This window comes from Orbicella faveolata, unplaced genomic scaffold (genome assembly GCF_042242905.1).
Source record: "Orbicella faveolata isolate gen_17 unplaced genomic scaffold, um_ofav_v1 contig_36, whole genome shotgun sequence".
NCBI lineage: Eukaryota > Metazoa > Cnidaria > Anthozoa > Scleractinia > Merulinidae > Orbicella > Orbicella faveolata.
The window spans coordinates 5,567,387-5,852,503 of NW_028301565.1; the positions used below are offsets into that span (position 1 = coordinate 5,567,387).

The 285,117-nt window shown below is 39.2% G+C and overlaps 15 protein-coding genes and 3 long non-coding RNA genes across 37 annotated transcripts in view; 9 read left to right on the forward strand and 9 right to left on the reverse strand.

The window, feature by feature from the left end:
- Positions 1-1,020: 1,020 nt before the first annotated feature.
- On the forward strand, positions 1,021-16,177 carry LOC110050765 (polycystin-1-like protein 2). The gene is made up of 14 exons (XM_020756726.2): positions 1,021-1,320; positions 1,435-1,575; positions 3,756-4,196; positions 4,786-5,014; positions 6,402-7,002; positions 7,749-7,955; positions 8,563-8,688; positions 8,892-9,233; positions 9,432-9,671; positions 10,128-10,820; positions 11,099-11,335; positions 11,908-13,251; positions 13,578-13,743; positions 14,193-16,177. The coding sequence occupies exons 1-14, from the start codon at positions 1,194-1,196 to the stop codon at positions 15,653-15,655; spliced, it is 6,357 nt and encodes a 2,118-aa protein (XP_020612385.2). The 5' UTR covers positions 1,021-1,193; the 3' UTR covers positions 15,656-16,177.
- A 358-nt stretch (positions 16,178-16,535) lies between these two features.
- Positions 16,536-40,307, reverse strand: LOC110050763 (uncharacterized). Of its 5 annotated transcripts, none has more exons than XM_089274892.1 (12): positions 40,013-40,307; positions 39,090-39,581; positions 34,310-34,608; positions 33,839-34,028; positions 33,212-33,426; positions 32,493-32,817; positions 31,951-31,996; positions 31,329-31,463; positions 28,185-28,402; positions 19,816-27,918; positions 19,217-19,738; positions 16,536-18,312 (listed from the first exon to the last, which is right to left on the reverse strand). In XM_089274892.1, exons 1-12 carry the CDS (start codon positions 40,023-40,025, stop codon positions 17,867-17,869), a joined length of 11,004 nt encoding a protein of 3,667 aa, XP_089131018.1. In that variant the 5' UTR covers positions 40,026-40,307; the 3' UTR covers positions 16,536-17,866. The 5 variants fall into 5 exon arrangements, with proteins under 5 accessions (XP_089131018.1, XP_020612381.2, XP_089131020.1 ...); XM_020756722.2 differs by having other exon boundaries at positions 28,185-28,444; XM_089274894.1 differs by lacking the exon at positions 31,329-31,463 and having other exon boundaries at positions 40,013-40,306.
- A 1,469-nt stretch (positions 40,308-41,776) lies between these two features.
- LOC110050693 (FIGNL1-interacting regulator of recombination and mitosis-like) lies at positions 41,777-62,340 on the reverse strand. Of its 2 annotated transcripts, XM_089274898.1 has the most exons (33): positions 62,159-62,340; positions 61,620-61,659; positions 60,465-60,553; positions 60,180-60,296; positions 59,566-59,712; positions 59,168-59,254; positions 58,646-58,721; positions 58,151-58,235; positions 57,462-57,504; positions 56,927-57,031; positions 55,932-56,021; positions 55,260-55,324; positions 54,927-55,005; positions 53,800-53,869; positions 53,345-53,419; positions 53,169-53,212; positions 52,769-52,820; positions 52,263-52,326; positions 51,815-51,896; positions 51,333-51,415; positions 51,046-51,097; positions 50,501-50,590; positions 50,079-50,177; positions 49,501-49,590; positions 48,768-48,908; positions 48,289-48,372; positions 47,579-47,692; positions 47,047-47,151; positions 46,540-46,617; positions 45,835-45,873; positions 45,425-45,577; positions 44,497-44,547; positions 41,777-43,951 (listed from the first exon to the last, which is right to left on the reverse strand). In XM_089274898.1, exons 1-33 carry the CDS (start codon positions 62,204-62,206, stop codon positions 43,793-43,795), a joined length of 2,796 nt encoding a protein of 931 aa, XP_089131024.1. In that variant the 5' UTR covers positions 62,207-62,340; the 3' UTR covers positions 41,777-43,792. The 2 variants fall into 2 exon arrangements, with proteins under 2 accessions (XP_089131024.1, XP_089131025.1); XM_089274899.1 differs by lacking the exons at positions 41,777-43,951; positions 44,497-44,547; positions 45,425-45,577; positions 45,835-45,873 and adding an exon at positions 45,883-46,174.
- On the forward strand, positions 62,320-87,864 carry LOC110050726 (DNA (cytosine-5)-methyltransferase 1.S-like). The gene is made up of 46 exons (XM_089274895.1): positions 62,320-62,512; positions 62,664-62,712; positions 63,791-63,852; positions 64,193-64,238; positions 64,339-64,696; positions 65,307-65,353; positions 65,517-65,581; positions 66,393-66,495; positions 66,934-67,013; positions 67,464-67,518; positions 67,847-67,927; positions 68,181-68,290; positions 68,626-68,744; positions 69,182-69,274; positions 72,217-72,302; positions 72,398-72,463; positions 72,817-72,894; positions 73,294-73,397; positions 74,123-74,186; positions 74,315-74,520; positions 75,023-75,098; positions 75,524-75,595; positions 76,006-76,092; positions 76,200-76,324; positions 76,562-76,667; positions 77,073-77,185; positions 77,927-78,044; positions 78,261-78,325; positions 78,544-78,618; positions 79,411-79,456; positions 79,988-80,078; positions 80,635-80,722; positions 81,058-81,131; positions 81,397-81,515; positions 81,597-81,668; positions 82,063-82,204; positions 82,345-82,496; positions 82,966-83,097; positions 83,179-83,325; positions 83,888-83,943; positions 84,384-84,495; positions 84,617-84,766; positions 84,958-85,124; positions 85,771-86,011; positions 86,550-86,666; positions 87,418-87,864. Exons 1-46 carry the CDS (start codon positions 62,466-62,468, stop codon positions 87,514-87,516), a joined length of 4,761 nt encoding a protein of 1,586 aa, XP_089131021.1. The 5' UTR covers positions 62,320-62,465; the 3' UTR covers positions 87,517-87,864.
- LOC149102089 (uncharacterized) lies at positions 69,739-70,324 on the forward strand. Its single transcript, XR_016202413.1, has 2 exons — positions 69,739-70,154; positions 70,228-70,324. It is a non-coding gene; the product is annotated as an uncharacterized LOC149102089 (long non-coding RNA).
- Positions 87,865-88,417: 553 nt separating the features above from the next.
- Positions 88,418-109,620, reverse strand: LOC110050727 (discoidin domain-containing receptor 2-like). Of its 4 annotated transcripts, XM_020756647.2 has the most exons (11): positions 109,407-109,620; positions 100,666-100,774; positions 98,438-98,504; positions 98,149-98,261; positions 96,643-96,989; positions 96,067-96,214; positions 93,884-94,384; positions 93,256-93,393; positions 92,138-92,566; positions 90,018-91,067; positions 88,418-89,604 (listed from the first exon to the last, which is right to left on the reverse strand). In XM_020756647.2, exons 4-11 carry the CDS (start codon positions 98,243-98,245, stop codon positions 89,303-89,305), a joined length of 3,012 nt encoding a protein of 1,003 aa, XP_020612306.1. In that variant the 5' UTR covers positions 98,246-98,261; positions 98,438-98,504; positions 100,666-100,774; positions 109,407-109,620; the 3' UTR covers positions 88,418-89,302. The 4 variants fall into 4 exon arrangements, with proteins under 4 accessions (XP_020612306.1, XP_020612305.1, XP_020612303.1 ...); XM_020756646.2 differs by lacking the exon at positions 100,666-100,774; XM_020756644.2 differs by lacking the exons at positions 98,438-98,504; positions 100,666-100,774.
- LOC110049892 (uncharacterized) lies at positions 102,061-107,370 on the forward strand. Its single transcript, XM_020755737.2, has one exon. It carries the CDS (start codon positions 102,061-102,063, stop codon positions 107,368-107,370), a length of 5,310 nt encoding a protein of 1,769 aa, XP_020611396.2.
- A 505-nt stretch (positions 109,621-110,125) lies between the features above and the next one.
- Positions 110,126-119,644, reverse strand: LOC110050731 (uncharacterized). Its single transcript, XM_020756652.2, has 5 exons — positions 119,442-119,644; positions 117,132-117,198; positions 114,730-114,804; positions 113,368-113,469; positions 110,126-110,989 (listed from the first exon to the last, which is right to left on the reverse strand). The coding sequence occupies exons 1-5, from the start codon at positions 119,478-119,480 to the stop codon at positions 110,916-110,918; spliced, it is 357 nt and encodes a 118-aa protein (XP_020612311.1). The 5' UTR covers positions 119,481-119,644; the 3' UTR covers positions 110,126-110,915.
- A 3,518-nt stretch (positions 119,645-123,162) lies between these two features.
- Positions 123,163-131,169, reverse strand: LOC149102090 (uncharacterized). 2 transcript variants are annotated; one of them, XR_016202386.1, is made up of 3 exons: positions 130,915-131,169; positions 128,307-128,387; positions 123,163-123,452 (listed from the first exon to the last, which is right to left on the reverse strand). It is a non-coding gene; the product is annotated as an uncharacterized LOC149102090 (long non-coding RNA). The 2 variants fall into 2 exon arrangements; XR_016202385.1 differs by having other exon boundaries at positions 123,163-128,387.
- Positions 131,170-138,621: 7,452 nt separating this feature from the next.
- On the forward strand, positions 138,622-153,170 carry LOC110050734 (cdc42-interacting protein 4 homolog). Its single transcript, XM_020756659.2, has 13 exons — positions 138,622-138,795; positions 138,941-139,056; positions 141,689-141,736; positions 142,958-143,105; positions 144,307-144,369; positions 144,935-145,039; positions 145,812-145,940; positions 146,498-146,644; positions 147,502-147,672; positions 148,711-148,829; positions 149,702-149,834; positions 150,179-150,452; positions 151,061-153,170. Exons 1-13 carry the CDS (start codon positions 138,772-138,774, stop codon positions 151,204-151,206), a joined length of 1,623 nt encoding a protein of 540 aa, XP_020612318.1. The 5' UTR covers positions 138,622-138,771; the 3' UTR covers positions 151,207-153,170.
- Positions 153,171-157,010: 3,840 nt separating this feature from the next.
- LOC110050748 (uncharacterized) lies at positions 157,011-165,913 on the forward strand. Of its 4 annotated transcripts, none has more exons than XM_020756691.2 (5): positions 157,011-157,138; positions 160,017-160,193; positions 160,907-162,805; positions 163,418-163,586; positions 163,969-165,913. In XM_020756691.2, exons 2-5 carry the CDS (start codon positions 160,069-160,071, stop codon positions 164,464-164,466), a joined length of 2,691 nt encoding a protein of 896 aa, XP_020612350.1. In that variant the 5' UTR covers positions 157,011-157,138; positions 160,017-160,068; the 3' UTR covers positions 164,467-165,913. The 4 variants fall into 4 exon arrangements, with proteins under 4 accessions (XP_020612350.1, XP_020612352.1, XP_089131125.1 ...); XM_020756693.2 differs by having other exon boundaries at positions 157,126-157,201; XM_089274999.1 differs by lacking the exon at positions 157,011-157,138 and adding an exon at positions 157,689-157,816.
- An 8,624-nt stretch (positions 165,914-174,537) lies between these two features.
- On the forward strand, positions 174,538-177,582 carry LOC110050677 (retinal homeobox protein Rx2-like). Its single transcript, XM_020756595.2, has 3 exons — positions 174,538-174,742; positions 174,868-175,115; positions 176,375-177,582. The coding sequence occupies exons 1-3, from the start codon at positions 174,649-174,651 to the stop codon at positions 176,786-176,788; spliced, it is 756 nt and encodes a 251-aa protein (XP_020612254.1). The 5' UTR covers positions 174,538-174,648; the 3' UTR covers positions 176,789-177,582.
- An 8,769-nt stretch (positions 177,583-186,351) lies between these two features.
- LOC110050766 (serine/threonine-protein kinase Pink1, mitochondrial-like) lies at positions 186,352-196,127 on the reverse strand. Its single transcript, XM_089274975.1, has 14 exons — positions 195,933-196,127; positions 195,647-195,832; positions 195,385-195,462; positions 193,910-194,013; positions 193,639-193,764; positions 192,479-192,538; positions 192,074-192,134; positions 191,650-191,818; positions 190,542-190,839; positions 189,688-189,742; positions 189,054-189,165; positions 187,731-187,889; positions 187,336-187,399; positions 186,352-187,178 (listed from the first exon to the last, which is right to left on the reverse strand). Exons 1-14 carry the CDS (start codon positions 195,994-195,996, stop codon positions 187,098-187,100), a joined length of 1,617 nt encoding a protein of 538 aa, XP_089131101.1. The 5' UTR covers positions 195,997-196,127; the 3' UTR covers positions 186,352-187,097.
- A 7-nt stretch (positions 196,128-196,134) lies between these two features.
- Positions 196,135-206,916, forward strand: LOC110050770 (U4/U6 small nuclear ribonucleoprotein Prp4-like). Its single transcript, XM_020756732.2, has 18 exons — positions 196,135-196,437; positions 198,274-198,353; positions 199,051-199,123; positions 199,293-199,355; positions 199,532-199,587; positions 200,008-200,093; positions 200,383-200,476; positions 200,729-200,823; positions 201,156-201,214; positions 201,485-201,608; positions 202,461-202,550; positions 203,300-203,357; positions 203,508-203,572; positions 204,026-204,133; positions 204,524-204,642; positions 205,329-205,369; positions 205,863-205,944; positions 206,662-206,916. Exons 1-18 carry the CDS (start codon positions 196,224-196,226, stop codon positions 206,721-206,723), a joined length of 1,569 nt encoding a protein of 522 aa, XP_020612391.1. The 5' UTR covers positions 196,135-196,223; the 3' UTR covers positions 206,724-206,916.
- A 2,420-nt stretch (positions 206,917-209,336) lies between these two features.
- Positions 209,337-269,987, forward strand: LOC110050756 (voltage-dependent L-type calcium channel subunit alpha-1D-like). Of its 5 annotated transcripts, XM_020756707.2 has the most exons (47): positions 209,337-209,500; positions 209,646-209,782; positions 217,199-217,237; positions 219,337-219,571; positions 219,798-219,903; positions 220,024-220,163; positions 232,573-232,682; positions 233,347-233,499; positions 235,347-235,561; positions 236,699-236,808; positions 237,337-237,452; positions 238,569-238,722; positions 239,184-239,356; positions 239,623-239,735; positions 239,830-239,939; positions 240,114-240,245; positions 241,014-241,077; positions 241,289-241,412; positions 243,116-243,371; positions 243,944-243,961; positions 244,067-244,109; positions 244,303-244,507; positions 245,044-245,188; positions 246,324-246,453; positions 246,709-246,768; positions 247,177-247,283; positions 247,772-247,874; positions 248,580-248,740; positions 249,672-249,729; positions 250,217-250,317; positions 250,690-250,891; positions 251,108-251,272; positions 251,501-251,608; positions 252,398-252,496; positions 254,139-254,273; positions 255,004-255,069; positions 255,879-255,970; positions 256,198-256,357; positions 256,950-257,077; positions 257,203-257,299; positions 257,745-257,949; positions 258,253-258,353; positions 258,526-258,564; positions 258,799-258,938; positions 265,567-265,663; positions 267,026-267,167; positions 267,499-269,987. In XM_020756707.2, exons 4-47 carry the CDS (start codon positions 219,339-219,341, stop codon positions 267,711-267,713), a joined length of 5,631 nt encoding a protein of 1,876 aa, XP_020612366.2. In that variant the 5' UTR covers positions 209,337-209,500; positions 209,646-209,782; positions 217,199-217,237; positions 219,337-219,338; the 3' UTR covers positions 267,714-269,987. The 5 variants fall into 5 exon arrangements, with proteins under 5 accessions (XP_020612366.2, XP_089131096.1, XP_089131097.1 ...); XM_089274970.1 differs by lacking the exons at positions 209,337-209,500; positions 209,646-209,782 and adding an exon at positions 216,814-216,828; XM_020756706.2 differs by lacking the exons at positions 209,337-209,500; positions 209,646-209,782; positions 217,199-217,237 and having other exon boundaries at positions 218,694-219,571.
- LOC149102091 (uncharacterized) lies at positions 224,016-232,148 on the reverse strand. The gene has a single exon (XM_089274976.1). The coding sequence runs from the start codon at positions 232,033-232,035 to the stop codon at positions 231,238-231,240; it is 798 nt and encodes a 265-aa protein (XP_089131102.1). The 5' UTR covers positions 232,036-232,148; the 3' UTR covers positions 224,016-231,237.
- Positions 259,549-264,825, reverse strand: LOC149102092 (uncharacterized). Its single transcript, XR_016202459.1, has 2 exons — positions 264,251-264,825; positions 259,549-259,801 (listed from the first exon to the last, which is right to left on the reverse strand). It is a non-coding gene; the product is annotated as an uncharacterized LOC149102092 (long non-coding RNA).
- Positions 269,988-270,370: 383 nt separating the features above from the next.
- The window catches only part of LOC110050757 (uncharacterized), a 40,644-nt gene continuing 25,897 nt past the window's right edge, over positions 270,371-285,117 (reverse strand). For 3 of the 4 annotated variants that reach the window (XM_089274973.1, XM_089274972.1, XM_089274974.1), the window contains exons 33-69: positions 284,714-284,758; positions 284,460-284,513; positions 284,178-284,231; positions 284,003-284,056; positions 283,862-283,915; positions 283,356-283,409; positions 283,094-283,147; positions 282,947-283,000; positions 282,784-282,837; positions 282,619-282,672; positions 282,358-282,411; positions 282,048-282,104; positions 281,874-281,927; positions 281,632-281,685; positions 280,995-281,048; positions 280,616-280,669; positions 280,460-280,513; positions 280,305-280,358; positions 280,162-280,215; positions 279,963-280,016; positions 279,353-279,406; positions 278,813-278,866; positions 277,841-277,894; positions 277,674-277,727; positions 277,502-277,555; positions 276,878-276,931; positions 276,725-276,778; positions 276,436-276,453; positions 275,771-275,788; positions 275,582-275,599; positions 275,464-275,481; positions 275,229-275,246; positions 274,800-274,859; positions 274,264-274,608; positions 273,968-274,042; positions 273,615-273,830; positions 270,371-271,239 (exon numbers count right to left, since the gene is read on the reverse strand). In XM_089274973.1, coding sequence (XP_089131099.1) covers positions 271,093-271,239; positions 273,615-273,830; positions 273,968-274,042; positions 274,264-274,608; positions 274,800-274,859; positions 275,229-275,246; positions 275,464-275,481; positions 275,582-275,599; positions 275,771-275,788; positions 276,436-276,453; positions 276,725-276,778; positions 276,878-276,931; positions 277,502-277,555; positions 277,674-277,727; positions 277,841-277,894; positions 278,813-278,866; positions 279,353-279,406; positions 279,963-280,016; positions 280,162-280,215; positions 280,305-280,358; positions 280,460-280,513; positions 280,616-280,669; positions 280,995-281,048; positions 281,632-281,685; positions 281,874-281,927; positions 282,048-282,104; positions 282,358-282,411; positions 282,619-282,672; positions 282,784-282,837; positions 282,947-283,000; positions 283,094-283,147; positions 283,356-283,409; positions 283,862-283,915; positions 284,003-284,056; positions 284,178-284,231; positions 284,460-284,513; positions 284,714-284,758 — 2,385 coding nt within the window. In that variant the 3' untranslated portion in view covers positions 270,371-271,092. The remainder of the gene's footprint in view (positions 271,240-273,614; positions 273,831-273,967; positions 274,043-274,263; positions 274,609-274,799; positions 274,860-275,228; positions 275,247-275,463; positions 275,482-275,581; positions 275,600-275,770; positions 275,789-276,435; positions 276,454-276,724; positions 276,779-276,877; positions 276,932-277,501; positions 277,556-277,673; positions 277,728-277,840; positions 277,895-278,812; positions 278,867-279,352; positions 279,407-279,962; positions 280,017-280,161; positions 280,216-280,304; positions 280,359-280,459; positions 280,514-280,615; positions 280,670-280,994; positions 281,049-281,631; positions 281,686-281,873; positions 281,928-282,047; positions 282,105-282,357; positions 282,412-282,618; positions 282,673-282,783; positions 282,838-282,946; positions 283,001-283,093; positions 283,148-283,355; positions 283,410-283,861; positions 283,916-284,002; positions 284,057-284,177; positions 284,232-284,459; positions 284,514-284,713; positions 284,759-285,117) is intronic. The other variant, XM_020756711.2, reaches the window with a different exon arrangement.

Sequence of the window (285,117 nt, forward strand, 5' to 3'; positions counted from 1 at the left end):
ACATTGTAGATTACACTACCACACACTACTACTTACTACCTAGTAAGTTACTTAATTACTTTACATACTACTTGACACTACTTTACATCCACATTGCATACTACACCACTACACACTAATACACTACTTATACTTAACACCCAAAAAGGAAATAAATAAATAAATGAATGAATAAACAAATAAGGTTTACAAGGCTTACAATACTACATAAGCTTTCTAACAATACAGAAAAAAGTGTCTATACAATAAATATACAATAAAAAATATACAAATAAGTGTCTCTAATAAATGAGAGGCTTTCACTTTCCTTCCTGGATTTTAAGTCAGTTGTTCTTTATGGCCATAGATCATTCAATGGATTCTATGTGATCTAATTTTATCATGAGATAACGCAATGATGGTAAATTATTGTTCAGACAACTGTTGTAGATAACTAGTTTTCCAGCGATGATATGATTTAAAAGCAACCAATGAGACCTTTTTTGCGTCAATCCAAAAATTATGTCACAGTTGTTTAGAGAATCAATAGTAATGTGCGAGGATTTAAGCCAAAGAACAACAGACATCCAAAATGCTACAATGAAATCACACCTGCAAAAAAGGTGCTCAAGAGATTCATCTGGAATTTTGCAAAAAGTGCAGAGGGGTGAATTCATTTTCATTTTGTATAAGGATTTGTTAGTATAAATTATTTGATTTATTTACTCATTATTTTATGAACCTCTTAGTTATAGTTTTTAATACTTTTAAAATAATTTAGAGTAGAGTTACTTGAGAAAACTTTTTACTCGAGTGGCTGAATGTAACTGTATTTAATATATACACAAAGCTGTGGTCTAAGGAAAGTTACAAGGAACCCAAAAGATTCCTAACTATGAAATCCTGGGCGCTCAGCACTTACATTTGTATGAAAAAGGTAAGTTTTTTCAGTCACTCAAAGACACTTCTAGGCACTTCTAGGGCACAGCCCTGATACAAGTAACAGATTTGACATTGATATTTAACTTGTTTTATACCCAGTACCCAGTGCTCCTCCAGCTAATGTCCATCTGCAGTTAGTGGGTTTGTCAACAATCACTGTGAAGTGGGAACCTGTTCCTAAAGGTTCAAGAAATGGTTTCTTGAGAGGATACCGAGTGAGATATCGACAGACTTTCAGCAATGGAACTGACGGTGAAATCAAAACTCTATTCATGATGTGGCCTGTCACTAAAGCCACTTTAACTGAACTCGAGAAGGCTTCTGTATACAAAATTGAAGTAGCTGGGGTTACGTTAGCAGGCACTGGGGTTTATTCAGAGCCAGTCACAGCTCGGACACGTAAGCTCAAAACTGTTTAATTTTAAAATTGAATGGAAGTACTTGAAATCGTAAAGACATTCATGCCAACGTTTCCTTCCTGTTTCAAATCAATGTGCTTGTTTTATTTTGCAGATGATGATCCTTGTACCTCTGGTCTGTGTCTTAATGGAGGCACATGCATAATTGACCAATTAAGTGACTCCTCCAGTAATTTGTTCCACTGTGCATGTGCTGTGAATTTCACTGGTGAACTTTGCTCAGACTTCAAGAGTGGTAAGTGAAATTTATTACTTATGGCAAGATATGGTTGGAATAACCATTGCTGATGGAAACACACCTCAATCCAAATGGTAAAGTTTATTACTTTTCAGTCTAGTCAGGGTCAGTTTCTTAGGTCCATACCAGTTCAATATTTCTGTACTCCTTCCTTTGTTCCTTAATTCTGTTTCTTCGTTCTTCAATCCCCAGAGTCCGTCACTCCTTCCTTCCTTCCTTCCTTCCATCATTCCATTCTTCCATTTATCTATCTATCCATCTATCCATCCTTAAATGTTTAGACGACACAAACTTAACATTCTCAAGTTTCAGTCTGCCAGTTTTGCAAGATAAAATGAGTAAGGATCTTAAAGAAATTGCCATCTGGCCTAATGTGAACAATCTTACCCTTACTCTGCTGAAGACAGATTTCATTTTAAGAGATCGGGTCTAGACAGAGAATTGCTGCTCTTGATGGTAATATAGAACTTTCCTTGTCCAGTAAGGATATAGGGCAAGTGGAATCCACTAAATGCTTAGGTGTTAGTATTGATAAGAACCTGATGAAGTATGTCCACTTGCAAAGCATAAAGTGACCTCTAATTTAAGAATTCTGAAAAAGGTTAAGCCATTTCTAAAAAGTGAGAACCTTGTTTTATAAAGGTCAATTATTGAACCTTATTTCAGTTACTGTTGTATAGTGTGGGATTCAGTAGGTGACACTTAAAGCAACAGTCTCTAAAGGCTTCAAAACAGAGCAGCTCATATTATCACTGGTGCTTCATGTTCTAAACCCTCTAGGGAAATTTTTAATGAATTGGGCTGGACCCAATTAAATTCCATGAGGCGATTTCACAAGGCTATTATGATGTTTAAAATTGTTAAAGGCTTGGCACCTCCATACCTTACCCAAATGTTTACTTTTAATTACACATACCCTAAATAATTAAGGTCTGAGATCTTCCAATTTCGACCTTGAACTGCCTAAATGTAGAACCAATTGTTACAAGAATAGCTTTGCATTTAGTGGCACTAAGGGTCTGGAATGCTCTCCCTCACCATCTCAAAGAGGAAACATCTTTGAATAAGTTTAAAAGTGAGTTAAAAAAAGGTTTACTACTGGCATCAGTTTAGACAACTAAATAGTTAGCTTCACCTCGTTGTAATATTTGCTTCCATAAGTTGCTTATATTTCAAGCTACTTGCTGTAATAAACTAGTGATGCATGTAATTGGGAATTGTACAGATTTTATGGAAACCAAATAAAAGATTCCATCCATCCATCCCTTTTTATTTATTTATTTATTAATTTGTAGAACTTATTAATATATATTTAATTAATTAATCATTCATGTGTGCATTAATTCATAATTCATATTTTATAATTTTTGAAACTTCACTTTTTTATTTATTACTATTTATGGCATTTCAAAGTCATCTTGACTTAATTATCACGTGGAGAAAATAATGGGGTTAAGATGACTTCTAGTCTCCTTTCATTTACTTTTGTAAGTAATTGTGGTGAAGCTCCTGTGCGCCAAAGGGACGTGAGCAGAGCCCCATGCCTTACAAAATTTGTCACGTGACTGTCTGTATGTGCGTACATACATCCATCCGTATGCCAATAGCTTGAAGAAATAAGAGAGTAGCACCATAATATACCATAGCTACATCTTTGATTTTGGGCATCCATGTTATGGTTAACTGACAGCTGTCAAAATAAGCTATCTGTTGACCAGTATCACGTGACCATATCATAGGCTCAGGTTTAGAGCTCATCAAGGTCACATGTTTTTTTGAAGTTGACCGCTGACCAGAGACTGGTTTTTTGATTGGATCGCGGGTTCAAGTTAGGTTATTACCCTGGGGGAGAAGGAGGGAATATGTGCAAGGCAAAATTTTGATGCAAATTAACCCCTGGCACATTGTTGACTTTTCTCCCAACATGTTCCTTGCACAATTGTCTTCTCGGTTTTTAAAATTTAACTGGAAAAAATGGCAAAACCCCTAGCTGACCAATTAAATGCTCACAATTGATCATTTTTTGAGTTTCTGATCCAAGAAAAACAAATACTCTTGTTTCTTTATGGTTAATTACTTATTGCAGTCAGGAGCTCCGCTTTAGGCTTGGCTAAATCTATGTATAATTTATTCATTATATATTTACTGATTTATTTATATATATTTACTTCAATTAGACCTTCCATGCAACAGCCCAAATGTGAGTCTCCCTAGTTTATCTCCAGATGTTTCTTCAGCCTCAGACATTTACCGTTCAAGCCAGTTTATAATCCAGTCTGTTGTAGGTCTCGATTGTGAGTTGTCTCCTAGAACCACATTCATATGGAATGTTTACCAACTTAACGCAGAAGAGATACCAGTACTTTCAAGAAACAGCTCCCCTGAGCTGCGAGTCACCCCACGTTTATTACCAATAGGTGTTTATTTGGTACGACTCACTGTTAACATGCTGGAAACACCGGTGTTTGGGGTCGGTCAAGGTTATTTCAAGGTAATCAGTAGTCCTCTGGTTGCAATCATTGCTGGGGGAAGCAAGGTGGCAAGAGGATTCAATAGGACTCTTGTTTTTAATGCTTCCATGTCATATGATCCTGATGAGGGGAATCAGCATTTATTAAGTAAGTAATTTAATTTATTAAATGGTTGCCATTTTATAATACTGATGTTATTAATTCTGTAAATAACATGCAAAAAAAAGTTGTCTGATTGATTGATTGATCAGACAATCTCTGTAGTTTTGGTGAATTCACAATATTAATGCTTGACTTTCACGATTTAGCATATTTGGACTTGTACGTAGAATTAATGATAACTTACGGAATTAGCACTTTGGACTACTTGCACTTATAAATGAAAGAATGCACTATCAATGACAGACTGACAGGATGATCAAGACAGACTACTGGAATAAACTGACTGACTGACTGACTGACTGACTAACTGATGAGACCTGGACTAAATGAATGAATGACTGAATGAATGAATATATGACTGAATGAATGAATGAATGAATGAATGAATGAATGAATGAATGAATGAATGAATGAATGAATGAATGAATGAATGAATGAATGAATGAATGAATGAAAGGGAAAAGGAGTGACACATTATATTAATTAATTATTGATGAATTCATCAATAATTAAAAGATTATGATCATCGTCATCATCACCACCACCACTAATTTTACTTGTGAATCTTTCACAGCTCTCAATTTTACATGGTTGTGCAGACAAGAGTCAGGTCAAGGAGACTGTTACAAGACTGGTGACATTAAGGTAGAATCCAATGAACCTTTACTGAAATTAAACAGCAGTCTGATGATGGAGAACAGTTCATACTTTTTGACAGTTTTTGTTAAGAAGGATGTGAGGCAAGCTGAATACACTCAGGAAGTGTTTATTGTTCCAGGTGATCCACCAGAAGTACAGATAAGGTTTGTTACATGTATGTAATAGTTAATTACATTGCATTAAATTAAATTGTAATAAGGCTAACTCATTATTCTTTTTTTGATCTAAATTACCTAAAGAAGACATCACATAAAATTATAAAATTAAAAAATTGAAATTTAGAAATAAAAGTATAAAATTTTGCTAAATTATATTTTCTGGGGAATCATCTGCACAGCATTGTCAAGGTAACTGGGTTACTTGCAATACCATTTAGGAGATAAAAAATTATCGCATACTGCAATATTGCACTTCAAAATGTCCTTGTGGTGATGCAGGCATATGCAGAGTATGTTTTCAAAGTAAGCCACTATAAACAGGAACGTGCCATCAGGGAAAGGAAACTGAAGTTTTAATAATTCCTTTGTCTTGGGTGTGGCTCTTAACTGGGTAACATTACTTGTAAGAGTGATCGTTAACAGAGTTAACTGTATTGACTGCTGTGCAGTGTTACCTTTGTTAGGAGTGAAACTGAACAGCATCCATGCCCCTCAAAAAATGTATTCTGGTACTTTGTAGGAATTTAAGTCTTTTAATATTGAAGCCCCCTCTGGCATGGGGTGGGAAAAGGGATTGATACTGATAGGCCTGAGGCCAGACAATTGTGGAAGTAAAACTATAGAAAAAATTACCTGGTTCTAAGTTCCTCATAAAAAAACCCAGTAATTTTAAAAGACCAGGGATGCCTTAAGCTGCCTGTACCATTGTTTACTGACAGAAAAAAAAATTCTTTACTGACAGTTTGAAGGCGGTTATGAATTACTGCAACAGTGGTTTAATCATGGAGAGCTTAAGGTCAAATAATACCTTTTTGAAACATCTTATTAGCCCATTGAATGTTATCTTTATTGTTTCCTTCTTTGAGTGGTTATCACTTGGAAAAATGGGTCAACCTTGGAAAAAAAAACACTTAGAAACATCAGCTAAAAAGACTTAATATCTCCCCTGAGGGACTCCCCCATGAAAAGGTTGGGTATCTCAAAGTCTCGCTTAGAGTGTAAATCAAGGATTTTGGTCTCAATTTAAGGGTGTTCAGGATGAAACGCCACTATTGTAAACTGTCAAAGCATCTTTTTAGGGTGCACTCGAAGTGATGACAATTAAAAAACATTTTTTCCGTTTTTAGGCAAGATTTTCACCACTCTCTGTAGTCCGGTCTACTAGCTCGGGCTACCTTCCCGAATAGCGGCTGGAAATCAATCCTATCTTTTAGGTGTCAAATAAAGCTCAAGCCACGCCCAGAATTGTTCTCCTTTAGGGGTTTAATTCAAATTTTCTGACAAGCATCCTCGACTTTTAATATGGGAGTTCCACCGGGCTAAAAATTCAGCCAATCAGAGTCTCATTCTGTATTACCTTGTAATTTAACAGCTGCGTGGATAACTGTGATGTTAAAATGAACCCATCCGGTAGAATTGCTCTACAAGGAATCTGTGCGGGCGCTTCATGTGGAGGCACTCTTACTTACAAATGGTCCCTTTTCCAAGACACAAGCAACACCTCCAACAAGACCCACTGGGCTGAGGTCTCGGAAATACAGCAATTGTTAAGTACCAGATTGTCATCAACAACCCTGGTCACTTACCCTCGAATATTGGCGCCAGATGTCCGGTACAAGTTTGTGTTGACTGCCCAACGGCATGGTGGATATCCGGGATATTCCGAGTACAAGGTGACTGTCAACAGTCCCCCTGTCGGGGGAACGTGTGAAGTCAGTCCAGCATCCGGGGTCACTCTTACAACAAAGTTTACTTTTACGTGTACTGACTGGCAGGACCCTGATCTTCCGTTGCAATACGAATTTGTTTACTTCACAAATAACGACCTTCTGAATGTGGTCTACCAAGGGGTGCAAACAAGTAAACAGACGAACCTTCCTCTTGGGGAAAAGGCAAATAACTTTACTATTGACTTTCGAGTGCGAGTGGTTGACATGTTTGGAGCCTTTACTGAAGTGACGATTCCTGTTCAGGTAGGAAAGACTTACCACTGAATAAGAAACTTTACAACACAATTTGAAACTCTTCAAAGGCCCTGTGCACACTAACGTTGCCACAACCTCGTCTCCAGATCACTACCGTATTCGCAGCGTTTTTCCTTCTGATACGCTGTGAGAAAACAATTCAACCGTCATTGACGCATGTTACAGATAGACGCGAGAGCGAAGTTTGCCGCATTTCTGATTTCAGAATGTCTCCTTTCTGTACAGCGTTTTCAAAATTATGCTTTATATGCGATAGGCGTCAACCAGTTTTTTTGTGTGAACGGCAGAACTTTAAGAAGTTGGCTTTTTCAAACGATCGAAAACGAATTAATCTGGTTGGGGCCAACGTTTACAGAAAAGTGCATACCTATAAGGAGGTTTGACAATTTTTGACAATGCTCAATGCTACGTTTTGAGTGTTTCGTTTCAACGGTTTTGGTTTGGCTGTCTCATAATAAGTGTTTAAGCTATTTTTTTCGAATGAAATTCATTATGATTCCCTTCCAAGGATGGGATCTGTAGAGTGTATACAGGAAAGAGAAGTTGACAGGATACAATTTCAAGCGAAAAACACTTTTGTTCAAGACTCTGTTATAAAAGTGTTGTCTGGATGATTCAACATCATTGTTCTCAAAATACGTTTTGATTAGTCATGATCAGTTTTCTTCCGAATGGCTTGGTTCAAGTAGCCGCACTGTAATACTGACCTGGCGTTGTTTTCGGTTGAATAACAGGTGACGGAACCCAGGCTCGAGGCGGCAAATCTGATGGACGTTGTCTCGAACCTGACAACTGGAGACGGAAGTGAACTGACTTCTTTAATCCAGTCAGGTGACCTGTCAAGTGCTGTTCAATTGGCTACAGCAGCCATTGCGGCCGTTGATGTTGCTGCACAAACTCAGAGAGAGAATCAGGATGATCAGACTGAGAAAAGGATTGCGGTAATTCTCGTTGAGGAAACTCGACCTTTTTATAAACTGCAGGGAACGATGACTGTGGTGTTGTAACTGCTTCTGACCAGTATTACAATGGCACTTGATTGTTGTCTAGCAGTTACTCAGGCAGTGACAGACCATGACGAATGAATCGTTTTAGAAACTAACACGAAAGGTTTTTGAACGAGGTATAGGTCAAGAGTCAAGTACAAATTTGCCCCGTGAAAACGAACATTCAAACAACTAGAGGCACGTTTTCAATACGCCAGGCATCTGTTCCTGCTTTGGGATTTTGGGATAATGTTATGTTAATACTATCTCAAACTTGGTGACAAAATTGCTATATGTGCGGCCAGCAACCCGTACATATAAAGAGCTTTATTAGGATATAATAATACAGGTTAAGAGTGCATCACACATCGGAAATAACGACAAGCCCAACTTGCTCATTCTGTCTATTCTAAAATAAAACCTGGTGTACTATCAACCCTATTTTTTTGCACCAGGTCTCTCATCTCGAAACAACGGTATTAAAATATCTTATACCCAGCACTAAATGATATCCGGTGCAATAGCGTAGCGCATCTTTTCTCGTATATTTTTTTCTTGGCAGATGAAATCCAACATCGTGCAGCAGTTATCAGCTGTTCAAGTAGAGACTGTGGCTAGAGTCCAGCAGGTGTCAAATGTGATTGCTCAGGCAACTTCGGTCATCAGTGAGGTTACGGTCGAAGCTCAGGTAATTAAAAGACACTGGAACGGTATCATAATCACATTGCATCGGTTTATTGATGATAACGAGACAACACATCTCGGAGGTAGTCTTCTTTGCAACTAACAGCTGTGTTTCGTCCACCTCTTGACATTTCTACTGCTGCTGATCACTTCAAAAGCAATGATTTAATAGCCTATCGTTTTTCCTTTTTCTTGTCTACTTTTCAGAAGCTTGCAACAGACGCTCTTCAAAAGATGACTGTAGTGTTTAAAAAGGAATCTACTGCCGGGGAAAGTTACGAGACGCTATTTGATGGTGCCAAGAGTCTAGTGACTGGTCTCGCAAGCATTCTACGAGTGTCATCACATGAGGCAAGAATATACGATTCTGAGTCGCTCCATGAGTCTCCCACCAGCGACAGCTTCATAGCCGCGCCAGATGCGCAAAACTTACGCAAATACCAGACTGAACGAAATTATGGAAAAATTAAGACTTCATTGTTATCATATCTCTTATTAAAAAGGATGAAAAGAAATGCAGATTATGGAGAGTCTGAAGCACAGCCGCAGGTATGGTTTTTTTATTGAATAGGACAGCGATATGATAGTAATCATGGGAATAATGAAATAAAAGAAACGAAACGACGAAAAAGCAAGGTGGATAGGACAATTCCAAGCACTCCCATATCCAAACCCTATTTATGACAATGTTGTGTGACTAAGTCGTTTAGTCGAATAAGGTTTTCTTATATTACATGCATTTTCTAGGCTAAAAACCAAGTAGGGAGTATCTTCTACTCTCTGGAGGAAGTCGGAGGCACGATCTTGTCCCGAACTCTCGTCGGAGAATCGCCGAGTGAATTTTCAACGCAGTCGATGTCTCTGCTTGTTTCCCGAGAGGATCCTGGCTTGCTAGCTGGTTCTGTTTTGTCCAGCAAAGGAAGTAGTTTCACTTTACCTTCAATTCCAAACTTGTTTGGTAGTGACACGCAGTTTGTCGATAGCCAGGTAGGCACGAACTAGTACTGGTAATATATACAAATGATGTCATGGTACCCTCGAGCACTATTTATTATTGTTAGCTCTTTGTATATTTGATATCTTGCTTTTGAAATTGTGATCAGTTACCCCAAATCAGTGTTTTACCGTGATGTTAAATGTAACGCGCAACATCTATTTGATTATTTTCGGTTTTCTCAGTTGCTCTAAAGGTAAAGGGCAGTTAAGATTAACTGTGTATCTATGTAAAAATGATATGCCTTAGTGAATAGTTATCTGTTGCATACTGAGATACTGAGAGTAAGAGTGATTTTGGGAAATGTTTTTGGAAAAAAAAAATGCCTTGCTTGTTTTGCACCAGTGGTGATTGTTTTCCCATATCTATGTTATATCACGCAAAATCGATGAAACCGGTTAGATTACGTTCAACGAATTAAAGATATGTTTTCTCTCGGCACCTGACAGATGACTACAACGAACTTCATGCCTTTCTCCTGGGACTCCTCTGGTGCACGAGTGACTACAGGAGTGTCAAGCCTTGTACTAAAGAACAGCACTGGACATGTTTTAAATATGACAGAACTGGAATCTCCGATATCTATCAAGCTTCCTAACACTCATGATTTGACAAACAGTTCCCGATCCCATTACGTTAAAACAAACAGAACTGTTTTCCACAAGATCAATGTAACGCAGTCAGGCATGACTCTGGTGCTAAAGGTGCGTCCAGAAAACAACGCAGCAGAGTTCTCGATGTCGGTTAAATACGGGGAACGGCCGTCTCCTAGCGACAGTGACCTCAATAAGACAATACCTGATTTTTCATCGTGCGTGTCTATTTCATCTGGGTACGTGAACTGCTCACGCGATCCGTATACAGTGTTGGTAAATAATGTTATCGCTGGGAAAATAGGATACTATTTCATTGGGATAACAGCTAAGGCAAAGATTTCTGGAACATCTCGAGTCAAGCGCTGGCCAGGCCCGGGACGGTCAAAGAAGTCTTGTGTGCAGTACAAGGAGCCGCCCACTGCAGGTGCCACCTATCACGAACCTCAGTACCTCACTGGAGATGAAAACTACACCATACAAGTGATACCAGCTGCTTGTCTGTACTGGAACAACGAAGCGTCTGAGTGGACAACAGAAGGATGTGAAGTGAGAAAGGGACATTATTATAACTGTGTAGAAGTAGAAATTGGTCATCACCCCAAGTCGGTCGAGTAGGTCCTGTCGTGCCCTTAACTATAGTAAATATACTATAGAATGTCGCGATTTTTTCTGTTTAAACAGTGATGCATAGTTTAAGACCTTTTTGCGCTGATTTGCTTGAATTAAGCAACTTTTAGCATTGCAAGCCTTCTCCTCTCACCCTCCTTTCCCTTCACACACGCATCTACGTCTGCACTTACCTTCAGTGGATTGTGTACTTTCAGGCAGCTGAGACAACAACCCAAGACTCCATTCACTGCTATTGTAATCACCTGAGTTCTTTTGGAGGTCAGTTGCTTGTGGCGCCGAATCCCATAGATTTTGATCAAGTATTTTCTGAGCTGACTCGCCTTTCAGAGACTGGAAACGTAGCTGTTATAATAGCGGTAAGCTGTGTATTTGGACTCTATCTGCTGCTCCTGCTCTGGGCTCGGAAGGTTGATAAGCGCGATCTTCTTAAGGTAAGCGGATTTTTTTTTTTTTTTTACTTTTTTACAACACTATTCGAAGTCATAATGCAATATTTAGAAGGTATGTAATAGTCAATAGATAGCAATTAACTGCGAACAGTTAGGGGAAACAAAATCGTAGATATCTTAACTACAAATATCATAACGTAGGCATGTCTCCATTCAGACTATTCTAGTATCCATTTTGAGGGGCTATTTATTTTTATCATAGTTGTTGCATTCTCAAACTCATTAATAATTCATCAAGTTTAAACAAAGGAAATCCTGACGGAGACGGTGTTTGGATATCTGATCTTAATTAGAGTTTTTTCACTTTTTTACTATTATGATTCTCTGTGTTTGAACACATTTCCGAACACCTCGAAGGTGGTGAAAAATATTCGTATTTTCAACTCTTCTTGGTGTTTGGAAATGTGGTCAAACACAGTCTTTCGTGTTTGATATATTGCGTGAGATCACTGTTACGCCTCTTGGAGTATTGACCGAAATTTTATTTCAGGGCAGGAATGTATAGAATAATTACACTTGGTCTTGCTTCATTTTCTTTCTGTTTCCTACCGCAGGTGGGTGGGAGAACATTCTTAGGTGTTCGTTCAGCTTCGTCCAACGTCTACGAGATACAGATATCTACTGGCATTTGGCGTAACTCCGGTACTACTGCAAAAGTATTTATTATGTTGGAGGGCGAGCTGGGTTCTAGTCGACCTTGCCATATGAAAGATGACTCGTGCATTGTGTTCGCAAGAGGGAGCATAATCTCGTTTGTCCTTTCCACCCAAATCAACATTGGCCCTGTTCGGAGTGTACGCGTGTGGCACGATAACTCAGGCACCAGTCCCTCGTGGTTTTTGAACCACATCAAGGTCTGTAACGTAACCACTCAGGAGCACTGGAACTTTCCGTGCTTCATGTGGCTGGCTGTGGACAAAGGTGACGGTTTAGTCGATCGATCCCTTAGTTACTCTTCAACAGCCGATAAAGGAAGGGATTTTACACTTTTTGTGCAGAATAGGATAGCTGAAGAATTCAGCGACGAGCATCTGTGGTTTTCTGTCGCAACAAGACCTCCGAGATACCGGTTTACTCGAGTACAGCGGTTGTCATGCTGCCTGTCGCTAATGCTGAGCACCATGCTGGCTAGTGCCATGTTTTACGAATTTGACAGCGGGGCGGACAGTACCCAGGGCTTTCTTAAGTTGGGCCGTTTTGTCATAAACCTGCAAGAGTTTATCATTGGGTTGGAGAGCCATCTTATTATTATACCAGTTAATTTGCTGATCGTGGGAATCTTTACCTACACAAGGTCACCCATTGAGAAGAAACGGTTGCAAAAGAGAACTGATAACTCATGGATACCCGTGAGGAAGAGATGTCAATTTTCTCTTCCACACTGGTTTATTTTTGTTCCCTGGCTACTTTGTATTTTGTTATCGGTTTGCTCGGCTGCTTTTGTTGTCATGTATAGTTTACAATGGGGTGCAGACACTAGCGAGAGTTGGCTGATTTCAGTGGGGATGTCACTTTTTATGGACATATTTGTATCAGAGCCTCTAAAGATCATTTTCGTTGCCTTCATGCTGTCGCATATTTGCGCGGCAGGGCGGGTTGATCAGTCCTCTCAGACGAAGTACCTAGTCGATACGGTTACTGATTTCGACGATATCAAACTAAGTGGGATAGACAATGAAGAGGAAGATGTTGGCATACCGAAGCCGCCGAGCAAGAGACGACTACGTCATGCGAGGGCCACTCGAATGAGAGAGCGTTATATGTATACAGCTCTAAGGAATATGGTGTCTTACATTGTGTATTTTTGGATTCTGATGGTTGTCTGTTACAGGGGACGTAATGAACACGGGTACCTGATGACCTCGTCCATGAAGAAGACGTTTGGAGAGCTTAGCAATGTACGTGTACGCTACAGATAAACGTCTTTGTAATTACGGTCTCTTAATTTTATGGGAAAACATGGCAGCTCAAAAGAGTACGTCATCCCTTTTCCTGTGACCGTATATCGCGCAACACCTTATGTCATTGTTCATGTGAAACGAAAACTCTTATCATTTAGACTGACATTCTTGTAACCAGCATCTACACCTGCATTATTTTTTAAAGTAAATGAAACCTATCTTTTGCAAGTTTAGGTAGATAATTTTCTAGTCATTGTTTTATATCAGCATTTTATAAAGCTAGCATTATTTCTTTTCTGTTTTCATGTTTAACCGTTTTCTAGATTTCCAGTCACATGAACACGTGGGACTGGGTACGAAACGTTCTAGTACCGGGGCTCTATGATGATGGAAAAGACCTTTCATCAGTTAGTTCCGGTCCATACGTCGGCGATGGTGACGCGGTTCTCGTTGGTATGCCACGCCTCCGACAGCTAAGGGTCAAAAAAGGTATGTAATAGTTGTTTTTGCTCACAAATTCGAGGAGATCTAGATATTTTCTCCATAGATATTTGCTAGACAACGCGGATGTATGAGTTGGTTTACTCGGTTTGGAATATTTACCTTTTTCCGAAAAAGGAGCAGTACCTTTTATAAATATTTGGAATACGTAAAGAAAAGGTAGTCTCTCGGTCGAGTTTTTGGCTCCGTAAACCAGTCAGGTATAAAACTATACCACCATGCCTATTTGTACAAATAACTCGAAGTTATATACCCTTGCTTTGTATGAGAGGCGGATGTAACCAATACGAGCAGTCGAGTTGAGGATAAAACAGCTACTGACTTATTTTTAAGTCTTCAGTCTGTCCTCGTGCGAGTTCAGTGTAGAAATTCAGTGAATAAATTCCACCTGTTAGACGCATACTTTTTATTATTAATGATGCTTCTTTTCATTGAAGATTGCTGCTACGTTGTAGATGAAGTACGAGGCCTGTTCAACTCGTGCGTTGCTTCGTATACATACAGTAATGAAGACAAGACCGCCTTCTATCAACCAAAATGGCGCCCATTCTCTTCGTCGGAAAACATGTCAGTTGCCCTGCTTGACCAGATCTGTCCCAGCGCGTGGCGTTATTCATCCCCCACGGAAACACAGATTCTTCCTTTTCGTAGTTATGGTCCAGGAGGTTACATGGCAGAGCTGGGCTACGACAAAAACACTGCGCTGAAAGTGATATCCGAACTAAGCATGTTTAACTGGATTGACAAGTTTACTAGTGCTGTAATAGTTGAATTTACAGTTTTCAACCCTCATGTGGGTCTGTTCAGCACTACATGGATACCTATCGAGTTCTCACCAAGTGGTTATGTGGCTTCTAATCACATGATTCGTACCATGCACGTGTACGACCTTGGTGGTGGCTACAGCGCTGTTACTATACTCTGTCAATTATTACTGGTGATTTTTATTATGTACTTTATCGTCGTGCAAACGAAGCAGATGATTCAAAACATTCGGCTTCACTTCTCTCAGTTAATCAACTGGCTGGAACTTGCGCAGACTGTAACAGTCATTGTTTTTGTTGTTACTCACATTTTGAAAGAAACGGAGCTCTTTGCAAACACGGCGAAACTCAGTAAGAACATTTTCCAGTTCCTCAGCTTCGATAGAAGCGTTTTTCTTTATAACATGGAATCAGTGTTCCTGGCCTTACTGATGTTCTTCAACACTTTTAAGTTACTGTATTTACTCAAGTTTAATCGCCATGTGCAACATTTGTTCCATGTAATGAAGAGGTCTGTTCTGGAACTCATTCACTGCTCGCTTGGATTCGCAGTGTTTATGTTTACATGTATTCATGTAGGATACCTTGTGTTCGGGACGCACCTTTACGGATATTCTTCTCCCTTCAACGCGTTACAGTCTTTCCTCGTCCAGGGAGTCATCAATGGCGAGGTTGACCATTTCCACGACTGCTGTGCAATTATTGGTCCTGTATACATTTTAGTTCTAAATCTGGGTGTTAATGTTGTCTGCATTAATCTCTTCATTGCTGTTCTTATACAGAATTATGGAATTGTTAAACGACTTTCCAAAGGTAAATTTAGTCTTGGAAATTTCATGATTATAAAGATGAAAGAGATACTTGGTTGTATTGGAGATCAACCAAAACCACGCAAGAAGAAGAAACGCACAAAAAGGCGAATCCCTAAAATCGAGGTTCCTGACATTAAGATCACGGACGATGCATCTGAGCTGGTGGATGATTTAGCGAGACAGACGAGACGGATCAGACAAAGCCTCAATGAACTGTATGCCGACGACTTTGGCGAGGACTCCGACTTGTTTTCTTTGTGGCTTGAAATTCACACGAATGTCAAGGAATCATCTGAGGATGCAGGATACTGCGCGCTTGCGTAACTAACACAGTTAAATGATGGCCTGTGAGTTAGATTTTAGGCATCACTTCTGTAAAGAAAGCAAGTTAGTGGAACACGAATATTTTTCTCAAGTGGACATAATTATGGAGTTTTTTAGTCTTCAAATCTCCTCCAGGAAAACGAGCTTTGGTCAGCTACTTACTTACCAATTGGTGATATGAATGAAGTACGGTATTGAGATCTTTTTCAAATGACGGGATGAAATCGTTTCTGTTTTATGATTTGTGAGGACGTTTTCTTCGTCATGCAAAACATTCGACCGTTTCTTGTTTAATTAATTCTTTTAGATTCATTTAGTGTTTTCATTCAGTTCTAACGGTTTTTACAGTTGGTGTGTTGTCTTGAGATTTTACGGACTCAACCTATGTAGATGTAGAATTTAGCCCAGATCATTCCAAGCAACTTATCTAGACAGTTGTGAAAACTGATCTCCGGAAGACTGGTTAAAGTTGGAAGCGGTTTTATCAGTAAATGTCTGTGTTAGCTTGTGGCTGCAGATAAACTTGTGTGTTGTCCATCTCTGGCTTTGGGAGATCACACACCGCTGGAAAGGTTTGCTTTCCTAAACCAATAGTATATTGGTAACACAAAAGTCCAAAAAATGACTAACATAATCAGATATTGTAAGTCGTGAGTGTTATTATAACACTCCCATAAAAATATAAAAATATCGCAAAATGGCGCTATTACGTTGGCAAAATAGTGCTACTGTACTATACGAAGATTATGCTCGATAATCTCCCCCTCCCCCTGTAGTGTTATACTTGACAACCCCTACTGCACGTGAGAAAGAGCGGCAGAACTAGAGCCTGATTAGTTTCTAGCTTTGTAGTTATCCACACATAAGAACAGGTAACCTCTTCCTGCAGCTTTGTAATTTATTTACTTTCATAAATTCTTTCTTAACACTCAATTTAAATAACCTATCTAACAATAAATATATAATTTCTCTTTAACAAAGAAATGTTTTCGAAAGGATTTAACTTAAAATAAATATGGAATCAGATATGCATCCTTCAAGAATTAAGACCTCGAGAGGTCGAATAAAATTAAGAATATTGCAATTTACATTTTTCCCCAAACGGCGAGCGTCAGCTGTTTAATACTTGGTAACAGATACGATAACCTATAAGTAAGATTTATTTTTGGTTTGGTTTGTGATCAAGATTTCCCAATTTAAATGCGCATTGTACAATTCAATTTGTTAGCTGAACTTATATCTAAATTGTGATGACAGTGCTTTAGTATCGGGCCAAATTTGAAAATGTCAGATTTCTTCCATCCTTTCGCCGCTTTCCATCAATTTCGTGGTAAACAGATACCACACAAAAAAAGTCGTACAAAAAGCATTAAAAAGAATTACCAGCAACAAAGGCCATGAAAAATAACATATAAAAATAATTAAAACATAAAAACTGGTTAATCTCCATTGAGACGCGCAAAGAAACGCTAATGCAACTGTCTTCTTGTTTTTAATATTTGGAAAAGTTTTGGATCTTTCATGAGGATTTGCCCTAAAACAGCAACTTCTCCCTCGAATAAAATTAATTTGGGATACCTACCACTGTACCATAATGCCTTTTATTTTCGCGAATATAGCAGTTCTAAGTCACCTCATGAAAAATATTTTATTGCGTTTTATGTCAAGTAAGAAAACAGACTGCGTTTCGCTAGCTTCGCTCGCAAAAATGAAAGGCATTAATAATATACTTCACCCTTACATTACTTTCTATCATCTCGTCACTTAGACAATTTTGTTTGCTCTCTGAGATTGCTCTACAATTTTCAGTTTTTTTTTCTTCTATGGGCTGAAGAGTTAGCTCTCTTGTGCTCAACACAAGTTTAAAATATCTCTAAGTAATTAGCTGCAAAATGTAAGAGCTGGCTTAGAAACTGCTTATCGAATTAATTTCAAATACAATGAATCTTAAAGTGGTCAAAATATCATTGTTTCCGACCCGTCATTCAGTATTTTGTAAATGACAACACAACATTTAAACTTGCTACAATGGGCTTAATCCTCTGCAATAGCCTATTAGTGTAAAACGACATGTTAAATGGACATTGTGAATGTTACGTTTTGTGATTAATCCATAACCTTCGTTCATTTTCATATATTTCTGTTTTTTATTTTCACTCACTCAGGATTGGTGGCCGTGTTTTCTTAGTTCGTCTACCTGCGTCAAGCTTATTATGGAATCCCCGCAATTTCCCGCGGTCTCACATTTTCTTTAAACTGCCCTACGATGTTTCCCGGAGGAAAGTACCGCCCGACGACAACATTTCTCCCATCGGGGGCAACAGCCATTCCCATGCCAAACTCCTCTGTCCCTACCCAAACTAACTGGGTGAAATGGCTCGTATCAGAAGTGTAGCCATGGCAGTCGAAGTCGTAATCTTGCACCTCATCGTACCACATGTCAACCGCCCCACGGGCGGAGAGCGAGCTATCCCATGTGTATGCCAAGTTCTCCCCGCGGTCTTTTTGTCCGCTGTGCGTCAGCGAATTGGTCTTAACCAGGCGCTCTGCGTAATTCTGCGCTTCTGCAGCCAGCAGTGGAGACCAGCGCAACGGTGGGGCGTTGTGAAATGTACGGTAGTAATTATGTGAGATGACGCACTCAGTTTTAAATTTTTCTGATGATGTAAGAAGATTATGAGATGAGTTTACACAAATGAGAATGTGAGTGATAAAATAAAATAATAAAAAAGATAACCTGTTTACCCTCGGCAGTGTTTAAAGCATAAAAGCTAGTAGGGCCGAGGAAACAACAGACACAAATAATTCAAATTGAACATAAAATCGTTAAGCATCCCAACTGGCCGGATGTAAACCATTTGGCTATTTGCAAGCGTGGCCGAGGATTTGAACTTGGGGCTACTCTGAAACAAATCCAGGTAGTGTCGAGAGAAGAACTCGAACCCGAGACCGCTTGATTGCGAGTCCGACGTGCTGACCACTCGGCCACACTGCCTCCACAGTGATGAAATATGAAGCGCAAGTGTGCGAAAGTAGAAGAGACCCATTTAGGTAGTAGGGGTTTTTTCGGAGACTTCAGAAAGCAACTAGTGTTTTTACTTTGGTTTATATAGAGGTTGTCTTGCTCTGCTGTTATTTGTTAGACGTGGACATCACAGCAAATTGCCTCCAAAACCTGAGCGTAACTGTTTTGCTCCGTCATTGGCCAGTCCCGGTGGATTTAGCTGTAGTATTGTAGCTGTGCCCAAATATCGAATTAGCATTTAAAACGCTTATTCTACTTGATTTAGATTTTAATAAAAATTACTCATTGCATATCGCTCTTGATCTTTAACCAGTGGTCTGAAATTAACACGGCTTTCACCAACAAAGTCAGATTACACTGTTACTTTACGCACAGTGTACAGCACAAATGTAACAAATTGTATTGAATGGCGGACATTCAATGCCTTCAAGCTTGAAGTTTTGCAAATCATCAAGTCTATTTGCTACCGGCAGCCAGCAAATCAAAGACCGAAATGCGCATTAGTGTGCAGACCCTAAGTTATTCATTGTCACTACCTCTTTCCGCTGGTGTTACTGGCGGAAGACCCGATCTTGAACGTCTCCTTGCACTTGATCTTCGTCTTTTCAGTCGACCTGACGAATCTCTGGGGGCTTTAACATTGTCTTTAAACTCTCCAACAATGTTTCCCGCCGGTTTATACAGTGCTGCAACATATTGCGTTCCATCGTCAGCGACACACTTCGCTACACCCAACTCGCGCGAGGAGGCCCAAACGACTTGCGTAAAATTACCGCACTTGGCATTGTAAGCTGGGACTTCAAAATTGTAATCCGTGGCTTCTTTATACCACATTTCGACGACTTCAGAGCCATTTAAATCTTTCCCGTGTACGCTCAAAAGGTTTTGGCCTACTGCTTTTCCGTCGCAACGTTCGAGGCAATTCACCGATGCCATACGTTCCGCCCACTCTTTTGCGTCAGCGGCCAGCTCGTCAGACCATTTCAGCGGTTTAACTCTGTGTTGTCGGCGGTACAAGTTGTGTTCTAGGAGACAGTTTTGCTCAAAGTCGTCTAATTCTGTAAAAAAAACAAACTGTGTTACATATCAAGTGCTTAACATTTAAAACTTCAGTTGAAAAGAAAAGAAATCTAACCTTCCAAATCAACAGATGGGGTCGAGGACAGCGATCCTTCACTTGATATATTTTGTTCACCGGAAGAGTCACTACTTAAGTTCTGCTCCGTTTTTTCGTCTTTCGTTTTACTAGACTCAGAGACGTCTTTCTCTTTAGCAGGTTCTTTAGATAAACTCACGTCCTCTTTGTCTCCTCTTTCGCCAGAAGTGTCTTCCACCGTACTCTCTGCAAAACTTTCCTGAGTTGTTATTTCTTCTTGTTCTCTTGAAAGGCTTCCAGAGTGTTCTTGGCATTCGCTGCTAATTTGGTAATCCGCCTTTTCTTCCTCCTTAGCTTGAACTTCAATAGACTCGGCTGCTTGTCGAATCGAAGATGACGTCATGGTCTCGCCTAATTCATCTTCGTGTAAAGTTTCTTCACTACTAGAATGCACATCAGAATGGAATACATCCTCATCTCCTTCTTCTCCTTGGAAACCAGCATTTTCGTCATCACAGTCTTCATCAGACTCGACTTGGCTCAACTTCTCCTCTAAGATAACAAATGACTCCAGCCGCTCGTATTCTTCCAATTGACGCTGTTCCTCTTCATCCAGCTCGTCTTCCGGGGAATCATCGATTTCAAATTCTGGAGATTCCCGGATTTCCTCCAAGGCCATGTTTTCAAATCCTTCTTCGAAGAAACCTTCTGGAACGGGCTCCTTTTCGGCTTTAAGGTCATCCTTGGCGGATTCTACAACGTTGTTCTCAACATCATTTTCCTCTTCAGGAATGACATAGATCTCTCGGTGGTCCGATATATCTTCTTCACCAGAAGATTCAAACTCATCACTATATCGCACCAGTATGAATTCTTCAAGGTTTTCTTCTAAGGGATCTCCCTGTCGCACGTAAGTTTCAGTGTACGAGGCTTCGCTTTCGACTTCCTCATAAGCTGGTTCTAAGCTCTCTGTCGATGACAGCTCTACATAATAGCGTGTGGTAGCACTCTCATCATCCTCGTACAGATCAACTTGGCTCAAGTCGAGCGGTTGCCTCCGCGGTTTTGTTTGCGCTAGTTCGGGGTTTTCTTCATCGACCCATCTTTCGGAAATTCCTGTGTCGTCCGTTGTTTCATGCTCTTCGTCTTTACTCGACACGCCTTGTCCGTCTGTTTCTCTAGAAGCTGAGATATCTACTTCTTCAAACACTGCATAAACCGCGCTTGGTTCAACTTTCTCGGCAGGCTCCCGAACTTCTTGAAACGCTGATACTTCCAATTCCTCTTCCAACTCGGGGGAATGTGTTCTAAGTTCAGTAGTTTCAACTGGCTCACGTTCAAGGTTTTCCTTGACCGGCTCATCACTACGTTCATAAGCTGAAACTTCAACTTCCTCTTCAAACGTAGACGCTTGCATTGTGCTGTCGTTGGTTTTAGGAGACGTCTGTACTTGTTCCTGTACTTTTTGCATTTCCAGTTCTTCCTCATAAATAGGTTGTACTTCGCTGATCTCCACTTCTTCCTCAAAGAGTGGTTCCTGTTGATAACCTTCAGGGACATCGCTCTCCTCCTCTCGGTCAGGTTGGTTTACTTCTTCTAATGAGCCTTCCTTCTGTGCTTGCTCGTGAATTGGTCGTCCTTCACTGATCTCTACCTCTTCCTCGTAGATAGGTTCCTGTTGATCGCCTTCATAGATATCGCTCTTCTCCTCACGGTCACTTTTGTCCATTCCGTCCGCTGATTCTGCCTTGGAAGATCTCGACTCGCTACGATCTATACTTTCCACACCCTCCCCACGGAATTCTTCCTCTGACAACGCTTCATCCATACGCATGATGTCAATTTCCTCTTCAAACTGTTCCCCCGCCGACTCTTCCTCAAGAGAGGCCTCGTCATCTTTCAAAATAACCAACACGTCATCCTGTGTTACAACCTGTTGAATTTCCTGAGCGTCCTTAACTTCAGAGTGGACAATGAAACTCTTCACAAATGTGGTCTCTCTTTCCACGGTTACACGTGGGTTCATCAAGGGAGTCTTCTGCTCTACTGCCTTGTATTCCATCACTTCGGTTTTAAGAAGGCGAACTTCCGTTTCGTCCTCCGAGAGTTGTTTTTCGAACTTCGCAGATTCTTGATCTTTAGCTTCTTTTTCCAAAATACCCTCACTCAGTTCATCAGTTGTTTTAAATTGACGTACGTTGTCGCTCTTTTCCCAAGAAGTTTGGTTACTTGTTTGATGAATTGGAGTAAAAGATACTTCCTGAAATTTCTTGACTTCCTCGTGAAGTATACCTTCGCCTCCATTTTTCTCTGCTTTGTAGCAGATTTCCTCGCTTGCAAATCCAGTCGCAACGTAGGAGTTGGTAGAGGATACCTGACGCGTTGTTTTCGTTGCAAGAACCTCGACTTCGTAAGATGTTTCCATTTTCCTTGCTTTTTCTCCCATAAAGATTTGTTCCCCGTGTTTTGTCTCTTTGCTTTCTACAACCTGGTAGCCTGTAGACTTGATTTCATCTGATCTTTTTTCTGTCTCGCTTACAACCGTGAACGTCTGGATCTCACTTGCGAATCCTTTTTCTTCATTAGGCTCAGAAACTCGGCTTTCGTCCTTAACTTCAATTTCCCAAACCTTTTCTTGGATTTTTTCTTCTCCACGCACACTACGTTCTTGTTCAACGGTTCTTGTGTAATGTTCAATGCCAACGAGAGGCTCTTGTGCGGCGACTAATTGTGCGTTGTCAGTCTCGTCCCAAAGTTTGTCTTGTTGTTCTGCAATCTGCGGACCACACCTGTTTTTTTCCGAAACAACGGGTGCAGGCTCCTTTGAACTGGCCAAAGAAGTTTCACGTCCAAAGACCCCCTCCATTTCTTCATATTCTTCCAAAAAGTCTCTTTCACTTAAGTCGTCATCCTCTTCTGCACCAGCATGGTAGTCAGAGTCGGAGAACTCCGCAGCCGTCTGTAGTGGGGGCTCAGAAATGACGAAACTGGTCTCTGTTTCTAAAGGTTCCTCGACTTCGTGGTACGCCTGAGCTGTTTCAATCACAACTGATTTCTCGTTCAAGACATTTTCTTCGTAGATTCCCTGTGGTGACAGTTCTTCTGTTATGTACAGGGATCGTAACCCTTTGGATACTGACTTCTCCGAGATGTAGTCACTTTCCTCGTATGGTATAGCATGGTAAGTTTCGGTACCGTATTCTTCGTTGATTGTTTCATAATCTTGGAAATCTCTGAGTTCACTGGAGACGTGCAAAGGTGACGACGAACACTCAGATATCAATTCTGACGCGGAACCCTCTTCGTTTTCTTCAAAAGGCTCAGCAAATTCCCTTCGTTCTTCTACATCTTCTATCTCTAGTGTAAACTCCGATTCGCAGGAGTCTGCTGTCACATGGGAGTGAGAAACTTCTTGGTCTTCCGTCGGATATGAGACGACTGTTTCTCCGTTGTCTTCGTAACTTTCCTTCTCTATGTCATAGTCGTCTTCTGGCTCTTCTTCTACATAATAGGCATCATCTTCTTCATTTTCTGATAATTCACCAGAAAGGTTTACAAAAATAACGGGCACCTCTGTTTTTTCCCGTTCGTCGTACTGTTGCGCTATCTCGGTTCTTGTTTCGACCACTTCTGTGGATTCCTGCTGTGCGGCATCGATTTTAAGTTCCAATGCAGCGGCAGCAATGCTCAATAAAGATTGTGGAGACTTCAGAACTACAGTGATAGCTTGCACCTCCGTTTCCTCAATCTCTTCAGCGCACGCTCCTTCGTCTGGTTTCTCCTCCTCAGACGATTCCTCTGGTGGTTCAATATTTGACAATTCTCCAGCTACATGAAATGAAGGCTGGGTTGTTTTGAGAATTTGGGTTGTGGTTATCAATTCGTGGCTCTCCTCATACGCCAAACTTTCTTCCACTTGCAAAACCTGTTCCAAAACCTCATCGTGGGTGTCAATGTTTTTTATTTCTCCGGCAATGTGTGCGCTTTGTGATGGATCAATCAATATTTGAGTACCGCAGATGCTCTCAAATTCTTCAAACTGTTCGCCAAAATCTGACTTGGGGGATTCATCGTCAGCTGTTACTTCTAAGAGCTCTGAGCTGGTAAACTCGCCAGCGACATAATCGTTTTGATCTACAATCTCCAGGGAAACATAATCGTAACTGGCCTCATCATAAGTTTCTTCCAACTCTCGAGCGTGCTCTGCATCTGGTGTTGCCTCTTCATGTACTTCTTCAACTGTTAAAATGTCGAATGCTTCACCAGCAATGTGCATGGGAACGGAAGGTGTGGTGATCGTCACTTCATCCACAGACGAGTCTTCCTCCACAAAAAGAGACGCCCGTTTGTTTTCATCACTTGTCACCTCTGCAATCTCTTCAAAACTTTCCATGCTTACACTCTCGCCAGCAAGGTGCGTTGGAGATGACGGTATATCACTTATCAATTCGTCTACTAGTGTTTCCTCTTCTGCAAACATTGATGCTCGTTTACTTTCTTCAAAGAGTGCTTCCTCGACTTCTTCAAAGCACTCAATATTTTGGCTTTCTCCGTCAATTTGTTTTGGTGAGGAAGGAGTGTCAGTTTCAACTTCAACAACATCTGTACCTCCTTCTACATACAGTGATGCTCGCATGCTTTCTTCAGAAGGTTCTTCATCGACGTCTTCAAATGATTCAACATTACTTTCTCCTGCAATGTGCTTTGGCGAAGAGGGAGCACCAGTTTCAACTTCAACAACATCTGTATCCTCTTGTAAAAATATCAATCCTCGTCCACTTTCTTCAACGGGTTCTTCGCAAATTTCTTCAAAGGACTCGGCATGATTACAAGTTTCGCCTGCCACGTGTTTCAGCGAAGAGGGTGTATCAGTTGTCACTTCATCAACAAGTGGTTCTACTTCAAAAAAAACCGATGCTCTTTTGCTTTCTTCGATGTGTTCTTCCTTAATTTCGTCGAAGGGCTCAGCTTGTCGACTTTCGCCTGCAATGTGTTTGGGCGAGGAATGAGTGTCAGTTGTGACCTCATCTACAATTGATTCTACTTCTCCTCTTTTGCTTTCATCGATGGGCTCTTCATTAACTTCGTCAAAGGATTCCGCTTGTCGACTTTCGTCCACAATATGTTTGGGTGAGGAGGGTGTACCAGTTGCCACCTCATCTACAAATGGTTTTACTTCAAAAATCACTGATGCTCTTTTGCTTTCTTCGATGGTTTCTTCATTAACTTCGTCAAAGGATTCAGCTTGTCGACTTTCGCCCGCAATATGTTTAGGTGAGGAGGGCGTATCAGTTACCACTTCATCCACAAGTGGTTCTACTTCAAAAAACACTGATGCTCTTTTGCTTTCTTCGATGGGTTCTTCAATAATTTCTTTAAAGGATTCAGCTTGACGACTTACGCCTGCAATATGTTTGGGCGAGGAAGGAGTGTCAGTTGTGACTTCATCTACAAGTGGTTGTACTTCAAAAAACAGCGATGCTCTTTTGCTTTCTTCGATGGGTTCTTCATTAATTTCGTCAAAGGATTCAGCTTGACGACTTACGCCTGCAATGTGTTTTGGCGAAGAAGGAGTGTAAGTTGTCACTTCATCTACAAGAGGTTCTACTTCAAAAAACAGCGATGCCTTTTTGCTTTCTTCGATAGGTTCTTCGTCAATTTCGTCAAAGAATTCAGTTTGTAGACTTTCGCCCGCGATGTGTTTGGGCGAGGAGGGAGTATCAGTTCCAACTTCATCTACTAGTGTGTCTACTTCTAAAAACACCGATGCGCGATGGCTTTCTTCCGTCGCTTCCTCATGAATATCCTCAAAGGTTTCAACGTTTCGGCTTTCTCCTGCAATGTGTTTTTGCGACGGAGTGTCTCGCACTACCTCATTTACAATGGATTCCTCTTCCTCAAATAAGGAAGCACACTGTTCTTCTAGGGTTTCGTTTTCTTCTGAAGCAACCTCTGTTTGTTCGAGGGTTGCACCTTGTACAGCAGTACATCTTGGAGAAGAGGGAGTTTCAGTCGCTATGTCTTCTGCTACTGCGTTCTCGTCCATATATAATGATGCTGGCCTGCGTTGTTCAGCTTGTTTCACCTCAATGATTTCCTCTGTGCGTTCACTTTGTCTACTTTCATGAGAAATATATTCAGAGGAAGAAGGAATAAAATACACTGCTTCATCAACTGTTCCATTTTCCTCAACGTAAAATGAAGCTTGCGGAGTTTCTTCGTTTGGACTTGTTTCTGTCACAGCCTCCTCGAGGCGTCGAGTTTCAGCAGCTTCATCTGCAAATGTTGTATCGTCTTCTTCCAGGCGACGAAACATCTCTTCAAAGTTAATCTCAGATTGAACATCTCGACGGACGTCGGCCTCGATATGCTCTGCAATCTCTGGTAACTCAATCACTCTTGATGATTTAGGTGTATGATTATAATGTAACGGCTCCAATGACTCGTCAAAAGAGTGCGTTATGTCGGATGAGACGGTAACTAAATCGAATTCTAAACCAGTTTCCTCAAGAACCTTCGCGCGCTCTTGATCGTAATCATGAAGAGCGGCTTCACAAGACTGTTCTTCCATGGAAGTATCAGTCCTGTCCTGAGTGATTTCGTCCTGTGACTCTTCTTTTTCAATTGAACTCTCCAACCGGACCTCTAGCTCTTTCAGGTCCATTGCGTTTTCAGGCGGACGATCTCGTCTACCTGATTCAATAATGGTCTCGCGAACAAGTTCAACTAAATCTACAGGTTTCGAGGTTTTGCACTCGTAGTGTAGAGATATGTCTGGCTCAGACTCCTGTTCTTCTTCCAACGCGCTCGTTAATACAAGTCCAATGTCAACACCTACTTTTTCTATATCCGCTGTACGTTCGCTTTCATGATCTCTCAATACAACCTGAACGGTGTCCAGAGACTCGGTTGTCTCAAGACGTTCCATACTAGTTTCGTGTATTTTTTTCGCTTTTTCATTTTCTGTCTCGCCATTTTCGAGTTTTTTAAACAAGGCTTCAAAATCTATTTCCGATTCTACGCTGTCTTTAAGAAAGGCCTCGCAGATCTCTTCAACTGGTGTTCTTTCCTGTTGTTGCTCACGATCATTTCTGTTGTTCATAAGATTTTCCACAAACTTTCCTTCCGTTGTTTCGTGAAAATCGGAAATTTCGTCACTGGCCCCTTCACTTTCGAAAGTCGACGAAATTCCCATTCTAGAAATAAGGTCTTCCATTCGAATATTTACGTGATCTTGTTTTACCGCCAAGTAACAAAACTCAGGATCTGACGTTCTTTGAAAAGATGCTTGTGGCACCTCAATTAGCGCCTCGCTAGTTTCAAAACGTTCTTCACTGTACTCATCTGGCACATCTTCCATGAAATTCGGTGGTTCATCTTCGCACAATTTGAAAGTTTCAGTTTTTTGACATTTCGTAGCGGTGCTCAATTTCGTTGACGCGTAAACAGTTTTTGTTGAAGATCGTGGTTGCTCTTCCTCCTCCGTAATATCAGCATACTGGTGTGACGCATCCTCGTCAGAAAAATCAAAGATCTCCATAGCAGATGGCTCTTCTTCCATAAATTCGTGAGTTACGCAGACGCTGTCTTCGAACTCATAATCTTGAAGGCCTTCATGCCTCGTTTCACAATTTGTGTAATCCAGCACGTCCTCTGCGTCCGATACACTTACCAGACTTTCATTTTCGTCTTCGCCCTCGTCGTCGAATATTTCTACGTGTGACTCTGCTTCGTCTCCTTCTCTGTGAGCAGGAAATACGTCATCAAATTCCAACTGGCATTCGTGCTCTTCTTCCATTATTTCTTCTTCTTCCTTCCTTTCTTCTTCTTTGTGAAGCGATTGCCTTTTCTTTAGAGAAGCCAGTTCTTCCAGTTCTTCTTGAATGAGACTTCGCCTAAGTGACGATTCTGAATTGGAGGGCGATTGCCTTCCATGTTGATACGTTTCAAAGAAAGCTATTTTGGAGAGGACGTTTCCTTTATGCATTTCTGGTTCGGTACCATCCGAGTCTAATGAGAGAGAACGTCGAATTTCACAGAAATGTTGGTAAAGATCGTCCTCGGGATCAGAAAACAAATCAGCCTCTTCCAATTCGGCCTTCTCAGTATGTACCAATGGTTCCTCAGTCACACAAGTAAGATCTGAAGAGAAAAGGCACGATGTTACAAGCTAACAGGTAAAGATTGTCACATTCAAGAGAAAAAAGTATGCTTGCGGTAAGTTGCGTTTTGAAGAGGTCAGAAGCCATTACAGAATAAGAAAGGCAATGAGATCTCTAATGATGTACATAAGCTGCAAAACTGGAATTTACTTTTCATGCAATACAGAATGGCCTCTCCTTTAATTTAGATTTGGAAGCTATTATAATGCCTCTCGGAATCCGCTTCAGGAATGCTTGTTTTCTTACCGTCTTCTTCTGTCGCGTTATCCATTTCATACGCTGTCCTAGCATCTTCTTCTTCTTCCTGCTCTCTTTCATCTTCTGGTTCGTCATCATTCTCTTCCTGGGCGGTCTCCTCTGCAACTCCTTTCCTCTGAAGAGTGGGACTGTTAGGATCTATCCACACCAGGCGGGTGAAGTGATCGCTTACAGACAGTGTGTTTGCAGAATCTTGCTCGTCGGCCCTGTGGAGGATATTCTCGTTCTCATCAAACTGGTCCAAGTCACTGAGGGGGGAAAGTGTCAATGACACTAAATCAGCATATCGGCAAACTAAGGGATGAAATCTGATATCATCCATCAAGCGCATGGAAATATAGGCTCCTAAATTCTTAAACCTTCTTCTCCTCTTCCTGTTTTAAAGACCATTGTTCCCTTCAAACAGATATAGGAACTGGTATATTCGTGTTAGATCAAGGCTCCGTTAGAGAACAGTCATTAGTATAAAAACAACGTAAACAGATATAACAACACAGCTGTTCTCCTTTTCATGTATCTGTATTTCTCATCTTGGGAAAATGTCAATATTTTTTTCTGGGGGAGGTCATGGGTTATGAATAGGCAAGATGAGGAGAATTTAAGATTAATCACTACTGGGAATTAAACTAAATGTAAATACTTCTGCTACAAGATTGAAACCAATCATTTCTGAATTTTTTTTTTTTTTAATAACCGCGCTAAGTTAGTGATTAGCTTGTTAGAGAATTAAAGAAATTTGAAAGTTGTTTTACTTCGTGTAGTTATATTCGTCACATCTTAAATATTATGTTAAGAGTATTATAGGGAAACAAACGACTTCATTAATTTGATTCACTTGTCGTTTGTATAAATAATATTATTGGATTATTGTATTAAGTTATTTTCTATATTTTTGTAAGAAAAAGACGTTAAGTAAATGTTAGGAAGAATTATGCTTTTTTAAAACTTATTGGTTATAACGTTTTTGAAGACTATTATATAAGTTTCAGCTAGCTGTTCAAGTTAGATACTTATTTGTTATGTATTTAGTTTCCCAAGCGTTACTTCGCGTTAATATTTTTTAACGTTCATTTTGTTTTAACAGGGAAAACAAATTTAATTCAGTTTGAATTTGTTTAGATAAAATCGCCACCTACCACAAGTAGTAAGATATTACTTAGCAAAGAATGATGAAACAGCGAACGAAAGAAAAAGAACAAAATAAGTATGAAAATATGAGTCCAGTCAGTGGAGGCAAATGAGTCGTCAGTGACTAAAACGTAGTTGAGAATGTCAACGGAGGGGGTTAGTGAATGTTCAAAAGGCAAAAGAAACGTTAATCGGTCATCAGTGAAACTGTCCGAAGTCAAGGGACCTCGAAATTGTTTTCAGAGTCAGAAAGTAACGAGAGTATAAACGAGCAAAAAGGACGAATGGAATATTAGACAAGATCATTCACCCAAAGCTTAAATCAAAATTACAAAGAAGAGTTTAAAGGTTAGGTTAGGTAGCCTTTCCCATCACCTCGAACGCCGCCAAATCTTTTGGTCGTGTGCAGCGAAAGGCGTTATCAGATTGAAGATGTCAGAGTGATTTAATAATGTCACTGTTTTAAAGGGTTTAGTCAAGTTCGATGATTAGAATTTCCGAGTAAAAGAGTTAAGGAGTGTTTACTTTTGGCTTATAACGCGAGTGTTTAAAACATCTTATCATGATTGGCGTGAGCAACTTCAGACTACGTTTACAAGAGAGCAAAAGTTAGCGAATTCTTCAGGTATCTGGAAAATCCTGGCCTCGGATTCGCCGGGTTTTTCTTTATTTTCTTGGTTTTGTTTCAGTGATTGTTTGTTTTTTCAGATGGGTGCTTTTATTTGTCATATTGAAATTCGGGAATCAAACGAAAATTTTACGCTGAAATGTTTGTGGTAACCAGCTTTGTAATAAATGCGGTCGCGTATCAAATATAGTTAACAATAACAGCACGTGATTACCCTTCAATCGCTAACTTTATGAAATTCACCAAACTTGTCTCCCGAAACCTTTATGGCATTGTAAAAAAAAAAAAAAATAGGACAATGGTGATCATAACATAAGACGAAATAAGGGACTACTCAAATCCAGGAATTACTGGTCTCAGATCTATCAATTACTTTATCAGTCCGCTCCAATGTAGTAGGTTCCGTGTTAAACGGTATACGTGCAACTACAAAAAGAATAATAAAGAGTTATCTTAATTCGTCGGCATCGTACTGTGTCTTGTAGTATAACCGCATAAAGGTGGGGCAACAAAAAGGCTGGTTTTTTTTTTTTCTCAATTCTGATTTCATCTTCTGACAGGGAACTTTTCTCGCGAATATGAAACTATTATAAAATCAAATTTTCATTTCATCGGCCTATTCAGACTGGCCTTTCTTGAGCAGCATAAAACAGTGATGACAAGTTCCACTACCATTTGCTGTCATTCTGGTATGTTTGGTCTTATAACTTGGAAGCTGATCGGTACAGACTCTTTTAACCATGTATGCATGAATTGGGGGGACCTTACCATGGCAATGGCGAAGAAAAGAAATTGTGCCAACAATAATTTTAATGCTTACCGCGAAGTACACAAACTGGGCTATAAGAGATAACAGGAAGGAGACGGGAATATTACAGTCCCAAGAAACGCATGTTACCCACCCTCACCACATTCGTTTTGTCTGCCGAGGCATGAGCCAGTGCTCATTCAAATTCATTTATATCATATTCCTGAGAGGACAGGCAATCACACGTGGAAGCTAGTTTGCGCAAGCTAAAATAATGACCATGGTTCAACTCTCTACCTCTGGGGATCGAGCCCTATACATTAGAGAACTTGAATTTTCATTCTTTTTCAAGGGAAGTTCTTCCCTGCACGCAACCAAACGAATTCTCTTGGCTATACCTACGCGTTATGTAACTACCGCACAAAAAGAGAAAGGTTAGCAGCAAAATTTCACAAACGGATCCGTACGGTTGACGCCTTGGCGCGCGTTAACTTGCGAGACGGAACGGACAAGAGAAGGAACAATTTAATGATTTTACTAAGGGCACCCGAATACCGCGCGACTTTTGCTCTCGTGTCAACGTACTCCGTGAGGGATCTGAGCAAGGCGGACAAACGAGAGTTCATACCTCCAACTTAAACTGGCGGCCATACTGAGGGGAGGGGAAAGGTGACAGCTGTTTCGACACTGGTCCAAGTCCTCTAATAAACGGTTTAACAGAAACTTTGCGCGGGTAAGTCCACTCCCCTGAGGTGCTTGACAACTAAAGTGGCGACACAAATCAACATGTTAACCAGCTGTTTGATCAACGGCCAATATTCGTCTCTGCTAAAAGAAACCTTCGTCATTGTTATTCCGCGTTCACGTGATGATAAAATACTGTTTCCGAGGTTAAAGCCTGTTAAACGGTTTTGGGGAAGCAAAGATTGTCTACGTCCCATGCAAAGCGATAAGTTTGCAAAGAAACTACTCTGTCGCATCCGCAGGAAAGTGAAATACTTATCCATCGGCCTTCAACCCTACTTAAAAGTTGTGGTGGAAATATTGTCGTTTTGTCCTCCATTTATACGCAGTAAGCAACGAATGTTCAGTGTTAAACAAAATAAAACACTGTGACTTCAAACTCAAAAGCGTGTGTGAAATCAAACCACTGGCATGTTGTACGCGGCTGCATGAGTGTTATGATTGGGTGGTTTAAAGGCACATGCATACTAGCCTAGACGCTATGTATGTGCATTAATATTTCTTACCTCCTCTTTGTAGTGTCGCCCGCTAACTCACCAAACGTCTGCGTATCTGGAGAAACAAGAGAAGTGATAATTCATATTTCGTGCACGAATAACGTACTGGAAAATGTAGTCGATTTTGGTTGGAGAAAAATTGGTGGAAAGTCGTACAAAGGATGCAGGATCATTTCCAAAGTCGGCCTAAATAATAAACCTAGAGGTAATTCAAGATTGCCGAAATACAAGATCCTTCGAAAAGTTTGGAAGTTTGCCGAAGGCTGCCGAACAAGTCGATCGATGACGCTTGATGAATCCAAGCCCTTAAGTAATTACTCTATGCGTATAAATACCTACACGAATAGAAAAATCCCCTCCCCTAAAGAGACTTTCGTGTATTTTGCGGGACCATTAGTACCTTTCGCATTACCAAATCAAGAGCCAATAAGGCCAAAGGTAGCAAAGCAAACGCATCTTGAAGCTAACAATTGATGGCGTCTTGCGTCGTGGCCGAACCATGAGAGATCGCGAAAAACATGTCATTTCTAAATCAAAAATATAATCCACACCTTCGTTTTCCCAGCTCAGAAAGCTGTTGGTGGACTTGCTATCGGTTCGCACTCGGTATCTGTATTCAACATGGAATATCATTGGTTCACAGCTGCCTCTCTCGTGTCCTCTTCGCTTGACATTCTGTACAAACAGCCCGTCTATGTTACCTACAGGCTCGTACCGTGCCACCACTACAGTCACGCCTTCCGCCCCGGTCGCTTTACCCACGCCAAACTTACGACTGCTCAGCCACACCAGCTGGCTAAAGTCAAGTGTCTCGTTACTGAATCCGGGACTGTCGAAATCGTAGTTCAAGATTTCTTTGTACCAGAGCTCAGAGACCTGGGAAGAGTAAGGGAAAAAAATGGTTTTCGTTATCTTAATATATACGCACGACCTGATCACGGGATCAGGTTTAACAAGTGGTCAGATCGTGCATCTCCAAACCGAGGCAACGGTGTCGCTTAGATCAGAATGATGTTCAAGCTGTTATTTTCTAATGCAGTTTAATAGTTTTTCCTCCATAAGGAGCTACAATGTTTTGAGGCGTGTCTAATGATAAGCACTCAATTACAAGCCGTTAAACACATTTCATTTATGCTGTTTTGTTTTTGCGCTGAATTTCCATCGACAGCAAGTGCTGCGCAGCTAATACGATTGCACGTCCGCCAATAGTCAGCCAGTGCAACAGTGACGAACAATTCCCTAAGACCCGTGTTCTACAGTATTCTATTACTTTAATCCCACTGATGTGCGCCTTGTCTAGCACCGCCACACTGATCCCTATCCGCGAGTTATCCAGTCCCTCCATGGCGCCCGTCACAAGCAGCCGCTCGGCCCAGTACTGCGCCTCATCTGTTAGGGCACTGCTGAGAACTAGCGGTGGAGAGCCATGGCGGGCTCTGAAGTAGTTGTGTGTCACAAGGCATTCCAGGCGAAAACTTTCTAAATCTAATGGAAAATACAGAATCAGATCCTAGACCCACACAGGCCGTCGAAATTTAACGTTTCATTGAGATTTGGATCGACATAATTGTAAATTTTCGGATTCGTATTGATTTTATCAGTACGAATGCCACGTTCCACGCCATCTTCTAGTCCTTTGGAAAGATCATGCTGCTTAGCAACCTCTCTGGTAAAAGAGAAAAGGGTTCTCGTCAGAGAAGGGACTCTCGTCCAAAATGAGACCAGTTTTTCTTTTACTGTATACCACTGTATTCAGTGAGACTTATTCTATTGTTGTACCGACAAATTCTCAGAAGTAACCTCAAACGAAATGTATGGTCGTCAGAAATGAGAATTTGTATTTTGAGCTTATGATTGAAGGGGTTGAAACTGAAAGGGACTGGAAGTTACCACTCACCAGGAGCGGGCGGTACAAAGCCCTTTAGTTCTTTACTCTTTCTCTCTCTAACAGCCGACCCCATACGAAGAACGTTATCAGCAAATGACCCCTCCATGTTCCCAGGAGGCTCATAAAATGCTACCACCACGCAGAGATCTCCATCAATGGCCCTACCGACTCCGAGGGACTCTGAAGCGACCCAAACGACCTGCCAAAAAAAAACCAAAATTTGTTAGAATTCAATGCGGCAAATATACGTGCTGTAAGAAGGTATCTTTACTCAAATGTAGGAGTGGTGATCTTACTTTATTTTATGACAAAAAGAAGGGTAGAATAAAAAATAAATAAATAAATAAAAAGTTGCGGAAACACTCCAGAAACGCTTTCAGATCACTGCTGAAGAACAGTGAGCCTTCATGCCAATTTACGGAAGTTCCACTTGGAGCACATTATATTCCCTAAGGAAAGATTTAGAGAATGTGACATTACCTGCGTGAAATTTGACGTATCTTCGCTATACCCTGCGCTGTCAAAGTCATAATCTTCTATTTCATCATACCACATGTCCGTCGTCTCCCGGCCAGAAAGCTCGCCGCCCATCATTCCCGCCAAATTCTCACCCACTGTGTCGTCATCGTTGTGCCGGAGCTCGCCACTTCGCGCCAAGTTCTCGGCCCACTGCTGTGCTTCCCATGCGAGCTCCGCTGACCAGTGCAAGGGAGCCGCTCCATGTCTGAGCCTGTACTCGTTGTGCACCGAGAGACATTCCTCATGAAACTCTTTAAGTCCTGGGTCAACGAGTGAAATTAATTGGTTGCGAAAGCTGGTTAGAAAATAGTTTGGTAAGATGTTTATTTACAAGATGTCACCCGATAAACATTGAACTAAATACATGTTTTCTCTCGGTAAACCTTGAAACAAAGTGTACTAGTCAGTACCGATTAAGGTGGCTCCCTATAGTTTTACGATCGCACGAGCGCTGAGGAAGTAATCTGCGCGCGCTCAAAGGAAACGTCAGTGTTTTTCGATATTTTATTACGTCAACATGAGCACAAAAAAGCAAAACTGACAGTGAGTTTTCTCGCGTTTCCTTCGGTGAAATTCCGTTAAATTTGGCAGATTGGTAGTAAATATTTTATTTTAGTCGGAGCTCGTTTTTCAGGGAAATCTATAAGACCAGATTTTTTGCAGCGGTAAAAGACATAAATTTGAAAATATCGAAAAAACTGCCTCTACAAAACCTTACTTTTTTCGTGTTTAAAATTCGTATCCCGCTGGAAGCGATGTGATGTAAACATTTTGGAAGATTTCACCGTAGGAAATTCATGAAAATCACAAATAAAGCCATAAAAACAGTAAAAAATACATTTGTTTGAGCATTTAAAATTCAAGACTAAATCCCAAAATTTTAACAGAGATGATAGCAAAATACTATTTAATCATTGTTTATTATATGTATTAAGTTTGAGAGGACTAGGTGTGAAAAGCGAATGCGAAACAGCATTCAAAACATAACACTTGCGCGCGCAACGCCATAAATGATTATCCTATGGAGACACCTTAAACTCAATAAGAAAAATAATGAGATGTACATATACTATCATTTGAGAATCTATTTCGTAGTTCAAGTAAAGTCATTATCACAAGCAACTCGAACTACCACAAACATTTCTTATCGAGCGGTTGAAAATTGAGCACACGAAGAGAGACGTCTGTTGTCATTAAAAATTAGTTGCCATGTCATTTTTTAACGGCAAAAAATAGAAACCTGCTTTCGCGTACGTGCTATAAGCAATGTGTCAGCGGATCTTTGTTTATTTCCTCGTTAGGGTAAGTTATATTTAACTTGACTGACATAAACAGTTGATGAATTGATCAACACTGTAGTATTTAATGGATGGGTAATGCTTAAAAAGAATTCAGTATAGTCATTTTTTTTATACCCGTTTTCTCTTATAACTTAACTGTGAAGCCGCAAATTCATTCTCTTCCCTATATCCCCGCATACACAGTATCAAAAATAATCAACATTTCCCAAAACTTGCTAATGTAATTTTATTCGCGCAAATACCACACAAAAATTTATAATAATGAATGGTTTTAACAGAAACAATGACGCCAGTGTAGTGGCTCGTTTCCAAATCAATTGTGTGCGTGGGGTTTTTATTTTTAATTTTTTAGACTCAAAGTGGGAGAATTTCACAGTGTTTACGTTCGGGATAAGCTGCGGCAGTTAAACTTCAAAACGACTGCACCGATTGAATAGAAGTTTCGATAAAAATTAAGCTCAAGATGTAACAGCACTAAGCTGCTTTGTCGTATAATTGCATATTCAGTTCCACTTACAGCAGGTACAGGTGGTATAAAGAATTGAGCCCGAATCCAACCTTTGTTTTTAACCGCTGTAGAGATGAAATATCTATGGCGCCATGTTTCTGATTAGGAATAATTTTTCGCGAAAATAAGGGAAAAGACTACAGAAACGTGTCGTTAGTTTTGCAACATGTTCCTTTCCTCAAAAAAAAAAAACATAGGCACGCAAGGCGTGCAAGAGTTATATTTTTGTGAACTATAAGTCTCGGAGATAGGAGCATTCATGGAACTGTTTACAGTACTGATTTGGTTGATTTGACAAGTTTTTTTGGTTGCGATGTACAGCAAGAAAGAAACTGGGAGTTTATGATGTACATACGATGTTACATCGGTAATGGTAAGATAACTAAATAGTAAGCCATAAAATGTTTGACTGAACAAACTACAGTAATCTGACACGTCTCCAGATTAATGTAGATACCATCTTATTTTCTAACAGTCAATTTGATTCGTTCTTTGATACAACCCACACTGTGATTGGTCTGACACGCGCACATGCATAACTCCCTCACTCACCAATCACGTAGCCCTTCCCCCGGGGGAGGGGGGGACTGCCGAACAATAGCCGATAACTTGTAAGTTCTAATTGAATTTACTCCCATACATATGAAAAACAAAAGTGTCGAGTTACCATTTGTAACTAAAAATAGCAAACATCTCGTGGGAACAAGTTGCGACGATTCGTCAGCTCTAATTGAATTCACTACTGCCAAATTACCCATTGTAACTAAAAAATAAAAATATCTCGTTATATTTGCATGCAATAAGAACAAAACAATCGTTACGTGCACTTACTATTGTAAACGTTAGAACTGCTTCAAATCTAGTCTCGTCTCCTCTAAAACATGTCCTAAGAACTACAACCGACGCTTCGTGAAAACAAAAGTATCAAGTTACCCTTTGTAATTAAAAATAAAAATAACTCGTGCCATTTGCCTACTACTCATGAACTGCTTCAAAAGTCAAGACTCATCTCGTTCATAACTAGCCACCATTACACTGAAAATTATGCACTCTAAAACAACCCAATGTACGTATGTAACTGTCACACTCCCCTCCAAACCGGACTAAAAATCACAAACCGGCAACATACACGTCACTCTTTATTTTTCAATTACCAAAGTCCTTGTGTTTATACATACCTTGTGTTTCTCACGAACCATTTACCTTTACAACAAGAAATTTGATTGGCTGTTCATAGTAGATCCAATCTGATTGGTGTGACATACATACATCTCTCACTCACTCACTCACTCACTCACTCACTCATCCATTGACCCGTCCATAACATACCCGACGCGCCGACTAAGAGGTATTTTTTTTTACAAAAAAATAACTCAAAAATGGACCCTCAAACACTTAAAATCTGTATTATAAAACGAACATTTTTAAAATTCACAGACAATTTTCAGTGAGATGAAAGCGTCACTGCCACTCTGTGGAAATTAACCAGAGTTCTAATCGTTGCGAAACCAACCAAATTTCCACAAAACTCAAATAAATTAGCTTGAGTTGTTTTGACGGTCAACAATCGTTCAACTGGTGGATGGAAAATAATTCGTTCATAACATATGCAAAACAAATAAATTTCAATTCGAGGAAGTTCGAAAAATTGTCTGAAGCATTCGCAAAGGCTCACAAGGAATCTCTTAGTTGGTTTCTTATTATTTGATCCATCGACTCATTCCGAAGAAGACGAAAACCAGCTTTTTCTTTTCTAGATGCAACAGGTGATCAATAACGACAATAGGTTTACCTCAGTTCCCTTAATCAACCTCCCGTACAACAAAAACGAAAACAAAGAACAGAAAAGAAAAAGCTAAAGAGGAGATTCAAAATGACAAAAAAAACAACAACAACAACGAAGATATAATCGGAAAGTCCTAAAGTTTCCTCGATATAGTTGAAGAATTACAAGTTACTGACCTAAAGAGGAATTCTGGAATTAAATGCAAATTTCACCACTTTAGAACCTATTAAGAAATTGGTCAAAACAACTCGATGGATAATAAAGATTCGTTTTTCCCTCATTCATTGTTAACTAAACCGGTGCAAATCTTTATCCAATAAAAGGAGAATCCATCGAAAAAAGTTTTTCGCTAAACCGCTTTGAATAAAACATCAGTACTTTAAAGATCATGAAAGTGACATATTTTTGTTTTAATGCAAATCGATTCAAAATCTTAGTGGACAAACCTAGTAAACCAAAACAAAGCGAGACAACTTCCGCTGAATCCGGCGCAATGCCCAAGCAAAGTCAAATATTTGCAACACTCTACAAACTGACTGAAGAGTTATTACATCGGCGGAGTCGCGTGCTCAATCGTTGCTTTAGAATGTTCGTCGATTGCCTATTTCTCGAGAACGTCGACCGACCACGTTGTTGTTGTTAAAATTAACGAATTGATCAACGGTGTGTGCAGTTTTCATTCATTTTCATAACATAAAGATCCTCCCCGAGGCTGAGTTTTGATTGAATATACGTAGAAATAGTTTGTTGCGACAATCTGTATCCGAGACGCGCTTTTAAATTGACGTGTGAGTACCCGAGCAAACAACGAAAATCGCATGATTTTTTTTCCCTTCTTGTCGACAATGAATTTCAGTGTCGTACATGTTAATAGCATGCGAACGTCGATAGAAAATATATTCCCTAAATATTGCGCTCATGTCTAATGGCTTGGAGACCGTAATGACAAGGAAAATCGAGAAAATTCAATATTATTAAGATATTAAACGTGTTTCAATTTTTCACTTCTACATCAATCGAATGAATTAACGTTCTCGAATTGTTTTATTTATTTCAGGCAGGCTAACTTGTGAACAAAATGCAAATGAAAAATCTAAAGCACAGCGGTCGCCATACGAGAGCGAAAAAATAATGCCATTTTCTTACCAAGATAGAGTCTGCTCCAGCGTGTATCATACGCCAGTGGCTGTTCGTTATCTTGCGTGCTTCTTGCTTTCTTCACGTTTCTCGCCACATCTTTTTTGTTCATTGGGGGAAAATACCGTGCCACCACGATCTGTTTTCCGTATTTGGTGACAGCCGCTCCCGCGCCAACCTCGCGCGTACCCTCCCATACCACCTGACAGAAAGAGCGCGTTCGCGAGCTAACACGCGGCTTGTTATGATCAAAATACTTTCCCTCTTCGTACCATATTCGAGTCACCTTCTGTCCGTTTAGTTCTGAGCCCCACAAGCAGACGAAGTTCTCGCCGATGTCCTTCTCGGAGCTGTATCTGGGTGAGCCGGTACTTGCGAGATGCTGTGCCCAACTCTGCGCGCTCTCCGCGAGTCTAGATGACCAGCACAGAGGCGGTGTTCCATGGGCTGCGCGATAGAAGTTGTGGGCAGCTACGCATTCATTGCGAAAGCGCTGCAAGTCTGAGAATAAAACGAACATGGGGCGTTAGCTCATGCGAGGTTATTGACCAGCGCTCTACGGAACGCCTGAAAACTGACAGAATGACAAACTACAGAAAAATCGTGAACTCCCATGGCGGTTACTTTCCTCATTCACCGCTCAGTCAAATTTGCTCGACTAAAGCTGACCCTGACTAAAAATTGAAAGCCTCCTCGACGATCCTTCGAACAGAGCTTTCAAACGACAAAAATCTCACTCGTAAACTGAGTGTTTGACTCCGAATCGGTATCAAATGCCAACATAGTTCCCTATGAAGTGTTGTTAAGCTTCTGTAGTCTTCAATTCGATTTTCCAGACTCGCGCGTGAGCCAGCCAAGCCAGAACTGACACCGATCACAGAGCGAAGGGAGAACAATTACAATAAGAATACTTCCATCATAGCCCAACTCACCGCTTTTTTCCATTTCGGACCGGCATATGGACGGCGAAAATTACTCGATCCGAATTCAGAAATTTCAGACTGTCTCACTCGAAATTCAACATATTCAATTCATGAAATTCTGCCGCGGTCGATAAGCAGGTGGTGTGGAGTCACGTGACAACAAAGCGGTCATTACGCCGCGTCCTATCTGCTTCTTCAGCTCCCAAAACAAAAACCTAAAGATATAATTTATGGAGTCGGGAAATGTCTCTTAGCGCGGAAGACGTACCGATGAAAATCCTTTCTAACGCCCTCACTGTGTACAAAAGGAAACCCGCGCCATTTTTCTTCGTGAAACTTCAACGTAAAAATCCGCTTTTAAAAACATCACGGATTTATTTGTGTACGATTTCGTCTGAAGAAATTTAAAAGCGAAATGAGTGAAATGCGTTGAAAGGAAGCGTGCACTCGAGTACTGTGTTCATTAGGGAAGTTCCTGAAACTTAACTCCAACAATGTCATTTGACTGAAAGTACATGTAAATAGGAGTTGTTGATGCTAATATCGAAAAACGCATGCTCGATTTAGCATTGTACACGGCCACTTTTCACATTTTTACATAACGAGGCGCAGTTACGACAGTTTTGTGAAAACAGCAAATTACGACGGCGACAACAAACGCTTTATTTTGATAAAACATGGCCTTCCAACCAGTAGGGGTAAAGAAGTTTTTCGATTAAAATCCTTTATTAAAATATTTTCGTGTGGCGATGCCGATCGACAACCGCAACAGAGTCACACCCGAGTTACTGAAAAATTAATATTTGGCAATCAGTTGGCAGCGATAAATGCCGTAGCGGTTTTAGCCAGACGTATCATAAACGAAACGTCGAGATGATGACACAACATTAGTTCAAGAGGAAAAGCATTTTGGCGAGAATGGTAAGACTGTTTTGTATGCAAAACAGGTCGAGTTTTTAAAGTTTTTGTTGGAAAGGCTATTGTGTATAACTTATCTGATTTATGCGAAAGTGAGCGGATAATTTCTAATCCTTTGTCAGCATCCACCCAATTGTAATCATTAAGAGTTGGACTTGAAAATATTAAAACGAGGAATTGCGAGGTGACAAACTCGCGATCAGCTAAGCACGAAACTGAGAAAGCACTTATACGGTCCGCGCCGAGTGTTTTTAACTCAGGAATCGTGTTTTTGTAAGTGGCAAACAATGCTTTCAGCACTAAACTGAAAAACAAAATGACAAACAATCCGTGGGGCGTACCATCAATTATTCAAAACCTGAAATGACTTTCAGTTCGCAAAAAACTTTCACAACCATCAAACCTGCCACTTGGCATTCTTATTTTGAAAGTCATATTAGCAGTTGTCAAGGTTTCAGTGGATGTCCTTGACAACTGCACCTTAACACCGCAAAGACGACGCTTTGAAAAGACCTCAAGATAAAACGAATGACGAATCTTACGTCCCATAGGAATTTTACGCTGAAGTGACTCCAGGAATAATTACTAAAAATCTTCAAAGCGAGAGTAATTTTGTAATCAGTAGAAGCTGGCAAGAAAAAATACAAGGTATGAATGATAAGAAGATAACTTGAAATAAATATATGAAATTCCCAGCTGTTAAGGGCTTGTTTATCCGAGCAAAGTGTCAAAATGTTTTTATTTCCTTTCCGTACAAACATTTTATTTGAAGAATGTAGTATTGGAAAGCAAGGCTCTCGTGGTGTTAATAACAGCTAAGGGTAGTTTCATTTATACACATCCACACCATAAATACAAGCAATAATAAAGGATTTATTGAGCAGTAGATGTCCAGATTAAAGTGCTAAAATACGCCATGCAAGCGAGATACGGTATACAGATATATGAACAAGAATCTATTAAATATTTTTAGACACTGTTTACATATCATAGTCAGATTTCAAAAAGTGCCGTTCATTATGCACTCTTAAAAAGAGAAATTAATAAGCTGACATCGATTACAAAGCTTTTACAGGTTTTGCATTTTTCTATGAATTCACATTTGGAAACATTTGTTCTATTGGGAAGATGTACAAAGTAAGGAGAGTAACTAACTGGATGGTTTGAATGATTTCTTAAGCGGTGAAAACCGTAACGCTGGCGGATTTTTTTAAGCTAGAGGGTGTCTCGCCCAGGGGTACAAACAGACATTTTTTTTTTTATAATATCCACGATAAAATATTTTGTCTGTTATTAACGTCGAGGAACAGTTATTTAAATTCAAAACAGGCCCTATCTTGTGCAGACTAGTAATAAAAGTATCATCATCATTGCAGGAGTCTCTAATGGAGGTAAATTTCGAGAAAGAGTTAAACTTAAAACAAGCCGACAAACCAGGAATGTACGTGCAGGAGTTCAGTTCATCACGTAATTCATGATAGCAGACTGACGTCACAGCAGGACCATGGGAACGAGATTCCAAGTTGTTTAGAAGAGGGGAGAAGGGAGGGGGCTGTTCAAGACTCTGCTGCGAGTGCCTTCCGGGTGCTTCATTGCATTGCGTCGGCAAAGAGCCAGAAAACAGCCAGCATAGAACACCGCTAGGGTTTTACACATTATGCTGACATTTTTCACTATTATGCTAATGCTCGATGCTCAAAGAGTATCACTATTATGCTCAAAAAGCGTCACTATTATCATGCACCATTGTGCTCACATAAAATATAAACGTGAGCGACTCAATGTAATTTTCCATTGCTCTACCTTGCTCTACTGTAGACTTACGTAAATAATTTTCTAGTGATGAAAAAACTCTTTCAGGTGCGGCAGAAGGGAATTGCATTAGCAAAACCTTCTTGCATGGTGAAGCACAAAGCTACAAGATCGTGACAGATTGCTGTTGGCCTACCCAAGGCTTAGAATCGACCAGTTTCTCTAATTGTTAATCCGGCATAGTTCTCGCTTCTTTTGCCTCACTACTGGGCTCAAAATAATGCCGGCATAATGTGTAAAACCCTTAACAGCGCACACGACCAAAACGCAACCGATCAGAGGAACCCCTAGCATGCACGAGGCAAAACAGAGAGGGCTAACGCTGAACAGTACGAAATACGTCCTGATTCAAAGGCCCTTAACAACGTAGAAGTAACATGTTCAGAAGATAAATTCTCTTAACTTGTTTCCACACATTTTACTTGGCAAGACCAAATTTTAAATCGACTTTTCCCCAGATGATCAGGACATAAATTCCCAAGACCTACCTACCTAATTTGCTTATAAAAGGTAGGGAGAAGTTAGATATTTACCACTTCTGGGGCTCCTATTATTACCTGTTTTCCAATGTGAAAGCAAAGAAGCCCTTTGGGTTGTGTAGGAAATCTTAAAGTCCACTCAGTTTCAAGAAGAGTAATATAACTCGCATTACTTTAATTTTCAATTTTCAATTTCAAATTTATGCTTGTACGGCGTTTCTGGATGTGCTGATGACTACAATGATTATACAAAAGAAAGCACCTCAACTGCGACCTTTGAGACCTTGAGGAGAAACAATTTTTGTTGACAATTTGTCGTCTAAAATAAAAGCAAAACACAACTGGGTTTTCTACACTATACACGTTAAAAATTCAAGACAGTATTTCAGCAAGTTACAAATACACCATACACTATTGCAAATGGACAACAAAAGTTCATACCAAAGCAGAGAGTGCAAGTGGGTCAACACTTATGTACAAGTATAATGAAAATACGCAGTAACGCCTTATTAAAGTGAAACATAATATACATTTGATTCCTGGTGTACAAATATACAGGGCCATTTTGTGCGCAGTTGTATCACCCAGTGCTTTTAGAGAGGAAATCTTGTAGTAATGTTTGTATTTCTTCCACTTGTTTCACGATCTTTGTCGAAGGTACGAACTGCTTTCTGAGATCAAGGATTGTTGTAAGAGGAATCCTCATATTTGTTATGGCTTCCGTGTAAAGTTCGTCTCCCTGAGAGAAAAATAAGTAACAAGACAAGTTAGTCACGTCAATCCCCTCCATCATAGGGAATTAAGCCTTTTGAGGCTGCCGAAGAAATTCCTAAGTGTGGAATCCCAGCAAAAGCTATCTGGATGTAATTTTCAGGGGGTGTTCGACTTTCGATTTTTCCCACCGGAAAATTCTATGTATTTGTCTCACTGGAATTTTGCAATCTTTCGATATAGAGTAGGATAGAGGGTTAGTGCAGTAAAAAAAAATCATGCTACAACTGCGACTCACACAGCTCTTGAAACAAATTGAACTGTATATCCTAAAAATTACGGCTTGTTTCCCTGGAAAACCTGACCAACCAAGCAAGGTTGTTGAAGAGACTTGATTTAACGGTATTAAGATTTGTAAACGTGGTTTGGAGGTAATTATAGAGCTAGTGAAACCAGATAATCTCTTCCAAATATCAGTTATCTGAGCCCAAAAAGATACTTGTAACGCAAATGTGAACCCGAAGGGACACTGAAATAGTTCGAAGTATCCCGGGGGAATATCTCAGCTCTTACCTGGTCTTCACATGACAAATCCCGATGTCGTTTTAAGCGCTTTGGTTCAGGCTGCAATAGAGAAAGTTCCATCAGTCGCCACATCAGGGAAACGACCAATCACAAGTTCAGGATCCGTTGACGCAAGTGCCTCGTCTTTTGAAAGTGTTTCTTGATCGTGAATTACTAAACAACGCAACACGATCTCATAGCCAAGCTCCTTTCTAGTTCACGCACACAACGCAAAACATGGCGCGCAATCGTAGTTCGTAAGGTGACGCGAGGTAGAAAGCAAACTTGCGGGGGAAACGAACAGAATACAATACAATACTGATTTAATGTGAATATACGCTTAAGTATGGTGGTGCACTACAATAGTTCACCAGCTAGTTTACAGGTATATCACAAGAAAAGAAATATTTAAATAAAATGAATATGGAGTGACAAAATTTGGCTAAAATAAGCTAAAATATTGATAATACGTACGAACTAATACGATTACATGGCTCGTACTCTTTTGAGCTATTAAAATTCCATGACTTTCCGCGACCTTTTCCACGACGTTTCTGAGTTGTTATGTAATTTTCCAAGACCTATGTTTAGCAGTTGTTTTCAAAGTATTGTCAAAACAATCTATTATTTAAGGTATTTTCTCACATTATGACGCATAGAATGCATGCTAGTAATTATTTTTTACTGGAATTAAAACCGGGTTTCTGACTCCTCTGTTATTATTTCAACTTTTGATCTTTTTACCTTTTTTCTCGGAAAGTATATTGCTTTTCGATGACTTTCCATGACCCACACTTCAATTTCATGACTTTCCAGGCCTGGAAAATCAGCGGAATTATAAAATCCCATGACTTTCCAGGTTTTCCAAGACCCGTACGAGCCCTGGATTACAAATTAAATAAATTAAATATCTTCATTTTTGGCCCAATTTCCTCACCTCTACGCTTTGGCCTGCACTTGCATCACCTGGCCGACCACTTGTGTCCATACGTGGAATCTCTTTCTTTTCTAAGTCGCTGGGATCTAAGCGCTTGCTTTTCCTTTCTACCTCTGCCTCCAACTGGTGTTTAAGGAACTCTTTATCCTGTTCCTAATTACCTTTGTTAAAGAAAATCACCAAAGGAAAGACATTTTTGATCGGAGTGGTTGTTTGAGAAATCCACCTCTGACTATATCAACCTCTCAACCTGTCACGTTGGGATGTTTCCCTCACTACCGTTGTTTGGGTTAAGTTGTCACGCAACGCTACATTCTGCGTGACGACTCCAATAACGACTGGGAGAGAGAGCACCTTCATGCCCATCTACAACATTTGCTTACTGCATTTATTCATTGGATTAAGGATACAGTCATATTTCCAGTGAACTCCGTGTGCTTAAAGGGAAGCTGAAAAATAACAAAGGCCAACTCCATGAGATCTCCTAGAGTCTATTCGTTGCCATCTGCTAGGTTTCACGTCAACACGCCACTGAGACTTTTTAAATAACATCTTTCTTCCTTAACCAGTGAAAGGACACCGCATTAATTGGTGAGAAAAAGACTCAAATCAACTTGCGCTAGCTAGATCACAGATGAATTAACCGCTGTTTTAGATCATCAGCTGAAGACGTTTCGAGCTTTATATTTCCCTAAGGATTTTCCCTATCAACTTGAGGAGTGTAGCAATGTACAGTGAATTTTGTCTTCCCTGAAAAGGAGAGAAGAACAATTGTTTTCAGGCCCTTTGACGTTAAATTATTTCAGCAAAAGAGGAAAGTTCTCTTCGCCCCATCCCTTACATTCGTCTGCGTACAACTATCTGTAAAGAGAAGAGGGTTGGCGAGGCAGGGGAAAGGCTTATCGCTGGGATGGAAGCAAACAAGGGTACTAGGGTACAACTAGGATATTTCTGTTACAAGATTATATTGGACTTTTGTCAGCACCATCCACACGGTAATAGATACGACATTTGAAAATGATTGAGATTGATGCTTTGGTTGTAAATACAACGAAACTACATTAGATTTTGGTGATCTTAACTTAGCCGGCAAAAAACGAAACAAGAAAACCAACCTGATTTAAAAAGTCCGATAGACTCGGAAGCAAGCTCTCAGGAACACAGTCCCCCATCACGTGAGTATACCGAGTGACCTAGTGACAAACACATGCCCATCAAATGAAGATCGTCACACAAAATTCACCAAACCCAAATTTCACCGAGTCTACAGCTATCATCAGAAAAGGTAGGTTAACCTCAAGGGTTTTACAAGCTGATATTTCTCTTTTTCTAAGTTGCTCAAAAGCAAACAGCAGCTCATTCAGTACTTAAACAAGGATTGCAGTTCCTCTGAAAATGCAGTCGTAAAGAGAAAGCGGTCAAAAAGTGACTTTTTAATAGGTCACAAACGAGAGCGCTGGGAAGAAAGGAGAGTTAGAAGTCGAGCCCCCTCCCCTTCCCCAAGCCCGCTAGCTCGTTCCTCTCGTTCGCAGGTGAATCTGCTCGCAGCTTGTGGATGCGAAATGGGACACTTTATAAGGGAAAGAGAAGTTTCATCCATAACAGTTCTTCCTTCAGCATACCTCCGCGAAAGCCTTGACGCTTTGAAATGCTCGCTGATGAACTAACCAGTGTCTGTCGCTGACCAGCGAGGAAAACATGGCCGAAATGTCACCAAGCACTGCAGGCTAAATATGGAAAAACATGATAATCAGACAAAAAATAAATTAGATATATTTAGAGTGGAAGCCGTATCAGCCCTAGCTGGTTTTCACGGGGATCCTCTATCCAGGACGAGTTGGAATTTGAAAATGCCTCGACTAACAGTAACAAATCACAATATGACACCAGCTTCTACCAACAGTAGATCGCAACAAACACAGTAATTATACTTTGATTTTGTGCAACTGTAAATTCTCTGGAAATTTTACCGAAAAATAATGTAAGTCAAAAATAATGTATGTTAAAACATGGAATTTCTGAAAGAGATTGCAGTCTTTCTTCAGTAAGAGTCTGTACAGTTTTAGAAACATTTTTAGCCTTTTATTATATATTTTAGGTCAGCGATATGATATTAACTCACTCGTTGACAGACATTTTGGGTCAACCTCTTACCTGAAGGTGTTCTGGGATATCCTTATTGCCGCATTTCCCAAGAAACTGTGCGGCCGCTTCGCGAAGTTCCAGACTGGGCCAGTTGTCAAGAAGACTTCTTACACCACTTATTATCTGAGTTCAAATCAGAAAGCTACAAATGTAAAAATACATTTTCACTTTCTTCTCTCTGCAGAGGCTGTTCGTATACGAGTGCATAATTATAGCAAGACTGGGCTGAGGGAAATCCCCATACGAACCTGAATTCTTTTCTCCATGTGCCTAGTTTGCCAGCTGATTAGCAAACAATGAAAAACATTATGCACCCGAAATACAATACTCCTTTTTACGGTAAAAGTGGCTATGTACAAAGTTACCTGGAAACTCGAAGAAACCCGCCTTAGAATATACGTTTTTTAAAAAGCAAAAACCACTAAAGGAGTGATAGTAAAAAAATGATTTTTTTTTTTTTTTCAAGATGAGTCATCTTTGATATAGCTCCTATAATATTTCTATTTTCCATTACAATATGATCGAACGTATGTAGGGAAATTTCCAGCAACGTTGTAGTTTCTGAAAGAATTTGCATCGCATCCACGTTGAATTTTACTGTAAAAAAATAAACCGTGAAAAGGGCTGTTGTTATCTTTTATCACAAATTAAATGGACTAGAGAGCTCTGCAAACACAATTATTGTCGACAACGGCGTACTTTATAAAAGTATGTTGTACCTTTGCGTAGTCTTCGGGTTGGATCTGAGGAAGCAGAGCAGACGATAAGTCCATTAACTCACACCAGGTCTTGATACCAAGTCGCTGAAAAAGAAAAAACAAGTCGCACCTCTAAATTCAAATATCGGCAACTTTTAATCAGGTACTCTCCACTCTTGTACCTTTACGGGCATTAAGTTTCAAGACATTTATATGTAGTCAGCAAACTAAAAAACTTGGTATACGAGTGCACTTTGCAACGAAAGAAGAAGCAGCTGACACATCTTGATCGTAAGTTGAAATTTCTGCAAACGTTCCAACAAACTTCTTCGAGGCTTGCTGCTACTTTGGAGACAAAGTTGTTTTTAGTCAATTAGGCTGACTGAGTAGACAAGCAGTGACGTATCAACGGTCACCGGTGAAAACATGTACCGAAAACTCAAAAGAGCTAACGCTATCTGTGATTTGGGTCCAACGCTGTTTTGTAAGAGTAAACTTACTTTTACATGCTCTTTCCCTTGGCTGCAGCGAGACCACAAGTTGTTGATGAGCCCCATCACGGCCGAGTGGTGAACAGGAGGGACATAACTTACTGCCTGAGGAAGGCTGTACACACGGCGGAGGCAACACAAGCAGCGGGACTTAGGAAGCAATCAAATACAATAGACACGATCAGTAGAGAAGACTACACAGTAACGACTTGATTTAAACTACAACGACGACCAAAATAAGGTAACGAGATGAGATCAGAAGATATGCGGAGCAAACTTGGATGGGAATAAGAATGAATAAGGCGAGGTTAGGTAGATTGCATGAATAAAGCAAACATTCTGTACTGAAAAATTCTGGAAAAAAAAATGACTTACTATTATTGATACTCACTCAGCGCTTTGTGTCGAATAAAACACTCCTCTAATGACCGGCCTGACCAGCATCATTTCTTATAACAGGAACCCCTACATGTATTCTAACCTCATCACAAATTCTAAGATCGAAGAAGCTGCTACAGGTAGATCGACTGATTGATGAAAGTTCTGAGAAACGTCAAGACAAACCGAAAAAATATGAAAGGTTTTTTTTTACTGATCTAAATGCTGCAGACTGAAATCGTGTGTGTTCTAGGGGATAGGCGGCAGACTGAGAGAAAGAGACGCCTCTCCCCCCCAGTCCTCATCTCAACTCACTCAATACACAAATCATTCACACTTGTGTTAAAACTACAGTGTTTCATACCTGGACGTCGTCGTCTTTAGGTGGTTTACTCGTCGTAGTCCCTGCCGAGTGACAAGCTTTAACGCACAGAGGAACAAGAGCACGGCTAGCCTAAAAGTCAAGGAAATGTCGTGAACAATTTTTCACAGTTATAACCTTCCAGTGGAATGTAACTTAATCTGCTAAAGCTAACTCCACTTCAGCTAGCCTTTGCTATGTCAATCTGTGGATAGACGAGGCTCTTGACATCAATTAGAATACTTTTGCTTTACTATTCCGATGTTTTGATTTCTCACCCAACCCCACTCGTATTCTGTCTTTGCTGTGCTCTCTCTCTCGCTCAATTTCTGTCCGGGGGAAATCCCACATGAAAAGGTCTGCGCTGTTCGTCGGAAAATTGGAATAAAACCCCTAAAAGACACAAATCTGACCGTGGCTTTATTTGACTCTTAATAAAAGATACCACTTTCAAAACGGCCAGGCAGCGTCTTTTAACATTATTTCTTCCAGTGCATAAGACCAAAATCTGCGATGCAGGAGCTCTCCAAATGGGAGTCTCCCCTGGGCATTTCTGTTGTTGTTGTTGTTTTTTTTTTTACCTTTTTCTTGACGCTCTCAGGCATGTCTTGTAAAGGAAAAACGCACCATGCGGAGACGTTTTCTTCCTTTGATGGTGGAAAAGAGGTAACAAGAGTTTCCTAGAAAATTGAAATGTTTTTTAAGCATAACGGAAATGCGACGAATACAAAACTTAAATATCCTGCTCATGACAGAAAGGAAAGTGAGAAACTGTTTAAGAACTAACCATCAACCAACCGCGAAAATTAAATGTAATTTGTATCACATCCACGTCTAGTCTACAAATGTATATCTAATGTGAATTCAGAGAAACAGTTGAGCAAACTGCAGTTCACTAAAATTACCAAATTACGTTTATTTATAGCACTATAGCTAGGCATAAGTACGTATTCAGCATCATGTGGTGCGATTTACGAACGCTTTATTATTACACTGTACATACTTGATGTTCAACAGCCATAAGACGAGCCAGACGCTGAATGAGCATTGACAAGTGGAGATAAGCAGCTTCCGCTGTAGGTAACTTTAACAGCTGTAAAATAAACCTGGCGTTAATGTTGAAAGACGTTTGTCCGATGAAGTGTTCATGGTGAGGTTTAAAAGAGTGAGGTATAAAAGGCAAGAGTGTCTCACTGCTTTCCCTGTTGACAATCATCTTCCCTATTGAGCTGAACTACTGGAGGTCTGAGGTTTTAGCATGACGACACGTTAACGTTGCTTCATGAAGGGAATGATTTCACACAATTCAAGGCACAGACTTACTTTGCAAATTTCAGCTGAGCTAAAATCAGGTGATGGGTGTGTCAAATTAAAACAGATGCACGTGAAACAATACTCTTAGATTGGACAAGTAATGTGAATTTGACTAAGACTAGGAATTGGGTGAGCCTTTTACCCTTGACCACATGCAACAGGGAACTCCTCGTGCTTGTTTTCCTTTCAATTTTTTTAATGGCATGATGTTAATCCAGACATTTTAAGCCTTACCAGTTGAGTAAGAACTGACACGTGTCCAGCACACAGTTCAGCAGAGCCCCACCTGGTGATCGAGACAGCAGAGTTCTAATTATGTTAAATGCGCCTCCTGAGATCACATATATGACTATAATTGTGACTACAGTGACTTACGTCTTCAAATAGTCAAATGATCAGTGACTGAATGCCTGAGCGTTACCCTTGCGCAGAGTAAGACAAGAAGCAATATTCACGCAGTGTGTTATAGAAAGTAGCCCCAGCAGGATTGATATAACACACTAAACACATCCACTTATTACCTGGCCATGAAGCACCAAACATCACTAGCAAGCAATGCACACAGTAGATCATCTTGAAGGACATGCTCCAGTAGACACCTTTCCTGAAAGAAGAGCAAATTTACAGACGATATCCACACAACAGCAGCTACATGTAGTAGGCTCATTCAACCAGCAGGAGGGCAGCTGGTTTTCACAAGCGGGCAAAACTTTTTCCAACTGAACATCTTTTCAAGAAAAACAAAAACTTTCCTATAGACAGTCAAACCAGGTGGGCAAAATCATCCTCACAGCCAGTCAATTTGCCAGGGGTCTGGCCCTTAATGAAACCCATCAAACCTGGGTGTAACATCAGTGAAAGTCTTATTACCTCCAACTGAGACAAAAACTACATGTCTTACCCCTTGACACACACACAAATTCCCAACCTCACCGCCCACCACCCCCCCTGCCCCTCCAACTTCTTCCTTCATCTAATCACAGTCCTAATCAATGGTACTCACCACAACAGGGAAACATGTTGCTGGTGTAGAGGCTACAAGTGAACACATTCTGGTACAGACATGCTCATAGAAAGTTACTTCCCTGTCAGCAAAGAAAACGTAAAGGATGTTGCTTTATCCTATTCAAATTTACTCATGTGCAGGTTACTATTCGTAAACACAGGTTTCTCCAATTCATTAATAATTCGTCAAGTTTAAGCAAAGGAAACCTTAATCATGGCAGAGTTTGCATATTTGATCTTAGTACAGACTTTTATACTTATTTTTCTTTGTTTTCTCCATAGTTTTAGTTTCCATTGAGCAGACATATCAAACACTCAAGACAGTGTTTCACCACATTTCCAACACTTTCTTCTTGTGCAGTGTTTGGATTCTCTTGTTTGGAAAACAGCCACAAGGGTATCATTAAACCAACATTTGACTTTTGATAAGGAAAACATTACCACACCTCAGAGGTTTTCCTTTGCTCATGACTCCATCAACAAATACAGGCAGACAAATTTCTAGAACACCTACAAGCAAAAAACATCAACAGTGTAAGTTTCAATCAGTAATTTGTTCTTATATATGTACTTGGAAGTTACATGACTGTCCTACGCAAACTGGTCCTGAAATGCTGGAATACAGAACAAGCAAGAATGCCCTAATCAGAGGTTAGTTTAGGGTTAGGAGTACTTAGTGGGTAGCTCTTTCTGAGGTGTTCTAGACAGCTGTATGGTGTTCTGCCATTCTAGGTTTCAGCATAATATAGCTAACAATAAATTGACCATAAAAGGCTACTGTGTGAATGATGGCACAACACCTTAATAACACAGCTGTGCCATGATACTGAGTGATAGGTAAATGCTTTCTTACACATGTACTTCAGATTGCATTAAGTGCCCTGCTGTACTTGGGTGGATGATGTCAACTTCCTCATGTAGAAACATAACTGTAATAAATACTGAAACTTACAAAGTTTAAAGGACTGAAATACAGCTTCCATGACAGAATGACGACATTCCTCCTAAAAGCAAAAAGCCAAGATCATTCTTTAATATTACCATGAATACGGTAACAACTTGCACAACAAATTTCCTAGCTCTTGTATGGCTATGATGTAGACAAAAATATATTTTAGGTCAAAATTAACAAATTCAAACTAGACTGATTTGTATTTTGAAATGTTCCCAATTTATTACCAAATCCTAAACTATAGTTTGAAATCATTTAAATCTAAGAGTAATTTCTGCTATGTACAACAGCTGATGCTATGCAATTGATGTTTATGACTCCTGCATTATTGCATCATATAAAAAGTTCTTTTTGTTTGTGGTAAATCTTTCAAACATATATGAATGTAAGCATACTTTACCTCAAGATAATTAGTAGGCATCACCCAATATGTAAACACATCATCTATGAGAAAAAATAGAGGGAGGCTCATTAGAGAGTGTGGAACCAAGCAAAGAAACTATATGCAAATCACAGCAAAAACATTCAAAAGGCTTTATAACATCACAGTCACTATTAGTTACATGTATACCATACCTGGTGCCTCTGGTAAAATACCAAGAATTGAAACTAACAAACAGCATTGTGCAAAATGATGCTTCTTATCCACTTCTAAAATAAAAACCAGGAATAAACTTAATCTACAATGTAACTTATCAAATATGTTGTCACAGAATGAGAGTTAAGAACAAATCTCCAGTGAGAACCTAGGGTTTATGTTGAATGCTTATGCTGAGGTATAAATTTGGCTTTAGTTTGAAGTTCTTCAAGCTAGAGTAATTTCCATTCTCCTTTGTCAAATGGTAAATTTTGTTGGCAAAGCTACATGTATTGTGCTGCATATAGGAGTTCCCCTGCATTTGGAAATAAGCTTAAAAGCTGCTTTTTTTCCTTGCTGATTGCCTGTGTCTATTCTTATTATTTTAATAAGGGATCAATTTGAATTAAATGTGCACAGTATATATGAGTATATTAATTTAAGTCAAATTTACCCAATGCTTTTCTAGATATTAAATTGGCAAAATTCTTGTTCTTCACAAGCACAGACAGCAGTGGATCCACCTAATGAGAAGAGACAAAGCAAGAGAAGAAAAGAGAAGAAACAAAGCAAAGAATCATAGGGAAGTTAATTACATTGGACTTCGAACATTTAGGGAATCCTGACAGTTCCTAGTGATGTCACATAAAACAGCTGCAAGGTAGTTAACAATGTAACTGTAGCCTGTTGAGAAATATAGAGGGGCCTGGGAATTACCTAAACTATTATCTGTACAAAAAATGTCCTCACTCTTTCTTAGAACTAAAAATATCAAACTAAGATGAAAAAGCCTTCTTTCTTTCTCAAAGGTGAATAACTTTAAATTCTAAGGTCTCACTATTGCGAAGAACAAACAAGAACCATTTGGCATAGTAGCTATGCAATGCATGTAAAGAATATAACTGTACCCATTAAATAATACCTTCTGTATGATGCTATTCAGTAATGCTCTAGAAAACATTGTGACTGGTTGATATACATCCAACCAACCACGTTAAAATATTTCTTCCCTTACAGCACTTTGATTATCTTATCTTTACCAGGGCTGTCAATAAGGGCTCTAACCTGTAACACCTGTTACGCTGGGTACGTTTGATGGGCCCTTGATATTGCAGTTGAACTTACCTTTAAATGAATGATTCACCCATAAGGTATGTAAATGCTACTGCATTGAGTTGAACAGCGGTATTGCGCACCAGGCGCCAGTTTTCCCTCAATGTAGAGTCACGTGACAAAAAAGCACATGAGTTTTGCTGTTCCGAAAAAGGTCGAACCTCGGCAGTTTGTAAATGTACTATTTTTGCCTCGGTTCTTTTGTCAAAGATTGTGATAATTCTGAACTACACACCGGAAGTCTTAAGGCAAAGAAGGTATGGAAGACTTGTGTATCAGATGTAGCGAAATTAAAGATATGGCAGTTCGTTTACAAGCCGTGAGTATGATCTCTTGGAACTTACCGACAGTCACAAGGTAACAATTAAGTTTGTTAAGGAATCAAAACTTAATGGCAGCCCTGCTTACCTTATCACAATACCTATCAGTAAGATACATGTATATAGAAAATCATGTTAATTCACTTACCACAACTAGCAATGCAGACTTAACACCTTGAACAGCAGAAGAGGCAATCTTAGGTGCACTCAAGCTTGGGGGCAATTGGCTTAAAGACAAATAAAGGTGTAAAATATTTATTGGTACATGTCCTGTAGCCAGTGAAAATACATGTAGTAACAAAAACAAATATGAAAATAAAGAGCACACTTCATCAAGCATGAAAACTACTCAGCAGATACACATTGAGGGCAAGAGAGAGTGATCTAATTTTGTAAAATAGTAATTTGTGTATAGTCGATTATGCATGAGGATATTGTAAAGAAAACGTAGGTGAACTAACAACAAAAGACAATCATTTACCTTTGTATTGTGAGTAAAAAGTGAAACACAGTTTCTAAGCACTTGTCATAATAACCATCATATTCCTGTAAAAATAATAGAAGATACAGAGTAAATGGGAAGAGGTTCAAGTAGTATAAAACTAATCTGCTCTGTACTGTGCTTTTCAACCCCAACACATGTGAATTGAACCAAAAGGAGGCAGGATAAGTGGAGAAATTTTAGTGGGAGTAAAATATCATCCAAACAGCAAACAGAGGTATCACTTGGGTTTACAGGAAATAGTGAGAATAATTTGAGGGTTGCTGCAAAGGTCTGAAGTAGGCAGCTTTATTGATGAGCTAAGCAGAATACTACATGTACCCCAGCAGAGTAGCTGACCAAAGATCATCAAGTAGATGGTTATTTCCCGCTGTAGCTAATATTATTAGTAATACTCTTGACAACCCTGTTAATTACCAGCTGAATGGAAGCAAGATCAACTTCTAACATATATATATAATCAGTGCACCAAGCTTAAAGCAAAATAATAACTAAATGGGGGTCCCAACCAGAAAACAAATTAAAAGAAACAAAAAACCAAAAAAGGATGTTTACAAAGTGTTGGGGGTGGGGGATGCAATTGCTACAGTAAACATGTACACTGTAAGGGAGATTTTAAACTTATGTATTTGAAGCACGTAAACTTCATACCTTAACAAGATGAGCAAGGTGACCAACCAGAAAGCGTATAACTTTGAGAATCTTCCCAAGAGCTACTTCATCACCAGTGGAACCAGAAACCTGACAACGATTACATCAATCACAGGTTAATGCCCAAGTCACTAGTAGAGGGAAGGTGCCTACAAAGCCTGGGGGCTGCAACCACAGTCACATCCCCAATGCACTAGAACACCCGACTGGCCTGCCCAACCCGCAACCAAGCCACGAGCCCCCCCCCCCCCCCCCCCCCCGCACACCAGGCCCCCTACAGGCACCCATCACACTCAAGCCAGATGGCTTAGTGGGAAAAAAAAATGCTGCAAAGAGAGGGGGGGATGGGGAGAAAACACCGAGAACTGCTAAACTATAATTCAATCCACAATGCCACACTAACAGAGCAACGAACACACTGCAAGCACATGGGATGACAACACACGTACTAACCAAGAATACCGTTGGACAATGTCAGCCCCAGGGCTCTCACGACCATATGACTGCTGCAAACGCTACAGAATGCACCAAATGCTTAACAAACGCTAACAGATGGCCAAGACACTATCAAACGCCTACAAAAAACGCTACTGACCAGACTAGCTCCTAGTCGTTAACTATGTTAAATTTCATTTAACTATATTTAATTCGCTTGCACTTCATTACTATAGAGTCATTAGGAATGAAATGTCCAACTGCAGTAGCACTGTAAAAATAAACTTCTTTTTGCACGCATTACATGCCTATGGGTGCCAGGTAATAATGTGTGGTTCAAAAAGAAACAAACCCCAAAGAGGTAGGTTATGAAAACTTCAAGGGAGAGGGTGTCTCAAAGGCCAAAACTTTTAAAGGAAAGCCTGAACCAAAACTAGAATTTCCAGCAAGATTGGGTTGTTGGGTTTGAAACCAAAGAGCCATCCTTAGGAGGGATATTGATGTTTTCTGGAACAACACCATTATGGTGGTCATTTTTTCTGCACTGCTGTCTCACCAACCTTCTGAGCATCAGAGCTTTCCTCCCCTTTGTATGGGGCAAGTTGGATACATTGCATTAGCTTGGACTCAATTGAAGCACACAGATGGCAAATCAACCTCTCCACCTGTAAAATGATTGCAAAATTTGATGCTGCAAGTGCAAACATGTAACTTTCAGAGGAGGAATGACTTCAAGAACTCAGAACTATATCAAGTCAGGCCAGCATCATAAGACATGGATTTTCACTTTGTTTCACTTGCCTGACATGTTATCTCAGAATATATGAGCATGTACTTTTTGCACTTCTTGTAATAATCATTACTGATTGAGTGATCTCAAAGACATATTTTAATTGTGCTTGAGACAAGTGATAAGAGGGATAAAAGAGAACCCAATAACTGACTATTTGAACTGTGTAAATTGTTATTTCAAGTCAGTGATACCACCAGAAGGAGGTTTTTCACTGAAATACACTGTATCACATGGTGCCTGGTTTAATCCAAAGTAAAGAAGTAACTTCTAAATTTAATACAATAAAAACACCACAGGCCTACCTCCAAATAATTCTTGATGTAATCTTTGTGCTTGGTCACTAGTCTATTAAACAAAAAATTAAAGTATACATAATTGTATGAATACGAGTGCAATATTATTAAGGATCTACACTACGAGTGATGTTTGAAAACTCTCTTAAAAAATACATGAGCCTTTAATAATATTGTTCAAGCTTTCATACAACTATTCATTTACAGTTATGACTGCGAAAATTGCGAACCTGGCGCCTTAATTTCCACTGCAGTGCAAATTAAGAATTAATGATAAATTGGCCTGCTGTCAGCCAATCACAATGAAGTAATTTTCTCAGTCATATGATAAATGTAATAACACTATGACTTGGTGTTTCACAAACTGTGGTGTATTATGTTAAGTAAGGTGGAAAGGATTGACTCAGTTATATAAATTCTAAATTAAATATTGTTCACTAAAGGGTTTCAAATGAAAACACTAATGGCAGTTTGTCTTAAACAAACAGACTATTTTTTATAAAAAGTACTGTTGTAGTATTGATACCGGTAATAATGAACTGCAACCATTATTAAGAATAAATTTATTACTGAAACAAATGAAATCACAATTCCTGTTAATACAAACAAACACTAAACAAGAAGCCACCAAGTCTCAGATTTCCAGCATCCTAGTTTAACAGTTAAACAGTCTAAGAAACATTCATCTGATCACTTACCTCTTTAGCACCTTCCATGTGTTTACCAGTATACTTGTGTCTAAATCACCAATGAGAATACACACTTCCAGGAACTGGTGACAAACTTTAAAATGAAAAGAGAGGCACCATATGCTTAAATTAACACTTGTAATAATGAAGGCATTAGATGCTAAAAGGGTATATGGTACAAAATTAGAACCTTTATGATCATTAACAGAGTTAATGTCAATTGCTGAAACTCTGCAGCTTCTCTTCGGACAATGTTAACAATTTAAACAACGTGGACAAGCATGAAATTAAAATTGTTTTAAAAATATTATAATATTATTATGGAATGGCGATGTTCATATACTGGCACATTTGTAACTTTCTACAAACATCAAATTGAGCTAAATTTCAGTTTGGTTCTGGGAATGCTAAATGTCTAATACTTTTATTTAATATCATTCTTAAAAAATCACAGCTCATTTTACCTCAAGAATATTAAATCTCAAGTTTTATGCTGCCACTCACCATCTGTGATGTCGTTGACATCCTGATCAGATGTATCATAACTGAATTGGACCTTGTCAAGCAATTCCATCAGTGCCTCATAAAAATACAACAAGTTGACATCAGATTTAATTATGTTACAGCAGAAGTACATTGTACATGTAATGAGATATTTAGGTTGTGTATGTAAGGTCAATCAGTGTCCATATGTTGCGATGATCACTGAGTGCTTCTCTCCACCCAGGTGATTACACTGTCAGCAAACTGTTAGAGCAACTTCAAATCATGGATTAACCTGATGGAGTTGCAATACACCTTGAAATTTCACGATGTGGAACATTCAGTTAAGAACAAGGGATAATGAACTTTCAATTGCAAGTATACATTGAGTGAGTTGACTTTGATCTCCTGAGAAACCTCAAATAAAAGTTTCTTGTGTAAAAGTCTTGCCTTGCATAATAATATTATTCTAGATAAGAATCTTGGCAGTTCAGTTGGTTCAGATGTCTGTGCCAACTTACTGTCAATACAAACTCTGCTTACCTTTTGTAACTGGTATGTCCTCTTGAACAACATGGCCAGGTCCTGAGACACAAGATGGAAGAAGTCACCATACACCTGCTCGCTGTCCTGCAAAGATAAAAAATACCACAATTTAAAATGGCGTAAAACTGTAGAAGAACCGAAAAGAAACACAGAAAAGCCAAAAAGAGGCATGGGTGGACAAAACTGGATAAGATTAAAATGGATTGCATTCTGGTAAACTTGAAAAACATTGGCCTGACCTACAGAATTATCTCAAATACCATGACCTAGCTCCTTTGGGTACCTGCCTGATAAACGATTAAGAATTGCACAATATAGACACACTCTACTCTTAATTACTGAACACCATAATATTATTTTGTAACTCTAGCATTTCAATGCCAATTTAGATGTACCTTGCAGTGTTTGAAGGCTTCCTTGACAGTCTGAATAACGGCAGATGGCAAAGAGTGCATATGACTAATAGAAAGTTCATCTGTGAGCGACAGTTGAGTCATGTGCCCCACACACCTCTCTAGACACTCCATAAACGACATGACTCCCTGTAGCATGCAAAATCAAATCATATCATTGAAATCAAATAAAATTAATACAAATGCATTAATAATATTATATAATGCATACATACATGTATATGAAAACAATTTAAGCACATTTTTCCCGCCCAGAAAAAAGGCAAGACTACAACAGGATATACATCATGTGAAACCATGACCTTGCAAATGACCAGTGTGTTATTCTACCAGCTAAATCAGCTAGGAAGCTTTATGTATGAAGCCTTGATATACCAGAAGCAGTTCAGTTGTGGATAACGATGTCATACATGTATATGGAGTATGATGTGTTTAATATGCCGGTAATTAATACGTCCAATACTGCTGCTGTTATAAATGAGTAAACAGGGGAAATAATCTTGAACAAGTGAACATCAGCATATGTATTGTATACTTACAGTTCCTTTTTTAAGTAAACTTTTATTTTTACCATTGCATACAATGTATGTACAAACCTGCAGAAGTGACTGGATGGTTGACAAACTATCATGGTGTCTCTCTTTGTTACTAGTACACAGTGACTTTATAATCTCTCCGATACTGGAAGTGGCTTCTGATACAGCATCATATACCTGAAGAGTGATGTAACAGTTATGTAATCAAGGTACATGTACTTGCATTTAGATCATGTCCAGTTAAATCACTGGAATGGCCAGCGAATGACATTTATTTACTGATAGCACTTGGAAATAAATAACAGCGCAGCAAAATTTTATATACAGTTTCTATAGACATAGCACCTTTGGTAGTATTCTTGAGAAAAGTTTTGCTTCCACTTCAACTAGGGACAAACTTGGAAGAACTTGAGTTGTTAGGCTTGTTAAATACCCTAAAGATACAAAAAGCATTTTCAGTTTCTAGGTCTGTCTTGTTAACCACGATGAAAAATCAAGAAATCTTTAACTAGTTGACAATAGTTAATTAACCAGTGGGAGATTTATGTATTAAATTAGTTGACGCTATTACTTCAGTTATTGTTTTAGTGATTGAAAAAGGAGACATACATGTAATCGCTACCCACCCTCCACTCTCCATTCTGGTTTATTGTAAAGTATGATCCTCTGTCATTCAGACTGTTCAATAAACTCTTGAGTCCAAACTTTTTTAGCCCCTTTTATTACATATACATGGGTTGATTTATACAAGACAGATTAACCAAGCTTATTTACAAATACAGTAGTAGCCACAATGAAATCATTTTTGAAGCTTATATAAAAGACTGAAATATCAAATTTTGGATGATGGATGTTTTGATGGAGATAGTTTTACTATTTTTTGTTTTCTTCACTTATGTGACAAGAGCAGAATGAGTCGGTTGCTTTACTGATAAGTTAACTTCCCCACAGTGAAGTCAACTTGCCACCACAAAAATTGTTTTTACAACAAGGAGCACTCATGTTTCCCGTTACCTTTGATACAACAGAGTTTTACAAGAGTGTTCCAACTTATTTATCGCCATCCCTTATAAAATTTAGTATAGGTTTATGTTGTATTCCACTGTGGACAGGCTAAACTGTGAGAGTTAACTTGTAAGCAAAGGGACCTGTCAATACAAGAAACAGTGCTACAACAACTTGGCATTAAATTCAGAGTATGCATCACAGGTGTATGAAGCATGCACACAAACAAGTGAGCTCTCTGTATGCATTGCAGGCCTATGATCAGGGCTGGAAATGATGGCCAGTCATTGCACAGTGTTTGGCCTGATTGAGGATTAGACCAGTCAAACTTTTGTCACGCCAGTCATGTCAACTGGTAATATTTGGCAACCGGCAACCATGTGGTTGTTATTTCCAACCCTGGCAACACAGTGACAACGCATGTGCAACAGAATCAGAAACATGTCTAGCTGGTATTAGAGCCTTCCCATTGACACTGACTTCATAAAACAGTACCTAGCTTTTCATTTCTATCCGTGGTCTCACTAAATGATTTCTGAGCAAATGACCTGTTAAGGAAAAGTTTATTCAAAACTAGTCGTGAGAATTCACTGTTGTATCAAAAGTCTTGACTCTACAAAAGTAGCATTAGTCCGCTAGTCCACTGCCTGCCTGAGTGTTTTGATATAGAAAGAAAAATACATGTTGGGCATAACATAAGCTTATGTACCACAAGCTCCAAGTTATCATCTTGCAGTAAGTTTAAACTTACAAGTATGAGCTTAATTTAGGGAGCAACAATGGTAACCTTAGAGCGCTGCTGATGGCAAAGAGCTCAGAAGGCAGAAGCAAAGTCTAACCTTACATCCGAACATCCGAAACAGTAAATAATAAACGATTTTACTTTTCAACTGCAGCAAACTAGAAAATGCATATCAGGGAACCGATCGGTCGATGCGTGAACGCTGGTGAACGGTTCTCCTCCGATCATGTAAGCTTGCTTCAGGCGCCTTACAATGACTCCATTATACTACTCATCATCAAACAAAGGATACAATAAGAGATGCTAGTAGACTGGAATCTGACTGGCTCTGTGAACCCATTCCAGAAAGATCTCAGTTTATGTGAATCCGTGAATTTTTGGATTCATTTTGACTTCATAAACCATACCTCATAACACACCGCGTTTGTTTAGCAGACTGGTACCGAGTTAGCGCGAAACGCCTGCGCAAGTGATTTTTGGCGGGAAATCAACATCAGTGCCGAAGACAACATTCCACGAGATCGTGTCGAGTAGATCGTTTTCAGTTCAAGGGAGAAAATTGTCGCTGTTTTCTCCGATTTCGTCCATCTACAAAGAAAATGGTGCATTTGACTGACGTTGAATTTCCACCGGATATCTCTGAGAGGTGAGATTTGGTCATCTAAGTGAGATCGGCAGAATATTTCCTAAATCTGAGCGGATATGCTTTGCTTCAGATTATGCACAGGTATCATGCTTGTGATAAGTAACCCGTGCATGGATCGATTTTAACCAAACCTACTCCTTTATGTGTGCAGATTGTTAGAGCTTGAAGAGGAATACAAGGACGGCGATATCACCGAGAAGGTAAGTCATGCGCTAGGTTTTATCTTGCAACTGCGCCAACTACGATGAACTGAGCTGAATAAATTATAATAAGATCTAATAAGCCTTGAGGTCGAAGATATCGAAGTCCCGATATGAAATTGTTTCATCGAAGCAACTTGTGACTGGGAATGTGTCAACACTTTGCGGATCATTGTGTGGACTGAATTTATGGTTGTACATGTAGTTTATTGATGTACATATCAAAGGAGACAATTATTAATATTTGTACTTATTATATAAAGTCTATTAGGTTCCATTAAGGAGGGCCTCCGAGTGATTTTGGACAAAGGACCATTATCGTTTATTTCAAAAGAACAAGGGATATTTTTGGGATTAATTCGAGGGAACAAGGGATATTTCTACCATTAAAGGGAACCCTGACAAAACACTTTAGGAAACAATGGAATTTATTAATAGGGAACAAGGCATTCTCATCCCCAGAGGCCATGCTCCTTTTGGTCAGCACCAAGAATCGCAACCTCCGAGAAGGTCCAATTTTCTGAGCATGTGCAGAGAATTCATTTTGTATTCTCAGCCAGTTAGATTTGTCAGACTTGACTCTGAGCATGCGCAGAATGACAAAAAGTCAGTGAATCGCAGACTTCCACATTCTCGTCCCCAGAGGCTGCACTCCTTTTGGTCAGCACCAAGAATTGCGACCTCTGGCAGGGTCCAATTTTCTGAGCATGTGCAAAGAATTTGTTTCGTACTCTCAGCCAATCAGATTTGTCAGACTTGACTCTGAGCATGCGCGGAGTGACAGGAAGTCCGTGAATCACAGACTTCCGGTGTCGGACCTTCGCGATTCTTGGTGCTGACCAAAAGGAGGACAGCCTCTGGGGACAAGAATAGACTTCCGGTGTTGGGAAGAGAATGGGAACAAGGGAGAAAATGGGAAATTTTGAAGGAATCAAGGGAACATGCTACCCGCCCCTTCTGGGAGGCCATCACTGAGATCAATACTACTCCATTTCCATGGTTTTATGCGACACAGTTGCACTGGCTGAATATTGTAAAATTCAATAACAGTTAAATGGTGTTGATTCTTTTTTGGCAGGGCTATGTAAGGAAAAAATGCAAGCTTGTAAAATCACTGTTGGTGAAGACAGTACAAGACAAGTGAGTTGTACTAACAACAAAACGTAAACTTACATGGACTTCTTGATCAGAGAGGACTTGAGTTAATTATTATGCGTTGTAATTTTTGTAAAAAAGTTTGTTGATTTTGTTGTGAAAGACAGTTCATGGAATAAGTACAGCCATTTATTTTTGTCTCCCCTTTTTATTGAATCAGGGAGGGGGCCACTAGAAATGATTGCCTGTGTATAACCAGTTGAATACTCAAAAGTATATTCAGACATTTTTGTGTTTCCTGAAAACCATGGTTAAGTGTTTAAATGCCAAGTTCTCTTAGAAAATGGGCCTAAAACTTTATGTTGCATTGTTTCCTTTATAACAGAATTCAAAAGGTGGAAGATGATTTCAAAGATGGCAAATCAACTGAAGTAAGTTTTTATGTAATGGCTGATTTTTGATCATAAATTATATAAGCTTAAATATGTGTCATCCAAGTAGTTCAGTAGCGAAAATACTTTTTTGTCACAGGAACAGTTAATTAGCCAGCTGAAAGAACTTCTCTCTGAAGTTGGTCACAAAGTAAGCAATGGTTGCGGCACAACTCCCTTATCTCCGTCTTCTGCTCAAGAAAATCAGGATGGCTTAATATCTGTCGTGAATGAAGAGCCTATGGAATTACAAGGGGATGTTAAAATGGAACCTAGCAGCAGTACAAGTGACGAGCAGGATTATGATGTTGGTCCCTCAGGATCAAGAAGTAGCATGGAGACTGACAGTCCAGATGATAAGCCAAGTATTGACTCTACTGCTGGGCCATCATGCAGTAATTCACCTGCTGCCCATGACAAAGGAGATACCCCAGCATCTTCTTCAACCAGTGAAGGAGGTGATTATTTTTCAAAAAACAACTAAGAGTACTCTAAGATCCAAGGAAAACAAAATCTATATAATATTAATACATGTACAGTGTGTATATTATGTTTCATGGGAGAGGACAAAATATTTATTTGCCCATTTGGCAATGGGTGGAGTTCATCCACTATTAAATGATAGCATTAAATATTCCGTAACACTCCTGAAGTACTTCAACTTTGTCAATCCAGTATCCCCCCTTCAAATTCCATCCTACTAAAAGAAGAAAAAATGTCTCCTCATTGCAAAAATAGAGATGTTCATCTTAAACTCAAAATGTATTTGCTACAGAAAATATCTTTAAGAACACAACTCACCAAAAAGAACTCCAGAAAGTGTCAGGAAAAACAATGACTATTAATCTACCTGAACAATATCAAGTATAATAATTATTCCACTGCATGTTGCAGTTTGAAATAAAGCTTGACCAATGGAATAAAATCAATGCCAATAATTAATGATTATTACTGTTCCTTTCTTCAGTTAAGTACATGCAAACATGTATCTTTCAATTCTCTTGTTTAGCTTTATGTGCAGTTAGTTTAAAAACAGCATTGGCAACTTGATTTTGTTTTACCTTTCAGAATCTCCCTTGCAAATAAAGAAAGAATCTCCTGCCACTAAAGATCAGGTATTTGGAGATGTCTAGCTTGTGTAGTGAAAATGCTATAAACAGAGCACCATTGTTCCTGACTATTATTTATATTTTGTTGTTACTGCCATAGCTTTTACATTCATTAATAATCTTGTCTCAGCCACTGTGGTTTGACTAAGAATGGCTGTTGTCTTTGCAGAATAAATCTAAATTAGGAAAAGATGGTAAAAGACAACCTGGAATTAAGGAGATGTTTTCCAAAGGGTAAGTAATGGTTGAGACTCAAGCAATAGGTCAAACAGCAGGAATAGCTATTAATAATGATCCTCAACAGTTCACTCTCTGGAAACTGGATTTGCAGCTCTCTGGGGGGGGACTCCCATGTAAAAATGATGGGGTAACTTGTCGAAAATTTTGAAAAGAACCCCTAAGAGGTACTAAGATCCTGTTTTGTGGGTGTGGGTTGAAATTTTTTTCACCCCTAAGAGGTATCAATTCTGCGCCAAAATTAAAAGTCAGTTGATTTTCAAATATCTCTTGTCATATAGTTTTGGCTCAATACCCTAAAAGGTACTGCAAAAGCTCCCACTGTGGACCTTTTGAGACTGAACACCCTGAGAGGTACCGAAACCACTTTTTCAACTCCTAAAAGGTACGACTAGTATCCCCATACTATTTTTATGGGAATAGCCCCTCCCCCCTTCCTCCTCTTCATGCAGGTTTTCTTGCTTGTGCACACTGTCCTAGATCATACCCTGTTAGCTTGAGCATCATCTACGCAGGCTAAAGGAGGAGTTGTTTTGAAGCATGTGGGCTACTTGCCTCAATACCTTTCATATTCTATTTTTGCCTGATCATTTCAATAATGACAGCTAGCAACTTTCATGACATCAGAACATGTTCAAGTTGACTCAAAAGTTTGTATACATGTAGTTGTTGGAGACTCTTATTGCAGCAATTTGAGTTAAGCTATCTTTAGGGGTTTCTGGAAAATCTGAGTAGCAAATTATAAACACTAATAGCGAATAGTGAATTTATGCACCAAAGTGGTATTTTGAAAAATTTTTCTTTACAGCTCTGTGAAAAGAAAGAACCCAGAAGATGGGAAAGAAGAGTCCAGTAAGGGTGGTGGAGAGTCCTCATTGCATAGTGGTGAAAAAGACTTGGGCACCAGTAAAGTATGTGACCCTAGATTTGTGTCTAGGCATCTTTTGGTGGCTGAATTTCCCTAATTTTGAAAATCCCACCAATAATTTGTGGGTCAAAATTGAGTTGAACTATAGAGAAATTGGAAAAAAGTGAGAAGGAAGTCAAAATTCTACATTTTGGAAAAAAAATCATTTCCAAATTGTCGACTTGTGTTGACCCTTTCTTTCTGCTGTACTTGAATCTGAGCTCAGAGGGCGAGCTACCAGGGGTTCAAATGACAGTATTCTCTAGAAATCAACATGAATCAGAATCAAGAAAGGCCAGAGACAAATAGGTGAACCTGATATTTTGACTGAAGCTTGACTTTAAACTTTAAAAAGAATTAAACCTAAAAAAATGAAGAATAGTTCTTCCAAGTGAAGGTATGAAGCACTTTTAATATTGAGATTTGTAAAATTTTGTTTCAGGATAGCAAACGTCAGAAGGTTTCAGATGATGATGATACTGATGACAGAGAAAAGGAATCAGTGGATACAGAAACCACACGGTAAGATACAGCTGCCTTTAGTGCATAAGTTTAATAGATCAATGATCAATGTTACTTTAAAATGTATTTATAGAGATTGTGTAAGAAGAGTATAATGGAATCTGATATAAATATGAAACATGCAATTCTGGATGTAGTTTAAAAGTCTCTATGGATGTCTCATTTGAAAATCAGTGTTAGAATCCAAAATTCCAAGATCCATTAACTCTCAACCCCAAACACAATGTTTCTTTCAGTGAGTCAGACAAGCCCATAAATCGCACTATTATACACACTGCATGTAGGAAAAAATGTAGGCACCTGTACATGTATTCATTGCAAACCTATCTTGATTCACGAGCTGCATTATAGTTATTGATAGTTATTGCATTAAAGTTAATGATATTTATTTACCAAAACCCAGGATCCATATGGAAGCTATTTAATAATATTATATATTTCTCTTACCAGGTATGATCTCAGAGAATCCTCTGAGGGAACAAAATCTCCAATGAAAAAAACACAGGTACTGTGATCATCTATGAATAATATGATGTTGAGGATTTACTGTCCCTTTCATGAAAAATGTTTCCTCCATATTGAAATGTGTTCTGCCGTAACGTCACCATACTGGCACAAATTTAACCTCATCCTAAACAAATGTGACAAAACACAAAACATTTTCCATCTAATCTACTGACTGTCAAATTTGTCTCCAAGGAGTTACCAGTATTAACATCTCCTTATATGTTTCAACACAATTTCCAGCAGTCAGGTGGCACAAAGACAGAATTCATAAATTATAGTTTATCATCTTGTATCAATGCTTCTTATATTTGATGTTATCTTGCAAGCCACCTGCCAAATGTAAAGAGTGTAAACAACTGCTGGACAGTCCTGACTTGAGACTCTTCCTTGGTGACAGTGATGATGCAGTAAGTTCAGCACTACTGAAATGTTCTTGATAAGATTTTGTGAAAGTATCTTGTAGCCACTGCCCTCCATGGTTTGGTTGCAAACCGCAGAAGAAATTCTGTCAGCTGCCTGTTTGATACATACTTACAGTCATCTTATAGTTGTTCTTGAACTGCTTTGAGACAAGTAAATCTGAAATGTTATCTGGAGCTTTTCTTTTACAAGTTACTATTTAATTTATAACATATGCATTGTTTATGTTTTGTTTGCCAGGTGGAAGAATTTGTTGCTCTGACTGATCCACGGTTATCACTTTTCTCTGGGGAGGAGGAACAGTTTGATAGTTATAATGACAGGCCACAACACAAAATCACAAATTTCAGGTATTTTGCTTGTTATAATATACATAGTATGTACTGGACACAGCACCATCCTGTTAGCCACTAAGCTAGTGTACCTTTACTGTGACACTGGAGGTGGAAATCAAATTGGACTGATAAGAGCAAAAGTTAGGGAGCAGTTATGGGGCTGAACAAAATGTGATGGTAGTTTAATGTATTAAGTGATCAGCTGTAATTCTCATTTACTTCCTATTCAATTCATTTCTCTGAATCCTGGTTTTCATTTCATTTTGTTTGATTTGGACAAAGATGGTTATCTCTCTTGGTACTGGTGTAGTTTATCTAACTGTCTTTATTGTACTTTCATTTATTTATAGCATCTACGACAAGAACACTCACCTCTGTCCATTCGACACAGGCTTGATAGAGAAAAATATTGAACTGTTCTTCAGTGGATACCTCAAACCAATTTATGATGAAAATCCAAGTCCTGAAGGTATCTCAAATGGTGATAAATAGATAGTGTGTTTGGCTCCAGATTGAAAAGTCTAGACTCAAGCTAGACCAGGGTCTTTGTGCTCTGTTCACAGCTTAGAAATTATACTGTTATGCAACTTTTCAGAATCTAGAGGTACTAGGAAATTTGCAGGGAAAACTGACTACAGTTCTGGGTGAGGGATTAGAGACTACCTGTGATGGGCTTCCATGCCACCTGAGGGGGTTGTGAATAAGAAGCAGTACTCCCAGTAACATTGTTTAAGAAACTGGAGTTGCAATGTAAATACGAAGCACCAATGGGTCTTCTGGCTCCTCCAATACCTAGAACTGAACCATTTTCACTAACCTTGAGTCACCTGTTGTAAAATAAAATTATATTTAAGGCCCTTTTACCCCAAGTAGACCCATATCTGACACACCTTCATTTATTTCCAGGTGGTGTTCCAACAAAGTCCATAGGACCAATCAATGAATGGTGGATTGCAGGATTTGATGGAGGAGAGAATGCTCTCATTGGTTTCACGACAGGTTTGCAGCTACTATAGTCTGTGATATTTTTCTTTAAATTCTGATTAACAATTGCTTCGCAAAGGGGAGGTTGGGTAGCTGGAACATCCAGGAGCTTCCACTATTGGCAGCCAGCTCCTAGAAGGTGACTGCTTCCAATGGCTGCCAAATCCTGGCAACCCAGCCATGAGCCCCCCAAGTAGAAGGGAGAAAAACAGGTACCTGTCACACTGATAAAAACAGTGGAAAGAGAGTCTCTGAGAAGAGTCCCTACACTTAAATCTCTAACACTCATGGAAAATGCTGACTCAATGCAAAAACTGCGACAATGCCTTGTGGTCCAAAAACACGTGGAATCCAGGTGTATATGCAGATCTAAATGCCGCTGACCATGACTAGCCAAGACTTGGGCTACTTGTTGTTAACTTCGTTAAATTGCATTTAAATGCAGGCATATATATAATTATATATATTATGATTATATGAATGGCTTGGTGCAAGACTGACGTAAGTGACTTTTTCGGGTGAAAAATGATTTTTTTGTTCAAAAGCGCCCGAATTTTTGCGTGTCGTCTTCAATTGAGTAGAAGAGCATAGCCCCGTATATTTTTTTAGCTGGTTTGCGCTTTGTCTTCGGAAAAAAAGAAAGAAACATTAGGACAACGGTGACTTCAAAACAATAATACAGGGCCACAAAACGAAATGGATGAACATGGGCCTTAGAGAAAGATGAGCCTATAGCTTGACAGTTACAGTAAAGGTAACATAACCCCACGGCTAGCGTTAGACCTAAAAGCAAACCCTAACCCTTGGCCTAGGTTTAGCATTTAGTGTTAGGGTTACCGTTTTAGTGCTAGGGTTTAGGGTTAAGGCTAGGGCTAGGGCTAAGGCTAGGGCTAGGGTTAGGGCTAGGGCTAGGGCTAGGGCTAGGGCTAGAGCTAGAGCTAGGGCTAGGGCTAGGGTTTAGGGTTAAGGCTAGGGCTAGGGCTTAGGGTTAGAGTCTCTAAACACTTTGTGGTAGGGTTAGTTCTATTTTGGTGCTAGCCTAGGGAAAATAATAAAACAAGAAAACGCTTCATTTCATAAACACAGCATGCATGATCGGGAATCTAAATAAAGTCAACGACTACTGTCTATTAGCGGTGGTTACCTATCTTCTGAGAGTGAAACGTTTTGCCATCAGTGAAAACATGAAACTCGTTTAGAACAAAAAAGAGTTCGGTTTGCATTCTTTCGAAAAAAAGTGAAAATCACTAGCGAAATGCGACATTTCATAGGTGCTACTGCGATGATGTAAAACGTTTTGAAATGCAATGTGCTATAACAGCGATGCTTGCCATTACTTTGACTGCGTGACGAACAACAAATACCTTATAAAACATATTTCGTGAAACGTTTTGCAATCAGTGAAAACATGAAACTCCTTAAGAACTAAAAAGAGTTTGCTTTGCATTCTTTCAAAAAAAAAAAAAGTGAAAATCACTGGCGAAATGCGGCATTTCATAGGTGCTACTGCGATGTAAAACGTTTTGAAATTCAATGAGCTATAACAGCGCAGCTTGCCATTACTTTGACTGCGTGACGAACAACAAATACCTTATAAAACATATTTCGTGAAATGTTGCCACAAGGAATTAACGCTTGACATTCGAAGAGAGACGATTTTTCCGAATTACAGTACTTGAACGGCTGAGTCAATCTGAAATTGCTCCGTCTCTGCGATAATTAAATACCCTGTATATTTGTGAAAACACTGAACTGAATCTAAGCGGGAAAACCGAAAACAAACGGAAAATATATAGCAAAAGGAATGGCATATTTAAAGACAAAAGACTTACACTGTTGTCTCTTTCTCTCGCCATCTTCTAACCTCACAAACGAATCATTCCATTGGGATTCCATGATAATAAAGGCAAGCGATCGAAAGCCGCTAGTCCATAATATGATTGGCGTTTGTTTGCCCCAGTTCCCAAAAGGTCAACTGTCACACTGTAACACAACAATGGTCAACAATCGCGACTTTGGATCAATCATTTCTCTTACATGAAAACATTGGCCATTTATTCCTGGAAAGAATCGGGGCTTAGGGCTATTTTTGTCTAAATGAAGTAATACATTACTTTTCTCAGTGAAAAAAATCTTTTCCGTCGATTCTGTTTCAATTAATATTCCGTTGGCTGAGCGAAATGTAAGTTTGTCACGTTTTCCATTGCCGACTGAGATCGACTGACAAGACCTATCGAGATGCATTAAAGATTATTATGGGATATGCCTGAGCAACTTCAACACGGCAAGGCCTACGGGCCGACTAAACAGATTTTTTTAGAGTCTAAAAGCACTTCTTTATTTCCAAACGTTCTGCACAGCAACATTTGGCAAATGGGCCACTTCTCGCCATCGACTCATTTTTTGGCATGAGAAGTGCTTTCAAACTCCTCGCCTGGCTTCAGTGTGCCTTCGACCGCTTAGCGATCTTGGAACAGCAACACATCTCGCTTCTTTGAGATATGCTAGTGACTTACGGGTTTCCGGACTTAATGAAGTCCTTTCACCGCCAGGCGGGCGCAAATATGAGTCAAATAAGCGGACTTCATGCAACAGGTGAGGTTTCAACTTGTCTGATCGAAAGCTTGACGTTGTCTTGCGCGCCAAAATAATGCAAACGCAAGCTTACGTCACAACGTAGTTGAAGAAATTCATTTCCAGATCCCGTCTTTGAGCGAGTAAACTTTCCACTTTGTTTTGTACACCAGGCGAAAAAAACAAGGAATACAAACACAGGGCAATGTTTTCCTATTACGTTGGAGACCACATGCAAAAAATTTGGGCGCTTTTGAACGAAAAAATCATTTTTCACCCGAAAAAGTCACTTACGTCAGTCTTGCACCAAGCCATTCATATGTTGAGTAGAGATAATTTGTGAAAAGGATCAACATTTCCTTATGGTTTGTTATTACTGGCAGCTTTTGCGGAGTACATATTGATGCAGGCATCGGAAGAGTATATGCCATTTATGAACCTTATGAAAGAGAAGACAGCAATGAGCAAGGTACTGTTTATTTGCCATTTACTCAAAATAAATCTTGGTCTCAGAAAAATCTTGTTAAAATTTAAAATAATTGCAGCACTGTTCCTGTCCTTCAGATTGTCATTGAGTTCATGCAGGGTAACCCGGAGGCAAAATATGAGGATTTGTTAAATAAAGTCCAGGTAATTATTTCCAATAATGTTAAAAATTAAATGAGCAATTAAATGTTAGACTAATAAATTGTTGTGACATTTTGGTATTGAATGTCAATTTGGATCCTTTAATTTTGGGTCTGCTATTTCTCTAACGTTCTTGGACAATGTGGTAAGTATGCATGTATGCATTGCAGACCTATTTAGGTCTGTATTGTATATAAGTGACTACTGATTCCACGGAACCATAGATCTACATGTTTGTTATTTTTGTGTGAAAATGTCATGTAAAAGACAGCAAACAGCTGTGCAATGCACTTCTTACTTCTATGAATCTGAAAATATAACATAAGTTCTTATTTTGTGATATTCTTTATTGTCAGACTTCTGTACCCCCTGAAAACTGTTCCACTTTTACTGAAGATACACTGCTACGACATGCACAGTTTCTTGTTGAACAGGTAAAAGTTCTCATGTAACTGCGTTAAAAATATTTTTTGCCTTGTGTTAAACACACTTTATGCTGCCAACTCTGTTTAATACCCCATCCATCAAGTGACAATTATTTTTCTCTGGAACCATTTCCAAAAATGGGCTCATAAAATAAACTGTCAGTAATGCTTTAGCTCTTGTGGCAGCCTTTGTCCTTGGTAGAGAGGGGAAGAGGGAGGAGCAGGCAGCCGCGGTGGTGAGCTCATACAGGCATTGATTGATCCCAAATTTATGCATAAGAAACAAGGATAAGCTCTGGCCTGATGGGCCACTTGGCTCATATGCAGACTTTACATTTACCTTTACAATATGGATCAACGGATGTTTCAACAGGGCAGTCACATATTGTTTTATTTACTTGTCTACAGGTGGAAAGCTATGACCTAGCAGCTGATGATGATGAGCTTCCTCTGCTAGTGTCGCCATGTATGAGAGATCTCATCAAACTTGCTGGAGTAACGCTTGGCAAAAGGTTTGCTTGTAATTTTCTTGTGTACTAAACTGAGTGGACAGCACCATCAGTTGATTGCATTGGTCTTGACATGTTCCATGCTTTGTATGGTAACATGCAAAGCAAGCCTCAGTTGAGTCATGTTGAGCGTTAGCTGAAATGACCACCAATCCCTGGTCTACATGCTGGCCAGTATCATTAAGCCCCAGGGGGACTCCCATGTAAAAAGGATGGGGGTGCTCATTGTACCTGCTAGGGGCTAAAAATATAGTTTTGGTACCTCTTGGGGTGTTCAGCCTCAAAGGGTCAAACAGCGGAAGCTTTTTGCAGTACCTTTTAAGGTATAGAGCTGAATACCATATGACAGGAAATATTTGACAATCAACTTTATGAGTAGAAGGTATTCAAAAAAATTATCTCTATCGCTATAATTACAATAACAAAAGTGTCAGTTAATGCGTTGGTTTAGAATTGGTACCTCATAGTGGTGAAAAAATTTTAAGCCACGCCCACAAAACAGGCATGAACATATTGCAGCCAGCAATTTGGATATTAATGTATCCAGAACCAGGAAAAAATAGGTTGTTAATTAAAAGCAACCTCTTAAACTGGATTACACGTACTGCAGTACTGGCAAATGTGCTTTCTACAGGCTCAACAAGCTCCCAGCTATGAGCACTCCTCACAGATATCAAGTCCTTTCAACAAAGTTTTTATAAGTTGTTTAATTTTTCATTTTCATGAAGGCGTGCTGCAAGGGGAGTCAAAGTCAGACTGGACAAGAAAAAGAAGGTTGCTTCTCCATCAAAGGTAATTGGAACACTTGAAATTATGACCCAGTGACTCTGTTAAAGAGTTTCATCATCCATGCATTTGTGATAGCATGTATTAGCTTTGCGTGCTGTCCAGATGTAAATTTAGAATCTGATTTATTTCAGGCCACCACCACCCCTCTTGTTCGGCACATATTTGACATTTTCTTCGAGAATCAAATTGATGGAAAAGAAACAAGTGCCCCTCGCAGAAAGCGATGTGGTGTGTGTGAGGTGTGCCAGCAGCCAGACTGTGGAAAGTGTAAATCCTGCAGAGATATGGTCAAGTTTGGTGGACCAGGGAGAAAGAAGCAGTGCTGTGTAGAAAGAAGGTTTGTGTCAAATACAATTAAGCCAGTCCAGGAATAGATCCACTGAATCATGTGTACTAAAGGAATCCATGGTCGAGTGTCGATCGATACCCTCGATCGACAGGTGATCAACGTTTTGATCGATACTCCATTGACGCTCAATCAATGCTTGATCAACACCTTGATTGACACTTGATTGACATGCGATCAACAGTCAGTTGATAATCGGCTGAGTGTCAACCAACTCATATGCACCAATTGAAAATTAGTCAACTCTCAACCAGCTGATGAGTGAGATGCCCATGGAGTGTTGATCAAGTGTCAACTGAGGTGTCAATGCAGTGTCAATCGAGGGTATTGATCGAGGGTATTGATTGACACTCAACCGCGGATACCTTTAGTACACATGATCCGTGTCTAGTACAATTGTCCCAGTCCAGGAATAGATCTACTAAGTAGGCGACCTCCCATAAGTGGACACACATAATAGGAAGGTGATTTTTGTTGTTTTGTTTTAATGAAGGTGTCCTTACATGGCTGTAAAAGAAGCAGAAGAGGATGAAGATGTTACTGAGGAAAATGCAGAAATCGAAAATTTGGTATGAAATATTATAAGCAAAGAGTGATACAGCATAGAAGATTTTGATCCTGTGTTTTAAAGGCATCCGTGGTTGAGTGTCGATTGATGCCCTTGATTGACACTTGATTGATACTCAATCGTCACTTGATCAACACCTCAGTTGACACTTGATCAACGCTCCACCAACATCTTGGTCGACACTCGGTCGACAGTCAACAATTTTCTGATCAAGTATCAATCGAGTGTCAACCAAGTATCAATCGGGATGTTGATGAAGTAGAGATTGAGATGTCAATTGAGGGTATCAATTGCGATTGAGGGTATCAATTGAGAGTATTGATTGACAGTCAACTGCAGATGCCTTTAGTATACATGATCCAAAGATTCTTTGCACTCTCAGTTCAGAGGTTTTACAAGTAATTCTTTGTTTCTTTATTTTGGCAGAGTCCTAACAAAGAGAAAGAAAAGAAAAACATGGCAACACACATAACAGCAAAGTCACAGAAAGTGATTAAGGTGAGGAGACGAGTAGTGCTAATCACACAGTGAATGGTTTGTGTTTAGAATATATATAAACAATAGTCTCCATTTGGCATGAAAATAGCCTTGGATGTTTGTCCACGGACATTATCTGTTCCGAGAAGCAAACAGTTTTCCAAGAGTGTAGCTCAAGGAAAACTCTGACCTTTGAGGAACAGATAATGTCCAAGAGATCGGTCATGTAAAACCAGCAATAAACAGTTTTTACATGTATAGTGACAGAGGAAGTGAGTTGTTGGCCATTGAGGGCCATTGAGATCCTTTCCTACTCTCCCTTAGATCCTTCACAGTGTTAGTGTTGTAAGAAGTTGTTTTCTGTGTCACATCAGAAACCTCCAGTTAGGGGTTTCTAAAGACAAGAAAGTTAATTGTGTGTTCCTTTTTAGACAAAGGTTAAATGGTTGGGAGATCCTGTTAAAGTCAGTGGAAAGAAGAAGTATTACTCATCAGTTCTTCTCAATAACAAAGACGAGGTACTGCATTTAATACTTTAATTAGCAATCAGCTGGTCTCTCTTCTGCTTTGTTCATTACAATGATTGTCAGTGTTGACCAAATTATGCAAATTTGGTGGTTTTCAGATACATGTTGGAGATTTTGTGAAGGTGTGTCCTGACAACCCTGACGTGCCTCTATTTATTTCCCGTGTTTGTTACATGTGGGAAGGGCCAAGTGGCGACAAGATGTTTCACTGCAGATGGTTGAGGTACAAACCTGCATCATAACTGTTAACAATAAGCTATCAGTGACTGACTGATGGACTCACTGATAGATGGATAGACGAACAGTCTGATGGACAGACTGGCTGGCTGGTTGGTTGGTTGGTTGGTGGACTGACTGTCTCACTGATGGATTGATTGATTAATATTGACTGAGTGATTGATTGATTGATTGATTGATTGATTAAATTGTTTCTCTTCCAACTCTCCTGTTTGCTTTATAGTCGAGGCTCAGACACTATTTTGGGTGAAACAAGCGACCCAACCGAGTTGTTCCTGGTTGATGAATGTGGTGACAATCCTCTTGGCTCCATTTTACAGAAATGCACGGTAAGTACCTACAGCATGTGTGCAGTCCTCTTGAGCCAATTCCAAATTAGATTGAAAAAGAAGAGACACATACATGTAAAAAGTGGGGTAATGGCTAAGGCACTGTATCAGAGATCTTATTTGAGTTCTTAGGGTTGTGATGTTATGTTCTTGGGCCTTAACTCTCATAGGGCCTATCTTCACCCTGCAGTGTAACTTGACCCTGCAAACTGTTAGAGCAACCTGATAGAATGTTGTAAAGCAATTGGATATGGAAATAAAAGTTAATGATGACTTTGTTGTCACATAAGCCATATACATCATCCAGTAACTTGTAAGACTTAAAAGTTCTTTAAACTGTTGGTGATAGGAGAGAGGGGACAACATTATATTTTTTCTGAATTTGTATCTTGTTGGATTGAACAGGTCACACCTAAGTTGCCTGATTCTGATTGGTTCATGAAGGGAGGACTGGATGATCAAGAGACTGACAGTATGATGGAGGAAGATGATGGAAACACGTTTTTTTACCAAAAGTGGTGAGGAAGAAATATTTATGTAGAAATTGGTTTTTGATTTCCCAGCAGTCATGTTTCAACTCTTTCAAAGGATTTAATGTTGGAGAAAGGACATGCAGTTCCCACCCAGCAACTTGATCCCTCAGTCACAGACACATGCATATTTCTGTGTTTCCTGTGGCATCAACTTAATAACAACTGAGTGGACAGAGTTGAACCTGTATTAAGCGGCCACCTCTTAAGCAGCCAGTTATCAAAGTCTCGAACTTGTTGGCAGTAAAATACTGTAAATAAAACCCTTACTAACCGGTCACCCCTAACTAGCCACCTCTGTTAAGCAGCCACGGCCACCCTTTGGTCGTTCTTATGAGGGTTTTGTATTGTCCTGACCATTATCAAGCTGCTACCTAAAATTTAATACACTTAGATCTGCTTTGTGAAAAGGCGATGATAGATAAGAGTCTGAAATAGCAATTGACTACTGATAAAACATTTTAACACACGTTTAGAGTTGTATTAACATGATTCCCTGTTGCCTTAAAGCATGTTTATATTTGAATAAATTGATTTTTCTACTAAGCCTAATGCTAATTCCTGACTGACACCAATTAAGTGGCCACCTCCCATTTCCCCGAGGATGGCCGCTTGCTAGAGGTTTGACTGTACGCATTTGTAGTAACTTCAGTGTGTTTTATATCTAACAATGCAAGTTCAAACAACTATGCACTCCAAGAGTTACACGATGAGCCTTTTTGTTTTTAGGTATGATCATAAGCGTGGTAGATTTACAGATCCTCCTTCAGAGTACACAGCTACTGTGGTCAAGACAGAAAATTTTAAATACTGTGAGAGCTGTGTACGCAAAACAACACAGGGACAGGTAACAACTAACAACTTTAAATACTGATACATTAACCACTATTTCTATGATTTAAGCTGTTGATTTCCCCATGTAGTAATTTGGTTTTAGTTCAAACTGCCATTAAAAGTGCTTGTGAAATGTAACTGTATTTAGAGCAGAGTTTTTTTTGGCTGCAGGAAAGGTTAAACAAAAGCAAAAGTTTGACAAAAAACAATTGTTGCATTCACTTTGCAGATGGAGACAACATCTGTGGGAGAACCATTGGAAACAGATACAAAATCCTCCAAGACATATTACAAGTAGGCATATTTTCCTATTTCTCTTCTTACTCTTTGTGGTTTGTGCATGTGAATGAAATCTCATTTTCATATGAAAGGATGGGCACCAAGACTCGCTTTGAGAAAGAGGTTAGATGTAATTTGGAAATGGCCTATTGTATTGTTCTTATTACGTCAGTTAATCAAAGTTCACATTCGTGTTAATCTGTTCGGTAATCAAAGTTCACATTATTCCTCAGATCCTGCACGAAAAGTGGCATACAGTACAAAGTGGGAAATTGTGTTTTCCTGGGGCCAGAAGCATTTTCATTCAAGTAAGACAAGAAAGCTGCGTAGTAATTCTTATGACAGACACCTTTGAAACTGGTGTCTTAAAACTAAAACCACAAAGCCTACCACACTAAGGTTTCAATAACTGTCATACACCAATCAAAGATTCAAGTGAAACCAGACGCTAAACTAAGCGCGCGCATAAGTCACGGGGACCAAGCTACCTGTTTGTCTAAGAGGACAATCTCTCCTATCGACTGAAAAATTGTTAGCGGTTTTCTGACAACTGTCACAAAGCCAAAACTATAGCTTAAGTCTATGTCCAATTACAACAAACAGGAATGTAGCAATTAGCCAATCAGAACTCGAAGCGAAAATGTGCAACCAGTGCAGAGCGCGGGAAAACATTGGTATAGATTTCAATAGGTTGAAAACCGGTATATAACAAACAAGAATGTCTCAATTATCCAATCAGAAACGTGCAACCAGTGCAGAGCGCGGGAAAACATTGGTATAGATTTCAATAGGTTGAAAACCGGTATATAACAAACAAGAATGTCTCAATTATCCAATCAGAAACGTGCAACCAGTGCTGAGCGCGGGAAAACATTAGGATAGATTTAAACAGGTTGAAGAACCGATATGTTTACTGTTCTTGGTTAGAGAACATACTATGCCTTTATTTGAGCAATCTTAGAGCTCGGCAGACACATAACTGCTGATGAAAAAGTAAACTAAATATACAGCTTTGATAATTTTGAAAGGTCACTGAAGACCTCCCAATGTATTTGTACATGGTTGTTGTCTGTAATACTATTTTGAATCCTGTTTTTCAGTGTTAAACCAAAAGAGACAAAGAAAGGTTTCAAGAAAAGTGATAAGGTAAAGACCATCGATCCCCGGGAGGATGACTCCCATGTAAAAAGGACGGGGGGTGCTCGTCTTACTTTTTAGGAGTTAAAAAGCGGTTGGTAGCTCTTAGGGTGTTCAGCCTCAAAAGGTTCACAAAGGGAGCTTTCACGGTACCTTTTAGGGTACTGAGCTGAAAAAATATTACAGGAGATAATGTGTTGTTTAAGAATTGGTACCTCTTAGGGGTGAAAAAAACTTCAAGCCACACTCACAAAACAGGATCCTGGTACCTCTTACTGAGAGGGTTTTTTTAACATTTCCAATAAGCATCCCTGTCCTTTTTATATGGGTGTCCCCCCCCCCCCCCCCCCCCCACGACCTTCGAGTCTGTCTCTTTCTTTTGTCCATTGTTTGGATAATTCACATGCATTAGTTTCCAAATCATTCGCTTGAGATTTGAACAAAAGAGACTAGTAGACCAGTGACTGGAATCACCAACAAGCAGCCTAGACGTCGTTCCAGTAGAATTTTAAAACCTCTCGTATTGTTTTACCTTGGCAGGTGGATGAAGAAGTGTATCCAGAATATTACAGAAAGCCGGCAGAGTATGTGAAGGGAAGCAACTATGACGTGCCTGAACCATTCAAAATAGGTAAACATCACCAAGCGCTCTTTATTTCAGCAAAACGTTATGTAAAAGAAATCGTGTAAATGCGAGTGCAATTTAGGATTCACACGAGGGGTGATTTTTGAAAACTCTCTCAAAATTGCTCGAGCCTTAAGGTGAGTGCAGTTTGGAAGAATTTTCAAATTTTATGTTTAGTGTAAATCCTTGATTGCTCGAGCTTTCATCGGATTTCTCATTTATTATATGACTGAGAAAATTGCGAACGCGCGCGCGTTAATTTGCACTGCAGTGCAATTTGAAAGTTAGCGATAAATTGGCCTGCTTTCAGCCGACCACAATGAACTAATCTTCTCAGTCATATATGAACAAGATAATAGATGATTTATCGCAGCAAAAATGCATGGGGGGATGACTTATGGCTATGGAATCGGAAATGAACAGGCAAAAGGGATTCTTTTGTGAGCTGATAAATGAAAAACTTCAATATGGGCCTTCACGAGCAGTTAATTGTTTTGTTGTTGTTGTTGTTGTTGTTGTTGTTTTACAATCTACCCACTGTTTTCTTTTATTTTCTGTTCAGGTCGCATTGTTAGCATCTTCACAAAGTCAAGTTCAGGGAAACTGACGGAAGAACTGGAAGTTATGCTGACTGTCAGCAAATTTTATAGGTATTAATATTACAGTTTTTGTTGTGTCAGCATTAAATGTGATTGGTTACGAGTTTCTCCTTAGTGCTTCTTAGCACATTAAAGGAGATAGGTGGTGAGAATTTAGGTTCTAAATCGTCTCAAAAAATTATCTTTCAAGATTGAAAACCAAAGTTGGCTAAGAAGGTTACGTACTACACAATGACAATAGTAGTCATTCTTCATACTTAAGGATCAAATTTTGTGGGTTTTTTTTCCAATGTGGAGCAGATTGATTAAAGTCGAAAGTTATACTTCCCATTCCGAGAAATTTTATTTTTGCAATTTTCTGAACGAAGTTGCACTTTTCTTTCCAGGCCAGAGAATACGCACAAAGGCTCTAGTTTTGGCCATCAAGCCAATTTGAATTTGCTATACTGGAGTAAAGAAGGTAAAGGAGTCAAGCTTCCCTAAAACTTTCTTTTAAAACAGTGTTCACATTTACTTCTCTATCGCAATGCAACTTCCTTCTCAGGGTTGTACCTGTCTTCAAAAGGACTTTACATCAGTGATTTCTGCTTTATATGCATTGCACTTACAAATGAGGGAGCTTTTAACCGATCACAAGAATGGAAAATCTCAGACGAAACAAATCATACTTTGACTTAGACATGCCGTCTTCGTAACCATACTTTCGTTATCATGTTTTTCTTCAGAGGCAACCGTCGCCGTTGACGATGTGGTAGGTGGGTGTGTTGTGACCTGTGGAGAAGATCTTAACTGCTCGGTTGAAGAATACACAGCTAGAGGAATCAACTACTTTTACTTCTTGGAGGTGAGAATTTTCTCCAGTTAGCTGTTTAGCCGACGGCTACTGCTTTTACTAACACCGATTTTTTTTTTTTCTTTCCTTTAGGCGTACAACAGTGAAACAAAAGAGTTCGAAGAACCTCCGATGGAGGCGCGGAACGCTGCAATGAAAGGAAAGGTCAGTACCTGTCGGTGAACAAGTCCAAATGCACGTGACCTTGTGGACTCAGTTTAAATTTTGATTGGCTAAAAGGCTTAGGAAGCCAACAGAAAGAAATTAAACTTTGACGAAAGCCTTTATCATGCAGCCAATGCAACGGCGTCTGGGTGACAGCTCGTTTCCAGGGTATTCTCTAGAGTGCAAGTCCAAAATGGCAGCTAATCCGATTCTGTAGTAGCCACAATTTGCAGCTGTTAACTTAGATTTCAATAAAACATTGTTAGATTTCAATGGCAAAGAAGACCTTCATGCAGGAACGAGGTTTGCCAACAAGCTGGTGTGCGAAAGTCTTCCGTTAAGAAGCACTCGATTATACTCCCTTCTTCCTGTTTTCTTGTGATTTCTCATTCAGGGCAAAGGAAAGGGGAAAGGCAAGGGCAAGGGGAAGGCATCTCCTGAAACAGAGGGCCAGTGCTTAAAGGAAGATGGCAGTGATAAAGCCAGTCAAACACTCACCAAACTGCGATGTCTGGATGTTTTTGCAGGATGTGGTGGTAAGTCATTTTATGTAAAAGTTTTTTTCGATCTGCCCTGTCAAGGCTTCTTTTCACTCTAAGACATGGAGTAATTTGTTAGGCCCAAATAGGTCTTGGTATTGTATTGTAGCACCTCTAACCTGTGATTTCTGGCGCAGGTCTCTCGGAGGGTCTTCATCAGGCTGGCGTGGCTGAGTCCCGGTGGGCCGTTGAGAAAGAGGAGCCCGCAGCAAGTGCGTTCAGTCTTAACAATCCCGGATGTACTGTGTTCACTGACGACTGTAACTTGCTGCTAAAACTCGTCATGGATGTAAGCTATGTCATGTGATAATCACGTGAAGTGATGATGATCATGTGTAGTGTAATATTTCTTGCGGTTTCGAGTTCAGTCAAACCATATATGAGGTTTAAAATTTGTCTTCAAACAAAAAAGAACGTTTAGTTTTTTTCATTATGGTTGTTATTATTATTCTAAAAGACAACGAACGAAGGAGGCTGCTGTTTCAGATTAAAATAGTCGGAGAAACAAAGTCAAAACGTTGCTTCCTTTTGTGAGTGATAGTGTGGGGCAATAAACACAGCTACTTATGAGATATTCACTGGTTATTTAATACCGCGTGAAAACATTCCAAGATACACACATGCAACGTAAGGAAATAACCTCTGAATACATCGTTACAGCCATGTATGTGATTGGCTGAATCTTTATGAGTATGGTATGGGACTAAATGAGAAGTAAACCAATTCTAACAGACGGCCCTTTTGCTTCATAACCTCAGGGAGAAAAGAAGAACACTAAAGGACAAACACTGCCCCAGAAGGGAGAGGTGGAGCTGTTGTGTGGTGGCCCCCCTTGTCAAGGATTCAGTGGAATGAACAGGTTCAGTTCAAGGGACTACTCACAGTTCAAGGTAAACATTAAATATTATATCAGTTTATTTTCCTTTAGAACTTGGCTAATCTTTGCAATTTTTTTATGATATTCTTTGCAGAATTCTCTGGTTGTATCGTACCTCAGCTACTGTGATTACTATCGGCCGAAATTTTTCATTCTCGAGAATGTTCGTAACTTCGTGTCCTTCAAACGAAGCATGGTACTGAAGTTAACTCTGCGCTGTCTGCTGAAGATGGGATATCAGGTAGATTCACTGTTTTGTTTTGTATATGAACGTCGAATACCGAGGTTAATTTTAAAAGTTCAAAGTACAAGTGACTTCATTTCAATTTTTGTCACTGGTAGTTTGTTTATTAGGCCCCGTCCACACTACGCCAGAGGAATTTGATAACGGACGTTTTGCTATGAAAACGCATCAGATGTTTTCCATCCACACTTCGCCGGAAGAATTTAAAAACGCAACAATCACCAATCATTTTGAATTTGTGTTTGAGGAAAACTCGGTCAGGGAAATCATATGATTATCCTTAAGCCATCGTTTTCGAAAAGCTCCGTTTTGAAAACGTTTTCCGCCCACATGAAAACGCAAAGCCGGCGTTTTCAAATTCCTCCAGTTTCAGGAGAGTTTTGGAAAAGCTCCGTTTTCGTGCCGGATTAGTGTGGACGGTAGGCCTAACCGCAGAAGTAATTTTGCGTTTTCGAATTCCTCCGGCGTGGTTTGGACGGAGCCTTAGACTTTGAGAATGGAGGATGCTGACAGGTTCAATTTCTGTTTTCTAACGATTCCTCTTTAACTATCTCTGCAGTGTACGTTTGGTGTACTTCAGGCTGGCTGTTATGGCGTTCCACAGACCAGGCGAAGGTAGACATATCAATTGCTTCCATCTGATTCTTTTTTGCAATGTTTCATTTTCTTTATAGTCAAACAGAATTGGATAAGGAAGCGGCCGTGACGTATTGTGATCGCGACTATGTAAGCTGACTTGGCATTGCTCGGAATGCTCACGATTGCCTGTGTTGTTGTCTCTATCGTCATCGTTATCGTTATCGTTATCGTTTCGTTTGTTATTGTTCTTGTTATTTACTGTTTTGTTGTTGTTGCCGTTGTTGTTGGTCTTCTTCTTCTTCTCCTTCGGTTTGGAGGATGATATTTTAAGAATCGAAGACTTCCTATAACGTCCTAAAAAAATCTTTGAAACACCACTAGTGGGCTGCAATAGAGGAGTTTTTGATTTTTACAATCCAATCCCCCAAAGATTTTTCAGCACGTTACTTAGTTAACTTGCCTCGATTTCGTTTCAGGGCCATTATAATGGCGGCTGCTCCTGGTGAGGTGTTACCGCTGTACCCGGAGCCTACGCACTGTTTCTCTCCCCGGGCCATTCAACTTACAGTCATGGTGGACGATACTAAGGTAGACACGTAAAGGATTGCTTGATTCTGAAGAATAAAACTGGTCAAATGCCAGGGACCAATTAAGGAATAAAGTCAAAATCGGTATCGGTGGCTTATACTTCTGACTGTTGTTTCCGCAGTTCCAATCGAATATCACTCGGCTGTCGTCGGCTCCATACCGAACGATCACCGTACGTGACGCCATGTCCGATCTCCCAGAGATCAGGAACGGCGCATCAAATGACGAGATCTCCTACAATGGGGATGCCATCTCACACTTCCAGCGACAAGTAAGAGATCTTAGCAATTCTGTGTTCTTTCTGTTTTGTGTGTTCTCTATAGTTGTAGCACCTTCTAGTGGAACGAAACGAATGGTTGTTTTATTCAGGTTGGGAATAACTTTGTCCTTCACATGACTTTGTCGGGTATTTTCAAGTCGTGTAAACTGCAATGTCCGATCTTACTATGTTTGAATCCACAGATGCGTGGCAGTCAATACCAACCAGTTCTTCGAGACCACATTTGCAAAGAGATGAATCCTCTTGTTGCAGTACGCATGCGTTACATTCCGACTGCTCCCGGCTCTGACTGGAGAGACTTGCCAAATAGCATTGTACGTCTATCAGACGGTACCTATACCAAGAAACTGTAAGTTCCAAGTCTTTTTTAAGTCTATTTATCTGCTTGTTTGTTTGTTTGTTATTTTCGTTGTCTTTTTGTTTATTTATTTTTTGTTTGTTTGTTTGTTTGTTTGTTAGTATAAGCTATCCTGGCTTTTAAAAAGTGATCAATGTGATTTTCCTCAAACGTGTTCGAAGAACTTTTCGCACGACAAATCAACAAGTAACCCTTTGCAACTTGTGACCGTTGAGCGTTAGTCACAAGTGCAAACTAACAAATTCCCCTTGCGCAGAAATGTTCAATTACGTCATATAAACGCGAACTTTTGCCAGCTTCAGTAGCTACATATGCTCGAAGACTCTCAAGTTCCATTAGTCCTTGAAATAATCGCAAAATTATCCCTTTCCTCCGCGGAAGGCACTTTAAAGCGCGCGCGAAGATACAAGATTAGGGAAACGGAAAAAATGAATTGCATAGTACATGGAGGCCACATGGAGGGCGTTCCCTGCGAGCCCTCTTTCTCTTATTTTGATTTCTCCGTTTATATGACTTTCCCTCATGAGCTGCTGTGAGGTGAAAGGGTTCCTTGTCTTAAAGCGTGTTCTGTCGTACTGAATACTTGTCTATCAAGGACCAAACTCGACTTATGAGTTCTATTCTGGTATCATTTCAGGACCTACACGCACAATGACCCGAAAAACGGTCACTCATCTAACGGTGTCTTACGTGGAGTGTGCTCATGCGCAGAAGGCAAGCCATGTGATCCCGCTGACCGCCAGTTTAACACCCTTGTACCGTGGTGCCTTCCTCATACGGGAAACAGACACAATCATTGGGCGGGGCTGTACGGCCGACTGGAGTGGGACGGGTACTTTAGTACCACCATAACAAATCCTGAGCCCATGGGAAAGCAGGTCAGCAGGCTCTTTTACGGCATTTGCCTTGTAGGCATGAAACGACATGATGGAATGTGTTTCGTACTTTAGTGAAAGCGCTTGACACTTCGTATTTGCTTGGATTTTAAAACAACCCAGTACCAGCGTGTTAAAACTTAACAGCTCTGAAAAAAATTATCTTAACCCACGGGGAAGAGGGGGGGGGGAGGACTCCGTTTTAAAAAGGACGGGGTTGCTTGTCGTACCTTTTAGGGGTTAAAAGAACAGTTGATACCTCTTAGGGTGTTCAGCCTCAAAAGATTCACAGGGGTGAAGTAAATTTCAAGCCACGCCCTCAAAGCAGGCTCTTGGTACCTCTTGGAGGTTCTTTTCAAAATTTCCGACGAGCAGCCACGCCCTTTTTATTTGGGAGTGTTCCCCCGGGCCTTTACGCTCCCGCGTTTAACTGTGCGTTTGCTTCCCATCGTTGACAGCAAAGGTTTCCTAAAGGCAGTTTCACTATTATCGATTGAGGTTGGCAATTACTGCCGTTGACTTTATACGTGCCTTTTCGTAGGGACGGGTTCTCCATCCAGAGCAGCATAGAGTTGTCAGCGTTAGAGAATGCGCCAGGTCCCAGGGCTTCCCCGACACGTACCGGTTCTACGGAAATATTCTCGATAAACATCGGCAGGTAAGCGTACAATGTTTGTCAAATCTTAGGTGTAGCGTTGAAAGACCTCGTAGTAGTCAGGTGTGCGTGGCAGCTTATCAGACTTATCATGACGGCACTAAAACTAGGTGGGGTCTTAAGATTGGTCCTTGCACATCGGTAAATGAAAGGCTACTTTGAAGTAGGTCCAAGAAGTGTCACTCAATATTTCCCCGACAAATCCGTTGCTGTCCAATGCTTAACTACGGTCATTTTAACCGGCGGCCTGTGGTGCTTTTAAACACAAGAATGGGCCCAATTCAAAAAATCTCTGGATTAGCTTAATTAGAGTCCATTTTGCCTGTAATTTTGCAAAAGTGAAAATTCAGCGTTTGCGTGGCAGCTTTTAGTGAGTTATCAGTTAACTGGCTGACCCAACTAATGAGCTTTCTCCCGTTAATTTCCTGTCATTCGGAGAATGCTGAAACATAGCCAAATGGCTTGGTTAAAATTTTAAAATACTGAAAGGCTCAAAGCTTGAATACACCAAATGTCTTCAGCTAGTAAACCAATAGAAAAGAAACCTGCAAACGAAGGTCGTTTCTAGTTAAGAGGATTCCTAACCAGTAGCAACATGTTTGGAGTTTTCATTGCACAAATTTCAAGGTTTTGCCTTTTAGAATTGCACAATCTGGTAGTAAATTTACGGTAGACTATAAAGGGTCCTTGTCAATTTTTGACAAACACGTTTTTTCAGACACTCAACGTTGTGTTGTTGTCCTTCATCTCTTAGGTCGGAAATGCAGTACCGCCTCCTTTGGCAGCGGCCATTGGCCGTGAGATCAGGAAATCTCTACTGGCTGGAGCCAAATCTAACCCTAACCCGGAATAAAACACGCAACACACGCTGGACGTGCTTGTAACTGTCCTAATCTTTCAAGAATCACTTTTCTTTGAAGACAACAACCAAATGCTTACACTTCAACTGAATTTTTTTTCGCAAGTTTCTGAACTTTGTTAACCCGAATACAGGCCAACATCGTGTTTTCGATGGCAGATGCTGTTTATAGTGACGTTATAAAAGGACCGAAAGGAAACATCCAAGATGAATTAATTTATGCTCACTTCCTGAAAGCTTATATTTATATCCGCTTTTGTATGTTAGGCTGGTTACATAAGGTTAAACTTTATTGACATTGCTGCGTACACAATTTTTCAATAAAAGTCAATTGTCATGCAATCGCCTTATTACTTTTTTGCCTCCATCGCAACACGAGAGGATGATCTAGATAATTCTCTCTTGATCACAATGTTACAGTGGACACCAGCAAAGACCACCCTCGTATTGTTGAAGCCCTCGCTGGAAGATTGCGCCTCGTAATGAAAAAAAAAACACGTCGGAACGTCCATCTTAAAAAAAAAATGGCCTCTTCAGTTTGTTTTTTTTGGAAGACATTTGTAATTCGTCTTATTCTTCCCCAGTCGCACAGTGAAAACAATCCGTGTTTTCAGCTTTTATTACTTATTTGGTGTTATTTTACCTAAGCAATCTATTAGTTTAAGGTTCACTTCAGTACCTTTGAAAATCAGAAACTGGCGTAAAATATTGGAACTCAGGGGTCATTTCCAACCAGCCGCCCCCGACAACAAAATAGATCCTAAAATAATACCAAACGTTTACTTATGACGGAAAAACACCTCTGGCGTGTCGACGGACACAGTAAATTCAATAAATAAGTCCAGAAAGAACACGTTCCCTCAAATCGCCAGTCGCGACACCTCGCAAAAAAATATCCTATAAAATAGCAATTACTTTAATTTCAATTCAAATTACAGGTAACTGCTTTACAAAACAATATATTACAAAACTGATGCAAATTACTAATATACCACCCTGTACAGAAAGTATGCTCTGTTCCAGCTAATTTTAGCAGATAAATAATCAACTTCCTATTATAAAAACAGCTGCAGTTCACCATTTACACTTCACAGACAGTTCCCCGGTCCTCGAAGAAGGGTGACATTACCGCAATCATAACAACAAATTTTCAACTTCTACAAATTTACACTTTCTCAGGAAATTGGGAGTTAAATACTCATCTCTGAATAGTACACTACAAAAACGTTAAAATATCTAAGACTAATGAATCACCAACGTGACTCAGGATTGAAAGGTTTTCCAGGTAATGATGCGACTCCGAGTGTAACTGGGTCCTCTAAGGCACCCCTGCCCCAAGAAATTGATTCGATTAAAATGTCTATTGTGGTAGTACCAGCTCTTCGTAGCATTCTAAAAACCGAGCCAAACAACTAAGGGATTTGGATGCGAGAGAGCGTTGTTTGATTGACTTACAAAAGTACTAGTCTTGCGCTTGGCAAGGTCTCTGTTTGGTTAATGAAACACCTGTATTCTGCAAACAAACTGCAGTCGATGGACCGGTTATATTTAAACAATAACGAGCAAAGCCAACGCCAATCAAAACTTTGCTTTTGTTTGCATATCTTGGTCTAAATACTCTGCGTCAGGTTTCACGACTGCATTAAAACAATGTAGCATAGAAGCAATCAGCCATTCTAGAAATGGAAAAATACCCGCCCACATCATCATTATTGAACACACGACTATCGAGTCCTGTCATGGCAACTCTTTTGATGGCCACCAACTACTTCGAGCAAAACTAAATGGTGACTTCGCTGAGTCGTACACGCTCTGCTATATTGCTGTGCAGTTCCATGAACGAGGGTCTTCGCTCCAGCTCCTTGGTCCAGCATTGTTTCATGAGCCGATACAAGTCATCTGGACACGTCTCTGGCTGAGGTAGGATAGTGAAGGGTTTATCCTGCCCGTGGAACATCTTCTGCACGTTTTGTATTACCTCTTCATCAGTGAGCTCTGAATAAGGGTACTCTTTCGCCAGGGTGAGGATCTCCCACAGGGTCACACCATACGCCCACACGTCACTAGCGGTGGTAAAGCGGCCTGCAAATATCAAACGAGACGTTTTCAATCTTCTTTTCAATTAGTGTCGTACCTTCCCCAAACAACCACGCCACTTCGGTAATTTTCTTAATAGTAACTGATCCTAGTTCTTTGTTGGGCTGTGTCACCAAGCATACGAAACTAAAAATGATGCTTTCACGAAGTTAACTACAAAACAACCTCCCATTTCCTTAAGTTCGGACGTAAAGAACGGGGTTCAGACACAACCTAACGAAACGAGGCGCTCGATTTGGCCCGTAAAAGAATTACTAAGCTCAGAAAAGCTAAGAAAGTGTTCGGAGGAACTTCCCCCAAAAAGACAGGTTTGTGGTCGACAAAAGTAGCTGCCTGGATGAAGGGCAACCATCCCTAGAATAAACCCTTAATTTAAATTTTGCTACCAGCTATCTTACCTTGAAGAATACACTCAGGCGCCATCCATCGTATTGGTAAAATCACGCGTCCCTCTATGCGGTAGTAATGTTTACAGTACAAGTTTCTTGACATGCCAAAGTCAGCGATCTTCACTGTGTAGGCGTGTCCAACAAGACAGTTCCGCGTGGCAAGATCACGATGGACATAGTTCAACGAAGAGATGTACTTCATCCCAGCTGCCACTTGTTTTGCCATGTAAAAAAGCGCCTGCGGAGAGACATACTGTCCTGTATCCTCCCATCCGTCGCTCTCATTCAGAGACAAGCTAGGCGTTAGTTCCTTTTCTTTAAGGAACTGATTAAGATCACCGTTAGCCATGTACTCGACGATCATGTACATGGGATCATCACGGCAAACGCCTAACAGACGAACGACATTGGAGTGCCTTAGTCCTGCCATGACTTTCACCTCCTTGAAGAAATCATCCTTGATGTTCTTGTCCACGTCTAGTTTGAGCGTTTTGATAGCAACAGTCACACGTGGACTGTGTTTGAACTCCTCGCCTAAAATGTCTCCTAAGCCTTCCGCCTCTCCGATGTGCACCTCGCCAAACTGTCCATCGCCGATCTTCTCTCTGAAGTGAAGCTTATGACGAGGGAAGTCCTTAAACGTGTCCAGTCTCGGTCTAAAGTTCAGGTCCTCATCGGGGTTGCAATACAAACTGGTGCCAGACACGCCCTGATAAGGCTCTGAGTACACCTCCTCGTAAATAGGATTAGGAAAAGTAGTAATTGTTGTAGGAGAAATAGCATCGATAGGTTCGGCATAGCCGCTAACAATTTTAGGCTTGGCTGGTTCCTCGATCATGGGGCTTTTCTCCGAGGGAGAGTCTGGCTCCGCATAATGATTATCGGGAAAGCTTGATGCATTCGTAAAGTTTATCTGTGAAGCTCGTGGCGGTATTGGAGGTTTAGGAGATCCACCCGTGCCTGGTGACGCCGGAGGTAGCAAAGGGACGTTAGGCTCGGCATAAACATTGTCTGGCGTTTGCTGAAATGGCTTGAGGGGTGGCGGTATAGAAGGCTTAACTGAGAAATGAAAACGTAACAAATAACAAGAGAATCAAAAACAGGCCACGGTATTACACACAAGACATGCAACTCTTTATAAGGACCAACAATCTCTACACAGTGGAACCTGTAATAAGCGGACACCCTTGGGACCCTCACTAGTGTCCGCTTAATACAGGGTGTCCGTTCAAAACAGGTTATAACATATCGTGCAATAATAGTTCATTAACCCTTTTGTAACTCAGTGCAACACAGTGTACGATCAAAGACTGCTCACAGCACAATATTCAGTCAGTCAATACATCAATCTGGAATAACCTACTTAGCTTTGAAACGATATCACTGAACAATGTTAAAGGAGTCTGAGCTGAGCTTTTAGAAGTAGCAAGCCCTTGAAGTGTCCGCTTATTGCAGGTTTTGTGCCACAAAATGGCTTAATATTGGTATCCGTGTCCGCTTAACAGAGGTGTCCGCTGAATGCAAGTTTATTTTATAGTAAATGTAGGAGGAAGATTTTGGGACTCAAGCTGGTGTCAACTAAATACAGGGTGTCCGCTTAACATGGGGTTCGCTTAATACAGGTTTCATTTTAAGATACTTGAACAGTGGAACCCCGCCTGACGACCACCTCTTATTACGGCCACTTTATTCTGGCCCCCCAAAACAGCTCAGTCAGTCATTTCCTTATTTAAAGAACCCCGTTAATGCGACCAATTTTTCATGGCCCGAAGGTGGTCGCATTAACGGGGTTCCACTGTATCTTTAGATGTAGCTGAAGCATCTAAAATTTAATGGGGAAATCCGACTTGATACCAGCTGACTACTGATTAAGATCACCTTGTTTGATTTCTCTTTTTTAGCCCCAAACATAAGTTCAATCTGTCATTGTCTCATTTATTAATTGACGTTGGGGGACAAATTAATGGCATTCCACTGGAAACCACCTCTACCACAGCTGACCACTTACAGAAAGCTGATTGCATCACAAGTTAAATCTGGAAGTGTACTACATGTAACTAAGGATACACATTTCTTGCTCTGCAATGTACAGCTGACTTAAAAGGTCAGATATAGCTTCTGAAACATACCTTTCTTTGGGGGCTTTTGCTCAGAATTATGCCTCTGGCACTTTGAGAGATTGTTAAGATTGCCATCTGCAGGAACACTCTTGTTCAAGTTTTCTTGTACACTAGCATATATGGGGCAGACAGTCACATCTGCTCCACCAACCCCTCCCTCGCTACACACATTGTTCTTGAAGCTGTATCTCTTCTCTTCATTTTCACTCACTGTACTGTCCAGGCGAGACACACGCTGTGGAGCATGGTAATGAGCATAAGGCTTCACTTCAACTTTGATGAAAGAGTTGAATGGTTTTTCACGATGAAACAACAAGTGAGGGTAGCGCTTCCAGCAGATAAACAAGGCAATCACCAACAGGACAGCTATCACAGCACAGATGATACCAGCTATGACACCACCATCCATGGACCCGCTACTGGAACTAGCTCCAGGATCTGATGTGAAGGTAAATCATGATCAACAAACAGCATGCTAATTATTATTTCAGTTTGCAAAATAGCCCCCGAAAAATACATGCACTGCTTGGTTTAAAATCTGGTTTCTCTAACTCAATAGAAACACAGAACTAGCACAGGCTGTTGATGTACTGACGGCGAGAATTTTCATTTTGATGATCAAAGCACACGCACTGTTTTCTTTGTTTCACCGCGGAATTTTCTAAAAGAAATAGAACACATGTTCTCTGTGTTTCTATTTAGTTATAAAAACACTCAAGGAAAATTGGGAATTTTCCCAAAAAAGTCTGGCCACAAAGGATTTCATAACCAGCACAGCTACCAGTATTTTGTGTATGGCTGGTTTGTTTCAGCAACACATGAGAATATCTAATGAGAGCGGTAAGGCTGTGAGGAAGATGGGGAATAGCATAGTTTAAACTTCCTTCGTAAAAATTTCCTTGCTTCTTCATTCCTCATGATCACAGCTCCATCACCAAAACAAAGCATTTGTGCATGAAATATCACAAGCTAATATACTGTATGTACAAAGATATCACAATGTTCCTCAATGATAAGTAACAGAAACCATATTTCTTGTCTAAAATGCTTCAATCAAACAGAAATTTCTTTTCTAACTATGTTAGGCGTATAGCCAGTGAAAAATGATTGGATGTGAGTTAAATTACCTTTTTCACCTAAGACCCCCTCAGATGGGCTGCTGCTGGTAAGTAAACTTCTTGTGTCAGTTGGTGGCATTGTGGAAAGAGGAGGGGTCAGGGTAGGAGCACAGACAGGTTCAGGAGGTGACTTGGTACCAAGTGGCTCTGAAACCAAATCAACACATTGCCTTAACAACACATAAAGAATTGAAAGGCCTGTTAAGGGTTGTCAATAAGGGCCGCAACCTGATAATAACAGCTGATGAAAGTAAAGTGCTGCATGATTTATTTTAAAAAAATTTCTTTTAAAAACTATAGCCCATTCACCACGATGCCCTGAGGTACATTATTCCAACTTGGACCTTCTTTCATCCACTATTACATGTAAAACAAACAAGTGCAATGTAAATGTAGCGCTACAGAAAGTACACAAAAACTAGTTACCCCTTTTAGCACTTGTACAATCTGCCCCTATCTGACCTGTATTTGTATACAGAAGACATTGAGCATACAATACAGATTTAGGAGTTATACTTATCTTTTTCCTAGAAATTCAAAGAATGCAAGAATTGCATTAATTTGCCCACCTTCTATTTAAGCCAAAAGCAAAGTCAAAGTTTTTCAAGCCTCTTTAAAACAAACACTGTGAACTTACCTGAGTCAAAAGTGACTTCACTGATTAATATCCAGCCCTCTGCATACATATAGGTAAAATTCAACTTCATTAACTTTGCTATGTGTTGGCACAAGTCAATCGTAACATTGTAGTTCATCCAACCTAATCCACTGGAAACATTCTCTGGTTCATATGTCCGTGACGCATTAAATGAAACACCATCCACATTGAAACTTACTACAACTTTGGAGAACAACTTGATCTTTGTTCTGTCTCTTACATTACAATGGAGAGTCATAGAATGAAAGATTCTTATGTTCAAAAACTCAAATATGATGTAAGGTGTAGGTGTGAATTTTTCATTCCACCCAATCCAACCATTAGTGGCAGCAAAATCTTCAGGGGCCAATTTTCCATCAGTGAGCATTCCAAGGCCAGCAGATAGAAAGTTGTTTTTGGTAAAACCATCGTAACTTGAATCTGTGAAGTTGTACCTTCCTCCTCTTGTATTACCTTGAGGCATTTGGTATTTGACAAGACCTGAGTGGTGAGTCAAAAATACCATGTCAACTCTTTGTTTACCAACAGTGGCCTTATGGTTGGCAAACTGCTGGCACCCCAGCTGGCTTCACTGCACTATGACCCTAGCAAAGACACTTGTAAATACCCTCAGGCTCTCACTCATCTTGGAGGTGTATGAAAGGGAAATGCTTACAGTACAGTACCTTTTCTTTCATAAAGTCACGAAAATGAAAGTCAAAAAAATCAGCATATTTACACGTGTAAGTGGTGCAACCAAATCAATTGATGTATCTCACAAAACTTCCAAAGCAAATTTACACTGTACACAGTAAGGAGAGTGATTTTCAAGTTAATAACAGGGAGATTTTAAGTATCTTTTGGTATATCAACACAGCTGCAGTACTTTCCATTGTTCAGTAGTATTTTTGTTTCACTCAAGTTCACTTCTCACATATATAAGAAAACACAAAGAGAAAAAACAAAAGGGTCTCTTCTCACATGTTATATTATTTACATGTAACAAATAAAGAAGCCTAAGCCGTGTATTACTTAAGAAATAGAAAAACTGTACCGTGTTTCTACCAAGTTATAGAAACACAAGTGGAAGTTTAGGAGAACAAGAAATGCTGTGGGAGCATAAGCCACAGGTGAGTGTTTCCACAGTTTTTTTCAAGTTCTCCCACAAGTGTTTCCATAACTTGATAGAAACACGGAGAACAACTTTTCCATTTCTTTTAGAAAACACCGCGACAAAAAAGGAAAACAACTTGTTAACTTTGATTATCAAAATGTAAATTCTCTTTGCTCATGCCATCATTACGTCAACAGCTTATGCTAGTTCTGTGTTTCTATCACGTTATAGAAGCACAATTTGTCACTAAACAGCGCGCATATTTTTCTTGGGACTGTTTTCTAAACTGTGATAAAACACGATGGGCATTTGAGAACACAAGGAAAATGTAGAAAACACAAGCAGCAGTTGAGTGTTTCTCCATTTCGCGAATGTTCTCAAATGTCTGGAGTGTTTTATCATCGTGTAATACATGGCTTAGGCTTCTTCATTTGCTTTATTATATAGATTTTACATGCCGCAAGTAGAAAAAATAAAGCGCACAGATTGACAAACTGACACAATTTAATACCACTAAAGTGCTACATGCCTCGTCTTCAAAACTTTCTGCTGCTTTGCAGAGAATTCCATCACAAATTTCTTCAAAGAAAATGTTTTTTGCCGTCTCTAACAAAATGTTGACTGGAGGTAATGTGGCAAAAACAGAAAAACACACTTTTTCTATGTTTTATACTCTGATAAGACAAGGGTTTTTGACCGATCAGAGCGTGTGCAGGGTCCTATCTATAATTATTATAATTTATGATAAACAATAAAAAAAAAATGTGCAGTCCACAGTTGCCAAAAAGTTTTTAAATGAGTAACTCTACTGTTAGAGGAATCAGATGAGTAACCCAGCAGACTAGTCAGCTGAAGTCACATGCAGATGGTGGCTTTTGCTAGCAGCTATCCACTTTTGACAACCCTGGTGCACATGGACTGGGCAAAAGAGGCTGAAATGTTTTCTACTTGTTATGCAACCAAAGTATTGACCACTGTCACTGACAAAATTTCATCACACCTGAGGCACAAAGGACCTGTCTGTGTGACAGAATGTGGGTCGAAAGTAATAATTTTAAGAAATACTCACCATATTTCAATGGACATCCAAGAAGCTCAAACCTGAGACACACCTGTTTACCTTTGTACAATTCTGGAACAATTCTAATTAGCTCCACAACAATGGGTGGTTTTAGTTTATTTATGTGCGGTTTACTGTTGATGTTACCTTCAAAGAACTGAACAAAACAATTTGCAACAGTTAACAGGTGTTCAAAAAAGTTTCCCAAGGCTAATTAAACTTGAATAACAACATTTTCTTTGCATTTAACTTTGTTTGAATTTTTTACCAATCCCAGCAGTCCCTTTAGAAACAAGGTTCATTTATAGAAGCCCAGAGCCCAAGTCTCAAGTAGTCAACAGTGGACAAAAGATTTGAGAATTTTCTTAATAAAAACAAAATGAACATTAAATTAGAGGGGGAAAACTTAGTTTAGAGAGAGCTTGTTACTCACTGAAATTTTACTACAAAACAAAGACTTACAAGGTAAGCTCTCTTCTTTGCTATATACTTACGGGGTAAGGGGTAATAGATCAATTATATGTATTTATAAGGGGCCTTCTCTTTCTTGCTTACTGGCAATCACAACTTCCTGAAATTTCATACCTTCACATTTTTGGTTTTTTTGTCGAAAATCCACTTTGAACGCTCATTCTTTTTGTCTGGTGTATAAGTAACCCAGTAACGCTTCACTTTTTCCACACCGTTATAACGGCCTTGTGTAGCAATACCTTTGAGTCTTACGGGCATATCTAACTTGACCTGAATAAACTGGTCATAAAATGGTCCTGTTTCATTTCCACTGCGTGTCTGATTAGGGCACCATCCACCGTAGCCATCCTTGTGATTCAATCTACCATTAGCAGCCTGGCTTAGACCATTTAAAATAGTCGTAGCACGAAGCTGATCATCCTTGATACGTCCATCCTCCATTCCCAGAGGAGACAGACAATCTACAGATGTAGACAAGATGGAGATGGATTTAGTACATTTTATGCACATTCAAAAAGTGGTTGGAAGACAGTCTTTTACAAGAGGCAGGAAGGCTTGCTCTCTACTGCTGGTAGAAAGCTAGATCATAAAATTATAGGAAATCTGCAACATGAATATGGGTTTAGATGACTCCTGGAGATGATTATAGTCAGACTCCTACAAGAGGTTTAAAATGTTTTAGAAAACAGTCCTAAGAAAATACGGGCGCTGATTGGTTAAAAATTGCGTTTCTATAACTCGATGGAAACACAGAACTAGCACAAGCTGTTGACGTAATGATGAAACGAGCAAAGAGAATTTACACTTTGATAATCAAAGTTAACAAGCTGTTTTCATTTTTTTCATTCTTTCTCGTGTTTCTATAACTCAATAGAAACACGGTACATGTTTTCTATTTCTTAAGTAAATGACTGAAAGGAATTTGCTACCTTACACATACATGTGCATCTATAGTAGTTGGTTACAAGGGAAATGCTTACAAGAATTAGAAGGGAGGTTAAAACAACTTTAAATTTATGTTGCAAGTCCTAGTGTGTATTTCCTTGCTGTACATGCAACTGTTGATTGAATCTCAGTGATGATGTAAACACACTTAAAAACCTGATGTTGTGGGTAAATAAGAGGGAAACGATACCAAAAAATAGTATCTACAGCTTCAATTCTACAAGCTGTCACTAGACAGTTAGATATACTATACACATAAAGTTATACTCAATGTGTTAATTAAACATATCTGCTTGTCAAGCAGATTTGAGTACACTTGGCATAAAATTAATCTTAAATCTTTAAGTCTGTTCTGAATTAAGCCTCACCAATACAGTAAAATACTTGCAGATGAGAGCTATCAGCTACCTTTAATTTAAGTTCATAATATTATGAACAAAATTTGTTTTATTACAAGATTTTTTAGCAGACAGCTACAAAACTCAATCTTGTCATTATAGCAACGTCTAGATTGCCATGTACAAAGTAAATACCTAGAGAAAAAATTCAATACCACGTCAAAACATAAATCAGGAGATTAATCCATGAATCAGTAATATAAGTAATAAAGCAGGTGTTATTGCTGTTGCTGTTCACAAATTCTTACAGGATTAAAAGTCACAGAGCTAAGCTTACCTTCATCAGAATCTCCAGGCTGAATCAAAGTGCTCACCAAAAGAAATGACATCCACACAAGATGGAGGAATGTGCCTTCCACATTAATCTTGGCCATGATAACTCAAAACATCCTGCATAATTCAACACAAGAGATTCAAAATACTACTGTCATCTTTGGCCACTATGAAGTAATCCATCCTTATGATGTTATAGTCAAATTACTTAAATTGCATGGAAATGTTTTGGATAACATCTACTGTATTCAGAATGAAATGCTCAGTGAATGACAGTAACAAATCTGTCTTACGTGACTCTTAAGTAAGAAAGCTTCATTTTAGTCCACTGTACTCCAGACAAGGTTAGGGTATAAAGTTCTGTTGACAAAACAAAAGTTTGAATGGCAGCCAAAATAATTAACATTCCATGACTAAATAAAACCGCACACATTATTTCTTAGACAACAGTCCTCTATTGTCTAAAAATGTTACAGACACCAATTTCCATTTAATGGAATCAAACTGCTCAAGTCATGGAAGAAATTTGTTTTAAGTTGACAGTTCTGTTTCAAAGATTTCCTGTTAAAACCACCTTTATGCATGTTGATAATGCCAATCAATTAATTAGTGTCTTGCTAATTGAATTAAAACAACTCATTTTTTCGCACGAGTATCAACACCTTTGTCACTTACAACTTGTATAATCCACTAGTTAATCAAAAGCTACTTTAGACCCTCTAGGTAACACTCCAAAGGATGGTATACAATGTTATCCACATACATGTACAAGTTAATAATGTATCAATTTACTTAACTGGTAACACAAAAACTAAGAAGCTGTGACGTGTATACTCAGAATATGGAAATTAGATTGTACACCTCTAAGATTGTTATCGGACTGAAGGGAATGTTTTGAATGGACATTTGAAGAGCCAGAATAAATTCAAAACAGCCTTGCCTGCCTGAGCAAGTGTATTACTGGTCAGAGCCATGATTACTTCCATGTTTGCAAATAATACAAATTAAGTCATAGACTTATTTATGCTATATATACAGTAATTTATACATATTTAAACTAGAAAGTCATGATCAAGCACAGCATTTGAAGAGTAATCTTTGTAGAATTTGGCAGCCAATAAAACTACAGTACCGATAACTGGTAAATTTTTGTGTCAAGAAAAATTAAAAGAAATAAGTGTTTACCGGCTTGTTAAAAAAGGTACATGTATGAACATGTTCAAATTTTTTTCTTTTACACTTGCTTGTCATAACCCAAGACTATGAGCAAATTAATGTTCTTGGTAGTGAATAAAGTTTTAAAAAGCAATCATAAAAATAAACAGCAGATGTCTACTTTTTCTGGCTGAAACTTTTCAGCTACAACAATACAAAAAATAGACAAATTATAAATTATACATTATTCAAACAGGAAGGGAAGCCACTATTTTAAATTGTGAACTAAGACACCATGCCTAACTTGGCAGAGTTGCCACTTGTGAAAAGTCAAAAGTGACAGAGCCAATCAGCTTGGTGAATTTCCTACATAACCTGTCTAATTGCTACTAAATATTGATATTGTATGGGGCATTAATCATTAGGTAGAAATTATGAGACCTCTGACAAACCTTTCGCCACGCATACAGTAGGGAACTTTCAGGACAGCTAGCCTGAATTGTTTTAGTGACCCCAATTCCCAAGGGATGTCCTTAATTAACGGACAAATAATTTTTAAATCCAAAAAAAACAGCTAAACATATGTAAATTCTCTACATTAAACTGGCAGTAGGACGTGTGGTTCCGGAAAATACCCATACCTCCCCCATGGAAGGGATTTTTTCTAAGACCACCCCCCCCCCCAGCCCCTCTGGAAATTCGAATTATAGCTCTTATGCATAGTTATTATATGAAGAAGAGTGTTTTACTGGGAACTAAACCACTCATAGATTCCATACGCCACTTCATCCGGGACCCGAGTGGCGTATTTTCCGTATGTCACCTTTGCGAGTGTCGTATCGTTCAATGACGGCACGATTCCTGCCTTTTGCTTTTGTTGAATTGGTTTCTCCATATAATAAAAAGAACATTACACGTTGGCTCGAAGATATGAATTTTATGTTCTTGCCACTCAAACATAAAATTCATATCTTCTCGCCACCGTGTAATATCCTCTATCTATGTCACATGCTCAAAATTCACTACCAAGCCCTGCTTGGGCAAAATGTTCTCAAACCTCTGGAACCGTTGTGCTTGCTTTGGGAATTTGTACACAATAAAATTTACAATTTGCATTTTCAAAGCAAGGCTTAGTGTCCAAATTTGCTTATCTCACGTCATCACACATAACGGTTATTAATGTAAACTTCATACATTTCTTTAAATTTTTAGGTCTTACAGAATCCCCCTCCCACTCCCAGGAAATTCCAATCCCTTCGGTAAGGGGAGTACGTTTTTTTTTCTTGGAACCGCACACTGATTGTACATTAGGGATGAAACTAGATGCCAGCTAACCACTTAATTCACCAGTTAAAAAAGAGCTTACCACAAGAAACAGCAAAATCCAATATGTATTTGGAGTAATTTTGATGGTATATAGGCCCTGATAAGATGGCTGGGCTTGTGCTTGGTTTTTTCTTAGCTACAGCAAATCCCTGAGTGGAGCCAAATGAACATTCCTTCAATTTAGCATATTTTTTTTTCTGTCCATCACTTAAATTTCATTTTTGCAACCAAGACAAACCATAAACTATGTTTATAGCAAGATGCTTGAAGTAATCGAGGGACAAAAATTTCACCCTCAGTCATGTTTCAAATAGCCTTATTAGGTCAGTACATGTCACTTTATAGAGTTATTACCGCCACTGATATAAGTCAAGGTGTAACAGAAAAAGTCTGCAAAACAACATTGATCATCAATTTTTCACTTTCTAAAAAGAGGAACTTCAAAATTCTACATATATATCATCCCTATCGGGCATGTTGCACAATGACATTAAGATTCAATACATGTAACTCAATAAAATATAGTACTTTTGTTGTAATAGAAGAAAAGGGACTCAAAACTCACCTTTCATCAAAATTCACCATTTGATCTCATTGAGAGTACACTCGTTCACTCATAACTAACTTTTCCTAAATTATTGCAATTTTATAGATCTATTACCGCTTTTCAGGTGACATCATCATTTTCCAAAATAAGAAATTACCAATCCTTCTGAAGTTTTAGTTTCATCAGATGTAAGACCCTCTAATAACTTGATGTTTTGCAGCGTTAAGCTCGACAGGGTTCCTCATTTTGAAATAGAGCACGTCTGAATTTCCAAGTTTATGCGTTGTGTGACATTAAAATGGTGGCCCGATAAAGCTCTCGAGTAGTCAAAAAGATGAGTTACTGCTCAAGTTTTTGCTAACTAAACAGTTGTTGCTCTATAAAAAGTGTTAATTTCAATGTTTTGAAGCTCTAGAGTAATAACTTTTCGTTTCAATGGCAAAACTCGATGACAGATGTTTCTGTTACTGTTCTGAACTGAAATTTTGTGTTCATTTTGTGTAAGGCGCATTGCCTATTTACCGAGTGGAGACTAGGTCTGAGTGATGACATGTTGTAAACGAAAAAACGTGAGCTGGATGTTCGGGTCAAAGAGCAGATGAATATTGTTATAAATTTTGTTGCGTTTATGGAATAAATCGTTCATTTTCATGGTCCTTCGAGCCGGATATTGGATTTGGAGAAACAGTTTCGACGATTGGTCGAGCAAAAGGAGAGTTGGATCCGTTTATTACTGCGAAGAAGTTGGTTTTCGCATATCGGCGATTTGGCGCCAAACAAACCACATGTGTATTGCATCAGCACTTTGAACGAGAGGAACTTCTGTGAATGTGCAGACCTGTAATTGTTGCGATTATATGAGGTTAGTAAAATTTGTGGTCTTTCAAAATGTCGAAAGATTTAGAAGCTATCAGGAAAAAGAGAAAATTCCTGAGAAAATCTGTCACAGACACGTTGAAGTTAATCGACGAAGCCCTGTCACAACAAGATAATTATGCACGAGTTCAAGTGTTGAAAGATAATGTCGCAAGTAAGTGGAGTGACTTGCAGGAAGTGCAAGCCACGATGTACACAATGTTAGAGGATGAAGAGATCGAGGCGGAATGTGAGAGCCATAATGAATACGAAGCGCGTGTAATTGAAAGCATGGCCAAAATGACAAGTTATTTGGCAAGTAAACAAGTTCCCGAAGTACAATTGTTAGGAAGCAATCCACCCGTATCCCAGTCGTCCTCTCAAGTACAAGTTAAGCTACCCAAGATTAATCTACCAACCTTTGACAGAAATGTTTTGAGCTGGCAACCCTATTATCAGTCGATAAAAGTTTCAGTGGTTGACAATCCGTCGTTGGCAGATGTCCAAAAATTAGAGTACTTGATGAGATCGCTAAAGGGTTCGGCTGCTGAAGCGGTGAAAGGTTTTGCAGTGGTACAAGCGAATTACAAGCCAGTTTTGGAAATCTTGAAGGAAAGATTCGGGCATGCAAGGTTAATACTTGATGCACATGTAAGATCCTTGATCCATTTGCCACATTTGAGCTCTGATGATGCAACCTCCATGCGCAAATTCTACGATGAAGTGATAGGTCACGTTCGCTCTGTTGAGTCCTTTGGTGAAAAGTTTAATTCTGAAACTTTGGCTCCAGTTCTTGTGCCTCTAATAGTTGACAAGCTGCCAAAAAAAGTTGTGGAAAAATGGGAATTGGAGCTTAATGAGGAGAAAGCTAAACAGGACTGTGTGGAAGTGAAAATACTGTTTACTTTCTTGGAGCAATTGATAAGAGCTAAAGAGTCTTCACAGCCTCCTTCTCTTGATTCCAAAGCTCCGGCAAAGGAAAATCTTGGAAATCGTGAAAACCGTTTCAAGTTTAACCGGTCACAAAAATTATCCACCTCTGCATTATGTGCGGCAACGCAAGAGGGCAAGTGTGTCATTTGCTACAAAAACCATGGTTTGAAGTCATGTGTCACTTTTCTGTCATTACCTGTGAAAGAAAGATTCAGAAAAGCAACGTCTAAAGGCCTGTGTTTCCGATGCCTTGAACCTGGTCATAGAGCCGAAGTGTGCCAGAAACCTCCATGCAAGCATTGCCAAGGTAGACATCACAGTCTCCTGCATCAGGATTCAGCTCGTCCTCCCTTGGAAGAAGTCAAGGTGGAATCAGCCCCGGAATTACTACCCTCGTCGTCAGGTCCTGCTTTGCCGTCCTCAGTTGTGGCAAATTCTGTTGCAGTGAGCTCAGGTGGAAAAGTGATCCTGCAGACCATACCAGCTATTTTGTGTGGATCAAATGGGTGTTCAAAAGTTGTGAGATGTTTCTTTGATCCTGGTTCTCAAACGTCGTTTGTTCGGCAGAGTGTAATTGATGAGCTTGGTCTTGATGGGAAGAGTGTCAAAATTGCTGTTTCTGGATTTGGTGGAGAGGCCACCAAGAGCACTTTGCGGAAGAGAACTGCGTTTACTGTGGCACCTATTGACAAATCTGGACAGCCTCAATGTATTGAGGCACTTACTACACCAGTAATATGCCGGCCAGCTGAAGCTGTGGATATTCATCCAACAAGATGGTGTCACCTTCGAAACATAGCATTTCCTGAAGAATTCCCTAGAGAGGAACAAGAGATTGATGTGCTTATTGGCTTGGATTTCTATTATTCCTTTGTGACAAGAGACATTGTAAGAGGGGGTTCCCGTGAGCCAGTTGCAGTTCGCACAACTTTGGGTTGGGTCTTCTGTGGGCCAACAGGTGGTCATGGCCAAGAATGCACTGTGTCTATGAATGTTCAAATTAGTGTTGAAGAACAATTGAATGAAACACTTCAAAAGTTCTGGGATTTGGAGTCCATTGGTGTCAGACTTGCTGAAAGTTCAATTTCTACTACTCATGCAGAAGATGTGGTCTTGAAGAAGTTTAAAGAGACACTAACATACAATGATGGTCGCTATGAAGTATCCTTACCATGGAAGGAAGATTGCATTTCATTGAAAGATAATTACCGGCAAGCGGAAAGTAGGTTGTACAATCTAGAAAAGAAGCTGCTCCATGAGCCACTGAAAGCTGCATCGTACAGAGAAGCGATTAACAAGTATGTTGAGAACGGTGTTGCTGAAGAAGTACCTTGTGATGAAATTACACCAACAGATGGGCGTCCGGTGTTCTATCTCCCTCATCATGCGATCATCAGGGAAGACAAGCAGACAACCAAGACAAGAGTTGTGTTTGATGCATCAGTGAAAGATAGCAATTGTGTCTCTCTGAACAGCTGCTTAGAGCCAGGCCCAGCATTACAGCCAGATTTGGTCGGAATTCTTCTGCGTTTTCGAAAGAATTATGTTGGTATCATGGGTGACATAGAGAAGATGTTCTTGCAGATTCGGTTAAAAGAAGAAGACAGAGATTCACACTGGTATCTGTGGAGAGATTTGGACCCCAAGGCCACGCCTAAGATTTACAGAATGACAAGGGTCACATTTGGAGTTGTTTCCAGTCCGTTTCTTGCCATTGGCACTATTCAAGAGCATGTGAAAAGGTGTAAAGAAACATTCCCTGTTGCATCAAATGAAATCTTGAGGAACACTTATGTTGATGACTTTGCTTCAGGGAGAGACAATGTGCAGGAAACGCTGAAATTACAGCGAAGTGCTACTGAGCTTATGCAGAAAGCTGCCTTTAATTTGACAAAATGGTCAAGCAATTCATCTGAGCTTATGGAGGCCATACCAGAGAGGGACAGAGCAGCAGTTAGTCTTATCAGCCTGGAAAGTGATCTAGTAGAAGCACATCCAATCACAAAAGCATTAGGATTAAAGTGGAATACACTTACTGACAACCTTGTCTTTACAATTGATGTGGACATTGTTAAGTCGAGATCAAAGACAGTGTACACTAAAAGAAAGGTGGCATCTTTAGCAGCAAAGATATTTGATCCGATTGGTCTAATCGCACCCTTTTCAGTGAGGTCAAAATTAATTCTTCAAAGCTTGTGGACCAAGGGTGTTGGATGGGATGAGGAAATTCCCATGGAAGTCTCATCGAAATGGAATCAGTGGGTTCAAGAGATTTCTGAACTTGGACACCTTCAAATTTCTAGATGTTACACTGATTTGCCATTAGGTCAGAACCCCAAAGTAGAGCTACACGCATTTGGTGATGCGTCAGAAGTTGCTTATGCCTCTGCAGTTTATCTGAGAGTTGTTTGTGAAGATGGAAGGGTATCTACCAGTCTTGTGATGTCCAAGACCCGAGTGGCTCCTGTAAGGAAGATTACCCTACCGCGCTTAGAGTTGATGGCTGCTGTAATTACTGCTAGACTTTGCACCTATGTCAAAGGTGCAATAGATTGTCCCATTAGCCGCATTGTTTGTTGGACAGACAATTCTTCAACGTTACACTGGATTAGAGGAGCAGCCTCACAGTGGAAACCATTTGTTGCTAATCGTGTTATTGAAATTCAGTCGTTGCTGGATCCCAGTGTTTGGAGGTATTGTCCAGGACCGCAGAACCCAGCTGATCTACCTACCCAAGGTTTATCTGCAAGTCAGTTACGAGAGAGTCATTTGTGGTGGAAAGGACCCTCTTGGTTGCAAGAGTCCGAAAAAGATTGGCCCGAGGATTTAAGGTCAAAACCCTCCAGTGAAATTGTTAACCCAGAGAGGAAGAGTAAAGCTAGTGTCAGTTGTGTTGTGCAACCCAAAGAGCCATTTATTGACTTCACAAGATTCAGCAAGTATAGTCGCTTGCTAAGAACTGTTGCTTGGATCAGAAGATTCGTTAGCAACTCAAGAGTGAAAGAAGAGGAAAGAATTGACAACCCTTTAACTGGTTTAGAGATACAAAATGCAGAAGAATGGTTGATATCTCATGTACAAGAAGCAGGTTTTCCTGAAGAAATTGCGTCATGTAAACAGCATGGTCCAGTGAAGGACAGCAACCTTGCCAATTTAAACCCATTTATGTGTCCGACTAGTCATTTTCTTCGTGTTGGAGGAAGAATTCACAAGTCACTGTTGCCAGAAGAGGAGAAACATCCTATTATCCTGCCTTCTAACCATCCTGTTGTTAAGTTGTTAATTGATGATATTCACAGCCATGAACTACATGCTGGAGTTGAACACGCTTTGTCACTTTTGCGACAGAGATTTTGGGTGATCAAGGGACGATCGACCGTCCGTCAGACACTAAGGAACTGTCTAATTTGTCGCCATTACCAAACAAAACCCTTTGGTCAGCAGATGGCACCACTTCCTGAAGACAGAATTAAGCCTGCACCACCGTTCACTAACGTGGGTCTAGACTTTGCTGGTCCTTTGTATTTGAAAGACAGTGCTGAAAAAGTCTATATCTGTTTATTTACATGTGCAGTTACCCGTGCAATACACTTGGAGTTGGTATGTGATATGACAACTGAGCGATTTCTCCTTGCTCTTAGACGGATGATTGCAAGAAGAGGAATGTGCAGCATTATTTGGTCAGATAATGCAAAAACTTTTAAGGCTGCTAACAAGGAGCTACAGCAATGTTGGAGAGTATTGGAATCAGACCAGACCCAAAGTGCTTTGTCTGAAAAGAAGATTCAGTGGAAGTTCATTGTGGAAAAAGCCCCATGGTGGGGTGGCTTTTATGAACGTCTTGTAAAGAGTGTCAAGACGCCACTGAAGAAACTATTTGCCAAAGCAATGTTGGATGCCGAGCAGTTAACTACTATTTTAGCTGAAATTGAAGCACAGCTGAACAGTCGTCCTCTTACTTACCTTGGTGCAGACCCTGATGACTACAGTGTGATTACCCCTGCACAGATTTTGATTGGCAGGAATCTTCAAGCGTGTCCGACTAAAGACACTCATGTTTCAGAACAGACCTCAAGAGCCCTCACCAAACGTTTTCAGTATCACCAGAAGCTTGTAAATGGATTTTGGAAGCGTTGGCATGCAGAGTACCTAAAATCCCTGACACCTCTCAAGAAATGGTACAAGATTGGTCGTGAAATCCGCAAAGGTGACTTGGTCCTAGTAAGTGAGGATCGCGTAGCTCGGGGTCAGTGGTCATGTGCACGAGTGGAAGACACCCACACAGGCCGTGACGGTCTTGTCCGGTCCGTTACCCTGCGGACCTCATCTGGAAGTCTTACCCGTCGTCCAGTACAGCGGTTACACCTGTTTGAAAGCTCTGATGCTGACTTAGCTGCTGAACTTAATTGAACTTTATGAGACCTTGTTGAACATTTTAGTTGAACTCTATTGAACTTGGTTGACAAGTTACATGTAGTGATGCACTCCCTGCATCGGGCGGGAGGATGTTCCGAACTGAAATTTTGTGTTCATTTTGTGTAAGGCGCGTTGCCTATTTACCGAGTGGAGACTAGGTCCGAGTGATGACATGTTGTAAACGAAAAAACGTGAGCTGGACGTTCAGGTCAAAGAGCAGATGAATATTGTTATAAATGTTGTTGCGTTTATGGAATAAATCGTTCATTTTCAGTTACTTTACGGCCGCCATGTTTGTGTCTTTCCGTGGGGCACAAACATGGCGACTTCATACAAAGCTCTATAAATTTGAGTAAAACACTTCTCCAAATAACGGAAGAATGAAAAACTACACAGAACTAAATCTTGGTGAGGTTGTTTATATATCAATCATCTTTCATATCCCAGCTTCTTGACTTAATTTATTGAATGGTTATGAGTTTTATTTTTGATGGCGGGACACTGCAAACAAGCCATTTGACCACTGTGTAACAAAGATGGCGTCACTTTAAGCTTTAAAATAATTTGATACAACCTAAGAAAATAGTAACTAAATAAAGTCATCAAGGTTGTGACAATCCCCAAGTTACACAATGAAGAGATCTTGCCATAATAGCAAAACTTAATTTCTGACAAACTTTTTGTCATTTCTGAGCTGGACAGGTGGGAAGAACTGACTACATAACCAATGGGGGGCTGGACTTTGCCAAATAATGACTGTAAGAGCTGAGAAAGTCATGTCACCCGGTTGTCACCACAATTTGAATGCTGAAATAATGAACATGAGTAAACTCGACGTGTAAAATTACTAAGCTTTCCTTTTGCAATGTTTTCCTTTTACGGGAGTAAAAACCTTACTATTGTTATCGAGTGGATCGTTGTCATTGTGTTGTGGGTGAGACGGGGAACAAGCAAATTCTATTGTAAACCAAGTAATTTTATCAATCGCCATGAAATCCCATTCGACCTTTCTTAACCTCTTCGTCTTATTACTGAAAGAACTATAAGTTTAATACCACTGACTTCTTTGGTTTTACACGGAAAAAAAAATAACATTTTTCCACACAGGCTGGCGGCACAGATCAACGAAATTTCTTTCCAGTTACAGCTGTACCTCAAATTTTGTTACGTGTTTCTCGCTCTCCCGTAGCGATTATTGATTTACGTGCGAAATAAGCTGCCCTTCTCGATTTAAAATCTAGATTAAACCTGTTTAATCGTGGATAAAGCTACGTTCAAAGTAAATCGACAAATATAAATCCAGTGTGACAACTGCTACAGCAAATATACACGTCCTTAACAGGAAAAAGGCATTTTTTACGCGGTTAAGAGGCCGCCGAGACTGGACCCATTCTTCACATGCAACACGCAAACGTCAACTCACTTTTGCACGAGTTTTTCCAAATAAAGACGTATGTACAGTATGCTTTTTATGGTGTCTTAATTAACTCTTTAATCTCCTTTTTTCGCTCGAGAAACAAAAAAGTTACAAAGCAAATACGACTCAGGAAAATTCTTCCACAGCCAACATACACGTAAAGTATTTCCGATCGAATGCGGTCGTGTTAAAAATAAAAGCGCGCAATATACCGGTAACCTGCAAAAGAACAATTCATGCCTTTGAACTCGCAGTCCTTTGTGCGAAACGAAAATTTTACAACAATATCAGAGGGGGCATTGTTTTGTTTTCAAGTCCAGCAGCTCATCGAATTCGAGAGAACATAATCCCCATTATTTACTTTGAAATACTTCACAACAGACAAATAGACAAGCTGGCCGACCAACAACACAGCAGGAGTGAAAAATCTAAGTTCAGAACGCACGAAAAACATAAATTCGACATTCATTTCTCTGCCAGTTAATTGAAACCCTCAAGGCATTAAGACGTCGTGAATTGTGAGCATTCTGAGCTGAGCAGAATAAATCGTCCTCAATGAGCTTCAATGTAAGCGTGGCACAAATCAAGCTCAACTTGTTTACACATCACATACCTTCACTGCAAGTTATCTTCAATTCAATTGAACCTTCGCGCCCGCTCGAAAACAGCGTCACATACGAACAGGAAGGAGAGGAGACCAGCTTTGCATAAACAGACTCCCCAAATGTCTCAGAATTTTGTCTTCAATGCAGCTGGATGACGGAAACCCGAAGGCACCCAAGCTCGTCATTTGCACTTCCTAGATCAGAGCTTCAAGTTCAATCCTTCCCATGATCCTTAGCGGAACACATACCGGAAGTGAGATTTATTGATATATATAGTACGTCATTTCTAAAGAGCTCGCACCCTCGTCGCGCCCATACACAACTTCCTTGATTTTATCACGAGCCAGATCTAACAACAATACACCAGACAATAAGTCTGATGCTCTGTTCCAGTTTTAACTGTGATATCAAGTAGGGCAGGAAAAAGTAGGATCCCAGAAGCAGAGGAGATGGTAGAATCAGATCCCCAGCATAAGCCACAGTGGACATTTTGCAAAGACAGATTGTTGGGTGGGGGTACGGAGGCATACCGCACTGGTTGATTAAATAATTTTATCAATAAAATACTAGCCTGTCCACAGCCATTTCTTTCTTTATATCACAGTATAATGACTAGACTACTAAGATAATAAATTATAGAAAGAAAAAAGCAGCACTCACTACTCCCACCTATTTGGGGGCTAGCAGGAAGAAACACAATAACACGACATTCAAAACAAACACATGCTTTGGTACTCTTGTTTTTATTAAATTCTGAAGGAAAACAAATACAGTAAAGAGGGCAAAAAGTCCACATAATTAAATATCCAAGAAAATAGCCAATATAAAAATTATGCAAACTTTGATTGGTTGAGAGCTGCGTCTATCACTCTGCAAAATATGACATTGTTACAATGTAATATTTTACAAAAGAACTGTAACAGTTGGAGAAGGCTTGAACTGACAGCCTAGCAAACACTATAGCTCATGATTCCACAGCAATTTCCAGTTCTCATAAACTCACACCACTGATATGTCTTAGGAAAGAAGTAAAATCTATCATTATTGTGCATGGGGTAGCACCAATTTTCTGAATCTACTGGATGGGAAAACAAACTAATACTCATATAAAGGAGCCCAGTTTTTACACACAGCCACATCATAAGCATGGGAACCATTTTGTACAGACTTGGCTCAGTCTGATAAAAACTCATTCACAGATCTCTTCTCAGTGAAGCTGAAGACATAAGTTCTGGCAAAGTCCAAATAATTCTTTTCTTTGATTGGGATGTTCTATCTGCCTTTTAGAGGTGTGCCTACAAACACTGAATATTACATGAGCAGAAGTGGTCTGGGGAACAGAAGCCAATGGTGAGCATTAAAATCCTCCAGTCTTGATATCTCTGTCCAATCAAGTACCATAGTGGCCAGACAGTGTTCCTGTAACTCAGTTTAGTGACACTCAGAGTCTTAAGATGAATGTGAAAACAACCCATTTCAGATAAACGTGAATTACAACCATAAGGTAGTAATAATTATTATTCCTTGATAAAGTTTTTGTCTCCAAACTTTGATTCTGGAAGTGATGGGGGTGTACTATTGTCTTCCATTTCTGTGAAGAAAAGGAAAAAATTAATTAGACAAAAATGTCTTATTATTGTCATCAAGCCACTTTAATTAACGTGGTTTCACATCTAAAAGTAACATGACAGTGTAAAGTTTCAGGAACCAATAACTCAATGATCAAAATGACCTCGATTCTTATTTAACGCAAAGGAAACCTTTTTGGACATACTATATACCCTCCAAGTTTCAATATATTTACTTACTATGTTTTTGAACTTACAAGGGGGATGGGTGGGGGGGGGGGGCAGTTCTGCCCACCCCTAGGCAAAGATGATCAAAACTGAAAGTCCAGTCTGAAACATCCATGTCCAGTACTGTCCACTAGATTCCATCGGAGAAAATAATTTTTGATTTAATGATTTGTGCAAATGAGTAATTTTATTCATGACCTGACAAGGAGAGTTCCTGATCAAACAGTTGCATCTCAATCATTTATTTGATTCGTGAAGGTAAATGTATTAATTTTGATAAAATGTATATGTCTGAAAAAGGTGATGAGAAACATTGAGGGACTCAGGAAACAGTGAGTTTTGTTTCCTGAGTCCCTCAATGTTCCCTAAGGTGAAGCCGAGGGAAACACTGAGGGTCAAGGGGCAACAAAACTCACAGTTTCCCATAGGGCCAGTCATTAAGTGTTTTGTTGCTTGATGCTGACTGGCAAACATTTGCCATGGTTTCAAGGTGCACAACCTGATCACATGCGAGTCAGAAGTTTAAGGTTACTGTAGACCTTCAGGGGTGCCTTCCGGAAAATGCTCTCTTTACGTGCTGCTTTAAAGAAAACCTCGGCAAACTATATATCATGGAAAAGATAATAAACTGTAGAATCCAAAAATAACAATACATTTTTGTATTTTTGTTTTGATAGGCACGCACAAGCCTAAAAATGCAAAAATGACCATACTCACTAAACTGAATTACCAGCCTTTGTGTTACCGCAGACATCCAAACTGACTGGACATTATCAATCAGGAGATGATGGGCTAACAAAGGGTGTGAGGCTTTTTCGATGTTTCTATTGGTTGCTTAGAAAATCTCTTTCAAAGTTGGACAATAGAAAATTTTCTGACTGTTGTTACTCAATGGGACGTCTCAGGAAAAATATTTTGATTTTCACAAAAGCCTGACACACCCGAGGTGCACTAATATCTGATTTGAATAGAGGTAATTCACACAAAAATAAACCTTGAGTTTTCAGCCTCGAAAGAAATTCACAGTTTTTGCACCTCACTGAAGCAGTTGTCAACGTGGCCATGCCGCCAACCAATGAAATGCAGCTTTAAACTTCCCAATGAGCTACAGTAACGCTTCCCGGGAATGAATATGCAATGTTTACATTTACAGTATATCTTTATATCTTACATCATCTGCCATGAAACATTCAGCATCTAAAAAGAATCAGCAGATAAATGGTAAAGAAGGAAAAGGGAAAAAGAGGAATGCCAGCAGAATAGCCTTAAACATTTAAAACAAAAACCAAATGCCCAATTCATCGGCCTGTTTGTTTTAGTAGAATATGGAAAAACACTCTATAAAGCAGGGGAAAGGAGCGTTTGGAGAAGCTGCTTTGTGAATGTCAGATATCAGCGACTAAATTTGTCGGTAATTCCACGGCAATCAACTTTTGTGCCAGAAGAAGCTAGAGCAGGGCATCAACGAAACATGCGCTTGCGATTTACACTTGTGTTCAAATGTGGGAATGCGAAGCGCCTAGTCTATCTCTTAAGAGACGAAAACAATCAACAAAAGCGAAGATTTCTCTGCGAGAAATTGCAAGACCTAAGGGATAAACAAAAGAAGCGAAATACGACTCCGCGGATGAGATCACTTGCTGTGAAAATTGTTACTGCTCAACTCAAAGGTTGACACATTTTAATTGGCTTATCACAGTTTGCGGTTCATTGACTAATTTTAAGAATTTATGTTTTTGTGGATAACTTGTTCACGTTTTAAGTTTTTGAAATAATTTTTTTTTTGGAAAATTCAGATAAAGTAAAAGTCTTGAATTTGGTGTAAAAAAATTTTTTTGGACAAAATAGGCCCTTGAAGGCCTACAGTAACCTTAACTTGCTGTTTCCCTAAGGAGTTAACAAGTTTTGTTCGCCCTTGGGTGTTAGTGAGTTTTGACCCAGGACACAATAGACATGACATATTCTCCTCCAATTTGAGTTGAGTATTTGAGTTGGGAGGTATAGCAAATGGTAATTCTTTTGGGTTTACACTATCAAAAAAATTATTGTCACCCTCCACTTGTTGCCTATCTTGTCAGCCCTTCATATCATTATATTTCTGGGTGAGATACACTTTACCATCAGTTTTTTCTTCAGGAAGTTGTGTATCAACTCTTCAGCACTTGTCACTAACCTGATGACTGATTGAGGTTTGTGATAGTGGAATCTATCTGAGCTCTGCGGAAAGACATCACAATTCTGTTTGAAACCACCCAGCCACCGCTAGCTCCGGCACCTGAAAAAGAGCAAGCTTGTACCTTATGTACGAACTTCGAAATTTTGTTGTGACTTCCAAGGTGAAAGATTTTGGTTAGGGCTTTTCAAGGTTTCAACAAAAAGCATACCAACCCAGGGTTCTCATTTTCGTGTGAGGCAATTGCATCAGTTTCATTTAAAAACATAAGCTAGATGTTGATGGTAAGGTGACTCTTTCACTTTCAAAGAATGGCTGCAATCTCATTCATCTGAAAACATTTTAAATAGTTTGTGACAGATGCATGATGAAGAGAGAAAGGTGTATCCAAAAACTGTCTGTAATTCTGTTGATGTCTGTTTTTTTGCTTGTGTATTTTTATACAGAGAAAACAGGAACTTTTACTGGGTCACATTCTAGGCTGCCGGATATTTTGGGGATCTGATCTTACCTAACACTCTTGCCCCTACTTGTGACTGAATACCCTCCCTGGGGCCACATCTCTATAATTCCATTATTGTTGGCTTATTTAGTCAGTATTCTATCAGTAAAGAATACATGCAGCTGTAAGACCATTGCATGTATAACTTAATCACCAGGCATGCAATCAAGTGACTTCTGGCCCTGGGAGGGGTACTCACTTATTTGGCCTACACAAGGACGCTCTGCTGAACAGGGTAAGTTTTTTTGACCTTGCTCTCCTGAAAAGGGTATACAATTTTACTGGCCTCTTTCCTAAACAGGGTCAGAACCTGTCCAAAACAGGGTATGATTACATGATCTGTACGAGTTAAGCCTGTGAGCAGGATCACCTTTGAATCCTGCATGCCAGAGTAAGTATGCGAGCAAAGCAGTCAGGTCGGAGGAGTCTGTTGCAGAAGTGCCAAGAAAGTGAGCATACCTTGATCTCCGTAAAGTTTTTATTTCCTATTTCACCTGAGCGAAGTGAAATGCCATTGGCCAAAAAGCAGGAAAAGCAAGAGCTTAATGCTTGACAGCCTTTTGTATAGTTTAAGTGTAGAAAGGCAATAACTGGATTTTTGATGCATCAAACTTGATTTCTCTGATTTGAATGGCTTATGAAACAGTTTAAATTCCTGTAAAACAAGAGAATGTGTATTTTGTCTCTTGTCCTAAACAGGGTCTTAAAATAGAGGGTGTTGTCCTATGCAGGGTAGGGTTTTTAGTAAGAGTGCTTTTGTCCTAAACAGGGTCAGGGTTTCAGACCCTTGGGAGCACCCCTATACTCAGACATGGGTCAAGTATCCGACTCATCACCATTCTATGTTAATTGTTACACACCAAGAGAGAGAAGTGGAATGTACTTCTTGGGTACTTGATTAAAAAATGAAAGTCCAACAAATGTCACACCACTTCCTATGGAAAGGAACAAACATAAAACATGTAAATTACAAGGTGTATGAATTTTGGATCAGCTTTGCAAGCTCTGTTACTCACTGATAATATCGCTGTGTCTTCATAGATATTGGAAGTTTGAGGCTCTGCCCATAGGCGTACAGGCCAGGGGGCTGAGGGGGAGGGCTGCAGCCCCCCCAGTTTCAGAAATTTTTGAAACTTTTGAGCAAAACGCTGATGATTCAGGCAAAAGTACTGAGGACAAAACATTCTAAAAGGTAGTTCAAGGCCAGGCTTGTAGGCTACTTTCTCTGACGTTTGCCTTGTCAAAATGCAGATAAGGTCACATGATCTAAGGATCCAGGCATTCTGTTTTGGAAAAGCCATATATCATTTAAATGTGTGTCATGGAAATCTACGAGATGGATATTATTTCCATCAACAAAACAATGACAAAAGAATCAAAGCAAATGAAGACCAAGGCTTCTGTTTTTTGTGGTGGCTCTGAAAACAGTCGTTTTGAATGGCTCTGCAAAGTACTGTTTTAAAATTTTCTTGAACTTCTCGTGCGAGGAAGAATTAACTATTTCTTTGATAAGTTTCTGATCTACCAAGCTGTCAATTGAGGTCATAGAGTATGCGAGGTTTCAAAATAACTACAGTGGAATCCCGATTTCTCAAACCCTCATTTTTTCAAACCTCCTGATAACTCAAACCAAAAGTCCTTTTTCTCCCTGCAGTCAAACACTGTAATTTTACCCTCAATTTCTCAAACTACCTGATTTTTCAAACCAATTTTCCTTTCCCGGGAAATACCGTATTTTCTGAATGATAATAGTTTCATTAGACCTGAGAATTGTGAACGTTTTCTTTTTACTGCAATTTGAGTGCATTCGCACAACACTCACGTTTTTAGGCATTGGGTAATTTTTTGGGGGCGATAAGGTCACCGCCCTCCTAAGTCCGAAGGTGCCCTTATGCCTATGGCTCTGCCTCACAAGGAAAGTACCTTGTAAAGCTGTTCTTCATTAATATTTTATCAAGGAAAGAGATAGGATCCCATTTAACAACAGCATACACAGCAGCACTGCTAAAGTTCTATATAACTAATTATCACAGGGTTGTCAAAAATAGCATCATCTCCTAGCAACTCTGCTGGCTTATTGTGATTGTTCAGAATTAGCCAACTCCAACAGAACAGCAATCTACCTCAAAACTCTGTAACAACCCTGTACCCAACCCACCCCACCCCCCTCCTCAAAAGAGGGAGATTTCCTCATGGTTCCACCTACCCAAAAGTAGGAACAGAATGATTAAAGCAACTTTTATGGAAAAATACCTCTTAAAATTTCATAAATAATAATAATAATAATAATAATAATAATAATAATAATAATATAAACAGATTTAACCAGGGTAAGCCAGAAGTAGGAGAATCCTAAATTGTATTTTTTACGTAAATTGTATTTCAGTCACATATACGCGTGTGATGTTTCTTTCTTACAAATCATAAACACTAAATCATTATCATTATGTGAACAAAACTACCAACAGTGTCTTACAAGGATTAAAGCCACCAAGAAAAATTCAGTTTGAACACATAAAATTAGAAAATTTAGTTTGTGATATGAAGACAGATTCCTTGGAGTGACATCTAGTTCTGTCTTGCATATTTCAGATGAATAACTATACCAAGTTAAACATGCCAAGAAAAACTTGAACTTGGAGGAAATTAATTTATCTGTACATGCCCACCTGTAGTAACTAGAATTTTCTTTGTTTTTATTTCACATTTTTGCGTTACCTTTGGGTATTACGTAATCTCCTCATTAGTACCTTACTTATCATCATTATGCATGGTTTGGTATTCAGTTTTCCTCAGTGCTTGTTGGTGGCTGGCAGTTAAGTTTCTCCAGTATCTACTGCGTTTTGGCTAGCATACTTTCACATGTTGTGAGCTTCTGAGTTATTACTCTGAAGAGTTTAATCCTGTTGGACTTGCCACAGTTTGTAAGTTCATTTTAGTCCGCTATCAGTTTTTGTGGTTACATTTTTGTATTTACTAGGGATTTTGTCTTGTTTACTTTTCAGTTGAATCATGTACTCGTGAACTCACTCACTCTCATGTGCTTTTGCGTACAATGATTAAACTTGTGCATTCGAATTGTGGCATTCGTTATCTGCAGTGTCTATCTACACCACCTATTATTCAAAAATCCACCTATTATTCCAATAGCTAACTACCCCAGGTAACCAGCTTTTTGATACTGGAATTCATGACATAACAGGTGTGGTAATAAAAAATTAGGTATACAAATTCCATTGCATTCGTGCTAACATGTGCTTACCTATGACAACTGACAATATTCCATAGAAACCAGCCTTTCCTTGACATCTCCTCCATTCTGCTAAATCCTGTCAAGATCAAGGTTTAACTGTTCAAACTAAACTGTAAATGTTTAAATAATTAGTAAAATGTACAATTGCCATCATTTTTCCAACACAGGATTCAATTTCAAGACTTGTTCTCAAATACCATCACTGGTCACTGGTTTCAGCCAGTAGTAATTGTGACCTATCCCAGGGAAGTCTCCTTCTCATCTGTGATACAAGTCATGTATGCTACTGACATTATAGCTGCAAATTGTGGAAAAGATTAATTCATATGTTTGTAAGGTATAATAAGAATGATCAGATCATGTGTACTAAAGGCATCCAGGGTCAAGTGTTGATCAATACCCTTGATCGATACTCTTGATCAAAATCCTTGAACGATAGCCTTGATCAACCCTCAATCAATACTTGACTGACACTCCATAAATGCCTCGGTTGACACTCAACTGACACTCCATTGACATCTTGCTCAACAATCAGTTAAGTTTTTTTTTTTTTTTTTCTACTATTGCATACAATACTAACATTACTTACACTACTAAGACTTACAATACTAACATTACCTACAATACTTACATTACTTACAATACTAACATCACTTACGCCACTACTGACAATCAGTTAAGTCAACTAATTTCTGATTGATGTATTTGAGACGGTCGACAGTCAGCCAACTATCAACCCACTGTTGATCACATGTCAAAAGAGTGTCAATTGAGATGTTGATCAAGTGCCCATCGCAGGTCGATTGCGAGTATTGTTCAACACTCAAATGTGGACGCCTTTAGTACACATGGCCCAACCAATCAAGTTGGTACGTCATAAATCTATTGCCAACCACCACTAATGATGATGTCATGATCATGAACTATTCTTATATTATATAATAACCCAAGTTATTCTCACATTTTGATTGGTTCTCGCCTATGATCTATCAGAGGACAGACGTACGATTGACGTCATCATTACAAAGTTTTTCCCTCTGTGTTTTAAAATGGTGGACAGTTTTGAGAATTTAGATAATATTTTACATGACTGGGCAAAAGATAAGGTAAAAGAAAGTCTTGTCCAGGCATTGAACAGGTACCAGAAGCATAGTCTAGCAGGAAGAAGAAAGATAAAGCCGTTTCTGTTTTAGAAAATGACTCGGAAAAAATACTCGAGCAGTCTCAGTCGGCAGTCGGGGAGACTAAACCAAACACGGAATTAGTCTTGGTAAGCCGAGAACCATTGCTTTATCTCGAATTTAACAAACCCAATAAACAAAATGTTTACGAGATTAATTTATTTAAAACATTGAACTTTTCTCAGTCTCAAAATAATTGTTGACTCAGTGATTGTCTGGAATGAAACATCAAAACCACTTCTTAAAATCAGTTTAAAAAAAAACATAACCTTGCTTTCCGATGCGAATGTTCCAGTCCATATCAGGGCACAGCAGCGAGCAAAGCATAGCTCACTACAGCTCACGGCCAACTGTAACGCAGCTAAAAGGTGTCTCCCACACTATTTCAAACTGATTTGAGGATCACCAACCACAGAGGACACAAATTTCCACCATCACTAACGTTCCTTTCGTTCAAAACTCGAATCGAATGGCCTCCAGGTTGACCGCAGCTGCAAGTTTTCCGAGCGTAATTTTTCAACTTCTGCAATCTGTCACTGCAACATCAGTGACACACTCGGCTATCGCCTCGTGTGCCACTTTTTTGTTCTTACCACATTTTGACATCATCTGTGATCTATTACTGAACAGACGCACGGCAACATGGAATCTATTTGTTAATCTGAAAAGTACCGTTGTCCACAAAGTTGAACTCAGCTCATCTTGCCAGGCATGCTGGCAGTCAACACCCAGGGAAGATTTGTGATGCCAGTGATAAATGTTCCCAAATGCCGGAACGGTGTCCAGGGTGTGCCGGCGGTAAGAGAATGAGCTTTTATGGAAAGCTTTCCATAAAACTGAATTTCAACATTTAATACTTGTTTACTTGTACATGTAGTCATCACGTAAGCTTAACTATTGCCGGATTCCCTCTGCACCGTAAAAAGGGTATAATAATCACGATAGAAGAAACTTCAGGAAAAATCTGAAGAGATGGGACACTCTAAAAATAAAATTAACCATGCACTAAACGACATAAACTTGAGTTAATTGATATTAAAGTCGTTAAAAAAAATAATGTTTACATATAAGTCATAGTTCTGTGGTAATCTTGTCAAACCATGTCTGGTCCATCGTAAAAGAAAAAAAAACAATTTACCGGATGTCGATGTGCAGTCTCTCGATTGACCGAATCCATATCTCTGTTTATCTCCTTCAGTCCTCCATGTTTTGATACACAGCCCGAATGTACCGTTGCAGTTATGTCCTATGTAGCAGACATGTCCTCTGACGTAATGTGATATACGGAGCCAATCATATCATGCGTTCTATCTAATAACACGCAGCATAAGACTGGTAACTAAACTCTGTTGCAGTTCGGTCTTCGAGCAAAATTGATTTTTGGAGGGGTAGCGTACGGAAGCAGTATTTGACTTTGTATGTCTTTACTCTGAACCAGAGTGACTCTGAACGTAAATATGCAGCGACTATGTGCAAGAATGGCATTTACCTCACAAGATTTCTATCGGAAATTGACCGCTTAGTGTATTTTCAGTTTCAAATTCAACATGAAAGTTCGATCGAAGATTTAAACAGTGGTTGCTCTCCGGTTTGCGAACTGCGTGTTCCCGGTCAGCAAATATTAAACTCCGCGCTTTGATTATCCTCAAATTATTCAGATCGTTTAATGATATTACAGAGGCAAAACAAAATTTCTGAGAAGCAGTGTCACCAATTTTAGTTTCGGTGCTGTAAAACTACCACTCAATCTGCGCAATATTTCTCTATTCCCAATCTTGTCACTCACACGAAATCCGGTTCGCGAAAGCCCTCTTCTCAGTATGTTTGTTGAGGCTGACTGAACCTTTTTGGGTAAGCCGTCTCCTGTAGCATCGAACATTTATTACAGAAATTTTCTTGTCGAGTAGATTTTTATGGCCGGAGTGCTTTCTAACTGTTCCTAGTTCGCTTTGCTTTACAAAACAGCAGTAGTAGTCAAAAAACCACAGAGCACTTTGTGGCCTATTGAAAACACCACAGAGCGCTTTGTGGCCTACTCAAAACACCACGGAGCGCTTTGTGGCCTATTCAAAACACCACAAAGCGCTATGTGATGTTTTATTTTGGGATTTAATATTGAAAACTGGATGGCTCGTTGACTCGCAAATATCTCACAGCTATTTTCTGAAATAATTTGGTTTTTCCAATTTTTCACACCACAAAGCGCTTTGTGGCCTATTCAAAACACCGCAAAGCGCTTTGTGGCCTATTCAAAACACCACAAAGCGCTTTGTGGCCTATTCAATACACCACAAAGCGCTTTGTGGTCGTCATCGTAATCATAGCGATTCTGTCAGTGGAAATTATACTATGTGGACAAAACTGGCAGAGGGGCTCTCTTATTTTGACAGGGAGGTTGGCAAGATTTTCGCACCACCCATTACATCAATTATGCATGCAATTTCTTGACTGACTCGTTCTTTTCACGATTGCTGTTTGAGTATTTAACAATTATTCCATGAAACCGCGTTGGATATGAAGTGATAAATAACCAACGAGCGCGTAGCGCGAGTTGGTTATGATCACTTCATATCCAACAAGGTCGAATGGAATAATTGTTTTAGTATATTCTTAATCGGGTTTTTGCCGCCGATTTTTATTTCAACAATTTTACAGAGCGGAAAATTTTTAAACTTGGCGCACTGTTTTCCATATAAGGTAAAACTCCGACTAATGGCTCATAGTCGGAGTTTTTGAGCCAATCAGAGAGCTAGAAATGCAATAGTCGGAGCTGAGAATATACTAAAATGTGATAGTTTGAGATAGTTGCATACATAATTAATGTATGGCGCTGTACGGAAATCGTACCTGGAGGTTAGCCGAGTGCTCTTAAAGAAACCTCTGAAAGGAACCAATAGATTTTCGCAAACGTGCTGAGCAAGGTTATGTTGAACACTATTTCAGTTTTTGTTGTTAGAAAGAAATATCACCGAATCTCCGATATAAGACTTGATACCCTTAAAAGTACTCGTTTTGGTTATCGGAGAGAGCACTGACTGCTAATGAGATTTGCATTCCTGGGATCGGCTGGAACTAGCTACAACGGGTGCGTGTTATTAACCGGGAGAGACGATGAAATGAAAGCAGAAGGTTGAAAATTAGGAATTCAGTGACACCTCAACCTATCACTTGTTTCGGTTAGAGAATCTTAGAGGGATTTATTATGTTCATTGATTTATAGCTCTATTGTTAGTCCTCGTTTGTAGGCACACCCCTCAGGAATTTAGCATTGAACATGGAATGAAACTTACGTCGGATACTGATATGGGTATTTCTTTTTTTAACAAGTCTATGGATCTCGCCGTAACATTGCAAGGCGAAGAACTCGACCAATGTTTTACCAACACGGACCTCATACTAGTTCAATAGCGTAATTCAGTTATGACAAAGAAGATTACAAATCTTTTTTTATTTATTTATGGCTAGACTGGAATTTATACAACTGGTGTTTTCATGAGCAGGTATAATTACCATTATCACTATCAACTGGAATCTTATAGATCTTTCTACACACGGGCGAACCAAAACAATCTGACTTGTGACCTTGAATTAATTGGCTTGAATTATCTGCAATGCTCACGTATGATACAAACCGTTGCTTTATCCAAACATTTTCGAAAATTATATTTTAGGGCATGTTTTTAGCCTGTGTTGTAAAACCACTATAATCTTGAGATTTGTATTGTTACAAAGGCAAAAGAACCAAAGTTAGAATTAGTTTGAGAAATTCTATTTTTGACAGATAAATGCCTTTTGGACATACTAATATAATACTTATCATTGCATTTACAGTGGTGCACTTCTGACACAGACCACCAAACTAATTTTTTTTCATCATTTTTTGACATGTTTTCAACAACTTTCCTATGGCTTCCATTCAAATCTGGCAAATCCAAATTATGTAAAGAAATGTGAGAGGTGGAGTTGTCGACTGATCAACAGGTTACATGATGCTTGATATTTTCACCGTTCATGCATTTTGATTAGCTTATTTAAACCAAGGAAGGTGGACACAGTTAGTCAGGCACGACTGTGGCTGGGTTCTTACTACAAAGATGAAAAGTTCTGTCACTCTTTTGTCCCTTAAATCTAGATCCAACAAACTAGTCACAGGCAACACAGTGATTTGTGGTTCATTTAGTAAAAAAAAAGTAATGACATATTTTCTTCAGCCTTTGAGCTTGGGCTAATTTGAATAAGCTGTTGTAAATGTAGAACAATCAAAACAATTTCAGACTCATCCTCTATTTACTTAATTATTACTTATTAATACATCTGTTAAAGAAATCCTGATAAAAATTTAAAAAATCTACGAAATAAAGACTGATTTTATCACTGTCACTAAACTCATCCTCTATTAACTTTCTGTAGAGGTGTTCATCATCATTGTCTTGTTCTTCTTGCCCTTCCGCTTGTTCTTCTTGATTCTCTTGTCCTTCTTCTTCTTCTTTGTCTTCTTCTAACTCCCCCTCCTCCTCATCGATCATATCATCTAATGCCTCCAGGTATGGTTTGGCCAGGCTATTAAAAATATGGAGATGGATTTACTTCACCAATAGACACAACAATATTGTGGAAAACTGAAACTTTCTGTGAAGGGGCCTGTTACGGCTATTTCGTGTTTTTTTTGTGTCCTTTTTTGTTCCGTATGTTGATGTATTTTTTCACATTCTGCATGCTTTTTTTCTCGCGTCGTATGTAAATTTCGTTGCGTATATATTTGTGTTATCCTTTCATGTTCGTTTAGTGCTAGTTTATCGTCCGGTACACTTGTATCTTCTTGGTTCCCTGAACCCCGTTGCCAGCATTTTGGTAAGCCGTTTAGTTTATCGTCTGTTTGTGTTTTCCTCTTAGTTTTCTGCCGTCTTCAGTTAGTTATTTGTAGTAATTCGTTTCATGTTTATCTTTAGGAATTTACCTTCCTCCTACGGAAAGTGAAATAAATTTGCTGGACTAATTGAAACTCGCTTTAAGTTGTGTCTGAAGTCGGCCCTTTGCCTCTTCAGGGCCCATTTCTTGAAACTTCCTGGCTATTCAAGGGCTTGTCAACTTACAAGGACCGTTTTCAGGCTGCTGTTTTGGGCCCAAAGCACCAAACTACCTAATGAAACTGAAATCAGTTTTTAAAAAGAGCATTGGAATTACAATCTAAAGTACAACAGTAATATTATTATAATTCAAATTATAAATATTCATACTGTATTTTGAAAGTGGAAGTTTTTTCACGAGGAATGTGAACGCCTTAAAGAGATCTTTTCCCGACTGTGCTATCCTGACGACCTTGTGCAGTCAATCATTCGCAGATTTATTGAATCAAAAGTGTTCGAGGATTCACATACTCGAGTGGCTGATAAAAGAGAAGCCCCAGTCAGAATCGTGTTGCCCTACAAGGATCAGAAATCTGCAAACGTAGTACGTAAACAGCTGGCTGACCTCAGTCGGAAGATCAACGCAGATATTAACCCAGTTTACACAAGTAGAAAGATCAAGGATGAAATTAAGGTCAGGGAAGACAAGCAGCCTCTTGTGAGTCAACAATGCGTGATGTATTCATTTCAGTGTGGCCTGTGTGATGCAGGCTATGTCGGTTACACGTGCCGACACCTACACCAACGAATTGGAGAACACAAAGGATCGGCAATCGGAAACCACCTCAGAGAGCAGCACGATATGGAGCCAGAAGACATCGCACAGAGTTTTCGAATCTTAAGGAAGTGTCAGAACAAATTTGGCTACCTTATTTTTGAAATGTTTTTTTTTATCAAAGAACTGAAACCAATGCTAAACAAACAGTGCGATTCAATTCGCGCCCAATTATTTGTTTAGAGCAATTCTTGCTAAGATTATTTTATTTTTCCATTGTATATTTTTAACACTTTTTCACATATTTTATCACATTTTAGCGTTCGCCACATTTTTATCTATTATAAGTTGTTTTTAACATATTTATGGCTATATGCTATTGTAGAAAATTTACTCACTTGAAAATGACCTCGTAGAGGTCGAAACGTCGTGACTTTTTAGCGCTAGTTTTTATTTCAAAATCGATTTCTAAGAAACTACTTATTAACATACTGTATTTCTATACCTAACTAAGAAAACCAGTTTTTGATTAATATGATGCAAATGGACTTCTCTATAAACTCACTTCCTTCAACTTAATGTCTGCTAATTTTTCACGCAAATAGCAAACCACCAGTTGTGATTGCAGTTACCCGTCTCACTCTACATAGCAATTTTCAATTTGGTTTCAAAATTAACTTGCATTTGGGTTTGCATCACTGCTCTGTTTTGCATCCTGTACTTTCTTTGTTGTGTTGTTTGTAATATTGTTAATACTCTGGTTCTGGTTTCAAGGCACTTCAATGAAAACTGTTCAGACATCACTTCCTTCCTGCATGAGATGAAGTAATAGTTAAAAGCACATGCCATTTTTGGTCTGGGACATTGATGGGGATTCCTGGACGGGCCCCCAGAGGAGCTCCCATCTGCTTTCAAAACTACATCATTAGCCTAGCAAAACTAGTGCCAGTCCTAAACCCCACATTAGAATTTAAAATCCTTAAAACTCATAGTCTTGTTGTTATTGGGATAAGATGTTCTAGGTTCCGAACTACTGTGTCTGATACACCTCACAAGATTAGAAGCCACAGATTTAGGAAAGCCATTCCCTAAGAGAACGTTTTAATCATTGTTCTTTGTTTCTGAATAAGAGAGTCTATTTCACATATACGACAAGCCTGGTGCAACAAGGCCTAACCCAAGTAATTTTGGCAAGTCAACGTACTTGACTAGAAAACAAGACATTCTGTCCAGTGTTTGTGTGATTCCTATAAATGTCAATGGATGTTCTTTTGAGAGAAATGTCCAGGAAATGGATCAAGCCATCTTCAAATTTGTTGACTGTAAAACATGTCAGATTTATTTGGTTTGTCCATCAACAGCATATCTTCAAAATAACGTCCATAAAACTACTCATTTATAAGGCCACTGTCAAGCATTTTACGAACAATATCATTTTTGAGTTCTGTCATGATAAAAAAAACAACAACAACGGCCTAATGAAGAACCCAACAAAATGCCATCAATTTGGTTGTCGAGTGCTCTCTTAATTAATTTGGTGTTAATCAATTTATTGTCATTAACTCCAAAGAAACCAATCTGAACAACTGTCAGGGCTTGCAAACTCCAGTTCCTCTTAGAGTGAAAACAAGGTGTTTTCCTTCGACATCTACATGGGAGAGTATCATAATTTATGTGGGTGGTGGTGGTGTATCGAGTTGTGTTTGACAAACCCTTTTCATTTTTTATGTTTCAATCTACATATAGCAATATAAAGGAACTGTCTTTTAACTGTTTAATAGCAAACCACTTTATTTTTAAAAAGTGTCTGTTATTTTTAGTTAAAGTTAATTTGGCTCACAATTCCTTTCTATTTAAATGTATGTTGCTTGAAAACTGTGATCTGGTGGCCCTAGATGCAATTTGAGTTTTTCTGTAATTTTGAAAAGTCAAGCCCCACTGTTTGTTACTAATATTGTATCAAAAGGATAACACCATTCTTATCATGGTTATTCTATTGATTCCATTTCATCATTACTTAAGGTGGTTCTGCAGTTATTGTGGGCACACTACCCCATGTCAAAGTTTGCAACATAAATTTTGGGGCTTTGAAGTGTTGGCTAAGAAATTTTGGGAAATATTTTGTCTTTCACTCGGTGATAATGTTACTTAATTCCATTTACTAGGGAAAATATTTTTATTCTTACTGGTGTTTGACTGGACCCCATTTTTTGGACAACAACACTACCAGTAAAAAAAATTTTGCTGGCATACTTTTACTCAATTTCTGGAACCAGCTTATTTTGACTTAATACAAACCATGCCCAAGTTTTGGGGAAATCATTTGAGCAGAAGTTCACAAGTATTAACTTAAAAGTCAAAGACATGTAAACTCTAACATTCACTGAAAGTTTCTACAATTGACTCTCATTTCCAAAACAAGCCATGAACCCAAATTTTGTGAGAAGCTTGCCCCAAAGCTTGCTAAATAAAAGTGGCTAGTCGATTAGTGATTGTGCAAACCATAAAAAGCATTAATCCCTAGTTCTTAAAATACTATAAAATGCTTGATAACCTCATTGAATTTTCAAAGATGCATTTTGCAACAGTATTTGGAAATAACTTTTGTGTCAAAGTCTTTCCACACAAATTGTACGGTACGGCAATATTTTGGCTATAAGTTTTACTGTTGTGACTCAAAAAGAAATGGGGCACTGTTGTCAGGATTGTAAGCTACTCCCCGACTGATCTCTGGTGAGGAAGAGAAGCAGTTTTATCAATCTATGATTACAAAATATAATACAAAATAGGTACTACAAGTACAGGCTGAGCCATCTTTTTGCCATTCCTTAATATATAGTTAAAAAGACAATTATTAATAATAACAATAAAATAAAAATAGCAATAAAAACAACAACGACGACAACAAAAATAATAACAATAATATTAATGATAATGATGTGCTTCTGGGCATGAATTATGTTTTCATTCATGACAGTTGGTTCATTGTATTTGACCAGTAAAAGTGCTTCACTGGGTCTATTTGTTAGAAAAGTGGAGTCTCATCAAAATGTGTGGGCACAGTTCGTGGATATTTAAAATCTTGTGAGGGTTGTGCTCTATGACTGATTAATCACCCAATCAATCATTGTTGCAACCCCAAAACAAGAAGGCAAGTTTATAAAAAAGTTGAGCATTTCTGCAAGTTGAAATTTTCTCGTGAGTGCTAATGGGCAACAAAAGTCTACCAGGTAGGCAACTAAAAAGACACACGGGGAACCAACAAAAACAGAACTAGTTGCCCAAAGGGCAAATTAGCAAGAAAGTTAGTGTCAAACACTGCATTAATAGCCGTCAAGCTCATTCTAAGAGCTTTGTGGCATCCAAAAGTTTTCTTTACTCTGCCTCCTCGACTCCTCAACCTCTCTTAATTCACTTATGTTTGTTGTGCCCCAAACCATTGCAGGAAAGAAAGTGAGTGCTTTGCAGGCTGTAAGTATACATGTAGAATACAGTAGGGGCAATTGTACATGTATGGTTTACCAGTTTTGTCATTTAAGTTAAGGTTGTCATTTGCTAACACAGAAAGCTCAACTTCCTACAAGCTGTCTTGTTCACAGCTTTTGGGGTTTTAAATAAGAGTCACAACAAAGAATAGAAAAAATATGTGCACTGCGACAAATGCTTGAGTAACTACATATGATATGCAAATATCTTCTGTGTAACATGCAGCAAAAATTGCTTGTATCACTGCCATACATCTATACCTTAACCTATAACATACCACAGAACCTCCCAAACTACCGGTAAGTTGAGACTTTTATTTTATATCAATTTTAAAAACAAAATTATTTTGTTCTAGTGGGGACAATGGGTTGTTGACTAGTTTAATGGATACACAAGAATAATAAGCTGTGCATTAAAGTGGTACTGTACAATCACTTCTTCCTTAAGATTTTGAAACTCCATCTACTAAACACTCCCTGTGCTAAATTTTAAGCCTTCATAGCAGGGATGAAAAGGAATTAAAAACTAGAAACTGGCTAATTTATCCAGGTGCGAAGAAGATGTGTCTTGAAAAATAGTTGGCCTTCTCTAACACATAATAGTTGGCTTTCTCTAATACATAATAGTTGGCTTCCTCTAACACATTTGGTTTGCAATGTTCTTCTTAGTATTGCTGGAGTACTTAGTGTACAAGAAAAAACTCATAAGCTAACCAGATATTGAAGTATAATATGAGGACATAAGCCCTAAAATTCTTGAGAAAGTGCTGCCATTACAGTTAAGACCCAATTACATACCGGTAACAAAAAAATGAATTATTTTGGCAAGACACAACTCTAAAAAAGTTATCAATGCATGGCAACTGATACATATCATGGTAAGGGCTGATGCTCACCATCCCTAGTTCCTTCTCTACTACGACTTTCTTCGGTTTGTGCATGTTTTCCCTCATCCAACCCATGATGATCATCCATTACTGCAAAAACAGAAATTCAAAGCATTATTGTTAAACACAAAATCACACAAATGTAATTATATTTTAAGTTACACTGACTGTTTTAAAATAACATACATGTACAGTCTTGTAGATTAAAAGCTGTTCCTCAGTAAAGGGAAATTTAAAAGAAAACAAAATTCAATCAGAAACAACTGCAAGAGTATGACTATCTTATCAAGACCTAGGTTTTTAAAGTCTATTTCAACTGACAATGAAACCAAAACAGAACAGACTGAATCTCTAGTGGCAAAGTTTAGCTGGTGAGAACTACATCTTATTATATGGCTAGCTCCGCGAGCGGACAAGATGAATCAAATCCTGCACTGTGATTGGCTACCCGAACGGGCAAGATGGAGCTATCTTGCCCACTCGGGACTACCCGCCGTGTCCCACAAGAAAAATTTCCCCGAAAGCCATATAATAAATCCTTTATTGACCAAGCTTGTTCGTTCAAGATGGCTGGATATTGGCCTCGTTCTTTTTTTGTGAGTTTATGGACCTCGACTCCGTCTCGGTCCATAAACTCGCAAAAAATGAACTTGGCCAATATCCAGCCATCTTAACCTCACACTTGGTCAATAACCCATATATATTTATCAAGAGATAAAAGACATCCTTGAGAATAAAAATACAAGTAGATAAACAAACCGTTTTCTCCTTCTTTAATTGTTTTTACATTAAAAGAACAAAAAAAACCCAAGTATCCAAAAACATGAATAAATTCTCCAGAAGATAACAAGAATGGCAATGTTCCTCACACAAGAGCTGGCACAAAGAGATAATGGCAATGCCACCTAATGAAGACATGACAAGGTATTGGCATGTATCCCTGTTTAAACAATAGAGAGTTTCTGTCAAGGAACTATCGGTTGATAGTTGCCTCATGGAAATTTGATGTTCTTAAAACAAATATTTGCCCGAGAAGCGAAGCTTCAAGGGTAAATATGCTAGTTTTAAGAACATCAAATTTCCAAGGGACAACTATCAACCGATAGTTCCGAGACATAAACACTCTATTTTCTTTATCGTTCACCACTAAATTTTCTTCCGCACACCAGTTCAAAATTCATATTGAATTATTTTCAACTTTTTTAGATGAAAGCCATGGAAGGTCATTGAAGCCAAATGTAAAATTGAAAAAGAAAACAGACAAAAACCCACTTAATATATTTCAATTGTTTACTTTCTGTAAGCCCGCTTCTTTACAGAAACATTTACATGGACGAGTACTATCCATCCAGGTATTTTCCTCAGACAGGCACCATGGGCTGATAGTGTCTCGCCACGGATGAACACTATTGCATCACATGATCAATTTAAACCAATAAGAATCGGAGAAAATTCAGTAGTGAACTATAATATGTACTAATTGGACCAGCCGCATAGAAAAGGAAACCTAGGCAAGCACTTCTTGAAGCAGCCTCACATGATGACTATACACACTGCATGTCTACAAAACACTGCTTCGTAACAAACAGCTTAAAGGTAGCAAGTCAACAACAGAGGAAAAGAAGAACAGAAAGACAAACAACCCTGACCTTAACTGGTGATTCCTTAGCACTATATTGTGAATGCTTCAAGCGCAGAATTTTACACTTATTCAATAGCATCAAAAACAAAATCACTACTCATGGATTGTATGTTATTTGGATTATTTTGATCTTTTACCTAAGTTGTTTATTATGTTGTTCCTTATACTCAAAAATTCATGTATGCCTATCAAAGTTCATCAAAAAACTGTACCTTCCAGCCACCGCAAAATGTAATGCGGAGTGATAAAATAAATAAATAGTACTATTTAAAAGACCTGGCAAAATAGGGTAAGACTGGTACATCATATCTCTTTTGCAAGCATGGTGACCTATTTTAATTTATTTTTAGAGACTGTGCTTGGTAGGAAACATTCAGGGAAATGTATTGTGCATTTGTTTTCATGATTGTACCCAGGAGATTACTTTAAGCTTACTTTAATATCGGTAGAAATCATTCCCAATACTGATAGAAGCAAAGAAATACCAGACAAAATAAAGGCTCGAAAGTTCAAACTGTCACAAGAATGGTAAACTCGATTTCTTGACATCCTGAACTAAACTCAAATTTCTTGAACTGTAACCAATTTCAATCCTTGCAATCCTGCACATTATTTCGAAACTACTGTTTTTGCTTTGTTCTATAGCATTTTTATCCAACTAAGCTGTATATTTGGTGGCATTTGGCGATACAAGGTGGTAATAAGCTGACTGAAAATTTGCTCTGTCTGCACGACAGCGTTTCTTTATGCCCGTGACGGAGGCAGATCTTAATTGCAAAATTCAAAACACAACAGTGTGGACTATACAAACTAGTGCCAGCTTAGTTCGTGCCGCTTGAAAGCAACACGATCAACAAAACTTAGATTGCTGATGAACATGTCGAAATGGCTTCGTAGACTTGAGCCATATAAATTGCTCACTCCATTTCTACAAACAACATAATACAATACACTACACTTCACAAAGCTTCTTACCAACAATATTAGGCTTCAAAGGCAGCTGTAAATGTGTTTCGGAACATGCAGAAAGATCCGGCAAAACACCCTCACGATAAAAGTCACAATCGATAGGTTTCGAGCTTTCAACTGGCACACACCGTCCCGTCCCCTAGTAAAATAATCTCAGAGGACACGATCACAACGCATTTTCATTGGAAGAAACAACAACACATACAATTGGTCAAAAGGTGTTAGACATGTCTGCCACGCAGGACGAAAGTGCAACGCTACACCCGAAGGGCTTCATGGAACTTCATGGAACGGCTGAGAATCGGCCGAGATGAGCCTGGGACCTCTGCCTCCCTGAAGGAGAGAGAGCCTGGGAACAAGGTTGAAATTGGCTTGTCTTCGTCTGTCGGCGATAGATTTGGAGCATCCTGATCTGGGACGATTGGAGTTAAAGACGTAATAGATGTAGAGTCAGTGTATAGGCATTGATTTTCTTAATTAAAAGGGCATTTTGTGAAACATAGAACTCACGTACGATCAGACAGTCTGTGGCTATCCTACTATTGGTGCGAACACGCGAGGGTTGGCCAGGTAGATGACCGAGATGACTCAAACACATGAAGATTTAGTCCGTAAAGATCTTAACGAATATTCTCCTGCCTCCAACTTGCTACTGAACGAGAGGGTGAAAGAACTTATGGCTGCTGGCAAAATAGTGTATCACCTTGCGTTTGGTCAATCTCCGTTCCCGGTCATGGAGTCAGCTGTTTCGACCCTTGTCCAGAACGCCGGAAAAAATGCTTACCTGCCTGTGGCTGGAATTCCAGAGCTGAGAAAATCGATCTCTGAATTTCACCGAGAGTTTGATGGCGTTGATGTTAAATCAGAAAACATTATTGTTGGACCAGGCTCCAAAGAGCTGATCTTTCTTCTTCTCAGCGTGTTCAATGGCGACGTGTTTGTTTTGTCTCCCACGTGGACCACCTTCAAACCACAGGCTCGGCTTGCACATCATGATGCCATCGTTATAACAACCGAGTACCGGCATGATTGGCGAGTAACTCCTGACATTCTGGATCGAGTTCTTGGCCAATCGTCTGCAAAAAACAAGATGATCATCTTGGTAAACCCAGACAATCCTACTGGTACTGTGTACACTGAAGAACATTGGAAAGAACTGGTCGACATGCTCAGAAAACACAATGCCATTGTATTGTCGGATGAGATTTACGGACGCTTGCAGTTCTCAGGAAACCACTGCTCATTGGCCAAGTTTTACCCCGAGAACACCATACTCAGTTCAGGTTTATCCAAATGGGCTAGTGCTGGAGGGTGGCGGTTAGGTTACCATATCTACCCGTCAGAATTAAGGCCTTTGCTAGATGCTGTCAAAAGTGCTGCAAGCCACACCTACTCATGCGCAGCTGCACCCATGCAGTATGCCGCTTTGACCTACCTGAGTCTATCCGAAGAATCAAAAGCATACATGTCCCACCTGCGTCGCATCTTGGCAGCTGTAGCGGACTACAGTTATCGGCACCTTACAGAGGTTGGGGTGAAGGCTGTGAAACCACAGGGAGGATTTTACATGTTCCCAGATTTTGAAGTGATTAGGTGTGCTCTGGCTAATCGTGGTATAATCACTGCCCAGCAGATGTGTGATGCAATCTTTGAAGAGGTATCAGTTGCTCTCATGCCTGGGGGTCCTGCATTTCTTAGACCAGTGCAAGAGCTCACTGTGCGATTGTGTTTTGTCAATTTTGATGGCAGCATTGCCTTGAAGGCCAGTGAAGCGATTGGTCTTGATAAGCCACTTCCTGATGGCTTTGTTGAGAAACACTGTTCATTGACGGCAGGTGGAATTCAGGCTTTGAAACAGTGGACACTTGATCAAAAGGCCAGTGTTTCTCTTACTTAATGGACTTCTCCAGTGGAGAGCAATAGTTTGTTACTCTATCAAACTTATTTAGACTGGGAGGTGGGGGCTTGTGAGGCACTCACAAACTTTGATTGTACTTCTAGCTTTCTGTTTGGCTCACAAACTCTGGTTAGCTACTAAGAACCAGAGTTTACTCCTATATGCAAAATAGATGAGTGATGAGTTTACAGCTTTGTGGGAACAAGAAATTCTTCCAAAAGCAGGCTAAAATCATTAATCTGTTAAATCCATGCAATCTAAATCAATAGTGCAAGCATGTTCCAGAACTTGATGACTGCAGACCAACGCTCCATACAAAATCAATCTGTGAAAAAGCTATCTCCTCTAAGCAGATTTTTTCCACTTGCTGTAAGCAACAGAAATCTTAGATAAAATGAACTCAATACAGAGTCATCATTTAGGGCAAATATAGCTGCTTTTCTAAAGCAACAAAACAGGTTTCTATAATAGAGAGTTTAAGCATGACATTTATGGCAGACGGCAAACAGCAAATATTACCTCTGATTTTTTATTCTTTTCTTCTAATCCTTAAATAAATCTCATAAACATAGAAAAATGTCTCCTACTATTCACCGCAAATACAAATATTTTCGCTCTACTGTACAGACAGCTGAAGACAGATGGCAAAAGTTTCATTTTTGCAGTTTGCCATTTCACGTAAATGTCATGCTTAACCTCTCTAATGTGTGGACACATATTTAGCGGTAAAGGTCGGCACACACGAGGGGTGGACTAGTCCCTGCAATTAGTCCCTGCAGCTAGTCCCCTGAAGAGTTTACACAAGGAACTGGTCATAGGGACTTGTCCCAAGAACAGTTCACATGAAGTGTTTTGAGGAACAAGTCGCAGGGACTTGTCCCAAAATTCACACCAGTTTGAATTCGTGAGACTAGTCGCAGGGACCAAATTTTAGTCCCCAGGACTAAATTTTGTGGTAAAAAAGGCTAGTTCGCATGATGGGACTTGTCCCCACGACTAGTTGCAGGGAACAATTACAGGGACTTGTCCCCTCATGTGTGTCGACCTTAACTTCCCAATCCCTGTCACCATGTTAGAAAAGGAGATGGTTTGAATGTGCTTTTAGCTGTATTCTTATCTAGTTATGGATGCACTACTGAGTTCAGAGAGCACTCAAAAAGCTAGGGTTGCTCTTGGCTATATATTAAACATCTCTTGGAGGCAAATTTTTGTGATGTAGTAATCAAACACTGCTAGGTTTATCTCTTCCCCTCCATCCTTCTGAGCTATTTCCAGTTTCTTTTGTCACATACTTCAGTAAACTTGGTTGACTCTGCACTAAGTGTTTTCTTGCATGCAATCTTCTACCCTAATCAGCTGCAATTTATCTTGGATGGTTGTAAGCTAATTAGATAGGCTACATTATACATGTACACAGGTCTCTCTGCTCTGCATCATAACAGAATTAATAACATCCTCTTCAGATTGTCTTTTGAGACAAAGTTCTAATTTACAGGCATGCCACAAAAAAGTATGAAATATTAAAAAATAATCAGTAAGAGATTTGTCTTTTATTGATCTCTGTATGAAATGATTGGAAATTTTTTTAACTATCGAGTATTTATTCACCAAAGAGATTGAAATGTATTTATTATTTTTTAGTTTTTTCCTCTCATTATGCTGAAATAATACTTCATCAATACTGGTAGTAATTATTGTCAAATAATGTTGATATTATGTCTATCTGTAGAGCCTATAGTAGTCTAACAAAATAATTAATATTTCTGCTAGCATCTGATTTCCAGAACTGATATCTTCACTTACATACACATAGTCTGTTCAAGGTGTGAAGAAATTGACTTAGTGTAGGGACAAGGCTGAAATATTTTAAGGCATGGACCATGTGACTTTTGAGGGGGAGGGGTGGGTGATTTTGAAAAAAATATATATCTCGCAAACATCCTTGGACCAAAAGAATTTATGCATGATGACTATGGCGGAAAAAAAAAATCACCCACATGTTTCAGTGAGCTAAAAAGAAGCATGTTAAATTGAGAAAAAAATACCATGCATACACACCAACAAGTCCTAAGAAAAGCATTCCTAGTGCATTAAAAGGGTAAAAAAATCATGTCTATACCAATCACCCTTGCCCCTCAAAAGTCAAATGGTCTAACCCTTCACAAAAGTAGATTATTAGGCTAAATAGTTGTGGTTTGCCAGTATTTTATGTTCTTTGTGATTTGTAACTCAAGCCTTTCAGTCTCAAGAAATGGTAGGTCATGTTAAAAAAAAATCTCAAAAATTGCTGCTTGCTGTTCAAACAAGTTCCACCATTTGAAAGTGCTGTTCAATACCCCTGATTTGAATGGTTACACCTGAAGGCTTCTACATAGATAGTTTAGGTTCTTAGGTTTTTGACTGGGAAGGTAATCAGTATAGATCATTTAGGTTCCTAGGTTTACCAGGTTCCCATTAGTTACACTGTAATAGTAGGCATTCATTAATATCGTCAAGCGTGTCCAAATTAATTTGTAGAGGGGTGTTTCAGTTTGTAGAGGGGTTATAGACTTGCACCTAAATAAAGTTTTTGATTTGATTTGAAGCTTACGTAGCGTCAAGTTTGCCACTGGTAGAGGAAGAGTGTCAGTTGCTCACCCCACCCCAACCAGTGAGAAGCAAAGGGTGGTATTGCGACCTATCCTAATGTCATCTGCGATCTAGACAATTTTTCGCGAGCACGGAAAAATCGCCCTGATTGATGTCACAGGTTAATCAAATGTTGTAAAGAAAATGCTGATCGAAAAGAACGTGTTGATCGACCTATACGAGAAATTAAAAACAAACAAATTAATTAACTGTCACCGTAAAGTTTCCATGTCCGTATTTTTTTCTTAATTAAAGGAAATGCCCGACTTCAAGATGAGGATATGGTCCAAGAGATATTCCGCATGTACCGTCCCTGTCGCGCGTTTATAGTACCGCGAGGAGCACGGAGTTGTGGGCTGGTTGTGTGCCACCTCTGGCAAATCAAGCACCACATGCACATGGACATGGTGCGAGACAAAATGCAGCAGCGTCAGCCTTGAACAAGAGAGCAAGCTAGGGGATTCCATATCAGTTATCGTGCATCTTGTTTTAGCTCTTACGAAAGTTCAGTTTTGAAGTTGTCAAAAATGATATATTTCATTTGTTGGCTTTCGTTCATGAAGGTTTGGCTAACCGTAAGTTACTTAAAAAATAAAACTATTCATCCTGGATTAGTGTTAATCGGCTTTTGAACAAACCGGACCCTGATCTCTTTTAATTAAATATTATTTTGTGTACAAGCATCCCAACGCTTTAGTGAACTCTCGTGACACAGTTGTGTCACTTCTTTCCTACCCTATTAGTAATAACTGATATTTCTGAATAAAATTTCAGTATCTGAGGACCTGCCAAGGCTTTCACTTAGCGAAAGTCATCGTTCATTGGAGCGAATATTTATGACAAAACAATATGGAATGGTGTATGTGACGAAAAAGAGCATTCCAGTAGAAAAGTTACTCTCAAACCCCGGTTGTGGGTTGCGCGGCCCGCTTCCCAAAATCCTTACCCTATTTATGACCAAAATCTGCAATTTTCCCTACCCTATTTATGACCTGACTAAAAATTCGATACCCTGTTTATGACAGTTAGCTACAGTTGCCGCTCACACAGTTCCCCTAAACATAAGTTTTGAACGGCTTTTGCTTATGATCTTATCGATAATGATGAAAAAGTAGCTTCTTCTAAACAACATACCCAATTCAAGACTAAAGCACAAAACCCATACCCTATGTAAGACCAAAATGGCCAAAATCGACACCCTATTTATGACCAAAACGGCTGAAAAACCCTGCCCTTTGGGGCCGTACATACCTATATAGCCCATACAAGGGATTACCCCCCCCCCCGTCTCAAACCTGAATGCATAGTTCAGCCAGCTTAGAACAACCAGAACCTATCTGACAAGGATCATAATGGGAGAGAATTAACTGGTCGTTGTACAGAGTAAGCCTTTGTAATGAGATTTCAATAAGAGTAAAACATGGATCGGTGTAGGTTTGGGACAAAAATGTACCATGGAGAGGTGGCGCTCTAGAGTGACGCCTGTTAGTAGAACTCTGACAGGGGCTAAGGAAAATTAATTGGACTCTGCGATGAATAAAAATAACGTCGTTGCTGGTTTTTAGAGAAGTAAAATAACCGGCGAAAAGGTACTCTTGGTCAAAATCGAATAAGAACATTGGAAGCAAAGATTGAAAAGATATTTGAAAATTAAAGCCTCGAACTACATATCAGAAAACTCCGATGTCAACTCTCAGAGTTGGCTGCTGGAACAACAGGATGTTCCTGGGCACCAGAAGGCAAAAGAAGACCGGGCAGACCACGAACGACCTGGAGGAAGAGTGTAGAGAGAGAGTGGAAGGCGACCGGATGGCAGTAATCAGGGGAGCTGCAACAGTGTCTGCGAGGAACCGAGATGGATGGAGGGCTGTTCTGATTGGCCTTAGCTGTCCTGCGGGGCACGACGAGCATGAGTTAACTTCCATTAACGGTGACCTCGCTGTCGTCATAATCGTCGTCGTCATCATCATCACCATTTTTATCACAGCGACCTTCGCCATAACCATAACCATCATCATCAGCATCTTCATAGTATTTACAACAACAACAACAACAACAACAACAACAACAACAACAACAACAAACAGAACTCAAAACCATTTTCCACGGCAGTTTGCCCCTCAGTCAATTACTATCGGCTATTTCGAATTATTACAAACTGGATCATTGGATAATGCTTTTCGAAAGTTTTCATTGGCTTGGCCATCATGGGTTATGAGCCATTATACCATGCTCTACGAATATGGTAAGCATACGTGCGATTTTTTTAGGGCGTTTTCATTTATATTTTGGTTAAGTTTTCTATATTTTGGGGGGCGTTTTTAATAAAACAATTATTCCACTCGCGCTTGTTGGATATGAGATGATTATAGCCAACTCATATTCAACGCACGCTCGTGGCCGTGGAATAATTGTTAGCTATTTTTCTCCCCCGAGATTTCGAGATAGCGATGTTAAACTGTAGTTTCTTCGTCCAGCTCAGAACAGGTTACAAATTTTGACGATCATTGCCCGAAGATTTTTCTACTTCTAGACGCCGACAAAGGCTACTCTGCCGAGCAATGTTCACAAGTTCTGGATGGGCAGATATAGAACGGATGTGAGAAGTCTTCCTGTCCGTCGGGCCGAGAAAGATCAAGGTTTTACATGTATCTTTTTCCAAGGTGAAGGTCAATTTTTGAAAATTGTAGCAAAGTGGTCAGCTGGAGAGAATACATTGTGCTGCGTTCAAAACAAATATTTTGTATTAGCATCAGACACCAAACAGCACCCCATTTCATCCCTCTACGATCCTTATTCAGGGGACGTAAAGTTTACTTCGATTTCTCTAGTGTCCGGGTAGGCGGTAGCCTGAATTTCAGCTATCTATTTGATTTGCGGGAGTGTGCGAATCGAATAGATGGCGGAGCTTTGTGCACTGGCTCAGGCACCGAGTCAAGACTGGAGACAATAATAGGAAGTAGGTGCGATGTCTGTTTATGAAACTGCGATATTAAAAAACAGCTCTACATGCTAAAGTTATAAGCCTGACATAAATGCAACTCCCAGTTTTTGGTGTGAATTTTGCAAAAAGATAAACAAATCATGGCATAAAAGATCGTTCCACACACAAGTTGGCCCTCTTTCCGGGGTGCGTTTACAAGATAGCTCCACCCACGTCTAGCTGTATGAGCCCGCACATTCTTGCACCTCCGGTTCTTCATATGCAAATAAAGTGCCATTGCAGCCTGACATTCTGGAAGAATTACGTTTTCAATGATGAGCGAGGGAATCTGGCCATATCTCTAGACCTGTTATTTTCGTACACCTCCTGAATTGGTGCTGTTGTGATTGTTAAAATGTCTTGGGGAACAGAACTTTGGGTAAGCGGTCAAAAGCTTGACTGCTCGCTTGACTCTGTCGCAGCTTGCCTTCCTGACTCTAATCCGACACCACTGGAAGTGCACGATATTCCTTATTGGAAGTGAAGAGTTTAATATCTCTCTCACGTTTTCTTTTGGCTTTTAGGACCAGTTTGATCTCATAGCCAACCACACGAATGCTGGAATCGAATTCGTGGATAAGGTAGCAAAGTTCGTGAAGGAAAGATGCGAGATCGAATCGCGATATGCGAAGGAGCTACGGTAAGGCAGGGTTTTGGTGGAATTTTAGATAGCGAAATCGAAATCAACCATGCCGTAATACGAACAGCTAGTATATTGTCTATGGAGTATTCCATTTGTTCGTGATGTTTGCGAAGCATTAATGTAGTGTGGAAGTTTTTAGGGCAACTTCGTGTTCTGTGTTTTCGAATTCTGGTTTTCGAATTCTGGTTTTCGAACTGCAACTATTGTTCGATGATGAGCATGTTTTACACCAGACAGCTGATTGGTGCTATTTATAATCTTAGTTTACGTTCCGTACATGCGTAGTTTTTCTCTAATAATTAACGTAACTACTCTTTAGAAATATTATCCTGAGTGTTTAGCTTGGTTTTATGTTATGTTTACTACTCTGCAGTCTTAAGGGAGCCATGTGTGGTCAGTAGAACGGATTGAAACACAGACTAATTTTAAAGCATGACATGAGCGTATTTTTTAATAGTTTAGCATGACAAATTAATGTTTGAAAGTCATCAGATTTCACTTTTCGACTTCAGCTTGGCCTGGTGTGATTCAAAATCGACTTGCTTTGAAAATCATGTTACAATCTGACAAAACAAAACTTTTGTGAATAAACAGACTGTCATGACAGATTTAAGTGAATCGTAATTTACAACATAGTGTAAAGTGAAATTGTTTGGAATATGAATTTCGTAATTACAAACAACTATGCCAGAAAGACTCCAAATATAAGCTCATGTCTTTCTTTCCTACTTTGTAAAAGAATGGTCATTCAGTCGACTCAGTGAACCTCATTATTTTATACATGTAAGTTACCAGTTTAAGTTAAGTTTATTTCCTCATGTAGCACTTGTTGTTTGATTGTTGCATCACTTACTTACATATAAAATTCAATTTTTTCCCCAAAAGGTAGATCAGTAGGCTTAAGATTGGTGAAGGAGGGTCCAGGGACATGTTCCCTCCAGTGTATCCCTCCAGAAACATTTTTTAAAGCCAAACAAACAAACAAACTCTTGGAAATGTAATCTGAGGCATCAGAAAATGAAATGTTATTACTTCTGGTAAATTATTTAAAAAAAACATTGAGTTTCTGCTAAGTCTGGTGCTCTTTTACTAAACCACTCTGACTAATTATTGGCTATAATAGGGCATTTCTGAGTTACTATGTGCCTCTGATTCAAAACGGGCCCTCATGCAAAATCTTTCATATGAAAATGAGTTTGATTTACATGAAAATGAACCTCTAGGCAGAACATATTTTCATGTGGATGGTTTCACACGAAGACTCGTTTTCACACAGAGGCAAAAGCCAACTTGGAAGTGGTCTATTGCACAGTCAGTTGCAGTCATTGTAAAGAGCTAGGGCTTGCGAGTAATTTTCTTAAGACTGATGGTTTTCCAGCATTAGAATGGACACCAAAAGATCCTTTGTTTTGGTCTCTTAGCAGGTATCTGTTGACATATATTTAACCTTTACGAATGAATAGTTAGCTCTCAACAATGACTGTTTTTTCCTGAGTTAACTATACTGAATAGAAAGTCAGTGCAATTTTGAAAACAAAATATTATCATTAACATTTGAAACTGAAAGACTGTATGTTTCACATTCAACTATTGCAATTCATTTTTAATTAGTTTTCACTCTTTTTGAGGCACCAATCAGTAGTGGGTTCAGGTGCTGTTCTGACCACTAGCTGGTGTTGTTCTCAGCAGTTGTGAGTTCAAATTCTTGGCCATGCTTGTAAATAGCCTACTGGTCTGCCTCGTGCCAGTTAGCCATGTTATGTTCATTTGTATTATTTGTTTCCATTGGCCCTGAAAAGCTCCATTAGGGGAGTGGTCAATTAAGATTTTAATTTTATATGTTTATTTATTAATTCATGTCCCTATAAGATCCTTCTTTAGCAGAAATGATTTTTTTTTAAGCACAATTGATTATGCAATAGCTAATTTAATTTCCACTGACAAGTTCTCAGTCAGGGCTGAGCACAGGTTGCGCTAAGAGTATTTGCCCTGCCAGCTTCTACATGTATAGTGTATGTTTATCTATGACTTAAACTGACAAAAATCAAATGGTGTCAGTTGTTTTCCCTCTTTTCTATTTTTTTTTCTTTTTTGATGCTGAAGTTATTATAGTTAACAATTTAATCTTATAAGAAGTAATTATAAGACAGCATATACTTGCATGACACTTTATGGTAACTGCTAGAATTGCTTTTTGGAAGAAAGGAGAGTGTCAACCATACACCTCAGATTTAGCAAGTATTTTAATTATTGGTGATTGATACCCACTGTGTTTTGTACATTGTACATAAGAACTGGACCAATTGACTTTTGAGGGTGGGGTTATGAGGATTTGGTATTTTGTTTACTTGAGACATGCTTGTGCATGATATTTTTTCCTGTGTAGCATGCTTATTTTTGGTTGACTGAGGTGCATGAAATTTTTTGGCAGTGGTAGTGTGCATTAATTTTTTTTGGTACAAGTATGCTTGCAGGATATTTTTTCAAATCCCCCTCCCCTCCTTAAAAGTTACATGGTCCACCCCTAATAAGCATTTGAACTGGGTGAGTACACACATAAACGATTGATATATTGTACCTTGTGCTTGCGTTCACTTGTTAAAATCAATTTTCTCTTGTCACTTCATAGAAAATTAGCCAAGACATATAACCCAAAGAGAAAGGAGGAAGAACATGTGTAAGTTAATTGTTCATGATTCCAGAGTGAAGACTCTCAAATAATCATCCAAAGGCTTTTGATCAATAAATTTGCAAACATTTTTATCATGGATTGTGAACAGGCTTTCTTGATAAGAGTTTCTTAGTTCTGAATTATCAAGAACATACTTCTCTTTCATTTCCTGTAAGTGTAAAAATGATTAGTAATGATCCATACTGAAAATTATAGACTATGAAAAGTTTCCTCACAAGGCAAAGAGAATTTGGCAAGCAAAGCAATCTGACAAGTGTGAACAAAATTAGGTGAGCAAAGCAAGCTGCACGTGGTTGAAGCCTGTATGTTTTTCATTTGATTCGCAAACTCTTCCAAAACCAGTTGGGAGAATGCCAAAAACACACTGCTTCCTAGCCACAATTTCCACGTATAGCTTCTGCAATGTTTCAAACCAGGGACATGAGATAAATCTTGTAGTGAATTCCCCGTGCAACGCATGTAAACAGAGCATTACATGTGGGGTTTTGGCAAAAATAATTATTATAAAAAATTTGCAAGCCATTGTCAAGATCTCTCAATGTTCATCTCTAGGCTGTCAACAGTCAGTGATATAACAATCATATCACAATACCAGATTCTGGTATCAAATTGGATTGGCAGCATCACAAGAATGTCTACATGCTCCCACACCAATTCTACCTCCCCAGATCACTCTCAGTTACCTTTGCCCACCTTTTTTTTCTTCACCCGTAACCCAATCAGGAGACTGTTCACAGGCTAGAAAAATCTCACCAGAGAAACCAAAAACTGTGGCTTACAATGTTGTAATAGCCCGTACTGAAAAGTCACAATAATTGCAAATAGCCAATAGGAGAACTCAATTTATCCTCAAGAGTAGTGTTTGCCTAAAGGGCCTCTATCACAACAATGTGCTAATACATAAAGCACTTTGACTGATATTGAAAGTTGTTTAACCTACATGTATAGGAATTGTACAGTTCAGTAGCATGTGCCACCCTAGATAATTTGCAGTTTTCTCATTTCTTGATTAATACCTGTGCTATGACCATCACAGTTGTCGCAAGACATATGAAGAGGATTTTCTTCACTGAAGCCAACTTTGAAGATTGGACCATTGGACGGTCCAAAAACTCAAGTCAAGCATGCAAAAGAGTGTAGCAGGTCTTATAAATGCAAAATGATGGTATTTACTGAATGATTATATATGTATGTTATAATTTCCAGATTTTCATTCCAAAAAGCTTTCATTGGTGTAGTGAAAGAGACAGATGATTTAGCTGGTCAACATGAGCTGATATCAGAGAGTTTAATGGAAAAAATATGGAAGGATTTGCATTTACTACACACTGAACTTAAGACTGACAGACGAAAGGTACATGTATGTTTTATATGTACGGCAAAACTTTCCAAAGTATTCGACAACTCTCCAGGTAGTAATAATACTGAAAGACATTGCACTTTATCGTATAAACATCAATGAGATACCAGGTGAGCTTTCTCACAAAAAGACAATAATTATTCTAGTCCACAATTGAAAATGACATGTTGTCTTTGCAAGTGAAAAGATCACCCTTGTTATGGCTAGTCATAAATCATGCCTTTTGTTGTGAAGTGGTTTTATTATTGGTGTTTATATAATAAATAGAACATTACATGCTCGCTTGGAGATATGAAATTTCTCTTCTTATGTTGAAAAATATTTCACAAGTAAGTGCAGCAAACTTGTGAAATTTTTTTCAACACTTGAAGAGAAATTTGATATCTCTGTGCAGCCATGTAATATCCTCTATATAATACATATTTGTGAAAAAGTAAAGGTAGTTCTGAACCCCTTCTGTAGACTTAAAACACCAGAGAAAGTTTTATTACGCTAGTTAAATAGTCACCAATTCTGTGAGCACCTAAAGCTAATTTTAAATTGACCATGGGATAATGTTTATGACAGGAGATTTTATCAGTAGAATCTGTTAGTTCCTGTGATGTTACCAAATGATACGTTTCCTAAATTTCCATTTTCTGCTTTTTCTTTGATTACGGACAGTCTGAACTAGTTAGTTTTTGTGATGCATAGTTTACATGTGAGAAACATATGATCCATTATCTGTGATAGTATTAGACATCATAATCTGCACATTGCTGTAGTTTTACACTACCTAAGGCCATACTCTCATGGCAGACCATTTGCTAAAAGTACGTACAGACTTTACAGTTTTGATTAGATAACTGGCAACACCAGCATATGTACCTGATCATACCTTTTCAGTACACTTTAGCGACATATCAGTGGAATTGGTTGAATTATGGTTTGTATTTTGGCGAGTTTGGTCAAGCCAAACTTGGACCAAACATGATGAAGTCAAATAAACCTGATATATAGCTCTGAAGTGAACCATGAAAGGGGTGATTAGGTACTTACCATATCCAAGTGTGGCCATAAATCTGGCCATATGAGTACTTGATATTGCAGGATATCAGGACAGTAGAAAAGTCTGACTGTCTTACTGTGAATTTTGGCCCTCTGTAATGGAACATAAGATGTAAGCATAATGATTTGCTTCTCATGATTATTTCAGCATCTGTCTGAGGGTAAGAGAGTTCAAGAACTCTTAGAACAATCAATGAAAGCTTTAGAAAATGTAAGTACATTGATAAACTAGGTTAAGCACAACAGATTTAAAGTTGCAGTATGATGAACTCAAAACATTACAGAAACATTAAGTTAGTTAGAAGTTAGTGGTATCACTTGTAAATGATAAGGTCTGTTGGTCTTCTAGTGTTATTTTTTACTGAGCCAATGTCTGGTTAATTTAGAAATACAGAACTCTTTTAAGAGGATATTTCCAGGACTACAAAAATTGTCTGGATTTTTAACCATTGTGTTCTCTTTTATTGAACAAAAACTGTGGTTCAAGATCCATAACAGGTCCAATTGACTTGCATTCATCCACTCTCACAAGTATATTGATGGAGTAGTGGTAACATTTTATCAAGGATTTTGTTTGTATTTATTAAAGGTCAAATGTTATTATCCCTTATGCACTACTGAGTTTATTTAGCTAGATCCACAATTTAGTTTCTGCTAGAGACTGATGAATGATGAACAGTGCACCAGGAAATTACATTCTCATCACCAAATATTTTGAATTAACTTGAACTAATATAGTAAAGATTCACTAAACATTGTGCTTTTGTTTCTCTTAGAGTAAGAGATCTTTTATGAAGGCAAGTGAAGAAGCTGAGCAAGCATTGCAAGCATTCCAGAAAGCAGATCAAGACATGGCTAACTCTAGATTACAGATTGAAAAGGTAACCTGCTGTATAAAGGCAATGCTATATTAGGGTTAACATAACAATCATTATTTTCATGTTATCTGTAAAACTTCAAAAGTTTGATGACTTGATAAAAGATACCACAAAAATTAGTTTGGGCAAAAAAATTAAATATGAATCCATTCAAGTAAATAGTAGTTTAGATGCAATGCTTTTTAGTGGTGTACCATGGAATACCCCACAAGTCACTTGTATTTTATTGGTATACACATGAGCCTTAAGCTGAGTGTGTTTACCAAGAAAATACAAGCGACAAGTGGGATATTCCATGGTATAATATGAGAGAGAGCATTGCATAAATATTTTATACCATGCCATAGGAAAAACAGTGCCAATGCAGTCGATACAACATATGCACGGCGCATGACAGGAAGGCTGGATTTAATACTGTCAAATATGCAATGACTTTCCTGTATTCTGATTGGCTGTGTTTTCTGTGGCATGGTATAAAATTAGGTATTAAGACTGGCTTAATCCACAACACTGACTTTGCTGTAGTGTGATATTCAATCTCCAAAATTTGTTTTTAGCAAAGTTACCAAACTGTTCATACATTGGCTCTTATGCCCATTGACTTGAGAAATTGATTGTAATCATGGGGTAATGATGTGGCAGAATAGTTTGGGTGTCTGTTTTTGTGCCTGAAAATCACAGTAAACAGTTGCTCCCATGTAGGCAATAAAATTCACTGGCAAGGAAAGCTCTGAATATCCATCCCAATTTAACTAACGACCTGTTGTTCTTTTAGTACAAAAATATATCAGTAGAGAAAGGCCAGGCATTGGAGAGAGCTAGGGAAGAATACAGGAATCAACTGGAGCAGACAAACAGCAAGCAAACCTTGCATTACAGCAATGAGATGCCAGCAGTGTTTAATGTATGTATCAAACCAGTACTTTTTTTGTCAGCTACAGAGACATCTAACTAGGGTTGTCGCATAGGGTTGTGGGGCAACATAGTTGCTTTCTCAGTGCCTCTCTCTCTACCCAGGAGGATAACTGGGTACCAGAGAATTTATAGGTTAGCCTGATAGAATGCTTTGGAGTAACTAGTAATGGGATGGCATCTCTGCCAGGGGCTGGCAGTACACCTAGCTACGGTAGGTACACACTTGAGGGTGATTAGGGTAAGTTAACTGCCATGTAGTAAGTTTGAAGGCAAAATGTCGACATCAGCCCTTCATCAAGCTACAGTAACACTGAAAACGTATGCTCCATTAACTCACTACTGACAGTAGATGACTTACTATACCTTTATCAGCTTATATGCTTATAAATAGTTGAGAGTTTTACTAGTGTGCCAAGGTGGCACAAGAAGTGAGCTACTTTTAAAAGCAATACGATGGCTTCTCAATTCTGTAACATTCATCCACCTGCTGCCTTACTTTTATTACCTAGCTTATTTTTCTGTTTGTTTAAATTCCTAAACCTCCAGGAACTACAGAAAATGGATGAACGGAGAATACAGAAAACAGGCGAACTTCTAGAGGAGTATTCTAACGTAGAGACCAAAGTTATGCCTATAATACAAAAATGCCTGGATAACATTAAGGACAATGGAAAGTCCGTCAATCCACCACAGGTATTGTGAAAAGGCCATAATTTCCAGTTGCCTTTTGCCTCTGTCTCAAAACAAGACCACATGCAAAACTTTTGATTTAACGTTCGGTTGATATGTGTTGAAAATGAATGTGAAGGAGAAAAACGTTTTCGTTTGAATGGTTCTTCACAGACTCATTTTGACACAAAAAGGTAAAATGGAAGAAAACAGTATGCAGCCTGTGATAAACTAGTCTCGTTCGCAGCCACTCAGGCCGAGGTCGCGCAAAGGGATGGGGGGCATTGTGTGACTGCCCTGAGTGACTGCGAAGGAGACCAGTGATACCCAGGTTTATTACAGCTCCACGAGTGGGCAAGACGGACCAAATCCTGTGCTGTGATTGGCTACTCAGGCAGGCAAGGTGGGGCTACCTTGTCCGCCTGGCATGGCCATCTGCATCACCCAAGAATTTGACATACTGTAGGCCATAGTGAGGAATCATTTTTTGATCAAGCTTGTTCGGTTATGAAAACTGGATATTGGCATCAATATTCTTTTTTTTTTTTTTGCGTGAGATGCAAATGAGGTCCATAAGTTTGCGCGAAAAAGAACAGATCTTAGCCAATATCAATAACCAGTAAATCTAGATAGCTACATATCTAGCAGCAGGTTGTCGTGGCACCCTGACAAAGTACAGGGGGTTTTTAATTGACAATATTTGATGTCACGTCATGCTGTAGAAACTTGATTCTTAAAACGCCAATGGTAAAAAAACGAATGAGTTATGGTCTGTAGTGCCACATAAGTGCGCTCTACTTTCCTCTGTACATGAAGGCCAGAAAAGTTATTCAGTCCCATGTTCAGAAACTGAAGTTTAATCTCAAAATTTGCTATTACAGGACAGTAAACTTCTGTGTGAACAGAATAAAACAGCTTACCAGCCGCCCAGTGATATTCAATTTGAGGAGTATGGCAGTAAGGCGCAGACACTGACAAGACAACCTGTGAGCGTGGAAAAAGTCAAGAAGAAGAAAGGTGGTGGTGGGTTTTTCAGTAAAAAAGCGAAAAAAGTAAGTATGAAATAAAGTGAAAATAAATAAAAAGTTCTATTAGGTGTCAAATGTACTTAGCACTGTTGTGCCAATTAGGGACACTGTAAATAAATGAACAAATATTGCAAATAGAACATAAACTATTAAGAATCCCAACTGGTGGGAGGCTGACCTATTGGATATTTTCACGACGCGGTCGAGGAGTTGAACTCGGGACTACCGAGAACAAATCGAAATAGCGGTAGGGAGGAGGATTTGAACCAGGGACCTCCAGATTTCAAATCCAGCGCCCTAAACCATTCGGTTTCACCGCCTCCGCCTCCGCCTTCGCCTCCGCGTTGCTATTCAAGGGATGCAATTGGCGCGCGTGATAAATGTTATAAAGGTGAGGCAATGCAGTCCCCAAGTCCTTAAAAAGCTCAAGTCCTTCTTCTTCGCTCCGAAATGTTCAGATGAGATCGCCAAACGCCAAACGCCAAATTCCTCCATGCATGTATTGAGCTGGAACTACGGTGACTGAAGAAGAGCAGTAAAACTGCCCGAGACATCGCGTTTTAAAAACATTTAACCTCAGAAGAGTCCTGTGTACGACATGATTTACTTTATTTGTTTTATATGTGAACATGAGAGTCAGAGAGGGTCTGAAAGTTTCAGAAAATTTGTCTCGAAGTTCGTCAAAAATACTGCGCTGCACGCCGTATTTTCAACTCTCTTCTCGGTGTTTGGAAATGTGATCAAACACGGTCTTTCGTGTTTGTTCTTACTCATTATGGTACCCAAATTCAGAATTAGCAAACCAGAAGCCAAGTCACTGACCTGATATGGTTACGATGGGTATCAAGGTCACTTGGCCAAATTTGGCCTATTTTTGGGTACAGTAAATACCCTGGCATGCCTCAGTGGCATACCAGTCTCGTTTGGTCTTTCCATGGGTATTTCGGCTCGACTACTTCTCATCAAAATACGAACCGTTGCTTGACTAATCACTCGAGTGGTGGTGGGAAATATAAGGTTAACTGCGTACATACGGCTGATTTTAACACGTTATCACTTCAGCATGGTGAAGCTGGGTTAGACGGCAATGATCAAACGTTAACACCAGGACAGAAGATTCGAACGAGTAAAAAGAAAGTACAACAGTTAGAGTCACAAGTGGCGCAGCTAAAGAACTCCAGGTAATTTGTTGAGCAAACTCTGTAGAATGTCATTTTTTTTTTTCATAGCTGAGAGGAAGCCAAGCCAATTAAGGTTGTCGATATTGTAATTCGTTTCCTTCATCTTCGCCACCTTTTATAGACTGCAAAACAGTCTTGCTTTTTGCGAACGCGAGCGACGCGGGCGGTATTCGAACGAAAGGTCTGGAGAGAGTGTAGAAACGGCGAGGGAGGCTGGGGAGAGACACACCGGGTGTGAGGCTCGCGCGCTTCACGGGCGAGGATCACGCTTACGACGCTTTGCGCCGTCCGAATAGGGAAGAAAAAACGACTGTTTTGCAGTCTACACCTTTTAATGTGTTCCTCTTATTTGTCGAGTTGTCCGTCTTGTCTGTGAACTCTTGTCACTGTTGTTGAATTTCTGTGAACTGAGCGGTTAAAACCGCTCAAAACGAGGCTGAGAACACATGGTAAAAATCTGCGTGGTACGAGCTTTAATTACGAGACAAAGTCACAACAACAACAATCCTTTATTTAGACACGATTCTGTTTAAAACAGCAGGTTTGTTTGTGGGATGGTGTATCTAGCTGAAACTTTAAGAAAACATAAGTACAGTGGAATCCCGCCTTACGGCCACCCCGTTAATACGGCCACCTTGTTATTACGACCACTTTATTCTGGCCCGAAAAAATACTTAGTCTGTCATTTTCTTATTTACAGAACCCCTTTAATACGGCCACCCCGTTAATACCGCCAGATTTTTGTGGCCCCTTGGTGACCGGATTAACGGGGTTTCACTGTATGTGTAGTAATAATAATAATTATATTACGTATTCATTCACATTATCATTATTCACATTATCACAGTATTCACGTTCATATTGTGTTGCAGGGAAGGTATGGAGAAAATGGTGGACGTGTACAGGCAGAACCCGTCCCTTGGTGACCCAAACACCATTGAACAACAGCTGAGTGAAAATGCTAAAGAACTGGATACTCTTAATGTAGACTTATACAAATACCAGGTAAGATACTGCGAATAGACTTAATACATTTTAGAGAGGAAGCCACACCAGCCCTAGGTGGTTTTCGTGCAGGTCCTCTATCCTGGTCGAATTGGAATTTGGAAATGTTGGTTTTTCAGAGGGAGGAAAACCAGAGAACCCACAGAAAAACCCTCGGAGCAAGGCGAGAATTAACAACAAACTCTACCCACATATGGCACCGGGCCGGAATTGAACCCGGGCCACATTGGTGGGAGGCGAACGCTCTTACCACTACTTTCCTTAAGGATATAAGAATCAACTTTTGTGAAATTCACTTAGTAACAAGATATTCCTTTTACCTCTTTTGCATGTCTTCTTTACAGTGCTACCTAGCAGCCTTGGAGAACAGGGACACCCCTCCAGCTCCTGAAGTGTACTCAAAGGCAAGCAAGGTCCAACCACCCCCAGCGCCGACTGGAGACTTTTCTGATGAGACCCCTGCCGCAGCTCCTGCCCCAGCCCCAGCCCCTGCTGTAGGTTCAGTCCCACCAGCACCTGCCCCTCCGCCGGCTTTGCTAGTGCCACCTGCTGAGGAGCCTGATGACGAGGAGTTTGAAGAAGAAGAGCTTCAATGTAAAGTAATTTATGATTTCCAAGGTAATACCCTTCTTCATTTTTCTCTGTTTTTACTTTTTCTGTTTAAGGACTGTGTAACGACCTTATCTCTTGGAATTCGTGGAATTTTGCATTTCCCCTCACTAGAATTAACTCGGGGTGGTGTTCCTTGTACAGGCTACGTTAAAATGTGATCATTAAGCACGTAATGTCTGGTCCCAAGGGAAGCAGAGAGTTTTGTTTCCCGAGACCTTGATCATGAAGGGTCGAGAGGAAACAAATCTCACTGTTTCCCGTGCGAGCAATCATTTAGTGTTTTATTATACTTTCTTACTAAAAAAAACAGAAATAACTGCGAAAAATAATTTGCTTGACGTGGCTGGCACGCAATTTGCCGCGGTTTCAAGGAGCACGACCTGATCACGTGCGAGTCAAAAGTTCAAGTAGTTGTTTTCCTAGGGGGTTAGTGAGTTTTGTTCGCCCTAGGGAGTTGGTGAGGTTTTACCCATGACACGTGACAGGTTCTCCTCCAATCGGAAAACGTATTTGAGTCGGGGATATAGCAATGCTAATTGACGAAGAAATGACCAATGTGAGCACGCGTGACATTCAGCAACTAAGCTGAACATGTATCACTGTTATTTTCCCAGCAACCAACGACGGTGAACTGTCAGTGAGTGAAGGAGAAGAGCTTGTAGTTCTGGAGCAAGATTACGATAACAGTGGCTGGACGAAAGTTTTAAAGGACGATGACGAAGGCTATGTTCCTTCAGCTTATATTGAATTGATAATGTAGAGACCCTATGTATCGCGAATATCAAATGTAATTGAACTATGCTGTCCAATCAAGGAATTCCTGTATGTTCAGAAGAAAGCCAAGTTGAACGAGGCCGTACTCTCGTTACTTGATTAGGCTCGGTTCAACTGTCGCGCTATTAGCTGCTACTGTCGTGTCCAACTTAAATTGAAATAATGGATTTAAGTTCTACTTGAGCCCAACTATAGGTCAAGGTTTCAATCAACTTCGAGCGGAGTCAGCCGACTTCGGCGTGATGTAGATTCAAATGTCAAGGCACACTAGTGCTAATTTGCCTGCTAATCTGGATTTTTGACGATCAGAATGTATTGCTTTCTAGAAGAAAGATAAAAGTATGACAATCGAGTTGCACACGGCGATAGCGCGACGGTTGAACCCGCTTTAACAGACAGTACTTTGGGCTGTTTAATTTGAGGATGTGTTGGAGAGTTTCTTGACGTACTGTATATAGACGTGTCTCTTTGCGCGCTCACTCTTGCTTCGCCCTGAATATTTCCATCCAAGATCAGATTCCACCGGAAAAAATCCCGCACTGATGATGACGTGTTCTGCAGAGATCCTTACGGAGTCTATGATTGGTTGTTGCCTGGTTTAAATTTTTTTCGCGAAAATATATATCTGTGTCCTCAGTTTGGAATAACACTGAGTCGTCACTTTTGAGCGCTCAAAGAGAGGCTGTTTACTCAAGGAATGGCCTGAATGGAATGTTACGCGTGCAATATAATTATTCACTGAAATCCTCTATTTAGGGGCGGGGAGTGTGAGAGAATGATGTTGAATTGCAGGAGTAATAAGAAAAACCCTTGGTTGGATTTCACATTTAAATTTCTTGAAAAAAGACAATTGAAAAGGAACAAAATCTAGTGTTTTTTTTTTTCGGTGATTTTGAGCCGCACGCACGCGCCCTGTGACTCCGAAAGAGAACGACGTTGCAGAGTTTTATCATGTCGTGTGATGACGCCCGTTCTGTGAAGGGTTTACGCATAGGCTCGATTACCAACCGCTGTTCGGGAAAGGAGCCCCCGCTCCTCTCCTCCCGGGGAGGAACGTCGACCAGACTCGAGTGTGCGGCGGAAATCGAGCCTCTGTTATATGACGATCCTCAAAAACGACTTTGACGGCGGCTATAATTAACAAGAATATTTTATTTCCATGTCACCAATGAGTAGTTTTAGATATATTGTTAAATTTAGTTGGTGTAGTAATCTAGTATTGGCATTGTGTTTAATCTTACGTTCAGTATTAGTCTTGTCTGCCCAGTTAGCCGGATAGCCCGGAATAAATCCTGACCCCGGCCGTAGGGTTGAAGAGGACATTTCAGGCCACCGCTTAGTTTAGTATTCAGGGAATAGGTTACTTTCGACATATTAAAATTCAGCTTGTTAGTGAGGCCTAGAGGACACAAACAAAAGAAATGAATAAACTTGTCATTCAGTTCCCTTTGTTTGTGTTCTCTAAGTTTCACTGCCAAGCTGAATTTTAATGTATCGAAAACAGTCTATTACTTCTAGAGATTTTATTTCATTGCCTGAATCCCCACCAAGGCTACTTCGCATGTTTTGAAAAAAAATACCACGAAATTCAAGGCTATTTTCCGCACTGGTGAAACCTACTCGCTCGGGTTATCACCAGGTATGCGTCAATATGAAAATAAAGTTGAAAAATATCAGTTTTGTAACCAGATAACCTGAGTATAAGTGAAATTATGTTACAGCAAATTATTTTGTAGTTTGGTTCTTGTGTTTGATTTTGTTTGGTAAATTTGTTTTACCGAGAAAAAAGGAGAATTTTTTTTTAAAGAAGACTTTCAAGGAAGAACGAAGAACGGCGGCTTATTTCACTGCGAGAATAGAAATACACTAGAGAATATAGTGTTAGCTAGGCGTAATGGTCGAAGGATGACCATCTAATTGCAAAAGTAATTAAAATTCACACAGAAAGTATGTGATGTGTGTTGTTATCGACCAGAATATTAAATTCCGCTTTTCCCTTTCTTTGACTCGTAGTGGCTAATGATTATATGCATTGCATTCAAGAACGAGAGGACCGGCTTGAAGGCGATTGTAGGTGTACGATTACAAAGCCTCAATCTGCGAAATCGGAGGATGGAGCTAGCTGGTGGAGGCGACCTCGTATAATTCAGTTAAAATTCCACTAACGACCACCTCTCTACGACGGCCACTTTTTCTGGTCCCGGCGGATACTCCTTGCATTCACTCTTAAGGTGGTATGGTAACCTCAAATGGACCCAAAAGTTTGTTTGAATATGGTGAAGAAAGATCAATTGTGTGCTATTGCACTCAAGAAGAGAAATTAAATTTCTAGAGTTTTACTCAAAATGGTTGCTATGGAAACCAACCACAGCCTTTTGAAGTAGTGTTTTATAGTATTGACGCCAACACTTCCTGCTCTTTTACAAAACAAGAATTGACTGTCAAATAAGCATATCATGTAAGTTTCTGTTTTGTTCTGTGTAATGAACCTAAGTTTTGACAGTTAACTCTTATTTTCAATGCTTTTTACAGCTTTATTTGGAAATAATCCTATTTTTTACCACACCCAGTGGACAAATCATCTCATGTCACGTGACAGATCTTAAAATGTTACGATTTTTTGGGTCTGTATCATCGCGACACTATTGGTCTTTGATCAGTCCAAGTTTCGGGAATTCTACTTAAAAACCTTGCAAAGTAGAAATGTTGGCGCGAAGTCAGTCGGTACAAAAGTAAACTTTTGAGAAAAATGCACTTTAAGTTTCTTACACGAAGTATTAAGCATTTAACGAGCCACAAATAGCGGAGAAGGGGGTGCAGATTGGATCTCGGGGGAGGGGGCGCAATGGTTGTTCTATTTTGTAAAAAGTTACCGCAGTTGTGGGAAATATTCCTTTTCATAAGGGAAATGAATGAGCCTGTGATGGCAATTTGAGGCTAAGCTTTTCACAAATAATTATACCAATCGAGTTGTGCATGTCTTAAAAGTTTTAATCTAAATAGTTTCGTTCATATAAGTTAAAAATAATCTATATTTTTGGTCACGTTCTTATAGTAAACAGTCGTTGCTATGGCCGTTGCTACGTGAAAAAACTTATACCACTGTGCACTTTCCTTAAATTTCACACTCATCTGGAAGGAAATTCGGCAAGATCGTTTCAAAATGTTTTTGACAAGTCCTCAAGGGTCTTAAGTCTTGTATTTCCAAGAAATCGAATTCTTCATGAACATCGCCATATTATAGGGTACCATACCCCCTTAATTTAACCTCTCTACAACAGCCACCTCTCCACAACTGCAACGGCCATTAAAACTCGTCCTAACTGCCAAAATAATCTCTCGAGAACGGCCAGTTAATCAACGTCTGACGAACGGTGTATGCAAAACCCCATTTTGTTAGCATTTTTGCCAAAAAATGTTGCACCCCCGGAGAAAAAGTGGGGTCGTATTTCACCCCTACCTCCCCATGACGGCCACCTCTCTACAACGGCCACTTTCCTCTGTCCCAAGGTGGCTCTTGTTAAGAGGTTTGACCGTACTTACAAAAGGAAGAATGGAGACGGCTTAACACAGACATAACAAACAGCACGCACATACGGTGCCGTTTGATCGAGTGAGAATGGAAACCAGTACCCCACTCGGCCAAACTGGGGCAGGGTGTTACTGTAAAAAAGGAAAAGGGCGGTTTGGTAGGTGGGGAATTTCACAGCACGTATTTTATATATCTTCACGCTTGAAGGAAATCAAAAAATAAACACCACCTGCATAGCAAGGAAGGTCTAAAACAAAACATAAACGAAAGTGAAAACTTATCATTGTTTATTTCTCCACGTTTTCTACAACACCTGAAGTCTTCAACAACAATGGAATGGCAAAACACGCTTTGGTTTCAAAAGAAGGCAATTGACCTTTTGAAACCAGAGCAAATATTGCGTGGCAAATCAGGAAATGCAATCTTTTTTAATCGCAAAAAACTTTACTTTTTTTAATAAGTAGCCCGAGTTAATCTTAAACCGTTTGAGTTTTATGCCTCTTCAGTTTCACACAATGAGGCGCCACTCAGTTTTAACTATTTCTTTCGTTGATAAAGGTTTGAAGCAGTTCGTGATCCTATCTCTTGAGGCAAGCCCCCTCTCACGTACACAAATTACATTGCGCTACAACAATTCGTTTTATTCCAAATATTCCAAAGGAAATGAAAGAGTCATTTTGCAGGGCAGGATCATGTTGTACTCATTTTATTTTAGTGCCATATTTCAGTACCAGCTGAATAAGAAGAAGCAATGTTGTACCCAAAAGAAAAGTAATGCTTTTAAAAGCAAAAAATCGAGGAGTATCGAAATTAATTAATCTTCGAAACAAGATAGGCCCTGGGAATTAAACGAGGTTAAGTGTTGCGGTGTGGTGTGTCTAGACCATTTCAAAGCAGGTTTCTTACCACACACCCTCTTGACCACCTCGCCCTCTTTTCCAAAATAATGTGCTTCGATTAAAGCGTATTTCTATTCGCCATGCCGGATGTTTAGCACCCAAGATTTATTTTTGTCTTTCATATTGAAAACTGGTTGAACCAGGAAGCCCAATGACGGACGAATCCCATCAATCATTGCAGGTGTGTTCACATGGCTTTTGTCAGGAGCCGGTCCTACTTTGGTTTGTTTATTTATTTTATGCTTTGCTTGTTTGTTTTGTTTGTTTATTTTATGCTTTGTTTGTTTGTTTTGTTTGTTTATTGCTTTTGCATGCATTCGATAAAAAACCACAAACAGTGGTCTTCCGCACTATCAAGTCAGTCCATACTTTGGAGACAACTAATCCATGTTTGTAAACCACAAGCCATCGAGGGATGTGAGTTACGTAGATCCATAGGCGTCAATTTCACCCTTCCCGGGAAAGCTGAGCAATCCACACCTGTCGTAGAAGGGCCGTGTTGTTCGATAGCTGGTCAACACTAAGCCAGGATTAAAAGTTAACCGAAGTATAAAACTTGTATAAAAGTGTTTTTCACTGCTTATGTTTTTGTGTAATTTGAGATTATTCAACTCAAAACCAAAGGCCAAAGCAAACAATATAAATAGTAAACCTAATCGCAGTTACTAGCACAAAAACTCAAATCAAAATTCTCGCTAATCCTGGGTTACCTAAATCGGGCTTCGAGAAAGCTTGCGTTTGTAGCTCTTCACCATTGTACTGCAAGGAATCAGCCCAACAGCGTAAAATGACCACAATAAAATATTCTGTAGCTCATTTGCACCGGCTTTTATATGTAAGACCTCCTGTGCAACAATGAGGTTATTGGATGAAAGAGTCTCGGTCTTTGAGCAGTGAACCTGTCACTTAGCATTTCTCGATATTTATCACCGTTATTGCCTTCTAGCTGCCTTGAATGTCCACGCATGAACATTTTCACATATGTAATGGGAAAAGTACTCGGAAAAGTACTTCAGCACTGTGCCAACGTGGGATAAACGGAGCAAGAAAACGCCGGAAAACGTGTTTAGGTGGAGTAACTATTTTTAAAGTTCAAATTACAGCCTAAGGCGGTAACAGTCTGTGCGCATTGTTTATATTCAACAGCACGCTCACGGTTGATAGAGGTGAATTCGAGAAGTTACAACTCGGAAAGTAATTTGAAACTTTTTACGTCTTCTGAGAATCTCCCCTCTTGCTACCGGGATGACGACATCTCTAGAACTTTCGGCACCTCGATAGCCGTGTGGGCAGACATAGCGCTGACAAAGCGGTATTGTATTTCACCAATCAGTGACGAGTGACAAAGCCGACTTGAATTGCACCAATCACTATTGTTCTATAATTAACCGAGTTGAGCCTTCTTTATGTGATCAATCGTGCGTTGCCTTGAATCTTAGTTACTAGTATTGCGGCTAGCAAAGGAATGATTATGTCGGATATTCAAGGTAAGAACTGTTCTACAGCCTTTGTATATTCGAGATGGAAGACTCCATGGCATCTCTTGCAAGGTTTGAAGTTCACATTTAGCCTGTGTTGTCGTGACACTGTGGTGTGATGGAATTCAAGAGTGGTCGAACTGAATGATCGTTTCTTGTGTTCATATACGCATTGTAGTGTTCGTTTTAATCGCTTCAGAATGTTCCATATCATCTGTCAACAATTCGAACTCGTAAAGAACACACATGTTCGTCCATGGAAGTTTAATGTGAAACACAGCGGTACAACGAACGTTTTGTAATCTCCCGTGTGAAATCTTTGTAACAAAGAGTGGTTTGCCAAATTCTACTTAAAATGGCGTTCCGTGTTTGACGACGAAAAAATTATATTCGCTCTTAAACCGTCGAATTTGGAAGCACAGGTTTGATTACAATCGTTTGAAATACTTCATATGTTTACACAGAAGCCGTTATGAGCTGGGTTCTCTCTCCTTCGATTGTGTACTTAGGCTGCCATATGCTTTGTTTTAATTGATTTCATTTCGTATTCTGTATGCAATCATTGTTTTCAAGGTATTAACTAATGTACGTCATTTAGTGGTTAAATAACTTATAATTGTACCGTGGAAGAAATTTTATAAACCAGATTTGTGTTTGAGTTCGGGAAAGACGGGAAGCTTCGGCTTGGTAAGGCTATTAACTTCAGGTTATAAATAATGTTGAATTAGCACTAGTGTGGTTCATTAAGAAGAATTTAGATGCAAATTACTCGTAGAACATCAATAATAGTCAGATTGAAGTCATATAAATCATGGCCGATTCGGGTCAAAAACTACATTGAATAGAAACAAACCAAGGTCGTGTATTCGCTGACGACTTTGGTCAGCGCTTGTTATATGATTAGTTGACTGACTGGTTTTGACTCTGTTGAAATTCTTTGTGTGATAACGACTAATAGCCAGTAATAGGATACAAGGGCAGGGCAGAATCCTTGGCTTTTTTACAGTTGCAGAATTCTTTAATAAGTATGCGAACGAGTATTAGCCGTCGGACCTTGTTGATGTACAATTCGGTCAAGACTTCTCGCCATTACTGTTTACTACCAAGTCAAAAGAACAGAAAAACCGCTCAAGTACGTCACTTCCGGTAGCAGTAAATGAAAAGTTCTAAAATATTCAGATGCAGAGGTTTATGATTTTGTAAGCGATGTCTAGACAGGAATGTTTGAATAAGTTTCTTAGTATAACCTCGGGGCAAGTTCTTCAAATATCTGTGGAGTTCAAACTTCCGAGTGCTTCATACAAACGCCGGCTCATTAGCGAAAATCAAAGATTTTCAGAATCATGAGATTTGAAAGAGAACCGCTCTTTAGCGGAATCGAAACAGCCGAGTGAGCATAAAAATATCTTCAGAGATTTCTGAGCAATAAAAAGTTCTTACTTTGGTTGGTATCCGACCTTAGTAATTTGAAGTGTTAACTTCCTAGCTTGTGAAGAGATTAACGATGACTGAATTACGAGGAAAAAGCCTTATGTCACGTTCGCTTTTCGCGCAACTGGTGATCCATGACTGCAGGAGAGGATTCGGAAGGGTGTGAAATGCTTTCGCGCCTTGCTTTTACATGTAAAATGTGTGGGTGATCAATTATTTTCTGGTAGTCAGCACAGCTGTACCTCGTGCATCTCCTACTGTACTGTCGTGATTTCAAACAGGTATTTTTCACTTGTCTTTCATATAGGTTAATTGAGACTCATTTAGGAGACAGGGTGGTTTCATATCTCAACTATATTCCGGCCAGGGCTTGTAGATTGTTTGTATAGCGGAAAAACTGACGAACCGACCAGAATATATACTTACGTCAGAAAATATCGTATTCAGAAACCACCGGCGATGACTGTATTGGTTTTCATGAAATCAGTGCTAATTCAAGGTCGATTTTCACTGTCCTGTAATTTATGTTTTATGTATGTAAAATAATAAAATTTAGAGAAAAAAGCGAAGGAAGGTTTGGTCTACGAAATAGTTTCAACGGAAGCAAGCTGTTCACACAAGTGTTTCGTTCTATTTTACTAAACGGACGTAAATCTTGGGACAGAAAGAAATTAATTAAAAGCATTGTCTATCGCCGACGAATTGGGTTGAATGCAACACTTCTTCTATTTTGTTTTCTTTTTGTTTGGAACGAACCCATTGTAGTTCCAGGATTTAAACACTCCCGTTGACAACAAAGCCGTCTTGTCGGCGATTTTCGTCTTAAAGATTTGATGGCAAAAATATCACAGGAGATTGGCAAGATTCGATATTAAGCTGCTTTAATACTTTAAAATGTGAGCGATTGAAATTGCGAGACTTAACCAGTCTTATCAGTACAAAAAGTAGAGTATAAAGTGTCGATATTCTCCTGATGTAAGTCGATGAATATTATCATCACCTGTGTTGCGATGATGCGCGGAGAAGTTTGTTAGTGCTTAAAAATTTTCTGATTTGCATTAGCAAGTGCAGTTTTCTGCCGTTGTGCACTTAACGTTTAGCAAGTGCACGCGATGATATGGCGAAAGAAACCATGGAGATTATCATGTTTTGTTCAGTAAAATCATTCAAGAGATTTATAAACAAAATAGAAGGGAAGGCTGATTGGAGCGAAAAGTAGATGCCTTAGGTGATTCTAGAAGACAAGAGTATCTTGCGGTTTGTTTTACTTTCCATTCCACCTCTTGAAAGCACAGTTATTTATGTTGATAGACCGTGTCACAAGATCTAATATTTTTGGCAGTGTCGTATACAAAGGATTACTCACGGTGATTTATGCTTATGCGCTTATAGAACGAATTACAGGGACAAATTAAACCTTAGATTGAGTATGCTCTCTGTTTAAATTTGTTTTCAGTGCCATGAGAGACGGTTGACAAATTAAAACGAAAGCAAGCAGCGCGCAAACCATGTCGTCTTCGTCGCAGGGTACTTTCAGAAGCCGGAGTAAGACTCTGCCTCTACCAGCCAGGGCGAAGGTCGAGAAAAACATTGCACAGGAATCGAAATCAAGGTCGCCTCTCCCCTTCAGAAGGTTAGTAATCAGACTCATTGGTGTGTTGTAGAGTGCAGGCTTCTTTTGCTTCGTAGATCCTTGTGCGAGTAGAGCAAAACGGGAAGAGAGTAAGAGGGCCGCTCGCCCTTGCTCTCATCTCGCGCGTTTACTGCTACTCGCAGCTGGCGATTTAATTTGTATGTTCTGCTCCAAATAGTACTAGTGTTATCGTTGTTGTTTAACGTTGTTTGGAGACCCCATTGTTATGACTTGTAAACCGCAGCCCCAAGGCCAGAGGCCTTGTTTAGTTGAGTGCTGGACAAAGCAATAACATGAAACTAGTAATAGATACGTTTAGCAAGAGACGAGGAAATGCGACAGATTTAAAAATAAGCGCTGTAAGGCAATTAAAGGTTTCGCTGAAATGTGTAAACAGCACTTTGTTTGAAATATTTCTTTTACTTTCTCTCTTGACCTTCTCAGTTGCCTTCCTTTGTGGAACAAACAGAACACTTAAGAGATATTCCCGCCCACCTTGATGTTGTACATGTTTATAACTTGTAAACCACAGACCAAAGGTCTTGTTTATTTTACTGAAGGACAAAGTCGTATAGACATAAAGCTCTATTCCTAAAGTTCGCAATATTACTTTTGGTCTACTTGGGTTCACCGCGCATCTGTTTGCGTTGTGTGACACTCAACTCATTGCCAACGTCTGTTTCTGAAATGACGTGCTTGCTTTTACTTTACAGATTGGCAGATTTGTTGAAAAGGAAAAAAAAGCGTGGAAAAGGAGATGCGGATTCATTGAACTCCTTGCCATTAGAAAGACAATCGTGGTATCATGGCAAAATCACCGCAGACTTTGCGGAGCGTTACCTGCGCCGTGATGGCAACTTTTTGGTTCGTGAGGATCCAGCCAAGCCTGGAAGCTGCTTCATTGTGGTGCGACACAAACGGTCGCCTCTTCACATACCTTTATGCAAGGTCAACTCGTCGAAAGGAACGAGAATTAAGTATAGACTGGAAGATTCCGACAACAGTTTTGATTCCATAGCTGAATTAATCAACTATCATATCACCCAAAAGAAACCATTATCAAATACTTCAGCCATTATCACCCACGCCGTCAGTAGAGACGCAACTCTGTTATCTGCTGACGATTTGAAAAGTCTTAATGCAAATCAGCAAAATAGATATGTCTCCAATACTGGCCCTTCCAATCTTTGTCCACCGAAACCACCCGGGACTGGGCCTTTGCGACAAAAGAACATCGACAAGATGGGCCGCAAGAACAGTGACCCAGGGTTGCATCTTGAGATTAATCACAATGGAAATAAAAGTCGACATTTTACGGTCGGCTCCTTGGAGAAAAGTGGTCTTCCTTTATCGCCTGAAAATCTACCATGGACAGTTCAATCGAAACAACGTGAGAAAATTCCAGAAGCGTTCCTTGCAAAGTCCACTAAAGAGGAAAATATTTCAGAAAGGTTCTACGAAACGACACTGGGAGAAAACGAAAAGGAGAATGAAAAGGACGTTTTTGAAGACCTAGATCATTTTTATGAGGATCCTAACAAGAAGGACAATTTGGGCACCTATTATGACAAACCAAGTGAAAATGAAAGTGCTTCGATGTCAATTGATGAAGGGAATAGAAAGGGAAACTGTGTGAAACAAAACGAGGGGGAGAACGTTGATAGCTGTTACGACAAACCCGTTGAAGACTGTTGTAATGGAGATTTCTACGATACGCCGTCAACTGTGGAAAATTCTGTAGAATTTTATGACAAACCGTCTAAGCAATTCAGCCTAGCTAGCCTGTCTGATAACAACACAGAGGGCCGGGAGAATCTTCTTTATGACCAGCCAAGAGGAAGCAGCGATGGTTTGTATGACAGACCCAAGGGAAGCGACGAAAACGTTTACGACAAACCCCCAGCTAAGCCGAAAAGAATGGAATCATTTCGTAACTCGGATCCAACAGTGTCCGAGAAAGTCAACAAGCTCCGTCCTCAATTGAAGACAAGATCCAGCGCGCCTGCATTGCGAACTTTCACAGGGCTGCCTTCGGGTGGCCGCTCAGAGTCACGTTTTAACGCTCTCCCAGAGAAAAGGCATTCAGGTGCTGAGCTATTGATGAGGCATGCAACGTCTGGCGCGATGGCGTCTGATGGGATAAACGCAGAGGCGGACGCCTGCTACGATACTCCTCCATCAAGATCAAACAACAGTCCATCCTCGTCTGGATCTGACTTTGGCTCGCTTGCAAACCAAGAGATATACGACGTACCAACAGACTTAGGTTCCTCATCAGAGCAGGTGCTGTCCTCAAATTCAACCTCCGACATCAGTGATAAGACTCAGAATACTAAGGATAAAGAAGACAAGTCCCCGCGCATGCCCATGGATAAAAAGGGAATATTTTTAAATGTGATGAAGAAAATAGGCGAAAAACTGCTTTTGCCGTTTTTGGAGAGCGATTGCCTCAGCCTTGCTAGACATATGACTCGTGTGGATCTCGTATTTCAGTGGGGCGAGGAACCGCATCGCCAATCTTGGTCCATCGAGGATGGTACTGGAGGAGCCAAAGGACTGGAGCTTCTTACGCTCCCTCAAGGAAGGGACAAAAGGGCCCAGTTACTGGCAAGGTCAGCCTTCACTGTATTTTAGTAAAGCTTTTTCTAAAATGTGTATTTCTTATTGCTGTCTCATTGACACTCAATTTCGAACCTGAACATGGAAAGCTCCAAATTGCAAAATTCTCACCTGTCCTGATGAAAACGTGTGGTTCTTACCCTTAGTAATGATTAGAATCAATCAATCAATCAATCAATCAATCCAATCAACCAATCAATCCAATCAATCCAATCAATCCAATCCAATCAATCAATCAGTCAATCAATCAGTCAGTCAATCAATCAATCAATCAATCGACTAATCATGTTTTTTAGTTACAGTGGTCAGTCTTGAATGTGTACATTTTATTATTTACCTGACTTTCAGGTAGGCGTAAACGGGGAATGGGCAGGGAGGCAAAAAACCGCCCCCTCCTTCTATCCCTGCTCTCGCTCTCCCTTCCCCTCTCCCCCGTTTTACGACATTATTCCTGCTCTAGCTCTCCCTCCCCCTCTCCCCCGTTTTACGCCTGGCACATGCTACTGTTTTACTTACTACTAATACAAGTGCGTAAAAGAGCGTTATAATAATTCGTAAAGGCCATTCCGTCTACGACAACTTAATGAACAACCTTTCCTTTGTAGATTTGCTAACGTGACACACTGGGTGGCGACCTTGGTTGTGGCAGCGGGTGACCTTGGTACCAGAGGTAAAGTGCTCAGTAAGCTGATAGAGCTTGCTGACGTACTGAGCGATAAACTTGGCAATCTCGTTTCCTTCATGGCTATCATGGAAGGACTTGCCTTACCACAGGTATTGCTTTATTTTGGTTTTGGTAGTTCTTGTTACTCTTCTATTCCTTGGGCAACAGTAAACTGAAACTTGCTGGGATTGAACCAAAGCTAGAAGAAAAGAAATATTTAAATTAACAAGAAAAAGTTAGTTCGATCAATTTAATTAATTCAATTTAATCCAATTTAAATTGTTTATATACACTCTTTGGATTCCTCCGATTTTTTGGTTAAAAAGTGAATACCACAATTTTCCAAGCTCAGAAAATTACTGTTGGTCGTTAGATTTGGAAATCGTCTATATAAGACACCTTAGAAATAACCATGCCTGTGTCCCCAACTTCTGCCTAGATTATGTACGTTTCTTTGTGCACGCGACTGAAATGTGGTTCCTCTCTCGTTAGGTAACACGGCTTCACCACACGTGGTCATGCCTCCATCACCAGAGCTGCTCCACAGCAATACTCTACCACAGCACCCTCAAGCCATTAGCTGGGCTCTTAAGCTCGGGGGCCCCTAGCCCTTTTCCCGGAGTGTGCTTACCTTACATCATTCCCTTGGTAAGATACATGGAGATGACCCCAGATGAAATTCTCAACGACTGGGCACACGCTGAGGTGGACCTCGGATTAGACACCATTATAGCCCACTTGGACTCTGGGCGCACTCTCACACAACAACTTGACGAGTTCCGTCGGGAGGCTGTTGCTCGGCTTCAGACTGACGAGTACATCGTGGATTGTAAGCTCTTGGAGTATTTTCGAGAAAGGTTAAATGTGGGGAATGTGTTAGGGCTTGGCCCTGATCCAACAAACAAGACAAACAAATTAAGAACCTTGCTACAATGGCTTTCGGAAAATGCAGAACATTCTACAAGTACCGAAACCTCAGGAGCTGTATAGAGAAACGGACTTCAAACGCACACAAACACGAATAAAATACTTAGAGTGATCCGTATAACCGATTTTAAAAATGATTTCCAGTCCGTACTGCGAAGTCTCGGCACCCTAATGTTTATAAACATGCAAAACCTCACTCGATAGAATGCGAATCGATGTTATTCGTTACGAACCACATACCTTATCTTTGAGACCTTTCAAATTCTTTTTCCAACTGCTTCATTCATTTTTGCAGCTGCAAAGTTGTTTCATCAAGTTTTATGAGAAAGAACAAAACAAAGCTTCGGGTCGCTTCGCGTCCATAATAGCGGTTGACATGAAACTTTGAATTTACTTCATGTAAGTAGTTGCGAAATGTTGACATTTTGTGACGTCATGCATGAAACAAAACAAAGTACGTAAACAAACTCTCGAGAGTACGCAGTATGGACTGGAAATCATCTTTAAACCATCGTAACCGTGTCATTCCCAAGCCCAAAAGATATCTGATTTCCCTTTTGTTAAAGGATCTCTTTCACGATATTTTGAGTTATTTTGGTCTCACGTACAACATCACCTTTGGATTGAAGGAAACCTGAAAATAGTTATTTACAAAGATAGAAAAACACCAAAGACATAATAATAAACCATAAAAGAAAAAGGATGGCTGAGGATGGAAAAGATTGACATGGATTACAAACGACGAACTTGAAAAATTTAGGGTTAACTTTTTAACATACGCAAGCCGTGTCGTAGCTCCTTTAGATCATCGATCAGTCGATCAAGACAGCACGACGCAGTTGATGATTGTCTTTATTCTCATTACCTGTCACCTTGACACTATTGATGTTTAAGGAGAAAATAGACTATGATCGCTTGGGAATGTTATGGTTATGTGCGTCCACATTATCCAGTTTTAGGAAATTTTCTTAAGTTTAAATCAATTTTTCAGTCGTTTATTCGCCAGATCTCCAGCCTTTAATTTTTGGTATCTTTTAGACGGTGGTTGTTTTGTTAGGTCTGGTAGTCTGACAAGTCTTTTGTACTGTAAATAACTGGATTTAAATAGTGAAGAACGCTGTAATACAAGTACAGCGCATTTTAATTCTTTTGACCATCGTTCGTTCGGTGTCACAGTTAATTAAGAATGAGTGTATATTTTTAGTCAAAGTTTAGTGGTAACAGTTATTTAACCACGATATAACGAAGACTTCATTTTGTCGACTTGTCGTCAGAGTGCTGGGTTCGACTTCGAGCCTTGTACGCCAGGCAGGTCGTTTAATCGTTTCATTAGCGTCGTAGATAAATTGTTCAAAGTGTTTTAGGTCGACTATAGCACGGAATGTAAAGCAAATAATGTCTTAATGTTGCGAACGCGAAAGTGTTGTACACATTTAGTTTTCAAAATGCTTGTAAATATTTGCTGTATCTGTATAGACTGAAAAGTAAATTAAAGAGCGATTTAAGTTAATAGTTTCTAGACTGACATTAAATTGGAAAGTTTCCAGCAATACGCAACAATTCAGAACCATTGGTATCGAAAATGACCAAGATTTCATTTAGAACAGTGTGTTTAACCAGTGCCCTCTGCCACAGTGTCTACTGAACTAATTAGAAAGTTTAATTTCCATGTCTACGCAGTTTTACACAAATTCAGTTGTCCCCTTTTGTCCCAAAGTCCAACCTGAAGTCGATTCATTTAGGATTTTCACTTTTTAACTAGAAAATACCATGGCTATTTTTCAAGTTGTAGATAAAGGAGGCGAAATTCAATTCTTCGCTTCTTCCTTCCTAACGTTTTGTGAATCCGCTGACAAATGTGTTAAGCTTTCGCAGTCTCTTGCGAACTGAAGTCGCACCCAAGAGAGGTTGAAGTTGTTGAGGTGGAGGTGAAACGATTTCCTCGCCGAGATAAGTAACTCAATATCTGACCACAGAAATAATCTTCGTTAAAAAGATTTTCACATTAACTTCTCTATAAAGTATAAATACAAAAGAACTAATAGGGCATTTCTAGGAGTCTGCTTAATAGAGGTTTGACTGCACTCGACTGGGCGGAAAAGAAGACAATGAAATTTTTAAAATTGGCGAGTTGCATGAATTTTCCAATGATTAAAAACTTGATCAAGATTTTTAAGGCCGGAAACGGATCGCAGAATTGAGGAGAATTCGAACGCCGCTATTATTATGGTACTTTAAATAGCAAAATGATATGAACAAATGCGTTGATGAAAAGAAAACAACAAGAAAAGACATTGCGCTCACTCTTGGAAAAAGAAGAACAAAAAGCGATCCCATTAAATATCACAACACCGACATGACGGGGTATTTTTAATGGTCACCCATCCAAGCACTAGCTCTGCGAACAGGGCTTGACTTTGCTGATCGGAAAACACTCTTTGCGTGTAAGGTACATATACCTGACTTGATCAATGTTTTCAAGAACAGCACATCATTTTATTTCCAAGATCTCTGAAAAGATAAGACAGGAAAAAATATAATCGAAGCCCACCCCCGGCCTGATTGTTAAAGCTTACACTAATGAAGGAGCAGTTTTAGACTCCCATGAAAAATATACAATCTTCAAAATTCAGTGATGGAGCGTTTAAACTATCCTTTGACACACGAGGCAATGAAATTAGCTAAGACGAAGACGAAGAAGCCGTCAGAAAGTAAATGCAAGGGGAAGAATTTCATTAATATTGGCAAAGAAAATGAAGAACCAGACCGAAGAAAGAAAGAAAATGAGACACCACAAATGCGTGGATATCCTTACTTGGTCGCGTATCAAAACACTAAACCTAAAACACGCATCCAACCTGCAAAACTCTGATGATCGGACAGGCAATAAAATAGCCATGATACCTCAATTAAAGATGGCGTAGATAGTCGGTGTTTACCCCTCCCGTCATAGCTTAGCTTTGGTGCTGGGACTTGAAGCGGCACTTTCCTAGTGGTAACATTTCAGACAAGGATAACTTTTTGATGAAGTTTTCGTATTCTGTTACCGTTGTGTTCTGCGCTATTAATTTCTTCACAATGCCAGCGAGTTTAAACTAACTTTTCTCCTCTCTAGAACTCAGTGCAGTGACCTCGAAATTGTGACTGTTTATAGCTGATTTATTTTCCAATCTCAACGGCTCATAGCCACTTTGATTACGCCTGGGATGAGACCCTAGCGTGTTTAATAAAACGAAATCCAGTGAGCGTTATTACAACATTCATGTGGTGCTTTTCATAATGAAGTACATGTGGTGATTCCTATGTCGAGACGATGAAACCCATTCATATCAAAGCTTTTGAGTAGTACTTTCATGTGGTGATGTTTATTCTGCTGTTAAACTTAATTCTAACTTTTAGGTCTGTGGATGAAAACCTAGTGTGTACCATTGATACATAAACTGTTGAGTAGAACTTTCACACTGTACCGTTTGTTATGCTGCCGACGATCATCAAATGAAATATCGAGCACTACTTTCATGTGGAGCTGTTTGTTGGGGTGCACGAGCGATAGTTTTTATCTTAAAACTGTCAGAGGACGAAATCCAAGTGTTCGTTTGTGTGACCATTCAAATGAAACCTGTTTAGCAGTACTTGATGAAATCTTGAACTAATTGGCGCACGGGGCATGTAAGCCTTCCGTGTATGGAGAAAACATGTAGTATGTTTTATTTTCCGAAATGAAATTTTTAGATTCAAATCGTCTTTATTCGTATCCTTCAATGTCTTAAACAGGGTAAATGCTTAGCAGACAATTTTGGTCTAATAACGACGACATTATCTCCTTAAAATTATCAATTCTAAGACTGTATTGCGGATATAAAAGGTAAACTGGTTTTCAAATGGCAGGTGCAATTGTTAGAGAAAAGCTTTACACGACACCTTCCACAAAGCGAAATTAAGATCCTACCCTTTTATAGATAATTAAAGTGTTAAGGGGTAAAGATGACATCTTTATTCTTCTTTTTCAACCGTGAAAATCTACAGACTAACAGGCCTAAAGTGAAGCACCGTTTATCTACAGACTCTAACGCTAGAGCCACATATCTCGATTGGAGATGAAAAGGTTAAGGTACAAAGAGCACAGTGGACATTTCCAAGCACTTCCAATAAATGATGTTAGCCGCAAGCTTGCCCTCTAAAAATCGTCCTTCTCTTTTAGCTTAGCCCCCATAACAACTACAGGATAAAAACCCTTCTTCATGTTAAGCTTCGCTATCAAGCTTAAACAGAGTAAACAATCGATGCAGATGTTCTTTGACAGAGTTTAGATTGTAATATTATAACGAAAGGTGGTGACTCCATAGCTTGACGGTTTACAAATGGCGTTCCATTCAGCAGTGATTGTCAATGCACCTCAGCTGGGCGGGACAGCCGTCAAATATCAAGAGTGAACGTCAGAGTTCGGAATAAAAGGCACATGCTAATTGAAAGTTTCTACAGTCCGATATTTGAATGAAAGTTAGAAACTTCATAGCTGCACTTAGGCTTGTCAAATGGCGTGTCCATTTAGTAGCACTTGTCACTATTCCTCTGAATAGCACAAGTGACCGTACCTGACTTGAATTACACAGAGTTGCACGTGCTTCCATCATAGCAGCTCATGATAGCTTTTTTAACATCACGCATATGAAAGTAGCTGAGAGAAATTTACCCGCTAAACGTCCCCGCACACGACGAACATTGTTGCGGAAATTTTCTTTCCAAGCTATGTTTCGCTGTTTGCGCGCACGTTTAGTTGCGGACGCAAATTTTATTTCTATTTGAAAAAAAGTTTCTGAATTTTCCGAAACATTTCGCTTTCGTAGCAGGTACTTCTCCGTTTCTCGCGCCACAAGGTAACAATTTTGGAAAGCAATGTTCTCGCAATAATGCTTCCTCGTTTGTGGAGTCCTTTAAGGTTGGTATTCTCAGCGACAGCTAATTTTAGCGATTTGGGTTTCCAAAATTTAGCGACCTTTAATTCAAGCGATTTCCTCTGTTTCTAGATTGACTACAGTGCCGATTTCAGCCGAAACGGTTGAGTGATTTGAAATCTTGCTAGCATTTAAATAGAGAGTTTTGACCAGTTTTGACGAAATCGCTAGATTCGCTAAATGAAGCTGTCACCAAAACTGACAAGTAACTGTAAGGTATAACGAGAAAGCTAAAGCCGAATTCTTATCGGTAATGAACTAATATTGACTCATACCAGGCCGACGTTTATTTCTTTTTAACTGTTTCATTTAATGGATCGAAATCAGCAATCAAAGAATTCAATTAATTTCAACAATACATTCAAATCCCACGTCAAATGTCATCCCTTATTGATAGCTCTGATTGTAGACAAAAATGTTCAAGGCTCTCTCGTTCTTCAGAATCACGTACAGTTTTGAAGGTCATCATTGGGCTTCCGAATTGCTAGCTTTCTTCGCAAACTCTGGGGTCCTAAATTACAAGGTCACTTATTTATTTTGAGTAATGTGCTATTTGTAATTAAACCACGTTTTAAGTTTCGAGCATTAACTAATTATTCCCTTGACTTAGATGGACGCATTTTCATAAAAGCGAATTCAAGTTTACGTACTGTGCGCGAAAACCTTCGTGGCAACTGAAAACAAGTTTTCTTTTAATATCAGCCCTCGGCGAAATATAGCTGACTTCCTTCAAATGTTGGCTTTGTTATCAAATTTGGTAATCAAAAAGGTTTTCCAAATTCAGTTCCTAGAAATTTTTGCTCAGAGTTACCATGAGTAAACTAAGTTTAGATAATGAACCCAAATGTGTACTGATATTATGGCAAATTGTTAATTCAGTATTTACTATTTACTATTGACTCGAAATTAAACGTTAAACATGTTAAAATTTTATCTGCTTTGACTCAGGTGTTTAGAACGACCTTTGAGAAACGAGACATTTTAACAAAACCGCTTTATTTTGGTTACGTAAAATCGACCAGATTCTTGTATCTATCGGACGACACAGGTTTCCGTCGCTGGCTTACGGCAATCGTTTTTTTTTTTTTTTTTTTTTCTTGTTCGCTTTGTTTTACAAGTTAACTACTTAATAAACAAGGACAGTGATGAATAGGGTTGGTAATTGAAAGAAAAGGTGCGTGTTCGACTTACAAATGTATGTATTTTTGGCTTTTTGTTGACATTTCTCGATAACCTGTCTTGTGTTTTCACCGTGTTAGATGCTATCAGCCGGGAGCAATTAAGGAAGCAAGTAGTTTCATTTACTGAGTTTCAAAATCGTTGTAATAAAATGATAAAATCTGAACTAACTGGGAAAATGAAACTTTTTGGAGCCATTTTTGTTAAGTTGGTATTTTAATAGAATTGTCCAGAAGCTAACATAATTAACTTAATAAAAGCCGTTTATCTAAATGGTTTTCAATAGAAATACTATAATCATAAATAATTTCTTTTATACTTACTCTAATTAACTTCGTTCAACGTGCATCGTTATAGGCAATTCAGCTGAATTGTTTGTTCATCTTTGCCCACAACTCTCCGTCGTCACACCTTCTTCGACATCGAACAGTGCATACGAACAAATACATTTGAATTTTTGGTGCAACAGGTCAGATGCGAGAAAAAGACTTTATCGTTGGCAGTACAACGACGGCTTGTTCCATTAAAAATTGTTAAGCAGTTTAATTCAAATGAGTTGTAACGATTCAATTTTCAAATCAATTTGATTCACGCAGCTATCTTACGGTGAGACACCAAAACGTCTCACTCTGAAAAAAAAAAAAAAAAACGGTAGCCTTTCTAAAACATCGTGTGTTGTAGCTTCTTCTTGAATTGCGATTCTCATAACGCATTCATGAAGATGTCATTGAGGCAATCTGTACACCATCCATTTAACGTAACATTATAACAAGACAAGTCGAAGTATACCAAAGAATGATGGCGTTTTATGGATAAGTCACTAATCTGAAAAAGAAATCGAAGATCTTATCATTTGCCATCCATACTCGGTTAGGCACCTGACCGTTAACACACGTAAGCGTGGGTGTAAAGTACCTTTAGAACCTGAGGCAATCCTTCACTCTGTTTCTAATTCAATCCCGCAATTCTTCATAGACGGGTCAGGAAATCACAGGCCCTTTAGAAAGACAGCTTTTTGGACTTCTTTACTCCGTAGCCCAGTCGCTTCTAGTCCGCTTGCGAAGGCTTCACTAATCAACTGATTTATAAACAAAGATGGGAAGAAAACCAACATTTCGATTTGGAGGCAAAATTTTCAAAAACTTTCACTGCACGGGTTTTCATGTAATTGAAATAGATTTCTGTTTTAACAAACGTGACCATGACTGGGTTTTCGACAGAAGAATCCTGTTTTTACTAGTCTCTGCTGGATCCATCGCTGAATAAAGCAACAAAAGCTTTTGTCCAAGAGATCTTACAGTGACTTAAATGAAAAAAATGCTGTGTTTATCGCTAACAAAAAACTAAAACATTGCGCGGACAAAAGCGATCGATAATTAAGAAATCCGCTTGAAATCTGTACTACTAAATCCAAAGGTGCACTTCAAAATTTCTCCTCTGCACTTTACAACCTTGCCCCACGAAATATCGCAATATTCAGTGACAAAGCAGGCAAACGTACATTTGTTTTATACAAATATTTTGTAATTTACTGAGAACCGCACACAATTAATCAGTAATGTAACGTCAATGTGCGTCTCAATTAAATCGCTTTGTGTTTTGTTAACTCTGTATTTCCGCTATGGGCACTTCTCTTTATGGACGGTTTTAAAAACACGCATTGAGATGGTTAAAAAACAAGTGTCGAGGGTGGATATGCCTTTCAACATCTTGAAAAATCTATTATTTTTCCTCCGCAAACAAAAGTGTCGTTGAATGTTTCTAAACTTGCGTCCAGTTAAACAGTTAAGACAGATATCAGCTGTTAAGAAAAAAAATTCAAGAAAAATTTCAGTTTTTTCGCAACAACAGATCAAAATCTAATTGCTCTCGGAGGGCATTCGCAAAGTTTTCTCGCAGCGAAATAAAACTTAAAAGTACAATTTTTGTTTTAACTCGCTAGTAGTTTCCTGTGGGGACAAAAACTGGACAGTAAACGCTCCGGTTTTTTCAACAAACAAAAACCAGGCAATTGCATTCTAAACTGAATGTTCGTCCTTTTAATGGCGCGAGATAACACCCGCCTACTTTGAACGTTCACCTCAGAAGCACGAGCGCGCAAATAGAAATAAGTCAAACAACATAGCTAGCGTCTATTCAAAGAACGACAATATCATTTCGATAAGATATTAGTCTGAACAATAGAATTCGGTCATAGCAAAGACTATTGCGTTCAAAATAAACGTTAACATTTTTACCAATCATGTCCGTAAGTTGTTAGCATTCATTTCGTCTCCATGGTCCATTGGCTGGATGCATTAATCACAGAATGAATGCCCTCTGTTTTCAACAATAAGCTACACGAACCTGTAAATTATTTATCTAAGTGTCGCTGATTGGCTTGGAATTGGTTTAGCATTGTTTCGGGGTAATTTTAAGATGACCTCGGCTAGGCCGGGTGGCTTGAAACAGGAGAAAGTTATGCAAAACTTCACCTTTTTACACAAAGCTTCGTGCAACGAATTTTAACAAGATCCAGCTATAAACTCAGCTCTGCCTAAACCGACTGACAAAAAACAAAGCTTAGACAACTTTAATTCGAATGTTGTGTTTAAATAAACTTTTAACATATTCGAAATTTATAGCAAGGTAAATATTTTAATTTTGAACTCAAAGTTTAAACCGAAGTTAATCAATTTTTCATACGAGCTGATGCTAGTGTTTTATTACGTTAGTGCAATCCCCGTATGAATGTGGAATATAGGAAAGGAAAATAGATCATAATCGCTGTACACGAACATCCTAACGAGAACTCAGCATCCCAAACCACCGCCTGAAAAGTAACTAAGAAAGACCCTCCTCTTCTAAGCGTACTAAAAAGTAATTCACTATAAAAAAAAATATAAAATAAAGAGTCGAACCAAACATCTGCTTGTTAAGCTCGGCGGACGTTCTTCTCAGAAGCCTTTTTAACACTCTTGCTATGATCTCACGTTCACACTGGTGGAGTTTTAGAAGGATGTTATATGGGGGACACCTGAAAACTACAAAAACTCAGTTCCATCCAGTTTTTCAATATTTGATTTGCTTGTCTTATTCCGAAAATGGGTCGGGTTTTCATTTTCAATGATATTAGCAATTTTTAATGGCATTTTTTGCCCAATGTTTTTATCTTTTAACAGACTTAAATTTTTTGGCGCCGAGACATAAATATCACTATAGAGATCTTTATTTAAATTTTATCATTACGGCGGGCGATATTTGAAAATGAACTGCCATGCAATTTCATTTTTCGCAGCTCACATCTATTAACGGTTTTAATGATCTCAAGGACAAAGTGGGGACCATTTTAATAAATGAAATGATGCTCTTTTTAATTTCGCAAATTACAATGTCCATTAGCGGGAAAGCTAAAATTGTTGTGATTCATGACAGTCCATGTTTATTGATCATGTTTACCGAACCATCCCAATTTAGCTGTGAGCTATAGCTGAAAACCAAATCAAATTGAGTGCACGATTCTAAGCAATATTCATACTGATTAATTAAAACGCTGAAGCCCACACAGTTATGAGACAAGAAGCAGGCTTTTAAGCTGCCGAACTTCGCTCACATTCCTTCCATTATCATTATTTCCCGCGCTCGAAAAATGTTACAAGTACTTGTTCAAGGGTACAGGGAAGCAGAGAGGCGGCTTGTTTTACAGGAAGTGCGCGAAACAGTGTTAAGATATCTTATAACCGGTCGTTTTATCATTAGTAAAATTGTCTTATTATTCAAAGAACATTAGCATTGATATTGGTAGCCTTTATGTTAGATGAGTACAAATAACCTCGAAGGGGATTTCTTAGCCACGCGTGTGGCAGGTGCGCGGGATCTAGTTTTGGCGTTAGTAATGAAATTTACCATTGTATGCATTCAAACAGGGCTTATATTAATTTTCAATTTTCTCGAGCGTTGTGGCTAGGAGGGTGAGTTCTCTGCAGCTGTTCGGCTAAAAACAATTAGCGCCGAGGCCCTAATCAGCTCGGGCAGCTAATAAGTTCAAATAGAGCGAGTTGGAAGGATCATTTCTGCACTGAGCTCAATCTTCACACACGCATCTAAGGATCAAACGGACCCTGATCGAACCATGGAACAGTCTCTTGGCTTGGGAAAGCCACATAGCCAGTATGTAGTCAGTGATGTACTGGGAATAGAGACCTTGGCAACCTCATCTTCTAAGTGTAAGCACAATTTGTTTGTCCTCTTGTTGGAAATAATATTAATTTAGGGTTAGAAAGACTTAAACTTCTAACTGGGCATGTCAAAAAGAATTGGGTTTAACACTTCTGCCAAATTGTCTCAATAGTTCCTTCACTGGTGTACAGAAGCTATCAGTCTGCGTCGGCTGATCTGCCACCGCCTCCAGAGGGACAAGGACACATAGATGGTGAGAGCTCTGCCACAGTCAGGAGAAAACAACGTCGAAACCGCACCACATTTACAAAACAACAGCTACAGGAACTGGAGAAAGTTTTCGAGAAAAAGCATTATCCCGATATCGCTCTGAGGGAGGAACTCGCCGCCAAGATCAACATCAGCGAGGCGCGAATCCAGGTAATACAAAACAAAAACTTGTTTTCTTGTGCTTTACACGTAAAATTGGAAACTTTCAAATTTGTACAAGTTTCTGTTTTCTTCATGTTGAGTGTAGGAAAGAGATCTAAAATCCGATCTTTAAAAATCGTTATGTTACAAAAAACTAATGTATAAAATAATCGGGTGTGGTCGTTAGCGATAGCCGTGTGTAATAGTGGGGTCATAATTGTATTAGGACGCCGAGCAATATTATATTACTAGTGAAAATTGTGTGATCGACGATATACCTTCAAGCTTAGTGAATTTAGGCATAATTGAATTTCCTTTTTTCCACCTTTAAAAGTATGGAGATATTGCCAATAAGAGAACAGCACGAATGTATTCAAGGTATAAAGTTTCAGTGATGTTTTCTAGAAGCGCTGCTATTTAAAAAAGTCGAACGCAACTAACAATTGCAGGTTTCGATCTGCTGAATTTTACATTCATAAGGCCTTTTCGTTTGCTTTTTTGTCAACCGTTTTCTTTAAGCCGTACATTTCGCTGGCACATCTAAAAATTGTTGTATTAAAAAGCAGTCTAAAAAGTTGGAAGTAAATCGAAATACTTTATTTTGATAAAAGCCACAGTAATGGGGCTGAAAAAACGTAGATCAAGATTTCGTCACAAACTTTACGTTGCCGTTTTCAACCACCGCACAGGATCATCGAAGCTAAATTTTTCTTTGGAATTGTTATTTGCGAAGCAACATAAAGTGACGAGTTAGTCTATCGCTAAACTTTTAATCCTCAGTGGAAAATTTAAACAAATTTACATGACACGCGCAACAGCAGCGGCAAATTAATGATAACGAAAAACATTTAGTTCCTTACAATATCTCAATTTAAACTAGCTTTTTCACCGTTGTGGAAACTTCCTGTTGCCCTTCCCTTTGTAACGTTTTCGACCATTACTATAAACACATACAAGTTCCGATATTGAGATACACAATTAATAGCCAAAGCCATCAAGTTTATTTGTCTTCAACCATTTATAATTCTATCCACGTAAAGGCTTCCTCAAACTGACCTCCGATGCAATCTTTTATCCTTGAACTGACTATTCTGTGAGACTTCAGAGGTTTTAATTTTGGATTTGTGCACACGCTGTTAAATAGATTTTTGGAAATCCTTTTAGTGCGCGCCTTTTGTTGAAAGCCATTAAAATTAAGTTGTTTCTTTTAAGAAAAGTAGTGTAGAGAAGAGGTCGATCCTTTAATCAAATATGTCATTTCTTCTTAGGTTTGGTTCCAAAACAGGCGAGCTAAATGGCGAAAGAGACAAAATCCAACGCAGAGTTTGACAAAGAAAGTTCGCTATCAAAGCGATAAACTTGGACCGCACCTGCCTATAGCTCCCCGACCAGGCATTCCATGTGGACCGCCTAACTACTTCCTCGGTTTGTCGGGCGCAGTTCCTGTGAGTGCTCACCATCACACATATCCAGGGATTCTAACCTCTCTCAACGCTACAAACTCCAGTTACATGTCCTCATCGCAGATACCGATGCACAATGGCGCACTTTGGCCTTGTCAAAGTGCTGCGTTCTCAAGCCATACCGAACAACCCAAGATGGCGCTTGAAGCTCTAAGGATGAAAGCTAAGTCGCACGCTTCCTCGATGTCTGCGTTTGAATTTGTTCCGTCGTACCATTAGATGATTATTTAAGCCGCTCTGGCGAGCGAGAGAGTTACGAGAGAGCGAAAACCGTCCTCAGAGCTTAACTCGACGGAAGCTATTGTTAATAACAAATATTTGAAATTATCAAAAGATGAAGCAAGGCCACTGAAGAAAATATGAAAAACACTTAGAATGTTTTAGCTGGTTGTTCCTGTAAGGCCATTGTATAGATGTGTATGCTTTTTTATCTTAAAGACGAACTTTAAAATTAGAGAGACAACCAAGAAGACATTGGTGAATTTGCAGCCGTTTGTAGTCCATTAGGTATTTATATTATATAAAAAAAAGTAATATTGTAGAGCATTGTACCGCGATGTAAGTAGTCTGTTTGAAATTAAGGCGTGCGCTGTATAAAATAAGAATGCGCTTTTTTTAAGTTGTACTTTAACGCCTTTTTGCGCTATTAGCAAGTTTTCTTCAGAAAGACCGTAATGGCTAGATGATTAATGAAGTTGCGAATACTTTAAAGGCTTTTTGGCTTTGCTTTGGCTGCGTGGCCCGAGGTGCTAACTTATCAAAAGCAAGCACATTTTCAACTTGTAATTTCAGTAACTGTATTACATTGACATTCAAACAGTATTAACACGGTAGCGCGACACATATGAAAAATACGTCGATTACACATTTATATCGTAATGAGATGAGCGCAACGCTCAGAAACAATGCAGTAAAGATGAACACAGTTAACAAAAAATTTTAAGTTCCTTAGTAAAAACATTAAAGACTTCCATAAATTGGTTTATGTTGAATAAATAATTTGCTATCTTTAATACTGTACTGTGGACACAAAGTAAATACACGCATAGAAGCACTAGATCGACTTGCTCAAATTAAAGACCATGCAAAAGGTTTAGGGATATTAAATACTGCGTCCTGAATTAATCTGGGATGTTTACCTGAGAGTTTGTGACCATCGCTAAAACGTCATTTTTTTGCAACCACCTAACTTTTCGTGATTTTCGTCATAAATGGTTAACTGGCCGCGTGCGCGCAAAAGCAAATCATTCACAAGAATACTTCAAGGGAGAAGATTTGTTAGAAATGTAAGTTTCCATGGATGGCCAGAACATTGGAAGGCTATTATGAACGATACAGTGTAACATATGATAGCGCAGTATTTTCACCCCCCTCGTCTGGCTGGCGGCCGGTTGCTTACTCGACTTGCTATCGACTAAACGTCCAATTTATACCCTTCATTCCAACTATACGGTGGTTCTATTTATGTCTTTTTACGCGGTCGCTAGAAAATCGTTTACCATTTCTTGCCTAGCGCTGATTTTGAAGATCTTGTAAAATTTAACCATATCCTCTCCAAACCTTGTTAGTCGGGTATTTTTGATACGGAATCCTATATCGAAGAAGGTCTTACACCAATGTTTGATGATAACACTGTTTAGAATTCAAATAGCACAGAAATGTTAAAAACTAGCAACTTTTCGCAAGCAGTCCGCTCTGTTGTCTTTCTTTTACACCAAATAGTTGTTGAAGACCCTTCTGCGCTCAAATCAAGGTGGCTTAACCTGAAGATTACTTGTGTTATCTGAAACAGACTCCGTGTTGAATTTCTACAATATATGTCGACGGCGACATCATTTCTTTGATGTGACAGTGTCAAAAATGACTAAAATAGAGAAAAAAATACGGTAGGCCGCCTTATCAAAGCTACTACAGAGGTATCGGAAAAGGGAGAAAACCTGGCGAAACCGCAGGAAAAAAAAGAAAACTGATAGAAAAATAAATAAATGAATAGACTTAACGAGGCAATATTTCCTTCAAGGTAGGGTTTGGTATTGCGATAATTTATGTTTTAGTCCTAAGCTTTTCGAAGTTCTTTTTATTCCTAATGAGTTGCAGCGTGTAAATGATTGTGTCTGGATAAATTTACAAATTTGCGTCGGTTAGCGCCTTAACTTTCTCCTTTGACTTTTAATACGTACAGGAGACTGTTTTCGAAACTTTAATAAAGGTCTTTTCAATGAGCTATCTCATCGTTTCAAAGGCTTTTTTGAAGACCGTTGTTTTCTAAACAACGTTTTGTGATAAATGCGAACGACAAATTACGCGAACACGATAAGTTATTTGCTATTGTGGCTCGTCTCATCAGCGATCGACATTAGCATAATTGCTTACCTAGCCTCCAGTTTTCTGATGAAGAGAATAAAATCGATTATGAAACCTTAGCATTCTCTCTCAGGCAAGAAAAACCACAAACGAACACTTGCAAAGACTTTCTTGTGTGGGCCTGAATTAAACGCTTCAAGGAAACGTCAGTCGAACCTAGAATTTGAAAGCTCAGAGAGTATTTGTGTAGAACAAGCGCAGGTGTCTTTTCTGATATACAATTTTTCTTTTACTATCGCCTATGGGTACTTTAAAACTTTCCCTAACGTACCATCACTTTAGCTCATTTTTACCTCTTTGATTGCATGAGTTTTCCACTGGATTTATTTTCTTCCCACTCGAGTTTATTCAACAAGACAAACCCCAAGACAGATTTCTCACCACGGCTAAAGCAGTTCAAAACCTCCGTTTGCCTTCAGAAGAAAACGTCCCGAGGTGTTTTGAATAAACAAGCCGTTATTACATGCGTCATAGTGATAGCGGTAACCTAAACAGAGAGAGAGACATGGTTCTTGATTAAACACGGAGAAAAACTTTCTTTGTTTGAAAGAGTAATAGAGGTCAAACAAAGAGGAGCGAAAACGCTTAAACTAACGGTTACTATGGAATTTTTTTAGGACTGATATTACAGAATTCAAACAAAGCATGGTCTAGGTAATCTTAAAGTGAGAACGGGAAAAAAACAAAATGAACTTAAACGACTCTTCCATCACTGGACTTTCATATTTGATTGGAATTGCGAGCAATTAATCGTTATGAAAAAGGAATCAAAAAATCATTTCTCCAGGACTCAGTATTTACAGAATAAAAGGCTAACGTGAATGTCGTTTAAGACCTCCTGTGTCGCTTGCTTTAAGTATAATTCATTTTTAATTAGAAGAGAAACGTCTAGTTTTTTGAATCTCTAATTATGACAAATAAGACTAGCGTCTCGCTGGCGACATTATGGGTGCAAAATAGAGAATTATTTTTTGTATATATCTAATTGCTTTTCTTGCCTCTATCGTTTTAGTGAGAGTCTTCTGTTTCTAATCTTTTATATTTGTTTCAATTGCTCTCAACTCTTGAACATTTGTGGCCGTGTCTCGAGTCTACTTGCACAAATAAAGCGGAATTTGACGAGTCTTAGTTCAGTGCTAAAAGACTGCTTCAACTCTTTTCCTGTTCAGTCGGCGTTCACTGAGTAGCGAGGCACGCAACTGCACGTTAACCTAGTTTCTTTGGTAATAGTATAAATGAGGCGCTAATGACAAGGAAAATGAAGTTTGGCTGGTAAAGGCATTATAAGATCTCAACTGGAAAGACAAAAAAGTTTTAAAAGAAAACATCTCCATAACTGCTTAATCAACATTTCAGTTCTCAACCAGTGTCCAGGTGTTTCTTTTACGACTGAGAAATGCAATTTTCGAGTGGTTTTAGTGATCTGCTAAATTATCATATGGAACGGGAACAGCACTATCGGTCGACATGGACTGAATGAAAGAAAAAAACAGCGGCAATTAGATTTTGAAACACCTTCAGTTGTTCGTGTAAAAAGGTTGAATTCAGTCGGCATTCGCGATTGATTTACGGTCATAAAGAATGACAACGAAAAATAAAACTTTTATGCATTCAGGCTAGCTGTTTTCGCATTTTTTGTTTTTCAATGACCTCTTTTAATCTCTTTCCTTTTACAGCTCTCTTTTCTCTTCGTCTTTTCATTTCCGCTCTCGTGTAAAAAAACCAACTTATATCATGACTCATCCTTTCTGAGATGGTCGAGTATACCTTTAAGGTTATCCCCTTGGTCGAATAAGATCTTTCCCAATGAAGCATTAATGGTGTTTATACCCAAATAAAACTGTCTGTTTCGTGTCAAGGTACAACTACAGTTCTCTATTGTAAACAAAACAGACAAACGGACTTCAACCGAAATACAGGTCGGTAGGCATGCTGTCAGTACTAAGCAGATCGGCTTGGAAGCTATCTGACAGTGGAGGGAAAAGCCTTGCTAGGAAAGAAGTTTTTCGTGTCTAGATGGCCACGGAAAACTATTAAATTCTCAATTAAATTGTCAGTCATTTTATTCAGCGTAAACGCTTTTTATCACTCAAGATAACGAAGCAAAAACACTAACCGCATTAGCTTTGAATGCAGGCTTACGTTAAGGCAATTTTACAGAGAACAAACTCGACCCTGCCCTTGATCTCCGATCATTATCGGTACATTCCACATTTTGTTATCAGTATCGATCAAGTCCTTTGCCAATTCCAACGCCTTTCACTCCAAATCATATGCAAAACGGGATCGGAGCTATAGTTATGTCATTTGAAATATTTATTCAGAACACAATATCATAATATTAGCATGTGCCGGTGACTAACTACCACCTGGATAAAAGAAAAAAAAGAAAAAAAAAAACATGTCAGGTCAGCCGGCGGAAATTGTTTATATTAGAACAAATGTCGCGTCTCTTTATAAATGGCATGCTTTTAAAACAGGGGCTGGCAGGTTTAAGAGAATTTATTCAGAGTTCGATTAAGCACCATTATCTCTTTAGTTTTGACTGCGTATACGGTTTGGACTAGGAGGCAAAAAGAGCACAAAAAAGAACGAAACGTGTTGCGACGATCCTGAAATAACGTTATTCTCAAACTGTAAATAAGACAGGAAACTGAATTTAAGGATGAAACGCAGAACTCAAGTTATGGTCGAAACAAGTAATTTATAACGCGTTCTCAATTACTCGATACGGTGCCATAGATGAATGCACAACTTCCTTTTATGACTCACATTTGAAAACAAGGGCGTGAATCTGCAGAATCTGTAGCACAAAATGATAAAGATAATTTACATATATGTTTATAAGTGCTTAACTTGTTCGCTCTACCTTACTCAACTTCTAATGAGAATTAAACACCTCTGTCAGGTAATTATTTAAACCTTGCATTTACCCGCTGGGCATGCTGATTACTCATTACGTCTCATTTCAAGGTCGCATTTGATTCTTTGTAGCTTATTTAAAGACTCGTGAATTTTAATTTTCCCTGTCAGGCTATAGTCCATACAAATTCCCCGCCAAAGATACGATGCAGATTAGGGTTTCAGTCTCAAAGAGTGCCAAAAAAGACTTAATGTGCTTATTAATCGGAAATTAACAACATAGAAATACCACTGAAAAAGATATTCTTGTTTCAGATCACATATATAAGTGTTCTTTACTAAAGCAATGACACTTGGCCATTGTATGTTTGATCTGTATAAGAAAAACAAGATACAAGCCGACGTAATCAGAAAGGACGTGGCATAAATATAGACTTGCCACAAGTTCACCTCATGAGTTTCAGGGACCTGGTGAAATAGATAAGCGAGCGAAGCGAGCTGCGAAGTTTTAGGGCGAGAAGCTGCCGAGCGACCGACGAAGTCGAAAATAAACAAGGCGAAGGGCTTTTCTGAAAGTCTAGCAAAAGTACTGAGCACATGGTATTGGAAACTGACCGAAAAAAAAAAAATTAAACACAACAAAATAACCGAATTTTACATAGATCTTGGAGACACATGGACCAATATTTTCAACAAAATTCAAAGCTGACTTACTGGACTAAGGACCTGATTCATATACACTTAGACATATAATTTTAGCGCACGAGGGATGAAGATGTGAAGGAGGGAAAGGTAATTTGTCTGTCTCATTCTCAATGTCCTGCTAAGGAGTCTTGTGATATTCAAAGAAATAATAAAGGTATCTTCTGAAGAGCGCAATTAATACTTTCATTTGAAGCATGATCAGCATCAGAGCGAAAACAAGTGGTGTCACTAGACATTCACCTCGATATTTCATCGACAGAATAGCATCGAAATAACTCCAAAGAAATAACTCAGAGTTAAATAGGTCTTTTCCGAGTTGCTTTTACCTCAGTTTCAAAACGAGTCTTGGTGCACAACCTTTCACATGGAAATGAGATTTTCTTGCGCCTTCATTATCTTGCAAATCAAACTCATTTCCATTGAAAGGTTGTTCACCAGAACTCGTTTCGAAACAGAGGGGAAAAAGCACCTCGAAAATGGCCTATTAACTCCACGACTAAAAAATGACTGCAGTTTTGGAGTTGACATACCTCCCTACAATTTTTCTTTTGCAGGGAGGTATGTAGCAAATAGGTGAAACGTTGAAAACGAGAGGATTCTGAATTTTTGGGCGCGTGATCACATCGACCCCTTTCCGAGTTCTTCCAAGCATCGTAGAATTCACAATCTTCGGAATTAATTCCACAATGTTCCGGGAGCCTTGCATACCGGAGGGAGACAGAGAGAGTTCAGAAATGACATTTAAGCTAAACGGAAAAAGGCAAACGGCAAAAGGCAAAAGGCAAAAATTGCCTCTGGTTTTGTTTTCCTTTTTTTCAAAATAACAAAGAAGTGTTTTCACATGACGTCATGGCAGCCATATTGGTGTCGCAAAACAATGAAACGGAGACCATGTTGGTGTCCCAGACAAATCCTATGCGTTTTCACTCAGTTTCCAATAAATTTACCTTCGATAATTGTCCCTCTTTCCACAATTGTGATAAATTCAGTTTAAACATAAGACAAAGAAGGAAAAAGACACTGTTCACTTCGGATCCAGCTTCCCGGCTTCACATCACAGCAAACCTGCTAGTTTTCGATTGTTTTCGACCGTTTTCGACCAATCGAAAAAACAAAGAAAGCATCAACAATATTACATTTATAGTTCCAACAAAATCTCTTCTTCTCCTAAATACCACTCGGCACAGATTAAATTTAAATAGAATGCGGAGACTCCTTTAGGCTGATCAAGCGTTGAATCAGTTTAAGTTCCAGTTAAAACTAAGGTTCTTTACAAACTGTTGAGAAATCTCAGCGATGGGAAAATGACGAGCTGGTTTCAGCTGGTTGGGAAATTAAATCGGATTTATAGACAATGATGGACTCTGGTAACCGTGGAATATCGACTGATGTAAGGCACTTTGAGCAAACATCAGGAACGCTTGTCCCAAAGTTCGGGATCGTGGTTTGTTTCATCAAAGAGTATAAAGAATAGAAAATGCCGAGAAATTTTACGGCTGAAGTCAATTAAGCATTTTTCTCAAACTTAATACAACGTTCATATAAGACCTACAGTACGACTGCTCTAACCAAGGCCACCCTACAAAATTTTCCACAAATTTAATGAATAAAAATCTTCGAGGTTAACAAAAGTTTTCTGACAAATTGTCCATGTAATCAAGCTTACATTACAAAGGCAACAGATTCGTGGTCAGTTTGGATAATTTTTTGGAAAGCTAAAGTTAACCTCCACGATTTTTATTTGTTAAATTTGTAGAAAATTTTGTCAGGTGGCCTTGGTTGAAGTTGCATGAGCTCAAGTCAACCCCCCAAAATTCCGTAATTTAATGTACTCAGTGAATGACAGAGGAAAGTTTTCCCAAAGTTCGCAGTAAGACTTAAGAGGATAAGAAATTATGACTCAAAGGTTGTTATTAGAGACGAGGGGGCCTAGAATAACAATGAAGCCACCCATGAGCTATTTCATCCAATGCCCCATTTCAGTCACACTGGCACACGTGTACAGAAAACTTACAAAAAAGGCAAGTTTGTCACTTAATTTCGACTAAATATGAGCTTAAGCTGCTTACTGCGACAAAGGAGCTTAAAGATTTTAACGTTACCGTTTCCAGTTCCGATTCCTCCACCTGCTTTGCGGATAGCCAAAAGTTTACAATGTTAACCGCTTCCGCTGTAATGTACAAAGGTACAATGATATCCAAAGCTGTTTTCTTCACCGTTCTTTGGTTACGGTTACTGTTAGCGAATTCCTCGACGTCTGCATAAAGGTTTGCCTGTCTTATATTAGGTTTACTGTGGCTCTTAACTGTAGAGTCGAAATTGGAGAGAATAATCCTTTTTTGAACATTTCCCCGCAATATTTGCACAGAGCAGAGGTGAAAGGAAAACACCGGGCGCGCGCTGCTGGCTGTTTTGGCGGGAAAAAATAGGCCGCAATGAACGCCGGGAGTTTTCGTGATAGGCCGCGTTCTTCAAATACAGTAATTCCGAATTTTTCAAAGGCCCTTTTCGAGGGTCTTATTTTTTGGAGGCTTATGTTCGAAGGGGCTTATCTACGGAGGGAAATTTGCGTCTCAAGCTTATAGTTGGAGGGAAATCTATGTCAGTAATTTGCACGAAGTTTTTCCTGAAACTCGCCCTGAGGAAACTTAAAACAACCGCAAACTACTTCATTGAAAACGCAATGCTCAGTTCAAAGGTAAGGTAACATCAATAAACAGGTGCGAAACACCTGGTACTGTTCACATAAAAAGAAGATTGTGATACTGTACCGTTTTGCTTTCTTTTATTTTGTATTTGAGGGCAATTTCCGAGTATAAGCCCCTGGGGGCTTTATATTCGGTGGGGTGATTTAACGAGGATCTTTTGCGTCACGAGTTTGGGGGCTTATATTTGGAGGGGCTTATACATGGAGGGGCTTATTTTCGGAATTTTACGGCATACCCCTTTGTCAAATGTACCGCCCTGCCCGGCTTACGGTCACCTCGTTATTACGTTCAGTTTATTTTTGTCCCGGTGAAACGCCCATACATTTTCTCATAAGAAAATCCCGTTAATGCGGCCACCCTGTTAATAAGGCCTACGGCCACATTCTGAAATCTCGACCTGTATAGTCTCTTACAATTGTTCCCCGTTTACACGGCCACTCAAACCAGTTGCGTTCGTTTTTCCACTGTTGATATTGTATGTAGTGACTAAAGTTTCAATTTTTTAAAAAATTATATCTGTATTCCCGACGCTTAATTTTTTTTTAATTTTTTAAAATTTTTTATATATTTTTCTCGGAATATTAGCATGACTGTATTGCTAGGGGCCTAATCCGCCTCATCAACCCGAGTTGAAATAAAGTTACTTACTTACTGACCAGTCATGAAATTTGACCTTACCCCGTTAATTATTACGGCCCGTTGGTTCCAATGTACTTTACCAAAACGTTAAATACGTTATGAGAAATTGAAAAGTATTGTCAAAATCATTATGACGTGACGAGAACTAAAAAAGCTGCCGCTGACAAACGTTATATTTGATGTTTTGTTCGAGGCAACGTCAGGCTCATTTAGAGATCTGACTTTAATATGACGTATTGTGATAAACTATCTTAAGCGAGGGCATGTATCGTGCTGTTTGGCTCACGATTAAAAAGTTCAGTGATGGGAAATACTTACGTGACTGAGTGTGTGCTACTGTTCTCAAGTGCGTGCCCTGTCTTAGCGCGGTTTCGAGTAGCTAAAAATGGTGTCAGTTGTCAGGTAAGTTGCGCAGATTCCCAAGTCGACGTTAGCGAAAACTTTGGATTAGAAAATAGGGCTCATCTTAGTATAGCGGTTCATTTGACAATGGAAAAGAGAAACTTTTTTACAATGTAAGAAAAAACCCAACATTTACTTTTATCACAAATATAAACTTTACAAGAGCAAGCCCTCTAGTATTACTGTCACTATTACTGATTAACAGAGGTCGGAAAAGAAAAGCTTGTGGTACGAAAAACTTCAAAGATTGCACTCCAGTCTAATTTCAGATATTCCAGAAATCACAATCAGGGCTTGTTTAGACTTAGGCTTATTTAGCACTACCTCCACAAACACATTCGTTAACACTTCATGTGATACAACTTTTAGGTGACGTGGAACACAGACTTTGGATGACTGAACTTTCATTTCTCACCACAGGAATACCAGGCCACTGACTCAACACATATGAAATTCTCGTGGCCCTATTAGTCCTACTAGGAGTTTTCGGGATACATGGGATATTTGGATCAGATAAAACGGGATATCGAGTAAGAAAATCGTCAATTTTTGCAATAGGAATTAGCGAGATCCGGGGTATTTAGGCTAAAAGTAAGGAGATGTGGGATACTCATATCCCCCCTCCTTAATGGGGCCTCATTCTCCTCCATAGCTGTCGTTTTGGTCGTCTTTTCTTCCTTTAAAAAGGAAACGTTGCGTGACGTCCCAAATAACTGCTACGAAGGAATATAGCACTCTTTATCAATTGTGGACATGTTTCAGATTATACTGGTGATGGCTTATTTACAAATTCAAGGCTCAAGACAAAGCCAGTGCAACCGGTTGTTTATAACTGTTATTGAGTAATTTTATGCCATATCTTCCGTCAGCAGTTCAAGAGCATTGGTGATGTCTTCGGTTGTGGCATGACACAAAAATCGATACAGGACCTATTGAAGCAAAGAAACTTGATCAATGATTGATATCTCCTTACATTACTAGCTCGTTGTCAAGAACACACAGCATTGTCATGCAGCTCAACAAGATCGTTAGAAACTGATATGATCTGATATCTTTGTTGTAAATACTGATACATAATCAACTGACCTCATTCTCAAGAGTCCACTCTCCTTTGTGAACTACCATCTGAACTGAAAGACCAACAAGCCACCTGTGGGTAAAGACGATGTTAGTGAAGAAGAAGACACAGTTACTGTTAGTGTAAGCAGGAGCCATAATGCCGAGTGCCATTCTGTGGCAGGTGCAAAGTGCCACAAGCCAACAAGTCTTGAAAGTACAAACATTCAGTCTAAGAAAAGCACTGGAAAAATAGTGTGACACAAATTAGGCTTAGTTTTTTTTGGGATACATATATGTAGTTGAAAAGATAACATCTACATTTACATTACCTGAATGGTTAAAACAATTATATCTACAGGTTGTGGAGACCTGACTTTTTTAAAAGGAGCCATAAGGTTTTCATTCTTGAATCAATGGCTCACCTGTCGATGTCAATAACAGACACATGTTTGCTGTGGAGCCAGGCAGTTGGGGCCCACAACACTAAGGTCAGCATGTTGACTGCTATGTCAGCGGTTATTCGCTCAGAGGGGTCTCTTCTCAGAAGCAGGGACACAACTTTCCTCACTCCCACTGGGGCCCTGACAAACACGGAAAATACAGAAGTACATGCACATGTGCTGTTTCAAAACAAAGCTGCTTTATGTATAGTTAACATAAAGATTGCGATTCAGTGGATAACTTTGGGTTATGTTTAAGGATACTTAATCATACTGTTTGAGAAGAAATAGATATTTACTAGTTCTCTTGTTCCAGCATGGACCTGGGGGTACTTCCTATAATGGCCTATATGGGAAGGCTCCCCCTGAAATGGGGACCGTTTTCAGGCTTCAGGTATATACAAGGGTAGTGATTTCACAAGTTGGGTAGAGGGAAATCTGTCATTTAGTTACTTTAAGAGCTCTTGACGCACCTTATGGCTGTACGATTTCTTTTATTAGGCGCACTACATGAAAATGAGTAGAAGACTCCTTTTTTGGTGATTTATTCATTATACAGGCCAGTTATGAAAGTATGTGAAACGAGTACCTTTTTTCAATTAAAAGTATATGAAAGGGGTACCTTTTCTGTCAAGATGGTATACAAAAGGGGTATGGGGTTGGACCTCGGGGTCAAGCCTCCCCATATAGAACTTTATAGAGTACCCCCTGGGCATGGAATGCAGAAAGCAAGGGAATTCATTCTGGGGTGAAGTTGAAAGCCAGCACTGCAACAAATGACTAAGATATTGTGTTGAATAAATTTACTGTCTTGCTGTCACTGTCTTGTCACGAGTATAGCCCGCCCTCCCACCCTCTTTCAGATATGTTCCTTTAATCTGTTCCTGTTTATCCATTGCCTGATACTGCCTTTGTTTTCATTTATTTCCAGGTGGCAGAGATGCTTACATGGATTGCACACGATGCTTCAGATGCTTTAAGTTCGGCCACTGGGCTAGAGATGTACCTGTTTTTGTAGATATTTAAGTGGTAAATAATTTTTGTTCGTTTGAATGTAGTGAATTAGTTATTGAGATGTGTCACAGGTTTCCACTTAGAGTAGGTTACTCACACATCAAGTCTCTATTTCTGAAGAGTTGTTTTAGGGCATATTACCTGTACATAATATATATTTTTATTTATCACTGTCATTTCTTTATGATTTTTGAATAAGGCTGGTATGTTCTGGTATGTATGATTTGATTTGTGTTTTAGGCAAAGGGAAAGCAGTGTTTTCATGGTTGGTCCTGGATCTATTTGTCTTACTTGGCAAGCAGAGGTAGCTGTTCATTGTGGTATGTTCTGCTATGCAATCTGTCCCAGCCAAATGGATTTACACCACCAAACAGTTCATAAGCAATGGCTCCAGCTGCCCAGGCTACAAAATAAAGGAGAGGAAAAGATACATGCAGATTAAAGCATCTACCTAGTTGTAGCTGCCCATTTCAGACCCAGTATCACGTAGTGGTTGGAGACCACTAGTGTGGTATGCCAGACCACAGCCAGTGCCACACCCAAAGAGCTATAGAGAAATGATACCTACAACTGTACCTGGTAGTGATGGATGAGACAAGGCAAAAAATACAAACATGACTTCTCAATGATTCAACCTCATTCTAAAGAACATAGAGTGCATGTACACCTTAAGAGAGGGCCCTTAAACTGGAGTTACTACTAGACAGTTTAATTGACTATTAATGTTGTGGACTGTTAAGTTTACTTTTGTGGAGGGCTGCTCAAGCCATATTTTCTCACTTTGGTAAGAGTTCTGGGAGGACATGAAACAGCTGTGGTAGCAATGGCAACCCCTTGTTGTCTCCCTTCCACTGGTTTTCAATTTTTTGCAACAAAAATTTAGTTCTCAGTACGTAGCACTCACTCCCCACAATACAACACTTACCGTCAGAATTGGTGTAATCCAGAACAGAACCCTGACCAGGAGTGGCGCAAGCAATCTACAAAATTATTAGTAATTTTGTAAAAATACATCAGATTAAGTGAAAGAAATTATTGACTATATTCTTAGCAATAAGGGATTAACAAATATTTGAACATATAAATAGACATGTAGCATGGAAATGGGTAAGTAGAGGTTGGGTTCTCTTTGACAGGAATATGTTCCTTTTTTTCTCTTTTGATGTTTAAACTCGCAGTGTATTTTCAGGAAAACGTTGTATGAAAATTATAAAAGTATGAGATTATAATGGGTGACAGTGCTGTTGATTTAGGTAAGACCATAATACTGTAGTTCTCAGAATTGAAAATGCATATTTAATAAATGTCCTATTCAGACTGTAAATTATATAATTATATAGGTCCCACAAGTCATCATCATCAGTCCTTACTGCACCATTGGACGCATAAGGCCTTAGGTCCCACATGCAAAGTGACAAATGATCATTCAGCAAGATGAAACATTTCTAGCAGAGCAGTTTCTGATAATTAATGCACAATGTAAAATGATACGAAATTTTATAATCCTGTATAGTACAAGGTTAACATGTGACTGTGCTGCAATCTTGGACACTTGGCACTTTATTCTCACAGTACCTCTTTCTACTCAGTGGTAAATTTTACAATTGATGGGGCAACCTGACAGAATGCTAGGGAATAACACGTAATGGACTAGCATCTCATCCAAGGGAAGTAGCAATATTCTGACATGTAGCTACTTTGTGTTATAGGAGTTAAGTGCCAGACTTACAAGCGACCAGGCTTTAAGGCTTTACTGTACTATACCATGTTGTTCCATACCTCAGGAGCCATAAGGTTGCAGTTGCCTCCCCGATCAATCTCTGCTGTGTAGAATGGAAGCACCAGCCCCCACTCTCTGTCTGCCAGACAGCAACCAAAATCAGCTATCACAAGCCGAGGACACAAGCCGCTGGTGCTCTCATCCAGAAGTAAGTTATCAGTCTTGAGGTCTCTGTGTGCAACCCCATGTCTTACTAGATGTGCAATACCTTCTAGAAGCTGAAGCAGAAGCAGGGTGGATACTCGTGGGTCTAAGGCTCCGCTTGATGCTATGTATTCTTGGACTGTTCTGCTATACCTGTAGAAAACAGCAAATTGAAGTGTCAAAAGATATTATTTTAGCCGTATGGGATCTGATGAGCAGAGATGGCACAGTGGTGAGAGCAATCGCCCTCCACCAATGTGGCCTAGTTTCAATTCTAGCCTGGTACTATATGTGGATTGAGTTTGTTGTTGGTTGTCCCTTAGCTCTTTGCATTTTTCTCTAGATCTTCATGTTTCCCTTCCTCCTGAAAGACCAACATTTCCAAATTCCAATCCAACCTGGATAGAGGACCCGAATGAAAACCAGCAACATGTAGGGCTGATATGAGTTTCTCTAGATGAATATTGTAATTTATTTTCTTACTATTGATCCCAGACATCTGTTGAAATGGCATTTTTTTCAGGCCTTTGCTTGCACCATTGGTTTCATTCACATATGATTCAAAAATAGCAATCTTGTGATGACGAATTTCATGGTCATGTGATGAGTGAATCTCTGCTATCGGGAAAGTTGCTTCACAGTTTGTTTTCAAGTTTGTCATGTTTCGCACTTTCTAGAAAGATACAATAAGAAATGTTACAGAGAAGAGTTTGACTGATGCAAAATCCATCGGATGGATAAGATTTACCTCAAACTTGGTATTTGTGAGGCATTTGCAACAGCTGTACTGCAAACTGTGGTCACCTTCATCAAGAGATGCTTGTCATCATGTGATCACTTCTTTAAATCATGTGAATGAAACCAACGGTGCATGAAACGGCCTGAAAAAAAGCCATTTCAACAGATGTCTAGGATCAATAGTATAGTACGTGCCCTCTGTATACTCCGTTGCTAGGTACCAACCTTGGCATAACTAAAAACATTGTGCGATTCCTGGCAAAGCCTCCATTGTTGAAAGGTAAAGCTGCTGGATAGCTGGTCAAGGCATCGGGCAGGCAAGGAATGTTGTCAGCAAATACATGAAGAACTGGCATGACGTTTGGATGGGGTGGTATGCTTGTGTATGATGGACCTGTAGAATCATTGATTTGCTCTTGTTGTTAATTAAATCCCGCTCAATGAGTCCTTGTTGAAGAAATATCCAGGTCTTGTTAATTCAAGAAAAGGGCAGTAAAATTTTTTTACCTTTTGTCAATAGTTATCTACTATACAGAGCTCAACAAATAACCCCTTCAGGAATTGAGTTACATTGTGTCATGTTATTGCTTTAATGAGAACAAAACCTCAGTAAGTGAATGAAAGGTTTCATATAATAAATTTTTAATACCTGCTTCAGAAGTGTTTTGTTGCTTCTCCACAGAAAGAACCTGATACTCTTTTGCAAACTCCTGAAGAAAAGGAAAAAGTTCCAAATTCATTTTAAGTCAACCATTGATAAATCCATTATTATGCCATGTAAGTATCATAGTGCTTCTGCAAAACAAAATTAATATCAATAACTAGCCTTTTGTAAAATTAACAACTGGGCAGTGCAAAATGCAAACTGCACACTGTAGACTGGGGGTAAAATGCAGACTACAGACTACAAACTTCTTAAGTATTTATTGTGTTATTTCTATTATGGAGTGTTGATCATATACAAGATTATTCAGGCTAATTGCAGTGAACATCTGCGCCCCAGTCCGCAGTCTGTGTTTTTACCCTGATAGAATTAATAACAAAGATGACTCACTCTGTGCAGTGTACTGCTCTGAGATCTTGCTCCAAAGTTAAATAACATCTTCACAGCATACTGTTTTGAAAGAGAACATAGAATATAAATAATCTTATTGATTTAAATACATGTTACAGTATATGTATGGCATTCGCATTATGCATAAATACAGGGAAGTCCAAAAACAACAGTAATGAAGTACATATAGATATGTCTTTTCTTAGCAGCTGTGTTTCAATTGACATTTTGTGATAGTAATTGATAGAAGAGTGTCACAACTGAAGCATTAAATAACCAATCAATGGAAAAAAAATTAAACATAGGTGATTCGTGATCAGGTAATAATAATAATAATAATAATAATAATAATAATAATAATACATCAACTGGTTATCACTGTGCACACAAAAATTATTACAACAACAATATTTATGTCTGAGTTTGGTAGTTATCATAACTTGGTTAAATTTCTCACTAATCATGTAGTTACTTGAGAATGTGCAGCAACAAAATGTTACAAAATGTACCTAGTGTAAATACTCGCTTTGCATCTAGATCTACTTTCTATCTTCCAAAAATTCGAACAAATTATGGCAAATTTAATATTCGATTTAATGGACCTAAATTATGGAATGAACTTGATGAAAGATTCAAGTCTTGTACTTCTAATCAATTTAAAAAAGAACTAACTTCGCATTTCATTAGTCTCTATTAATCTTTACTGATATTTTGATGGTTTATATCTATTTATTTTGTTTTGTTTTGTATATTTAATCTTGTACCAAGTTTGTGATACTTATGTGTACCAATGTATTTGTTGTGCTTCTTTCCTGACTCTTACATTTTTAATTATTATAATTATGGTCACCCAACTAGTTTAGCTCTTTAGTTATTTTGGGTGTTCCACTACTGTATGTACTGTACTGTTTATTTATATATTTATAATTACAATCTTGTAAATTCTTTTAGTTGTTTACAGTAGTAGAAATAAACTACTGTTGTTGTGTTTGTTGTAGTGCCATATACTTGCATTATGTGCAAAGGAGTCCAATCAGATAGCAATCTACATGTAGGAATTCGTCTGCATGCATTGCATGCCTACTTTGCTTGCTCAGCTAAAAGTTGTGTAATTTCAAAGTGGTTGTTTACATCGTACATAAGTTATGCTTATACAGTACCTCATGCCCCCTGTATTCCGCTGCATAGACTGCAGAGTTTGATGAACTTTCCCCAAGTCTTCTGCCAACTTCATAGTCCTTTAGTTTAAGCCCAGCAAGGGAAGGCTGCTCAACATTCTCTTGATGCTGCAGATACAAGGAAAAAATAGTATAGAGTTAACTTCAACAAGCCTAGATACAATGTTCATGGTCACAAAATTTGTGAAACCCAAAGGAGAGTTGCAAAGTTTTTGCCATTACCTCTTGTCTAATTTATACATGTACACTGTACCTGCACAAACATGTGTTCAGTACAAAGAACTTTCTGAATCCACTGATGCAGTTCATGAAACTGTTCTTTTTCCTGCACATCCTTTGGAGGCTGTACATTATTACCTAAATTATCCAAAGAAAGAAATTGGGATAAGCTCCGGCAATATGGGCCACTAGCCTGACACAGACTCAACCTCATCCAAATGCATGTAAGTCAAGATCAAACAATTCTACTGGATAATTTGGCCTGTGCCTGTGCTTTGCATAGGGAATTTAATATCAGATTCGTTTCCATAACCGGCAGTTATATTTTGCAGGTTGCAGGTTGAAATTTAATTATAACTGGAAAACCACTGGCACTAAAAATAACTAATAACCTATATAGTCGTCAGGGGTTCTTACATAAAGTAGTTCGTATCTTTCACACAGTGAAAACACGATCGATCCACTATAAGTATTTACTGATTGACACGCTGAGACCAGTGAAATCTCTTCAAAGCCATCTGGATGGCTGCTCCACAGATGTTTCCATCGATTCCAGATTTGGCTCGGGTCTTCCCTCAACAACAGAAGATTGCCATCACAAATGAAGCAAATAAATGTAAAAATGAAATAATATAAGATTTTAACCGACGGAATATACTAGCACAAGCTCAGTGTGCTTTCATTTTGCTACTCACAGGGAAGAAACCAAATTCAGCAGATATTTCAGATGATATTTCTGATGTTTCTTCAAAAACAATAATTCATTGCAGGCTTAAAATCATAGGAATATACTCTCCTCCCATCGCTTTGGTTGGTTGGGCACTAATGTGAAGCCACCTTTCTGAGAAATAATTGTAAACAGCATCATGTAACAGTCACAGCAAGTCTACTACCTGTATGTTTCTTTTAAGGTTATTCCCCAGTATTGCATTGCGCATCCCCACTGCGCATAATTTCACGCGTGATTAGCGCGTGCGCATTAAAAAATGGCAGCTTTTTCTTTACAGCTGGATCTTGCCACAGAGGTAAATCGTCATTTTCTCGCAAACGAGTATGGTGACCTATCATTTTTTCCTGTTGTTTTGAATTGAGTAATAAATTTCTCTGTGTAAAATAAATATGGACCAATTCTCAGTGTAGAACAAAAAGCAATCGTCAGAAACATGAATTTAGCAAGCAATCATGACTACAATCATGGTGCTATTATAAGGATTTATATGTGTATAAACAAGGTGCTGTTGCTCCTAAACGAACATGGGGACCCCTCATTTTTATTTCAAAATTTAAGTTCCTATAATGTAAACAATCAATAGGCAAAGTTTCACAAAAATCTCAGTGCAGGTTCTATTTCAGTGGAATGACCTTAAGTGCCAGCGGTTTTACAGTTGTAATTACATCTCAACCTGCAACCTGCAACCTGTAAAATATACCTGCTGTTCCATAACAATTGACCAACATTTTGATTAATGTAGGTTGTAGTGTGCAAATTAAACTGCACTGGTTGCTTACTAGCATATGCAAACCCAAGGAAGGCAAAAACAGGAGCCTTGGGTCCACAACCTCTCAGAAACCTTGATACTGCCATTCCTATGAATAAACAAAAGAAGAGATTTTTAGGGCTATAAGGTTAAATTTAATTTAAAAAAAATTCTTCCCCAAGGCACAATATTATCGGTCCAGATTACAAGAGTTTGTAGAAAGTAGACTGACAAAAGAAACTGGGCCTACAAACCGGTTAAAGGAAACTTACGCCTTACTCAAGGAAACTTACGCCTTAACGAGGCCGCCTGGGTAACTGATACAGCGGACGTGAAACCCCTCCATAAAAGTCTTCCAAACAGACTGGCATTCTGCGAAGCTCGGGAAGCAACAACTAACTGTCTGGCAGAAGCTCTGTGGCTCTCTCTGATTTCACCACCGCTTCCTAAGCCTGACTTTGCTGCGACCTTCCCTGATCCTTTGAAACCAACAGATCATAAACAACTTTGCAAAATCGAAACCAAAACACCAAAAGCAAGTGATAGACAGTGCCAAAATAACAGCCTAAAGGGTTTTACCTTTGTCGGTAAACTGCTTACAAAACGACCTTACGAGAGAACGACCAAATCGGAAGACCGACATTTCCTTGAAGATTCTTTAAACCTTCACATCTTGTAATATCTGGAGAGCAACCACCAGATGACGTTTTCAGTGTGTAAAACGCATTAGTCAGCACAAGAGTGCTTCACAAGTTCCACAATAACATGAAGGCTTGGCTACCAAGCTGCCTGGCGTGGTTTCTAAGCAATGTTTCTCCTCGTGCACAGAATTTCATGAAAATTATGACAAATTGTTTTTGAAAACTAACGATGTCAGACGATGAAGATGGTGCTCCACTCATTAAAAAGCAACGGATTCACTTTGGTAGTCTTGAAGCTGTAGAAAGAGAGCGCTTGGCTGCTGGGCCATCCAATGATAATGATGACAAAGAAGAAGGAGATGATGATCAAGAAGGCGAGGACAGTGGCGTGTCGGCGGCTGTCCTTGCTGGAATTAGAGCGGGAAATATAAATATCACTGACGGTAAGCAGTTTGTAATAGTAATGGAGGGTTTTGGCGAGCTAGGTATTACAAGGTCTTCAGTTATGTTATCTTCTCAAGAGGTGTATTCCCTCGCTTCACAGTCGTTTGGTCTTCCTGCGTCCAAACCAAGCAAAACTACAGTACGGTGAAAGTTAACCTTTAAACATTATTAAAAAGCTTATGTCAAGCTTAAGTAATAATTGATTAATCCATTTGTGCACCATCGAGTCATGATGTACACGGGAAGTTTGGAAAGTATGCACAAAGCATGAAAAATCTAAGGCTAGGAGTTGTCCTTTGAGGAGCAGCAGAGAGCAACTCAACCTTCTTGAGTGTTCTCCAGACTTCCCAAGTGCATCATACATGTAACTAAATAATGCACAGCTGAAAGCATGATTCAACTGCCGTATAAGATTTCCACTGGAAATGGTGAAGCAAAGGCTACCAGTGTGCATCAAGTTTGAGTATGATGGATGACTTGTTTATGCCATGCCAGAGAAAATAAAAGCAATCAGAATAAAGGAAAGCCATTGTGTACTTGATGGTATTTCACTCAACCTTGCCATCGTGCGCTGCATGTGTGTTACATTGATTGTGTTGGCCACTGTATTTTATTTGGCATAGTATGAAATAGTAATGTTAGGTAACACTTTCTTGTGGTTTACTATTGAATATCCCAGTTGCCACTTGTACATGTATTTTCTTGGTATACACTGACTTAAAGGGTCATGTGTCCTTTGAGAAAATACGAGTGACTTGAGAGATATTCCAAGGTAAACCACTTGAAAGCATTGCAAAACTAGTATATATACTAAGTTTGATAGTGAAGCTTTGCTATAGGTCACTATGTGGCATGTAGAACTTAAATGCAAACGTCCTAGTGTTTTTCCATATTGTGGCTATAGCATGATAGCTGGTCCAAATAGATTCACTTCAGCTCCATTTGTTCCTCACTGCCTAAAATGGTGTATTTAGCTCACAAAAATTAAGAATTGGCTTGTGTATATTGAACTAAAGGTGCACACGCAAAGCTTGGAGAGCACAGAGAGAATCATGTATGCTCAGCTAAAAGTGGCAACAACATGTGTAAGAAAACAACTCATGCTGGGATAAATTCTGAAAACATGTCTGTTATTGATCTGGCTCTTTTTCGTTACTCTTCATTGCTGGTTTATTGGCCAAAATTAAACATTTTCAAGTGTAGACTAGAGGATAACAAAGTGTGTGTCAAGATCCCATTTCATTCGCAAAATTTGTGTGTCATGTACACTTTTTACAATGGATTTTCAATAAATTCACGAATCCTGTTTATCTTTAATTACTTTTCATGCGCGAAACACTACTTTTTACTGTTTTGAATGATGTATCCATGGCTACACATACCCTCATAATGATATAACAGTTCAACATAATAGATCAATGGAGTCTTACTCTGTATGTCAATGATATAGCTTTACAAGGTTTATTTTGTTTGTAAATAATGATTACCTAATTATTATTCTTGTTTTGGTGCCCACAGTGTATGCTCCCAGACAATGGTTCTAAAACAAATCTATATCAGTTCCAGAGCTGTCATTAAGTTTTGACTCAACAGTAGCCTTGATCCTCACACCCTTAACATTTAGGTGAATTGTACCAACTATAATTATTCCAGTTCACCCGTAACATCAAGGGCCTATCAAGCATACTCAGCCGTAGAAAGTTTTATGGGTTACGCCCCTTAATGACAGCCCTGAGTTCTACATGTTGTACATCATTAAGTGTAGACTTTACTGAGACTCATGAACTGTTATATTTGTACACGTATGCTAATCTCAAAAAAAAAAAAAAAAACAGGGGAATACCTAGAACTGTCTGAAGACCACACCAGTGAGAGACATCAGGAACTATTGGCAGAATTTGAGAGAAGGAAAAAGGTAAAATATATTTCTGATGTAACAACCTCCTGTTCTTACAGAATTATACATGTAACTAAATTTTAAATTTGTTTAGAAATCATTTATTTGTTAGTGAAAATTTTTTTTTTATGTAGAAACACAAGTATGTTTAAAAGAATTTTTATCCACAAATTAAGATATGGTTCTACATGTAAGCTTACATTATTTATCTCAACTTAGGAATGTGCACAGAGTTTAGGGAGTATGAAAGAAGCACAAGAGTTGCTTGAGGTGAAGCTGATCTTGAGCAACTCTAACTTAGCAAGTGCTCTCCAAACTTGCAAGATCCATGACTTGATAGATACACTGTCCGGAGACTAGTTTTATGGAAGTCTGACTTCTCTTGAATACTCCCTTTTCATCACCATTTGTTACAAATTTTGTGAATCTGTAATCTTTGCAGTGACAGAAAAGTCAGGACTTCAGGCCGATATCATCATTCTCCATTTTCAAAATTAAAATTAATAAGGTTTTTTGTACTCACAAGCAAGAGAAATTCTGCCTTAAAACTTTGGCTAGTTGTTATCAAATTTCTACATGTTATGTATACTGTATAACATTATATATTATGTTTGATAGTGGAAAACAGTGTTTAAACCTGTTTATTTGATGTTAATACTGTAGATTAAATTTGTATCAGATGTACATGTGAGAGTGGAATTATTTTTATTGGTAGGCTCGTGCAATCACTGTACCAACAGATGATGCTTCTGTTAAAGCAAGACTCCGGGAGATTGGTGAACCAATAAGTAAGCAAAACAATATTCTGGAGTACAGTTGTAAAGTTGCATTTTGATTTAGACATACATTTCTTAATTTAACTTGCTGATAGCTAAATAGAAGTACACATGCAGGTAGACATACTTTCTACAAGTTACCTTGATCTGACATTTTTCCCTTGTTATGCTTTCTTCGCAGCTTTATTTGGGGAAGGTCCCCCAGAAAGGAGAGACAGATTGAGAAAACTTTTGTCAGAGCTAGGTAACAGTGAAATACTTGCTTCGTTTCATCAACTTTGTAGGTGTATCTCTGTATAACTTTACCTATGCTAGACTCTCTCTTCTTTCACTACTGTGAAATTGTACTCACTCTGATTAAATGATTTGATCATGTCTGTACATGTAATGTTTTATCTACATTTCACCCCTTCCCCAAAGGTGAAGATGTAGTCATTGGCAAAAACGAAGAGGAGGAAAAATCAATACAGGAACCAGTAAGTAATTAAAAATGTGTATAATATATATATGGCAATGAGAGATCAAGGTATAGGTAGGTAGGCACAATAATTATTATTAACCAAATACAACTACTCTTAACTAAATACAAACTTGTTTCCTTAGATTGTTAGGTTACTCGAACTGACAATAATATTGCTCAGATCAATTTGTACTTTTGGTTTGAGAAAGGCATACCTGACATCTTACCCAAAAAATCAGTTTGAACCCCTTGATATAGGGGTTTAGGTATCTACAGTTAAAACCAGACATGCTACAACAAAAAGAACATGGGATACATTTTTTGCACAAAATGTATAGAATTACACTGTTCTGAGCATTAATGGTAACTAAGACGATCACACCTTCAGGACCTGCAAGACAGTTTGAAACTGAACTCATGATCCATGTTGTTTCAGGAAGTTGAAGAAGAAGTGTGGTATCATGAAGGTTCTCCTGAGCTTAAAATAGCTCGCTTTTGGATTGCCAAGTACTCTTTACCTCGGTATGTTGAAGTCTTCTCTATAAATTATCCTAACTTTGCTTTCATGATGAGTATGTGATATTGATTGTATTTAAATTGTCATTAATATTTATTGAATGTTTTACCTACAAAATCATGCCTTCATATCTTTCTCTGCAGTTCAAATATATGATATTTCATAGGTGTATATTCACTTAATGAATCAGTCAGAAAGTTGCTAAGTTGATCAATCAGTTAATATTGATTAATTGCTTGATTCTTCTCTTGTCTTAAAACCATACTCTATTTTAACTCTGATTTTGTTTCACAGGGCTTGTGAAAGATTGAAACAAATGCGTATCAAGCAAGCTAGACCTGATCCTGAAAAAGCTGCTAAGATGCAGGAGTTACATCGCAAACTGCGGGTTTGTTTTATAACTATTCATTCTGAAAGCAAGATGTAAATGTACAGAGAATCATGTGCTGTGGATGCATTGTGATTCTTCACTGACCTATGTATTAGTTCTGGCAAAAACAAAATTTAAAGGCACAACTTAACAAGCCCAGCATTTTTACCTGTAGGTGTAAGTCTGTTGCCTTTTTAGTCAAAATGATGTCCTAGATATGATTGACAGGTGGTTTTTAATAATTAATAAATTTTTGTCTTAAACCTTCAGGGTCTAAACAACTTTTGTAGTCAAATTGGTGATGACAGACCATTGTCCTATTGTCAGTTTTCTCCAGACTCCAACATGCTGGCCACTGCATCTTGGTAGGTTTTTATTGTATTTTACAAATCAAAAATGATCTAGTGCAGTAAGACTCTGTGATGACCTTGCAATCAATCAGACTGAGCAAAACTGTTTGCAATGCATGTGCTGTTGTCAGTTGTCAGTTAGTTTGATCCTTGATTATAATTTATGCACCTTATTGACAACTTTTGCTTTGAATAACTTCTTGTGATAAATGTATAAATCGTGCAAATTTGGATTTTTAAATAATGTATTATCTGATTGATTATAATGTTATCTGCCTTTTTGTCAGTGACAATATAAAGATATATGCAGTAATGCGATGTATTTGTCTAATTTTTTTCTTTCTTAGGAGTGGCTTATGTAAACTTTGGTCAATTCCTGACTGTGAACCAATAGCAGTTTTAAGAGGTACAACATTGTTGGAAATGTCTTGGGTTTTAGACAATGGTTAATTACAAATTCACCTGATGCTGTCACTTTTCATTCTTTGTAACAGATACCAAAACTATCGCCCTAGGTTTCCGTCTATTTCATGTTTGACCAGTTTGGAAAGATATACAATATTTCACCTGAATTCAGTAGTAGCCATTTCTAACCACAATGCATTTCTCTTTAAGGACAAGTTTTATGACAGTTTATAAATTGCAAGTAACAAAGATTTTTTATGTTTGTTTGTAGGTCACAATGAACGTGTTGGTTCAATTGTGTTTCACCCTCAAGCCACACTGTCATTAGATGAAACAGGCCCTTGTATGGCATCTTGTGATGCAGATGGTGTTGTGCTTCTATGGTCTCTTAACATGTAAGGAACTGCCTATTGTAATTTACATCTCAAAGATGCCATTTAATGGAATACTACATGGGGGGAATGGTTTGGAATAGCTCGCATTGTGTCTCATACCCTTATGTTAGATTGTCCAATCACAGGTATGGCATGATAAACCAACTGCTATGGTTACAGCTGAGAAAGAAATGTTCATTATGTAGAACATGGAAAAAATCTGAGTACCTGATGGGATTCTAGCCTATGACTGTACAGATAATGGTCAGGTGCTCTGACCACTGAGCTCTGGAGAGACTTACAGTATGGTTAGCTAGGCTATTTTACTAGGTTCACATGTGAGACACATCCTGCATACTGGTTGGAGTAGCAGTGTCAAAAGCACTGTGTATGATGAATAATGAAACATGGTAAATTGACAGCTGGGTGAATACATGTAAATAGTTTCATGTTGTTACAAAATGCTGGTCATGGGTGTAATCTAACTATTTGGGCTGGGTTGTTTGAAAGCTGGTTAACATTAACCCAGGATTGAAAGTTAACTAAAGGATTAATTTGTGTTGTATGAAAATGATTTTCACCGCTTATGTTTTGTGTAGTTTGAGATTATTCCAACTCAGCCCTGAGGGAAAAACAACATAAACAAAAATCCTCACTTCAAAGTTACAAAAAAGGAAATCAAAATTCTGGCAAATCTCGGGCTATGAACAACGCGGCCCTGATTAAACTCCAGTTAAGTGCAGAAATACAGTTAGACATGCGGAAGTGTAGTAACGTGAAATGTGAATATGACAAAACTGAAAGTCGCTGTATTAATTCCAGAGGGAAAGTAATTTACTGATAACTAAAAGACTCCTTAAAAACAATTTCCAGGGACACACCACTTGCAAACATAGAAGGACATGAAAAGCGTGTGTCACGAGTGGCGTATCATCCTTCTGGACGATTTTTAGCATCTTGCTGGTGAGTAGTGGAACCCCCCCCCCCCCCCCCCCACTTTCCCGAATCATCTAAAATCCTCCCCATCTTGATTCTTTCAAGAGGGTAATCAGGGAAGATAAGATAAGATAACTTTATTTATGCACGGTTTTTCCATCAGTCAACAGAGTTACTGGATTATTTACCTATCTGCTTAACTACAATAAAAAAAAAAATAAAAATAATAATAATAATAAAAAATGCTTGTCATGGAGGCCGTGTCTAAAAATTTACTTAAAATTAAGATATTACTTTAAACTGTGGTGACTTAATTTAGATTTGAAATCGCTCAGTGAAGATGCTTGTCTTAGGGAAACAAGGGCTTCCTAAAAACTACTGCATAAGTTTTGTCAAAGCCTCCGGTAGAATTTCTATTAGCTCATTGGACTTTAAATATTTTTAGATATTTTATTATTGATGTAAATGTCTAGGTTTCTAATTTTGATTTTAAAATTTGTTATCCATAGATCATTCATTGTAAATCATGTTTATTAGTTTAGTTATTGCAGGTCCACATTAGGTCTTTTGTCTTATCTAATCTTTGTAACCTGGTATTAAATACACTATGTATGAAAAAAAAAAAGAAAGAAAAATATTTTGTCTTAGAACTTTCCCAGAGGTATTTTGTTTGCTGTGCGTTGGGTTGTAACTTTTAAAAAGATGTAATTTTTGCCATTTTTTTTTTATACATGTGCATGTGCTTTTAATCATTCAAACTTTTGTGGTCGTTGTAGTTTTGATCACTCATGGAGGCTGTGGGATCTTGAACAGCTGAAGGAAGTTCTGCATCAGGTAGCTCACTGTTAAGAATTTGCTGGGTTGTCAATATTGTAAGGTTAAGTTTAAGAAGTACTTTTGACTTTTGTGTTTCACAAGTTTTTGTCCATTTATTTTCATTGAAATACTTACGAATAGTTTGATGTTTTGTATTTCAAATTTTAGGAGGGTCACTCGAGAGAGGTGTATAACATCGCATTTCAGGTTGATGGTTCACTTGCAGCCACATGGTATGATTCTCTTGACGAATTAGGAGGAGCAGCAACGCAATTTTAAAGGATAGCAGTGCTTTTTCGAACTTCAGTCGTAAACGACACATACACCTGTAATTCGTGGCATTACATCAGTGTGCCAAGAACTTGTTTGCATCATTAAAGCTACATGTACAGTTTATACATGCATATCACATCCTGCAAATTTTCCTTCCTACAGTAGATTGAGTTTCAGTCATCATCTGAGAAAAACTAAGTTTGTTTCATATTACGACTTCCTCTTGGTGTGATCATTGGTAACTGTTAGGTGAATTCACGCTTACCTAGCATAGGTGAAGAATTCTTCTGACAGGTTCTCGGATTGTAAGCGAGGAGAACGTGGATAGGGTGTTAGTATTTTACCGTATGGCTGTCTGGCTGTCCACTGCAGATTGTGAACAAATGTAATAATGCCCAGTTTTATTTTTTCAGTGGACTTGACGGCCGGGGCCTGGTGTGGGACCTGAGGACAGGTCAGTGTATTATGCCCCTGGATGGACATTTGAAAAAGGTCCTTGGAATAGACTTTGCGCCTGATGGGTGAGTACAATGTAAAAAACAAGGTACCTGGCTTGATAGAAACAAGGCAACCCACGAAAAATGACCAGTGACTTGACGGAAACAAGACTGGAACTACGAAAACGAGAGGTGAATCTAAAAACTTCAAGTGACCAGAGAGAAACGAGGGTTGGTTAGAAAGACAGGAAAAAAAAAAGAGAGAAAGCCTGCAAACGCAGACGATGTCTTCCTGTTGTCGCACTCCGCCGTTAAACAACAGGAGGAAATCTGCAACGTTACAGCTAGGTTAGGCTTAAGAGAAACGAGACTAAAATGGTAACTTAACTTTGGGCGTTGCTCACGGTTAATTGTATGGCTCATTCTCGTATGGGACCAAGTTGAAGTTTTGGGGAAACATTGCTTGTGTTTCAGATATCGCATAGCCACCGGCAGCGAGGATCAGAAGATGATGATTTGGGACTTGCGGAAGAGACAAAGTGTGTACACAATTCCTGCACACACTAACCTTATATCACATGTCAAGTTTCACGGTGAGGCCTGTTGTCATGTTTTCTTTGCTCCTATGGATCCATACAGTACGTTTAGTAATTATATCAAACACGAAGGACCGTGCTTGAAGTGTTTGGAAATGTGAAGAGGGCGACAATGGAGAAATAAAGTCGTTAACGTTTATGCTAATCAAGATCAGATATCCAAACATCTTCACGGTCATGATTTGAGAAGTATATGACTGTGTATAAAAGGAAGACTGTGATCAATGTCTCTGTTGGTACATTTTTCCAAAGTTAAGATCTTAACAACAACAACAACAACAACAACTTTAGTCATTCGTACATTTACAGTTCTATAAAAATATTTATAAACAGAAGGACAAAAAAAAAAATGTACAATTCGAGTCTGGAGACTGAAGTAAACCGAAAGTTTTCTAGTCAGTCTCCAGTTATTGTAAGGTTTCTATTGATATTTAAGGGAATACAGGACTGTTACGAGGAGTTGTGGACATGGTATAATAGAATGGAGTGCTAATAGTGCCATGAAACTGTGAAACTTGATATGTATGCACTATATAAGCTTTTACATTTCTATTTGTATTGAGTTCGGTACCCAATGTTATGTCGTACGTTTGATTAATTTCCTTTAGTTATCGAGTACCATTTATGCTATTACTGCCTTATGTGTTAGTTCTTCGGCTGAAGCTTTTCGTTTTGTTTTACAGATGACTTCTTAACCTCGGCGTCCTACGACACCACAATTAAGGTGCTATCTAACAAATTGTCGTTGATTTTGATGATTAATTGAGTCCTAACATTGTCAAAGTCGCTGTGGATCCAGGAACAACACTTTTCTTTTTACAATACCATATGACAAACTTAGAAATATTGGTAAAAATCGATCTTGCCGTCGTGCCATTTAACCACCTTACATGCACAGTTGGGACGCGCGGTGGCCTCATGGTCAGTGCGCTCGACTCCAGATCAAGTGGTTCAGATTCTAGCCCTGGCCAGGGAAATGGTGTTGTGCTCTTGGGCAAGACACTTTACTCTCACAGACCGGCGGATTTAATGCTGGGGGTAACCCTGCGATGGACTAGCATCCCATCCAGGGGGAAGTAGAAATACTCCGAGTCACTTCATGCTTCTGAAATCGGGATAAGTTCCGGCCTGTTGAGCCACTAGGCTCGTACGCAGACTTTACCTTACCTTTTTACAGGTACAGTACTTTATAAGGGTGTTTGTTTTTGCATTTCCAGGTGTGGTCTCACCCTGGATGGGCGCCGCTCAAGACTCTGACAGGTCATGAACAGAAGATCAGCTGTGTTGATGTTTCACCAGGTCTGTATTCTGTTAATAAACTCCCCAAGAAATTCGTCGTGTTTTGTGTGGCCACCCTGTGTTCACTGCACCCCGATAGTCCCTCGAATCTCTTCTATGAACCTCGAAGTTGTCGAATGAACTGGTGAGCGCGCGTACACAGCTGCAAGTTCCAGTTGAAAAACCAGTCGGATCGTGATTTCGCACAGCCATGAAGTTTTATAATGTTAATCATTATGTCGAGAAATAAGTTGAAAGTGTCACATTTAGGCAGCGTCCACACTAGGCCGAAGAAATTTGAAAACGCGTCTACGGTTTCGCCTACCGTCCACGCTAATCCGTCGCGGAAACGGAGCATTTCGAAAACGCTGTTCAAACCGGAGGGATTTGAAAACGCCGGCTTTTCGTTTTGGTGTGGACATAAAACATTTTGAAAACAGAGCTTTTCGAAAACGATTGCGCCGCGATAAATGATGTGATTTCCCCGACTGAGGTTTCCTACAACACAAATCCAAAATGACCGGTGTCCTTCTTGATTGTTGCGTTGTGAAATTCCTGCGGCCTAGTGTGGACGGGGCCTTAGATTTCAACTAGGATAACTTGGTCAGTCGCTCTCGATTTCTCTGAGGTGATAGCTGATTCGGCTTTTGGCGTTATCAGCCATGACACTGCCGTGACATTGTTTGAGCATTCAGTGAAGTATCTGGAAATAAACTGACAGCTCTCCCTTTTCTTCAGATGGACAGTATATTGTGTCAAGCTCCTTTGATCGTACTTTCAAACTGTGGGCGTCCGACTAAAGATACTTCCGACAGCATTCACATCAACGATCCCAACAGAGACTTCAGTACTTCTCCTCAGGTATTGGTCGCTTATTCATCCACAGCGTTGGTCAAAGACATGTATAGGGTCACTGATGCGTCACGTGCGTTACGTCACATGTGTACATACTGTTTAGAATTGTTTTATCAATTAAAGGTTTTGAGAAAGTAACGTGGAGTGTATAACATGGCTTTTATACTTCTTTGTTACTTTAAAACAACCCATTTCCCCTATACTAGCACGATGAGCAGCACAACCATCTACTGCATGCATGAGCCCGATAACAAGTTCAGAAGTTACAAAAAGCAAGTCTGAATGGCCAGTCGTCAATAATTATTGCTCTCAGCTGCTCCAAGGGGTTTTAACTTCGGAACACGGCAGACAGACGACAAACGGCTTAGACCTGATCCAGTACGTCGGTTTTCGACCCTGGTCCCACGCGCGAAAATCCTTAGGTCAGGCAAGCTCATTTTGTGGGTGTGGTTAATTATTGCAAAATAACGAAAAGTTTTGAAAGGGTTTTATGGGAGTTCTAGGACGTTTAAAAATACTCTTTTACTCGAGACATTTCAAACAGCGATTGATTTTTTCGCCAAGCTTATTACCTGAAGCGGAACTTTGTGTGATACGAAGAAAAAAACACTTGAAGCATGTCGTTATATGACAAAGGATCTTTGATTTATGTGAAAATAGAGAATGAACTATGCAAAGCCCTTTGGAGAACGATTCCCCAAGAGGTTTTCGGTTTAAATCGATTTATAGAAAACGGGTTATTCAAAAGATGGCTGAGATTTGCTGAAAGTAACGCAAAACTATTAACATTTCAAAAAATTGTTCAGTATGCGGCATGGCGGAGTATAAATATATTTTGGTTACATCATCCTCTACATCATCAGACCTTAGCTCGTGGCAGAATTTGGAGGTTCGGTTCCATTCTCGTCCCAAGAGATGCCTTTCTCTCTTAATCGGCAGGCCAAGAGCAAAAGGTGATTTGACAAACTGACGTCAGTTTTTGATGAGTCTGTCCTGTTATTGATCATGAATTTCGTCATAACATTGTCAAACCAGCCGTGGATTCACGAGGCGATAGCCGAGTGGATCCGCAGACTACTTTGACAATGTTTTGACGAAATATATGGGCAATAACAAGACAGACGCATGACACGACCTCAATTTTCGTTTTACACTAACAAAACGGCCAGTGAGCGCGCGAGAATTTCTGCGGTTATTGTGAAAATACGATTTGATTGGCTAGTGTTTTGTAATAAGATTTTCTTAAATTGAATGCTTGTTTCCTTCTCAGATGTATCCAGTGGTTTATTTCTAACTAAACTGTTCGATTAGAGAGTACCAACAGATCTTTAGAGATTTCGTCAAAGGGAATATCTTTAACAACGGAAGAGGCTTACATATGATTCGTTATTGAGGACTTTACTGAAGCCAGTTTTAAGTTTCCTGTTTTAGTTCCTCTAATCTAATTTTCGGGTATGAAACCAGCGTCGAATTATTGAAAATCTGTCACCAAAGCCACGTTTTCCTCTTGCCAAGTCCCCGTCGGCTAAGAGAGACAGGTGGCTCTGGGCACGAGAATGCTTGTGACTCTCCTCCAGTCGTCCGTGCAAAACGTTCCCCGCAACACCAACTAATTTATCACTTTCAGTGAAAGAGAGAGGGGTGTTCAACGGGAAAATCCTATCATAACTCGTTTCACACGTGCGGCAGATTTGTCTGGAAATGCATCACTCAATTTCAGCTTTAACCAACCCCCACCCCTCTCCGGGATAAGTTACCGTAGGGCATTCGCTCACATTTCGTATCCGGGGGCATTAAGCCAGGGGTGGTCTGCGATTCGGGAGAGATGGGCACTGCTGGAATTGAGCATTTTTAGGAGAGTCATCGGCTTAATATATCTACGTTTTCCCATTACAATGAGTACGTGATTCCCAGCGACAGAAGCAACATGTCTTCCCCAGTCTTTCAAGTATCATCTCTTTCGGAAGTCCTCCATTGCGTGCCCCTGTTTTCGGGGCTTTAAACTTTAATTACCCGCAGTTAACGTTGAAAAATTCTTGGTACTTTACGTTGTACGATTGTCGTTCAAGTGCGCAACAACGATGCATGGGGTCTGCTATTAATTTTTTTCGCATTTCAAACTTCAATTATTTCTGCTGTGCGAGGTTTGCGCCTTTATAAATCTTCTAGGATGAAGATAAACAAAGTCGTGTTTTTGATGTCAAATATTTTTTGTTCAGTTTTTCTCGTTCCCGAGGAGATACACTGCCTAGCATGGAATGTGTTAATATGTAAGTCTACAATTTGCTTGTGATCTGTGTATGCGTTCAATTATTTCCAACGAAGTAATTTTCTCAGTTTTCTAGTAATTTTTCAAGGCCCAGTTGCTTCTGACGATTTTAAAGCGCGTTTTCGAGGAGTTGAAATTGTGGAGAAGATATTGTCAGCAATTTAAAAAAAGTCAACTACTATCGAGGAAGAAATTTTCTCGTAAAAAAAAATCGTATTGTTACTTACCTAATATTCAAATTTGGTCTGTTATCATTGGGTGACAACGAAATTTGCATTTAAATACTATTTGCGCGTAGTAACTTTATTTAGGTTTGACTTTCAGATAACTTAATAGTTAACGCGAACCGTTTACAACACAAAACGAGGATGTAAATTTCTCCCCAATTATTCGCAACTCGAATGAAAATTCTGAAGCCGCGGAGAAATCAAGTTGGTGTTCATGGAGTGAAAAGTAAGTCTTGTTTGTTTCTGTTGTTTGGCTATGTGACTCTGTGTTTCTTGTGTCATATTAATTTGGAGTTAATTGCCTCGTGTGACGGATATTTGGCGAGCAGGAGTTTCAGAACTGACTGGAATGTGTTTGTATCTTTAAACAGATGCGGATGAAAACTACACGGGCAAAGTACAGCTCGCTAATTAGAATTCATCGACGGATCGCTCATTGCTGTTAAATTGTATGGTCTTCGCTCGGTAGAGCGGCAACACCGTCCTTCAACAAGTGTTAAAGTTACAGGTACGCAAAAAACTCGGTAACTTGTCGACAAGATTTGAGCGTAAATTGACTTCAGCTATCACCGAAATGTTCGATTATGTTTGCGACGCGAGATTCAGTTTAAAATTATCAGATTGCGTTGTGAATATGTAGCGAAAACTGCGTTTCCGTCATGCGGCGTTTTGTGTATAATACAGATTGCTTTGTTTTATGCCATTTAGTCTCCCGCTTAGCATCTTTCTTTGTTTTGATTCTCTAACTTCGCGGTTGGTATATATTAGCTAGGGTGATGTTTTTTTTTGTCTCTCGCTGATAGATCTTGACGGAAGTTTTGAACACTCGTCTCGGTAAACATTGCCAAAGGTGCTCTTGAGCCGAGTACAAAACACGAGAGCATCTGGTATGATACACTCAGCAATATCCTACCAATCAATCTGTTATTGTTCTTGACGTCGTTGAAGCTTGTCGGTCAATCGGTCGGCTGGACAGTCTGTAATTTATGACTTTTATGATGTTAGTTACGGAAAGAAAAGTCGTGTAAAACGTTGCGCCATGGAACAATTTCTTTGTTTAACAAAAACAAATATTTCTGTTGAGCGACAATGCACCCTAGAGTGTCAGTGAAGAATTAATCATTTGATCTCGCTCTCGAAGGGATAAAGCAACAAACAATAGTTAATACAATTTAATCTTACTTTCTTTCTTTCCTCGCGAGAGGTTTAAGAGTGTCAACAATAACATTTTATGAAACCGAGGAAGTAATTTAGAATCAGTGAGTTAGATGAAGTTTTCAGATTTACGCCGACAAAGCACTTGCAACATACACCCGTGGACTGTGCTTCAGTTTCACCTAGTGTCAGACGTTTTTGTATAAATCTGTAATACTTCTATGGAATTCATGAACCTTTTGAAGAAGATAAACTGATTTCTTAAAGCGAGCTGTTTTTTGTCTACTAAATTTGACTAAATTTAATACACAAAAAACCAGATCGGTTTAAGAAAATTTCTTCAAGATGTCTATTGCCGATCGTTATATCAATTCACGTATATTCATGTACACTTGTAAACTTGTCGAGTTACTACAGAACACCTTACGCTGCCTGACCTGATTCGCTGTTTAATGTTTTCACGAAACGTCTAATAGTATCATAGTAAAATTTATACCAGCTTGAAAAATTGAAACTTGATTAATGTAAATAAGTTTTAACTTAACACAGTACTAAAACAAACACTCATTTCTGGTTTGATAATCAATACGCGCATTCATGTCAATCAAGCATAGTAGACTGTTATTTACTGCAAGTTTTTAAAGTAGCTAGCTTGACCGCCGTGGCTCACATGACTTTTCGAGCTCTAGTTCTTCTTTCAGTAGGGAATCAACGCTGGTCTTAGACTCAAAAATGCGTTTTAACGCAGTTGCGTCTCACTTGCTCTCTGGTGGCGCGTGGTAACTTCTTTAGAAAAAAATAGTTGTTTTACCCTTTTCGGAAGGCGGTTGTGTGAACAGGAGAAATCTTTCCATTCGCCTTGAGGTCGGCATGTGGTAATGCCTCTCCAGGCGTACAACGTGAAGTTTCGGTAGGATGTTTTATGAAATTATTTTTTCTCGGGAAAGTCTGCAAACAAAAAAGTTGTTGTTACACTGTTGTCATAAAGAAGTAACCCTGGATTCTTTCAGTCATCCGAGACTAAACCTGCTGCGTTAAGTGTTCAAGATATTTGCCAAACGCAAAAAGCTTATATAATAACTTTTAATCTTGCTAATCCCACTAGGAAGTGTTCCATCGCTATTTTTCTATATGTTAGAAAAGTTGCTTTTGTTTATTTTGTGGATAGGCCATAATTTGGGTCATAATTAAAAGTAAAACTTTTGCGAAGTATAAGAACTTATTATAATGACTTATTACCGTAGTAAAACCGCTCCCCAAGTGAGCACAATTTCATCTCACTATTAAAAATATCTAACATCGTGAGGTGTAACGTAATTGTAGATGAGAAGTACGCTGTGCAAAATGTATATTTTGAATGGCATTCTTTGGAGTCAATTTCTGTGAGCTTGCTAAATGTATGATTAAAGTTGCATTGCCTTGGTGATCTAAACAATTTACCAGTCAGTAATTTGTTTTTGTTGTCTTATTGAATCTTATATGGAAACTTGATTTGTTGTTTCCTCCGCATGTGGTTATTACATGGCAAGCTTGTTTATGGCCTGAGGGTCTACCTTTGTTGTAAAACGAAATACTGTTTGTATAAACATTATGCTTACTGCACGAAAAAATCAATCATCTTCTCTTTTAATTCTTTAGTTTTTTTAAGCCTGTTTTGATTTTAATCAAACGATCATTACAAAACACCCCGAGTTTTATTCAATCAAACCTTAACTCAATGTGAACAATATTTTAAGCTAGGAAATGACGGAGTGCCTTGCAACAAAATGCAGCAAACTTTCCCCTCATAGGATAAAAACTTTATATGCTCCTAATGTATGGTAAAAAGATCTTCCCAATTTTGTCGAGCGATCTATTCTCTGATCTGCTGAAATCAGCATAGTTCACCAAGTTAAAACAATGCATTACTTACTTTGTTGTATCAGTTTTACTTTACCGACGAAGACCATAAGAAAGCAACGTCAATGCCACTTTGATAAAATAAATTTTTTCATGATCTCTCTCTTCTACACGATTGCATGGCTGTACCAAAGACCGGGTCTTGCGCAACGCGCGAAAAGAGAAGATAAGAGCGCGAAAAACTTTTGGAGACACGTTTCTTTGGATTGAACAAATGAAATAGTTGGTGTATACTACTCGCCGTGGGGCCTTGTGATAACATAACAAAACACAATGAGAAAGAACAACACAACATCAGTGAACATCACTGCTTTTTTAGTCACGAAATGACCGTTGCGTTAGAAGCAGGTTTTTCGTCCATGATTCAGATTCTGTAGATTTAGCTTTTGTTTTGCTCATTTTCCTAGAAAGGGACGTCTAGTCCGACAACAGACTGAAAGCCGCAACGAAAATATTTAGTGTGCTACTTTACGTGGTCGAGTGTCAGCGATGTTGTTTCCTCCGCATGTGGTTATTACATGGCAAGCTTGCTTATGGCCTGAGGGTCTACCTTTGTTGTAAAACGAAATACTGTTTGTATAAACATTATGCTTACTGCACGAAAAAATCAATCATCTTCTCTTTTAATTCTTTAGTTTTTTTAAGCCTGTTTTGTTAGTCTTAAATCGATAGGCACCTGTAAAATGTCGCAACAGGAGAAGTTTTCTTGGCGATAGATTTGCGTGCACAAGTGCTCGCCTGCTGATCGGTTAGGTTTCCTAAAAATAAGTAAAACGGAGAGCTCTCTCAAATTCTGCATTTGGAAGACTTCAGATAAGGAATCGCTAGCAAATCGAGCGGATTAAAATAATTTTTTTTTTTTTTCACGAGATAAAACTTTCATTTTGCTAAAAGCGTTTGGCCACAGAGCCGTCATAGAAAAGGTTTATGTGATCATTGCTATACAGATATTATGTCGTGCGAATGAATGCTAAGGTCAGTGAATTTGTGCGAAAATATTGTCATTGTTTTTAATGGAAAGTGATTCGCCATTATCGCCTGCCGGTTGTTGTTATCACTCTAGCTAATTCTCGAGTTTGAGTATTTTTTTTTTTTTGATTTGGAGATACTTTAACACCGAACATAATAATCATCAGAGTTGTTAGGCCCGGTTCATACGTCGCATTTCTGCCGTGTCGAATTCAATTCAATTAAGTGCGGCAGAAATGCAACTGTCGATTCATACGTCGCACTTGTGTCGAATTTAATTCAGAATTAATACTGTCGGGTATGTCGGTCAGCGGAAAATGTTTTAAACGTAGAGTATTCAATATGGCGGACGAAAATACTGAGCGACGAAGGACTTTAATTTTGCGAAAAATTGTCCGCCAATGGAACGAGAACGAGAAGGCTGACAACGGAGCAGTATGTGTTGCAACATGTTCAGGTTGCATTGGGTCGAGAATGGCCAAGTTTCTACTTTTTCTTTGGCGGGAAAACATTTACGCACGCTCAATACATTAACATAATGTATGTATTAGATTCGACACGACAGAAATTCGACGTCTGAATCGGTGTCGCATTTCTGTCGGATAATGCGACAAGCCCAGTCGAACGTGCGGCAGAAATGCGGCAGCCGATTCAGACGTCGAATTTCTGTCGAATTTAATTCGTTGAATTGAATTCGACACGGCAGAAATGCGACGTATGAACCGGGCCTTAGTTCTCAGAACCATGCGGTTGGCGAAGGTCAAAAAGCACTAAAAGCCCTGAAAATTTGCATCTACTGATAAAAATAATTAATCTAAGATTGATTCATAGAAGGTGGTTTGCAACCATTCTGACAAAGACCCTGGCGGCCATTTTGGATAAGAGGAACAATAAAGGCAGTAATGGCCATCCAACATGGCGGCGGTGACGTCAGTTCTAAAGGAACTAAAATGTATGTTTTCCTGCCGCCGGATGGCTGACAGCGAACGCGCTATTCTTAACCGACTTTGACAGATTCTCAAGTGTGTGTTTTGTTCTTGTATGCAGATATCTTTAGTTTATCAAAGTACCTGACATTTACTTCCGTGCTTTTCACTGTCGATTGTTTCCTCAACGCTGCTATTGTTTGAAGAAAGTCTTTCCTCAGTTTACGCAGAAGAAGTTAACGGAAACCTGGGAAAATGTTTTCTTTAAAGGCGCAAAGGAATTCGCACCAACCTTTTTAGTCTATTTAAAATACAGTAAGTTTAAAAACTAAAAATGTGAAGAGATACGCTTGAAAGCTTGGGGTTGAAAAACGTCATTGGCGGCTCACCATTTTAAGGATCGTTTATTCGACGTTTTATAAGAATCGAAAGAAATTAACTTTTTTTACTGAACAATTTGTAAGCATGTTTCATTAAGCAAGTTTTGGTGCGAATAGTGTTTTTTTTTTTCAGTTTTTCTGACTACGGTTATAAGTCATACCAACTTTCTAATAGGTTCCTGTCACGTGTCATCGAAATATTATGGGACCATTCTGAGATCCTAGCAAGTGGTCGATGTGATTTACAGTGTAAAATCAAGGAAACACGGGACTAATACGTTAATACGGGACTTAAAACCCGACCTAAATGAAAACATCGGTAGTGCAAAACTCTTTCCTCATTAATTCACGCCGGATGTGGTTTCTTTTGTTCATTGTTGTCTAGCTAGTTACCAATACCTCGCTTTAGTTTTAGTCTTTTTAATCTTGTCATATTTTGTAACCGTCACTTCTGAAGATGTATGTTGTAGCATACGAAACGTCAAGTTTATTATACCATGCGAGACCTGTTTGTTATGTTTGTAACCGCTGTTTGTTTTTTCTTTCTCCTTGTATCAGGTCTCGTTATGTGTTCGTGCCACCCCTTAAAAGGGGATAAATCCACTTAGCAATGTTCCTCTCACAATGCCTCTTTCCGCCCAGAAGTATGAATGTGTATAAAGGGACTGATATAGCAAAACCTAACAAAATACTCTGGAATGGGGGTAGGGAGGGATAACATGGCATCCAGGGGAAATAGCAATTCCTATAGTCACACCGAACTGGATTGAAACGAACTCCTTTAGCTTAGGACGGCCAACTTGAAAATCGCATAGGATGATATTATAAGTAAAACAAAACAACACTGTTTAAAAGGCTCAGTGCTCATATGGAAAGTTGAATTCTCATGTCAGATAACTTCAGCAATAATAAACTATACAAAGCAGTCGTTTGAAATCCTCCAATTTTGTTGTTCAACTTTCTTTTCCTATCACCAAAATGGCATCAAGAAAATATTCTGGCAAATTATTCAAGCATTAATATCGCGAGTCACAAAATATGACCATGAATTCCACAAAATATGGCACTCAATTCCAGACGGCAATATATTTGGAAATCAAGGTGTTTTAATGCTAACTGGTTACATTTACATGACAAAAGCAGAGACGTCTTTATCAAAGCAAGATCACCTCCAGCCTGGCTTTCATTCATGGGCCAGGTCACTGAGCACACAACTGTAAAATGGCCTATTACGCGTTCGGACCTGTAGCTACCTGTGTAGTCCCGTTCGATTTCTGAGAGTCAAAGAATACAATTTTATGCGTTTTCAGACGATTGTCGCTACTTATCCGTTAATTGAGGTACGTTTCATACAAATACATACATGCATGTTTATTCAAATTTCTTATATACAAAAAATGTACATAACAAGTTATTAGTTCGCTGGGTGACACTTCAGTTAAGGACCCTGCAAGAACTTTAGATTTAATAACAGAATATAGCGAGTACAGTACTTCGGAAGCGAGACATTTCAATTCAAGAATCTATATTGCATTGTCTCAGGGCGCTACCTCGTCTCGAGGTACCGCTCTCTGGTTGGAACGTGGTGCGGACTGATTTGCTGTCCTGTCGCGTTCTGAAAGTCGTACGCGTTCAGCGTTTTGTCGCCCTATCATCAAAAACCGTGCACTCTGTTCCCGGTGTTCACCAGCGAAACGCAACGACGCCCGGGAGAGGAGACAGCCGAGGGTGCATTCAGGGCTATATCGTGAATTTTCGTATATGCCGTGACAGATTTTACAATTAGAATCCAAATAATGATCGGGAATAGCCTTTGAAACATTTATTGGTCATTAAGAGTATTCGAGGTTGACCCTGTCACTCTGTCAGTTGTGCTTGCCATCATGAGTGTCATGAAGATATTCCGTTGACAAAGAGTGTCTTCCACTTCCGCTCTTTTTCCTGTTAGTGTCAGTCTAAGCGTCTCCGAGCGAATCAGTGACACCAAACACCTAATGAATCGCGATCTAATGTCGTGATGGATGTCAAATTTGGCGATGATTGCCATATACGGATGTATTTTGTTACGCCTGAGTGCGCTATCAAATTTGCGCGGGAACATTTTATAATATGGACATTCTCTTATAGTCTTTAGCGAATACCTTCATCAAATAGACAAGTAAATGAAAGCGAGGACCTTATTTTCCAGTAAAACAATTCTTCTCTCTTGACCGGCAAAATCCCAGGTGCAATTTGACTTTCGGATGTTTTTTTTTGCGGTAATTTTGCAAGGCATCCCAGTTTGAAAAGAAATTCGTTCAACTGACACGTGTAATGCAGTAATGCAGCAAAATTCAACAGAATGAATATTCAATTGGATTGTGATCTATTACTGAACGTTGCCGAGAACGTATCAACTCCTGGTTGAAATTTAATATATCTTTGAATTGTGAATAAATAATATGATAGAAATAACTCTAACTTATACTTAAGTGAAGGTGTGTTGGTCGACTTCGAAAAATCACCGAAACGTGTAGCATTTATTTTTGTCGCAAAGTATTTGTTGTCCGTCGTAAAAATCTTATTTATTTTCATATGTTCTTTTTTTTACGACAGAATGCATCTCTGCGCGGAATACTCTCTACGGAGATTAAGGTAAGCAAGAAGAAGGAACTAGATGTTTTCAACTTGATACGCGTGCAGATTTTTAATGTTGTTTGAAAAGATAGGGTTTCAAAATAACAGGAGCATCATGTTAGAAAAGTGGAGTCTTTTCACCACGAAATTTGGAAAAATGATGTGGTTCTTGATAGCAAAACCTTTCGTCTTGTTTGCGTCGAAATTGAAATATTTTCTTAACTCATAAGCATGTCCTTGAGTTATTTTTATTGCGATTGTCTGCCATGGCAGAATATTAACATATTGAATATTTGTTGTCGTGCTTTTCGCCTGGTCATTCTTCGTGATTTTCCTGCTTCCCGCCCCATTTCTTGCGGTTTTTCTTCTCGTTCTAATTTTGTTTTACGCTTGTAGTTGACTAAAAAGTCATTAAAATTTTAATTTCAGGCCTTTTTTTTCTGCGTTTGAAATTCGCGAAATTTAATTAGCGGCAACTTTTTTTTTCGGTGATGACGGGTAGAGGTTTGCCATTTGTTATGTGGCATAATTGCACTGGATGGTAAACTTGTTTCAGCCGGCCCAGTTGTTACGTAGAAGAGCGCACAGTTTTGTTAAAATCTACGGAATCTTTTCCCGTGTTGTTAAAAATTATTGCAATTTCCCTGGATCATTCACGGCCATTTACATGACGCATCGCAACTCATTTCCGGCGCGAAACGGTATCGTCAAGGCAAGGATAGTTTTAATTTTGCGCTGAAAACAAATTGCAGTCGCTTTGAAAAGAAAAAGGCAGGAAATCAGGAAATAAGAGAAGTATTGCGTGGCTCGTATCTTGCAAAATAGATTAGTTTATTAATGTCATGAATCTCTTCGGGGATTCTGTTGAATAGTATCGCGCCCCAATCAAAAGCTAATTTGCGTTTTCAAGTCTGTAGCAACAACAATACCATAAATGTTTGGTGAGACAAGTTTTGTGATAAAACGTGTACCGCGGAGTTTTATCTGCGCATTTTTATGATGTGATCTTAATTTTCCTCACGACCTCAAATAGAATCTAGCACGTTTCTAAGAAAGGGCAAATAAACCAACTAACAACTTCCTACGCAATCGGAACTCGTCGAGATACCAGAACTGAGTAAGAGGCCAAGTTTTGCCACTAGCAGACTTCACACATTTGCATCTCGTGATTGTTTTGTTGCTGTTTGACCTTTCGTATTAGTTAATGAAACGAATGTACGCTTTAAGTTGTCCATTTCTCACTTAAAAATAAAGCCCTGCACAATTCTTTGGAGATAACACGACTTCAGCAGGAATTATGCGTGCAAAATGTTGCTCTGTGAACAGATGTTGCACAATGTTCACCCGCGACGACGGAAAAACGAGTTTTCATATCTATCGCTTTTCTTTCTATTGTAATTCGCGTCGAGTAATAAACGAGTCGCTCACAGCGGCAAAATGGCCGCGAAGTTCTTCACTGACTTTCAAGGAGATTTCCGTTAGGGTAAAATCCAAATTATCTAGTTGAATTGTTTTTGAGAAGGCCGCCGTATAACGCGGGTTTCGTTTGAATGATGGGTTATTTTTTGGAGTTTAAACACAAGTTAGGCCTTGAGGTGGCAGATTGTCAGGTCCATGTCTTATTATAATAATGGAAAGAAGCGAATTTAAATATCAATAGCCGGTGAAGCCTTTCTTGCTTGTAGCAGGTGTGTTCTCGACTGATTAATATGCGTACTTCGCCACGGTACTTTTTGTTATGAGAAGTCGAGGCCATGGACCATAATTTCTGAACGAGCTGGTTACCGCTAGCGACGTCCGTTTAAAAGGGGGAGGAAATAGAAAAAAAAACTGTCGCTTTGACATCATTGGCTGTAGGCTGATGAGTTTGTTTGGTAGTGAGTCATCAGAAGTAACGATCACCTTGTCAATTTATGCGCTCGTTTATTTGGGTCTGTACGATGTGGGATTGTGAGAAGCCACACTAGCTGAGGCAACATTATGCCGTTTGTTAACATCGGTTATTGAGACCGCTTGTGTTCCGCGAAGGTTTCGTTCGCCCGCTCAAAGTTCTTCGCCGTTCACCATTTTGAAATGCGGACAGGCAGTCTTGAGGTAATATCTGGTGCTTTCTACAGGGATGGATAAGGATAAAGATGCAGCAACAGCAGCAAAGAAGACAGGCGACTCGTCCCTGGAAATGCCAAACCCGGCAGATAATGAAAGATTGTCCTATTTGTCCCAAAAGGCGCGCTCCATGTCTTTGTATGGAAGTCAATTTCTTCAAGAAGCGAGAAGTCCCACACATGCCTTGTTTTGCTTGTCAGAGACAAACCCGATCCGTGAACTATCGAAATCCATCGTGGTGTCGAAATATCCTTTTTGTACGATTAAATACTGTTTATAACTAGCAGGGTTAAGTATTTATAAGTTGTATTCTTTAAGGTGATCCCCATAAAGTGAGCCTAAAGGGGCTCGATAGTTCGTCCTAAATAGTTCTCTGTTTTATTGTATATAGATATAATACATATAGCTGCAGTTAAGCCCTAGGCTGTTAATCTGTAGAACTGAGCTCTATATGATCCTTAACCTATCTAACAGTGTTTGAATATTTTATTTTGCTTGCTATCGGAGCCAACTGTATCGTGCTGGCCTTAAACACTCCACTTCCTAATAACGATCGTACAGACATGGCCCAGCAACTGGTGAGTGTGGCAGCGAGAAAACGGCAATATCTAATTATTTTACCTTCTTTTGAAAACGTAGGGCTTCCGAGTATCGAGCAATTCGTGTTTTACTCTGCTGTCTTTGTTGTTTTGCTGTAGGAAGACGCAGAATATTATTTTGTGGGGATATTCTGTGTCGAGGCGCTGCTTAAGATAATGGCCTTTGGCTTCGTGCTTCACCCGGGTTCCTATCTTAGAAATGGCTGGAATATTTTGGACTTCGTCGTTGTTGTGGTTGGGTAAGTTACCTCTCAACATATGGCTAGTTAGTCGCCTTGTACATTCGCACTTTTCACTTATGTATGGCGTTAAACGAAAATTTGAAAGTTGTTTGTTTTTGTTATTTATTTAGCCATAATTTTTTCAATCCATGAACTTTTTACATAGAGATTTACTGCTGAAAATTCAAAGCTGAATGCCCGTCCATAAGGAGGAAAATTTTCTGCTTTACGGCATTTTGTTCCGAGTTGCTCTTTCAACAGCCTTTCGACGTTGCTAGTTTTAAAAGCCATGTAATCATACTGAATCGTAATCATTGAGAAGTTGAAGTTCCTTTCACGCACGCGCATAGCTCCAGCGACGAGTGAATGATTACGGCACAATTTTTTTTTCCACTGTAAATTGCTCGGAATTCCTTTTTCTCCTCACTGTTGTTATTAATTAAAATCTCCAGCAAAACACGAATTGTGTTCCTCGTGATAACAATATCGTTTTTCCACAGATGAAAGTGAATTCAAAAAGTTGTACTCAAAATATACGCGGTTTGTTTTGTTATGCGGGGAAAAAACATATTTTGTCTCGCGGAAGTTGTTTCGATTCGAGCCGAATTTGAACTCCTTCAGACGGATCAAATTTGAACTTTGAATTAGCGAGGTTATTTCGACCTTCTGCTAAGGAATTGTCGCTCGGGCGGGAAAAAAACTAACGGAATGATAACGTTTTTAAACCAAGATGTCGGGCGATTTAATGTTTTCGTGAAAATGGCGTCGCTGTTCCTGATCTCGTTTTTGACATAACGAGATCCAACATAAAATTGCTGAAACAGTGCTGTAACAGCTGCGTGCAAACTGTGTCAAATGTCGTACCATTCGCGCAACTGCGAATCATTGAAAACATTTCGACGGATCAAGTCAGTCTTTCGCCAAAGACATTTGTCGTTTGATATGTATATAGTGTCGCTCAAGTCGATCAGTTGTGTCGTTGTTCTTTTGTTGTGTTTTCATTATGGCTTCATCATGCGGACTTGCGATAAATTTTTAAACACCAGCACTTTATGTTTTATGTGACTTTTTGTTCGTTAGTCTGTGAAAATCAAGCACAAGAAAGAATCACGAGATACTTCTTAGTGAAACGCAATATTCCGTGTTTTTACTTCGCTTCTCAGTGATTCATGTGTTGTCACTAGCGATCGCTTTCTACAAAAACATGAACGAAGTGTTAAGGTAATGTAAAAAAATAATCCATTTATTCATATATGTTAACATTTACGAACGCATTCAATCCAATATTTGACCATGTTCTTTTCGATCCAATAACCTTTAACATGTCTTGTAAATTCCTTTATAAACTAAAGCTGAAACATTTTGCTCATAAATTCAGTTTGAATGTTTTACTGCGACGATCATGAGAACGCTCACGAAATGCCACTAAAGAAATTTCTGCTCTGTATTAAACGTGACTGGTTTGGAGATTGTTTTATCCTAGTAAGCTACCCCGGACTTTGGACAAAAAAGGACTTCAGTTCCAGAGGCCCACGCTTTTTCATGCCATACACGTATTATTATAGTTCAGCTATCGCGAGGTACAATGATAGAATTTGTCGTTAATGCTATGCTGTTAGATTTAACATGATTCAGCAGGTTTTCACAGCAAATTGCAATGTTTGAGTAAATGTTAAAGCCTTTGCTGAGAAACACGTTTCGTGTCTGAAGTTGACATTCGATGGCTTCATTCAACGCTAGAAAAAAAAAAAACCTTGCATGAACGACACGAAATGTTTATGATATACACAGTGGAAATGACTAACGAAGCTGATTAGCGTCATTAGCTCCTAGCACACTGAGCGAAACCGTTGCCCGAACATGAAGACTCATTGTTAGGTCGACTAATATCGTTCAATTTACCTTGGCATTTATTGCTAACATTTTTTTGTATTTAGCCACGGAAAAGAAGTCTTAACTATACAGATGGTTGCATGTCATGTCACCCAATTTTCAAATTCAGAAGCTAAGTTTCAATTATTGAAATATCTCGAGTTATCCATGCATACTATTAAGGACACGGCATTTGTCTATTCAGTTGTCTGTTCACATCATTGTTTGCGTTTTATTTTATTACGCTAGAGGCTCAGTTCAAGGTCGTGTAAGACTAAAAAACCCAGGGACAAAACAGGAAAATAAGTGTTTTCTTGCCCGGCAACGAAAAGCTGCCGGTAAATAGCTCTTATTAGGACACAATTGATTCATGTAATGGCGTTTTAAGTCACACGATTAAGATGGCTCATTCAGTTCTATTCGTTAACGGAAGCTTGAAGCTGGGAATATGTATTAAAGTTATTTTGATTCAGTCACTTTACCTTATGAGGAAGAAAAAGACGTAATATATTATATTAAGAACGTTAAATTAGCATTTGGGCCAGTGGGTTCTTTATAATATATGTTGAAGGACACGAAATCTTGTGATGTCGGAGTGTGGGCTTTTGTTTGTGTTTGTCTTTATATCGGGCTCAGCTCCTTGTGAAGTATAAGTCGTAGATGGCCTGGATGAGGTTAAACGGACAGCTGAGAATTGGTGAAAATTGTAAACTGTTGGTTGAAAAAATGGAATGAGACTTAAACCATGGTTAGTCCCTCCACTAACTAGGCTTAAACCGACAGCTGAGCCGGAAAGCGCCAAAAATATAACTGATCACTGAGATTCTAGCAGTCCGTGTGATAAATACGATGATATTAAGTGTACTAAATCACAAACCTAAAACAAGATTGCGACAATCCTTTGCTAAAAACAAGCAAACCAGTCTTAAAGATGCAAAACACTGTTACTGTAAACGTGCCGAGTGGGTGAAGTGATCCTGGGAGCTTTTAAGGTTCTCCAGAGTTGCACGTGACGAGTATGATCCCACGCGCTTGTTTGATCGCTTGCGGCTGATTCCACTGATCGACTTCTGCAAATGCGGGGGTTCCATGACTTCATGCCACGAGGATTTGACTTGTAGTGTGGGCGCCAAATTGTTATACAGATTCATCGAAAGCTTATGCAAGTTGGTCAACTTCACTGAATAACTTTAAATGAGGGCGGCACTTTTCAAAGTTCGTCCCTTATTGAGTAATTGTCAGCATTCCTTAGGAATGTTAGACAGGGACTGCTTTTTATTCTGTGGCATTCTATATGCATTTTGCATTCCGTAGAGCAGCTGTTCTCTTTATCTTACGCTTTTATGCCCTCTACTGACCGCGGCACGTTCAAACACAATTTTTATTTCTGCTCCTTTCTTTGCCTTCTTGAATGCCACTGTACGGCCAGTGAAATTTAAGAATCCTCACCTCAACAAGTTTATAAGGTTGTTTTCCAAGTTCATAATAAAGAACATGTCAAAAGCTTGGATAAGAATTCTTTCGTTGGAAGCTCGTCTAAAATCGGTACACCAAGGAAAAAAGTTAAACATGCAAATGGTTTCAAAGTCATGAAATTTTCTTGACACGTCCGGTTTAGTTTGTTTGTCATATTACTGACGATAAAACACCAAGAATCACTAAAACTGATCAAACCCTTGAGTATTTTAGTCGAATTATTCCTGGAGATCGGTTGTGTTTTATGGTTGCTTGAACTTGTGGTAATGATAAAATATTCCACGAGCGCGCGTTGCGTTGGATAAGAAATGATAGATAGCCTCGTTGACTATCACTATCTCACATCCAACAAGCGCAAGTGATAAAATTGTTTTATTTAAAACGCCCCCAAAATATAGAAAACTTAACTAAAATAAAAATAAGAACGCCTCAAGAAATCACGCGTACGCTTATCACATTTGTAGAGCATGGTATAATTACCATATACCATGATGGCTAAGCCATGAAAACCCTTGAATTGCATTATGCAATAATCCAGTTTTTATTATAACATAACTAAAGCAAAGCGCGCGCTCTGATTGGTTAATTTAGTGTCTGCTATTTGCCCATGGGTGTACGTTGCTGACGTGTGTGCTAATGTTTACAAAGCAAATCTTTTGACAGACATTGTTTCCAAAGTAATGGCCGACATTCTTCTGCCAGAAATGCGAAACTGTCTTCACACTTGTCTGAGGATGAAACTTTTTTTTTTTTTTTTTTACTTGTTGAGGGGAACTTCAAAGCTGGTCAACCCAACCTTTTTTTTTTTTTTTTACTATTGCATACAATACTAACATTACTTACACTACTAAGACTTCTTACAATACTAACATTATCTAAAATACTTACATTACTTACAATACTAATATCAATTACGCCACTACTGACCTTACTTACAATACGACCGTTACTTACACTACGATTACTGCTAACACTACGATTACACACAACACAACTACTACAGATGCTCTGCCTACACAATTGATAATATGAATCTTACTCTACATTGTACTCTAATTACACAATTACTTTTCGTGTTAACAAGATACTTTATATGAAATTACAATACAGCTATTTGAATTATCATGAATGTACATATAAATTTACATAATTTACAAGCAGCACTTACTCCTTTAGAAAAAAAATTGGATTGTTATTCAAAACTAGGTTCCATTTTGCCTCAAAATGTTTTAAGCTTAAAATGCTTTGAGAGGCTATAAGCTTTTCAATTTCATATTTTCTCTTGACCACATCTTCGAAAGGCAAAAAGAGAGGGATTTGTTTATTTTTGCGACAATTCCATAAATAAATTTTACCTAAAATGATAAAGCAGTTGAGCAGGTTAGATCTCTGATCTAATATTCCTAATATAATGTTAATATATTCCAGTTTTATTTGCTCCCTGGTTACTGTCAACCAAAAGTTTTCAGATTTAGTCCAAAATTCTGTTGAGAAGGAGCATCGATAAAAGAAATGTTCTAATGTTTCTCGAGAGGTTTGACAAAACATACAAAGATCACTTTGAATTCCGATTTTTGGTAATCGGGTATTCAAAAACAAAATGTCGTTTAAAATTTTGAACTGAAAACATTGTACAAATGTTTCAAGAGCAACTGATTTTGCCAGTACAAACGCTTTTCGAGTCTCTTCTTCACTTAGGTTAGAATCTGACATTAGTTTAGAGAACCCTCTTGAATGTTTGGCTTTTTCTTGAATGAGAAAAGCATAAAAGTTTCTACTCTTGCTCGAGAGAGGATCAAAATCTTTGTTACCACACTTTAACTCAAGTGTATTTAAAACGTTTCTATCGACGATGAGATTCCTTAAATGCTTTGGCACAGAGCAACGAACAGCAGACCACGTCAAGTAATTTGAGCCTATTAGTCCCTTGTCCTTTGCTATGTTAAAGGATTCAACATTGTTCCGAGAATACATTAAGTCGCTGATAAAAATTACCCCAGCATTCATATAGTTATGATAACAGATCGGTTTGCCGTCTATCTTTATATTACAATTATTCCAAATTATAGAGTCAAAAGCTTTAGAATCCGTTGAAAAATTTGAGCGAAATTCAGACCACCACTGCAGCATTTCTAAATAAAAAATCGAATTAATATGATAGTCATTAATATTATAGTTGCAGTGAAAAAAGAAAAAACCTCCATAAGGTTTGAGCAAATGTCTAAGATAGCTTTTCCATGGAGACGGTTCAGGATTAAAAATTTTCGAAATCCATGCTAATCTAAGAGACTTAATTGAAGTCTCTAAATCAGTGAGATTTAACCCACCATAGATAGAACAATTTAATTGTAGCTCTTCTGGTTATTTTATCAGGTCCTTTCCACAAGAATTTATATATTATCGTTTGAATCAGTGATATAAATTCCGAGGGAGGTGAGAGGATAGAAAATATATATACCAATTTAGGGAGAAGAAGACTTTTAATGATTGATACTTTACCAAATAAAGAGAGACCTCTCCAGCTCCTCTGATGTATTTGTTTTTTAATTTCGGCAATCTTGTCGTAAAAATGTTTCTGAAAAGACACTTCTTTGTTATAACTGTAGTGTACCCCAAGAGCTTTTACGCTTTTGCACCATTTTAAAGATAAGGGTCTCTTGGGGCTGTCATGACACGAACCAATCCACATTGCCTCTGTTTTAGTATAATTAACCTTTAAACCTGATAGTTTTCCAAAACGATCAAGTAATTTAAAGAGATTTTGTGCGGATGTTAAATCGGATAAAAAGGCAGTGAGGTCGTCTGCATATTGGACAAGTTTCCATTCCTCTAAGTCTAATTTAATTCCTTTAATTTCGGTACTAGTTCGGATTGCAGCAGCTGAAATCTCAATTGCGATCACAAATAGATATGGCGACAGAGGGTCCCCTTGTCTAACACCTCTGCTTAACTCAAAATTAGCAGAAAAAGATCCATTGTTTATAATGCAACTGGATACATTTCTATAAAATGTTTTCACCCATCTTACAAGACTGTTACCGAAGCCGAAAATTTCTAAGCATTTAAACATAAAATTCCATTCAAGGCTGTCGAATGCCTTTTCAAAATCTATGAATAATAATATACCCGGAATATCGAATGTTTTAGTATATTCCATGACATCTAGATCTAGCTGCTTCCCCTATGTATCGACCTGAAACATATCCAGTCTGATTGCTGTGGATTATCTCTGGTAAAATTTTAGTAATTCGTGTTGCTATTACTTTGGATGCTATTTTAGTGTCAACATTGGTGAGAGAAATCGGTCTCCAATTTTCAAGACGGGTTCTGTCTTTACCTGTTTTTTCGATAAGTATAATGACCCCTTGCCTTTGTGAGTTAGACATTTCTCCCTCTTCATAAGCCTCGTTAAAGCTTTCGACCACCATTTCACCGATTGATGACCAAAAGACATTATAAAATTCAATTGGCAGACCATCATTTGCAGGAGTCTTACCTAGTTGGAATGTTTTGATAATGTTTTGGCATTCTTCAATTGTTATTTTTCCTTCATATTTCTCACTTGCTTCACTTGATAGTTTTGATAGATTTGGATTTTCAAAGAAGATTGCTGCATCTGGAGTGTCTAACTTTGTTTTGGAACTGCTGTACAGCTTAGTGTAAAATTGCTTTTGTGCGTTCATTATCGAGAGTGGATCGGTAGAGATAACTCCACTAATATATAATTTTCTAATATGTTTCTTAATATGGTTGCGTTTCTCCAAATTTAAAAAATATTTACTATTCTTTTCTCCGTGTTCGTGCCATCGTGCCCTTGCCCGTATAATTAAACCTTCAGCCTTTTTGTCATACATCAATTCAAGTTCGCTTTTATATCTTTCCATTGTTATTCGTGTATTATCACAGGGATTATCGTGAAAGGCAGCTAATGATTCTTGATATTTGTTAGTTAATTTTCTTTCATGTTTTTGTCGAATTTGCGATAAACGCTTTGAGAAAATAATAGAATCGGTTCTAATATTAAATTTAAGACCGATGTTTTTCGGGAGGGTCACCGGCTTTTAATAGACCATTTTACAGTTGTCTGCTCAGTGTCCTGGCCTTTGTATGGCAGCGAGGCTAGAGTTGACCTTGTTTTGATAGAGACCTCACTGCTTTTGTTGTGTAAAACAAGTTGTTCTGATGCTAACTAGGTGCATTTACATGACAAAAGCAGTGAGGTCTGTATCAAAACAAGGTCAACTCTAGCCTCGCTGCCATACAAAGGCCAGGTCACTGAGCAGACAACTGTAAAATGGTCTATTGCGTGTTCACCCTCACCGCTCTGCGCAGTGACGGCCATGCGTTCATATTTCCTCGCCGCGTGCCCTCGGTGGCCCTTATTCTCATTTCAGTCTGGCCGATACCTTACTAGGTAGGCGGTAGTACACCTTCTTAGGGACGCAGCCCGTTACGCCCGTCTCCCTTATAAATCCCTTAAGGGTCGTAGTTTTCGCATCGGCGCTGCCTCTACGGCAGCTGCTGCTGGTCTCCCAGACTGGTTAATTAAAGTTCTTGGCAGATGGTCCTCAGATTGTTACCAACTGTACATCCGTACACCTCAAAATGTCCTATTGTCCACTGCGCCACGTATGGCCAGCGTTCTCCTTTCTTAATTTGGCATTTCTTTTGCTTGGGGGGATACCTGCTCCGCAGGTATCAGTGGCGGTTAAGTCTTGCAGCGACTTCCCCAAGCTTCGTTTTCGCTAATTTAGGGGCGCTATTTAACGCTCTTTTAAGCCTCTTCTTGTCCGATTCAGCACGTGCCGGCGGAGTCGGCTCGTAGTGCTGGGGAGGTAAGTAAGGCTTGAGATCTGTCTACACTCTAGCACGATGCTGACCGGAGGTCAGCTCGAAGTGCCGTTTAGAGTTACGCTACTAGGACGCGCAAGCTTTTGGCCTCGCCGACTTGTCCGATCCAGTGCGGAATTAACCGCTGGGGAGATAAGTTTGGCATTTGGTCACGCAATGGACGTTCGTCTGTCACGCCGATTGCGGAGCGGTGTTCCCCCCTTTACGCCATGGAACGCGTGCTTATTGCTTGTGTTTGTCGGGATAATTAAAGCATTACTCCCTAGGAACTGCAACATTAATAAAGCTTTAAAGTCAATCGTTAAAGCGCAGTTAATGGAGCGTGACGCTATTTACGTACAGTCACTAGCTTACTGTTGTTAAACGTAACGCAGTAGAACTGTTGCGCGTTAGAACATTATAGAAGTCTTTCTTGTCTAGTTTAAACAATATTCACAATAGCCTTTCACGCATGCATGTTGCAACAACGTCTGGTTTAACTATATCATGCGTTTTGTATGGCTAGTCTTTTAAATAGCCCCATTCTTGTTTCGTTCAAGGCCGCATGGACTCTGTACGTTTCATGGTACACGATTTTATATTGGTTTAAACCCAGACATCAGTCTACCTATAAAAGAGTCTTAGCTTAGACTTTAGCATCATTCGCTCGTTATATCACTAATGTAACTTTTAGTTAGCCCTCGAAATTGTAACTCCCACCCTTCCCTCCCTTTAGAGGTTTATTGTTGTTGTTCATTAATATACATAATAAACTGGGGTTCACCTCTCGTGACACGCTATCGGTTGTCTTGCAGCGACTTCCCCAAGCTTCGTTTTCGCTAATTTAGTGGCGCTATTTAACGCTCTTTTATGCCTCTTCTTGTCCGATCCAGCACGTGCCGGCGGAGTCGGCTCGTAGTGCTGGGGAGATAAGTAAGGCTTGAGAACTGTCTACACTCTAGCACGATGCTGACCGGAGGTCAGCTCGTAGTGCCGTTTAGAGTTACGCTACTAGGACGCGCAAGCTTTTGGCCTCGCCGACTTGTTCGATCCAGTGCGGAATTAACCGCTGGGGAGATGAGTTTGGCATTTGGTCACGCAGTGGAAGTTCGTCTGTCACGCCGATTGCGGAGCGGTGTTCCCCGCTTTACGTCATAGAACGCGTGCTTATTGCTTGTGTTTGTCGGGATAATTAAAGCGTTACTCCCTAGGAACTGCAACATTAATCGTGTATTATCACAGGGATTATCTTGAAAGGCAGCTAATGATTCTTGATATTTGTTAGTTAATTCTCTTTCATGTTTTTGTCGAATTTGCGATAAACGCTTTGAGAAAATAATAGAATCGGTTCTAATATTAAATTTTATCCAATCCCAAATTGATCTTCGGTCTCTGAGATCCTTTGCTTCCTCAAGCCAAATAGGCAATTTATCAATGATCATCTTTTTATATTCTTCATTCGCCAATAGCGTCGTATTCAATTCCAATAGCCAGGACCTCTGTTATTTTCCTTAATTTCTTCGAGTTCTAGGAATACTGCAGAATGGTCTGATTTGATTGAGGGCAAAATATCCACATTTGTAACTAAATCATGCAGTTTATCCGAGATCAACCAGTAATCTAATCTACAAAATACAAAAGGAGAACAGCGACCCCAAGTGAAACTTTGTTCATTTGGATTTTTTATACGCCAAATGTCATGGAGACTGAACTCATCTTGAATTTCTTCAATAGATTTTACGACGTGCCTCCGGGGAATTTGAATTCCACCTTTTTTATCCAGATTAATATTCATGGGACAATTAAAATCACCTCCCATAATTATGTTCTCTTCATTTCCGAAATCATTGGTTCTTAATAGTTTTGATAGTTTATGATAAAATTGAACTTCTGCATCTTTGTTGGGCCCGTAGATATTTGCAATTGTATAATTTTCCTCTTTGATCAAACTCCTCTTTAAACAACAAAAATCCTCTTTAAACAACAAAAGTCTTCCACTCGAATCTGTCTGAGACAACATTATATCAATGTCAAAGCCGTTCGTAATAAACACCGCGACACCTCTGGCGTTTGTACTCCCATGAGAAAATAATATCTCCGCACTCCATTCTTTTTTCCGCTGAGCCTCACGCTCCTTGCTTGAATGCGTTTCTTGTAAAAATATCTAATCGGCTTTTTGCTTTCTGCACCAGGAAAATATTGCTCTTCTTTTTGTAAAATTACTTAGGCCTCTCACGTTAAAGGATAATAATTTAATTATATCAGGCTTCGAGTTTTGTTCACTCATCATTTTAACTATATACGGGAGGTTGTTTCATTGCCTGGAGTAACTGCCGCTTTTTTAAATACAGTGATGTTAGAGATAATTTTTTCAATATGCATGGTATCAGTTTAAAAGTAGAGATTATTGCATCCAACAGTAAAGTGTTGCGCAGTGCAAGCAAGAACAAAAATCAACACACACACAATGACAAAAACACACATACATATAAACGAAAGCGCACTTACCATCCTGTGGTTGCAATGCACTCCCGTCGGGATCTCCACATAAAGGCGATTGTCACTCGAATTGAACTAGCGTACTTATACTCAATCTTATACTTAAAGAAGAAAACTAAAATAAAGCCAAAAGAGTATTCTAGCTCTTAGAGCTTGACATACACTGCAGTAGTACCCTGGTAATGTTCTTACAATAACTATACATGAGATGTCAATATCAGTGTTAATAAATTTGAACTCGAATTAATAACTAGCGTAACGAACAAACTTACCATTCATTCAATATCAGAATGTTGACAGCGAGATAACCTAGATCAATAACAATCGAAGATATTTAAGCAAAATATTAATAAACGTCAAAGCGTAGACATGTTCCTCCGTCAGTACATCGATTTCAAAAACAAGTTGAACGTATTTACTCATCCGGAAGCTTGAAAGATTTTAATTTTGAGCAGTTTCGATCCTTGAACAAAATTTGCGCCGGTACCGACCAGGGTATGAATGCAAATTCGACATCACTTCCTTCTTTAATCCCCTTGAGATAGTCTTTTCGAAGCGTTGCTCGGTCTTTACGGACGTTCTTTGAGACATCATCAGAAATAAAAATCTGACTGTCCAGAAAGGGATTATCCTTCAAAGCATTTGCGGCGACTTTAATAATTTGAACTTTGTCCGAATACCTCAAAAGATAGATATGAATCGGCCTAACCGTCGAGGTGTTCGCCTCCGTGGCTCGTTGGTTGACATTCGTTCGATGGGCCCTCATCACCTCAATGTTTTGAAGTTGCATGTGTCTCTCGAAGAATTCAACCCTCAGGAAATCTTCTAAGGAATTGTGTGCGGCTTCTGCACCTTCTTTGAGACCCCAGATAACAATGTTATTTTTCTTCGACCTATTTTCCAGGTCCTCCATCTTTTTATAAACTGACGCTAATTCTTCACGGCTCGCTTTGCGAGTCAGCTCATTATCTACATCTATCATTTGCGCGTCCAGTGAGCGGTAGCTGTCTTTCAGGGCATCAACGTCGGCAGCGGTTTTTCTCTGTGAACTCTCTAAACTAGATAATTTCTCAAGGATACTATTCAACTTTGTTTCTTGTAAGTCTCTTGACTTGAGTAAGTCGTCCATTTTGGCAAGGACGGCGTCCAGCTTGTTTGAGGTTGAGTCAGTATGAGACATTTGTAAGGTTTTAGATCTGGTTCTCGCATTCATATAGAACGTTTATCGAGCTTAGAAGATCGTCATCCGTCGAGAAAATGAGATTGACCAACTTCAAAGTGGAGAGCTCGAACTCGTGCGTCCTACCTGCGTCGCGTCATCACGTGACCCCCTGAGGATTTTTTTTTTTTTTGAGGATGAAACTTTATCGAGTTACTGGTGTGCAGTCGGTTGTCATGAATGAATTTTCGACCGCTTGTTTTCTCTTGTCATGTAAGACTACACGAACATTTTTTTGTGATGTAGCTTAATAAAAGGACTTCTGTTGTTCCAATGTCTCAATGTTATGTTATAAAACAAATGGTAAACGCCATAGCGTGCACTATTGAGTTATGGATGCACTTGGGAGGTTTGCTAAGCACTCAAGAAGCTAGAGTCGCACGAGGCGATAGCCGAGTGCGACTCTTACGCTTCTTTCGTGCTTAGCAACCTCCCAAGTGCATCCATAACTCAATAGTGCACGCTATGGCGTTTACCATTTGTTAAATGATACCTTATATTACTGTCATTACTTCTCTTTTTATCTTGTAGTATCATAAGTATTCCAGAAGTCAATAAAAGACTAAATCTCAGGTTGGATGTGAAAGCGTTAAGAGCAGTGCGAGTGTTACGACCTCTTAAACTCATTTCCGGTGTTCCAAGTAAGTTTTAAACTATCGGTAAAGAACTCATAATTCTATGATCAAGTTTGGGTAGTTTTGCACGGAGAAACAAGTTGGGTTGAGTGGCATATGTCACTCTAACGCGACGGTGAATGCCGGCCGAAGCCAAATTACTCGTTTTGGTGGTGTTGAATGTTTATAGTGGTCGATGTGCTTAGCTACACCTAGCTAGTTCTCAGGAATGCCACTTTAAACTGAAAGAAAGAATTATTTCAAATAAACATAATAGGCTTAAAACTCCCAACTGGTGGGAGGCAGACCAGGTGGTTAATTACAATCATGTAAATAGCCAAAAAATGATATATCTTTATATTAAAGTTGCAAAACAACCGAGTGATGTTTGGTTCCCTAATTTTCTACTCACTCATGTTGAACAGCAGCCAATCAGTTTATGATTGTCACGTTATGGTTGTCGCTTATTACCCAAATATGGCTGCCAATGAGATAACCTTCAAATCTAGTCCATAAATCGACACAAACGTTACAAACGAGATATACGACCACGTTGTATGTAAGGGCACTAGTAACTGAAGAAACTTTGCAGAGCTCTTGAAATTCTACTTTTCAGCCTTTGTTTGTGTACCTGTCCAGACAAAAAGCCGTTTATTCTTGTTTAATTTTTTGTTTTCTTTTTCTATTTTAGGTCTTCAAGTTGTGATGAAATCTATAGTTCGAGCCATGGTGCCTCTTCTCCAAATCTTGCTTCTGGTCTTGTTTTGTATTCTCATTTATGCAATTATAGGTTTAGAATTTCTCAAAGATAAATTTCACACGATCTGCTTTGACATTGAAACGGGTAAGTGCATTTTTTTTTGATCAATCTTTCTGGGTCTTTCTAAGAGTTATGACTCAAGAGATATTGTTCTCGACTTCTATGGGATGTAGCCACTGTTATCTGCTTTTATGAACTCGAGACTTTGTTCTCTGCTTCTGTGAAGCTGAAAACACATCATATCATGCATTCCATGCAAACGTGATATAATCAAAATAAATAGTTGCTATTTATCGACTTGAAGTATCGCTGTACAGTGGAACCTCGATTTAACGAAGTCGCTGGGGACCGGCCAAATTTGTTCGTTAAATCGAGGGTTCGTTATATCGAAAACCTCGATATAATGAATTTGAGGGGAAACGACCAAAATGTTCGTTATATCGAGGTCACAGTTAATGATTGATTTGTAACACAGGTGACTTCTGTCACGTAATTCAATGCAAATTTCGTCACCCAGAAGTGCCGCGTTTTGAGATGCAATTCATGGTGCATGGTTCATGCATGGTGGCTTTCAGTATCAAATATTTTCACTTTTGAGCAGACGCGCAGCTTTTTTTTTTTACAAACGAACGACACTTTCAGAGTAGCGATTTAAAAATGTTGCAACATAGAGGTTATGCAGAAAATTGTCTATGTAAACAAGGAAACATTGTAATTCGTTATATCGAGGTAGATTTTGCGTTTGGGCTTCCGGATTATGTTCGTTATATCGAAGAATTCGTTATATAGAGGTTCGTTACATCGAGGTTCTATTCCATACATTTTACTGTAACTTTGGCCGGGACATAGAATATCGTTCGTTATATCGAGGACTTCGTTAAATAGAGGTTCGTTAAATCGAGGTTCCACTGTAGTGAGTTTGTGATGCTGACTTTGCTCTGACGAAGGACTAACACACAAAATGTCAGCTTCACAAACTCGCCACGAGGGTCAATCCACCTTTATCAATGTGATCAATAGCTTGACTCGTCCCCAATCGTCTCTTGAGAGGCGCGTTGAATATTTAGGGGGGAAGCGTGAGCATGATCCTCTCTGTGTTCCCGAGGAATTTCATCCAGACTCCGTCGAGTTTCCGGCGTCTATTCAACGGGCGACTGGGGACGAGTCAGATAAATAGGTAAGTGTTTCAGTTGCCCTCTAACGCAGCTCAACAGTTTCTTTAGAAAGCAATGACTTTGTATTCACTAAATAGGTCCACATTGCGTACCTGATAAGTTAATAAAGATGGTGAATTTTAAGTTCGGAAATGAAATGTGAAGGTGAATTAATCAACATGACATGACGTGTCATGTTGATTAATTCACCTTCACATTGCGTACCTGTGCCTAGCCCTAGTTGTTTTTGTTTTAACTTTCCTACCTATTGCTAGGAAGCTCTAGACATTGTTCTATCCCGTGTTTAATACAAGCTTTGCGTAAGCATCCAATAGGTCTGCAGTGCGTACGTGTGCCTGTTGTGCCATTTCCTATATGGAATAGCTACTTTATGATATGGAGAGGGTCTCAAAAAGCTAATATGTCGAGCTGATCGGCATGAAGCCCTCTATAAGAAAAGTCAAGGCTTCTTGCGTTTTAGATTAAACTTCTTGCAAACTTCAGCTCTCGTCGGGAAAAAAAAACCAGGATGCAAGTGATGCCTTTGTTCTCCAACTCCTTTCACCTACCTCTGAAAGCACTAACTATACAATGAGAAGTTTTGGAGAAACCGATTTTGAAAGAAGCATTTTGCAGAAACAAGTAGAAGGCAGGGGATTTAAGTCAGCAAAACGCGATTTCGTTGAATCAACTTAGCTGCATACTTGATGCACATCGCCGCTTCTTTCACTGTGATTGACTGACTATACCTACCTTGTATCTATTTGATTCTTGCAGGTGCCAGACAGACGAATGATAAGCCATGTGACGCAGGGCCCTTTCCTGGAGTTAGGAAGATTTTTCGTGGTCGAGATTGTCTGTCTGGTTATAATTGTACCGAATATTGGATAGGCCCAAACGATGGTATCACGACATTTGATAATATTGCGCTTGCAATGTTAACAGTCTTCCAGTGTATTACAATGGAGGGATGGACGTCGATAATGTACAAGGTACAACAACAATAACGTGAATAGACAACTATTGGGGTCTTTATTAGCCCTATAATACGTGAGAAGTATTCGATTGACTGTTAACTGTCATTTTCTTGGCGTTTAAAGGATGAAAATTGAATCACTCCGTAATCGAACCAAGAACCAATAATCGAACGAATCAAAAAAATTTCGATTACGTTTAGAAATCGATCATTATCGATTATAATGTGTTCGATTGTAGTTGATAATGTTGGAAATAAATTCACAATTTCGTTTGATTTTTTAAAATTTATTTTCATAAGCAGATATTTTGTTCAGTAGAATAATCTGCCACACAGTAATTATGCCGTTTCAAAAATCTTCAAAAGGAATCCAAAAGTGCTAAACATCCACGTGCATTTTTATCAAATATGAATTCTCATTTTCTTATGAAAGGTCTGTACGCTTGAACTAGTTTTACTTGAAAATGACCTTATTAATCTTCGCCGCTAATGAACCAAAACAGGGTATAAATAATATCTTTTTCCTTGCTGGATTTCAACCCACTTTCTCCAGTACTTCGCTGCTCGTTTTGTGGAACCTTCTGGATATGATACAAAGCCAGAGAGTGGAAAGAAAGTATGAATTATCCTGTAATTATTTCAGTACATCTACGGGCATGAAATTGGAGTCAAATCCGCTGTTATTTTGTCCTACACTTCCTTCTCCTCAGGGTTTTAAACAGACTTCTCTGAAAACGAAGTCATCTGTGCCTTATTAAAATTTTCATTTAAAAATGGGATAAGTTAATAGGCCACGTTTGATATGTCAATAACGTGGTTGCGAGGCTTTCAGGACAAACTCCTGTACTTGGTGATGTTTTCTTTGTATCCAAGTTTCTTTTGAGAATTGAGGAACTAAAGTAACTTAAAAAAAATGTACAATTTCGACCCGAAAGCCTCGGAGCCATGTTAGAATATTGATATATCGAACGTGGCCTATTGTAAGGTGGTTAAAGTCCAAATTCTCACTGTAATATCGAAAGATATTCCAGTATACAGGTCAGGAGAAGTATAGAGACGATCAGGAAAAGGGAATTGTCTTGAGATTTTAACAACTTCTCCCAACTCCTACAAATAAGGAACGAGAACTTGTATGTTTATTTTTTTTCTACAGACATTTGATGCAATGGATGAAGATGGCTATCTGTATGCCTGTTATTATGTTTCACTTATCGTAATTGGTTCTTTTTTCGTCCTTAACCTTGTTCTTGGAGTTTTGAGTGGGTGAGTGTTTAACATATTTTACTGCTGCCCAGTTAATACATCAATTACGAACAATTAGCGCACGCAGACAGATGTCACGTGAGAAATTAATTATTTTTCAATGTACGAAGCATTTTAATGTGCGACTTGAAAAGAAATTCTAACATAATACTATTAAACGTCTGGCTCTTGAATTCAATTGACTTCCCTCTAACCAGCTATCAGCCGAAAGAAACCTGGGCCGGGTTGTTCAAATCCCGATTAGGCTAACGCAGGATTAGCGAGAATCTTGATTGCAGTTTCATTGCTTTGCGGTGAGATTTTCTGTTTACATTGTTTGTCCTTCAGTTCTGAGTTTGAATAATCTCAAACTACACAAAACATAAGCTGTTAAAAGCATTCTTTCATAAAAGAAAAACTAATACTTCGGTTAACTTTTAATCCTGTGTTAGCGTTAACCAGCGTTCGAACATGCAAGCCCAATATTAAAACTGTTCGTGAGTGTACAAAGACAGTGAGTTATCGGACCATTGTTTTATTTGTCACCAGCGAGTTTGCAAAGGAGAGAGAACGTGTGGACACTCGGCGTAAGTTCTTTAAAGTTCGTAGACAGCAGCAGCTGAACCGTCAGGTGGACGCCTACATGTCGTGGATAGCCAAGGCTGGTAAGGCTCAGCTAAATTAACAACAATAGGCCATTTTACAGTTGTGTGCTCAGTTGCCTGGCCTGTGAATGCAAACGAGGCTAGAGGTGACCTAAACCTCTCTGCTTTTCTCATTTTAAATGTAAACTAGCTAGCATTAGGACAACATGATTTACACAACAAAGGAAGTGAGGTCTGTATGAAAACAAGGTCACTTCCAGTCTCGCTGCCATTCAAAGGCCAGGTCACCGAGCAGAGAACTGTAAAATGGTCTTTTCCTATGGCTTTGACGAATGGCTAGCACACTGGACACGTCAGCCGTCCATATTACTACAGCGGTTAATTTACCTTAATCAACTTCAAGTTTATAATTATTCGCTAACTTTTTCACTTGTCTACGACGCAGCACAACACGTTTTAAATACCTTTGTTCGCGAATACCACTGGAAACTGTTTTCAGTTTCGTCGAGCTTTTTACTGTTACCCTCTTTCATTAGACTCTGCTTGCTTAAGCAAGCCACGTTAAATAAGGCATCGTGATAAAATGCAATGTAACGCACCACTTTTTGTCTTGACGACCTGCGAACTTGGAATGTTTAAACCATGGATAAACACAAAATTTGAACTTGAACTTAAGTTTGTACCCATGACAACGAGGCCATTTTATCTCCTTTTAAAAAGATGAAAGGAAAGTACTTTGAGTTAAACTTTGTACTGTACATGTATCTATCTTTCTGAGTAGTACCGACAGAGAGAACTTGGTCGGGCGCTTAATTGCAGCTTCCTGTTTACCTAGTTCATAGTTAACTCTTTTTAAGGCGGACACTCACGACACCAGATCGAACTGTCCGCTTTAGAAAACTGTCGATTATAAAGAGAATTCAATTGAAGAAAAACAAGTAACTTCAGCTTGGACCAGCCATCTTAGGGTAGCCTGTTCCAGGCTCTCGGACAGTGGGGACGATCGAAAAAGTGGGCGGGCGACGAGCGGGTTCCGCTCGTCGCTGATCCCACTCGTCGCCCGCCCGCTTTTTCGATCGTCCCCGCTGACCGAGAGCCTGGAACAGGCTATCTTAGGGAGGTATTGTCCTTACGGAAGTGTCCTCTTTAAGATAGTTGTCTGTATTTTCGTTACAGCGGAATCGGCAGCGGATGAAAACTACAGCAGATCTAAACATCTCAGCTTGAACGACTCACAATCACAACTCGTTACCAATGACATGGTCAGTAATCCTGGAAGAGTAGTTGCGAGAAGAGAGGGAAACTGTTACCGAGTCAATATGCCCGAGAGGTAAGCTGGGTTCTAGTTGGTGGCACTGGTGCATACTTCAGTCCCGCAACTCAAGAAACTTCGAGGAACCTGGGCCTAGCTTTCTGCGCTTGAATGCCTGGATTAGAGGATGGTTGTCTTGAAAATCGTTGGCCAATTGTAGGCTTTGTAGCTCAAACGATTCCAAAATCCCAGTGCCAGAAGCATTACTCAGTCTGTTTCAACGAAAAATCAACCACAAATCAGACAACAGGCTTCAGCCAGTAAGATTAGTAACAATCTTGGCATTACACACGTTTTTCCGCTCTAGGAAACAGTTTCAAACTTTTATTCCTAGTTCAGACTCGGTTAATGCGTTATTTGCGCCCGTTGCGATTGGTCAAATGAATAATTAGGAATATACATTACACTTTCAGCCATTATTGACCTCCAACTCATCTTTTTGCTCACACTATATTATGTGTGCCTGTTTTTCATTTTAGAGTCGGCGTGCTCCAGCGGTTTATACAGTGGCAGCATAGATTTTCGATAAAGGTGGGTCGCATGGTCAAGACACAAGCATTTTATTGGACGGTACTGGTTTGTGTGTTCTTGAACACCATTGTGCTGGCTGTGGAGTATTACAATCAACCCAAGTGGCTTACTGAGTTTCAGAGTAAGTTGGAGAGCTTATTTGATTAGACACAGTCTTACAGGGGCTATGAGAAACTGAACTGTTTAGGTCCACTCCCTACCCCCTTCGAAAAAAATAAGAACGCCCGCTGGGCTAAAATTAGATCCCACCCCCCTCCCCAGGAAGACCAAAGGGCAAGACCATGACCCACAAATAACCGGCTCTTTGATTTTGTGCAACATTTTCTATCTTGGGCTAGCAAGTTGATGATCATTGAATCAAGACGCTTGCTTTTCTTTTTCTTTCAGAATACGCGGAAATTGTGTTTTTAACGTTCTTCTTCGTGGAGATGGTTCTTAAAATCTATGGTCTTGGATTTCATGTGTACTTCAGTTCAAGTTTTAATTGTTTTGATTGCGCTGTAAGTGATGTTATTTCGCGCATGCTTCTTTAGAATTAGCTAAAAGTCAGTTAAACAAATAACAACGCCTTCCTTTACTGGTTGCTCTCAACAGGTTGTATGTTCTGGATTTTTGGACCTTATACTTGATACAGTTGAAGGTATTAAACTTGGCATTAGTGTACTCAGATGTCTTCGTCTTCTTAGAGTCTTCAAAGTCACGAGGTAAGGTTATGGCGGGCCGGCGGATCACTTGCGTGACTTGTCACTTACATGTAACACTTGTTACGGTTCTGATTAATTTCCTTCGTTGGTGACAGTCAGAGATAAATTCTTCCATACATTTGTTTGCGACAAGCTTTGAAGTTTCCTTTCTGATCACTTGTTATCTTGTTACAGACACTGGCGGTCGCTAAGGAACCTCGCTACTTCTCTCGTGAGTAGCATCAAGTCGATCGTGAGCCTGATTTTCCTGTTATTCTTGTTTATCCTGATTGCTGCTCTCCTTGGCATGCAGATCTTTGGTGGCAAGTAAGTTTATTTGTTATGACTCTTTTTCATTTCTCCTCTTGTCTGTATCTCCTCACATTAGCCGTGATTGGCATTTCTTTGCGTGCAGTATTCTCCAATTTTTAGCCTACAGTCATGGAAAAATTGTGTTGGGAAAACGCAAAAACATGAAATCATAACCGTAGTACCTACAGAATAATTGTCAGTACCCCATCCCCCCTTTCAATGAAATGGTAAAATGCAACTTGTGTTAGGTGTAAGTACTTTGTCAACATTGCACAGGGGTGGGGAGGGGCATAATGTGTATAGAACGAATTTTCTAACCTCTATGGCCAAGGTTGTTAATTCCAGGCCCCACTCGCTCTTTAATATCGTTACAAATTTCAAAGACACTGACTGCTTAAGGTAATTCCCCTGAAATAAAACTGTCAATAGATTTTTGTTCAAACTTTGTCCACTGAATATTTATCATATGAGAACTTAAATTATAAAATATATATATTTACTCATGTTGCCATGGAAACGGCACATACGTCAGCTTAACCATCAACAAAGCAAGGTTTGTGTTAACTTGCTTGCTGCCATTTTTGACGACCGAGGGATCAACAGTTTTAGAGAAAAAGGTCAATGACACATGGGTATCAAAAACTGTGTTCAGCCACGTTAAAGTATAACTTTGTGGACAGCCGAGTGTGATAGTGTGATTCCCAGTTGCTAAATAACGTATTTTTTCAGTTCAAATTAAGTTACAGGACTTATAAGTAATCAAGTTCATTTAATTTCACTCAGGTTTACCAAACAACCACAAACCAACTTTGATAATTTCCAAAACGCCATGTTAGCTGTCTTTCAGGTTGGTATTAGTTAATTTAGTACCAGTATTGATTATTAATTAACTAATTAACTAGTTAATTTATTAATTTGTTTGTTCGTTCGTTTGTTATGAATTTTTCCACACATTTCTCTGCCAAACCTTGCAAGAAAATTTCAAGAGCGATTTTATATTCACAGAAAATCTTGGTTCCTTATCTAACTTCTAGCTTTGTTTGTTTTGTCCACAAAAGATACTTACAGGGGAAGACTGGAATTCTGTCATGTACAGTGGCGTGATGGCACTTGGCGGACCACACAACCCAGGAGGAATCTTAGCAAGCTTGTATTTTGTACTTCTCGTTATCTTAGGAAACTGTATCCTTGAAACCATACCCTTCAGCTGAACAAATAACTTCTACTGCAGTTTTGTATTGGATGTTAAAAGTTTGCGGCACAGTTTGGTTTCCAATGGAAGACGTCTTGGCCCGCGCTCCGGATCTAGAGGTCTGGGTTCAAGCGCGTTGTCCAGGGTTATTGTGTTGTGTATGTTACTCTTACGGTGCTTCCCCTCACCAAGGATTTTGAACTGGCACCAGCGAACTGTTAGTCCGGACTGGGGGAGGGGGAGTGGTAGAACCGGGACGAACATCCCAGCCAGGAGGAGTAGTAATACTGCGGTGGTTTAGAACAGTTCAAGAAGTAGCGAAGAAGTATTTTTCCGAAATTTAAACTGGCCAATATGCCAATTTCGATATATTAAAATTCTAACGGCTTTAGTCCGAGGCCTAGGGGAATAAAACAAAAGAAATTAATTGTTCATCCCTTAACCTCAATGTTGTTGAGCCAAGCTAGAATTTTAATATATCGGGATAGGCCAATTTATATATGGGTTATTGACCAAGCGTGAGGTCAAGATGGCTGGATATTGGCCAAGTTCTTTTTTTGCGTGTTTATGGACCGAGACGGAGTCGAGGTCCATAAACACGCAAAAAAAGAACGAGGCCAATATCCAGCCATCTTGGCCGAACAAGCTTGGTCAATAAAGGATTTATTATATGGCTTTCGGGGAAATTTTTCTTGCGGGACACGGCGGGTAGTCCCGAGCGGGCAAGATAACTCCATCTTGCCCGTTCGGGTAGCCAATCATAGCGCAGGATTTGATTCATCTTGCCCGCTCACGGAGCCAGCCCTACAATAACAGAGGTTAACCCTTTGAATACCAAACTTTTGCCAAAAAATACCGTTTTTAACCGTTTAGTCAGGTTTTTTAGCTGCCATGACGCTAAATAAGCCTAAGTTGCGCTAAAAAAGCTTTTTTTTGCTAAAAGGAGAGCTTTTTCGAGGATTAGGTACAAAATTGAGCAAAACTTCAATTACGGGCATGCGCATAAGCCAAAATTTGGACTTACGGTTGGACTTGGGTTTTTTTTTTTTTTTGCCATTAACCGTTCTCAATTTCGTTTGTTGGCCCTTTCCTTTCTGTTTTTCTCTGCCCTTTTACACTGGCTTCCTTTTGCATTGTATGTTCTTTCTGGCTGCAGTGAAAAGTTGGATGTTAATTACGGGCGAAGCCTAGAAATGGACCTTGATCAATCACAGACGTTGTGGACCATTTTACCACCGTTTTTGCACCAAAACTGAAAACCTTGTTTTTCGATTTGCGACGTCGCAATTTCGTCGATATCTAAACCTGACCATTGTGCGGAAAGGGCTAGCCTAGCACTACTATCAGCTTATCAAGAATATCTGATGACATTTAAATTGATGACGTCACAAGTGATACAAAGAGCACGACCATTAATTACGCATATATGCGTAGTTGGTATTGAAAGGGTTAACTCACACGCCACGATTTGGCGGTCCGACTGTTTTGCTTGATTGAAATTGCGTGGATGAAAATCCATCCCATTCGTAAGATTTTCAAACGTCGATTGATTATATTTTTCCGCCCATTTTGTTATCAAATTTGGGACAAATCGCGTCGAGATTCGCTGCTAGCTACATGAAATTGTTACTTGACATTCAGTGATCATATAAAACCTCCGTGAACACAAAATCCTTCCTTAACTAATGAACAGACACGCTGCTTAATGTGTTCTTAGCCATCGCTGTCGACAACTTAGCAAACGCGCAGATCTTAACAGAGGACGAGGAGAACGAAAAACAGGAGAGAGAACTAAATCGTGCTCGTAACAAACAGAGGTACACTCACAAAGGCAAGGGCTGGGGGAAAGCTGGCGCCAAACTTCCTGTGGTAATGGCTATCAATCACTTTGTCCGCAAGAGGAATGGGAACGCGCAACCTTCAGCTGAGGATCCGCCCACTACTGCTTGGTTAGTTCAATCGCAGTACGCGACCTTACTGACTTCATAGAGTTTCACAAGGGTAGTTACGTCAAATTTGTCGCACAATTTGGTATCCAGGATCTTTTAATTTGATCATTTTATCAGCGGTTGTGAAGCATGGGGCCGCTGGTCAAGGGGAACGAAGGCCTTATATACGAGTTAGTCGCTTATAAAGAGATCGTTTTATTCATGGGCGTAGAAAATCGTATCTAACGTAGTACTTCAGTTCTAAAGGAAATGAAGCGTTCTTGGCATCGCAAAAAAAGTTTTAGGAGAACTCTGTCTTTTTCTGTGCAAAATGTTTGACACATTCCTCTTAAAAAGTGATCGTAACCTTCAGTTGGCATACACTTTATTGGAACCGAGTAAAAGATTAGAAGCAGCTCTCTTGCTCTGTCCCATTCCGTGTTGTAGGGGAAGGTATGACGTAAGTTTCTTGATGATTTTTAAATCTGATCATTAAGGTTTGACAAACGACATTATTGTACTGAAATTGTTTGTTTCTTTTAAGAGTAACTTGTTTCTTGTTTTTTGTTTTGTTTTATATTGTCTTGTTACAGTCCAGCCCCTCAGAATAGGTAATTACTAACATCCTAAGAATTTTCTCATTTACTCGTTGGGCAATCCTTTCCCCCATACCGTCATTAGCTGAAAATAAGTCTGCTATTTTATCTTAATTACAGCACGACCTTGGAGAATGGGGAAACTGGTGTGCCAATGTCATCGGTGAGTAAGTAGTGGGGAGTTTGCGAAAAAATAAATAAACAGAAGATCTAGAAATTTTTGGTGCATGATTCGTGCGGAAAACTAGCGTTGAAACTATAAAGTCTGAGAACTTGAATCGATATAAATGTACAATATTCGCGAGAAAAACACAGTTTCATTTCTCTGGTGTGTGTTTATATTTTCCCGTGTTTAGTCTCTGAGAAGAAAGATCAAGTCATACATTCGAGAAGCAAGTATGTACGAGAAGGCAGAGGACAGAAACGGCACGGACGTAGCAGAATCCGGGGAGCCCTCAGGGACACGAAGTGAAGGAGGCGACAGAACACGACGGATTAGAAGGATGAGGAGAGGGAGGAATGAAGTTAATGGAGACACGGAAAGGGAAGAGGATGATGAAGGTATGTACGTAACGTAAGAATTAAGGTTAGTCTGCGTCAGGTCAGTAGCTCATACAGCTGGAGCTTAACCCGATTTCTGTAGCATGGAGCGACTGGAAGAAATTTCTTCTCCCCCCTGGATGGGATGCTAGTCCATCGCAGGGTTACCCCCAGCATTAAGTTCGCCGGTACTCATTTATACACCTGGGTGGAGAGAGGCACTGTGAGAGTAAAGTGTCTTGCCCAAGAACACAACACAATGTCCCCAGCCAGGACTAGAACCCAGACCGCTCAATCCTGAGAGCAGCGCGCTAACCATTGGGCCACCGCATCGCGTGCCTCCCAATATAACGTAAGAGCGTCACACCGCAAAGTAACGCTATGTTGCGTGATGTAACGTAGCGCATTTTTCGTTGCATCACGACAGGTGTAGGTTTGTTGTAGTAGTGCACTGCTATCAGTAAAAGACTCGTTGGGTGCTTTTTTCATGTTCCTCAGTGGTGAGAATATCTGATAACAGATTGTACAGTTATGCATTGTCGTTTGTCTTTTGTTAGATGAAGATGATCAGCCAGTAAGTCGCAGAAATTTCATGAAGATCCTGAAGACTGGTGGCCGGTTTGGTAAACGTCGGCGGCCTTCTCGAAAAAAGAAACCCATCATTAAAACCAAAACGTTGTTCATATTTGGCCCAGAGAACAGGTGAGAACATCATATGTGATACGTGACAGGCGGACTTACGATTTGTGACATTTGTGAGAGAGGTACGTGACGCATGGCGTGACAAATTGACCTAAATTTGGTTGACAGAAATCCACTTAAGATGTTTGCAGTACATTTCAATCTTGTACGTTTCTGAAGAAACTATCTATTTTTATTGACCAAGATCGAGAACAATATATCTACAACCGAGGTGGCCTCTGCTAAAAGCGTGGTGGTTTTTTGGAGGTCTCCTCGCCGCCTTTTGTTGTTGTCATTAATTATTATCATTTACGGTGTGGCAAATAAAAGATCATTTTTTCAATAACTGCAGAAATTCTCGTTCGCTCATCGGTCAATTTTCATTGTCAATAAGCGGACAGACACATGAATGTATAATTTATGCGATGCTTCAACGAGCGAGAGCGGACAATTTCCCGGAAGGTACTCCCTTCTATGGGCTATATAGGTATGTGCGGCCCCAAAGGGTATGGTTTTTCAGCCGTTTTGGTCAAATAGGGTATCGATTTTAGCTGATTTTGGCCATTTTGGTCATAAATGGGGTATGATTTTTGCACCCTAACCTTGATATGGGTATGTTTTTAAGAAGAAGCCACGTTTTCATCATTATAATCAACAAAAGCCCTTCACAGATTATGTTTACGGTAATTTAACATTGGTCTGAACTAGGGAACTAATTGTAACGCAGGTCTGAAACAGGGTTTTGATGTAAGGGTCAGGTCATAATTAGGGTTTCGAATTTTTGGTTAGGTCATAAATAGGGTAGGGAATATCGCATATTTTGGTCATAAATAGGGTAAGGGTTACCCAATTTTTCTGGGAGTACCCCCCCCCCCCCCCCCCAGGGACAATTTGACTAATTGTTCTTGTAAATAACAAATTGACGTCCGTTTTTCATGCATCTGTCCTGTAATTGACAATGAATTTCGTCAAAACATTGTCAAAGTAGTCTGCGGATCCACAGACTACTTTGACAATGTCCTGACGAAATTTATGATCAATAACAAGACAGGCGCATGAAAATCTGTTAATTTGTTAAGTCGATGATAATGATGATGATGATGATGATGATCTCACAAGTGAGAACCAGGCTTTATTTTTTTAATTTTTCTTCCAGATTTCGACGGCTGTGCCACCGGATTGTGAATTTACGACATTTTGACAACTTTATGCTTGTTATCATCATGCTGAGCAGCATCTCCATCGCCATTGAAGATCCGGTGAACGATAATTCCAAACGGAACGAGGTAGATTATAAGCTCGAAACTTCCATGAGGTGATAGAAATCACTTCCTACAAATCGATAGTGCTTTAGTAGAATTCTACTTCTACTTACTAATAGCCTTTCTCAGTACTACAGTGAAGTGCATGGTTTTGGCTTGTTTGTTTGTAAATCTATGAAAGATCTTACTCCCAAATAAAAACATTGACGTTTCCAGTACCGTGAATAAAATCGCGACAGAATAATTGACTGTTGGCTTCTTTGCGGTTTTGTTTTGTAGGTGCTGATGTACTTCGACTACGTTTTCACGGCAATATTTGCCTTAGAAGTAATAATAAAGGTGAGAGAAAAGATTTTTTTTTGAGAGTAGGTGTCGTTTCAATAAACAAACTCATATCGCTTTATGTACAAGTTATTTTGTTTTGCCAGTGGTAGTTTTCTTTCGCACGTTTCGTTTTCTGCGATGTTCTACCTTATTGTGAAAGAAACCTCGACACAATCATTAACTGAAGTAAAAGAAAAACACTAAAATAGGTAACAAAGACGGTTGATCTGCATTGAATTTTTAATTTAGGGAAACGCGAGAGTGTTTTTCAGTTTGCTTGAGTTATTACCTTATTCCGTAATGCAACTAACAACAAAAAGCGTCAGTTAAAAAATTAACTGAAGCTCTCCTCCATTGTTGCGATAGTAGTTGTTTCACGGGTTATAAATGACTGTACTGACCTTGTTATTTTCCTGGGCTCAGATTGTAGATGTCGGTGTCATTTTTCATAAAGGCGCTTACTTCCGTGATTGGTGGAACGTCATTGATGCTCTGGTAGTGTCTTTCAACATGGCGTCTCTCATTTTAGTGTAAGTATAATTTACATTATTTCATCTTAGTACTGTAGCGAATTGTACGGATGGCTAATTATTTGTGAAAAGAATAGGACATTTCCGAGTTGCCTTGTGCCTCTGTTTCAAAACGAGTCGTCGTACAAAATTCATATCAATGGTTTCGGACGAAGACTCGTTTTGACACTGAGGCAAAAGGTAACTCAGAAATGGCGTATTGGAAAAGTGTCCGAGAGTGCTCAGTCTTTTAAATGAACATTGTAAAACCAAATCCAAAATTGTCACATCAGTTGCAAGGACCAGGAAAAACACAGTGAAATAATTATAACGAGAGACAAAGTCCATGCGCTGCCCATGCGCTGCTCGCAAAGCGCAAAAAAAGGCGGGAAATAGAACTCTTAGCATCTTTACACTGATAGGTTAGATCAAAAGATAAGGAACACGTGATTACTTTCGGGGGGTAATTAAACCAGTGTATGCTCATCCTTTTTTTTCTCGTTATTCAGGCAAACGGACACTTCTGGAGATGGCCGTTCTGTGATTAAAGCCCTCCGAGTGTTCCGTGTCTTAAGACCGTTTAAAGGAGTGCACAAAATTAAGAAGTTACAGGTTTGTACACTCGCCAAACCTGACTGTTTTGTGACTTAAGCAGAGCTTTTCAATCCAGTCAGTTTCAAGGTCAGGATTCACAATTTCGCGCATTTCTTTAGTATCCATTTTAAACTAAGTTAATAGAGAAGAATGGTTATGAAACCAAAGTTCGTTGTTTTCTTGTATGTATTTGTACCCTTTTTTGGCCTTACCCGTGCACAAAACGCAATGGCTGTTTACTAGTGACTGAACAACTAACAAATAAAAATCTTTCGTCACAAAAAATTGTGCACAGTCGAGGATCTCTTGAAAGGGCATAGCACGATTAACTACCCCAAGGAATTTTAGCTCGATGTATTGAATACCCTCTGTGCGACGCGGGTTAAAAAACGCAGAATTTTACAAAGAAAATGTATTAGCCCATTAGTGCTATTGCCAACCACGAATTTTACAGTTTTTCAGACCAATATGCTCCTTGAATATTACGTCCAAGAAAACAAACATTTCTCCAGTTACTAAGTTTCACACTCCCTTTAAATGTTTGGAGTTAGTTCGTGTCTAACCTTTTGCCTTCTCTGCGCAGAATCGTATGTTTATGAGGAAAAATGTAAACAATGACGTCAGCAACGATCCCAAAGCCATTCCGGCGATCACCTTGTAATCTCCCATGCTTCACTTTTCTTAGTTTCGCCTGTGTAATTTTCGTTCGTTGTTTTCTTTCAGGCTGTATTTCGTTGCATGTGGTACTCGGTAAAGAACGTTGCCAATATCTTGATGATTACGGCGTTATTTTTGTTCATCTTTGCTGTTATGGGCGTACAACTTTTCAAAGGGAAGTTTCAGAACTGTAATGACGAGTCCAAGCTGTGGAAGGAAGAATGCCAGTAAGACATCAACATAATTTTTTTTTAAAAAAAAAAAAAAAAAAAAGGAGCTCAGTCACGGTATTTTGAAACATTTTGCCACGTACAAAATTACTTTTTAATTGAAGGAAACATGAAAATAGTAGTTCACTAAGATAGAAAAACTCGAAAAAGATAATAATAAACCATAAAGAAACAAGGATGGTTTAAGATGGGGAAGATTATCACGGATTACAAACGACGAACATTTGGGCTAAAAGAATTTAGGCTAAACTTTTCAAGAAGCGCGAACCGTGATGTAGCCTACCAGTAAGCTTCACTTTTTTTCTCGTGCTAATAAAGACAGTTGTTATCTAAACCCCACTGTGGTTTTTAAAATTAAATATCTAAGGAGAAACGTAATGCACTCTGGTAGTTGTCGTCAGATGACATCGTGCAAGTGTGTTATTGCATGTATGTATGTTTATGTTTATGGAAATTCCCCTTTTACCTTTTACAACATTGTCGGGCATAGATTAAATTGATGCTGAACACCAAGCTGTTCTCCAAGGTTTCAATTAGTATATGTAAATCGTCTGAATGCGAGTGTAGTTAAGGATTTACACTACGAGTGATGTTTGAAAGTTCTCTCAAAATTGCACGGGCCTTTAGGCGAGTGCAATTTGAAAGAATTTTTAAATATCACGAGCAGTGTAAATCCTTAATTGCTAGAGCTTTCATACTATCTCTCATTTATTATATGACTGGAAAAATTACGAACGCGGGCGCGTTAATTTGCACTGCAGTGCAAATTAAGATTCTAATTAACGATAAATTGGCCTGCTCTCAGCCAATCACAATGAATTAATTTTCTCAGTCATATAATAAATAGTTTTAAGAGATGGTCGCTCAAAAGATCTCATCGCGTTGTTTAAAAATAACCAATGTTAGCCATCTTTTTGATTGTTTGCAGAGGGCAGTATTTCATTTTCGATTACGATGAATTCACTCAACGGGAGGAAGTTTCCAAGGTGTGTTTTATTAACATTTTATGGTTAATATGCATGTGCGCGTGATTAGACGATTTTCTCACAGTATGGCAAATGGGCCAATTTCGATATTTTAAAATTCAGCCTTAAACAGCAGACCTCAGTACGAGGCTCCGGGGAATAACTACAGAGTTTGTGGGGTTTATTCCCTAGAGCCTCGTGTTGAGGTCTGTTGTGTCAGGCTGAATTTTAATATATCGAAATTGGTCTATTATTGTAACCTATAAATATATTTAGTGTTTTTCTTTTACTGCTATTTTAGTATCGTCCCTCTAGTAAAAGTATTCATTAATTCATTCATTCGTCAGTCGGTCGGTCATTCTAATCATTAGTCCTCTACGTCCATTGTCGTAATCTATGAACTGTTCATACCATGCAAGTTTCCTTTTTTTGTGTAATCGTGTACTGAAATCAGGATCCTAGTTTTGTTGGAGGTGGTTGACGAGGTAGTTTTTGTTGTCATTGCTAGGTGAAAGACCGAGAGTGGGAAACAAAAGCTCTCAACTTTGACAACGTGTTTAAAGCGATGTTGACTCTGTACACCTCGTCAACTGGTGAAGGTTGGCCCAGGTACGTGGAATATTTATAATCATCCCAGTCAATGCTTGGTCAAATTTGTAATGACTCCAGCAGAGGGTAGAATGAAATTCCAGTGCGTTCCGCCCTGTTTCAGCTTTTTTGGGAAAACCCAAAATCTCTGGAAAAATTTTCATTGCGCGCCCTCGTGAATGGTGTAGAGAATGTGTGCATTGGAGATACAGGACGGGACGTGTGGACTATTAATCATTTGCGGGACGGGAAGGGTCATGGAAGGGATGAGACAGCACTTTGATGTATACACTTGGGGTTAATAATCTTCGGTAAATAACGGAAGCCAATAAACTGGGTTTATTACACTGGATTAATACTGTAACTTGCTGGTTTTTCTTTTTCTTTCTACAGTGCTATGCAGGCCACCATGGCCACAACAGAAGTAGACAAAGGCCCGATCCCGAACTACAGCCCCGGTTACGCTCTTTATTACATTAGCTTTGTTGTGGTGTTCTCTTTCTTCTTTCTCAACATCTTTGTAGCGTTGATCATCCTCACCTTCCAACAGGAGGGTGAGAGAGAAATTGCCAGTTGTGAGCTGGACAGGAACCAGGTAATAAAATTCCTCTCTATCCACTCGCTAGCGAGAATATGTTTGATGTTTGGTGAAGCATACGTTTTCATGCATGTACTGAGAAGTATATGTCTTCTTTTCCTCAAATCCTATGTGTGAGGTGAAATTTATAAGGCGTATTTTAACAAGGCTTTGAAAATTTCTACAAAGTTCACTGCAGATTTGTTAAAAGAATTTCTTGCCTTCTTTTAACAGCGTGATTGCATTCAGTTTGCACTGACTGCTAAGCCTGCGCAGCGGTACATGCCAGCTGACCACAAGAGTTTGCAGTACAAGATCTGGGTCCTGGTGATGTCAAAGCCTTTTGACACATTCATTTTGGTGTTGATAGCTCTCAATACGGGCGTTCTTATGTCCCAGGTGAGTTTTTTAAAAGGGTTCCTGCTGTGTCAATCCCCTTAACGTCTACACCAAACAGTTTTAAATAACTTTGAGATTACTCCTTCGTTTCATGGTCTGTGAGTTTGAAATGGTGTCTAGTTTGGACTTTGTACGGTCCTCGGATGTGGTTAAGAACATTTTGAGTTCTATGAAAACTTTGGAAAGAGATCTTTCTCACCGGCACTTGTTGTTCTCTTTTCCCTGCAGCATTACAAGCAAGGCGAGCAATTTACAGACATTCTTATGTATCTGAACATTGCCTTCACTATTCTCTATATTGTAGAAGCTGGACTTAAGTTTATCGCTCTAAGACTGGTAAGCTTTTTTTTTTCTGTTATGTATTTGGTCTTGCTTTTGGTATCAAGAGGCACTAAACAAGCTAGAGCTCGTGTCTGGGAAGACCTTTGTACGCAGTTACGGAAATTACCTGCAAGTATATTTATCGAGTGAGGAGGTCAGTCGGCTTCCGATAGCACATTTATACTGCTTCCACACTAGCACCGAAACATGTTTCAAGTAAACACTTCGATGGGTCTGCCAAGAAAAAGAGGAAGGGGAACACGATTCACGCCAGCATGGCCCTGTAATTTATGTGGTTTTACGGCACTTGCAAATCGTGAAACCGTTTTCGTGACGTTTTGCGGCAGTGTTCTCCCAAATATTCTGTTTTCTACCCATGGCCGGTTATTGCCATCGTATGTTTTCATCAATTCATATTTGAACCAAAACTTTTATATCATCGCAGCCCCAATGTAGACTTGGCTCCTCTCCGCTCTCGGCCGCCATCTTTAACGCGCTTTTTCGTTTAATTGAGATCGAAACTTCCTCCTGAGGTGGTTTCAATCATGATCAGAATAAACATGTTTAGCTATGTTTCTATGATGATTCGCGCACTGCACCTCCTGGCTTGCTCGTTAATTTTTCTGAATTTTTGTTTTGAAGTCAATTTTGAGAGTTCCTAGTTTACAGTTTTCCTAATTTGCCTCGCACTTCTCTTTGAAAAGAAGTTGATAAGGCAAGAAGAAATCGAATTTTTGGTCACCCCTGAGAGCATAAAAGGCTTAACGCAAAACAGTAACTGTTGTCTGTTTTCTTTCCTTTCAGAATTATTTTCGAGACTATTGGAACATTTTTGACTTCATCGTTGTTTTGGGAGGATTGCTTGATGTTGTCGTGACTGTGGTGGATAGATTTTTCAAAACGGTATGTTACGTGTAATATTTGGAGAGTGATCATGCAGATGAGATTTGTCTTTGGCAAACACTGCGTTTTGGTGACTGTCGTTTGACAACTGAAACTCATAGTCGTGATAAGAGGGGGGTGAATAGGTTTTCGGATCGACGGATTTGGCCTTAGAAAGCGCACGGATTGTGGATTTTTGCGGTAAATCGAGCGGATTCGAGGATTTTGAAAACACAGTGGATCGTGGATCAGCTATGAATTTTGACGCGGATTCCGGATTGTGCCTGTCTTGATGTTCGGATCTTGGGTCCTAAACGAAGTTTGGATCATAGATCTTTCTTCAGCCTTGGTCGGTATGTTAATGAGTTCATCCAAATTATTTCTTTTTTCGAACAAAGCTCATTTAAACTCAGGTGTGAGACTGTTACTGGAATTGCACTATGTTACAGTCATCAAGCATGTTGCCTTCTTTACGATTTGTGCGAAATTACTAGTAACAATGGCATTCACATTTACCTTTCCGGATGTAATTGTGGTTCCGGATTTAAACAAAAATACTGGCGGATCGACGGATTTGGTGGAAAAAGGCGCTGATCGGCGGATTTGCATACCCTTATTCACCCCACCCCCCCCCCCCCCCGCTCTGATAATTATATACCAAAGAAGTGAATAGTGCTTTTCACGTGTTTTGATTGGTTAACTCGGAGGTGACTAGCAAAGTGCTATTCACCTCCGAGCAGAGATTTCGGAAGAAAAGTAATTTTTTGGTCTGCTAGTTATTCAGCTTGTGTGGTATACACTAAAACAGTTATTCTCCTCAATGTCAATGAATGTGCTGGACCCTGCCGCAAGTTCTCTACATACTTGTCTATGTGGTCAGAGGGTAGACCATGGAATATGTTTTTTAATGGAAATGTTGTATCGCACCTGGGACAGCTAGTGAAAAAGGTTATGTCTGCATCCCAGCCAGAGAGGAAAATATTGCGCGTGAGGTCTGGTGCCACTCAGTGTATTGCGACGTTAGTTTATTCCAGCTTCGAAGTTAAGAATTCAAGCCCGGGTATGTTCCAGCGACCTTTCATCCTATGATCCTTACATCTATCCCTGGTTATAATCCAAATATTTTCGTTCGCGCGCGATTGGTCTAAACACGTCACGTGACCGAATATTTCCCAGCTAAAACTGGGGAATATCCGAGAATATCCCCCAATTTTCAAAACCGCGGCGTTCCGAAAAAGATTTGAAGAATAATAAACACAATAGCCTCCATTTGGGGCGAAAATATGCTCGGATATTTGTACTTGGATATTATCTGTTCCGAGAAGCTCACAATTTTCCTCGAGCTACGTTCTCGGAAAACTGTTCGCTTCTCGGAACAGATAATGTCCGCGGACAAATATCCTAGCATATTTTCGCGCCAAATGGAGGCTATTGTTTATATATTCCCCAATTTTCAAAACCGCGCGTGTTGCGAAAAATATTTGAAGGAAAATAAACACAATAGCCTCCATTTGACATTGTAAATTTGCTTGGATATTTGTTCCTAGACATTATCTGTTCCTTAGAGCTCATGGACAAATATCCGAGCATACTTCCGCGCCAAATCGAGGCTATTATTTATTTATGTGGTCATTTTAGGCTGATATCTTGACTGTTTTCACAGGGGGGAGATAACACGCTCGGCATTGGAATTGATCCCAGCATGTTTCGTTTATTTCGTGCGGCAAGACTTATCAAACTTCTTCGACGAGGCTACACAATCAGAATACTCTTGTGGACATTTCTTCAATCTTTTAAGGTCTTTATTAATTTAGTGTTGTTTGTACTAAGGTAGATATACTAGGGTACATATACAAGTAGATATATTGAAGGGAGTAATGCGCTTTGTAGGCATTTCAAAGTTGACAATTTATACAAAAGCTGGCGATTAATGTGAAAAGATTACCGAAGGGTGCAGGTTCAAATATTACCGCCAACTTTTAAGAATTTGTTTCATTCCCTTAGCAGGTTCAATTCAGTCTTGATCTTCCCTTGTAGCACTTCAATTTACTTAAATGTCACTTTTGTTTAATGATATGTCTACTTTCCTGCTTAGACTGGTTTAGCAACGCTTTTTAAAAGTTCCCGGACAAACAAGTTAAAGTCAAGGAAAATGCTTTAAGCCCGGACGAGTCAGTCAAAAAGCGGCTCAAAAAAAAGTCTTTTGGGAAGTTCTTTTGAGCGAAAACGTCTGTAACGCTTTTCATAACTTTTGAAAACTGTAGGAGCAGTGCGAAGGAAGCCATTAAAACGTGCGTAATTGACGTGCAAATCACGTGGGTATCCATTGACAGGTATCCAGTTGCGAAAAGTTCAAATTGGACACCTGTAATCGGACACCCACGTGATCGCGCGCCGATAACGTGACAAATAGGTACGCGGAGAACAATCACGATCGAGAATTTTGTTATAGATATGATTATGATTATGATTATGATTATTACAAAACTGGCTGGTTCAAACTGAGTTTCTTGTATCTTTGCCAACAGGCTCTTCCTTACGTCACGCTTCTGATTATGTTGATGTTCTTCATGTATGCCGTCATAGGGATGCAGGTGAGCTGGAGTCTTCATGATTCATTGCTTGTGCCGCGTGTTTTCTAGTTGCTTTGACGTAGTATTTCTCAAAGTCATTAATAATTCGTCAAGTTAAAGCAAAGAAAAGCACAACCGTGAAGGAGGTTTGAACACCCGGTCTTAATTAGCATAGATTTTGACGATTTTACTTCTCTGTTTTCTCCTTGGTTTTTGTTTTGATTGAGAAGATATTTCAAACAATTCTCCGCTGCGCGTCGTATTTTCAACTCTCTTCTCGGTGTTTGGATATCCCGATGAAACACTGTCTCTCGTGTCTGATATATTACATCAAACACGAAAGATCGTTTTTCACCACATTTCCAAACACTGTGAAGGCAGTTGAAAATACGACGGGTAACGGAGTATTTTTACGTACCTCGAGGTGTTTGGAAATGTGATCAAACACTGTTTTGAGTGTTTGATGCATCTTCTCGATAGATCCTAAAATTAAGGAGAAAATGGAGAAAACAGATCGTGAAAATGTATGCTAATTAAGATCACTTTGTGTAAACTTGATGAACTATTAATGAGTTTGAGAAAAGCTTAAGCTTAAAACGTAGTATTGAAAGCTGTTTAAATAGTGATTATCCAAGATTAAAAGTGAACCTGGATTTTACCGTTCTTGCTTAAAAGTGTTTTCTATTGCCAATTAGAGAGTATTCAGTGAAAAGTAAAGGTATATGAAAAAAGAAAACAAAATTTCAAAGAAACTTTTGCTCCGTTTTTGTTATTATTTGAAGAGCAAGTCTGATTACTTTGAAACTTTCAATTAATCCTTTCTTTTACAGCTTTTTGGGAAAATCGAGCTAGACGAAGATGGGGAAATCAACGCTAATAATCACTTTCGAAACCTTCTTGAGGCTTTGCAAGTTCTGTTCAGGTGAGAAATAAAATCATGACTGCTATCCTAAGAAAAAAATGAAGTGAGTAACTTAAATTTGTTGGATCATTACGGCATCCGCTATCGTTAGTGACCAGCTGATGTCAGACGAGCGTTCAAAGAAGGCATGTCCTTCCCTTTGTGAGCTCGCTACGTGTTCAATTCTTCCGTTTGTTTAAGCATCGTAGGCTAGCTTTTTTAACGCTTATTTCCTTTTGTTGTGGCAGATCGGCGACCGGGGAAGACTGGCATAAAATCATGCGGGCGTGTTATGATGATGCTAAGTGTGATCCTCAAGTGGACACGGAAAAATATGGCTCAACTTGTGGCACTACAGTCGGCGCCATTTTATACTTCTGCTCTTTTATATTTCTCTGTATGTTCTTGGTAAGTAACAGAGAGGAAAACACCGATCGAAATCGGTGGAAACTGTACGAAGATAAACAAGTGAGTAAAACGCAACTCTGATAGGTCTCTAAGGCAAGGATCCGTGCAGTCCGCACCTTTTCATGCCTTTCTGTCAGTCTAGGGCAGAAGAGACTAAGAGACTAAGAGACCAAGAGACTAAGAGACTAAGAGACCAAGAGACCAAGAGACCAAGAGACCAAGAGACCAAGAGACTAAGAGACTAAGAGACTAAGAGGCTAAGAGACTAAGAGACTAAGAGACTAAGAGACTAAGAGACTAAGGGACGAAGGGACTAAGAGACTAAGAGACTAAGAGACTAAGAGACTAAGAGACTAAGAGACTAAGAGACTAAGGGACTAAGGGACTAAGGGACTAAGGGACTAAGGGACTAAGGGACTAAGAGACTAAGAGACTATCTGGTAACATGTGCAAGTACGGAATACTTATCATGACTTGCCATTCTATAGAACAAATTACGTATTGGGCGTGTTAGGGCCTCTGGGAACGCTGTCCCAAAAGCGCCCCTAATGACATTTGATCATGAACTCTTTCATTTTTCCTCTTTTTCTAGATGTTAAATCTGTTTGTAGCTGTTATCATGGATAACTTCGAATACCTTACTCGTGACGAGTCCATCCTTGGTCCGCATCACTTAGACGAGTTTGTCCGCGTGTGGTCTGAGTTCGACCCCGCCGCCACGTATGTATTGAATCTAGCTAGTGCGCATGTGTTCTTGTACTATTTTAATTTACTGTGACAGTCCATGTATTTGGTAGGGCGTACCATGTTGATGTTGATTCTAACACATCTTTGTTATTGTTCAGCGGATGTATTCACCACAGCGAAATCTACAAGGTGATGTGTAGCATGTCTCCTCCTGTTGGCTTTGGTAAAAAATGCCCAAAGATCGTTGGTTATAAGGTATGTATATCAATCTATACTTGCTATTCATGATAAAATCACGACATCTCTTTTCACGCCGTGCCTCTTTCGGACAGATCCAAATGAAAAACTTTTGGCTTGTTACGCTTGTCGTAGCGTGACTATCCAAATCACGGTCACTATATCATTGCAGGTTGTGAACTAGCTTGAAAGGACTTCTTTTCACGCACGCCTATGTCACGAGCGCCGTTGAGAGACGTTTGAAATTACATCCGAAAACTCCAACACTTATAACCTGGCACTAACTGACTGAGCACCTGGAAATGTTGGGTGTCTGGCGCTCTGGTTGGTTCTTACCTCATGTTACTCAGTGGGGGAATTCGAAGGCCATGATATAGAGATCTAATTTGTAATATTCCTAATGCCAGGCAGAGGTAAAATGTCCTCGAAATAAGTTATCTAACCTTACTGTGTTCATCCTCAGCGCCTGATCAAGATGAACATGCCGCTGAACGAGGATAACACGGTGTCATTCAGTACCACCCTCTTCGCTCTCATTCGAACGTCACTGAACATCAAGCTACGCGGAAACATGAATGCAAATGATACTGAATTAAGGAGAATGATCAAACGAGTTTGGCCTAAAACATCACAAAAAGTGCTCAATAGTTTAATACCTAAACAGTTAGGTAAGTGATAGTGATTTTTTTTCTTCTTTTGAAATGGTTTGGAGAAAGAAGGCAAGGGGGGCTGGGTTGGCTGTCGTCCAGCCACATGTAAATTAGTCTGCTTTGGGTCTAAATGGGTCTAAAAAGAAGTACGTTGAATCGAATATCAGGAAGTGATAGACGTCTTTACAAGGAAACTATGGATTTTGATTTCTGTGTGATAAATTTAAACAGACAATCAAAGCTGGAGTTATTTTGTTGTCTGTATACTGTAAATGGGAACTAGAATTCCTTAATATGTTGACGGCGTTATTTTTTTTGCAGAGCTAAGCTGTCAACAGATGACTATAGGAAAGATTCATTGTGCAAAGCTTATACACGAGAACTACAAATACCTTAAAAGAAAAGGCACTCAACCAGAAAGGGTAACTAAAGAGACGAAATTTGGTTATGAGTTGGTTATGAGGTCTTCTAAGAGCTAACAATGTTCGTGTTCAGTCAATCCTTCTAATAGTATGCGAAGAGTTCGATTCATTTACGGCCCGGCTACATAGCAGTGCACACCGTTATTTAACATATTTTTGTGGTATTTTTAAGGTTGAAAGGGAAGAAGAAAGAAGAGCTGCAAATTCTAAGGTAGGTGGCTTTGTTTGGTTGTGTTGTAGCTTGAGAAACAACATTCGAGGAAGGAGACCGTGGGAGGTTTCAGACTTGCGCCTAAATTTTGCTCGCCGTGCTGAGTATTGTGCTTGCTCAAAACAAACAAAGAAAGAGACTGCAAAACAGTCTATTTTTCTCTCTGGTGTGTGCGACACCATAATTCGTGCTTTTTCACATGGCGATATCTTCTTTATTTCCTTGTTTACGCAGAGAGGTCTTTTCTCTAAGTTGGTGGGATCTCTTCGACGCAATAGGAGACCGAATACAGGAAGAGAAGACATAGAACTCGGGAATATGGAGAGACGAAGAAACAGAGCTTACACCAGTGACGCTAGACTTAATGTGGCACGGTAAGAGATATATCGCATATACATGTAATGCCCGAAAAATTAGTCAGGAACCAGACTTATAAGCGGGTGAGATTCCATTAAGTCTGCGTATTTCCTCATAGCGCATTAGTGTTCATGAAACGCGGTAAATATGCGCCTGGAAATGCTCTACGCAAAACTGCCTTTCCAAACAAACTCAAAAGGTTTGTGGAACCCGGGGACGCTTGTGCTTTCGTGCACCCGTCATTTTGACAAGGGACGACCCGTCAAACTTAGCATTATCGATTTTCCTATCACGAGGGTAAATCGGTTTATCACCTGCTCAGTATTAGCTTTGGAATAACCAATTTTGTTGTTTTCATGACAAAATTGAATAGCCGCCTGAAAACTTTTCATCACGTGCGCTAGTTAACAGGCAACTGCCTAACTCTGGTAAGTATGAGGGGTTTCTATGCGAGGGAGACTCAGCCTTGTGACACGTCGAGGTTGCAATATCATCAACTCGGTGTGCGTTTTATCTTTGCAGTGGCAGAAGTCAAGAAACACTTCAAGAGTCGTGCGAGTCCCTCTCGTTCCATAATAGTCATGATCGAGAAAATGGCCCCTATCCCATGCAATTTTGGATCTGAAATTTCATTGCAAACACAACTCTTATTTAATAGAGAATATATAATAAAAATAGCAATTTTGCAAGGCAAAAGCTCAACAGTGCGGACATTAATGTAGACTTGATTGACAGTCCAAGTCACGTGATGATCCTTTGGTCTGATGTGACGTACGGGGTGTGTTGTTGTCTAGTTCCCTCCGGGAAAATGCCTTTTTGTCCCCCAAGAGGAAGAGGTCTCTTCGCTGGCTTTGTAAAGTGAACAACACATTGTGTCTTCCTAAAGAGGCAAATGGAAAGAAATACCGTGACGTCCGTTAAGACATACGTTTAAGATGTACTAAGCAGTAGATAACCAAGGATATGCCTGACAAGGAGAGATGGATTAACTCCACGTGCTGTTCACGTGACTAATGTCAGAAAGCTATGACAAGGAGTAGCATTTTAGCTCAAGACCAAGCGTGGAGGAGTCATCAACGCCGAAAGTTCAGAAGGGGTTTCGCGGATAAAGTTAACTAAAAATAGCTACATAGCTAGAGGCAGTGTTCAATTAAACTTGTGAAGTCATGTGTATTTCTAATGGTACCCAGACTCTTGGTTCTTGACTTTTTCTTGATGAAGATTGATCCATTTTTTATTTGGAAAAATATTTGCTTCATTAAACAGAGATAATTTAAAAACAATGACTAAAAAATCAATTTTGCTTCTCAAAAAACCTTGTTTTCCTTGTCGAAAAAAAGTGTGAAATAGAAATAGAAACAAATCCAACGAAACCGCGAAAAGGAGCTGAAAACATTAATTCCTTTTTTTAATTATGCTGCTGGGCAGCCTTGGGACAGCATTTTTGCGGTAAGCAGTGCAATAAACATGGCACTGCGGGTGATAGTAACATAGCCACGGGTACAATATAAGCTAATATACACATAATCAAGGTCAATAACAACGTAGAAATGTTCAATATCAAATCACGCCTTCAGAGTATTCGTTTTTGCGGAAGCCCATGGTCTCCTGTTTGTTGTCATAAATATTTCCGAGCGGTTACCCATCTAAGAGATGGCGCCGCCGGAAAGGGCTTACATCGTGCCATCAGAGGGAAACAGGTGTTTTCTTGATTGTGTTATGAAATTAATAATACACATGAAAAAATTACTCGATTCTGATTGGCTAAGAGTAGTGCAGTTCAAGTGTAACACCAGTGCAAAAAGTGTAACATCAGTGCAAAAAGTGTAACACCAGTGCAAATTACACATCGAAATTCTGGATTATGATTGACTGAAAGAAAATAGCAACTTTTCTAAGAAAATGATATCACGTAAAATGATGAAAATTTTGTGCTGAAACTTTGAAAAAAGTTTTCTCAAATGAGAAAAAATGGCTTCAAGAAAGATCTTCCGGCACTTCCTCCGCGCGAATTTTTTCATGTTTATATTATTAATAAGTAATCATACGGTTTTTCTCGTTCAATTTGGAGTTAATTTGCACTTGTGAGTTTTTCAAAAAGCTGAAATTGCACTCACCGAAGCGGCTCGTGCAATTTCAGCTTTTTGAAAAACTCACTCGTGCAAATTAATTCCAAATTGAACGAGAAAAACCGTATGATTACCTATACTTATTATTTGGTTCTGTTGTAGTCTTGTCATTTGGCTTTGAATCATTGTTCAGTCAGTTTACTTTTCGTTGCTGAAAGTCTACAACCACTTTTCCGGGACTGAAGATGCTATTTTTCATGTTCACCCCGGCGAAATAATATTTCATGTTGTTATGCAACAGGGTAGTCATTTTATTGTTAAATGTACCCCAAATAGAACTTGTTCAATGACACTGAGTACAAACTCTGTACATTCAAATCCATTTTCTACCGTCGAATTGTGGTTAATCTAAGCATTATCGAAAGAATACCGTTTCAGAAATTACCGCAAAGTTTTCAAACCCAAAGACACCCTTTTCACTCATATTCATTCACTCTTGTTTCTTACCCTTTTGGCAGCAACTGGTATTAATTTCTGTTAATTTACAACTACGCGGACATTTCAGCATGTCCAATTCGAACTAATATTGCGACTCTGCATGAAACAACACGTGTGATACAGCTCAGTGCATCTCGAAATGTATAATAACTTACAGCGTTTTCGTTACTCAGTCAAAGAGCTTTTTTGATTAGATGTTCAAATGTCTTTGTGTTAAAGTGATATGAAAAATGCAAAGTATAGTACCTGAATTATGATTTTATTTCTGCCTGGCATTTGAACAAGGCTCGAAAATCGTTTTTTTCTTTTTATAGACATACATGTATAATTTACTGGAACAATGCCTAGCCTCTTATCGATTGCTAATGGTTTGCTACTCCCAAAATATACGTGTCTTTTTAATAAAGAGCATCAATAAACGTTTGACGACATAAACGTGCATTTCCAAACGCAAAAATCGACTTAACCATAGTGTGTTTGCTCGCGACAGATAAGAATGCAAGATATTTGCTTGACGCGACCAGATTCCTCGATTTTCGTCAGTTTCCTGTCGTGGTAAGCCGTTTCATAGTTATCTTTTGGCGGTTTAATTCCTGCTGTTTGACCGGAAAACTTCTCTTTCGCCTTACGCTGATTTATGAGATATATCTTCTTTTATACTTCCTGTTTTAAAAGCCTCTATTCTAGAGTCTATTGAGAACAGAACATGAGCTGACATCTTGATATATTTGGCCCTGAGGCATCCAAAAAAAATTACTACACTTTTGTTGCAATTTCCATCCTTCTTTTTAAGAACCTGCATTTCTTTCGTTGAGACATGACTGAGTAATTCAAGTACTGTTTTAGGCGAGAAAGTTGTTGACTTAACCGTCAGTTCAGTAATCTCTCTCTCTCGTTTTCTCGCCAGTATCCTTCCGTCCTTTGTTCTGATTGGCTGTATCATTCGTGATAACCTCAAGTGACGCCTATGGGTTACTCACCGCCATTAAGTCGTATTTCTCAATACAATATTTAATGACGCGCGGTGAAAAAGAAATATTCTCATATTCTACTTGAGTTGCTTTCTCTTTTTTGCTAAATAAGTACGCAAAAATTTCCACATTTACACATCATCCAGATTAAAAAAAAGATTGGCGCTAGGGAAACCTTACCAAGGAAACAAACTTCCATTTTTTTGGCATGCAGATATAATGAAAGTGAAAGCTGATAACAGGGCTGTAGCCAAAAAAGGTTTTGGCTGAGGCAATGTTCACAAAAAATTGTGACTGAGGCAGTGTCCATGAAAAATTATGACTGAGGCAATGTCCCTGAAAAAATTATTACTGAGGGAATGTTCATGAAAAATCATGACCGAGGCATTGTCCATGGTTAAATTCTCTTCAGTCCTAGGTAATTAGGGTGTTTAGATGACTATAAACAACAAGAAATCGAAAAAAAAAAACGACCAAGGGATTTGCCTCGGTCTGCCTGTTACAAGCAACGGCCCTGGAAAAGGACGCGATGTGAGTCAGTGCCGTGTGTATTTCAAACCAGTGAGAAAATTTATGTATATTTTTTATTTTGGACCATTTTGCGGCCCCGGTGAAAAACATGTTTTTGCGTTAAAAAGCTTCGGGCTCTTCCTTCAATTTAACTTTTTGGTTGCGTCCGACAATTTTGTGTTGATAATTTGCGGATATGAAGCTTAAATAGAAATCGCCATTTGACTAAATGAACGTCACTTAGATAACTTGTATAACGAAATACTTCATCAATTTGTCAACATGTGAAAATTATTGAAATATCACATCACTTGGGATTTTTTTAATATAAAGTTCTTGTCAGATATATGATCATAAAAAAACTAGAATTTCTACAAAGGTTGCATATATTAGAGATTCAGCAAAATATGCAACTGGTTTTTTAACTATACAAGAAAAGCCTCAATGTAGCCAATTTGCAATTTAGTGGGTATACTTAGAAAACATTCAAGACAGTTAAGTAATTTTTAAAATGAACCTTTTTAACAGCTAAAAATAACACTTTTTTGGTAATGAATGCTGAGTGGCGTTTAAAATAACAGACACAACGACGCACATGTTTCTAAAAGCTATCATCTCCTAACTTTGCAGAACACAACATGTCTTGCGGTTATAACTTGACAGAAAACGACAGGTGAAAATGACGTTCTGGAAAAACCGCTGGAGCTATTAAGTGTCGTTTGAATGAATATTCAAAAAGATTGTTCTTAACACTCGCCTTATTCAATCTTTATTAATGAATCTATTTTTTTGTCATACTAAGTGTGTGTACAAATTTCTAATGCCCCTGCCGAAATACGGTCAGCAATAAAAATGATCACATTGATCTGTACAGAGTTTGTTCTTGCAGAGGAAAAACACTTCTTTGTAATAAACCAATACAACGAAAATTGACAATAGCCTTGTTTCATTAATATTGAAACTAACTTGTGTTTACACTCCCAAATGGAAATTTACTTGATTACTTTCAACTTTAAAGAATGGTTCAGTTGAAATTTTGTATTTACACAAGCATGCGATGAATTGGATTGAAAAGATAATACTTTGAAAGGTTGTCATGGACATGCGAGGATGTGATGAAGATTTCTAGTGCTAAAATGTGCATAAAGTGCTCATTGGAAAAGTAAAGTTTTCTACCTTAATTCACTTCAGTTACTTAAAACCCATTACAAGATATGCCAAACCGGCCTACCTTAAGTTCATTGACAGCAGTTTATACATAACAACTTTATTTCAACTCACCTCGTTCGACGATCACTTCTTGTACCCTCGGTTGATTTAACGTCTCTCATTTCGCTTGATTTCAGTTTTTGTTTTCCAACCCTGATTAAAAAAGTAATGAATTTGCGCCGATACTTTCTAACTTCCTTACATGTTAAAATCCGTGGACACAGCTAGGCAGGTGCGGTTACCAGTGAAAAAACCGACGGCGGATGCGAGGCCGATCACTTATGTGCTTGAATATGTATTAATATTGTTTCTTATCGTCGTAGCACTCAATAATTCATAAGAACATTGCTTCAGCATCGTCACAGTTGATTAACCCTTCATCAAGGACGTTTCAGGATGCCGCCTGCGTTTGCTTTCGTCAGTTATCGTTGCTTGTGTCTCCGATTTCTCAGCTACTGAAATGTTGAATGCGTTCACTGTCGAAAGAAATTGACAATCACCTGAGGAATTGTAGAATCCAGACCTCTCCTATTTGTTTGCCCCATGCCAAACTATGCTTTCAAATGTGATGCGTCCCTGGTTTGGTCTGGTTACAATCTAAACTGATATGTTGTCTTTAACAGAAGTAGCAGTTTCATTTATGTAAAATGTGTATCTTCGGGGAAAGATAGACATGTAAGGCATGCGCAAATGTCTTGAATGCCCCCCGGCTAACGTCCTTGTTAATATAACATAAATTTGCAGCAAATAGCCAATGAACTAACCATAGTTAATAAGGGGGAATGGTTATGAAACTCGACAAAGTTCTTTGTTGTATGTGTTTGTTCGCTTTTTTTGGCCTTGACCGTGCACAAAACACAATGGTTGTTTACTCCGCACTGAGGAAATAACTAAAAGAAACGTGTTGGTTACTCATAACTACTCGTAACTCATGCATAGTGTATGAACGCAAAACAAAAGATTGTACACGGTCATGGACTTTTCAACATAAATCTTGGCATCTTTATTTGCTCCTTTGATGTTTGCCGGGCTTCATAACCAGTCCCCTCTATTAACTATGAACTAACCAGGAAAGATGGAAACTCGGTTCTATAATTATTAGACGAGATAAAGAGGGATGATCCGTTACAGTTTTGTTCACGAAAGGATGAATGGCAGGACTTTCCCTTCATCCCTCTTGTTTCTGTGGAATAAAAGCAAAACCCAAACAATTTCAGATTACTTTATAGACTATACTTAGTTGAAAACCACTAAAAAAACCCAGCATCGACATTTCATGAACTACTTTCTCAACCAACAGAATTGTCTCAGCTTGTTTGAATGCTTGGCCTCATTAGGTCTTGACAGTTTTTGTTTTCCATCTTTATTTTTTTTGGTTGTTTTTGTAGACGTCTTCCCAGACAAGCTAGCATGGACCTCAAACGGCATAGCAGTTGGGGCCCAAGCCCGAAGTTGAATGGCGACGTTAACAGAAATGGAATGCAGGTATATGAATAACTTATATCCGGTATTATTAAAATCTGGATCATTGGATAATGCAATTCGAGAGTTTTCATCGGCTTAGCCATCATGGGATATGAGCCATTGTTATACCTCCCAACTCAAATACGTTTCCTGATTGGAGGAGAACGTGTTACGTGTCGTGGGTCAGAACTCATTAATTCCCTTGGGCGAACAAAGCTCACTAACTCTCTAGGGAAACAACAACTTGAACTTTCGACTCGCACGTGATCAGGTCGTGCCCCTTGAAACCGCGGCAAATTTGTGAGCCAGCCGGCGTCAAGCAAACGATTTCTTCGCATCTTTTTTCTATTTTTGAGTTAAGAGGTATAACAAAACACTTAATGACTGGTCCCGCGGGAAACATGGAGTTTTGTTTCCTCTCCAAGGAATCCCTGTTGAAAGTCAGTGAAAAGTCGGGGAAGTTTATCTTGTGGTTGCCGCAAATTGTTTTATTAGATGTTTTCGTATAGACAAGGCAATCTTGTTTTAAAAGTTATCTGAGCTATCCTTATTTTTGTTGATTCATGGCCAGAATAATCATCCTGCACGGTCAGTGAAAATTGTTTTGTAGTCACTAAAAAGTCAGGAAAAGTCAGGGATTTTTTTTTGTTCAAGTAGGTGGCAACCCTGCTATAATCTAGGGGTGTTTTTAATAAAACAATTATTCCACTCGTGCTTGTTGGATTTAATGAGATGATTATAAACAACTCATATCCAACGCGCGCTTGTGGAATAACTGTTAATTTTCCTTGAACTTCGCTCTCGCAAAATTGTTCGCTTCTCGGAACATATAATGTCCGCGGACAAATTACCGTGCATATTTTCGCGCCAAATGGAGGCTATTGTTTCTCTATTTTGAAAAACTGGTTTGGTACATTAAAGCACCTGAAAATAAGGCCGAACTAAAATTCCGTGTGCCAATGACCAGAATTTACTCTGTACACCTGGAGCTAAGTTGAGGATCACGCATCTGGATTAAACTTTGTGGAAGCCATGAAAATGCTAGTTAGAGGCAAAGGAAAGCAATGCTGCCCTCAGATTTTCTAGATGTCCAGTGAAGTTTTTCCCTTTCTTTCTGGGAATATTTATAGGCGGCCAGCTAGAGACGTCTTCCATTTATACTGTAACCGATATATTTTTAGATAAAATGATAAAACCCGACCTGAATTAGCCTTGTTGCATGCTGTGCGCGTGAAAGGCTTGAGAACATGGATTGAGTGTACTTTTGTGGGTGTAAATCTTGTGTAGTGGACCGTCAGAATCGGAAACTGTTGAGCTGTTCTGCTTGTACTGCAGCGTTTCTGTGTTTATTAACGTAATGCATTTACTCCACATTGTCACCAGCCTCACCCAGACTCCTCTCGTGCTGTGATGGAAGCTTCGGTACCCTGCAGTGTAGCCACACCAAATGTTGCGGAGCAGTTCAAAGATCAGGCCGTTTTACCCGCCGCTTACCTAACACCAACCACTAGAAGGAGCGACAAAGGTGATCATCCTTACACAATACATTTCAAAATAGTTTTGTCCTTTTTTATTGCACATTAGCTTTGAGATTCAGAATTGGCGTGAATTTCTAGTTCACCTCTTCATTTCAGTGACAATTTCTATTATCCTTTCTGTCCTTTGTTTTCTTTTTGTAACTCATCATAAATGTGTCTCAAGCCTCGAGTCTCGGATTAGAGAAATCGCCTTTTTCAAACAACGGGCCCTGAAACTCAAGTTATGCTTCTCAAGTCTTTATTATCGCTGTGAGTTGGTTACACGCCCCCTGACTGGGAAACTTTCTAAAGAGTTACACCTTTTTTCTGACCTTGTAGTTCTTGTCGAGGGAGCTTCTTTAGATCTGGACAGTTCAAGCGACAGTGATACAGGAGTGGAAATGGATAAAGACCGGCCTCAAGTGAAGCAGGATCCATATTTCGATGATATGATAACGCGTATCAACGTTCAGCTAGAGGAAGCTGTGGCTCGCGGCACAAGCCCTTACGCTATATATGGGCTGGAAGACGACGATGCAGATGACTGGTGCTGAGAGAGATTGTTTCCTCTTGTGAAACTGAATGTGCATATGGCCGCTCGCAGTGCTGGCAGCTGACTCAGATCAATCTACCATTCCCCAATGTTCGAGTATTAGTGAAACGAACTTCAAATACACACAACGTTTCTTGTGCAAGCCGCATGAACGCTCGCTCGATGTTGAGATTTTTCAAGCCCTCTTTTTTAAATGGTCAATCGTGATGTAATCACTTCGACGGTCTTCAGACCTAGAAAAACACACTCAAGAAAATAACTAACGTCCGTGCATTAAGTCTCCTTGGTTTTGAGACTGACATTGTTGAAGGCGACAAAACTGAGGGGAGTCTTTGGGATAAACATTGTTATTCTTTCCTACGGCTATGGAATGGGACGCAAATCAATTATTGACTAAGAACTGGTTGGATCCAAAGATTACAATTAAGCTTTGTGTAGCCTCACTCTTGTGAGAGGCCACGCGTACAGTGGAGCCTCGATTTAACGAACCTCTATTTAACGAAGTCCTCGATATAACGAACGATATTCTATGTCCCGGCCAAAGTTACAGTAAAATGTATGGAATAGAACCTCGATATAACGAACCTCGATATAACGAATTTTTCGATATAACGAACATAATCCGGAAGCCCAAACGTAAAATCTACCTCGATATAACGAATTACAATGTCAACATGTGGCAGAAGATAAACGCTGAACAGATCAACAGTCAACAAATCCTTGAAATCCTTATTGTAAAGAGACAGCAACCTTTCAGTCAACAGCTTATTATATGTCATAGACATTGGCACTATTATAGTAGTATTTCGACATCAATCAACTTCTGACAATTTTCTGTATAACCTCTATGTTGCAACATTTTTAAATCGCTACTCTGAAAGTGTCGTTCTTTTGTAAACAAAAGCTGCGCGTCTCCTCAAAAGGGAAAATAATTGATACTGAAAGCCACCATGCTTAATGAATTGCATCTCAAAATGCGACACTTCTTGGTGACGAAAATTGCATTGAATTGCGTGACAGAAATCACCTGTGTTACAAATCAATCATTAACTATGACCTCGATATAACTAACATTTTGGTCGTTTCCCCTCAAATTCGTTACATCGAGGTTTTCGATATAACGAACCCTCGATTTAACGAACAAATTTGGCCGGTCCCCAGCGACTCCGTTAAATCGAGGTTCCACTGTATTATGCTTAGCAGAAGTCTCCGCATCAAGTTGTACTCGGCCTCGGTGGAATGACGATTTAAACCGAGTCACAAACTTGAAACCAACACTTAATGATCCAAAGGGAAAACAATATATTCAGTTAATCAAATAAACAAAATAACTCGGAAACAATTCGCGGCATCGACCGACAGTCCGCACTACAAAGCGTAATTTATATTAGCAGTGAACTGATGTTAGCATTTAAATAAGATGAGACAATTAAATTATTCTAAATGCTATTCCACAGTTGAATTGCCTTTAAGAAAAGACAAAAGCTAAAATATAATAATAGTTCGATATACTAATATACAGATCTACAAATTTTGTAATTACTTCCTTGGAAAAGGGAAGTAGGTTTTTCAACCGAAATATTTCATTGAACGCTTATGTTGTAGTTATCGTTATTATTAACAGTGTTATACTTTGTTTTTTATTGAGTAAAGTAACAATTTGTCAATATAGTATGGTATAATAGGGATGCCGGACACAATTTTTTTTATTTCCGCTGGCATTTGGAGTTTTCATTTTAAAAAATTAATTTAGTAGATATGTGGCTCCGTTGTGATAATAACGTAAATTGAAGACGATTTTTTTGTTATCACTCTCTTCCATGATCGCTCTGAAAAAGTTGCCGTCTGCCAGCCGGGTGAAATTAATCGCGTTCTCGTCTTGTCGTCGTATCGTTATTATCTCAATATCAGATCAACTCCGTTACGATATTGGCAAACATTCAAGATTAATTTAAGTTTAGCTACTTTAGTTGAAATTTCCTTACTCTGTTGTACTTTGCAACAGCGGCTATCGCCAATGTTTTAACTTCAATTTTATTTGTTTAAAAGCAGCTTTAGCAACATCTCACCCTTCAACTCCTTAAAACAATAGAGTTGCGTTGGTTAGAGCGAATCCTAATCTGACAAATTTTCGCGCTCCAATGGGAACCTTTAATTTCATAGTGTTAATTTCTGATTAAACGCCAAAGGTTTTAGATAATAAATTATTGCGAAGTGGTTATTATACAACTGGAAACAGGGTAGAAAACACAGAATAAATCGCTAATTTAACACACTCGTTCGTTTTAACCAGCGACCTGATGGGTGCGTTAAAACCCTGTGCTGAACCACGTGACCTTGTCAATCAAGAGAATGACGACCAGCATCTAGTGTCCTGACTGAAAATGAAATGTGCAGAAGCGTTGTAAAATTCAAGATTGGCGCGGATATATGAACGCTTTTTGAATTTTTCACTTTGGAACGTTTATTGCTATCCTTGACATAAAACTTTCACTGCTTCCTGGCCCACCCATTTCATTTCCAGTAATCGTTGATGGTCAGGTTCACATGATTACGGGCTTGAGGTTTCTACTTAGCTGATTTTGAAAAGAAACATGAATTATGTCGTAGTTTCTAAGTCAATTCAACCTTTCAAAGCAGCGGTGAAAGAGCCCCGGCTATTTTATTCGGATTTTTATTAAAATTCTACTCAATCTTACAAAACAAAACCGTCTCAACTTTTTAGGTTTAAACATTTAGAATAAAAGTGGAAACCGCACAAATTACATGCAGATACGTTCTAACGTTAACTCACAAGTTTTTGGGTACTGTTAAGAACTTTAGTTAGAGCTAGCTATTGCTTGATCTAAAATACTGCATTAGCAACTTTCGCCGACCACTCCTTACCTCCTCCCAAACAACTGGTGTAAGAAGTACAGAAATGTTTAACCTAAATAAACCTTGTTTGTTCGGAGTCATTCCCTTCCCTTCTCAACAAAACACATTTAAAACTCATACTCTCAGTCCCTCATTTAGCCGAGTAACCAGCCGTTCTCAAAAGTGCCAAACTGGTGTCTACGGTTACCCTTGACTGGACGTTGAGAGCAGCACACGCCACTGTCGCCGCAGTTAATTCAGGTCCCACGTTAGATAATAATAAACCCTTCTTGTTTAAATGAAACTTGACCAGCAAGGGTACAAAGAGTTAGTTTAGAGTCCGGTGATTTAAGAACGTTATATGGTTAAACCATAGAGATTTAATGTAAGAAGTAGCCAAGAGCGGGAAAGTATCCCCTGTCTATAAAAAATAAATACAGCGGCTTTCTTAATAGCTGGTTTAGTCGCTTTCTACTAAAAGAAACTAAGTCGTCGTAATCTGTCAAATGTCCTCCAAAACTTAATCACTGGTAGCAAACTGGTCCAATTTTGACGCCAAACTGTTCGTTGCCAACTGCTCGATGAAAGAATGTCAAGTCTTCAAGGGGGAGAACGTCAACTTTGTCACTGTCAAAGATAAACTCGGTTCTGCGCCACCTTCCATCATCGCGCTATTGAAAAATAAACAATAAAACATCCGTTTAGAACAACTGCGATACTTTGAGTGAGAAAAACACTTCATGCACAGCCTGCCCCACTTACGACTAACTGAACAATTCTTCTGGGCGCTTGCTAACTCAATGATGCACGCTTAAGGTCATTCCCCCGAAAAAGAACGCACAATAGATTTTCATTCAAATTTTGCCTTTTGCCTGCTTATATCAAGACTTGAATTTTGAAATAAAAAAAGGGGGGGTCCCGGTATTCATTTAAGGACAGGAAGACCTTCAATGAGTCCCATAATTCCTTAAATTATCTGCTCATAGAAACGTTTATATTTGAACACTAACTATGGGTTGTAGGATGATTCGTCAAGTAATCTGTCGGTATGTGTCGGTTTTTTGTACACTGTCGTTCGCAGTTCGTTTTTGTCGCGGCTTACCAAACAGTCTAGAAAAGGAAGTTTTCCACTTTCTTCGATTTCTTTAGTAAACTGGATGTCGGCGTTCTGTTCGTTTAGGTGGTCGTGAAAAGCGTCAATTTCGTCTTGTGAACGGCGGTAAAAGTGTCGTCAACGCAGCGTAACCAAAGCGGTATCGCTTGTCGGCAAGTTGAAAGGGAGCGTTCCTCCATGTGTTGCATCACAATTTCTGCGACAACAACAGAAACAGGCGACCCCATGGCTGTTCCATGCAACTGTTTGTAGTGTTTCCCGTTGTACTGAAAGTAAGTCGATGTAAGGCAAATATTCAGTAAGTCCACGATGTCTTCGGTCGGTAACGGTAGTTTAAAGGTATCGATATCGCGGAGGTCACGGGTTCGAATCCCGTTGAAGCCCTGATTTTTTTTCAGGCTTCTTCTTTCCAACTGCTTAAATTGGAAAATTTACTGCGACGATCAATCTTCACTTTCATCTACAACCGCAGTTCAAATATGAATTACTTCAAATGTACTTCACATAATTAACGGTTGATTGTTGTATAGTGGTCTCGGTACACTGTAATGCCAATCCTTACGGTAGCAAAAACTATGGTGACTGGTACATTTACCCATAGTTCTTAGCACACGAAAACCTAAACAACGTTCATAAAAACGTACAGAAACGTTATAAAATCTTCAAACCTAGGCTACTTAATATCCTCAGTACAGGGACAAATACTGTAATTATAAGGCTTTCTTTGTGCCTTTTGGGCTGTGTTAGGTTCGCGAGGCATTGTGGTAAAATGTACAGCCGTCATCTTTTTTCCTACGGTGGATTAAAGTGGAACACTGGGATTTAATATGTTCCAAGCACACAGTGTTCTTGAGGGCACGTACTATCCTTTACGAGTGCTAACTATGCTGTCATTTTCAGTGATAATTTGTTACTCTGAAATAGAAATTGGTATATATTCACTGTATAGAAAGGTGATCGCTGCATTCAAACTAAATGAAAAAATCGTTAGGTCCCGGTACTCGTTTCCGAGAAAAGACGATGATTTGTCTCTCGTAAACCAAGCCGTTTAGAAAAAGCCACCATTTTGTGTATGTTATGCATATGCACGCGCTCGCGAACGCGCGCTAATGACGCGAAGGTCGTGCGCAGTAGGGATGCGCAATTCTGAGGAATAACCTTAAGGTGATTCCTAAGTATTGCATTGCGCATCCCTACTGCGCACGATTTTCGCGTCATTAGCGCGCACCTATGAGCGCGTGCGCGTACAAAACGTAAGAGATTTCCCTCAAACTAAGCTCAATAGCGAAATAAATGCTCCTTTTCTCTTAAACGAGCACGGTAACCCCCACTTTTTATTTCATAATTTCAATGAGAACAATATCCTCAATAACTGAGAAAAAAATTAGCAGAAATCTATCGCTACTTTTTTGGCAAATGAAATAAATAGTCCAGAGGGAGACATAACGGGCACATCAGCGGATGTCCAACTTATGTTTCCTTTAAAGGATAAAAAATGCAGGGTATTTGAAGACATTTTTTCCTGGGACGTAGATGAATAAACAGTCAAAGAAATTCAAACTCTGTGTGATATAACACGCTACATTGAAAAACGATCGAGCTTATTTGTTGCGCACGGAGATTACCAAAAGTCACCTAAATAACCGTATTTGTCAGCATCGTGGCGTGAAAACAAGCGCGATGACCCCCTCTTTTTATTACGTTTTTAATATCTCCTTGTCCTGTAGCAACAGCATACCAAGTTTCATCGGAAATCTATGGCGGGCTCTTTTACTAGGGAATCACCTTAAACATGAGTCAATTGTTAAAACAAACATACATTTGAGCTCTCAAACACTGTTTAACAATTAAATTAATAATTAAGTTTAATAATTACTTTAACTCTTGCCAACTCATCTCAACTCCAGAGTAGAGTTTTACTAAAGACACTACCTGGCAGTAGTCCAGTGCAACGTTTGGTGTTGGATTGCTTGTCGGTGTAAAGTCGAATCCTTTTCTTCCATGAAAGATCCACGAGTAACGATGGCTTTTGGTGGCCCTATGGAACCATACTACAATTCTCTTACACTTGACTGTCACGGTTTGTCTGACTCTGGTGCTGACAAGTCGCAGGAAGTTAAACTGAATTTTACTGGCTAGGTAACTGATCTAAAAATAAAGAAATAAGTTTCATTAATCCATTTCACTCAATAAGTTTCATTTTGGTTAGTTTGTGTATTTGTACCGGTCTCAGTTTCATTTTTGGTAGTCTGTACAGTTGGATTTGTACTGCTACATCACATTACCTTAAAACCTTGTTCAAGATTTGAAAATCTTTCCCATGTTGCTTCTGGGCCACTTTTCCAGGTCCTTTTAGGGATCTGTTGATTTAAAAAAAAAATGCTTTTTCTGTGTATCGAAATGACGTTGCCCTACAATTGGCGTGTCAATGTATTGACAAACAATCAAGACATCGTATTTAACTGTCCACAGAAACTCTCAACAATATCACTGGCGGTCCTAAAGTTGTAAATAATGTCAGGCGGAATAAAGCACACGAATGGGCCAAACGCAACGCAAAGCAATAACCAAACGTGCTTACTTTATCCCGAAGAGGAGGAACACAGGATTCTCCACCAGCTGTAAAGTTGCAGTACACTTTAATGGCATCAGCAGGGCAACCAAGGTTTGGATCAATCCAGTAATAACCTGTAATAAACACGATCAAGCATCCATAAGTACCAACTAAGATTTTCCAACAGCTATTACAGTGAACAATTCTCATAACATACACACGCGATGAAGCTAGTTTCTCACCATCCCGAATGTCGTCAATGTCCATGAGTTCTTTACAAGTCATAGCTGGATTGTCCCTGGTGCCTAAAGGAAATTTGTAGTTCTCCACCGTTGAAGACATGTACAGTAGCGTCTTGAGATTTTGTACCGACTGATAAAAATGGACATAAAGTGGAATTAAATGAAAATAAAAGAGAAAATGAAAAGCAGGAGGGAGAAAGAGAAAAGAAAAACAAGCTAATTGCAGGTTATACAGAGACACAGAAAATACACCATACACGGATACGCACAAACAAGTGTACAAGCTCTGTGACGTACAGATTTGAAAGCTTAACCAGTTACCTGATCCAGGTAATTATGATGACCAAGCCTGTGAAGTCCGATCACCTGGCCAGGGGGACCCTAGAGTATAATAACATGGAGCAAGCATATCATCAGCATTATTATGCCCACCATCAATAAGTCCTCATGACAAAAAAAGCGTGATTGCTCACTTAACTCTAGTTAAACTACACTTTATTTCGAGTTCGTGGGATAGTGTAACTTTAGAAGTATTTGAAATATAGCAAAGAATTTTGTATGGTATGGCAAACAACCTCAAAATTTTAGTTTGAAAAGCCTTTTAAAGCCAAGCCACGTAATAAAACATTTACACGCAGAAGGCTCCAGATAAAAATTGCTTGTTTTAGGTGACAACTCTTAAATCAACGCGGGCAAATTCTACCCACTCGACGATTTTTTTAACCGGGTAGTGAAGTCAGCACAACTTACCGGTGGTCCACTTGCACCCTACAAATCAAATATGGAAACGTTATTTCAAGGCAGGCCCTTCACTGAGTTGATTAATGTTAGTTGTATGGCTATTTGAATACCAGTCGAGTTAATTGGAGAGGCCGAACTGTAAGCACGAGGTCTGGCTACTTTCAAATTCTATTTCACGTGCTGTCATACAAAATCGAAAACAACTTAAAGGTACTCAGTCAGTGACAAAAAGAGATGTACTTACGGAGATTCCTTTCAGCCCCTAAAGAAAAAAAAAGAAAGAAACAGAAACAAACGATTAAGATTTTGCAACCCATTTCAAACTGGAATGAACAAAATTGTGGAAAAAATGTCAGTCTTACCTTCTGACCTGCAGCTCCCTAGAAAATATTAAAAAAAACACAGGCAAACAAAAGTAGGTAAGTTACTTTGTCTCTCTCTTATCCGGAAATGGAACAAACAACATATAGAGTAAATTGTTGTCATCAAGGGATTTTTCTTGCTAAATTATAATAAGAAAAAGACATCCACAGTAAAGGGGAACCTCTTACCGGTACGCCTCTGCCTCCCTATGACAGAAAGAAATAAAAGTAAGATTAACAAACACAATAAATTTGTCAGCTGTTTTCCAAGGAAACCACAACTGAATATTACGTCCCATGACTCACATTACCAATAAGCAACTGATCTGAATATATTAGAGCGGTTTTCAATTGAGTGTCGTAAAACCAAAACCAAACCAATTACATACCAATTAAACAACTCAGTCAATCTCAAACCGTAGTAAAACCAAAACCAAAACCAAAGTAATTGTCTAATTACTTTCGACACTCAAATGAAAACCGCTCTATTTTAAAACCGAAGTTAAGGGTAATAGTAATTGTTTGATATGTTCAACCAAGCAGTACTAAATTATCGTAAGGTATCCCACAGTTGTTATTGTTTAATAAAAAAAAATACCAGTTACCCCTCCCCACCACCCACCCAACTAAGAGCAGCTTCATGTAGGTTTCGTGAACTCTGGAAACAGATTCGGACTTGAAAGAGTAGTTGTTTCACTGTTGTTCGTTTATGTTTGCTAAAAGCAAAGCAAAACATTTGAAAAGTTTGTAACTTTTAGAATCGTTATTAGACACTCAACCACTTCCCGGCATGAGAGAGGCATATATTTTCTTGAACTTGTCTGTGTACAAAGATACAACAAACAAAAACTTACCACAACACCGTAAAGACCCTGTATATGAAAGGGACAAAAGGAGTGGCTTTTAGTAATGTCGGTGATGTGAATTTAAAAAAAGAAAAACAAAATATAAAACAGTGAAAATATTAGGAATCAGTAGGGATGAACACAAGAATCAATACTGGCTAACAAATATAACGCTTCGATGACCACTGAGTTCACAAGAAACAAACTTTGGCGAGTTTGTTTTCTTGTTCTTTTTCTCGGCGTTGTAACATCAGTAGGCCCCTGCGAATAGAGTAAATAAATAGAATGCACCATGTACCTCATTTCCATCCGATCCTGGGCTGCCCTCACGGCCAGGCATTCCAGCATCTCCCTATATCATCCAAGACAACACTATTAGCCATCATAAATAAAATGCTTGCCAAGTGAAAATATTAAATAATAATTGACCCGCTCACATGCTCAAGCTTACCCTTTCTCCTGCCTTGCCAGCCTGTCCTCGAGGTCCCACAGGACCCTCAGATCCCTTTTGAAGAACAAAATTGTAAGAGTTAAAACTACAGACATCACAAAACGAAACCTGGAGTTCGGTGGTACTAATCTTCCACTTATATCTAAATTGAACCTTTTCAACAGGCTTTCTAATGTGAAAAAGTGCTAACGAAGCAGACGGTGAGAGCAACGATCAGGTAAGAAATAGAGCTCTCTCGCTCTTTCTTTCCACTTCTTTTGGCCCATTTTCCAGACACGGGGCTAGGATGACATAAAACTGAGCTTTTGGGCGAAGAGATAACAAAGTTAGCTTTGACGGGAAGTAGTATTCAGAATTTATCAAGTTTCGCTTTCATTGCTGTTTGATCTCTCACCATTTTGCGAGTTCAATATTGGTTAACTAAAAAGCAATCTAGCAAATCAGTGGACCAAGTCATAATAAAATACATTACAAATTTGATAGTATTTCCAAACAGAGTGGAAAATGAACTCGACTGTTATTGATAACATAACTCGGCTTGACAACCTGTTGTCAACGCTGATTTCCCGATATCTGTACAGCTTTATACAAGTAAGTCATAATTCCAACGGCAAACAAACTAACCCGCTTTCCTTTCGGGCCGGTAGGCCCCTTGTCTCCAGGACTACCTCTCTCCCCCTTTGGGGCCAAACAACAAACAAAAATTCATATTGGTAAGAATAACTTAATAAAGTACGTTAAATTTAAAGCAAATTTGAGCACGTATGTTTTTTTTCTGTCAATAACAACAGCTCACCATCTCGCCTCGAGTTCCCAAGTCTCCGGGTGCACCTTTTCCTCCGGGATGTCCCTGTTAAACAAATAGTGTGTTACACACAGAGAACATACTTTTCTGTCGTAAATATGTCCCTCAACATGAAGAAACTTTATACACATCTTTAACGAATAACAAAGAGATATTACCTCCACGCCTTTTGTTCCTAGGTAGCCAATAGGTCCAATCGCACCTTTTGCTCCCTTAACGGAAACAAAAAAACAAGTAAACGAGTAAACACATCATCCAGCCAAGTTAATGTGACAGAATGGGACACAGCCACCTGTCTTTTACTATTGGTGATAAGGTTTGTCTCACCAAACCTTGCCCTAGACGTTTTTAAGAGGGAAGGGAGAGGATAATAAGGCTGTGGTGAAGTCTTTGACCAACCGCACAAACTAGCTTCCGACAACTAGCGACGATCTATCCAAAGAGTTAAAACAAGTGACTCCCGCGCTGTTGGCGAATGGCTACCCGAAACGATTTATAATCGATTCGAGCAAACCTAAACGGTCACCTAAGCAGTCTGTAGCAGCTGCGCCGGAAGACGTTAAGAATCAATCGCGCGGTGTAATCTATTCCATTCCATGCAAAGATTGCGACAAACAATACATCGAGGAGACCAAACGGAAATTCAATACTCGGCACAGAGAACACCAAAAAGCGGTCGAACAAAAACAACCCAAGAAATCTGCACTCGCCGAACGTTGTTTACAATCTGGTCACGCTATCTCGTGGGAATCGTCTACAATATTACGTACCAGCACAAGTTGGCGAAACCGACCCCTCTTAGAGGCTTGGGAAATTAACACGTGGAAAAGTCCACTCAACCGCGATGACGGCATCATGCAGCGACATGTACCTGCCCTAAGAGTATAGAGCCTTGACTCTATTGGATAAGAACTAATTTCCTCTTATATTCGGTTTTTATTAGCAACTACGCGATCTTAAATAAACTTGTCACTTCATTATATTTTTTATTACCCCTGAGGAAGGCTTATGTTAAAGCCGAAACGTTGGGTTTTTAGAGATTTTTAATAACTTTTCTCAACCAGTGTAACATTTTTATATTTATCATATTCAAAATACATTTTGTCACGTGGCCAACGCATGTAAGTTACCTGAGGTCCTCTGGAACCGTCAAGCCCTCTCATTCCAGGTAGACCAACAGGTCCCTAAAATAAATAAATAACATATAGCTGATACTCTTATCAGATCTGCTAATTAGCTATAGGGACTGTTCCTATTTAATACAGGAAAACACTGCCAAAAAAGATACATTTCAACGCTTAATGTTCTTCGCTCAACTAGGCCCTTTAGCTTCTTATGAAAGGTTAAAAACAACTCATTATACGCATGACAAAAACACGTAAGAAACGTGTTTTTTGATTTTCTTAGCAAACCTAACATTAAGCGATGAAATGCTGCAGTTACAGATGTACCCTCACCAATAACTACTAAATAAATCACTGTTTTCCAATTACATTGAAATCCTGATTATTCGAAAATCTCGATTATTTGAAATAACTTTATTGTTCCCTTTGCAAAACAATTAAGAGAAACTTATTCTCGTTGTTTCGAACCTCCCGATTCTCTGAACCATTTTCGTTCTCCCAGGTGGTTCGTGATTCCACTGTATTACAAGACTGCTGGGTACATACCTTTGGTCCTGGCTGTCCACCAGCTCCAAGGCTACCTTGGTCACCTTGTTCGCCCTATAATTTGATAGGCATTTCATGTATGAAATCAACTAAAACATGTCGACACTTGATAAGTGCCCGACAGCACAATAAAACAAACATGGACGACGTTCGGCTTACATCGCTCGATCCGAAATAAGATGACCTTTATTTAGACAAAATGAATGACAGTGACATTATAATTTATTATACTGCCCTGTCCCTGAATTTAATTTATTTGAAAGCAACACGAGCAAGGGAATTTATCAATGATGAACAAGCAAGGGAGAAGGGATCAGGGGAACATGTAACCCAGTCATCTCAGTTATCAGTATACCGATCCAGACCCTCTAAGTTAAAGTACAGAATACAAATTTAATCCTCTGTAACGCCATCGAACTAGTCGCAGCTCAACGAGGGACGCCCGTCAGCCATCACTCTTTGCGTACCACACCGCAGTTCATCTTAACTTAAGATACGTTAAGAGTATCTAAAGCTCTACAAAATCCAACGCTTACAAATATTATTAGTTGTCCGGCAGGAAATGCCGGAAAATACTAAAGGTTTGGATAACGGAAATAGAATAAAGTACCTTTTCACCCTTCCCTCCTACGTTGCCCTGAAAACCTGCTTTTCCTCTTGCTCCCTGAAGGAGAAAAAAAAGCGTCACGACTAAAAGAAAATGAGAACTGCAAAAGGGCAATAAAAAATTAGACTAAAATTTCTACTATTTATTACCCAACGTTGAATCGCTTCAAATTAAGTGTATGAACTGAAAAAAAAATTGTTACCATAGGTCCTTCTATCCCTGAATCTCCGCTTTGTCCTTTGAATCCACGTTGGCCCTGAATTTGGGAGGTAAAGATCAAATCAGTAACAACAACAACATCAAGAACAACAATGAATCGGAAACCTTAGACATGATGCACATTACCTTAAGTCCGGGTGAACCGTTTTTGCCTTCCTCGCCTTTTTTCCCGCGTTCACCCTGGATATGAATAAAAATACATTCATAGTGTACATAACGCATTCAAAACACAGTCATCGAAGAAAGAAATCTCAGTTACAGTAAAATACTTCCAAGAATACCTTCCCTCCGGGGTCACCAATAAGTCCATTTACACCCGGGACACCTGTAAGTCCCTACAAATGTCAGAACAAACTAAGTTAGCCAGGTTCACCCAAAAATCTATTTTCATTATTTTTAGTCATAAACAGGAAATGTAACTACACAAACATACATACCCCGTGACCAATAATTCCGGCATCTCCAGGAGGGCCTGGAGCACCAGGAAAACCCTGCAAAAAAACATCATTGAACGAGTGAGAAAAAGAGCCATTAACAATGCACGAAATGTTCTGGAGAAGGATAACCTTGAAAAGAGGAAAGCCTAAAACACCAAAATCACACTTCCTAAAAAGCGTTTCATTATCTTAAAGTGCAGCAGTGTTTTAAGTCCAACACAAGCTGCAGTTGCATTTTTCCTTTATTTAACTCGCGATAAAACACTTCACAGAAATCTACTTGTAACCTTGTAACGACATTTTCAGCTTCTATTTTTGCGGGTTGTACCTTCCTAACCTATAAATACATCGATTACGACCTAAGTAATAAGAACTTTACCTGACCTCCAGTCGAGCCTTTGTCTCCTCTCTTCCCTGGTGCCCCCACAAACGCCTACAAGAAAATGTGAAGGACATCTATAATTCATTTACTTTTGATTTCCTTAAATTTTATTAAGAACTTGCTTTTTTATTTTATCAAGAACTTTGCTTTCCTTCTTTTTTTATCGAGAACATATTGTGTTCTCAAGGCAACATGCCTTGAATTCCACCAGATGTTATAGAAATGTCTCAACGCTCGACCTCAGGGAACACCAAAAGTAGGTAGACAGTACAAAAGTATAAAAAAAGGTCAGGACTTCTTTGGAAAAAAATCATCTTTTCTACGAAGATCAAGCCCTTGGAAAATATATTTTTAAATAGTTTGCTATAAACATTAATGTTCTAATAACGTTAATTGTATCTATAACAAAATACTCGATCGTGCTTGGTTATTCGTGCCTCTATTTCTCACGTAATCGCTGCGCGATCACGTGGGTGTCCAATTACAGGTATTCAATTTTTACTTTTTGTAATTGGAAAACTGTAATTGGATACCTTCGCCATTCGTAAGCCAATTACGTGAGTGTTCCTTACAGTTTTGACAACTTTTAGCTTTTAAAAGCACCAAGGTGCTGAATGCACGTTATTATACGTACCAGTGTTGCGGGCATGCCACGTTCACCAGACAGTCCTTTTTCGCCAGCATAACCCTTCGAAGAATACAATTAGCTTAGCGTATGAAGGAAAGAAATAAAATCTTTTCACATAGTGTCTCTGAAATGATCACTACAAATTCCTGTTTTAAGCTCGGCGTCCAAACAGCAATGAACTTAATCAAGTATTGAGATATTGATACCAAGAGATATACTTAGTAGTCAGAAAGAAGGAGTGGACTAACCATTCGTCCTTTTCTTCCAGATGATCCTCTAGTTCCTTTCTCCCCCTTTTCACCCTATTAACGACAAAATACAACACAAACCACGAATGAAGACAAGCCACATCTATTCTAGTCTATAATGCCTGCTAATAAAAACTCAAAAATTATTTAGACTGAGGGGAACTTTCAAGATACCGTCTCTCCTATGTCACCTTCTTCTCCCATTTCTCCTGGAGCACCAGGCTCACTACTCTGAAGGAAAGAAAAAACATCACTGTAAAAGAAATTTGGTATGCTTCATTCTGCAAAAGTGAAACAAAACAGAATGGGAAGAGAAGGAGATAATTCCTGGTAGATGCTAGAAAGTGACTGTAACCCAGAATGAGGCATTTAATCTTGAGAGCTTTGCGCGATCTCGTTGGCATTAGTAAGGTATTGCAAGACAAGCCTTGTGTTTTCCACGTTCACAACTAATTCACAAAAGAACAACACCGTAGATACTCACTATAGGGCCCATGTCACCTCTAGAACCTGGTCTTCCTCGCAAACCCTGCATTCCCTGTAAAACCCATGGCAATACAATAAGCTTATTACGTTGTAGAACAAATACGTCTAAAGCATACAAGATACTCTTTTCCATAGAAAGAAATATTTCATCTTGCTGACATCTACTTACGATGTCCGTGACTATCAGGAAGGGTTTTTCCTCAATTTATTTTGAGCCAAAATTGTCGAACTGTCAGAATTCTTACTGGCCAAAACATACCTCCTGTCCCTTCATTCCAGGATCTCCCCATAAACCAGGATTGCCGTCTTCGCCCTACACGACAAGACGACAAGATATAAATAATAAACAAGATAATCATAATAATGCTTTTTGATTAACACTGGTGGAATTTGATAGAATAAGCAAGAGTAATTTATAATAGACCTTTGGTCCCTGCATTCCTGGAGTACCAATCAAACCAGACAGTCCAGACTGGCCCTAGGACAAAAATGCCAAACCCAAACCAAACATTAATCGTTAATAGCTAGGAATAGTAAAAAAAAAAAAAAAGTTAAAAACGATGCATGGAAAAATAGTTCGATCAAACCTCTTTCCCAAAGCTTCCTTGAGTTCCAGGCAATCCGCCATCTCCCACAGTTCCCTAAAGATTTAACAAAAATCGCTTGATGTAAACATTTGAAATCCAACAGAAAGTGGGTAAAATGTTTGAAGTGTTGTGGTCTGAACTACTTACTTTTGAGCCCTGGTCTCCTCTGGGTCCCTTAGGTCCTGGCGCACCACCCTCACCCTAACAAAACAAAAAATATAATTATAAAAAACCCAAAATTAACATGTAGTTTGCAAAGGAATGTTGAATAACGGACCAGTCTACATGACACAGGGAAAGTTAATTAACTAATGTTCAAGTTACGTTAGCTGAGCGGATGGGAGACTTCTCATGCATAGGAGGAAAAAAGTGAAAAGTGAAGGTTCTGCATCCGCGTGATTCAATTTACCTTTAAGCCACTTGCTCCTTTGCTTCCGGTTTTGCCTGGAGGTCCCGGTCCACCCTAAGAAAGAGTGAGAACTGAAGATTAACACTGGCAGCATAGTAAAAACAGAAAATTATTTAATATATCAAACACAAATATAGTGTCGACCGCACTTCCAAACACCGACAGGAGACTTGAAAATATGACACGTTTTTTTTTGACGAACCTCGAGATGTGGTTAAACACACTCTCTCTTCTCAACTGAAATTAAACTTAAGGGTAAACGGAGAAATATAACAGTAAGAAATCTATGCAGATTGATGGACTATTTATGAGTTTGAAAACACGAATCACCAAAAAGAGCTCAAAAGAAATGTCCGAAGAAAAAGTCTGGTCACGCTAACGTTCCAGTGCCGACCACTAACACTAGTCGGACTTGTGGTGATTTGTTAACAGTTTGGAACAGTTCGTACAATTGTACTTAGTTGCTCAAAGTGACAGGCCGAGATAAATCAGCACGAGTTACTCACAAACGGCCCCTGACTTCCTGGAGGACCTCTCTGACCGGGCAAGCCATCCTCCCCCTGTTGGAATATAATGATACCTAGATGTGAATGCTGCTTAACCCAGAGCTTAGGACACATTCAGATTGATACGAGACAATCACAAACCTCTTCGCCGGCGGTCCCTGCCAACCCTTGAAAGCCTAGAGGTCCACTGTCTCCCTGAAAGAAAATACGCCTCACGTATTTCTCTCACTTAAATGTATAATGCTACTATACTCATCGTGGCCTGTTAATGACGAAGCCATGTAAAACAGTGTACGTGAGTTCTGTTATAGCTAACCTGTTCTCCTTCAGTCCCTGCCAGACCAGGCTTACCCAATGGACCAGATGGACCCTACGATCATGGATCTACAGTCAATATCGATAGTTACAGTATTACAACACTTGTCTGATAACTCAAATGCAAACTGAACACAGGCTTTTGGAGAGAAGCTACATCTCTCACAAAATTACAACCATCAATATGCCAACTAACTACTACAGATGATCTGAGGTCACAAGGTTATCCAACGAATTATGAAGTCTGCCGCATGCACAATTGTTTGCATGAAACAAATTTTACCTGGTGTCCAGGAAAGCCCATGACTCCTTGGGATCCCACAGAACCTATTTGTCCCTGCAAAACAACCATATAGAACAATTCTGTGTCAGTGACATCTCGATATCGCCATCTCTCTATAAAAAACAATTCAGCGGTTATCCTTATAGGAAATTATGCACATTAGAATGGTTATTTGTCCAATGGAGGAACTCTTCGTAGCAAATTAGCAGTTTTTTTTTTTTTTTTTAAATTAACAACAAAGTACTGTAACTTACTGGATCGCCTATGGGCCCTACTTCTCCCTCGTCACCACGCGGGCCCTGTCAAACACATTGACTTAAATCAACTATAAATTACAATAGCCTATTCAGCAAAGGCACTCAGTAAAAATTGCTCGAAATTTCAAATTGCTATTTTTATTGCTATTGAGTAAAAGTATACCTCCAAACAGAGAAACGTGCAGTTCCGCATTAAGCATGTTACTCTAGGAGTAATTGTAAGTAACAATTGTTTGCTTGGATCAGTTGCAATTTAACATACTCAAGGAACATTATATCTTCTCAATTTTGCGTATAGCCCTTGCTTTTAATTGTATTTAGAAGTTTTATGTTTCTGTTGATACTTTTCATTACATCACACACGATACAAGTATTGAAATAAGCTTACAGAAACCTGGAAA

Excerpts from the sequence above, each read along its gene's own strand:
- LOC110050727 (XM_020756644.2), bottom strand. The coding sequence starts at position 98,245 with ATGGCCAAGATTAATGTGGAAGGCACATTCCTCCATCTTGTGTGGATG. Across the intron at positions 96,990-98,148 it reads GCCTGGAGATTCTGATGAAG|ATTGTCTGTCTCCTCTGGGA; the intron begins GTAAGCTTAGCT and ends CTACATCTGTAG. Across the intron at positions 96,215-96,642 it reads AAAAAACCAAAAATGTGAAG|TTCTTTGAAGGTAACATCAA; the intron begins GTATGAAATTTC and ends TGTTTTGTTCAG.
- LOC149102091 (XM_089274976.1), bottom strand. The coding sequence starts at position 232,035 with ATGAATGCGAGAACCAGATCTAAAACCTTACAAATGTCTCATACTGAC.
- LOC110050763 (XM_089274891.1), bottom strand. The coding sequence starts at position 39,600 with ATGTTCGTTTTATTCTCAGACTTGCAGCGCTTTCGCAATGAATGCGTA. Across the intron at positions 34,029-34,309 it reads ATACGTCAAATTTCACGCAG|GTCGTTTGGGTCGCTTCAGA; the intron begins GTAATGTCACAT and ends TTTTTTTGGCAG. Across the intron at positions 31,997-32,492 it reads TCTGAGCTGGGAAAACGAAG|ATACGCAGACGTTTGGTGAG; the intron begins GTGTGGATTATA and ends TTGTTTCTCCAG.
- LOC110050677 (XM_020756595.2), top strand. The coding sequence starts at position 174,649 with ATGGAACAGTCTCTTGGCTTGGGAAAGCCACATAGCCAGTATGTAGTC. Across the intron at positions 174,743-174,867 it reads GGCAACCTCATCTTCTAAGT|TTCCTTCACTGGTGTACAGA; the intron begins GTAAGCACAATT and ends TTGTCTCAATAG. Across the intron at positions 175,116-176,374 it reads TCAGCGAGGCGCGAATCCAG|GTTTGGTTCCAAAACAGGCG; the intron begins GTAATACAAAAC and ends ATTTCTTCTTAG.
- LOC110050765 (XM_020756726.2), top strand. The coding sequence starts at position 1,194 with ATGATGTGGCCTGTCACTAAAGCCACTTTAACTGAACTCGAGAAGGCT. Across the intron at positions 7,956-8,562 it reads AGACTGAGAAAAGGATTGCG|ATGAAATCCAACATCGTGCA; the intron begins GTAATTCTCGTT and ends TTTTCTTGGCAG. Across the intron at positions 10,821-11,098 it reads GGACAACAGAAGGATGTGAA|GCAGCTGAGACAACAACCCA; the intron begins GTGAGAAAGGGA and ends GTGTACTTTCAG.
- LOC110050726 (XM_089274895.1), top strand. The coding sequence starts at position 62,466 with ATGGTGCATTTGACTGACGTTGAATTTCCACCGGATATCTCTGAGAG. Across the intron at positions 67,519-67,846 it reads CTCCAATGAAAAAAACACAG|CCACCTGCCAAATGTAAAGA; the intron begins GTACTGTGATCA and ends TTATCTTGCAAG. Across the intron at positions 79,457-79,987 it reads GTTTCAAGAAAAGTGATAAG|GTGGATGAAGAAGTGTATCC; the intron begins GTAAAGACCATC and ends TTACCTTGGCAG.
- LOC110050770 (XM_020756732.2), top strand. The coding sequence starts at position 196,224 with ATGTCAGACGATGAAGATGGTGCTCCACTCATTAAAAAGCAACGGATT. Across the intron at positions 198,354-199,050 it reads AATTTGAGAGAAGGAAAAAG|GCTCGTGCAATCACTGTACC; the intron begins GTAAAATATATT and ends TTTTATTGGTAG. Across the intron at positions 201,609-202,460 it reads CTTCTATGGTCTCTTAACAT|GGACACACCACTTGCAAACA; the intron begins GTAAGGAACTGC and ends AACAATTTCCAG.
- LOC110050766 (XM_089274975.1), bottom strand. The coding sequence starts at position 195,996 with ATGTCGGTCTTCCGATTTGGTCGTTCTCTCGTAAGGTCGTTTTGTAAG. Across the intron at positions 192,135-192,478 it reads AGAGCAGTACACTGCACAGA|GAGTTTGCAAAAGAGTATCA; the intron begins GTGAGTCATCTT and ends CCTTTTCTTCAG. Across the intron at positions 191,819-192,073 it reads ACAAAACACTTCTGAAGCAG|GTCCATCATACACAAGCATA; the intron begins GTATTAAAAATT and ends ATGATTCTACAG.
- LOC110050748 (XM_020756691.2), top strand. The coding sequence starts at position 160,069 with ATGTCGTCTTCGTCGCAGGGTACTTTCAGAAGCCGGAGTAAGACTCTG. Across the intron at positions 160,194-160,906 it reads TCGCCTCTCCCCTTCAGAAG|ATTGGCAGATTTGTTGAAAA; the intron begins GTTAGTAATCAG and ends TTTACTTTACAG. Across the intron at positions 162,806-163,417 it reads AGGGCCCAGTTACTGGCAAG|ATTTGCTAACGTGACACACT; the intron begins GTCAGCCTTCAC and ends TTTCCTTTGTAG.
- LOC110050756 (XM_020756707.2), top strand. The coding sequence starts at position 219,339 with ATGGATAAGGATAAAGATGCAGCAACAGCAGCAAAGAAGACAGGCGAC. Across the intron at positions 232,683-233,346 it reads ACTCATTTCCGGTGTTCCAA|GTCTTCAAGTTGTGATGAAA; the intron begins GTAAGTTTTAAA and ends TTTCTATTTTAG. Across the intron at positions 258,939-265,566 it reads GCTAGACTTAATGTGGCACG|ACGTCTTCCCAGACAAGCTA; the intron begins GTAAGAGATATA and ends TTGTTTTTGTAG.
- LOC110050734 (XM_020756659.2), top strand. The coding sequence starts at position 138,772 with ATGTCTTGGGGAACAGAACTTTGG. Across the intron at positions 149,835-150,178 it reads TAGACTTATACAAATACCAG|TGCTACCTAGCAGCCTTGGA; the intron begins GTAAGATACTGC and ends TCTTCTTTACAG. Across the intron at positions 150,453-151,060 it reads AGTAATTTATGATTTCCAAG|CAACCAACGACGGTGAACTG; the intron begins GTAATACCCTTC and ends TTATTTTCCCAG.
- LOC110050693 (XM_089274898.1), bottom strand. The coding sequence starts at position 62,206 with ATGGGTTCACAGAGCCAGTCAGATTCCAGTCTACTAGCATCTCTTATT. Across the intron at positions 58,722-59,167 it reads GGACATACCAGTTACAAAAG|GCACTGATGGAATTGCTTGA; the intron begins GTAAGCAGAGTT and ends TATTTTTATGAG. Across the intron at positions 55,325-55,931 it reads ACCTTGCTCATCTTGTTAAG|GAATATGATGGTTATTATGA; the intron begins GTATGAAGTTTA and ends TTATTTTTACAG.
- LOC110049892 (XM_020755737.2), top strand. The coding sequence starts at position 102,061 with ATGTCGAAAGATTTAGAAGCTATCAGGAAAAAGAGAAAATTCCTGAGA.
- LOC110050731 (XM_020756652.2), bottom strand. The coding sequence starts at position 119,480 with ATGGATTCGGTCAATCGAGAGACTGCACATCGACATCCG. Across the intron at positions 117,199-119,441 it reads AGACTGCACATCGACATCCG|GATTTAGCAGAATGGAGGAG; the intron begins GTAAATTGTTTT and ends TGATCTTGACAG. Across the intron at positions 113,470-114,729 it reads CATTCCACTTCTCTCTCTTG|GTGCCGGAGCTAGCGGTGGC; the intron begins GTGTGTAACAAT and ends GCTCTTTTTCAG.